The sequence below is a fragment of the Polyodon spathula genome, chromosome 4 (assembly GCF_017654505.1).
Source record: "Polyodon spathula isolate WHYD16114869_AA chromosome 4, ASM1765450v1, whole genome shotgun sequence".
NCBI lineage: Eukaryota > Metazoa > Chordata > Actinopteri > Acipenseriformes > Polyodontidae > Polyodon > Polyodon spathula.
In genome coordinates, this window is record NC_054537.1 from 17,005,246 (window position 1) to 17,276,382 (window position 271,137).

Sequence of the window (271,137 nt, forward strand, 5' to 3'; positions counted from 1 at the left end):
AATAAAGAGGTACAGCTCATACCTTCTAAAAGTATTTATAAAATATTTTGTTAGTGCTATAACTTAGAATGCTTTATATTAAATTAAACACACACACACACCCACAAACATACTGAATTATTTTCCCTGAACATATATTCATAGCTATAAAAACATACAGTATTATTATTATTATTATTATTATTATTATTATTATTATTACTACTACTACTACTGATTCTGCTACTGGAATAACAATTATGTTTTCCACCTTCCAGATGCTAATGTTTTTTTTTGTTTTGTTTTTTAAACTGACTATTCCCTACGCTAATATTGTACAGTATGGTGGTACCCTGGCAGACAATATTCTAAATCCTAGACAATAGTTCCCGAGCATATGATGTTTAAAATAGCTTTTGTGCCTCTGTGTGAGTCCTGCAAAAGGACTTTTTGATCATTACATGTAATAAAAGTAAGGCAAAACTCAGTAGTAACATTACAAGGAAATATTTTTTTATGATGTCTTTCTCAATGTTATTTAGGTTATCATACTGATAAAAACGTTTTATCAAACCATTTTATCTAATTGTATTACTAATTGTGTGTGGATTGCCTCGCCACGTGTGATGCGCCTGCCTGCGTTAAATGAGATTGCTTCAGTATATTGACACATTAATTACAATGACCGTGTAATTCCCCTAGACTAGTTTGCTGCATTTAATCCCAACTAATCCCAACCAAATGCACGGCATTGACGCTGGACAGTGTACAGCTACTGTAGCGCTGCTTCTACTTGATAAACGTATGACATGAACAGGGGAGGAGAAGAGTGATATAAAATACTGTAGGGAAAATAAAATGCATATTTCAGGGTAGGTAAACATTTTTCTTTGAAATTCGCGATATTGTGAATTTTCCAGGGCCGTACATACAAGGCTAGTATGATCTGTGCTCAATCTGTATCTAGTTATATTACCTCCTCCTCACACAACCGTAGCAACGTCTGCCTGCTCCGAAATATTCTCTCCCCGACTCATCTTCTCGCTCTCCTGTGCGGCTCTTCTGCTGCTTCTGTGACACCGCCTGGTTTCGATAAGCGGTACTTTTAACACACGCTGAGGCACCTAGTAAAGTTAGCGCCCTTAAGTGACTATGGTTTGCATGTCAAATACCGCCCTCGTGGTATTTTGTGACGTGATTTGCATACATTTCCACACATTAACATCATTCATAACATTTAAATGACTCAAACGCGGTACTTTTTCCCCACGTACTAGCTGTTGCCTGCCACTGTTTCATTAATACAGCTGGTGTACAAAGCAAGCAGTAAAGGGACTGACTTACTGTGTGCAAAACACGTTACGGTTGTTTAGTGAATGAGGCCCGCTCTCAACTAGTAGGGCCATCCTTGCCTGCTCTTGAGAAAAATTATTTGGCTGCAAGGCTATATTTAGTGCAATACTGGACTTTTACAAATGTTAGAATTGTACCCTACCCACATGAAACCATTTGGAAAACAAATAGGACTAGTCACTCCTAACTGTTCCCAAAATGTTTAAGCATTTCAAATGAAAAAACAGCTATTTTACATACCCTAAATGTCTGGTATAATGTTTAAAAATGTTTAGAATTAGACAAGGATTATTTAAAATGGGAGGATACTCCGTTCACAGAATAGAAAAAGCTTGGTATCAACACTGCAGGGCATCTCTCAAAATGACACACTGTCCTTTGACACAGCATGGCCAGTCACAATACAATATAGCAAAGGAACGCTTTCAGTTCTGTCAAATAAGACAAGTCCTCAAAATGACCACAATATAGCCTACACACCAATAGGATACGTCCAATCGAATAAATAGGACTGCTGCATGCTAAGCCGTGAAAAATAAATAAATAAATAAATAAATAGACCATGAAACCGCAGGGGGAAAAAAAAAAAAAAAAATAAAAGCATAAAAAAAACCCCTGACAATATTAGCCTAGCACGTGACCTTTTCACATACAATATAGTATTCCAAAGTTCTTTTACAATAAAAAAAATATATAAAGACCACACACATGTCACAGATCTCAGAAATATGAAACATGCATACAATTAAAAAAAAAAAAAAAGAATGTGATAACATTCTTTTAAAAAACTAAAATGCACTCGACCTTTAAAAAGCAGTTGCCACGTCAATTTCAGTTCTTGATGCCGCTTGTCAGTTTCAGTAGGGTACTGTTTTGCCGGTGAACACACGCAGACGCAGTACAAGGAAAACATCGAGAACATTAAACAATGAAGTACTGGTGAGAAATAAAAACAGGCTACTATTCAAGACAAATAACATTGAAGAGGGAGTATGCAAAATGGCATTTCACCCCCAAATCTAACACTGGTTATATTTTTTTTTTCTGGCATGTGGTCACATTTTTCAAACAATAGTGCAAAACAACTACTTGGCGATACGCTGCAGCTTTGCTGCTCTGACCCCAACGTTTTACATGAACTGAAGATCTTGTTAGCTACGCGGCTTCCGGAAAGTCGCATGACTGAAAACGTGGCCGTGCATAGTGGTCAGTTTTTCAGCTATACAGCAAAGTTTAGTATCAGCAAAAAATACTTAGGGTCAGTGGAAAAAATAAAGTTGGTCGGGTAACCCGAAACACACATTTTTTAAATTTTTATTTCGCCTTAGCTATAGGTTAATATTTCTTTTAGTTTTAAGCTCAACTCAATTCAAGTAGTTCATATGCCTTGATTTGCATTATCACTCACTACTGTAAACTGTAACTAGGGATACAGACTTCTCTCCAAACAGAGTATGTGGGCTGCCCTTAAGCTCTGGACTCATGTCAGTGTCTTACAGCAGCAGGGCTTATCAATTTGCTTGCAAACAGCTCCCTGAAGTATTAACACAGATTAATTATTTGTCAAATATGATTAGGCAGTTGAAATGCAAAAGATTGAAAATGCAGGATGGAATTCTTCACTCCAGCGGTTTGCCGATTGTGGCAGCTGCTGAAGTAGTGGCAGCAATTACCAGCCCATTCCAGATGGCGGATCAGAATTCTGGTTTGGAAGAAGGAGGGAAAAAAAAGCAATAAATAACTAGGGAAGCGGGAATATGAGCTGTGCCAATTGACGTGGGGAAAAATGTCACAGCTGCTGGCGGTGATAAATGAGAACCGGTGGCCCGGCTTCTAATCAATACATGTAAATGCTACTCATTACAGCTTTTAAACACACTTCTCAATTAGCCTTTCCTCCCACTGGTAACAAGGAATGTCATGCTTTCTGGACTGTGAAAGTGCTACAGCCCCCGGTTCACATGCACCGATAGCTCATGCAAAGAGAGGCAGGGGAAAGGTTCTAGATCCTTATGGGGAGAGCAGGTGCTGTGAGAGAATGTATATACTTAATGTATACTTTATACATATTGAAATACATACTTTATTGTTCTTGGTTAACGGTGGAAGCCAGGCATGTTGTATCTATATTTAATAAACCAATACAAAAAAAAAAATAATAATAAATAATAATAAAAATAAAAAAAATAATAATAATCTGCACCAGATACAGTACTTGGTTCACTCAATAAATCAATCTATCTATATACATAAGAATATATGTATATGTACTTATTCAACACAAAAGCTTGAAAAACAGCACAAATCAAACAAAGTCATGAAATAATACACAGACACATGTGTGTATACTACTGAACATGTATAAATATCCATGTCTTAACAACCCACATTGAACAGGACGAGGAATCATACACTAAACTGTGAACGTGGATCCACGACAGGTCAATATATAATTACTGTATGGTTCTTACTGTCATTTACCTGTTTTAAATACATTAATACATTAAATTAGTTATCTTAAATTTGGTGGAGAATCACTTTTATAAACAAAAAATAATAATTTAATCAATTAATCTTGTGACTTCATTTTTGTAAATTTGTTCTGTCGTTGCTACATAATATGACAATAAATTGTGTAACTGGTCAAATACTTCAGTTTAACTAGTTTTAATTTTTGTTGAATTACAGTAGCCTTTCCATGTAACCCCTTCAACAGTGATGCACCTTTTTATTCATGTTTGTCCCCAATGAAAGATCACAGTAAAACAATGTTGTTAATGTTGTTAAAAAGCTGTTAATGAGATGTGTTCAAATGGTAGCTGTCAGGCTGTTGCATTAGGTCAAGACAATCTGTACAATGTAAAAAATTAAAAGCTCCCAGTGGCTATGGATCTTGTTTCAGTCATCAGCTACTAGGAAGTGACAGAGACCATTCAGAAGACCAGACCCCCATGCGGTCAATCTGGCCTATCCTCAGGGGAATTTACCACTAATGCGGTTTCATGCCCCACTTTTTTTATGATGCACTGAAAAAACAGTGAATAGTTTTCTTATAGTTTGTTTTATTATTTCTCCCCGACTCATCTTTGCAGGAAGATTGTTAAACAAAATCAATGGGCATTCTAATATAAAAACTACATTTAAAAAAGTGAATCCTTCTGATGTGAAAACACAAAACAACAACTAAAAAATGTTATCATACAATGAAAGGTATGCATATATAGAGAGAGCCTGTCTTCTTAAAGCATTACCATGAAGCTTTGAACAAATATTTCCATTCCCGGAAAAGAATTAAAGAAACCAATCTTATTTCAGCTTCTGAAATATGAAAGCCATAATAACTTCCTTGGATACTCCACACATTTTCTTTTATTTTTTTATTCATTCAATCTTCAGTTTCAAAAGAAAGTGAATCAGCCAGAAGGACAAAAGGTTATGTATTAGTACTGGTCAGTGCTCAAAGAGTGAGTGTTATAAATAATAAAAGTGAGGAGGATGGAGGGCACTGAAATATACCCCAGGACCACGGCAGAACAATCAAAGAGGAGAATCTAATTTCAACTTAAAAAAAAACACCACTATACTATTGCTATGATTAGCTGGCTGGTTCAAGTTTAATTCAGTGCTTCCTCTGCCAATACTCTACTGGCATACTGAAATGTGTCTTTGGTGAGCATGTTTTCATTGTACTCCTATGACCAATACTGTAACCATGGTACATATTTTCTCCAAAATGGTTTTCAGGGACATTAACAGAAGTGAGTATTGACTTTTCTCCTTTTCTTCAATAATTCCGCTGGATGATTGCACACAATGCTTTCAGGTCGGACAGTATTTCTTTTTGGACTATTTACCACTTCCATTGATTTTGATGTCTGGAATATTTTAAGGAACCCAAACCCAAACCAATAAATGATATTATAATGTCACTGAGGAGTTATTTTAAACCATTTTCTAAACAGTTTTATTATGATAGGATATCAGTAAGATACACAAATAATAACTCGACATAAGGGACCCCAGTGCTATAAAAACATAATGTTTCTGTTGATCTTATTGTTATTGCTATTTGAACAGGTCTTTGGATTCAAAGGGCTAACCAGTGACTGACTTAAAGAGCCAGTATCACGTCTATAAAAGTACTAATAACACCTGTCAATGTTTTTTAACCTTTCCATTGTTTTCCTGCTTCTCATAATAGCGATTTCAGCTGAAGCCGGTGCCGCAGTGTGTGATTGAGGCCTCTGTCCGTTGGTGCATTGCATCAATACCAATATAGCTACTGTGTGGCCCGATCTTTTTCGTCAATGCAAATCTACTGCACCACCTAATGAAAAGAAAACTGACTGTACTATATTTCTATCACAATGAAATACAATGGATTTCAATAAAACTACCAATATGACATTTTGTTGTACATACTATAAAAGTAAATTCTTGTAATTGTTTTCTCTAATTCTAGCACATCATGAGAATATACGTACATTGAAATGGGAACTGTAACTAAACATACAGCATCTCTTTACACTTACACTTACAAACTCATGTCTGCCATTGCACTTGAACTGGGCAACGTTTGAGTTAGGAGACCAAATAAATCCTATTCTGTATTTGTTTCTAGGTTATTTTTGACTAGACCCAGCAGCAATTTTGAAGTCCAACATTTTTTCTAGAGAGCTACTTTGATTTCCAATTCCAGTCTCTTTCCAGGATTTTGATGCAGTTATACAAGGTGATTGCCTAGGTAGGTGCTGAAGGAGGCGGGTCTTTTCAGAGTTTATTGTTCAGGAGCTCTTTAAGGGTTATGGAAATGTATATCATAAGTCTAACAAAGTTACAGTTTTGCAAAATAATTCAACCAAAATAACACTGAATGGTTGTTTGAAATAGACTAAAGATGTCAAATATTCTATGAAAATTCAACATGTCAAAAAGAGTGGTCAGAAGTATCTGAAAATGTGTACATGACACATACAAGTCCATTAGCTGATTATCATTTCCTCAGGAGCCCATGCTGTAGATAGGGCTATGCTCCATAACCCACACATAGCTGAAAACTAAAACCAAGTTCACAGCTTCTCTTGCTTGAGGTCAAACCAAAACACCTACAAATAGCACAATAATGACAAATGGCTTAAACATCATTCTCCGTGTTTGGTCAGGATAATTGAGTTTCTCTCCAGAACACAGATTGCAGGGGATATTTTTAAGCGCATCATTTATTAATGACTTTCAGAAACCATGAATGAGAGCTCCAAAGAAGAGTACTGTCATGGAAAATTGTATGCAATTAATGTTTCATTTTCAACAGTTTACACATTAGTTTTTTTCTCTGCGAGAGACCACCGGCACAAGTTTAGTCCTTAACAGATAACACTTCCACTTCTAATCAACTGTCTACCACAATTGGTGCATGCTTTGTTCTGGCCCTTAAAATCATTATTCAAAAGTAATCCCAACCACAATCTTTACATTGAACAACATTACTTGAACTACATATTAGTTTAGAGTCTCCATAAAACCCAGCACATGTAACCTCTTGGAATGTTGTTTCTAATTATAACTTCATAACTGAATACCACTAATCAGGTCTTGACTAATGTATCTATATAATCAGTAATGACAGGTTTAGATACAACATATACGAAACAAGGTGTATTGGGACTGATCATACCCTCCATGTATTCATTATGATATTATTAAATATTGTTAAACAAACACAATGGCTTCAGATATTCATGTTTTTTTTTTTTTTTTTTTTTAACAGACACTTAAAAATGTAGCTACAGGCGAAATTGCATTATGGAATAAATAACATGTATTCTTTCTAGTGCATTGAGTGTTTTTAGATACAAGTACAAAAAGCAATTCTAATAAGGGGCTGGAGATGCAGGCAAGTGACACTGCAGGCATGTTGTTTTCTGTCTGAACATGCTTCAAGGGTATTCTGCTTTATTATTCACACAAACTTATATTAAATGTCTTATATTTACATTAAATATGTATGGTATTTCACCTTTTTCATCTAAAATCATGTCACAATCTTTTTTTGGGGGGGAACTACAAAGTATTGGAGGAATAAATATCTGATTCTTTAGAAGAAACAGAAACCCAAAGCAGAAATTCATAAATTGAATATTCAACTCCAGACCACAGCAATAAACTTGATCAGCAAATCATAGAAATAAACCACAATTATAGAAAAAAACTAAACACTGAAACGATTCAAACAATTTTAATGTCACACAACATCCTGCACATGAAAAATAAAAACATATTTTTACCTAAAAATAAGCTAAATACTATTAAATAAAGCAGCAAATGGCTCCCAATCAGACAAATCAATGAACGTTTTGGTGACTGCCTGTGACCTCTCTCAAATTATTCTTCCATATTGGCTGAATCAGAATAAATACAGGCTATTCAATGCAGATGCTAAGTGTGTGAAATAAGTGCCCTTGTCATTTCTGCCAGACTCCCCTTGACAGAATGATGATAGAAGCATCACATCCTTGGGAGAGTAAATGCAAACTGACAAGAGATGAGCCTTTGGATGTTGAATATAATACCAAATTGTGCTTGATGTGTCTGATTATCTTGTCTTTTGATGTCTGAAGAGGGGGTTCATTGGGAAGAAAAAGTAGAAACTGTACACATCCGCGCCATCTAAAAAAAACTGTTTGGCCTTTAACAAGTGCTTCTCCAACTAATGTCCATTTTTCCCTGACAATAAATATGACAGGTCGGCAGGAGGTGACGGACAATTTACTTTACATGCCAAGCTTTATGGTTCCTGGTAGCTCAAGTGGAAGATTATTTTAAATACCCCAAAATGACCCTTAAAAAAAAAAAATCATCAAGCTATATAAGATGTTTTTAATGTTGTGTGTGTGTGGTGGTGGTGGGGTCTTATACACAATTACTGTTATTACCTGTTTTTGTTGTCAGATGCCTTACGCCTAAGTACACACAAACACACACAACATGTAAACTTTCTACTTCAATGGAACCTTCTCTGTAAATTGAAGGAGAACAGCTATTGTCTTTGGAACATGAAGGACATCAGTAGCACAGGCATCATTTATCTGACTGAAAAAAAAATGACGCACTCAGCAATCCACAATAGTTAACTACTTGGAGTCCTAATCTTCCGCTTTGAAAAATGAAAGAGTGAAAAGGCAGAGAATGTACATGGCTGGTTCACTGCTGTTTGTTTTAAAAGCACAAATTAATATGAAGCATTAGCTTTGCTAAATGAAGTTGCTGAGCCCAGCAAGAGCTCCATTATAGGGTACATAAGGACCTTTTTATTTCACTGTGTTACATGTTCCCATGTGTTGCTACAACTGCTTACATAAGGTGTGTGCATTATTTTTTAATTTTATCTATTTTTTTACATTTTCACCACTTCTTTAAACTTTTAAATTGCATTCCCTGGCTCAAGATGGCTTCCCATGTACCCGCATGGACCTCTCAGAACTACATTTCCCATCACCCTCCTGCTCACATATGTAATTGAGACGGATTTACCAGAGGCAGGGAATGCAATGTAAAAGTTTTTAAAAAAGTGGTCAAAATGTAAAAAAAATAAATAAACAATACACACACCTTACATAAAGAGTTGTAGCAACACATAGGAACATGTAACACAATAAAATAAAATAGGCCCTTATGTACCCTTTAAACCATTACTAAACTCCTGAATCCTTTTTTTACCACCTCTGCCTTCTTTCTCAGTATCTCTTTTTAAAAGTACACATTAACAAAAAAGTACAGTATTCATGGGGCAGGTATAGTTTACGACACAACTTTTACATTATAAAAAGGGAAACCATCATTATGCAGTCAATTCACAAATCAATATAACAATTCTAAAACAAATGAATAGAAATGTGTGAAAACGGCTTTTCCAAAACATTTTTTATTTAATTATTCTTAAAATTGTTGAAATAAAATTTAAACCCTTCATCGTTAGGGTAGTGCATAAAACACTTGCATCCCCTCACAGCTCATACAGCCTCAAGCTGTAATACTGCCTGCCTGGGGGTTCTTTGCCCCACAGTAATGTAGATTAGGAAAAGCCTCAAGTGTTACTGAAAGTCCTCAACCTGGCTTGTTATTAGCCATTGTCAATAATGGCTAGGTGTATCTTTCCGTTCTGTATAACTATAACGTTAGGTTACTTACTGTAACCCTGGTTCCCTGAAAGAGAAGACAACCACCGACATTGCCCCTCGTCTGACTGAGATCCAAGTGAAACGAGATCTCCCAAGGCTGGCCTTGTATGAGCTGGCATAGGGTCGAGAACTAGATTCTGCTGGACCACCGAGGGGCCACAAGGGAGAACAGTCGCTTTCTCTAACCGGACCTTCTCCAAGAAGGCTGGGAGCAACGGTACTAGCGGAAACGTGTAAACAAGAGTCCTGGGCCACTCGTGGGCTAGGGCATCCACGCCGAGTGGGCCGCCCAAGCAATAGAAGGAATACCACAGAGGCAATGTGTTTTCTCCGACGAGGCGAAGAGATTGACCTTCGCCTTCCCAAACCATTCCCAAAATGCGCTCTACCACCTGGGGGTGGAGTTGCCACTGTGACGGATGCACTCCCTCACTCAACAGGAGGTCTGCTGCCCAGTTTACCACTAATGGGAAGAAAAGTCGCCCGTAGGGACAGCAGGTTCTGTTGCACCTAAATCAGGAGCCAGAAGGCAATGCGATGCAACTACGTGGACCGCAGACCGCCCACGTATGTGTAATAGCCCCAGCTTGATGTCTGATACAGCTGTGGCTATCAGACCCAACAGTTTTTAGAACCTCACTAAGGGGACCTTTGATTCCTGGTGGAACAGGGAGAGGCAACCCTGAATAGCTGCTACTGTGTCATCCGACAGGTATGCGCACATCGTACTGAAGTCCAGACGGAGCCCCAAGTATGTCGTGCACTGCACCTGTATAAGCAGACTCTTTGCATCGTAGATGGTGAGGCCCAGCCTCGCCAGATGCTGCGTCACAATCGCCGTGTGGGCCACTGCTCCCTCTCGCGACTCAGACAGTCGTCGAGATAGTTGAGTCCTCTGATTCCCTGCAATCGCAAAGGGGCCAGGACAGCGTCCACGCACTTTGAAAATGTGGAAATCTTTCAACTGCAATTGAATTTCAACCTGATTTTATTTAAGGGGTGTTTGGATGGAGTGCAGGACCAACTTTGCTCGATTACAGATTTTAGGTCCTGTAGTTTCATTCGAGGGATTCTTCTTCCTTACGTTTATGCTTTTGTGTGTGTGTGTGTGTGTGTGTGTGTGTGTGTGTGTGTGTGTGTGTGATATAACAAAAAAAAAACCAAAAATACAATAGCTTTTACATGGAATTTCTAAGCTGAACACAATGCTTTTGTAACATACATTCTGTTAACAAATCTTATGATTTATGATGAAATAAAGCAACATTGTTTGGGACCATATTGTCTGAGGAAGATTTCATATTAGTCCTCTAGGCCAAAGGACATGTGCCTGCATCCATGTGAAGAGATGCACTTCACATGCTTGTATTTGTCATATTATTTGTCTGTTCCAGGGTCCTACGGAATTATCATTTGATAATCTTGCATGTAAAACTCTGAACTGTTTGTGTTTTTATGACAAAACTCATTAGCTAAATTGGTAATGACATCTAACTATCTACAATAGGATTCATCAAACAATAGCTGTACATATTTTGTATTTCAAATTTTTCATTGGTTTTAAATACAGTATTTAATTAAAGCGGTTTACACTGCATCATAACACTATACATATGGAAAGAATGCCCAAATCAATGTAAGATCCTCAAAAATTAGGACAAGTTTTAGATAAATGTTCAGTAAAATACAATGCCGTTGAGGATTTTAACTTTTTAGTTACTGTTTATATGTTTAAATCTTTTTTACAGCTACTTTAAAAAGTAAAATACATACATACTGTATATTTGATTTTTGCAACAATATTGTAAAATGTTTAGAGATATTTCTAAAACTTTGAATTGATCTACACAGTAGATTTTAATATCACTGACATTTATTTCAAATAATTAAATGTGACCCTTCTAGTGTTTAAATATTTTTACAGTCAGAATTTTACTGAAGAGTAAAATGATTTGTATCAGCCCTGAGGCCTATTTTATGTCTTTAAATACTGGCTGTTTTTAGATATGCGCTGTTTAGATCCTGTTTTTTTAAGACCTTGTTATTTATAAATGTGTGAGTAAATGCTTGTTTACTGTTTAAGCTATAACATACATGTCTAAAAAATTGTATTTTTGTATAGACCGATATTTAAAAGTCAGCATGTGTGCCTGATTTCTGCAATCAAGTTGTTTTAATGCAACCCAAATTTCAATGTGTTCCTGTCATCAAGAAAATATGTGTATTATACATTGCTGCACATCCAAGCATGCACAACAAATTGTCTGCTATTTGTAAAGACTATATTATTATGCAACAAAAATAAATAAATTATATAATTCGCTGTGACCAATGCATTCATTCAAGGCCAGCCCAGTGTCACACCAGTAAAACAATGAGACACCAAGTCTGGTGTCAGCCATTGGGATAGTTCACAGGGTGCCCTTAACTCTCTCTCTGTATACAGCTAATCAATCATTGAATCTGCCAGTGGCTTAAAATAAAAAATAAAATTAAATGTTTATTCCTTTTAATAATATACGCCATCTACCTTATAAAATGTTGATTCTATATATTACAAAAATCATGTTATGTATTAGAGAGAGAAAACATTGTTTCCATACATAGTAGAGGTACTAGTATCAATGTAACTACCTAGCAGACAGCTCGGTAATTATAAAGTTAAAGTGGAGGGTTAGGGTTAGGGTAGCAGGACCCCACTACATACATCACAAAACAATGGATATAAAAATAATGAAATGTAATGCGTTATTTCTTGGTCCAATTAAAAAAAAAAAAAAAAAAAAAAAAGGACGGATTCAAGAACCAAAACAAGATGAGAGTTCTGAAACACGGATGAAAACAGCAGCATTCTTGTACAAACGTTATTCAAAAAATAATCAGAAGGAATATTGTACATCTGAGATACAAAGATAAAAAATAAATAACTATGCTCAATGGTTATTAAAGAAAACTGTTACAATGTTGATATGAAACTGTTACTGTGAGCTTTCTTTAGTGATTCTTTCCTGGGGACGTTCACAAAAATGCATTATCCTGACAGTGGGAAACTTTACACAGATCACTCCCTGACGGAGGCAGTCTCTTCCTCTTTAGTATACAAATCAGGGGGGAAGCATCAAGTGGAGACACAGTCACACTGTAAATCTGTAACAGGGCTTCACCTCTGTGTAGTAAAAATAGGTAAATCTGTTAAATTTGTAACCTAAAAAGGGGTTTACTTGTTCTCTTTTGTTCCCAGCTCGCCTTTGTTAGTCTCATCTATTTTCTCTCTATGTGTGGTTGTCTGATGTATTATTAGTCTCAAAACACAAACCAGCAGGGTTTTTTTTAATCAAAGACGGCTTCAGTTTTTGACAGTTTCAAATTATCTATGTTTACTGGTTGCTGACAGGAAGGTGTCCTTAGACATCATTAATCTATTGGCTAAAGATCCTCAATAGACATCATGTCAGTTAATGAATTATGAAAAAGTTACAGAGATGGCTTCTGCAGGTTCATTGTAATAAAAACACAGGGGTCACTTGCTAAGGGTTTGCAGCTGCACTGTGAGATGCTGAGGTGCATAACCCCCCCAGAAAAAAGTCTCTAGAAAGATGAAAATGAATGTCCACAGTCTGATTTTCACAATTTGTTTCAGAGTAATGGAAAGATGAGCAACCCCCCCACCCCGCTTCACTATTTTAATTAGCAGTACATTCTTTCTGTGTGGCATAAATAATAATCTACAGTACTATTCTATATATATACTATATAAATATAGTCTTATATAGATGTATGCACATAGAAACAAGGGTATGTTTATTAAAGGTGTACTAAGAGTCGTCTCGGCACTATGAATAATAGTACTAGTGTTTGAGTGCTGAATATTACCAATCAAGAGCAACTGGAATACACACTGTACATAGATGCATACATATCATGGCATATATCAATTATCTGCTAGAGATTTACTTTTAATTTAACTTAAGACAACCCTATTTTAAAACTAACTGGGTCAGCTGTTATTGCTAAACTTATCAAGAATATAAAATATGTATTCTTTTTGTGCTGTTTTTACAAATTTAAATAAATAGTAACACAAAACAAACAAAGAAAAACAATCGGAGCTAACCAGTGAGTAGTTTCTCTTACTACTCTTACACAATTACCATCTGCGCAAAACTGTTATTTTACAACCGAATTTGACATCACCGGTCTGCTTTGCTACTGCCCTACCTGACAGTACTCCGCCACCGGCAGCAAGCACTGCACTGCACTGTAGGTACGGGAGTCTGCTCCTCTTAAATTGTGCGCTATTTCTGTGCTCCAACAGAAGAAAACCATGTGTACCCGTTTGTGTGACTGTGTTTAAAACATATTACACATTTTTATATTAGATTTCTGGCAAGGCAGAGAAAAATCTCTTTAATTAAACAAATACAGACTGTAAACCATTTAGCTCATTTACTGATTGAATTGTCTACTATATCTATTTGAATTCTTGTTTTTGTTTTTATCTTTTCATTGTTATTTTTTTTTTTTTTTTTTTGGTCCCTTCCTATCATAAAATAAATGTCAGATTATGAATTTTATTTACAAAAACAACAGAGAAATATAACAAAAAGCACATTTCGCATTTGTCTGCATTTGTGATGCAAGACATGTTTTGTTTTTAAAAGATACGTGTGGACCAGTCTCAATACACACATTATAAGGTATTACATTGTTACATTGTATGTCTCTTTTCAAGCTCTTTCAGTGTTGTTAGGGGTCATGGTTCTTCTCACCTATTACTGTGAGGCTTAAATACATTATAATAATTTAAGCTGCACCACAAGACTAAGAAAAAGTAAAGGCTTTTTTAAATACAAATCTGTCACAATTCACCTTGTTCAGAAATAGCAAAATGTCACAAAATTATCTCTTTAAACAGCCAATAAAAAAGCATGGCTTACTGAAACTATGGTATGCTTGGGCAACCCACTGACGAACAAAGGTACATTCCAAAAAAGTTACAATTTCATTTCATTGTACATATTAAATATTTACTGAAAAAGAATGTACCAGTAATTGTTTTCTGTTTTTGAAGACACAACGTTTCATAGAATTATTCAATTGCATACAACCAATTAAAATTAAAACTAAATCAAACAGCATTTTCTGCTGTCCTGATTACCCATTATATGACAGTTCTTCCTCAATGCTAGTGAATGCATTTCATCATTGTGCTGCAAGCAACCAGTATATATCAATTCAAACAAAACATACTGTTTATTAGTCAAGAAAATGTTCACTGCTTGTATGTAATTTTTTTTTTTTTTTTTAACTATTTTTTTTTCCTAGGGCCTATATTCATCCAAATGCAATAAAATAAGGGCACAGTGTCTTTTTAGTCTTTCACAAAACATTTTGCAAGTGAGCATTTTTGTATTGCGAACACACCAGCATACATGTCATTATTTACTTGCAAGTGCATATGAAAAACCTCCATATAATATATAAACATACTTACTAAAAAGAAAGGGCGAGATGTTCAGAAATGTCATATTCAGTGATGGATGGTTCTGTGTATCCCATGAAACCAACGTGTCCTAGTTTCTACAGCACTCTCTCAGCATGTTTCACAAAGTAACAAAAAATACACATGGCCATCTGGTCTGAAAAAATATAATTCCACTGTTCACCCTATGTTTTTAGATCTGGTTCCTCTCCGTGACAATAAAAGTTCACAATTTGTGTCAACAATCACACAAAGCCTGTGTAAGTAAAATATCAATTTAGTTATTTGAATTTGCCAGGCCTAAATGATTTTTACCAGAAGTTCTGATTAAAAAACAGCGTATACGAACCACTGAAAAACAATTTTACAAAAAAAAAAAAAAAAAAAAATATATAAACACAGACACACAAATACCTTTCTTAGCCACATACGTTAATACAATTTTTCAACAGCCTTCCAGTATTACAGTGAATCAGATTTCTATAGTCTTATTTACAGTACTAGAGAATGTGTGCCTTCAGTCTGAAATAGAGTCTGCTGTTAACTTTCAAATAACTCCCTCCATCGCCACAGATACTTTAACAAGCTAAAGGAACTATAGGTAGATGATGTCCATACTCAGGTTCAAGTGCAAGGCTATAAAATAATTTCTTGTGAATTGAGGCTGTGCCTTTTATTGTAGAGGTGTTACCATCCATCCATGTCTGGTGCTAATAAAAGCCAAATACATTGCAAAGTGTTTTAAACAGCTGCTTCCTTTCTTAAAAGCATGCTCCTTATTCACACAATTAATTTATCTTCTAACTGAGCGATATAAATTAAACTTGCTTGAAAATCTTTGATACCCCCACCCCTCCACACAGACATTTTTACAGTTTGCTATATTTGTTTGTTTGTTTTTTTGCAGACTGGCATAACTTTTCCTTAATCCTAAACTGGTTTCTACAACAACTGCTATCAATCCAGTAAAATATACCTTCAGATTATACATCTTCAGTGACTTACCAAAGAGCTTGCTGGGAGTGTCCTCACTGTCATTTTGTTCTGCGGGCGCAAGCAGAGACTCATTCAGCTCATTGTCTGAAGTGTCCGCTTTGCCCTCACCTCTCAGCTCCGCGTTCATCTCACTCCGGAAAGACAGCAAGGGCTTACTGAGCTGTCCAGTAATCATTGGATCCTAGAATAAGCAAGAGACCGAGGTAAAATGTAGTTAGCTTTGGCGTGTGCTTTCACCCGCTCTCCCTCTCTGTCTCTTTCTCTCTCTCTCTTTCTCTCTCTTCCCCCCTTATCTCAGTTTGAGGCTGCTCCTGCTGTTTTTGCTGGCTGCAGTCAAGTGAAGAGCTATTACTGATCCAATGAGTTTTCCATTACTCTCCACCCTATTAATGCTCCACAATAATCAAAGGATTCTGGCTACATAGAAAAATAGCTCTCTATAAATAAATATATTCAAAATATATGTCCTTTGTTCATGTATTCTAATGCTACCGGATGTCAAATATGCACTTTCTTCATCAGCGACCACAATAGTTTAGTACTCTCTTCTGATATATATGTTAAGGCATATATACAGTACTGCAAATACTACAGCTAAAACACAATTTTGTTCTTATTCTTTAATGTGACTAGTTGTTCACACTAAAAGTACATCAAATAAATATATAATTACCAATTATTACTTTATTATCACAACAAATTAATTGTACATTCACATTTCAAAATATAAGCTCATTAGTTTACAAAATATACATATTCAATTAAATTGTGAAATGTACAGGATTTTAAGGTTAACAGCATACATTCCTAATTATATTAAATTTAGCAAATTTTATGCTAAGGAGATTTTTAAAAAATGCTTACTTGTAAACACAGACAAAACTTAATCCTGGTTATGCATAACAATTAATAATAATAATAATAATAATAATAATAATAATAATAATAATAATAATAATAATAATAAAATGCACTTACTGAATTAATTATTTCACAGTATGGTTCAATTTAAAAGAAACAGAGATTCTCTCATGCACAAAAGGCTGTGATTCCACTTTTAAAAAACAAAGATGACCACACCCTACTGCTACTATTGTTCCCCTCTCTGGCTCGTTCTGCTTAAATTAGTCTCAGGATGTCTTCTTTTTCAGCCACACAGGCCCAGGGGTCAGTAGTTGTCTGTTAGATGATTGTCTGAGGCTTAACTCTTTTTTCAATACTCAAATGTCTACCTTCAGCTAAAGAGAATTCTAATAAACAAATAATAAACTGGAGTGGCAAACTCCCTGAGCTGACTGTCTGCTATTTATTGCAAAGTTTATGCCTAAATGGGTCTGTGCTGAGAACAGGTGACCAGTGTGCGTGGAGGCAGGCTAGTAGGAAGCAAACAGGCTCTTCCAGTGTCCACTCATCACCACATTGGTCGATGGTCGGATGCCTGTGGGGGCTCTCTAATGTATTCATCTCTGGAATCAGAGATTTGATATGACACATAATAATCTATGAAAATGTTAATCAATAAAAATAGTTTAAGCTGTCATCAAACGCACTGCTTTAGTCAATACTCATATTGCTGCAAACAATGTCGCTGTCACCAAGGCTTAATTTGCACAGCACTTAAATATTGGACTCTGTGCACCAATGCATTCCTCTCGGAGATAGGTAAACACATTTTCTCTCTATTTAAGCCTGGTGCACTCTACATGCATTTAGCTGAGCCAAAACCTCCCCTTTGAATATCTTGATAGGTCCACTGGAGGGCAAAATTAATACTTAATTGAATCTCGCAGTCATCAAAATAATCAATACTTTTGTATTATTTATTCTTTACAGTCTGTTGACTGTTTGAAACCTCAGAGGGGTCATGGAAGGGATTCATGGTTTTGAAATACTGTCATTTTCACTGGGGCATCAGAGCTTGTGAAACATATAACAAAACAAAACAAAAAGATGCCGAGTTGAGTAAGAAAAGGGGAATTATTTGTTTTTCCAGCTCACAAAAGGACGAATAAAAAGCAAAGCAGCAGACACATAGTGTGCAATAAAAGTGCTGCTTTCTCCCTCTGTCTTTTTTCCTTTGAAGGTTTTATCATATCAACAGCAGAGCAGTGATTTCGTAATGCTGACATTTCTATTCCAGACAATCTTAAACAAGTGGAAAGGATGAGATCTTTCATCACCCAGATATCATCTTTCATCACCCTCTCAAGCTTAAGAAATGACATGACAGCTTCTTTCTCCTTTACCATGTTAATTACTTAAATAAAATACTAAGCCCTGGGCAACATTAGACAAATGTCAATATATATATATATATATATATATATATATATATATATATATATATATTTTATATTTTTTTTTTCAGCGAGTGTTGGACTCAAGAGAGAGATTACTTTACCTGCCACTACTTTATTTGCAATTGTGCATAAAGTACAATGTAATGCACTCCCTTCATTCAGAAACCATAAACAGGCTAACTCCACTGGAGTGATCAGGTATCAGTGCTAATGGTTTAAGACATATTTACAGAACATTCTGAATTTGTTGCCAGCTAATTTAGTAAAAACCTGCATTTCAGATTATTTTTGGTTTTATTCTTTGGGAACAATACAAGATTTAACAGATTTATAATGTTTGCAGAGATATATTTCTAATAATTAATAACTGTATTTTTAACCCTTGCTGTTTCAAGATTTACAGAACGAGTACTGGTAATTATTTTAATCAATGTGCCCAAAAATAAATAAATAAATAAATAAATAAATAAATAAAATTCTAATCATTCAGATGGCAGTCTTGAACAGGTTAAAAAAAAAAAAAAAAACAAGACACTTCTGCCAAGTCTGGTCAATCCAATGTTCTACTTGGTTTATAGCTTTTGACAAAGGAATATTGTGAGCATTGTTATCTACAACTCAAACTGAAATTGACCACACTCTAATGCACACACTGGGTATCTGTAGCTCCAGTCACTACACCATTGCTTTGTGCTGGATAGATCAGCGACAAAACAAAACAACTGTTCCGGTAGGGTCAGTTCAGGTTAAGAGAGATATTTTTTATTGCAAGTCCTCCAATGAATGTCTTTGCCGGGCCGCTTACAATATGCAGTTGTTTCTCTCTTTAAAAAACACTTTCCTGCATTGCTATATTAGAATGGGCAATCAGTTTGGGGGTGAAAACCTCTCGTCGCGTGAGCAGAGGCTTTCTTTCTGTAATCTCAACTGTGCTTAGATCCTGATAAAAAAAAAAAAAAAAGACTGACATATATCATTTATTATAAGCTTATTATACAGTTTCACAGAAAACCATTTACAGGTTTTAAGACCCATTGAACATAACTTAAGGACTATATAATTTAAATTTTATAATATATATATATATATAATATATATATATATATATATATATATATATATATATATATATATATATATATTATAAAACTACATGTTTACTTAAAAGTATTAAAGCTGCGGTGTCAAACAATTATTTTATTTAATTTTTAGATTTACAAAAAAACACATTATCGGGTGCATGTTTACTATTTTTAATTAGCAGAGCCCCCCCTATATATTATTCAAGCATGTACTAAACTACATGTTTACTTAAAAGTATTAAAGCTGCGGTGTCAAACAATTATTTTATTTAATTTTTAGATTTACAAAAAAACACATTATCGGGTGCATGTTTACTATTTTTAATTAGCAGAGTTTAGCCCATGGTGAATGCTTTTTCAGCAGAAAGTAGACTTTTAGGATTTTTTTTTTTATTTTAGGATAAAGATCCATCAAGTTGATACACCTCATTTGCAGGCAGGGCAAAGCATTGTTCTTAGGAGTGTATAGAGCTCATATCTACTGTGTACAGTATCTGCCTCCAGTACCCCAGTGTTATTTTAGCACACCTCAGTTTCCACGCAGTAGTTTGTCATTCACAGAGGCCTCCCGAGGCTTTCCTCTGTCAAGCAGCGCATAGTCCACAAAGATCATCCGACACATATATGACACACATTAAACCTCAAACGCACCCTGATCACAGCATGCCTGCCATTCACAATACAAACCAATGCCAAAGCATATTCAGCCTGATAGCATGTTTTCCTTTTTATAGTGCGAATAAAGAGGAAAACAGTCATACTTTATAACTCAGTTATTTAAAACAATCTTAAAATTTAATTGGTATGATACAGTACATTCTTCCTTTTTCTGTAATTATTTTTCACAAATTCGTATCAATTAAAACTTGATATATAAAACCTGATGGCAGGTTAATAACTTGAAAAGATTTGAAATGTTATTACATAGTAAGAATTTATATACAATTATGTTTGAGATGAGCAAGGCTGTCTTTGCCCCCCGAACACATTTCAAGCCATGCTTGTTTACATGTTAAAAGATTTGTCCCAGCACTGCATATTTAGCACATAGTGTGTCTGGAAATAGTTTTTAGAATAAAGTACTGTTCTAAAACCCCTTCCATTTCAGCTGGGACAGCAACATCCTCTGCTGTTTCTGTGTCAAACATATTTTAGCTCAAAATGGTCTCAAATGTACTTCAGCTTCTTCTGTGGCTAGATGTCAGTGTTAGATGTCACTAGATGAAAAACCTTACTTTACATGGCATATTTAGGCAACCTGATATTCAACTATATCACTTCACTCAGTCCACCTGCTTTACAATTGCTTTGCAACCTTGCTAAATCCTGACAATTAAAGTTTTGCTGAAATAAAAGAAACATGTCATTTTATTTAAGAAAGAAAGAAAAAAATTATGCTGTTATTGAAACTGCTTTGCGATAATGTATGTCAACATTCAGACCAGTGTTTTTCCTCCCAGTAAAAATAAATGCACAAAGTTCAGATAGATGCTCATTGTCTGGCCTTTTCATAATCAATACTAAACATCTCTTTTGACTCCTTTTCAGCAACACTGTGACTATTCAGAAACACACACACACTACTGTAGCTCTATTTACAGTATCAACAGCATATTGAAAAATGTATCCTACCCTCGGTCTATTAAAGCAGCTGTACAAAAAAAAGGTTCTTTGAAGCTAAGGAAGCCATACAACCCAGCAGGTCCTCTTCAGATAAATAAAAAAAAAAAGCATTGATTCGAGGAAAGTGAGGGTTCATTTTTTGTCCATTGATTCCCCAATTGACCTTCCACAGCATCAAAGCCCAAAGCGCACTAATCTGACCCTGGCATTCGGTGCGTTAGAGAGAGACACAAGCTACTTACAGTGCACGCCATCCCCTCCGTTGAAATATAATAAAGTATTCAAGAACCAACCGCTTCATGCAGTCGGCATTTCCTCTACACTCTCTGCTCTCAATTCTGCCTGTCGATTGGTTACACAGCAGAGTTCAAATGGCAATCTTAAACCCAAGCCAGACCAACTGTTCAGATTTATTTATTTATTTATATATATATATATATATATATATATATATATATATATATATATATATATATATATATATATATATATATCTATAGAATTATGGAAACCATGGTGAACTAGCCAACTACGGTGTCCGATACATAAAATTTATGTTCTGTCGACATATACAAAATATAAATATTGTTGGAAATATCTGGAAACACTTCTGGATTCTACATAATTCAGAAAAATTTTAAAAAAGTATTTCTTAAGGCCCCAGTTGTAGCATTCAAAAGAGAAGCTAATTTAGGTGATATTTTAGGTGACATATCCACTAAATACTAATATCTACTGTAAAAATAGCAATGTTGTTTATGGAATAGCCTGTGAAAAATGTGATGAAATAAAATATGCTGGAGAGACTGGAACAACTTTATATTAAGTAATTCAGAAACATCTTTCATTAATTTGAAAAAAAAAAAAAAAAAAAAAAGAATGAACGAAGTACAGCACTTCACCAGTCAAGGGCATGACATAAATGATATAAAGTTTGTAGTATTAGAACAGCTAAAAATTAGACAATGCGACATATAGAAGAATAAAAAAAAGTTAATGGATAAATAGACTGAACATGATTATGCCAGCGGGACTCAACAGAAAAGAACAAACTAATTATTTCCAATAAATATATAAAAGCTAAAAATAATTAAATAAACCAAATTAATTCAAAAGTTGTGCATGCTGATGTGCTGAGGATGCCAAATCAAGGCTGATCCTCAGAGTCAGCATTGCATGATAATATAAATATAAGTTTATATAAAATTATGTAAATTAGAATTAATATAGATTTAAAGATATAAGTAAAAATGATGTCACAACATATAGAACACTATTGCATCATGTAAGAATAAATCATGGATTTGAATATAAATAATAACAAGCAGTTGTCATGCTGTCAAACACCTATAAATACTCCAATGTTCTGATTCAAACACATGCTCCCTTGAGAAAGATATGTTTTCCAATTATTTCCAATAATTATATATATATATAATTTGACGAAGTTTACTGGTACATACTACAAATTAGATGTACCTCTATACAATGTATAGCTTGAGAACAATTAAGGAATACAATACATTGTATTAAAACTATACAGTATGTTAGCACATGTTTTTATTCCGACTAACATAACTCATTATTATTCACAATAGAAAAATCTATCTATCTATCACTGATGAGCCCCAAACAGGTTGAAACATGTCTGCAGATGATGTGCTCTCAGTTTTAAAAATGCTGTCAATGTAAAAGCCTTTTGGCGACTTTCACACGATTTGATTAGCTCTTGCAATGTTGAAATTTGCATATCCCAATTACCCACTATTCTATAGCTACTACTTTTTCTCACCTTAACTTCAAAGATACTTTTAAATTAACTATCTAATAAATATTGTATCCCCAGAGCCTACACTTGGGGAATAAACACAACTGGAACTTAACACAGACATCTGTTTTATATAAAGTACTGTTCTGAGAACAGAGCACAAGGAATTTTATGTTTGAGTAAAACTAAACATGAATGTGTGGAGCCCGCAGCTTTAAGATATTATTATTTACTTTTTAATTACCACCTGGAGGCTGAATATCGAATTGCTCTGTTTTAAACAGAAGGTATGGCATATCCAGTAAAGGTGTCCAATCAACATGGAGTGCAGGATGCACCCTATAGTCTGGAGATCACAGGTTTATTGCCGACCGTGACCAAGGGTTCCTAGGGGGCAGTGCACAATTGGCCAAGCACCATCCGGGTAGGGAGGGCTTAGTTCGGTAGGGCAGTCTACGGTTCACCACGCAGCAGCGACCCCTGTGGCTAGTAGGGTGTCTGCAGGTCTGCAGTGGAGCCATTCGTGTTGTCCTCTGGTGGCTTTGCTATGGATCAGCAGTGGAAAAAATTATGGATTGGCAGGAACACGTTTCAGCCTCCGTTTCCTGACTGGGTTGAACCGGGATAAAAAATAATAATTGGGAATTCCAAATTGTTAAATATGTTCTGCGCACTGAGCAATCTCAATTTAATTCCACATAATTGCGAACATTGCAGAATCATTAACAAATAAGGTCTACCAAAAAAATCAGAGTGATAACTGTTTGTGGTAGCACGTATGGTTAATAAATTTTATATTTATTATTTATATTAATTATATATTAAATATATATTTAATAATTAATTATTATTTATTATAATTAATAAAGCATTACTAATTAACTTTGTACTGTAAACTTCAGTGTCCTCCAATCATGTTCAATATTATCCTAAACATGGTTATTTAATGTCTGTTTAGTACATTCTCATATAGCCTTCTGTCTCCTCTTTTCATCAGAAGTCAGAACTTGTTTACAATCCAGTTTGATCACCATGCAGTTTTAAAGTTTTAACTGCACGGACAAAAGCTTCATTGCTTCTTCAAACATTGTGTCATTCCAGGAGCTAAACACTTACACATGATTTACAAGCTCAGCCATAACAAACATGTAATGTTTTCTCATGATACTTCTTGCATTAAAAATAAAATATATAATAACACATTGATAATTTATTTTAAAATTTGTAAGCATTCGGTGTGTGGTGTATATTATATATATCTATATATTATATATATATATATATATATATATATATATAATACAAACACACAAACACAATCGGGACTAACTTAACAAGCTAATTTGGCTGGTGGCACTTAAGATAAAAACCAAAAAAATAAAAAATAAATAAATAAAAATAGCCACGGTCCACGAAGTTAAACAGAATATTCATTACTAAATGCAGCAACTGAAATATTAAACAAGTAATCCATACGTTTCTTTATTTTATTTTTGTATTATAAATTACTGTGCTGTCAACTTGCTGAGCACACTAATAGTTTTGTAGGCTACTTATAACAAAACGTGACCCTATTTACAAAGGAACTATATATCAAATCCAAACCCTGTTAATGAATACAATTCTTCTATAAGAATATTAATAAATCTAACATAGTTTTAGAATCAGATTTGACAGCACACAGTCTGAGGATTGTTCAAAACGAGTATCAGCCATCCAGACAATGACAGCTCAGAGCAGATGTCTTTAAAAACTATAGGCTGTTCCTGAAAAGAAGCTTGCAGGGTGCGCTGATTCCTGAAGTAATATAATGTATAAAACTATTTTTACCTCCCTCTAATACAGATCAGGGATGAGCCTACAGGCACTTGTATGCTATCGCCATGGGGTTTCTGGTCAATGTCAACTTGCTCTGCAACCTCCTGGGAGCTGTGCTGTGCACATTCTCGTAAAAGGTGTGAAAATCTGATTTTCTAAAATGGATCAGTAATTCTCTATGAAGGAAAAAGGGGATCAATAAATCTTTGCTAAGTAAATTGTAAGAGGAAAAAAAAAAAAAAAAAACACACAACTATACTTATTCCAGCAAATAGGACTATCCAAACAATCTCAATAAACTAAAGACATATCATCTGCTTAGCATCCACTTTGACTATCCCCACATTACCGTAAAATCATTCTTAACAAATATCATACTGCCTCTTACACTGAGGAATTACTGCTAGCGAGTTGCCAGAATCTATTGAAAAATTAATGCTTTTGGTTGAGAAAGTGGCAATTTGGCAGCCTCTTGTGACCTGTTTAAAATGTACACCATGTCTTAGAAGGTTTTACTGTACACATTTATGATGCAGCGCATAGGGAGAGACTTTTAGACTATGTTGCAGTGTCAGATTCCTATATTTAACATCCTGTCACTAGAGTCTTTACCACTTCATTACCTGGGACCATATAAATACTTACTGTCATTAAGTTAACACAAGATGCAATAACCGTCTGTGAACTTAGTTTATATACCAAATAGTACAGTCATAGACTAAGATATTGTCAGCTGTCTAATTTGGTATCCCTTGTGTTTCTCACTGTAAATACCAATCTTGTGTGTGTGTACCATATATAAAAGAAAAATATAAACAAACATCTGTAAACAATAGCGTTATATGTAATACATTATGCATTTTTAAAATATAATTTACATGACTTGTGTTTATTCCAGACATAACAGCACAAGACACAGAGCAACAACATTTGTGATTTACTTTCAAGTTTTGAAATAAAGAAAAATATATAAAAATAGGCTACTTTGAAATCAGCACAATAGTTTATCATAAAAACATCATGCCATCCTGTCGAAAAAGTTAGTAAATGATTGCAAAAGGCAGCCGACAACTGCTGCACGTGCACATCACTTGTATTTTACCTCAGACACGAGCAAAAGAAAAATCTGACGTGCCTGTGGTACAATCTCATTTTACGCATGCACAATACGCCAGGGGATACAGGTTTCTGAGGGGGTATTGAATTGGTTACAATACAGGCAAACTCACGGTGCAACACAGAAATGACTTCAGATAAAACTTCCACCAACAGGCCATTCGCATAAATTCCGCCTGCCTGAATTAATCAAAATACTTTGAAGCCACTCTAAAATGTACAAAACGGTATCATCACTGCAATTAATTTCTAGCATATATTTCTCGCCAGACTAATTTTTTGTCGTGTAAATCTCTAGCTGGGTCGCTATGTCGGGCCTAGCAGCTTCAGCCATGTGAACAAAATAAAATAAAATAAAAACCACTGTAAAAAAGACGTAATGCTTAATAACGTTATTTAATATGTAACTTTTTACATTCAAAACAGGTAAAACAACAAAAAGAGCCTTTTTAATTTCTACAGATAGTACAAGTCAGCTACCATATTTCAGTTTGAAAATCAAAGCCTCTCATTGGCTGAACAGGTTAACAGGTAACAAAGTGGAACACTGATCTCCCCGATGTGGAAGGGGTGGGAATGGAAGGTATGGCTTACTAATACTGTACTGGTATTACATGTGTAGTGTATGGAAAAGGGCGAGTGATTTATTCGTTTAGTTGATTTTAAAAGAGTCTACCTTTTAATTTTAGTCTCTAAACACGTACTGGTATTTGTAAATGTAAGTTAATGTGAGGGCATTGTCGTTCACAAGTGCTTTTGTGTTTTGATGTTTTTATACTGTTTTAATATGTTTAAAATATACATTTAATTTCTAATACCGAAGGTTCATGGTACACATGCGCGTACCTCAAAGCAGTGCTAAATTCAGCAAGGGGCAAAATTCGGCATGGCAGCCCTCTGTTTGCCCATCATTAACCAATGATACAGTACGTCTTTCTTGTGACTTTAGTGCTGGGAGGTGCACAGTAAAAAGAATGACAACAATAATACATTACGATAATGACTCATTTTCTCGCAGGACAAGATTAGACTGCATTAAATTGAATTGTGACAGAATGGGCCAGCTGACACTGAGCAAGTTTGTGAATGTGTTGCAGAGCAGATGTACTGGCTTAAGCCGGGTTTACACTGCACGATTTTTGCAATCGGGAGATGCAGCGCCACTCACACTTACCGATTGAACTACAATTTCTCACTGTAGATCAGGGATTGCAAGCTACACACACTACGCGAGATATCTTGTCACGGACTGCGCCTATTTCTTTCTCTTCGTCGTTGTTGCTGCTAGCTTGTCCTGTTGGCTGCTGGCAGCATTTGTCAAGAAATCGGCCCATAGCCCCTCACACACTTCATGAATTGCTTTGTCGGGGACTAAAGTTTTCTGACATGTTTGAAATTTGTTGGGATGTCATAAGAGCGTTGGGAGATCGCAGAAGCTATTAACTGGGCATCGTAGACCGTCTCACAGTTATCAACGATTTTGTCCCTGACAACCTCAATTTGTCCCAGATTTTAAGAAATTAGTTGCCGACTCCTCAGCTCGTCAGCGAGCAGCAAAAATCGTGCAGTGTAAGGCCGGTATTACATGTAACTTTTGCCGTAAGTTTTTTTTTTTTTTTAATTTGGCCGTTGGTTATTTTGTGCCCTGCCATAGTTTTCCATGTTTTTACATGCTTTACTTTACTCTCTCAGGGCTTTACAATGCTAACCTACAGTATGCTTTACCACACTTTCACTATGATTTATTACACTTTGCTGTGCTTTTAGTAAGCTTAACTTTTATAAGTGGGGAAGTGTTAATTCAACTTTGTTTCTTAAGAGTGCAATAATTTTGTGTCAACATTTGCCACTTTGTAATGCTGCTGTGGAAACCCAGTCACCAGAGAGCAAATAGAAAGATGCAATCATTGGAGAACATCCTAACTTTCATCAAGATAACCAAAACCCCATATTCTTCAATGCACTGGAAGACATTCTGAAGTCAAATACTGCTTCAAGATTTGTATTAGTTTAAACCCATTATAGGAATTTCACAAAGCAACCAACCTACTGTATATCAAGAAAAACAGTTCGCTATTGGTATTCACCACTGCATCACAACAACTTCCAAACAAGACAAGTGACAAGATGCAGCCATCTTCCAGCTGAAAGCAAACCTCCAGGAGTTTAAAAGAAAATGTTTTCAACACATCAGCATGAAGTATCGACCTGGTATGAATCACCTAGATCTAAAGTAAAGGCTCAGATTATTTTCTCAGCAGGCCTTTCAAGCGGCAAAAGGCTTGCCGGAGAGCTCAAGTTCGGTAGAGTTTTCAACCCCCACCTCGGCTTGCTGTAGCCTGCGACACAATCAATCGAAAGGTTAGGAGGCAGACAAAACCGAAGAAAGATTATGATGACGAGGTGACTGACAGCATTACCTCACTGTATGTGTTCTTGCTCTCACCTTGAATCTCTTTGGGCTCAGACAAAGGCTGAAACCAAAATGGAGGGAAGTAAAAACAAAACAAAACAAAACAAAGCACGGCAAAGCAAAGGGCATCCGAAATGATTGCATTGTGGTTGCAGTGAAACAGTGCCCTTCTGCTGGATGCAGTCAAGTATACTGATGTGTGAAATTCAAATGTACTTCTTTTATTGCTCTGAGCACACTCTTTAATTCAGGGTAGACATTTAAGGAGAATATAGATGTTTTGGACTCCTGTAGTGGATTGTTCGTGCACTGGGCTTGCAAAGTATTCCAGACAACTTTTAATAATCAAGAAAATCACGACTGATTTAATTTGAAGTTTTAACAAATCAGAACAGTAGTAGTGCTCCTTCGTTTATTAAATGCTTAATAATGGATCAAGTGCTTGCAAGCTACTTTGGACCATGCTAATAGGCAATCTTGGCAATTACAGTGCCTTTACAGGTTTAACTGCATTAATACTTCAACACAGTAATACAGGAATGGTTATCACATACCCCGTCCTTAGGCTAGACATGAAAACCACTAAAATGCCCACCGCTAAATCCTAAAACATCCAATATACCACTCTCCAAAGCTATAATATACTTCCTATAACTTACAGCAATGCATCAATATAAATGAGACATAGATACATCATTTATCTTTCACTATATGGATGTGTAGCTGTAGAATACAATGTAAAAACAAGAGCTGTCTTTAAAAGGCAGACTTCTGAATACGAGCAAACAGCTTTTTCGGAGATCCTCTGAGAATGGATCATGTCAGCTTGTAGAACCAAGTGGAGTGACACTTGACTGGGGTTTTACCTTGGCTTGTATAGAGTTTTTTCACCATTAATATGTCAATGACCCAATTAAATCAAAGTATTTGCTCTGTTTTGACAACTATCTTTAAGTGAACAACATATCTAAAAAAAATACTGGTGACTCCCTTTTCAAAATGAATTGAATGTGAGCTCCTGGTTCACTATCTTTCACCCCTGCTTTCCCTAAAAATGAGGTGAACTGGAGTTCAGAGGATGTATGCTACCCAAGTACAATATAGATACACATACACACACACACACACACACACACACACACACACACACACACACACACACACACACACACACACAGTCAAAAGTTTGAGTACACTTGCTGGAAACTAGTTTTTTTCCATAATTGACAATGTTTTACGTCGTATACGTTTCTGTAAATACTTGAAAATGAAAACATGTTACAATATACAAAACAAAACATAAGGCGTATCAAAGCAATGTTCAAGAAAATTGATAATTGTCTCTAAATCTTGGATTCCTCAAAATAGCCACCCTTTGCCTTAATAGGAGCCTCATTCGGTTAACAAGTTTCAGCAGGAAATCACCAGACATGTCTTCCCAGCTCTTCTGCAGCAATTCCCAGAGATGTAGGGCATTTGTGGGTAGCTTTGCTTTGACTCTTCTGTCCAGTTCGTCCCATACAAGTTCTATGGGATTGAGGTCTGGAGACTGGGTAGGCCAGGTCATTAGATTAAGTTGTCCTTCACTTTCCTTCTTCGCCAGATAGTTTTTGCACAACTTTGAGGTGTGTTTCGGGTTATTATATTGCTGAAGAATGAAGGACTGCCCAACTAGCCGTAATCCTGATGGAATGGCATGCCTCTGAAGTATGCTATGATAGCCATGCTGGTTGAGCTTGCCATCAAAAGAGCATCAGTTCTTCTACGTACACTTGCACAAAGTTTTTGAAGGAACTCGGTAGGTAGGTTGGCCCAAACATCTTGGAGAACTAACCACAGTTGTTCTGTGGATTTAGGCAGCCTCAGTTGCTTCTCTCTCTTCATGTAATCCCAGACAGACTCGATGATGTTGAGATCAGGGCTCTGTGGGGGCCATACCATCACTTCCAGGACTCCTTGTTCTTCTTTATGCTGAAGATAGTTCTTAATGTCTTTCGCTGTATGTTTGGGGTCGTTGTCATGCTGCAGAATAAATTTGGGGCCAATCAGAGGCCTCCCTGATGGTATTGAATGATGGATAAGTATCTGCCTGTACTCAGCATTGAGGAGACCATTAATTCTGACCAAATCCCCAACTCCATTTGCAGAAATGCAGACCCAAACTTGCAAAGAACCTCCACCATGGTTCACTATTGCCTGCAGACACTCATTCGTGTACCACTCTCCAGCCCTTCAGTGAACAAACTGCCTTCTGCTACAGCCAAATATTTCAAATTTTGACTCATCAGTCCAGAGCACCTGCTGCCATTTTTCTGCACCCCAGTTCCTGTGTTTTCGTGCACAGTTGAGTCGCTTGGCCTTGTTTCCAAGTCGGAGGTATGGCTTTTTGGCCGTAAGTCCTCCATGAAGGCCACTTCTGACCAGACTTCTCCGGACAGTAGATGGGTGTACCAGGGTCCCACTGTTTTCTGCCAATTCTGAGCTGATGGCATTGCTGGACATCTTCCGATTGCGAAGGGAAGTAAGCATGATGTGTCTTTCATCTGCTGCAGTAAGTTTCCTTGGCTGACCACTGCGTCTACGGTCCTCAACGTTGCCCGTTTCTTTGTGCTTCTTCAAAAGAGCTTGGACAGCACATCTGGAAACCCCTGTCTGCCTTGAAATTTCTGCCTGGGAGAAACCTTGCTGATGCAGTATAACTACCTTGTGTCTTGTTACTGTGCTCAGTTTCGCCATGGTGTATGACTTTTGACAGTAAACTGTCTTCAACAACCCCACCTTGTTAGCTGAGTTTGGCTGTTCCTCACCCAGTTTTATTCCTCCTACACAGCTGTTTCTGTTTCAGTTAATGATTGTGTTTCAACCTACATATTGAATTGATGATCATTAGCACCTGTTTGGTATAATTGTTTAATCATACACCTGACTATATGCCTACAAATCCCTGACTTTGTGCAAGTGTACCTAGAAGAATTGATGCTGTTTTGAAGGCAAAGGGTGGTCACACCAAATATGGATTTGATTTAGATTTTTCTTCTGTTCACTCACTTTGCATTTAGTTAATTGATAAATATAATCTATTAACATGTCTATTTTTGAAAGCATTCTTACTTTACAGCATTTTTTCACACCTGCCTAAAACTTTTGCACAGTACTGTATATATATATATATATATATATATATATATATATATATATATATATATATATATATATATATATAAAACTTTTTACTTATATACTAGATTCAAATATATGTGTTTAGCTTAGAGACTGCTCTCAAATCAAGCTTACTTCATAAAAGATACATGACTGTGAATCCATTAAACTATAGGCTTCTTAATATTGAGAAATATAGCAGCATTATTAACACTCATGTTGTTATTACTTTGTTTATTACACTAAAGCCCCAAACAGGCAAAAACACTTGTTAGTTCAAATACTGTTTCTTATTGATCAAAATACCTTTTAAAACCTCTCTGTTTAGTTGCAATAAAACCAAATAGGTATAATATAGCTTTTTTAGTTTTAAACATTGTTCTGTCTAGAAAGTGTTACTTTTCCTTTTTGTTAATTTGCAATACATAGCCTCTGTGTTTAGTTCCCCTGCCAAGGTTAACACAGGCTTCCACGCGCGACAGTCTTTATTAATTTAAAGATAGTGGAGACCCTATTTTTAAGTCTGACCAGCTTCTAAGAGTGCATGTGCACCCTACTAACAAAGGCATACACATCAGCTTTTTTTTCTAAGATTAAGATTTGTTCAGTTTTCTAAGTTCAAATCCTTGTAACCTGTTCATAATTTGCTGCAATATTATTTATGCTGATTTTATATATTTTTTAAAACACAGTACAAATATTACAATATTCTGACAGTGTCAGTTAGTACTGAACTTCTCTCATTTTTAACTGTAATATGTTCTTTCAACAATATTAACTATTTGTATAACAGTTTAACTTTAAATGACTTTATAACATGTATGTCTAATTCAGATACTTCAGTATAGCAGTCTCTTTTATAAATTGTAATTTTATTTTACTCCATTGATATACACAGAAGGCAAGAGGTACATTTTTAATTAGGCACCTGCTTGGCAGCAAATCAACCCTGAATATTAAAACTTAGGACTGCTATACTTTGATACAGACTAACATCCTCCTGCATTTACTAAAGTTATTATATTACGTTTCTTGTTTTTAAAATCTCAGAGTCTTCTATTTAAATACTTTCATTTTTTTATAATTAAAAAATATGCTTTTGCCTGAATAAGGGAGGTTTAAAACTTTCAGCAGATCGGCCTGACCTTACACATTCACTAATAATAATTTTCTACTGTTATACTAGAATAAACAGGACTATGGAATCCTACAATAGTCTCAGACTAATACAAAGTACATTATAACTTTTTTTTTTTCTGAATAGTGTGTTTTAACAATTTGTTTAATATCTCTGCTGAGTTTATATTCTTTCAAAATACATTACAGTCATTTCAATATTTGTGGCAGTTTCAAAAATGTTCAATTTGTATCCCAAAGATCAGCCTGCTGTGACAGTCTTGGTCAGTTTCTGTTCTCAGTGATTCAGTCAAAGCCACCACAGGTGTGGGTGACAATCTTTAAAAGCCTGATACCCACAAAAAAGTACATCTTGTTAGCTGGGCTCCCATCTCTACATTCTCATTCCCATCATCAGTGGAAAACTTCAAATCAATTAAGTTGTTCCTCCCAAAAAGCCGCCCATCTCTGCTGCACACAGCTTGCACTCAAAAAAGGAGCTTGCACCTTGTACAAGGGAAGACTGGTTTTAGGGTCACTCGTGACATATGGTTGAGATTAGCACACATTTCAAAGGTTGTTATTTATTTTACCTCATAAGGGCAATATTTACATATGTATGGACCACTGGAAAAACAGACAGCAACACTATTACTATATTATACTCTGAATGTGTGTCATTCTGAGTTTTCCAGTGCCTTGTTCATCAAATGAAACTGATCTCCTGTGGAACGAGAGTGGGAACTTATCCTGATTTCTGTATTTTCCACAGGGAGAGTGAATCCCACTCATATATGACACTTCTAACATGAGATAAGTAAGAAATAACTCATGATAGGGTGTGCAGTAAGACAACTCTTACCGCACGCCCTGAGTGTGTTGTGAGGCTCGAGGCCGCCCAGGAAGTGCAGTAAGAATTGTCTTACCTCACACCCTGGAGTGGGTTATTTTGCTTATAAAACGGCTACATTTTTTTTTGGAAAATTACACAAACTAGCTGTAAGGAAAAATTTGAAATGTATTGTGTATCCTTCCACTAAGAAAAAAAAAAAAACAGTCCCTGAATACAAATATTTTGTACTTTATTTGCCATAAACATTACATTGAACATTCCCATTTATAGTAACGTTTGAGAGATAAAATGGCATTTGGGACGTGAAAGCAGACAGATTTCCCACATCTGAAGGAGGATTCACGGAATGGGCAAACACAGTGGCACCTGACATCAAGGGAGGAGCTTTTTTTTGTGTGTGTAGGAAATGATTCTACTCAGGTTTTGTGGTCTTCAAGAGAAGCTGACCAATAATTTCAAAGGCTGTTTTCACACCATTGGCTGGTAAACGGCACAACAGAATTCTATGCTGAACCCGACCTTGTTTAAAAGCCCAACGGTTGTGTCAGAAGACAGCAGGAGAGATTTTAATTTTGTTTTAAATATGTTTCTGAAATCGGAGGGTAGTAGTGAGATATATCTGTTGTGTCTAATTTAAACATTACACACTCACCTGTTGGTTTCATGAGGTGATATTTAGTTTAACTGTATACATTACATGCTGAGGGAAACTTGCGTGGTGATTTCTCGGATGACTTTTGAATAAAGTGTTGCTGCTCCTGTTTACCTCAGTTTTCTATGTTCTGTTCTCTGACTAAATACCACAGTATATTCACCAATTTTTCTGTAATTCTTAGCGACAGAGATGAAAAAAACTGATTTATGGGTGATTTAAATGCTGTTTCAGTTGTCTGTTGACATTTTACCTGCAGAAACACAATTTAGATTATTGTTAATATTAAGGAGTAGTAATATTAATAGATTGGGAAAGTAAGTTGGTATATGATGTCACAGCCACGCAGTAAGGCAATTCTTACTGCATGGTCATGTGATATTGTTAAGCCAATCACAGCACTTAATTTATCCAAGCCATTTTATAATACTATATAAAACGTGGGCAAGTTTTCAGTCTCACAAATAAACAAAAAAGCAGGCTTTAAAAATGGACCCCCAGCAAAACTCTTGTAATATACTGGACAGTGTGTCCTGTATCTTCTCTTTACATACTTGATGACACCAGAGAACAATTACCTACTGTATACAAATATTGTATTTGTTCCTAATTTTAACTTAGAAATGATATGGTGAAAAAAAACAGTTTGACTATGAAATGTTTTTTGTAACAAATAAATACAGCCTGTTTAGTCTCATAGTTTCATTCTCACCCTCTAGCATACAGTACAAGTAGCCGCAAAGTTAATTTAATAACACTAAGATGCAGATCTATTCCAAAAATATAACATTATTTCCCTGTCCAGATTGAATGTTTTTGCTGTGTTTGTTTACAACGAGATGTGTTCTACACTAAATAGGGAAGTTTGACTGAATAGCATCAGATAACCTGGAAGTAACGCAATCACATATCTTTGATTGTTTTTTGATTGAAAAATGATAATTACATTTATTCCTTAAAACTACAGCAGATTAGCCGAAGACACTAGCTGATGCAATGATTAAAAAATTTTTTTTTTTTTTGGTCATTGGAACTAATTAAACTCTACTTGCCTGTATCAATGTCTCTCACATGCTATTTTTACGAGCTGGAGAAGGATTTATGGAAAACAACCACACAAACTAAAAAAAATATATATACATAACCATCCAAACACATTTTTACTCCACCAATAAGCTGACAATAGAAGAAAGTAAAGCAATAAGATACATAGAAATAAAAAAAGATGTAAAAAAAATGGCAGGCCACTGTTTAGCTTGTCTGTCGGTGTTATCAATAATAGAAATCAGTTGCAGGTTGGAAAATAAATGTATTCCTTTATGCTCAAGAGACAGAATTGATCAGCTTGGCAATTTTCACACCCAAGCAGAGGTGTCTAAATACAACTTCACCACCCATGGCTACCTAGTGCAGACTAAAATCACTGGTAATGGTGAAGAAAAAAAAAAGAACTCCACCAGCCACTTCTCCCTTATATAACATATTGATTTATACAGAAGCAGGCCGTAAAATAATAAATTGATCACCACTTACAAAAAAGAACAAAAGACAGGGTGCAGGAGTAGTCGGCTTATTAATTTGTATCATGGTATGCATCGGTGAAATACAAAATTAAAAAGTAAAACAAACGACAATGTTTGCAAAGCAAAACTGCACAACTCTGAAGCATTTTTGACAACATACCCTTACACTCAGTAAATGACAATTGTGCCAAAAATAAGTAAGTAATACAAAAGACACCTACTCTAATTTGTTTCCTGCCGCCATCAGAAAGGTGTAATAAGAAAAAATATGAATTCACAGAAAGGTTACCAATGTTAGCTACGTTAACATACACAAGAGATTTTAAATAGTACACCAAAACCAGTAGAAAGGCTATTGTTTCTTACTACTGATAAGTGTAAATGTTATTTGTATATTTACTGAGCCGTGTCCTGTTTTGGTGTCTGTGTTTTGTTACAACCTTTTTATTTTTTGTTAATTAAACTGAGCATCAGCGCCTTCACCATTTCAAAACCTGCATTCTTTGTTCCTGTTTCTGGTCTGACGTCACATTGAAAATTGAAACAAGAATTTAAAGACTCCTAACAACTCAAACAGAGGACAGACCTCAAACCCCAATGCACTAGAGTGGTCATTTTGAAAAGAGCTTTGAAACAGACTTAAGTGTAAAAAATTTACAGGTACATTATTTAAGCAGTTTTAGCAACATGTGGGGACGTATAATGCTATATTTTTTCTGAAAGCCACTACTTACTCTTTAAACACATCAGCTGGGAGTTAAAGGTTTTTTTTTTTGTTTGTTTTTTTTTTTACTACTGTTTGAATTTTAGACAATACAAATGGATAGAAAAAAAAAATCAAAACAAAGCAAGCAAAATGGTGCTAAAATGAACATAAGGACTGACCAGAAGAAGATGGCAATTATATGAGCTCCATGAATCAAGTCACATTCTCTTCCTGCCTCAGGCTCCATCATTACTTGCTTTGATGGTCACCCATTTTTCTTGACTGTTTTAAGACTACTACATTTTTTTTTTTTAACTTATATTTGCTAATTTGTTAAAGATTCAATGAACCAATAGTTTTGCTGATTGTAAGCACAGTGTATTCAATTACATGTAAAGAAATAGGCTGTGCAGGGGAAAACAAGTCAAAATGTTTACTGTCAAGGAAAAAAATATAGTTGCAAGATCTTTGTGAACAACCTGGAAAGTACAAGAAAATGAACACCTAATAAATATATATATCATTATTCAAGTACATTAAATGCAATGGAAGTAGCCACATGATAACAGCAGTGCTGGTAGAGAGGCATTTCTGCTTATAATAAATTATGACGGTGTACATATAATCAGTGTAACAGTTTTTATGTAGCCGACAGACCTCAATAAAAGTTACACCTCCAAGCCAAAGTGGCTCCCTTGTGTGACTTCTTTTGTGCTTACTTGGGGAGGCTTATTCGCAACACTCATTTCTAATGTGGTCGGCAGAGCCAATGAACATACATATGTACAGCGAGGCTGGGCCCTCAGGCCTCTGGATCAGGGTGGCAGGCTGGTCAATCGGACACAGTCTGCATGATAGGAGGCAGAAATAGGAGGGCTGTAATGTTGACGAACCGGACTGTAAGTCGGGAATGCAGGTTTACAGCATGGCTCTTACTGCTGCCTGCCAATAACAAAGCACTTAGAAAGCAATTACCCATATTACACTAAATGCTGGTATCCTATCACACTACTAATGCTAAACATGGGCTTTCACTGGAAAATGACAAATTAAATAATGCACTATTTCTGCATGGCGTCTTCAGTATTTCACATAATGATGCGCTATACTGCCTAAATATTTAAGTGTTCTTCATATAACATTTATATATTTATGTAGCTCTGAAAAATAAAGTAATACAGCAGTAATGACACAAAAGTATATTAAAATATGCACACAAACACCCCTTCATTAATAATTGCACACACTATATTATTTATTAAAGTGTCATTAAGTACATAACTTGACAGTCCCAAAGGGATATTAGAGGGTCCATAAATCAAGGTTACACTTTTGATATATACTCTATTTTTTTAAAAAGTTCAACTAATATCTGAAATGTTTCAATTGTTTTTATTCCAATTCAAACAAACAGAAAACACTTATTTTACTGTCTGCTCTTTCTTTCACAAATTATACAGTTAACCAATACACAATTCTATGAGAGCACAATAACACTGACATCTTTTCTCAGCTAAAGGTTTTTAATATAAATTGATACACTGCGTGGTCGCTTAACGGTAACCATGAAATGAATGCAAACTGAGAACATTTAGTCCTCGTGTTATGCTAAGCTAGGGCAGGTAATGGGAATATTAATAATCTACTGTCCTACCAATGGAATACATTTACATTAAATTAATCTTTCTGTGTATTCTGTTGGCTGGCTTTGCTAAATTTGTTTCTATTAGCACTACACTATTAATTGTATTACCATATGTAATCTGTACAGTATGGTATATTTTAATGTGTTTGTACATTTATAGACGTTAAAGAAAACACATGGTTATAAGAAACGCTTTGAAAGAGCGAATTATCTGTTTACATTTAGTATTAATTACTTTTCAAAGTCAAACTGTATTGCTTCATATGAAAACACTGAAACCAATTAAAATTAATTAAATGGTGCTGTTATAAGAGTTGTCACAGCAATAGTTCCCAGTTATAATATCACCATACGGTTTCTCGGTGCTTAACACATATGTCTTGTGTCACTAAAAATGGTTTAATCAAAGTCCAATACTACATGTAGTAATTAGAAAGAAAGAATAATGTTACACTGATAAATAAAACTAAAAATATTAACAGACCAGGAAAAAACAACAGGATTATATTATTTTGTATTATAGTAATAACAAAAAACAGGAACATATTTAGTTATAACAATACTAAATCATTGTTTTATCTGCAGTATAACACTGCATAACAGAAACTGGCACATTTTTATTTATTTATTTTTTTATTTACCCTACCCTCAACATATAAAAGTGTCATCATCAACACATTTGGCATAAGCAGAAAAATGTATGAAAAAAAAACTATAACTACTAATAACTTAATATAAATTATAATATGCTGTACATACGTTTTTTTTTGTTTTTTTTTTTAAGGCAATGACAGATTACATTTTCAAATCACTGTAAACAGCTAGTATGATTTCATGTTGAGATCCAGCAGACAGTTAAAACTAAGAGGTTAAGATTACTCTTTGCAGAGTAAAGAGCTAGATTACAGAACCCAGGGGTTTCTACATTAGATCAAATTAAGGCTTTCAACTGAAGCAGGAAGTCCACTATTCAAAACATTTTGCTTAATACATATAAAAATTTTTTTTTAAAAAAAAGCAAGACTCACTGACCCATTGGTATCCAAGCAGACAAAGACAAAACAGGTCTAAAAAACCCAAAAGTGATAGACCTTTGAGAGATATTCCTCTGGTACTGTGTTTACTGCAGCAGCCCCTCTGCCAAGTTCACCTTATGAGAAACAAGAGAAGGGTTTTGGCCGACGCTTGGTGGTGGAACTAAATAGAGCTGTTTATTAAAGCTATTGCTACTGGATTGCATTAAGAAGTGCGGCAGACCACCTGGACCTTTCTGACTGTGGCAGTGTTTCATTTACAGTCTGCCCTTTGCAGCAACGAGGGCCATTACATTCACTGCACTCTGTCACACATCATATAGTAAAGAAAGAAGAACATATGAGACGGACGCTATAATGCCACAAGACTGGGAGGGGGGCAATAAAAAACACTCTGACTCCAGTACTAATCTCCAGCCAGAGAGCTGCATTGATCACATTAATACACACACACACACACACACACACACATTCTGACTATTTCATACCCCTGTGGGTGCACCTGTATAAAACAATATTACTGAGCACAGTATAGAGAGGCTGTGGAAAGACAATGGGGTTTATTCAATTTTAAATGACAGCAGTGCTTGTAATGTTTAGTTTTTTTAATAGAACCCGATATGATATGTCAAAAACAGAAAGATAGAATCATCTTAAAACTAATTGTTGACGTCACTGTATTTATTTAATTTTTTTTACCATGTTAAAAAACAGTACAAATGCCTTATTCAATACCTACATATTGTAGTACAAATGGCTGACTCCGTACCTGACCAATTACAGTGTTCATAATCCCTGTGTCCGGCAGGTCTGGGAGGTCACTATCCTTCTGAGACAGGGAGGCAGGGGGTTTCTTGCATGCATCTGTCAATCAACGCGTGCACACAGAGTCACAACCACATCCAAAAGCAGAAAAAGTCAATCTGCTCTACCAAATAGGATGAAAAAGTCATGTGACCCCCACAATACCAAGGCACACATACATACACACACACACTGTACACAACATGCAACGTATGAGTTTTTCTGCAGATATGAAGTGACATTGACAAATATCCAGTAGCTGGTGTTAGAGAGAGCTAGGCTGTTATTCACTACAGATAAAATACTTCAGTGTGATTTAAAAATCCAGGACATTTAACAGGTTTTCAGTACCCAAGCAGTGCTGGCAATTGCATATCATTATTTTAACAAGAACTTTATTAGGGCAATTCTAGCCTTGTCCCACAAACCATTTTCATTTTTTATATTGGGCAAAATATTAAACTCACCAGCCACAGCACTGTCAATAGTGTAAAGGAGCGTGTGCGTTCACATGAGGCATGCCTGACTATTCCACTGTTTATTACCACCTCTAATTACTGCTGATTGGCCCAGAGTGTCATCACGTTTTAGAGTTTAACTTTTGAAACACCTGTCCCCCCCAGAGTGGCTACTGTCAGCCAGCCCTTTATCAAAGTCTCTCTGATCTGCTGTCTTGCTCATCAAGTGCATTTCTATGTTACAGAATATATTTTGGGAATTACATTTAACTTAATCGTTAGATGGTCATCCCATTTATACAAGCAACATATACCTATCAAACTAAAATTAATTTTTGGTTAAATAAGCTGTTAGTTTCTGGATTTAGCCAAGATGCACTCATTTGTATACCTTACCTTATATTAGATTAACTACAATCTCCTATTAAAGGTGTGCCGACACATTTTGGGAAAAGACCAACCTGGAAAAACAGGACATATTTCCGAAACGTTTTAATTTACTGTTAATGCATAAGCTACCTTTCTCACCAGCTCTACCTTTAGAGTATATACACAAGATCACCATTCTCTTCTCTCTATTCTTCATTCAAAATGAGGAGCTCCACTAATTTCTCCATAATGTTAAGGAATTGGCACTGTATTTGCAGGAAAAACTTAATAGAATGGCATATCCTGCCCAGACTACAGAAGTGAACAGAGACCTTAGTAATAAAAAAAAAAAAAAAAAAAAATATTAATTTTATACTTTAAAAAATATAAGTAGTTGATTGCAAAAGTGCAAAAGTTGTTGATTTTTACCTTTGCACAACACTATTTAAAAAGCATGCTAAAGAGTTGAAATAATTCATATGTTCTATATTAGTTAGTCAGTTAAATAAAACATAGACTGTTTTAAGTGTTACATTTATGGTTTAATGTCATTGAGGCATTTACATTAAACTATAGAGAAACAGTACATTCAACTTTTTTTTTACTCCACCATTAGGGTAAGTGAGTAAGTGATGGCTCATAGGATATTTTCCTTGACAACTATAAGCTGCTTTGCATATCTCTGTTGCAGATATACAGGGCCTCCCATGGGGGCCACATTTGTGGATAGACATGTATTAAAAGGTTATCTGGTGATTTAAAATGCTCACCTACTGAGCTAACTAATATTTTTGTAACGGGAACACTTACCAATGTTATTAACCTGTAACAGTAGAGGGAGAGATACAGTCGACTGCTGCAAATTATTGTTCACGTGCATTGAAGTGGATTAGAGATTTACTGTATTTCTGTCTGTATGGCCAACTAAAATAAATGCGTATTGTTGATTTCTGTTATTCAGATATATACAGCAATAGTACCCATCGATGAAGGCTCTATGGTGTGTTAGTGGATAACAAAATAAACTTAGACCAATTGTGTCTTTGTTTAGTATTTGCTGTCCAATAGATGTGAATTGAGCTTTCATTACGGCAAGTCAAAATGACTGAGCCAGCACTTGTGTCGATTGATTTTAAATTTGATTCTCGGTTGATGCTGTGACACTGCAGCAGGCATCTACCGTCTGACAGAAGCCTGCTAGAGCTAGAAGCTGACTGGCTGATGGGACTGAATCGTTTTGTAATTCAAATCATACTTTAATGTCATTTAATGTAAATTTCAACCTTTTTAATAGCTTGTTAATTGAAGAATGTGTAAGGCAAAACTTCCCAGGAAATAATGCAAGCACCTCGGAGATGTCTACCGAGGCTGTCAGTACTACAGAGAGGAGTACTAACAGACAAACTGAAAAACATACGAACTACGAATGCGACATGGGAGTGTTACCAAACTGCAACCTCATTTCATTGAAATAAAAGGAAAATATCTGAAAAAAAACAAACTGGGCAGTTCGTTGGTTATAGGAAAATCTTAAAATCCAACTAACGAGGGAGAGTGTATGAAAGTCCCTGTGATTCAACCTGCCCCATCAAGTCACTGAAAAGTCTGAAGAATCCACCAACTTTCTATTTTTATCCATGAATCAGACTAAACCAACCAATGACAGCAATCAAGATATCTGATACACCTGCAGGCCATTAGGAAAGCATGTAATCGGTAACATGATGGCAAAAATGTGTATTGCTGTAGGTTTATGCCATCATTACACAACTCATTCAATTAGGCCCACAACAATGGGGCCTGAGACGAAGTCCCTCTGTAATGCCCTCTGTGTCGGGTCTTATTGCTCACATAATGTAATGCACACACCCATTTGAAAGTCCAAAATCTCTGTCTCCCCCTTAACCCACAGTCAGAATGCCCATTACGCAACCTTGTGTAAAGTGAAATATCACACACACCTACTCCTTCATCTTAAATCTAATGTTCAAATTTACAGTATGTAGTTCAGATTTGCAGCTTAAGTTGATGGAGATTTGGAAGGGAAACAATGACATTTATAACAAGAGGCTCCTGTATGTTTGATCATTCCAATAACTCTGGAAAATTTGTGTTCACTGCAGTCTTTTTCACAAACAAATGGTACTTCTCTTTTTACTATAAGGTATTAATCCACTAACCTCCCACTGCACCCTTCTTTGAACAAAGCCAATTATTCAGCAACTTCACATAAGTGTATTTAAAATTGAACTTTAGATTCATGCTTTTAATTTCCAGTTATAAAACAGTGTACGGTAATATAATGCTTCAATTTGCACTTGATCAGGTTTTGGAGAACACACAGTATTTTTTGTCAATTGAATCATACTGGGCAATGGAAAAAGATGCATGGAGGGAGAGTCATCTACAACTTCAGAATATATTAACATATCCAATATGCAGTTTACAATATACTTTACCTATAATTAATGTATATCTTTCTGACATTTTTATTGAAATGTGCACTGATCATTGCTGGAATTTCCAACAGCCCTGGTTGAACCTGTGTGATGGTCCAAGAAATATAACATTTTAAAGTAAACAAACTGTTGCCTACACTGTAATGTATGTAATTGCTGTTATCCTGTTTGGGGGGGATAACCCCAAAACAAAAACAACGACAACAACAACAATAATAACGTATCGGTGTTTTCCAGTGCTAGTTAGTTTTTCAATGTGCTGATTCTAACAAAAAAAACAAAAACAAATAAAACTGGTTCTTCTACATGTAGTTCAGACATTCCATTGTGTGACTTACATTTCTGAAGTTAGGTGATGGCTCTCCACTCTTAAACCAGCTCACCATTTCTGGATTTCTCAACAGGCATATTAAATGTTTTTTTTTATTTATTTTTTTATGTATTCTCTATTTCTTCCAGTTAGTCTTACCAGTTCACAGCTCGGCAGCATACTTTATTAAACTGAAAGTTTCACTTTTTTAATTTACCAATGTTTTACATTATCATGTACCGTGCAAGTACAGCTCATGCAGACATAGTTTCAGCCTACACGAAAAACTTCATTTCCCAGATTGCACAGTTATCTTCTTCCTGTTTTTATCATGTGATGTTCAGCAGCTGCACTATGGCGGAAGTAGAGGAGCAGGTAAGCTATCATTAAAGAATACTATTTAAATAGAACTACGCTTGGAAATAATTAACTTTTTTTAGAAAATCATTCTCTGTGCGTAGATTTTATTTAAAATGCGATTAGTAATAACTGTCTATAAAGGTTACGCAGTATGAATAAATCTTGCAGAGATTATTGTCCTGTCCAATCACAGAGCTTCAGCGTGTTGTGGTACATACAAACATTATTAGTTCATTTGATATCAATAACAAAATCTGTGTTTGTTTTTTTTCTTTCTTTATTATTTTTGGAAAGGTATTAGATTGGCACGTGGATTCTTTGTAGGGTATTGTCGGAAGCTGTGTATCATTCGTGCCTAGGTTTCTAATTCCTACGTTGGTGTCTGTGAGGGTAATTACAGTTCTGTCTTTAGATATTGTTTTTTAAAACAGAACAGCTCAGATATGGTTAACAGCTACTGTAAAATGTGATGTAGTTGTACTAAGCTGGTTTAGCAGTGGCCGCAATTATGGACCCACCCTAGACACTAGATATTATGAAGAACGCCTCTTAAACTTGAGCAGAGATGGAAAAGTGAATCCTCCAAAACCGCTATACCACAGGTTCACAAAACAATTAAAATGAAACAGTAAATAGTATATACATGTCTATTTTTACCATACGTGTTAAATCATAAGTATACTCTTTGAATTCCTAGATAATATTGTACATTACAATACATTATGAAACACGAATGAGGGTCGTATTATATCTGTAGTAATGGGTGTAATATATATGTTGACATTTAATTATATTGCGCTTTTTTTTTTTTTTTTTAGGGACAAAAATCTAGTGAAGAATCCTCAGATGAGTCAGAGGTAAGTTGCACAGTCTTACTGAATTTTAATTGTTAAACATCATGAAATAAAAACAAAAACACGAATTTCCTTTATTTATGTGATGGGCGGATGCGGCGATAACAAACAAGCCTGCTTTGGTGACAAACTTTTCATGACATAAGATAAAAATAACTTGCAGAACTTTACCCACCGGAGAGGTATAATATATAATGATTTCTCATTTCAGCGGTAGGAATTAATGCTGGAAATGTGCTAACAGGTTGTATCTGGGCCAGATTTCTTGCAAGAGGGTCACAACTCTATGGAAATGAGATTATGTAAACTGCATGTGGCAGTAGAAATGTGATTCTTAATCCACCTGCAGTCAAAAAAGCAATGCATTTAATAACCCCCTTACTGTGTTGAAATTATAATTGGTTCACTAAGGATGCTGCCCTGTTGAGCTTCTAAAACATTTTGACTGGGTTTTGTTTTTCTTCATGCATGAAATTATATTTAGTCAAAACCCACTCAACAAGTAATAAAACATCTAATCTTAAATACCGTGGGTTGGTACAAAAAACACAAAGGAACACAATATGGTAATTGCCGCTTATTGTATGGCTCTGGAGGTCTGTTTTGTGTGTTTGGTATATCCATCTGGCAACTACTGCCATCCCATCGTATCAAACTTTGGGGGAGGGAGGGGCTGTAAAAGCGACAACACAATACCTGGAACAATGAACAGCAAACATAAAAAGAGAGTTTTGATTGCCCTGCTCTACCAGAGGAAAAAAAAAAAAAAGTATGATCGCTGTGGGTCCATGACATCCTCAAGAAAAGAAAGTTACGGTGAATATCATCGGCTGATACAGGAGCTCTGGTTTGATGAAAGCAGATTTCAGACCTACTTAATGTTGTATTATACAACTCTGGAAAATCGGAAATTAAAACCACAAACTTTTCTTTCATTTTATTTATTTGTTACGGTGCGGCGCAGCGAAAGTTGAAAATATTTTATATCCTGCGTGCCGCTCCACGGTGCCTCTTCATGTGACCGTCTTCGGCACCGCGTTCGGTGTGAACACCCGTGATGCCCTGACTCCTACCCCAGTGCATGTTACAATATATTCAAACATGTACATGGCAAAAAACTAAACACAGTGGGAAAACAGCTATAAAACAAAAAGTGGCTAAGCTTGGGCTGTGCGTTTCTCCCCTACCAGGAACCTTCTCCTTAACACAAACTTAAATAAATTTTGGTGGGATTAGAATCTCCTAGATTAATCACTACCCCCAAATATATGCAGTTATCCCGGTTACACACGCAGTGATAATCCTTAGCACACCCTGGTTTCATACACAGTCATGAGGGTTCTCCTCCTTTACCTCCAGGCTTGTCGAAGAAACACAAGCCAACAAAGAAGAGCCAAGGGTTTGCTTTCCAGCCCCTTTTTAAAGGCAGGTAACCAAGGTTAATTGATTATCAGTTCTTCATTTGTCACCTGGCCACCTGCTACTCATTCCTTTCAATCAGGCAGTGAGGGATGTTTAACTTCCCAGCCCTGTCATATCCAAAATTAAACATTTGTATGTGCAAATCAAACAAAACCATATTCTTTACAGGGGCAGGCCTCACTCCTGCCACAATAGGTTTGGGTGAAACAATTCTGATAAATTCTAATGTGCTGTAGCTTTAAATTTTTGCATCTTTTTCCTGTAATTTTTAAAAACTTTTGTGGAAGAAAGAAATTGATTTATGTACTGCTTTTACAAATATAAAGGGTCTAAATGTCACTCTGTTCATATCTTAGTATTGCTGCAAGTCTAGACTTGTGCAAGTTTCGCCAGGTTGTCATAGAAACACAGCTAACTGTCATATCAACTCAAGCTGTTGACGGTTATAATCGCGAGTTAGCAGGATTATTAAAATTTAACACAAATTATTGATTTTCTTTTTATGAACGGTTGCTCTGCTTACCCGTGATACTTCCATCTTATGAAAAACGGAAGCGTTCATACCATACAAAAAATGCTCTTGAATCATACATAATCCTAGATGCCAGAGCATTCATTTTCTGAAGCTTCCTTTTAATATGGCTGGGCTCATTTTGGCAGTTAATGTACATTTGAGAGCTAATATTTCACAGTCAGTTGTGCTTTTTGATAGAGGGGCATTCAGTGTTCTTCTTGCTCTTGTAGTTGTATTTGGTTGACAGGTGCTTCTCTATCCAAGATGACCTGATAACCCCATTGGCATGGAGAGGTTTCAGTTTTGTTGTCCAGCCAAGAATGCTTAAAATGAAAGATTAGGTGCCCACAGGTATGCATACGTTATTCTTTTCAAAGTTGTATTGTTGAAAGATGATTTTATTTCAAGGTTCAGTACTGTGTGTAGAGTAATTGGTATTAGGTGTGGGGTACAGGTATTTGAATTACAGTAGCTTTGTGCTATGCAGAATGCAGCTGAATTTATTTTCATCTGGTATTTCTTCCCTTTAAACCATTTCAGCTGTTGTAAGAACACAAACTGATACAACTGTTCACACCAACTTTTTTGTAGTACAATATTTAAAAAGTGTGGTGAGAAGCAGTATGAATATTTTACATACCACTATACTACTGCTACAGCTACTATGGCAACTAGAATACCCGTTCCTTTGTCCTAAATTCTGAGGCATATCTTTAACACCCATTGAGCAGTTGTGTATATATCAGGACAACATGACGCTACTACTACACAATCTCAATATACAGGTGAGTTATAAAGTAATTTGGCCACTTTGCTCTGTTGCGGTAGGAAAACTGTTCACTGCAGAGCATGTGAAGGAACCAAATGAGCAAGATATTTGGACGACCACCATGAGTTGTAGAGGACTCTGTAGATGGCGACTATAAGTGATACTACTTGTACTGCTCAATATGGATAACATACTGTATTAGAGCTTCCATCAGTGACTTTCTAATCGCTCTGTGTAAAAATAAACATTTTAATGAAATCTTATAATTGGACAAGCATTTTAATAAAGTTTGTGTGTCTATATATTCATATAAATAACAGCCATTGAAACATTAAAATGAGAATTGCCCTGTGTGGCTTGACTTATCTAAACACAGAAGTGTACAAGATAAATCGTATACAGATAATAAAGAAAGTTGTGTCAGTTCATGGAAGGTTTGTAACTTATACAGAGAATGAAATGTCTGGGAAATGAAGACGGCCGAATGAGAATAATACAAATCTGTGTGCTTTATAAGTCATATCCCGCCAGGCTTAGTCAGCAAGACATATTTCAAATCAGAAATATATAAACAGTCCAGCCTTCACACATGCCTTCAAAAGCATGCTTATTTGTTTCTCTGGAATGACTACAAGCTCACAGTTTTTTTATTCATCTTTGTCTTCACTGTGATTTCAGTGTTTTCTCACGTTGTTTTGTTCCTATTCTTTGACATTCTAGTGGACTGCGGTGTCCTAGTCCATATCACAAAGTCACTGGCGCCATTGGAGCCAATTACTGTAGTTCCTCATTTAACAGCTTCGTCGTGGAGGGCAGGCGCAGACTTTAAAAGCGAGCGTGTGGCAAGGACTATTAAGACAAACAAAAAAGTAATCTTTTGGTCAGTTATCTTGAGGTTCAATTAAATACTCCTGTTTAATAACAAAGGGCTTCTTGTGATTTTATTGTGTTTTTTGGTAGAAAGGTCTGCCTTTTATGGCACAGCAGACTAACTGTCTTCCTAGGATCTGGGTTTGAATCTGGATCAGGTTGCACAGGAAGAGACTTCGGTGACCTTATCTTAGCCCTAAGTCCACGTCACTACACCCCAACATGATTTGGCTGAATGATGGAATTCATCTTTAAACATGGGTCCGTCAACAATGAAATCATGTACTTCATGGATGGTTTCTGGGTCTTAATAATCCACTTCTTTCACTTCACAATGCAAATTTGAAATTTAAAACTAAAAATACTTTTTTTCTTTAAAAAAAAAAAAAAAAAAAAAAGCTTCATTGCTCCTTTTTCTTATTCACATGATGTATTGTCTAGTGGGTCTGATTTGCAAGGAGATTTGTCCTAAAGGTTCTGTGTTGTGTGTATTGTAAATGTGCTGCAAATCACACATGTTCGTTGCCCATTAAGACAGGACCCAGGACACGGAAATGGAATTTTGTTGTGCTTATCCGCACTTTAATAACACAGAATAAAAAATATAACAAACACAAACAAAAACCAAAACCTAACTCCGTTTTGGAGCCCTGACTATACATTTAACAGGTCCATGACTAACACGCAGGACAGCTAAGCCGTTTACCTGTCACAAAACAAGATAAACCACACAGGTTTAACACAGCACTTACTTTACTTCTGACTGCTCCGAAACAGAGCACACCTGCTTCATACTACTCAGCAGCCCCAGAGTAGACTGGCTGCTGACTATTTATACCCTGCACCTGGCCCTAATTTGCAATAATCCCCAGGTGCGAGTGACAATTTAAACAAAGTAATTAACAAAAATGTGCATTCGCACCTGTTTTTGCCAGGGAAGCTATTAACCCCTTCCCTGCCGCATTACAGTATATAGTGTACAATTTATTTTATTTTTTAGAACCGGAGACATTTTGTATTTTATTTTAGTGATAGGGCCTACTCTATATAAAGGTGTGTTGAGTTGAGTTTGAGGGAGACCCAGTCATCTCTTCTGTTATGCTGCTTTGTGTAAAATTTGTGTACAGTATATAGAGGTCATGGTTCATGCTCCACATATGTATATATTTCTTGGGAGACAGAAATCTTTTTAGGTTGACCTACTGTTAAATATTCGGGAGGTACAAATCGTCTGTTGTCCATAGAAATAGGAAACAGTATCCCTAGTCCCCTGAGCACTACTACCAATATGGTTGCTAAAAAGCAAAACAACACACAAGTGTGGTTTATGAGTGGGAGGAATCAAATATAGTTGTTTAGTGAATCGAAATTATGAAGTGTATTGGCTTTGCCGACTTTGACAAATACTGTACTGACCCTGGAGAAATGTGTGGGATTAATACTGTAGGAAAGCCATGTTTATAGAGGGTGAGGTGGTGTGGAAAAAGTGTATTGGGTTTTCTCTTGTAAAGCTGTGGCACATATCGCTTCCTATGCACAAATTGTATTATGTATATATATATATATATATATATATATATATATATATATATATATATATATATATATAATAATATTTAATTTTTATTATAATAAATTAAATATAATAAATAAGAACACAGCTGTATTAAAAAAAAAAAGACACAGATTTGCATGAATTGAAATCATTTTTTTTTTTTTTGTCAGTTGCAACACCTGAAGTAAACAAGCTGCATCCCTAGCTTTAGACATATTATTTGGTTGCATCCGTCAGCAAAAATCAGCCCAAATGACCTGACCGGAAGCAAAAGGTGTTAAATAATAAACAAAAACCTCTTCTCTTGCATTTCTACAACTTTGTTCTTTACAGCAGGTTCAGTAACAGTACATTGCATTGTCTGTATTTTGCTTTGATATAAAGCTCGAGGTTTAAATGCTTTTTGTAGACATGTTCTGTAGTGAAGGCCTTCCAGGTTAATTCAGTTACTATTTTACCAGGGTGGACCTGCTGTGACAAATACACACACACTAAGCTTTAATTTCCCCCACTCCATGTAAAACAATGAAAATTGCATTATAAATCTATAAGTCATTATTGGTTGACAAAGGTGCCAAGTAGTGACATGGGTTTAACACATTTCCTAATTAAATGTTTTGTCTTAATTGTGTCAAACCTTCACTGAACACAATCTTGTTTTAATTACCACAGGAAGAAGAAAATGAAGAGGAGCCTAAGCTGAAGTATGAGCGCTTGACCAATGGTGTCACTGAGATACTGCAAAAGGATGCAGCCAGTTGCATGACTGTCCATGACAAGGTATCAGATTCGTGTATTATTTATTTTGTTAATGATTTAAATTCGGATTTATTTTCCACCAAGTAACCGTATCGTTCAGTAAGCAATGAATGCATTCTTTATATCATTTCCTGAGCTTGCCACCCAGTGGGAAAATATGAATTTAAACAGGCGAGACCTACACAAGACTTTTGATATGTTAACTACTGTACATTACCATATTTCAAGCTGAGTTTCGGTTTAGAATAAAACCACGCTTTTGAAAGAAATAAGATTCAAATTCAATTATCCCACTAGCCTTAAACCAGGTTTCTTTTTTTTTTTTAAATCCTGAAATATACTCAAAACTTGTATAAACACATGTCTGGCATTGTATTTCTTTCTCATGTCTGGCATTGTATTTCTTTCTCAGACTGCATAGAATAACAACTTTTGAGTTTTGGTTGATCTTTGGCCGATACGGATTATGTGCATGTATTAAAAAAGCCCATATTCAATTTTATCAGTGAGTAAGCTATGGATGGTAGCCATGAAATAAAGCACAGAAATAATTCTTCAAGAGACACACAAAACACAGTGCAGTCATCCAAAAGAAAGAACGTAGAAAAGCTTCATTTGTTTCAGAGTATGTGGCAGTTTCTGTAGGAGGCTAGGAGTGTATGATAAACAGAATACACAGAATAAAGGCAGTTACCAGGCTCACCAGTGTGAAAGCTTTGTATTTAGGGGCCTATAGCCAGCTGCCACAAGATATTTTTTAGCTAAACAAGTTTTAAACAAAATCGTATCTTCAACAGGTATTTACTTTTATTCATGTATTTAGTATGAATTGATCATATTTGATGCAGTGTGCTGTATGCAAACTGTATGTAGATGGATTTGCATTGCGGTATTCCTGGCCCAATTCTAGGCAGTATATGCTGACGTTACAGAAATTAAGAGACCGAATTGTTTGTATCTTGCGGCTATTAGTAGCCTTGAGGACATGCTGTTGCACCTCAGTGGGCCCATCCTGATGCAATACATTTAAAATGTAATAAAGACTTTGGTTTGGAGTGTATTTATTAGTGTTGGGTGCTTTGCAGTCTTTTAGAATGGTGGGTTGAATACATGAACTGAAACTTGACCATAAGAAAAACAAAATAAGACACCTAAATAAATTTCATTGCAGAACTAACATGACTGGCTGCACTTGGCACAGGATTATCATATACATTCTGTAATGTAGTAATAATAATGACTTCCACCTGAGGAAGGAAGTTACAGTATGTAGTCAGCATGTAGTATTTATCCACACATTTTTTACCAAGACATTGAAAAACTGGCCCTTGTAGTTGGAGTCTGCAACAATACGTAAAATAATTAGTAAATGATTAAAATAAATTAAAAAAACACTACAAGATTAAAATTTAGGGCGGTAACATGGACAAAATAATCCTTATTGAAAGTAACTTTCAGGAAAAAGCCATCACAGTTGTGGTCAGTTCCATGTCAGTTAACCATCATGTGACCACCTCTGGTTCATGATTAATAGATCTGCAGTATATACGTTTTGATTCAACTTGAGTAGAATTCCACCGAAACAATGCAGAAACATGAAAATGTTGGTAAATATAATATTTGATGAATATTATTATCAAGTCATTGGTTAATAGAGTCGGTCGTACGTCCCATGTATGACCGACTCTATTCAAGGGAAGTAATGTTAAAACTGTACAGTGCACTAGTAAGACCTCATCTTGAATATTGTGTTCAGTTCTGGTCACCTCGCTATAAAAAAGATATTGCTGCTCTAGAAAGAGTGCAAAGAAGAGCGACCAGAATTATTCCAGGCTTAAAAGGCATGTCATATGCAGACAGGCTAAAAGAACTGAATCTGTTCAGTCTTGAACAAAGAAGACTATGCGTCGACCTAATTCAAGCATTCAAAATTCTAAAAGGTATGGACAATGTCGACCCAAGGGACTTTTTCGACCTGAAAAAAGAAACAAGGACCAGCGGTCACAAATGGAGATTAGACAAAGGGGCATTCAGAACAGAAAATAGGAGGCACTTTTTTACACAGAGAATCATGAGGGTCTGGAATCAACTCCCCAGTAATGTTGTTGAAGCTGACAGATTGGGATCCTTCAAAAAGCTGCTTGATGAGATTCTGGGATCAATAAGCTACTAACAACCAAACGAGCAAGATGGGCCGAATGGCTTCCTCTCGTTTGTAAACTTTCTTATGTTCTTATGTACAACACGCGCCTGTGTAAAGCACATCTCACGTATACTGCCCAATCAAAAACATGACAGTACACTGTGAAAAATGTGACAAAAATGTACTATGCACCTTTATGGTTATTTTGGTAATTTAGACTGATATATTTCTGGAAATAAAATTTTAAAAATCACATTTTGTGCGTATTTACTAAACAGGACTTCAGACGAAAGTTTTGCCTTGGGAACCAATCTCTGCAGCTGATGACTACAATGAAAACAGCATGTTTATATTTTAGACACATTGCAAGTACACTGTCACATATTTTAGATATTTACAAACCAATATTTTTCATTAGCAGTAAATGGTGGATGTTCTACTGCAGTCAAGTAAGCTGCATTAAATTTCATTTTTAATGCCCTACATGTTTCCTCTCGGCAGTTAATTCAGTAGTGCATTACTCTATCAGTGCCAGGGTAGGTGTACACCTCCCTAATTACATTCCCATGTATTTCTATGCTTTCTGCTTTCACTGTTCTTCAGATTAACGGTGTTGACACAACCTAAAAAATCACTCTGCTGTTAACTTGCTGAGCACAGTGCTTTATTTTTGTATGGTACTAAAAAAATAAATAAAAAAATTAAGTACAATAGCAAAATGGGGAAAATACAACAAATTCATGGCTGAAAACTGGGACAATCCAGGGATGCCTGGTAACTCTAAGTTGGCAGCACACAGCAAATCTATATGTGCGCCGTAGAAGAAAATCTCTCGCTGTAATAGTTGCAATTTCTCTTTTCGTTATTTTTTAATTTTTTCAAACTGTTTCATGTCTGAATAGCTGTTATCCCAAAGGTGATTGGCTACTTGTAATTACACTGTGAATACGAAGTCATTACAAGCGACTACGTTAGCATGACCAGGTACTACTGTAAAAATACCTGGACCCCTACATAGGACATACATGTGAAACTGGGGTTACCATATTTCATATTCAGCTGATGTTCATACAACTTCCAGACACTGTATTTGATCGATTGTTACCGTATTTCTCACACTTCAGTTAGAAACATGCGATATGCTGGCTTTTTATTTATTTATTTTTTCAGACTGATGTCATAGCACACTCATAAATATTGATAAATGGAGAAGAAGCATTTGTGGGGTTACAGGCGTCAATGGCTTCTAAACCACAAAAGACAGTTGCCAACAAAATATTTGTGTCGCATTTCTGACCATTTTAGTCACAGTTTAGAGCCCTGCTAAAGTAAAATAACTGTGGAAAACAACATAAATATTACTTGAAATGTAAAAATAAAAGCACTTTAATGTTTTTGAAAATAATAATGTTTACAGTAAAGCACTGCTTTGAGACCATGATTTAAATCTACTTCTTTACAGTCCTGATGTTGTTATTAAAGGCAATGAGAAGTCACTTTCAATATTAAGACCATGCCTGTGTTCAGTATTAGAACATGCATTATACTTTTGAAATTATGGTAATGGATTTTTCAGATTTTTAAAATTATGCATCAGGTTGACAAGATTTGTGATGGTGTAAAATAATTTTTCCTGCCGAATTTATAACGATATTATTATTGCAGATGCAACAGTGGGCTTGATATTAAAAAGGCATTGGAAAAACTGGTCTTAATTATGCCACATGGTTATACATTTCAAAGAGAGCAAACACTCGGCAATACCTGCAAATGTTTTATAACCAATTAAAAATGAATTATACTGATGAAACTCATTATATGCTATTTGAAAGTGGATAATAAAATTCTGCGACTCTTGTTTTGATCTGTCCACAGCAGCTTATAAAGTGAAATATATTTTCCCCCCCATAGACTTTTTTTTTTCATTTTTAAAGCCTCATATTTTCACCAGGGACTGTCTGCACTGGATGACTAATCGCCATGGCATTGGTGCATTCAAGCAGGCCTGTGCGGTGGAATAGTCATACCTAGTTATGTCTGCTCACCTGATGTTTTATTAACCAGTATTGATTTTTTTATTTTTTTTTTACCCAGGGGACTTTTTTTTCTTCCTGAAAAAAGGCAACCTTGCAGGAGTGAAAGACATTGCAGGGCTGAATTTCTAATGCGCCTCTTCTTTCCTCTTTTGTGTGTGTGTGTGTATGTCTCTCTCTGTATCGCTCTGTCTCTTTCTGTGCACCCCATCCTTGCTTAATGCAGCTTCATAATATAAGTGCTTGAATTGGAATTTCATTTAAGCAATTCCATTTTGATAAATCCTTTTAAACCTGATCTTTACTGGAAGGTTATTTTTTTTTTAGATTGTGCAGCTTGGGCTGACATGCTTAGCTGTGCCTGTAAATATAAGCATTTCATTATAGACTGCACTGAAGCATGTTCAGGTGCACTACAGATCCAGGAGGAGGTTTAGGAGCACAGTTTGATTAATGCCAAAAGCCTCACCCTACCGGTTTTTAATTTATATTTGTTACACTCCTGATAGTTTATATTTAAATTCAACTGTTTTATTTATTAGGATGTTTTTTCCTCTGTGGAGCAGTTTACTCAAGGCACAAGCAGCTGCCACTTTGATCACATATGCTCTTATAAATGTACCACTACTATTACCAACTATAGGCATTTTTAAATCATCTTGGGCCTTGTCCTTTTTGCATAAGTTGTTTGCTTGGCTTTTATTTACCTTTCATGCCTTTCTCCATTGGAGGCCTGTGCTTGAAACCACAGCTCAGGTCACAAGTGAAATGAGTTTGGTGGTCTCAACTACAGGCTCTAAGTAGATATTGGGCCATGTCAACTGCCAGTCTGCTTGAGAGCGGCTCAGGACTAACTGGCATGGGGTGTTCAGGTCAGGATGGAGTGTACTCCCAAGGCTTTAAATTCAGAAGTTACAAGCCTTGTGTGCATTTTTAAAACACATGTTATTGTTTCTATTATATTACAGTTTGCGTAAACAAAGATTCCATTTTCTAAGGAATGCCTTCCACCTCTACTCCAACAATAAGATACCAGTGACTTCGGGCATTATAGCCCCCTGTCGGTAACAATAGTCTTCCTTCAGGTCAATGAATTTCCACTATAGCCCTCCTCTCCAGTGTGTGTGTGTAATAGTGTAATATATATATACACACACACACACACACACACACACACACACACACACACACACACACACACACACACACACACACACACACACACACACACACACACACACACACACACACACACACACACACACCACACACACACCACACACACACACACACACACACCCTGGTAATGACACTGGATTTGGTGTGACAGACACAGATTGATTTGACAGTTACCACTCACGCAAGTCAAAAATATCCTGTTTTAAAGACTAAATAGAGGTGGCATTTAGAATAGAGAGGCCCAACACATGCTACTTTCAGTGAAAAACGGTTATCATTATCTGAAATAGCCTTTTAACAGAGCTTGTTCCATTCTGCAGTTTCACTGGCATTCATTATAGATGCATATGGCACCTTTTTCAGCAGGTCAGTCTGTCTAGATGTCTATCTCTATATACAGCATGCCAACTCTGTGTATTCGAAATACATGTACTGTGTATCTTAGATATCTCTACTAAAGAAAGGCTGTTTCCATTTTTTGACACATTGCTTTTTTAAAAAAAATGGGCAGTTTATTTTAAAAACACATTCACAAACACGGGTTCAGCAGGTAGCACCCTACACCTGAAATGATATTGATCAAGCATCAGTCTGTATAAGAAAAATTGCAATTAGAAATTCAGTTTTAAATTGTATTCTTTATTTAAAGAAAAAAAAAGAAAAATGTAAGTAAGTAAATAATCACATCACGCAACTTGGCAAAGTGAAAACTTGTGGGCATGTCTGAATGTGCCAGAAATGCATTTATTATGTTTATGTAGTCTGAATAGTATAAAACACTATTTCACAGTGCTGTGTTTTTAATAAATAGGGTTTCCCCAGCAATTTCACAGTTCTTGCTCCAGAAGCTGTTTTGCTGCTTGCCTCTCAGGCTGCATTTTTAATTCCCTGCCATAGTCCATCAGCCAGTGTGTACAGACTGCAGACACACCATTTGTTGTCAGCATACAAAGACACCTCATACCTCATTCTGACAGCTAACTTCCACTACCACTATAATATAAGTTAAGAACCTTTTTTACTAGAGTTCTGCTAAATGTATCAGTATATATATATATATATATATATATATTATAATATATATTATAATATATATATAGGCACATAAGTACGGTATACCATGTTTCTTCAGGCATCAAACTTGAGCAAGCCTGATCTGAACAGTAATTTGCGCCCGTCTCTGTCACATTTTGTCTTGAAATGTGTATACCTAAGTTGTCCGAGGCACAATGTAATATACAAAAAATACCTGTGATCATGTACAGTAGTACACACTTATTTAAACTTTTTTTTTTTTTTTGCTAAGTGATCATATGGCTGATTTAAATATCCTTCCTGTTAGCCCTGCATTATGACATGCATAACAGCTGTACAACTGACTGCTGGGACTATGTATTTCACAATCTTTGACAGAGGGTTGATAGCAGGCAATTAATATTGATTGTATTGCCAGTGTTGGGGCAGGTTGTCAGAATGTGAGTGGTGTGGGTAATGATCCAATGCCCACAACAACTGGCGTATTTAAAAAAAAGTCTTGGGTTTTTAATTTAAAAAAAAAAAACACTTCCCTCTACCAGCAATGGTGTTGGGGAATTTACAGTGAGCTTGAGGTCCCAAGAACCGTAACAAAATAAATCCAGTTCCAGTGTGCAGTGCCTGTGCTCCATGGTGCTGTAACGGGTTGAGGTGCGGTGGTGGTGCTGTATCGGGTTGAGGTGCGGTGGTGGTGCTGTATCGGGTTGAGGTGCGGTGGTGGTGCAGGTGCTCCGTGGTGCTGTATCGGGTTGAGATATGGTGGTGGTGCTGTATCAGGTTGAGGTGCGGTGGTGGTGCTGTAGTGGGTTGAGGTGCGGTGGTGGTGCAGGTGCTCCGTGGTGCTGTATCGGGTTGAGATACGGTGGTGGTGCTGTATCAGGTTGAGGTGCGGTGGTGGTGCTGTATCGGGTTGAGGTGCGGTGGTGGTGCAGGTGCTCCGTGGTGCTGGTTGAGGTGCGGTGGTGGTGCAGGTGCTCTGTGGTGCTGTATCGGGTTGAGGTACGGTGGTGGTGCTGTATCGGGTTGAGGTGCGGTGGTGGTGCAGGTGCTCCGTGGTGCTGTATCGGGTTGAGGTGCGGTGGTGGTGCAGGTGCTCTGTGGTGCTGTATCTCTGGTGGTGCTGGGGGGACGACAGGGTTGAGGTGCGGTGGTGGTGCAGGTGCTCTGTGGTGCTGTATCGGGTTGAGGTGCGGTGGTGGTGCTGTATCGGGTTGAGGTGCGGTGGTGGTGCAGGTGCTCCGTGGTGCTGTATCGGGTTGAGGTGCGGTGGTGGTGCAGGTGCTCCGTGGTGCTGTAACGGGTTGAGGTGCGGTGGTGGTGCTTTATCGGGTTGAGGTGTGGTGGTGGTGCAGGTGCTCTGTGGTGCTGTATCGGGTTGAGGTGCGGTGGTGGTGCTGTATCGGGTTGAGGTGCGGTGGTGGTGCTGTATCGGGTTGAGGTGCGGTGGTGGTGCTGTATCGGGTTGAGGTGCGGTGGTGGTGCTGTATCGGGTTGAGGTGCGGTGGTGGTGCTGTGGTGCTCGGTGTGGTGCTGTATCGGGTTGAGGTGCGGTGGTGGTGCTGGTGCTCTGAGGTGCGGTGGTGGGTTGAGGTGCGGTGGTGGTGCTGGTGGTGTATCAGGTGCGGTGTGGTGCTGGTGCGGGTTGAGGTGCGGTGGTGGTGCTGTATCGGGTTGAGGTGCGGTGGTGGTGCTGTATCGGGTTGAGGTGCGGTGGTGGTGCTGTATCGGGTTGAGGTGGTGGTGGTGGGTTGAGGTGCGGTGGTGGTGCTGTATCGGGTTGAGGTGCGGTGGTGGTGCTGTATCGGGTTGAGGTGCGGTGGTGGTGCAGGTGCTCCGTGGTGCTGTATCAGGTTGAGGTGCGGTGGTGGTGCAGGTGCTGTGTACGCAAAACACCCCCACGTCCACGAGTGCACCACAGACATAGCCAACTCCACGCCACCACCAGCCGCACTCCAGAGGCCACCACGTCCATAGATCAGTCCAACTCCACGCCACCACCACGTCCACGAAATAGCCCAACTCCACGGTGGTGCCACGTCCACGACCACCACGTGTGACATAGCCAAATATCACGCCACCACCACGACATAGCCCAACTCCACCGCCACCACACGACGGTAGGTGCAACTCAAACGGGTGCCACCACGTCACGGTGGTGGTGCCAAACTCCACGCCACCCACCGACGGTCCACCGCAGGTATCGGGTTCCAGGTGCGGTGATTGGTGCTCTATTCAGGTGAGGTGACCAGAGTGGTGCTGTATCGGGTTGAGGTGCTGTGGTGGTGCAGGTGCTCTGGGTTGAGGTGGTGGTGCTGTATCAGGTTGAGGTGCGGTGGTGGTGCTGTATCGGGTTGAGGTGCGGTGGTGGTGCTGTATCGGGTTGAGGTGCGGTGGTGGTGCTGTATCTGTAGGGTTGAGGTGCGGTGGTGGTGCTGTATCGGGTTGAGGTGCGGTGGTGGTGCTGTATCGGGTTGAGGTGCGGTGGTGGTGCTGTATCGGGTTGAGGTGCGGTGGTGGTGCTGTGTTGGGTTGAGGTGCGGTGGTGGTGCTGTATCGGGTTGAGGTGCGGTGGTGGTGCTGTATCGGGTTGAGGTGCGGTGGTGGTGCTGTATCGGGTTGAGGTGCGGTGGTGGTGCTGTATCGGGTTGAGGTGCGGTGGTGGTGCTGTATCGGGTTGAGGTGCGGTGGTGGTGCAGGTGCTCTATCAGGTTGAGGTGCGGTGGTGGTGCTGTATCGGGTTGAGGTGCGGTGGTGGTGCTGTATCGGGTTGAGGTGCGGTGGTGGTGCTGTATCGGGTTGAGGTGCGGTGGTGGTGCTGGTCGGGTTGAGGTGCGGTGGTGGTGCTGTATCAGGTTGAGGTGCGGTGGTGGTGCAGGGTGCGGTGGTGGTGCTGTATCGGGTTGAGGTGCGGTGGTGAGGTGCGGTGGTGGTGCAGGTGGTGTATCGTATCGGGTTGAGGTGCGGTGGTGGTGCTGGGTATGGTGGTATCGGGTTGAGGTGCGGTGGTGGTGCTGTATCTGGGTTGAGGTGCGGTGGTGGTGCTGGTGCTCTGTGGTGCTGTATCGGGTTGAGGTGCGGTGGTGGTGCTGTATCGGGTTGAGGTGCGGTGGTGGTGCTGTATCGGGTTGAGGTGCGGTGGTGGTGCTGTATCGGGTTGAGGTGCGGTGGTGGTGCTGTATCGGGTTGAGGTGCGGTGGTGGTGCTGTATCGGGTTGAGGTGCGGTGGTGGTGCTGTATCGGGTTGAGGTGCGGTGGTGGTGCTGTATCGGGTTGAGGTGCGGTGGTGGTGCTGTATCGGGTTGAGTGCGGTGGTGGTGCTGTATTGGGTTGAGGTGCGGTGGTGGTGCAGGTGCTCTGTGGTGCTGTATCGGGTTGAGGTGCGGTGGTGGTGCGGTTAGCCACGACATAGCCCATTGGTGAGGTGCACCACGTCAACGGACACGCTCGACGCGGATTGGGTTGGAGGTGCGGTGGTGGTGCGTATCGGGGGACGTGTTATCACGACAGTGCACCCACTCCACGCAGGTGCACCCACGACGGTAGATGTCTGATGGTGCTCCACGCGCCACCACGACCACTGCGGTGGTGGACTGGTGCGGTGGTGTGGTGCTGTATCACGGTTGAGGTGCGGTGGTGTGTGGAGGTGTCACCACCTCGACACAGCCAACACCGGGGCTGTATCGGGTTGAGGTGCGGTGGTGGTGCTGTATCGGGTTGAGGTGCGGTGGTGGTGCTGTATTGGGTTGAGGTGCGGTGGTGGTGCTGTATTGGGTTGAGGTGCGGTGGTGGTGCTGTATCGGGTTGAGGTGCGGTGGTGGTGCTGTATCGGGTTGAGGTGCGGTGGTGGTGCTGTATCGGGTTGAGGTGCGGTGGTGGTGCTGGTGCTCTGGTTGAGGTGCTGTATGCGGGTTGAGGTGCGGTGGTGGTGCTGTATTGGGTTGAGGTGCGGTGGTGGTGCTGTATTGGGTTGAGGTGCGGTGGTGGTGCTGTGTTGGGTTGAGGTGCGGTGGTGGTGCTGTGTTGGGTTGAGGTGCGGTGGTGGTGCAGGTGCTCTGTGGTTGCTGTATCGGGTTGAGGTGCGGTGGTGGTGCTGTATCGGGTTGAGGTGCGGTGGTGGTGCTGTATCGGGTTGAGGTGCGGTGGTGGTGCTGTATCGGGTTGAGGTGCGGTGGTGGTGCTGTATCGGGTTGAGGTGCGGTGGTGGTGCAGGTGCTCTGTGGTGCTGTATCGGGTTGAGGTGCGGTGGTGGTGCTGTATCGGGTTGAGGTGCGGTGGTGGTGCTGTATCGGGTTGAGGTGCGGTGCGGTGGTGGTGCTGTATCGGGTTGAGGTGCGGTGGTGGTGCAGGTGCTCTATCAGGTTGAGGTGCGGTGGTGGTGCAGGTGCGGTGTGGTGCTGTATCGGGTTGAGGTGCGGTGGTGGTGCTGTATCGGGTTGAGGTGCGGTGGTGGTGCTGTATCGGGTTGAGGTGCGGTGGTGGTGCTGTATCGGGTTGAGGTGCGGTGGTGGTGCTGTATCGGGTTGAGGTGCGGTGGTGGTGCTGTATCGGGTTGAGGTGCGGTGGTGGTGCTGTATCGGGTTGAGGTGCGGTGGTGGTGCTGTATCGGGTTGAGGTGCGGTGGTGGTGCTGTATCGGGTTGAGGTGCGGTGGTGGTGCTGTATTGGGTTGAGGTGCGGTGGTGGTGCAGGTGCTCTGTGGTGCTGTATCGGGTTGAGGTGCGGTGGTGGTGCTGTATCGGGTTGAGGTGCGGTGGTGGTGCTGTATCGGGTTGAGGTGCGGTGGTGGTGCTGTATTGGGTTGAGGTGCGGTGGTGGTGCAGGTGCTCTGTGGTGCTGTATCGGGTTGAGGTGCGGTGGTGGTGCTGTATCGGGTTGAGGTGCGGTGGTGGTGCTGTATCGGGTTGAGGTGCGGTGGTGGTGCTGTATCGGGTTGAGGTGTGGTGGTGGTGCTGTATCAGGTTGAGGTGCGGTGGTGGTGCAGGTGCTCTGTGGTGCTGTATCGGGTTGAGGTGCGGTGGTGGTGCTGTATCGGGTTGAGGTGCGGTGGTGGTGCTGTGTAGGTTGAGGTGCGGTGGTGGTGCTGTATTGGGTTGAGGTGCGGTGGTGGTGCAGGTGCTCTGTGGTGCTGTATCGGGTTGAGGTGCGGTGGTGGTGCTGTATCGGGTTGAGGTGCGGTGGTGGTGCTGTATCGGGTTGAGGTGCGGTGGTGGTGCTGTATCGGGTTGAGGTGCGGTGGTGGTGCTGTATCGGGTTGAGGTGCGGTGGTGGTGCAGGTGCTCTGTGGTGCTGTATCGGGTTGAGGTGCGGTGGTGGTGCTGTATCGGGTTGAGGTGCGGTGTGGTGGTGCTGTATCGGGTTGAGGTGCGGTGGTGGTGCTGTATCGGGTTGAGGTGCGGTGGTGGTGCTGTATCGGGTTGAGGTGCGGTGGTGGTGCAGGTTGCTCTGTGGTGCTGTATCGGGTTGAGGTGCGGTGGTGGTGCTGTATCAGGTTGAGGTGCGGTGGTGGTGCAGGTGCTCTGTGGTGCTGTATCGGGTTGAGATGCGGTGGTGGTGCTGTATCGGGTTGAGGTGCGGTGGTGGTGCTGTATCGGGTTGAGGTGCGGTGGTGGTGCAGGTGCTCTGTCAGGTTGAGGTGCGGTGGTGGTGCAGGTGCTCTGTGGTGCTGTATCGGGTTGAGGTGCGGTGGTGGTGCTGTATCGGGTTGAGGTGCGGTGGTGGTGCTGTATCGGGTTGAGGTGCGGTGGTGGTGCTGTGTCTGGGTTGAGGTGCGGTGGTGGTGCAGGTGCTCTGTGGTGCTGTATCGGGTTGAGATACGGTGGTGGTGCTGTATCGGGTTGAGGTGCGGTGGTGGTGCTGTATCGGGTTGAGGTGCGGTGGTGGTGCTGTATCGGGTTGAGGTGCGGTGGTGGTGCAGGTGCTCTGTCAGGTTGAGGTGCGGTGGTGGTGCAGGTGCTCTATCAGGTTGAGGTGCGGTGGTGGTGCAGGTGCTCTGTGGTGCTGTATCGGGTTGAGGTGCGGTGGTGGTGCTGTATCGGGTTGAGGTGCGGTGGTGGTGCTGTATCGGGTTGAGGTGCGGTGGTGGTGCTGTATCGGGTTGAGGTGCGGTGGTGGTGCTGTATCGGGTTGAGGTGCGGTGGTGGTGCTGTATTGGGTTGAGGTGCGGTGGTGGTGCTGTATTGGGTTGAGGTGCGGTGGTGGTGCTGTATCGGGTTGAGGTGCGGTGGTGGTGCTGTATCGGGTTGAGGTGCGGTGGTGGTGCTGGTGCTCTGGGTTGAGGTGCGGTGGTGGTGCAGGTGCTCTGTGGTGCTGTATCGGGTTGAGATACGGTGGTGGTGCTGTATCGGGTTGAGGTGCGGTGGTGGTGCTGTATCGGGTTGAGGTGCGGTGGTGGTGCTGTATCGGGTTGAGGTGCGGTGGTGGTGCAGGTGCTCTGTGGTGCTGTATCGGGTTGAGATACGGTGGTGGTGCTGTATCGGGTTGAGGTGCGGTGGTGGTGCTGTATCGGGTTGAGGTGCGGTGGTGGTGCTGTATCGGGTTGAGGTGCGGTGGTGGTGCAGGTGCTCTGTCAGGTTGAGGTGCGGTGGTGGTGCAGGTGCTCTATCAGGTTGAGGTGCGGTGGTGGTGCAGGTGCTCTGTGGTGCTGTATCGGGTTGAGGCGCAGTAGTGGAGCTGTATCGGGTTGAGGTGCGGTGGTGGTGCTGTATCGGGTTGAGGTGCGGTGGTGGTGCTGTATTGGGTTGAGGTGCGGTGGTGGTGCTGTATCGGGTTGAGGTGCGGTGGTGGTGCTGTATTGGGTTGAGGTGCGGTGGTGGTGCTGTATTGGGTTGAGGTGCGGTGGTGGTGCTGTATCGGGTTGAGGTGCGATGGTGGTGCTCTATCAGGTTGAGGTGCGGTGGTGGTGCTGTATTGGGTTGAGGTGCGGTGGTGGTGCAGGTGCTCTGTGGTGCTCTATCAGTATTCTATTAATGTTGTTTATATGTATTGGTGCACGGGATATAATTGGGTCTGTGTAACACACATGATTTAAAATATATAGTTGTATTTAGGCACAGGCATTGCACAATCACTTCACGTGCAGATAAAATGTGTATTAATATGTGAGCACAGGGATTGCACAAATTAGTTGACGTGATGGGATTCAAGTGAATAATTAATTAGTAATTGAATCCTGGCACAAATGTAAGCAGCAGGGGTTGTGTATTCGGTAAGTGGAGAACAGGTGTAGAGAAGAGAATTAAGAAAATAAATTAAAGAAATATTACAATTGCTATTTTGTGCTAGAAGGACCAGCACGATACTTAGTTAGCGTTAGTCCATTTTTTGTTTGTCTATTTATTTTGGCCTGAAGTGGCATGTGCTGTTTTTGTTTAAATCTTTTATTTATTGCATTCAATAAAACACTGAGCACAACCATTGCATCTCTGTTTCAACTCCAGTACTGCCTGTCTGTGTGTTCCTTCCGGGTCTCTGACATCATCCACCAGCCATCTTGTTACAGGGCTGTACTCACATAGCTGCGTCCCCTTTGTACAGCCAAACTCCCCTGTGATGAGCATGCTGCCACGCTGTATCCAATTGCCGTCAGCAACACAGCTGATCACAGCTGAACAGCTCTGCTACGCCCTTTCACCAAGATAGCCGACGTCCGGTTCCCGCCCTACCATTGAGTCGGTCCATCCATGTGAAGGTGTACCATCAACCTTGTTTAGTGCCCCTTCAGGTTGGGAGGTAGATTTACAGTTCGGATTCATTCTGTCCCAGTCACACAGATGTTTTGCCCAGTCCTTCTAAACTCTTTCTCTACATTACAAAGAGATGCCAGGGAGTTTATTATAATGCTGTGTATTTCATCAAGGCAATCGGATGGAGAAATAAAAGGGTTTTCCACAGAGAATGCTTTTGTTTTTTATACACAAAAAACACCCATTTTCATTTTTTTTTTCTAGTGTTGCTAGGCATTGTATATGCCATACTAATAATTGAAGGTCCAGTATATACTATATATAATTTACAGACTTTAGAAAAGTATTTGTTTGTGATGGGAGCAACACTTTTGTATCCAGAATGAATTAATGACTTATAGTTCAACATCATAAGCTGACATAAGTTATTTTTCAAAATAAAACCTCCGGATTAATTTATGTACTGTCTGTTTAAAATCTAGACAAGTCAACTGAAGTTGGGTTTCATTGGTGGAAACAAAAATGCATATTCTTCCATATATCTGTCCCCTTAGTTAAACAGGAAGAATGTTTCAGAAGGCTTTGTTGAGCCATGACAACATTGACCATTACTACGATGGGAGCCTAAGGGAGACATCTAGTACTGAAAATGCCATCTTAGTGTCTCAAAAGGCAGTTTAATTATGGCACTGTTATCCAGTTACAGTTAGTGTCTTTTAAAAAGTAACAAAAACCGTGATAACTGGTACAAGATATTTGATTGTTTACATTTTGTTAAAATCTAATTGGTTTATGTGCTTCATTCAAAACGATCCATAGACAGAGCGAATGGAAGAGCATGGTATGATGTATAGAATTGCCTGCAGTGCAACAAGTAGTTAATGCATGAATGTTGTAATGTAAAATTTTATTTTAAATCTCTTATTTCTTTGTTTCAGTTTTTGGCTCTGGGCACACATTTTGGCAAGGTGTTTCTGTTGGACATACAGGGGAATGTAACCCAGAAGTTTGACATTGTAAGTATTCTTTACTGAGCTGTGAAGTCAGTGTGTCTGGTGAGTGAATGAGAAAAGCACCTTTTTAAGAGAAACTTCACAGTAACAACTGTTTAATGAGAAACCTTGCATAGATTGCCTCTTAGCGTGTGTACTACTTGGACCACTGTAAAAAGATGCACAGTAATCCTAATGACCAGGTGAGAGTACTGTGATATACAGTTTTAAAAAATAACATTGATTTTAAATAACTATTTAGTGAAACTACCAAAAATGACTATGCTATGTGTTCACAAAGAAAACAGTGCATTTGATAGCATTTGTTGATTGGCATCCACACATAACTACAAACATTCAAACATAAGGTAAGCTACAGTTAAAATAAATAAAAAAAAACAGGCTTAAATACATTGACGCTATGTAATTACTTGGTTACTGGAAGCTGTATAGGTTCCTAAACGATGGCATAAACAAATATATAACTTCAAAAAGAATCTTATTGTATCCTTACAGATCCTTCCATTCTTCCAAGTTACTCATTTGTGACTGTTTACTACTGACGTAGTTTTATCATTTTACTTCATACTTCAGCGGGTGGTTTCACAGTCCAAGATTGGTGCTATTAGGACTACTAAATGTTACTTTAGATAAGGTAGTTCAAGGTTAGTGCTCATCGAGGTCTGTAAAACCAGACACAAGTACTGGTAACATGTTGCATGTAACACCTGTGAACCCGACTTATCAAAAACAAATATATAAGAACCTCTTCTTTAGGACATTTCAGTGGGAAGAAAACAATTAAAACATCACAGAAACCATCCGGTACAAGAAATATACACTGCAGTGGGGCTGGCTCGTTGCACACAGGTTGCATCCTTGATTTTTATTTCCAATCAATATACATGCAAGCAGGTTAGCAACCCAGTTCTGTTAATTAAATGCGTCCTTATAACAGTGTTGGAATAATGTTGACTGAATAACGGATGGAGCCAAAATACTACAGTGACATTTTTAATTGAGCGATGGCCAACTTGTTTTTACTTTCAAACTTTCCATTCTTGCATAAGAAAACTAAGTTATATACTACATGGTAATCGATATTAATAGAATACGGAATCACAATACATGTAATTGTGTATTAAATATAGATTGTTTGATTGCATAATATCAAAGTACTGGATCAAGGATCTGTTTACCTCCCCATATTCCTTGTAGTTCATCATAAGGCCTGAGGCATTATAATTAGGTCAATTAATTGCATATCTTCAAGCACCCAGAGCTAACAAAGTAATCCAAGTAAATCTTGTCCAGTATGTATTGCCGTCACTTCACAGAACTCACATTTTCCTATGTGCACAAACTATGTTAGACGTGTATTTGGTTTTTAATGTTGTTGTTGTTGTCCCCCCCAAAGCATTTGCAAGCAAAAGAAAAATCGTTTGCACTCTTCCATGTTGCACTTCCCTATGAAGGAATGCAGCTGACACACGGAATTTGCTACTGGGAATTTGATTTCTTGTAGGAAAAACAATTTTGATGTTTGTTTTATTTTAATTTTTTAATTTATAATAAGAGCATGTGAAAGAACTGTGAACCGATTAATCATAATGTAATCTAATATAATCTTATAAATTCAATTTAATATAGAATTATCAGTCTATCCTGAAACATTCAGTAAAGCAAAAAAAACAGCTTTGCATTAAAATGAAGTCCCAGTAACATCTTGATGCTGTGAGTGTTTATAATCATTCTATAATATCTGAAACTCTTCAGTTTGACGCATTTCTTCAAAGAATCAAGCCTTTTCATTCTTTGAATGGCTGTGCAGTTCGGTATTCTTCAGAGTAATAGCATATGACATATCTGTAATAGCTCAGACTTATAATGTAGAGAAACAAAGCACTGATTGAAATTGCGGTTTGGCAGATATTTGAACTAAAGTGACCTCAAACGACCTTGGGGACAGAGTCAGCTTTTGACGCTTTTAGTGCTGGGCGGCCTGCTCACACTCTGGCTGCAGCAGAGTTTTAAAAGGTTTTGTACCGGTTATTAAAAGACTCTCACCTTTCACTGTTTCAGATGCTGTGTCCTCCCTGTGATGGTGTAAGGCTTCATTTCCAAAGGGAGGCAGCATTTCATAAAAAATAAATAATCAATTATCCATTTGTTAGGTGGAGTAGCTTTACCAATGATACATTAGCTGATTGATTTATTTTTCCTTTTAGAGGACTGTGAGTAAAAGGTATCTCGACAATAGGTGTCTGGGGAGACAACTTTGCCACAATTAATGGGAACTTCCCATATAGGCTGGATTTTTTTTCCCCTAATTTGAAGGGCTGACATGATCCATACTAAGTGTTTTGGTTTTTCTTCCATTGTGAGATTAAAATGATTAGAAATGGAACCAGCATAAAATATTTTTGAGCTAGTTTTTCATTTAAATCTGTATTTCAAATAGGTTTATTTGTAGCTTTTATTGTTGTAGACTGTTTGGCTGTCACTGTAGTTGCTGTTCTGTCTCGATGGCAGCGCGCTGTGTTTATTCATTTTCAAAAAGGGAAACTTGGGAAAGAACAGAAATGTAGCACTCTGACTGAAACACTTTACAGCATGTTGATGCAGCGTCGTTATCGGCATGAGATGAGATGAGATGTCGGTGTGGTTAGTTGTGGGTACCATGTGAAAGATTTCTGGGAACACGCCTAGATAAAAGCATACTTTTTTTTTTTTTTTTTTTTTTTAACTGGCGAGCGACCGTGTGTCGGGCATTGCAAAATAATTTGGCAGGGGCGATGCCATGATGCGCTATAAACAGGTATGCTATGGTCTAACTGGCGCTAAACTGTAAGATTGCACTGTGTCTATGAATTCGGAACAAATGCTGTCCCGGAGGCGTTAAGCCCGGGACCGGAACTTGATCTTTACATTTCGGGACTTTCCCGCCCATTTATAGACGGGTGGTCACCCTACAGTGGCTGCCGCCACAAGGGCACCCGTGGAAGCGAGATGATGCGTCTCAGTAGGTTTTTTTCCTGGTTAAACATTTCATTCATTCATTCTTTCATCCATTTTCTCACTTGACACCTAATCTGGAATTTACTTGCTACATTTGGTCAGTACTGTACTGCTTGACTTTTGAGTAAAGGCCTACCATCGACTGAAAAAAGTCAGTACATATATTTTTTTTTTACCACTAAATTAATGTTTTTTTTCTGGTTACACAGTTTGATAAATTATAGTTGACAGTAACATGTTTGAAAGAAAGAAAGAAAGAAAGAAAGAAAGAAAGAAAGAAAGAAAGAAAGAAATGTAAATGTTTCGACTGCTCATTACAGCCTTCTGTTCACCAGCATTTGCTGAACTAGAGATTGACCAATAACTTTAATGTTTCCACCACAATGTCACAATATTTAATGAAAATCAATATTTATTACATGGTACACAGGAAAATATATTGAAACAAATAGGGGGTGCCACTGTAAAAGACTATGAGTGGTTTATGTTCTGTAACACCTGAAAACTGCCCGATAGGGATTTCTCAATATTACCAAAAGTTACACTCCAAATGAATTGCCACAGTGCTTCATCACACATAGTACAAGGGCTAAGGAGGAGCCAGGCCTCATTTCACATATGAACTTATGCGACTGTCAATTTTTTTTTTTTTTTCTGTTTTTAGTTTGGGGGTAGGTTGGTAAAAACCCAGACCCCACAGATGAAAGGACAGTTTGTCAAAGCAGATTGTGTGTGCGTGTCTTCTCCCCACCCCTCCGTGCCTTCAGACACTAAATGGATTATTAAACACAGCTTTTGTCTCAATCTTACGTGTCACATTTTTCAATCCTGATTAGTTTATGTTTTGCCTTTCCAGAGCCCAGTAAAAATAAATCAGATCAGCTTGGATGATAGCGGAGAGCATGTGGGAATTTGCTCAGAAGATGGCAAGGTAAATTGTTTCTTTATAATACACTATTTTTCAACACATTAAGAAGATTACCATTTACTTTTGAACAGCAATGTTTTAACAGCACAAGACATTTTACTTCCCTCAACCCAGATAGAAGTTGTGTGTACTATCTGGTTCTTACTGCTGCAGATAGCTCTTTGATGTCCCCCAGTGGTTGAATAAAATATAACATTTTTATTTCAACATTTGATCTAGTACAGTAGTTCCTTCAAATTGTTGGTCCACTACTGTATTGTAAGTAAGCATTCTCTGAAAAATAAACTGAGCATTACATTTGGGTGTTTTATTAGATATTACATTTTAGAATGTACCTTTCATGTGGTATCTATTTGTGTTAAGTACTATATCTGACAGCAGCCTGTCAACAGTATAATTACAGCTCATCAGGAAACATGATGGTTCTTAGTAACACAAAAATAAACAACAAAGCTCCAAGGTGGTTATCTCTTGAAAATGAATACAGATTTATTGAATACTGAGGCTTTTTACTCAACGGTTGCTTTGAAGATACTATCTGTTACCTTTAATTTATGACTCATTTCTCTTCTAGAGAGCTGGCCAGTGATTTAAGGAAAATGCTTTTTCTTTGCCACATCCACACACACAGGGTGAATAACTAACATTTTAAGATGAAAATTTGTCTTTTACATAACTCCTTTTGCCTTATAAAATTTCCAGGAGAGTGTGGAAGAAAACCCAGACTGAAATGAACTATGACAAAGATCTGTATGTGTCTTCTTTAGAAGACGGTGTTTGTCAGTAAGGATTTGGTTACTTTGGTCTTCCATTGTAACTCTTATTGATTCACACCTAAATGTTGTCTAATGTCTGGGTGTTACAGCTGATACTTCGGGATGGTGCACACAAACATGCTTTTGCCTGTAAAGGTTGTGAAAGTATGTAATGACAGCTCCTAATTGTCTTATTTTATTTAAAACCAAGACTATACCATTCTTGTTGTGGCAAAATCTGGGGTCCTTTGAGACCCAACTTGACAAATTTTGAGCCAGCAGTGGAATTCTGAGCTTGTGTGTGTGTGTGTGTTATTAATAAACTAAAGAGATTCATCAGATAAATGTAGATGTATAGATTAGTTATTTGCAGAATCTGAATTTAACAGTTAATATTGTTACCGTATATAAAAATATGTATTGTGTTATTATTGAGGTCTTGTATACTTTGGCATTGTTAGCAATCATGCATCCTTGAGCTAACCCTGACGATTGAAATGTAAAAGTCATTAATTCCCCATCCTGATAAACAGATTCCAGCCTCTGCAGCTGAGCCCTGTTAGATCAAGAAGAATAATAGATACACATGTTAAAATAAATAGAGAGATAGACATATTGAATGTTCAACATCTTGGTATGCTACTCATTGACTGAAACTGAACTTTGAACTCTTTCAATTTCAGATTTACTCTAAGCACCATGAGCAGGAAATGCATTTTCCACAGCATGTGTGTAGGATTCTGTATTTAAAAGGCAGTTATTCCTGTTTTTGAATTATTCTGTTCTTTTTTGGGGGGGTTGTGCTTCATTTGAAGTGTGAAGCCTTTATACCCCAGAAGAGAAAGCAAACATTACCACAGATTTCAAGATGTCTGTTACGATGTCAGCCGTGGGGGAGTGATGTACAGTACCGGTCATAAATCTGAGCCCACTACCAGACAACTGCCTTGATTGTGAAGAAATGCAAATGTTTTTGATTTTAAAACACAGTCTCTTTAAAACACCTCTTCACAAAGAACAGTTCACAAAAACTCTTTCTAGGTGTGCTTTGTGATAGACATTGGGGGAACATAAAAGTATAGACCCTCTTGCAAGGTTAAGTCACCTAAGATTGTATCAAAAGGTCTCCTGGGAAAAATGTCACAGGTCCATGAGTAGCAGGGTGTTTCAGTCAGTGTTAGGATCGTTCCAGGTAGGTTGCTGCCAAAAAACTACTATTACCCCTACAAATCTAAAAAAGAGGCTGGATTTTATAATGGAACACAAGACTGGCTAGACATCTTCAGCACGTCTGGGGCCTGTGCATTCATTTGTTTCAGTAGACCTTTTGAAGAGATTGTAAGTGCTGAGGTGAACATGGTGTTTTCCTGTGCTTCGGTCCGTTCAAAATTCAGAGAAGCAGTGCAATATTCGTTAATTTCCAAAACCTAATCAGAGTCATTATATACAAGTAAAAGAAAATATCCTTGAACTGAAAATAGGTAGTGATGTCTTATCTACAAAGAAAAGCATGAAATGCAGTAATTATGAGTTTAACATTTTTTTTTGGTGTGTGTATTTCAGGTAAAAACATATATACTGTAGACATATGCTATTTGTAAAACCCTGCTGTGGCTGTTTCTTTTTAATAAACAAAGTGACAAATTACACATTTTCATAAAGCAATAACATTACTGAGATACACTTGTAGCCAACAAGCAAGGGAAAACCTTCAAATTTAACACTTCAAATAAAATAACTGTGGAAAAGGGGTTGTTGTACAATAAAAAATCGGGATCTTGTTTATTACATCCCACCTATAGAATAACAACATAACAGAAAACCAAACCGTTGATCACTAGCATTTGCAATATTAAAAAACGTTTGTGTTGAAATAGGTGAGAAATGCATTAAAAGTGTCCATCAGTGTTGTCTTCACATTTGTGATCAGTTTTGCAGACTGTCTCTGAATATGTTAAGGTCTTTATGCCTCAATGCAAGTTGCTCCATTTATTACAGTTACAACTGTTAAATTAGGAACAACTTAATCCCCCCTAATGTCAATGTCAGAATCCCGCTAATTTCAATGTCAGAGTTCTTTTTAGTTTGGTTTGGTAACTTTATAGGGAATTTTTTTCTAAATCTGTACTCTAAATACAGTAAATATATTTACATTGTTATTTATTATTATTTTGTATTGTTTAAATTCCTGTGTTATTAGATAGGGTTTTACTTAAGCGATAGAGCCAGTCAATGTGGGCTCTATCGTGTGGTGGATGACCCCGACTGGAGTTATGCGTCAACCGAGATGTAGGCGAGGGCGCTAACCAAAGTCAAGATTATCTACCACATGGTAGAGCCTGCATCAAGAGGGCACTATTACTATTAGAAAACAGTTTATTTCTTTATTTTCTCTTTAAAAAAAACTTTTAAACCTATCCGCTGAGGAAAATAGTCCCTAACATAATTAGAATATAAAAACGAAATACACGTGGAGTATCCAGCTAATGACATAATTGTGGACCAATCGTGTCTTTTCTGTTGATTTGCTGTCCAGTAGCTGTGAATTGAGCCTTCATTATGGTGTCCTGTCACAGACATGATTCGCTTGTCTCTAGACCAGCGTCAGAAAGCATGTTTAAGTAGCTTTTTATGTTAACAGATTAGTTGTGGATTAAAATGTTAAGGGAAAAAGCTGGTATTCATGGGCAGATTGATTTCAAATTGAATTGAGTTAAACACTTCAACATTTCAGCTGGCATCTATACAAAGCAGATTGGAAGCTGATTGGCTGTTCGCACTCAATAGTTTTCTAATGCTAAATATTCAGTAGCACTTGTCTGGTATTTCAGATTACATATATTATATTACTGATAATAGCTAAATGCATAAACACTATACACTGTGTTCAGTGGATTCAGTAAGTGTCTGTAGAGTACTTGCCTAGTTTGATATTTAGAAAATGCAGTTGTGCCGAACCCTTTGTGAAACAGAAGAGCACTCCTTTTGCTTAATGTGATTGATCTGGTGCTAGATAACGTACAAATGCTAAGTGTGGGGTCTGCTAATTAAGTGGTAGAATGTAGAATGTGAATACATGTGTTCTGAGGTGCTCTGGTTCAAGCTGTTTTATTAGTGCAATGTGAATGCATGTGTTCTGAGGTGCTCTGGTTCAAGCTGTTTTAATAGTGCAATGTGAATGCATGTGTTCTGAGGTGCTTTGGTTCAAGCTGTTTTAGTAGTGCAATGTGAATGCTTGTGTTCTCATGTTCTCTCTCTCTCTCTCTCTCTCTCTCTCTCTCTCTCTTCTTCCTTTGACAGGTTCAGGTATTTGGGTTGTACACCAGAGAAGGCTTTCATGAAAATTTTGACTGCCCCATTAAAGTAAGTAGACACCGTCTCTTCTTGTTTTGGCAGTCCTTCCAGCTTTGAGGCCCATTGAGAGAAGCTCTCATTTCTGCACCTCATCTACTTTATGATAAACTGAGCCCTTCGGTCTCCCGGCCCGCCAATCTCTTACCTTTCATGAGCTCTTAATCACAACAGAAAAAAAAGGTAATAAAAGGAAAGGCAACCAATAGCCTTTTTAATCCATGGCACGCATGACAAAACATGCTAAATAGATACAGTAAATCAGCTTCCCTTTGATAAGACTGATGTGTGGCTGGAACTTCAACCGTCCTTATAAAAGGATGGAAGAGGGTAATATGGCCAGGAAGGGTGCGTTTTAAAGGGTGGCTTTTGCAGGGAAATTAAAATAAGTTGTAGTGCGAGGGGGCTGGGGACGACAAACATTATTACAGATGAGAGTTATAATTAGGGAGGTGAAATGAAAGTAATCAGCCCTGAAAAGTTTGAATGAGTTCAGAGACAAAAATACTCGAGAGGGAAGGGTAATAAAATAAAGTCAAATCTGGTTAAAACATAAAAATAGAATCCTAGTTTTTTCTGCTGCTTGTCCACCATGCTGACGCAGCACACAAACTGCATTCGGCCTCAGGCTTTTTGTTCCAGGATTATTCAGTTAAAACCCACTAAAGTCCCATCTGTTAACATTATCGATCGGATTAAGTGCAGATTCGCAAAACTTCTCTCTCATTCCTTTACAGTGTCTCCCCAACCAGCCACCACACACACACACACACACACACACACACACACACACATGTATTTTGACTTAATTGGCAACTCACCTAACCTCTTGGCTGAAAGAGAATAGTTTTCACAAAAGGTTGCTTGATAAATTAGCCAAAAAAAAAAAAAAGCAATTGTAAATGAATTTGTATGCCAGTTCAGATTTGATTGCATTTCTATTATGAAAAACAAGCTGGTCACAAAAGAGTGTGTTCAGCATTTATTTAATTTTTTTTCATTTATTGATGCAGAAAAATAACGTTGAAGTCAAATCCACGTTTATAATTAAGCATGACCTCGGGATACCTAGGAAGTGATGATATTTCTTAATATAAAAGTGATTTTGATAACTTCTTTTAAAAAATGTGCCTATTATCATAATTGCTTACATATTGGGTTAAGCATCGAACAGACTTTTACAATGCCTTTATTTAAATGCTGTTGTTTTTTAATTACCTTTGCAGATAGTTGCAGTCCACCCGCAGTTTGGAAGATCAAGCAGCAAGCAGTTTGTCACAGGAGGCAGTAAGGTGAATATCCCATAGAGGGCAAGGAAAATTGAACAGTTTGTTTCGCTTGTTGTCTTTATTAAGATTATAATTTGATGCCAGAATATGTTTTAGTGCTTTTAAAAATTAGTACTGGATTGGATTGTCATGGTCAAGTGTATTACAATGCAGGGGAACGGTCTAGTTGCCCTACCAAAGCACCTTGACTCTCGCTGATTGTACTGTGTTAAACTAACCTTCTTTAATCTGGGTAGTGGACAGATCAGCCCGTTTTGGTTAGCACATATAGGTTACTGCCAGTATATTAGGTACTATCGTTCAATTCTGATACAACCATTTCACAGATGGTTTAAAAATGTCCAGTAGGTGGCATTAGGGTACATACTTATTAGTGTCCAAGAAAGTACATTGTAATGTGGGAAGTAATATAGTAGATATCAAAATCAGTTAGTATTGCTCAGTGTAAAATGTTGTTGCTGACTTACAAATGTAGAACACTACCAAGCTCCAATGGCTTGTTTTAGTAATTGAGCTGCATTTGCAGAATTGTTGCCATTGGGATTCAACTTCAAATTTATTATTGTGAGATTACTGTCCCAAAGCAATAGCAGAGATCTCTTCCTAGAGACTTGTTTAAGCTTACTCTTTCTTTTAATACACATTTGATCCTTATTAAAGGATAACAATAAACATTATTTCACTCAATTATAACTGATTTGTTTTCCTCCCTCTGCCTTTTATATTTAATAATATCCCAGAAAGCAAAAGGAGTAGACTTATAAAAATCAATAAACTTCAAAGGGAGGTATATCTTGTTAGTTCAATATTATTTCCACAATGCTTTGTGGCCTGGTCTCACACATAGAGATGCAGAGTAATAACAAGCTTTCTATAACATCCATTCATCTTTAAAGACAGTTTTGAAAATAATTACAAGAGTAATAATGTAAATGGTGTCATCTACCAATGAGTAAAGTTAATATTCATTTACACTAGGATTTACAGATGTCTGTGCTGAAAATATATTGGAAAGAATAATACAGTTGCATTGTTCCAGAGTTCTGTTATAACCAGGTCTCTAAATATTGAATTGATCTTCAGCAGGGATCAAAGTCCTGCAATGAAATAGAATGGACTGATAGAGTCAGGGTAGCCTACTGCTGGCCAAAGAGATTGCAAGTTGAATTCCTTCCTGTGTTCTTACTCCTTATACAGAAATGTAGTTAATGTCCATATGGGTTGTGTTCTTAGCATCTGCAGTTTCTAAAGAAGATATGAACTTTGCAAAAATCAACCCAGGAATACGGTCCAAATTGTAATTGTTAAATATTACAATATGTGTTTCAGTATAGTTGTAATAACTTTGAATTTTACATCTCAAAGATTGCTCCAAACTGTTCTCTTTCTAAGATGTCGCTTGCCTCCAGTTGAACATGTGATGTACTTGTAAACATTTTGTATTGAGATCTTCCTGTAGAGATTTTGAGAGTAGGTCTTCATTATACTGTATTATCAACACTTTTTTGCTAATCCCTTCTTGTTCTCTAGTCTAATCTTGAAAAAGAACACATGGCATGAATGTTGCCACTCAGGAGCTATCAAAGATACTGATTTTTGGTATAGTAATTTACAAAAATACTAACATACCCCAAGTTATTCTCCATTTGTCAGTTTTATCAATGCTGTGGATTCTGAGAAAATGTTGGAAATATCTCCAGTTAATGTTAAAATGTTGGCTTTCCTCCAGATTTTTTAATTTTTTTTTTTATCACCAACAACCTGGTGTCCTCTCTTTTCTATCTGAAATGGGAAGTCATCAAGGATGCCTGCAATGGCCTCTGCATATTGGCAACACTATTGCTTGCATATTTGATCTCACAATGACATCTAAGGAATTGCTGTGAAAGAGGCAGGCGCCAAATCCCAACAAAATGCTTACTGATAGTATCCTTTAGCATTGCCTGTTACATTTACAAAGAAACAATACATGTTTCCAGGAAATACATGTTACTATTTTCAAGCTAAAAAATAATTTGGTAAGTACATTGTCTGGTTTTATGTAGGGAAGTTAGTACATACAGTATGTATGTGACACATACGTTACATACAGTAGAGAGTGAGAACTGCTTACCTAACTGGGATGAATCTTCTAAGGACATTTTTAGAAAGTATTTGAGGGTTTTGTAATCCTAGTGCAATTACAGTACTGTTTGTCTGTCTGTATGAATGTGTGTCTGTACATATCTGCATACTGTATGTATGTCACTCTTACTGTGATTGTAGGTCATGGGGAACATGATGCTGACAGCAGTATAGCTGCTCTGCCTGGGCCGTTTCTAACGAGTTTCTGTAACTGCTGATAATCAATAGTCACAGCACTAACTGCTTTTAGTGACAACTGTTGACTTAACTTTACTGTTGGCATTGATAGGGAATTGAGTAAGTGTATCTCCCCCAAAATCAGTAGGTGTCAAGAGCACCGAATCTTGTGTAGAAATACAAATGCACATTACAGTGCATCAGCTTCTTCAGGATTTGGTGTGTGCCAAAATAAAGCATTGCTTAAGAAAGAGAAGGCTGACAAAATCACAAAACATGACAATAGTAATAATTGGATTTAACATGGCATACAGAAATATATCATCAAAAAGTGGATTTACATGCAGGCTAACATCCTATTGTTATTCAGAATACTTAATAGTTGGAATAAGTGCACAGAACATTCAGAATAAGAGTAAGAATAAGAAGAGTATTCAGGTTAAGATGTGTTAGATACAGAATTAGTAAACTATTGTAGTCATAAGAACATAAGAAAGTATACATACGAGAGGAGGCCATTCGGCCCATCTTGCTCGTTTGGTTGTTAGTAGCTTATTGATCCCAGAATCTCATCAAGCAGCTTCTTGAAGGATCCCAGGGTGTCAGCTTCAACAACATTACTGGGGAGTTGATTCCAGACCCTCATGATTCTCTGTGTAAAAAAGTGCCTCCTATTTTCTGTTCTGAATGCCTCTTTGTCTAATCTCCATTTGTGACCACTGGTCCTTGTTTCTTTTTTCAGGTCGAAAAAGTCCCTTTGGTCGACATTGTCAGTACCTTTTAGAATTTTGAATGCTTGAATTAGGTTGCCACGTAGTCTTCTTTGTTCAAGACTGAATAGATTCAATTCTTTTAGCCTGTCTGCATATGACATGCCTTTTAAACCTGGAATAATTCTGGTCGCTCTTGTTTGCACTCTTTCTAGAGCAGCAATATCCTTTTTGTAGCAAGGTGACCAGAACTGAACACAATATTCAAGATGAGGTCTTACTAATGCATTGTACAGTTTTAACATTACTTCCGTTGATTTAAATTCAACACTTTTCACAGTGTATCTGAGCATCTTTTTGGCCTTTTTTATAGCTTGCCCACATTGTCTAGATGAAGACATTTGAGTCAACCAAAACTCCTAGGTCTTTGTCATAGATTCCTTCTCCAGTTTCAGTATCTCCCATATGATATTTATAATGCACATTTTTATTTCCTGCGTGCAGTACCTTACACTTTTCTCTATTAAATGTCATTTGCCATGTGTCTGCCCAATACTGAATCTTGTCTAGAACATTTTGAATGACCTTTGCTGCTGCAACAGTGTTTGCCACTCCTCCTATTTTTATGTCATCTGCGAATTTAACAAGTTTGCTTACTATACCAGAATCTAAATCATTAATGTAGATTAGGAATAGCAAAGGACCTAATACTGATCCCTGTGGTACTCCACTGGTTAACACACTCCATTCTGAGGTTTCTCCCCTAATCAGTACTTTCTGTTTTCTACATGTTAACCACTCCCTAATCCATGTACATGTGTTTCCTTGAATCCCTACTGCGTTCAGTTTGAGAATTAATCTTTTATGCGGGTCTTTGTCAAAAGCTTTCTGGAAATCTAAATAAATCATGTCATATGCTTTGCAATTATCCGTTATCGATGTTGCATCCTCAAAAAAATCAAGCAGGTTAGTTAGACACGATCTCCCTTTCCTAAAACCATGTTGACTGTCTCCCAGGATACTGTTACCATATAGGTAATTTTCCATTTTGGATCTTATTATAGTTTCCATAAGTTTGCATATAATAGAAGTCAGGCTTACTGGTCTGTAGTTACCTGGTTCAGTTTTGTTCCCCTTTTTGTGGATTGGTATTACGTTTGCAATTTTCCAGTCTGTCGGTACAACCCCTGTGTCAAGAGACTGTTGCATGTTCTTGGTTAGCGGTTTGTAAATAACTTCTTTCATTTCTTTGAGTACTATTGGGAGGATCTCATCTGGCCCAGGGGATTTGTTTATTTTAAGAGCTCCTAGTCCCTTTAACACTTCTGACTCGGTTATGCTAAAGTTATTTAAAACTGGATAGGAACTGAATGACGTGGGGCATGTTGTCTGTATCCTCCTTTGTAAAAACTTCTGAAAAGTAATCATTTAATATATTTGCTATTTTTTTTTCTTCATCTATAATTTTGCCGTTTGTATCTTAGACATTTAACCTCCTCTTTGAATGTTCGCTTGCTGTTATAATATTGGAAAAGCATTTTGGAATTGGTTTTAGCCCCTTTAGCAATGTTCATTTCTATTTCTCTCTTGGCCTTTCTAACTTCCTTTTTGACTTGCGTTTGCAGTTTCATGTACTCTTTCTGTGTACTTTGTTTTTGGACCCTTTTTTAACGCTCTGTAAAGTGCCTTTTTTCGCTGAATATTTTTTTTTTAATTGATCTATTAAACCATTTTGGCAATTTAGTTTTGTATTTAGATTTGTCTACTTTAGGGATGTAGTCAAGGATTAGAAAACCTGTGTTAGCCTCTGTTAGGCAAATAATAGCACTTCTGGGGGTGCATTTTTGTGTCCCTGCAAAAAAATGTATAATGCAGATTTTAATTTAAAAGCAGCCTGCAGTTTTAAGGAAATGCTTATGCTGCGTTTTTTAATTACAAATAAACAGCCTGTGTTGCCCGCAGCTGACAGCCTGATGTTGCAATACTAAACAGAAATGCAGTGCATTTACATAGATTACTGGATAACCTTTTTAAATTCCCTTCTAACTGCTATATTGAGAGAGCTGGATTGAAGCCCTGTACCTCAGATACTGTTCAGCAGTAGGCTGTGTGTGTACTTGTTATAATTAATACATTAAGGTGACAACATCAAATTACTCCTGTTAAACTAGGCTTGCTTTGTGAACACTCTTGTAATTCTGTCATTGCACATGCCCAAGGTCTATGGTAATTTGGATATTTCTGTCTGCATGTAAACATGGAATAGCGGTGGGAAACGCATTGAAAAGAATACTTATTTTGAATACTCATTTTCAGAGTACTGAATTACACAGATTATTAAACTGACTGTCAAGCATATAAAAAATATGTATAATTAATATTATTACTATTATTCAAAATAATAACACACAGGTGATAGGATCATATCTAATTTAATATTCATATTCTGAAGTTTTATTTACAATTTATGTGTCAGTATTAAGAATAGCAAAGAAGGAATTATTCGTTACAAATGGGTTTGGTCTGCTTGTTCGAAGCTCAACGGGTAAAGCTAGTGTGGCAGGTTGTAACATATGATTGACATCACACAGCGAGGCAGAGATTAGGCACTATAGCAACAGTTTGACAAAAGACAGCCCTTTATGTTTTTACACAATTGAACCTGTAATATAAAAACCCATAGATTTTGAATAAATATTGGAGCCACAGAAACATATATGCTGTAGGTGTCTCCTCTCAGAACCAGCCTGCCTAAAGGACAATTTAGGCTCTCCTGTGGTTTATTTAGATATATAGTACATTCTTTCCAGTGAATATAAAATGTTTAGATTTTGCGATCAATATACTTTTGTTTAGTTTAATGTATACTTTAGACAAAAGTTTGAAAGTCTGCAGCTGATTTAACAATGACAGAGAGCCTTCTATGTCAGTAGCATATACTTGTGCTGCTGCTGTGGAGGCTTAATGTATCGATCCCAGCATGTGGCAGATGGTTGAGACCCAGGGGAGAAAAAAGACAGAAAAACAGATGGCAAATCTCCAAGGATACGGGCCAATCTCAATGAGATGAGAAGAGTCGGCTAGTGTTTTCAGTGGACAGACTCAGGGGGGCTGACCACACGCTTGGTAAACAATAAACTGCCAGAAATAAATTAGCTGCAATAATAGGCCTCAGATTCAGGCAAAAGGGTAGTCAACTAAATAAAAATAAATTAGTTCTGGAATTAATGAAATAAATATTGCGCTAGATAAAGTCATTAGATATCAAAGTATTCATCACTACTTAAATATGTAAATAAATCTACCTGTATGTAGCAATATTTACAATGGTTTTATTATCTCAGAAAAATATTACAGTTGAAATGTACTGTATATGCGCCCCTTTGTATCTGGAAACAACACAGTTATAAATTGTATCCAGATGCCCTCTTGTGGTGAAACAAGAAACTGCAGATAAGTTATAGTTCGCTGTATTTGGTGAAAGGTACTCTAAAACTGAGTAGTCCCAAAATGCTGCTCATTGGGTTAATACAATTCCAATGTATTCTTCTCATTTCAAGAGTGTCCCAGGATATTAAATACAAAGTAAACTGCCTTATTCACGATTTACAAATCTATTATAATAATATGCATACATGAAGCACAACATAGCAAGCAAGGATAGGAAGAAATACATTTGTGTGTTTTATGGAGTGTGTGACAGTACCCCCAGAAAGCATGCTACTGGCTGTCATAGGAAGGAGCATTTATGTTTTAGTTTTTTTTTTTTTTTTTTTTTTTACAGTATCTGCCAGGTTAGGATCAAAGCTTTGCTAGGTTTAGCAAGATCCTCCAAGGGTTTTTAGACATGTACTGTAGGCCCCTCTTATATTTTATTTGATTTGATTTCATTTCAATAGGTGTAGAAGTTATTGTAGGTTTTAATGGAACATTAGATCGTATTACCACTGGGCTGTAATGATAAATAAGGCTTGACATTTAATTTGTTAAAAAAAAAAAAAAAAAGTTGTTGTAGCCACTCTTGCTGTAATTACACCTGTTTCAACTCTCCTTTTACAATTTAATTACATTTATTTTCATACTGCATGTCCCTTAATGTGGGATATTTAACTTAAATGGAGGAGTATTTTCTACATAACTTAATATAATAAGGGGACGTTGGAAATACAGGCCATCGATTGCCCCTGATATTGTATATATAGGAGATGTACGAAGGTTGCCTTTTAATAAAACTTCTCAGACTATTTTGATAAGTGCATGATACAAAATATATCAAAATATATCTCTTTGTTTTATTAGTAAATCAAATGAACCTGTATTTCAAATCTTATCAGCTTCAACTGTATGAAAGAAACTGGCTGAACAGATGGAAGACCCTCACTCTGCACGAAGGAGAAGGGACTATCACTAACATCAAGTGGAGGGCCAACCTGATTGCATGGGCAAACAGCGTGGTAAGTTTGTCTTTAACCTCCTTATGAATAACTTATATAGACACAGCTCGGTATAAGAACAAACAAAATGCGGTAAAGAAAAGAAAACCTGCTTCTTGTACTTGCTCTGAAAGTCGTATAATAACCCCACATTTCTGAATGCCTGTTAACATCTACTAAATGACACCCTGCTTTATCAGAAAGCGGAGCTTCTTTTGTTTGCATTCCTCAACAGTAGTGTCAGCTGCTTGCCAGTGAATTCTTCTGCTACTTGTAGCTTCAGGAGGACACACAGGCACAATAAAACAGACAAATGTTTATATCAGTTCATCTGTGTGACCATTTATTTTTGATAAGTCCATTAATCTGTCGATTTTTAGAGCATTGAAAATTGGTCCTAAATATTAAACAGTTTTTTTTTTTTTTTTTTTTTGCAGGGTGTGAAGATTTATGACATCAGCACAAGACAACGAATAAGCAATGTGTTACGGGACAATGCCAGCCTTCGCCCCGATATGTACCCATGCAGCCTTTGCTGGAAGGATAACACCACCCTTGTTATTGGCTGGGGAACCTCTATTAAGGTACCCCTGAACAAAGTGAAATTAAGCATCTCATTTGATGCTTATGTTTTAGTAAGTCCATTGTTTCTGCATCTATAGATGGATGCTGTTCTCTCATTTTGAGGAGTTTGAATAGCTAATATGGCTGCCACTTACTAGTAATGTGACTTTTTGGTTTTGTGATGATGGGTATTGGCTTCAACTTAGTACATAGCTGTATTTTATGATTCTATCATAAAATAAGTTAGTTTTGTTTTTCATCCAGAGGGGTCTTTCATTGATTGTTTCATTGAAATTTATTAGCGCACAAGTTAGGGGAATAACAGAACGGTAAAAGACAAACACTTTTTTCAGGGAACACAAAAAAGATGCAATGTCAGGAAAATACGTATCTGAAAGGACTGTGTTTTAAAATAAGTAGACTTCTAAGTAGTTGGTTTTGTTGGTACAGTACTATATTTTTAACAGAAGTAGTATTTTAATTCAGAACAGTATGATTCTGAAAATGTCACTTGCCAAATTAGACTACACATGGACTGTAATACGGTACACACTTTTAAATTCAGTATGTATTGTACTGGCATTATGTAAAATTGCCCATTAACGACCCAACAGCAAAATTAAATCTAAATGTTATCCATGCACAGAACTGTGTAAAACGTAAAAGTCAATGCAATTTAGCAAAAGATAAAAAAAAAAAAAAAAAACACACCAGTTTCCAGAATTAAAACAGCATCCAAAGACAGTATTCAAAATTCATAAGATATGAGCTCGATAAGACTCTAATGTAACAGTTCACTTGCAAATGAAAATGCACAAAAGCAACTTATTCTTAATACAAGGGCGGTAAAACGCGACTGACTTGTGTCTGGTTAACTGGCATCTGAGTGCTGACTGTACCATTTTTTTGTACACAGCTGTATTCTATGATTTTCTCAGTAAAGTTCCATTACCAATTTTGTCCAGTACAAATGTACCTTTTCACTGACACGCTTTGCCCTTGTCACTGATTTAGATAACACCTTTTTTATATTATGTTTACAAACCTTTCTATCAGCGATTCTTTAAAAAAAAAAATCGTCTTTGTTTTATTATATTGAATATTGTTTTTTTTCAGCACTACTAAAATTACTAATAAATATTTTCTGTTCACAACTTTTTATCTTGGCATATTTAAGGGAATCTAATAATAATAATAATAATAATAATAATAATAATAATAATAAAAAGAGCTGTAGGGCATCAAGTTTTACAGAATTGATTTTCTAATTTAGCAATTACATTAGGCCTGATCCTGTGGCAAAGGAACACTGGTTTGTTATCGCTGCAGGGCAGTTTCATAACAACAAAATACATACATTTGACCTCTCAATCGTTAATGTTGCATAAAAAAGAGGTACAACTTGTTTTAGCATTCAGTCTGCTTAGGTCAGAAGCAAAATTATCTAAGGCAAATGGCATTCACTGTTAGAGGCTGCAGTTTAGAAGTGTAGGGCTCTGTAGTCTATTATTCACTTGGATTCAATTCCACATAGATGCTGTATCATTTTGCTCCTGCTCAACTGAAGCAGATTGTTAGACCAGCAAAATAATGACGCAGAGTAGTCTCTACTGTGCTATCAATAGTATATATGGTATTCAGGTGTGGGGGATTGGTAATGGGACACCAGAACTCCATTTTTCTTTTATTTATGTGCTTATACAGTAGCTAACAACATAATTCCTTAAATCTAACATTAATTAAGCAGTCGTTTAGCAGACACTTTTATCCATAGCAACTTAGAGACAAGGGGGTGAATTATGCATCACAACTGCTGCTGTAGAGTCACTTAAAATAGGACCTTGGTTTTACATCTCATCCGAAGGATACAGGTCTCACTTAAGCAGTTTTGAAAGAAACACACATTTAAAAAATGATATCTGGTGCTGTACATTAGGTTAAAGAAAACACTTGGTTTGCTTGGATTATTTTCAAGTGCTCGCTGTGTTTCACTTTCGAGGTCAATGTACCTTTTGGTAAGCTGCTGGCTGATTAATAACAGGAAAAGGGACCTTGAAGGGGTGGGAATAATTCAAGGTGAAATGACCATGAATGTGCAAGTCTGCCTGAAAGCAAGGCATACAGATGTCTTTAACCTAGAACTTGTGCTATAAGATGTGTTTCCTTCAAAACTGCACATTTGAAATATACTTACCAGGTAAAAGTGCATGGCAGATAAGGTGTTATTTTAATAATAATAATAATAATAATAATAATAAATAATAATAATAATAATAATAATAATAAAAAGATGTAGCATAAACCATTGGCAGTCCCTTGCATTTACTGGATTTTGTAATAGTGTACATTTTCCCTAACATGTACAGCATTATGTAAAATATAAAGGCTGCATGTTCCTGTTACAGTATGTTAAGAAAATCTGACTTTAGCAGTAAAGTAGGGCAGGTTTATGGTTGGCAGTTCTGCACACTTTACAGATGATTCTCAAGAAAACAGACTTTTAGTGAGAAATTAATGAGCCATTCCTGCACTAATTTCTATGAAGGAATAATAGGCAGCAATTGAGCAATGGAGCATGTCACTGAATATGTTTTACAAAAATGTCAATTTTATTGTACTAATCAATCATACCAAATCCTGACTGAATCGTGAGGATAAGAGAGAAAAAAAAAAAGACCTTTCTTTTCCACCAGATTTGTGCAGTGAAAGAACGGGACCCAACAGAAGTGAGAGATTTGCCCAGTCGCTACGTGGAAATCGGTACTGTAATTGTTTTTTTTTTTTTTTTTTTTTTAATGTCAATAAACACTCTGCTGGTTCAGCTATGAAGTACAGCCTGACGTGCTGAAGCTGACAGTGTGACCTTCCCTGTTTGTTTATCCTGCCAAAGTGGAAGAGAGGGTTGTAGGTTCAGCAGAAAAGTGTGCTGCAGGCATTGTATTTTCTTCTTCTGTTTACTGTCTGCTTGCTGTAGTGTATGCTGACGTTCTGTTGCACCACATTAGCTTCCATGCCAGGCAAAAAAAAAAAAAAAGAACCGAACAGAAAAACCAGCTCTTAGCAAGAATGCTTCGGACATGTGTGCATTTAATTGTAAATTTAATTTGGGTTAAATATAGGTGGTGTCATGCATTAACAATTTTCAGTTGTCAGTCTGCTGTAGTTCATAATTGCAGATACTAATTAAACAGACAATTCAACCTTCAGTTACTGATTCACGCAAACAAAGAATTAATTAGTGTTAAGACAAGAAAAACAGACAAGATATTTGGTTTCGTTTATAAAAGACCATAATTGACATCTATCTATCTATCTATCTATCTATCTATCTATCTATCTATCTATCTATCTATCTATCTATCTATCTAAAAACTACAGTAAATACATAATCACATTCAAAAGTAAAACTCTTGAGTATTGCTGTAAACTAGTTCAAAGGTATTTCCACATAAAAGTATGCTATGTTTTCACAGCATGAGTAGATAAATTACCTGTCTAGTACTTTGAATATCACACCTGTCAACATATTTTAATTCTTCATATGTATTTTTCTCTTACACAAAAACTACTGTAAAGAAAATGCTTTATTAAAAAAATAGAGCTTTAGGCAGCTCACATAATGAATTGAGGTGAAAATTACAGTAAACTGTTACCACATGTAAAGCCAACAAATCAAAGGGAAAGGCTTGAAAAGTAGAAATCTAGGAAGAAAAAGAACTCTGCCATTGCACCCACTACATGATTTTGCCTGACTGCTTGTGAATGATGTGTAATGGGCATGAATATGTTGAACCTTAACTACCAGGAGAAATAAATAATTGAGGCTTGGTGGCACACTGCATTCATTCATTAGCCTGTCAACTCTATTGAGGTCCAGTTTTGACAGCGGCTTAGGTTGGAAGGGAAAGAAACAGTCACAATTTAGTCAACTGGAACCAACAGCCTACATTACAAATCCAAGATAGTTTGAGTCAGGACTGCATGTACAGGGCTTACAAGCAAAGGAGAGAAATCCTCTTCCCCTCAATAGTGTTCTTTGTTATTTTTTTCTTTACGCCAGTTTTATCTCTCATATCTGACACATTCTGGTATACGAATGTGTATAAATTCCATGTTATACTTCTGGCTTACAGAACATGATACATTCTGCCTCTGAATTTATTTGTAATGCTTTTTTTTTTTGTCCAGCATCCCTGCATGTAAATAAACCCAACCTCACATTTCCTTCCTGACTTTTCATAAGGGCTGCATGGTAGTAGGAGTTGGTGCTTTTCCACATTTCAAGAGATGGGTTTCGACACATACATTCCCAGCTGTTTTTATACACTACCACATGTAAATCACTGTGTGGACTGCTACAATATTAAATGGTACACATTCCTGAGAACTGCAGGCTCTGGAAATCTTAATTTCTCTTTTCCAGTGTCTGCATTTGATACCGAGTTCTACATCAGTGGACTGGGACCCCTCGGAGATCAGCTGGTGGTCCTGTATTACGTGAAGGAGATTTCTGATGAGATGGTAACAGCAGCTCTCACTTACACACATCTCCATTCACGAAACAGCCCAGTGTTAGACAAATGAAGCGTTTCTGTGTGTTTATACGCTACACTGTTTAAAAATATGTAAGAAAAGTACATGTTTAAGAAAAGCAATCTTATCTTTGAGCTGTAACAATATGGGTTTGCTTCAACAGTAGTGGTAGTGGAGGCTGGGGTATTTGACCTTGGCTTTTCTGTTCCACTGCAAGACTTTTTCTACCTAGCATTATATGATTACCTAAACTGGTTTTGTTCATGTTTATCAGAACTGAACAGCACTTTATGCAGTAAAAACACAGCAGTAGCAAACATAAATGATGGGTAATCACTGTATTAAGGAGGCATTGTTGTCCAGTGGTTAAAGTGCAGGGCTTGTAACCAGGTCACCGGTTCAAATCCCACCTCTGCCACTGACTGACTCACTGTGTAACCCTGAGCAAGTCACTTAACCTCCTTGTGCTTCATCCTGCGGATGAGATGTTAAATCAATGTCCTATTGTAAGTGACTGCATATATTATTATTATTATTATTATTATTATTATTATTATTATTATTAACAGACATACACAAAATTGCATTTACAGAGATGTCCCTAGATGGCAGCAGCTGCAGCATACCATCTTCATGTTCAGAGCTGAATCACAGCTCACAAGTGGGAAGCAATACCGGGTAATCAGCAACCCCATTAAACTTCTACATACTGTTTCATCACCTGCTAATCTTTCATTCTGTTGCAGCAGGACAAGAAGTTCCGTGCCAGGCCACGACTGGACATCATTCAGCCTCTTCCTGAGGCCTGTGAGGAGATCTCCTCTGATGCCCTGACTGTGAGGCACTTCCAGGAAAACGAATGCCGGGACTATGGACTAGGTAAAATGCCAGCCTCTTTACGTGGGTTTGTGGAATTCAGTTCCAACCATATCTTTAAGACACATCCATATTTTAAAATGGAGCACATTTAGCTTTGATCAGAAAAGAACAGAAAAGTCTACATTAATATTAGAAAAGGTGCTGTTACAAGGGTAGTGGGTCTGCACCCAGTCCTGATTTCCAGAACTTCCCTAAATTAAGTACATTATTTAAAGAGCAGGAGCCAGGAGTTTGACCAATTAGACCCCAGTTAAATACGTTATTCCTTCCCTATAGCTGCATGAACAATTCCTAATAGTTACCCTATGAACTCAGATGACACTTATTCAAGCTTTGAGAAGCCCAATCAGTTCTTGGTATTAACAATGTCGACCCAGGGCCTTTTTCAACCTGAAAAAGAAACAAGGACCAGGGGTCACAAATGGAGATCAGATAAAGGGGCTTTCAGAACAGAAAATAGGAGGCACTTTTTTACACAGAGAATTGTGAGGGTCTGGATCCAACTCCCCAGTAATGTTGTTGAAGCCAGCACCCTGGGATCCTTCAAGAAGCTGCTTGATGAGATTCTGGGCTCAATATGCTACTAACAACCAAATGATCAAGATGAGCCGAATGTCCACCTCGTATTTGTAAACATTCTTATGTTCAGAACAGATTTAGTACCTGCTCACCTTAATACCTAAGTAAGGGTGGTTCTGAAACCCATTGGGTGGAGGACTATTGCGAGATTCTAGCCATGCATTATACTCAGAGTTCTTCCATCGAGGACCATAGTGGCAAGGCAAATTGTTCTCTTCATACTGAGTTTGCACTGAGACACAATTTTTTTCACAGAGCATTCAGAAGGGGAATCCCTGTTCTACATCATCAGTCCTAAAGATATTGTTGTTGCCAAGGAACGGGACCAAGATGATCATATCGACTGGCTGCTTGACAAAAAGAAATATGAAGTAAGTCTACTCTCTTTTGGGTATAGGCCTTTTCACATCTTACAGTGTGCACCAGTATAAAGGCTGAATGGTTAGAGCTAATTAGTTTAGCCATTCAGGTATAAAATATAGTTCACATTTTCATTTCATCTATTACAACTTTTTCTGGTTATACACTTGGAGTGAGTTTGTATTTTCTTTTGCAAAATAATACATTGAAAACGACAAATGTTTTGCAGGGGGTTGCAATTTGTCAATATCAATGAAGTAAGATATGCTATAGAAAAAAAAAAAGCTTTTACTTCTAGGTAACTGAGATACAGTTGTGTTTTTTGGGGTCAAGTCCTATGGTTTGTTTGAATAATGACACAATTTTTTGAACAAATTATACTCTCTGTCCCACAGGAAGCTTTGATGGCAGCTGAGATAAGCTTCAAAAATATAAAACGCCATGAAGTGCAGGTATGTTGGTCGTTATTGGTGTGCACAGCTAATATAGGAATCTGGCTTTGTGACATCAGAACAATTAGACTTTTTGTTGTTTTTAGTTTCTTATTTTGTATATATGAAGAGCTTTGAGGTGCCTTGCGATGAATTGCACTGTATGAATTGAAATGATAATGATGACATGTACACGTCTAGAAGTCTGTCCCAGTTTACATTCAGTTATACTTACTGAAATCACGCTCTGAAAAGTGTTTTTCTTTTTTGAACAGAAAATTGGCATTGCCTACATCAATCATTTAGTTGAGAAAGGAGAGTACGATGTAGCAGCAAGGTAAAGAGATATTTTATTGTTTCAAGTTTGCAGGTTTGTTTGAGGTTTACAATACAGTGTGTGAAAAGACATGCTTGTATCCCTCTCTGTAGAAAATGTCAAAAGGTGCTTGGCAAAAACATGGAACTCTGGGAAAATGAAGTGTACAGATTCAAGACAATAGGGCAGCTTAAAGTAAGTAATAATAATGATGTGTGATATGATTTAACAAGCCTGTACATTAACATTAGGATTGTCAATTCATCACAGTTAACTTCTGCGATTAATGCATACATTTTTGAGGAGCTATACGTTTTTTTAACGCATGTTAATCACACTCCTGTTTTGTCCCTGTTAACATACCGTAATTCATTACCTACAGCACCATTTTAGTGCATGCCAGGATTGAATGAGTGTAGTCCTCGTAAAAAAAAATTATATAAAATTAGTCACTGGGCAGCATTATGTAGCAAAGCACTCAAACTGACTTATTAATGGGACATTTCTTTTTTCTTTTTTTTAAACTTTCCAATGGTTCATTGGACTGAAAGAGGGTTACTTGCATCTACTGTCAAAGTGAGATCACAGAAGTGTATCTAGTCTGCTGTACCACCTGCGTGCTAAACATGCTTTCATTTCTCAAAATACACTCTAGTAGTAGTTTTTCTATTACAGACAACACCACAACAACAAATGAAACCTGTCAGTTTCAATAGAGTACTCTTTTAGAAATTCAGGATCGCTGCAAACCTATGAATCAAGCTCAGTACGATACTGTAGCCAGTGCTGCTGGCTAGCTACCAACTCCAGTGAACATTGCAGCTTTGCTTTATTTCAATAACCACATTTATTTTTAAACAATATTATTTACAGTTATGGAGAATATACCTGTTAATCAGTGAATGTTTTGTTTTATTTAGGCAATTTCAAGTTATAAATAAAATATAATTTCAAATTATTATTATTATTATTTTATTATTATTATTATTATTATTATTATTATTATTTATTTAAAGGGCATCATAGGTCATACATCAACTATGCAATACATTTCTCAAGAGTCCAAATCCCCCTCCTACAACAATGCTGGTTTTCTGTTTCCACATTACTCCACTCATTTCAATCAGAGCATGAGCATTGCTGCAGATAGATCATGAACTAGATACACTGCGATGTTTAGAAGGAAAAAATCAGTTTATCCTGGCAAAAGCTCCAAGCAAATGTTTGCTGCAATATGGACAACACAGGATACCATAAATGTACCGTAAAGTGTTTCTTGTAAACACTGCAGGGGGTTCTGTAAAGGCCGTTTACACACCATCACTGGACTGTCGCTCGACTGAAAACCCAGTGACAGCTGGCTGCCGTCCGATTATTGCCCACATGCATATACCTAACTACAAACAAGTAAAAAAAAAAAAAAAAGAACACAACCTATTATTTACTTTCTTCTAAATAATGATTTGAACTCTCAGCGACGCTACTAGCGACTGTCGTTTTCAGGCAGTCGCTAGTAAACTGCTCAGCAACATGACAGCTATGATGCTGGTAGCCTTATTTTTAATGACGGTCAAGCGATGAAGTGTAAACCGGCCTTAACACTTTAACAGTGTATTTATTATGAAAAATAGATCATGTACTGTTCATTGTTTATCATCGATGAACCTTGAGTTTTAAAGTTGATCTGTATTGATAGGCGATTAGCCAGTATTTGCCCAGAGGAGATCTACGACTGAGGCCTGCCATCTATGAAATGATCCTCCACGAGTTTTTGAAAAGTGATTTTGAGGTACCTGGTTATTTTTACATATATATTATAATATAGCCAGGGGATAATACCCCTGCTCTTCTTTGAAAGATATCCGAGATATTTAATTTCCACCGATATCGTGATGTCTCATCCACATATCAACCCCTAACACTTAAACTCGGTCTATGTCACTGGCTGTCATATATGTTCACTCTACTCTAATCAAAGCATGTTCATCCACCAGGGGTTTGCTACACTGATACGGGAATGGCCTGGCGATCTGTACAACAATATGACGGTTGTACAGGCTGTAAGAGACCACCTGAAAAAAGATCCAAACAATGGGACATTGCTAACAACCTTAGCAGAACTGTAAGTATGTTTAAACAATGATTTCATCCCATTTCATCCAGATTTTCAAAGCTAGCCCTTATCACAGGTTCTGATACCTGTATATTGGTGTCAATTTGTAAAAAAAAAAAAAAAATGCTGTGACAAATTCCTCAGCTTGCCATAGGAGGTTACACTACATCATGCTAGAAGGAACTGATTTACAAGTAGCCTTTAGCTCCTTGTCTCTATATTTTCCAGCTATACGTATGACCAGCGTTATGACAAGGCTCTTGAGATCTACCTGCAGCTGAGGCACAAAGACGTCTACCAGCTGATACATAAACACAATCTTTTCTCCTCCATCGAAGACAAAATGGTTTTGCTGATGGACTTTGATAAAGAGGTAGGAACGTGAATTCAAAAGTGCTTCTGGAATAGTTATTAATTCATTATAGTAAAAAGTACAGTAAAACATATATTGTGTAATATTTAATATTAACACATGGAAACACATTTTATTTTTGTTTTTATTAATTGAATTATAAGACCACTTCAGTGTAGTTGTAGTCACCTTATAGGGCTGACCTACCCTCTTTCAGACTAAAGGATCCAGTAAGTTTGAAGCTGAATACCACATGGGTAATATCACATTATATAGCCCTGTGTTTAAAAGAGAAGATGACGTAAAATCATAAATTAAGTCTTTTTTACAAAAATAGTGTTCTAGGATGTGCCGAATGTTTCTGCAGGATACTCTGTTCATAAGAACAAAACTAACATGTCTGCTGAGAGTCATCCTCCAAACCATCTTGATTAACTTCATCAAACCAAACACATATTGTGTGAGACACAGCAGCTGCAGTATAAGGAATGGCTGTTTAATGTATTTAAGTTCAGAGATTGCGTCTTGCAAAAAAAGAAATAGTAAGACACACTCTTTCAAGGTGGAAGTGTTTCTGTTTTCAGAAAGCCGTCGATATGCTGCTGGACAATGAAGATAAAATCTCAGTGAGTACCACCTGTTTACTTTTGGCTTTTCAAATGCATTACTGAGTGGCAATTTGAAATAAGTGTTCTCCTGGAAACATATGTTTTGTGACGTCTATTGCTGTACTTTTGTATTTTTTAGATTGACAGAGTTGTGGAGGAACTGAAAGATCGTCCTGAATTGCTGCATGTGGTAAAGTACTAGAATATTTTCATGGATGCAAAGAAATGTAAAAAAAAAAAAAAAGAATCTTTTAATATTATTCTTTGCATTATTAAGAACCTCAGAACCACAGTTCTATGTCAGGGTACTTTGTCCAAAATGACTGGGTTTGAAATCTGGTATACAATAAACAGATTTAGATTAAGTTTTTAAAGTTTAGGAGCTATTGCCCTCTGCTGGTCATTTATGTATTTTATGTTTGAACCAATTCAGACAGATTAATATCATAAAAATGACTGCAAGGGAGATTGGTTAAGAACTGTAAATAATATTTACTAAAATGTTTGACTGATGTTTTGTAATTTAACTAAATTATTTTTTAATGTTGTGTACATTTCTGTATAAAGTAATATATCAAACAAATTCAAAGTTTTATAGAACATTATTAGGACCTGTACACAGTGGCAAGTTATGCCAGTGATTCTCAACCTTTATGCCCCTGTGACCCATTTTATTCCGTGTCCAATTTCTGTGACCCCTCCCCCCCCACTACACCTCTGTCTCCAAGAATAGGTGTACAAATATGAAAACAAGGAACCAGATTACCACTTAGTGAATACAAGTTAGTCATTCAAATGTGCAGTCTATCAGTGGGAAAGTGCTTCGATGCTTTGTTTTCGTCATCAGCAGACTTGAGAATCCAGTCTCTCACATATTAGAAGCTGTGAACGGCAACAAAAAACTCTTTCTGAAAGAATCGGGTACTCATCCAAGCACTTGATCCAAAGCTGATTTAGGGGCATTGATGAAAATGGAGCATTAGCTGTGCCACTGTTGAGGAGTTCTGGCACAGTGGTCGAGTTCATTATCTACAAATTATTCTAAATTAATTACAAATATAAAACAGAAAATAATTGATTGCATAAGAATTCACCTCCTTTGCTGTGACACACCTAAATAAGCTCTGGTGCAACCAATTGTCTTTAGAAGTCACATAATTAGTTGAATGGAGTCCACCTTTGTTCAATTAAGGTGTTTCACATGATTTCAGGTTAAATACACCTGTCTCTGGGAAGTCCCACAGTTAGTTAGTACATTTCCCAACAAAAACTTCATTATGAAGACAAAGGAACATTCAAAGCAAATCCGGAATAGGGTTCTTCAAAAGCACCAATCGGGTAGGAGAACAGTAAAGTCCGTTATTAAGAAATGGAGAGAATATGGGACAACTGTGAATCTGCCTAGAACAGGCCGTCCTCAAAAACTGAGTATCCGGGCAAGAAGAGCACTAGTCAGGGAGGCCACCAAGAGGCCTATGGCAACTCTTAAGGAGTTACAGTCTTCCACGGCTGAGCTGGGAGACACTGTGCATACGGCAGCAATAGCCCGGGTGCTTCACAAAACTGGCCTTATGTGAGAGTGGCAAAAAGAAAGCCATTGTTGAAAAAAACTCACATCAGATCTTGGGTAGAGTTTGCCAGAAGGCATGTGGGAGACTCTGAGACCAAGTGGAAGACGATTCTATGGTCTGATGAGACCAAAATAGATATTTTTGGCCTCAACGCTAAGCGTTATGTTTGGCGCAAGCCTAACACCGCACATCATCCTGAGAACATCATCCCTACTCTGAAGCATGGTGGTGGCAGCATCATGCTATGTGGATGCTTCAGGGCCTGGAAAGCTTGTGAAGATGGAGGGCAAAATGGATGTACACAGAAATCCTGGAGGAAAACCTGCTGAAGTCTGCAAGAGACCTTCCAGCAGGACAATGACCCCAAACATACAGCCAAAGCCACACTGGAGTGGCTTAAAAACAAAAAGGTCAATGTCCTGGAGTCGCCCAGTTAAAGCCCGGACCTCAATCCAATTGAAAATATGTGGAAAGAGTTGAAAATTGCTGTTCATCAAAGGTCCCCATCCAACTTGACGGAGCTTGAGCAATTTTACAAAGAAGAATGAGCAAAAATTGCAGTGTCCAGATGTGTAAATCTGGTAGAGACTTATCCAAATAGACTCATGGCTGTAATTGCTGCCAAAGGCGCCTCTACCAAATATTGACTCAAGGGGGCTGAATACTTATGCAATCAATTATTTTCTGTTTTGTATTTGTAATTAATTTAGAACGATTTGTAGATTTTATTTTTCACTTTGACATTATGGACTTTTTTTTGATCAGTGACAAAAACTCTGAATTAAATCCATTTTGATTCCATGTTGTAACACAGTAAAATGTGGAAAAGTCCAAGGGGGGTGAATACTTTTGAGAGCCACTGTATATCTGGAATGTTCACTCTATGTTTTGAGTCAAAGTGCATTATGGGGGAGCCACGACTTTACCGTGTTATAACTAATTCCCCACTATAACAGGGTAGCATTATACTTAATAAAAAAAAAAAAAAAAAAAAAGTCAATTTTAAAATGTGACTGTGATGGAAAACCATGTATTTTTACTATTGTTGTAATTATTGTTATTAAAAAATGTACGTTTGTATAAAATATACAATATTACATAGGTAGAGTGTTTTTATATAAACAGAGTAAAATGTTACAGGTAAACTAGTGTATTAGTGGGTGGAGTTGTACCACATATATAATCACAGTGGCTTAGTGGGGGAGAAAGAGAAGGGTGCTCAGTTTGTCTTCTCATCAGCAGCAGTGACTTATGCAGTTCAAACATCCTAACCAGTAGGATCATTTGCAGGCTTTTCCACTGCTTCTCAGTGACATTTCAAAATCTAACATGAAATACTCTGCTACTATTATGGCTTCCGGCAAACTTTTGAGATATAATTGTGCAGTTTCTTTGATTACATGATGTTAAATAAAAGATCAAAATTATGTTGACATAAGTTTTACAATGCATTTTATACCTGAACCATTTTTTAAAAGGCTCTTTGTATTTCCTTTGCTAGTACCTGCATAAGCTGTTCAAGCGAGACCACCACAAAGGACAGAAGTACCATGAAAAACAAATCAGCCTGTATGCTGAGTATGATCGACCAAACCTGCTGCCGTTCCTGAGAGACAGTACCCACTGTCCTTTAGAAAAGGTAGGGCCAGCATCAGCTAGCCAGATTGATGCCTTCACTTCCAGTGTTGTATCTGTCAGAACCAAACTCAGTTCTGTAAAGTTTATTTTCATGACATGTAGCAGGGTAGGATGTTATAAAATCAGATATGAGGTAAGTGCACTTCTAATTCATTGTAATGGTTTTTTACATTGCATTTTTGTTTTCATATTTTTCAGTAAAATGAGTTTAATAATTTTGTGCCAATACTGTGAGTTTTCTTTTAGGCCAGAGACAGGTAAACTAGGAATTTACTGAAGAGTTAAAAATGTAGCAGACTATGGACTCCCACTGTATAAGACTGATGCCTAGAATCAGAGGAAAGATTGATTACCAGTATAGTATAATGTTACAAAAATTGATTGACTATTCAAGTGATGGTCCAACATTTTCACTATATAATATATTTTTAGATAGCTGTCAGTTTGACCAATTATAATACTCTTACCTCTTACTGATCACAAAGAATCAACTGTCTCTGTGCAGGAAATTATCACTCAGACCGCTCATTGAAATACCGGTGCCAAATAGACTTCAATCATTGAGTTGCTGCATACAAGAGATCATGTAACCTCATTCAACAGATAATCCTCAGATCCCTCAAGTGGAATATTATTTTCTCCTGCAGATGGCGATCTTTTCTAATTGATAGGTTGTATATTGCTGAGGAACACATAGGGAATACAGTTGGTACTGTAGTATGCCTGTTCAAAATTACATAGCAAATTTCTTTTTTTTTGTCGTCTCCTTCAGGCCCTTGAGATTTGCCAGCAGAGGAACTTTGTGGAGGAGACAGTGTTTTTGCTAAGTATGTTCTCCAGATATGATTGGCTGGTGGCTATCCACAGTGTCCTGGTGCCAAGTATAATATAATGGGCAAAGAATTGCATTTTCCTTGAAACAGCCTTGAAAGAAATGGGCTTTGTGTACAGAAGGTGCTCTGGGAACTGTTCCCATATATTTTGACATTGCAGGAAAGAAGAGCACACAAATCATAGCAAAGGGAGGAAGCCACACACTGCATTTTATGGCATGTCCAAACAATTCTTGCTGCTGGGATCTACTGTCTGGACATTTAGAATTGCTGTGGAATTGCAGTCAGTGCAAGTGGCACTCATTTTAAACATTGCATTAAAGAAAACATACAGATAGTTATTGAAGGGAATGTATTTAGCAAGTAATGTAGTGGACTCAACAGAGGTTGAAAGATAACATTTTTTTTTTCTGTTGTAAAACACCAGGGAGGGTACGTGGCATCTTTGTCAGACATTAAATGAAAATATATAGGTATTGTAGCCGGGAGGTGGTGTCTGAAATGGAGTGGCTCTCTTCACAGGCAGGATGGGTAACAGCCGAAGGGCCTTGCAGATGATAATGGAAGAGCTGCATGACGTGGACAAGGCGATCGAGTTTGCAAAAGAACAGGATGATGCTGAGCTTTGGGAAGACCTGATCTCCTATTCCATCGACAAGCCTCGTAAGTCGTGTGTTTCAAAGTGTGCACAGCTGTCAGTGAATTCAGTACCTGTAGTAGGAGTGTGCTGAATATTTTTGGATGAGCCGACCGAGATTCTTCATGAAAATATTACCAACATTTTAATTTAGCGCTTGGTTGCCATAACGTGATTAATTGTTCATCTACTCGAAATAGGAACTGGATAATTTTGTCTTAAGATTTACTGATTATTTTTTTATTTTTTTTAAATAATACGTGTTTCAATAAAATGTATCATTTCCCCAGTACTCCTAGGCCAAACCAAAGTATGGTCATAAGTAAACTGTGCCCAGGCAAATACACACTTTCTAATTACAATTGCATGTGCAAGGTGATCTGTTTTCACTTGCTTGGAGTTTTTTCACACCCGGGCATGCAGATATTTCCAGAATCCACCAGCTAACACAATTGCAAAGCCATAAGGTTTGGCATTCCGTATGTGTTTATGATACATTATATGATCATTTCTTTATTGAGATTCAGTAAGATACAGTATGTTGGTTTATAATATCAAAATGCATCGTAATTTACACTACTGATTATAGAGTGAGCAAAATAAATTACATTTTATCAAAAAAAGTAATTGTTAAGAAGCTTTCAGCATATTTTGGTAGATTGAATTAAAATTCAATTTCCAAACATAAATTAAGTAAATGCATTTAGTCTTTTTTTTTCTACTTCCATTTAATGGTGTGTTATTTTCCTTCTTTAGCATTTATCACAGGCCTGCTAAACAACATTGGGACGCACGTTGATCCAATCCTCCTTATCCACCGCATCAAAGAAGACATGGAGATCCCCAGCCTGAGGGATTCGCTGGTGAAGATTCTACAGGACTACAACCTACAGGTGGGATGAACACACTATTGTTAAAGGCGTGATTTATTAAACAAAGACGCAACTTGATCACACTTGCTGTTTCAGAGTATTTCAGAATATGTGTGTGATTTATTAGTATGCACGTTATGTGTGGATGTATTTAAATAGAAACGTGTGTTTTATGCACGGTGAAAGCGGTATTATGGTAGATCTGCTGTAAATAAAGCTACTAAACTATAGTGGGCTGTTATTACACTGCAATAAAACCAATCAAATTATACATAGCTTGCAGAGTAGCTAACCAGTACTGTTGCATAATCACCTGATATTTCCACAATGACTTTCCCTTAAAAAAAAAAAAAAAAGTGGTACTATAAAATCAACAAAACATTCCCCTGTTTTAAAACGCACATTTTGGATGATCTGTCAATTAAAATAGTAACATGGCAGGGGAAACAACGTTCAAGGCTCTGCTTCCATATTTGCATTCGTACCACACGTTTGGAAGATCAATCGATAAATCCGTGGTCTTGGAACACTGCAGGTCTAATTTACTCATGAGAGCTGCTGCCTCAGCTTTAATACAGAATATGTCACTTAGCCAAAAATAGATAACTGCCAGCTTGGCAGATCTGGGAAGACCACTTAATCCTCAGAACTGCATTGTCAGTCTGCATGTAGTCTACTTTTTAAAATAGTCGAAATGTTTTGATAGCATAACATTTGGGGTGTTGTAACATGGCAGCATGAGAGGGGAATACCAGGACATGCCACCAGTGGGTATTGAAGGAGCAACTGATGCATCACATGACCTTTACAGGCAAGATGTCACCCGACAGGAGCTAAGGTAGAGTCCTGCGCAGGTCAGATTTTTACTACCCGCTTCCAACCCGGACCCACTACTACAGGACCCGACCCGAATCCGCAACCCGCTGCTACGTACCAGCGACCCAACCCAAACCCGCAAGTGTTTGTCCTTTACCTACTGCCTGCGTCAGCTGACTCTCTCACACTCTCACATTCACACACAGATATCTCTACCATTCTCCACAGATTGAGTTTGCACAGTAGGCTGTACAGCCTGATAGCTTTCTCTAGTGGTCTGGATGTATTTTAACATTGTAACATATTAGCTATCTCTACTTACTTTACTATAAAATACCTGTCTATTCCTTTCGTGCCACCAGTTGAAAGGGAGCTACACCTGTGCTCTCGCAGAGATGATGTACCAGTTTTGTGGCTGTCGTTCACAAAAACATAATGACAGGTTTTACAAGCAACAGATCCAGTCACATGTTCATTATTTTCGTTCACTTTGAATCCAAAATAATTTCACACTTCTCATTTACCTCTCGAACTACATGGTATAAACCCTGCACTATCTTTTGTTTCACTTCGTTCAGAAATACATTTAATATCCTCTAGCAGATGTGATAAAAAGATCTTGCGAAGTATCAAACAAGCGAGAACAACACTGCTCAGTCAGCTGACTCCTCTCTAATCGCCTCCTGCTTCAGTGCAGGAAATACCTGTACATTTACCTTCTAATACGGTATTTGAGAAAGGGTTACAGACGAGTACGCTGAAAGGACAGAAAACATTTTTGATGATTCCAATTCAGACCCTAATTTAAAAAAAATTTGTTTTGACTCGCACCAAACCACAAACCGCGAAAAAGTTCACATTATGACCCGAAACTGATCCGCTTTTGCGGGTCACCAGCGGGTATCCGACCTGATGCAGGACTCCAAGCTAAGATGCATTGATGGTGCCCACTGTACCCATTTCTGATAACTCTTGACATATGATTTCCATGGTGCCCTGATGAAACATACCAGATTTCACCTTGCTGCCATGGACAACAAAATAAAATACATAATACCACAAACTTCAAAGACAGCTCAGATAAGTAAAAGGACAACATGAGTGTGCGTGCCCTGTTACAAAGTCAAGTTAATGGTGCTCTTAATGTACCATACTGCCCTCTTGTAGATTCTGCTGCGAGAGGGCTGTAAGAAAATCCTGGTGGCAGACTCCTTGTCCTTGCTAAAGAAGATGCAGAGAACGCAGATGAGAGGGGTTCGAGTAGATGGTGGGTACTTCACGCTTCAGCACACCTGTATGGGGAAGTATTAAAAAAAAAAAAACAAAGAAAAAAAATTTCACCTATTAATATCAACTCTTTGTTTGTTTTCATATAGAAGAGAATATTTGTGAGGCATGCCATGCTCCGATACTACCAACAGGTAGGTCTTCAAGCTTGTGTGTTTCAGAAATAGGAATTGCATTCTAAGCTATGTAAGAAAAGTCAGCAAGGGCGTTTTAATGTGGGACTGTGGGGTGCAACTGTTGTATTTGTAAATAAATGGAAATTCATGCCTCTCCAAACATGTTCATTGCTGGAGGGTGAAATTTGTAGTGTAAAAGCTGAGAAATGCAAGAGAAGAATATCAGGGCATGCCACTCGTGGCCATTAGGGGCCAAAACTGCTCATCATGGCATTTCACTTGTCTGAATAACATTTGTATTACTATTTATTACTTTAAAATTTAAACCAGAAAAAAAAAGGTCATTGAGAAGATCCATCTTGTTTCTAAGAGCACCCTGAATAGATCACAAGAACAGGGCAGCAAATAATTCATGCATTTCAAAAATACAAAAACTTACATACAGGCATCAGATGAAGCAACAGATAATTTTCCAAACCATTGAGCCTAGGTGCCTCCCACCTGGGATTTGGCAAAGTGTACATTGTGTTACTAGAGGCACCATTTACTACAGTGGTGTGTTAATATGTTGAAACTTATATCTGCATAAGCCAAAGCTTAGAAAATGCTTGTCACAGCCTAACATTTATAAAAAATGATGGATTAAAATGTAATATTTACAACAGAAAATATGTATCCTTGCCTCTCTTTGTCTTTTTTCACCCTCACAGATACTTCCAAGGTCTTCAATGTTGTGGTATTCCACTGTAGACACATGTTTCACAAAGACTGCCTGCCTTCCCCCAGCACTGTAAGCATGGTGGTTCTGATTTCATTACATAATAACACTGGAGTATTTCTAGCTGCTAAATGAAGTGCTTTCATAATCGGGAGAGTAAGAAGCAATTCATTGTGAAAGTAAAGGCCACCACACACCGGACACAACGCATTCAGCTAATCTGTGCAGTGATGCAACAAAATGAATAGTAATTATACTTTTGTGAATGTTGCTTAAGTTTTCACTGCACTGACACATTAACTGACACAAATTCGGAAACGTTATTAACCAAGATAGCCTTTATAGCACAGCTATGGCTTTTCAGTTTTTGTCAAGCATAGGCATTTGTAAATCATGGTATTTCATCACACTGCCACCTGCCATGTGTTTTGGATATCCATGGGGGATTATGTGTATGTTACTGACAATATGCCACTGAAACTGTCTGGGAATTTAAACTCCTATGTGGTGAGTGTAGTTTATATCCAGTCCCCATGTGTCACCCATGTCCAGATACTTTTCACTTCTACAGTACTGAGCTTTAGATGCTCATGCACATCATAGAGCTCCATAGCACAGATATTTAGTTGCAACAACGTTCATTCGTGCAGTTAAAACCAATGTTCACAACTAACCACTATAAATCGAGTAAAGGCAAAGAAAATATTATATAGTTTTAATACCTTTAGACTTTCTCAACACCTCAATCTCAGATGTGCACAGTATTACTGAAAATATGTGAAAGATGAGGCATTGCATTAAATATTTTGATGATCCATTTTTTGTGTGGTGTTTTATAACTTGATTATTTTTGCTTTTCAGATTCCTGCTGTTCAGTTCTGTAACATCTGCAGTGCAAAACGCAGAGGGCCTGGCAGTGCGATCATGGAGATTTGAAAAATAAAACCCATACAGCCTTCTTTAAATGTAGCTTAGTTTTACATCCTTACTGTTATTACTGCTGGAATGGAAACAAAGATATGGCTCATGCACTCATTATGTAATGTTATTGGCTCTATTTCTTGTTTAAGATACAAATAAAACTAAATTAATCTGTAATAATCTTTATCTTGCAATAGAAAATCTGATTTAATGATTAAACAGTTGTAAATGAATAGCAAAATCTGAAAGAAGTCAGAGCTGCTGCTGTCTTTTATTTGTGTGTGTGTGTGTGTAATGATCTACTGTATCCAGTTTGTTTTAAAAACTGGTTGGTCAGTAAACATAAGCAGCACTACATGTTGTCATGCCTTAAAACCTAACTATGCACCTGAGACACACAGCTTATTGAACTAATCTATTTCAGCTGCTCAATCTTGCACATTCTACCCACTGGCCTCCTCCTGCAGAATTGGATGTTATGGTTATACAGATTTAAAGGTGTATTAACCTAGTATCTAAATAAAATAACACTTTCTTGCTTCTTGTTATCCCCATTTTCACAAATGGCATGTTGAATATTGTCAGTTGAATTGATTCAAAAGAGTGAGTGATTACTGATGTATAATCTTACAAACAAAGATATACTGGATGCACCTGTCGTATGTTTGTGTGTCTGTATGTACATCACACTTAAATTTGTAAAAGAACATAAAATTCTTCAATTGTTGTTCATAGCACGTAGCGTGGGACATCTTCACACAAGTCATACACAACTGTACAAACACCCTTACAAAATGCCTCACAAAACAAAAGTTTTCTGCATAAGGACTGTGTGCGCTACCCTCCTAGAGAGGAGTCCCGTCTCTGGACAACTACTCAAGCATATACATATGTTAGGCTTGACAACCCTATCTATTTTTACTTACACAATACAGAATGAGATTCATGCTGCTCAACTACTACAAGCTTACTCAATCTCCCTTCCCTGCGCTGGCCAGTCATAGTATTGAATGCACTTGCTTTGTCTTCCATACAGGTGGGTGGTTCGGTTCCTAAAGGGCTTACACATCCTGACACAAAATCCTTAGTATTTTTAGCTTAGTTTTTTTTTTTTTTTTTTTTACAGCTCGGAAGTTTCCAAACCACTGAACTCAGGAGCTTAGCAGTGAGTTTTTCCTTCACAGGTGCCTGTTTATTCACAAATGCAGAATTCTATTTAGCATTCTGTTATGGCTGCCAGGCTGCGTGCACAAGCTACGTGTGAGAATTTAACAACTCCCATTCTTTGCATTCTCACTTTGTTTTTTCCACCTTGGCTCAGCCAGAAAGTGGTCTCAGCTGACTACACCTACAGGAGAAGAAAGTTGAAGTTTTAGTCTGCAGGAGGGAAAATGGCATCAAAGTGAAGTGAGTTTGGGGAATAAAAAATAAAAAATCAACCACAAAACAAAAGAATTAAAACCTTGGTTATTACACCAAGTTACACCTGAGTATACAGAGTTGCATAAAGACGTAAAGTCTGAACTTGAGCCTACAATCTTCAGCTTCGCAGCCCACTGGTTATCACTGATACTGTATAAAATGTCATTTCAAAACTATTCTGTTTTTAAATAATTTTATTGCAAATGGTATTGTACATACTGTTCCAGGTAGTGATTTGTAATTTCCTGGCGTCTAATGATCTCTAGCCCTGAGAGGTTTATGAGAAGGATTAAGATATAGACTATGGTAGAGCATTTCATACTGCAAACAAACACAGTGATTCCTCAAATAACCATGTTACTTATTGGCTGTAAATGTGAATTAACAATTCAGCACGGAGAATCTGCATAAATGAACGGCAGTGAATGAATGATGATGATAGCGATTGCAATTGCAGATGATTAATGACTGTGAAGGGCGCTCAGGGCCCGAGTGAAATATATATTTGGCCAGAGGCCTTGTCAGTGGGTGCCTGATGGCTATCTGTGTGAGGCCAGCTGGAAATACATTTACAGATACATGCATCCCAGTGCTGTAGATAAGAAGTGGCTGTAGCCACCTCTCCCCGAAATGACGAGGCCGCCAAACCATGAATGAATAATGAAAAATATTTAACGCGCTCCACAGTGGCACTCTGCCACCTAACCCCCAAATATTGAATGAATGAAAATCAGCAGCTTTGACACAGCCCGTCCCCCAGAGCATAACTGCACCAAGGGAGAGAGCCCAGCCTCTCCAACCCAACCACGCACCCTGTAGAACTACTAAATACGGGAAACCTCAAGGAATCCATGGCTGAGGGCAGCCCTTCCACCAGGCTCTAAGCGGTCAACTCCCATTTCGGCCTCCCAGTGCTTGACTGAGCAGCCGAAACAAAAAGAAGCGACAAGAATGAATAGTACACAGAGCTTTTATGCGCTTGCTTATCATGTATTGCTTACGGGCAGACTCTCCTTCCAGAAAAGCAACCAAGTTTACAATGCATAATGCCTATTGTGTCCTTGAGTCATGAACAACTTCCACTACATCAAAAAGGAGCTCCAGTATACTGTTATGTACTGTATATGGTATTTACATTTATACCCGAACCAGGCAAGATTTCATTTGAAATATAAATCTTTATGGTGATAGATGACTGCGAATTCAGTTTGTTTTCATGACAGACAAATAGCTGTGTCTTTCTATCTAAGAGATGAAGTAAGTTTGAGAGGCAAATTTGATATTAAAGAGTAATATAATGTTATTTACTTTTAACTTTACTCTTTGTCATATTTACAACAACCAGCAGTGACTTAATTTAGCCCAATTTACTGTTTTGATATAGACCATTTCTTGTGAGATTTTACTGGGCATTTTCTCTTCAACTAAATCAAAGTATATGGTGGCAGCATAGCTACAGTATACTTCATTCTGATTTAATTGAGGCCCAGGTCTGCTTCAGTCAGTAAATCAAACGCTATGAATTTCAGATATATCTAAATCGTTCATTCGTTTTTAAGGTTTATTATTATTATTATTATTATTATTATTATTATTATTATTATCCATCTTAATCCTTTTACAGGGTTGCGGTGAGCCAGAGCCTAACCTGGCATACACAGGGCGCAAGACAGGACAACACCCTGGATGGGATGCCAGTCCATTGCAGGGCACCACACACACACACTCCCACAGAGGGCAATTTAGAGTGACCAATCAACCTGACCAGCATGTCTTTGGACTCTGGGAGGAAACTGGAGTACCTGGAGAAAACTCATGCGAACACGGGGAAAACATGTAAACTCCACACAGACAGACCCCCTAGGCCAGATTCAGACCCAGGAGCCTGGTGCTGTGATGATGATGATGATGATGATTATTATTATTATTATATATTATTATTATTATATTATTATTATTATTATTATTATTGTAACTTGTATGAAAGTAATATTTTACACTTTGACAGTCACAAAGTTATAATTAATTTAGAGTTTTGTATCAGTGCTGTCTACTTGTCTACTCCTTAAATAGTCACTGTTAAATTCTCCACAACTTCAATTATATGTATTAAAGAGTTGAAAATACTGTAGAAGCTTTGGCAATGATAATAAACTCATTTAAACCTACCCTTTAAGTGTGATTGTCAATACAAGCTGATATTTCTGTTTCTTTTTTTATTGCAGTGTAATCTGGTAGATAGAATGAAAGGAATATGAGCCAGGAGGTCCCAGTAGTCCTGCTGACTCACTGCTGTGACCTTGTTAAAGTCACTCCTCCTTCCTATACCACCTCCACTGTAAAACAAGGTCAATATTGGAAATGAGATAAAGGGTCAATCATTTTGACTGTATATTTACACTTCAACTTGGACTGTGCAGATATTTCAAAAACGATGTCATAGCAGTACAATTGTGTCACGAAGAAACCAGCTGCTTCCTGGTATTAAATCATGTCCAGTGCTGTGGCTCAGTTTCTTTTCAATCACCTTGTGGCGTCAAAACCATGTGATCTACTGCATAAGAAGTGGGTTGATACCAGGAAAAGACAGAAACTTTTTTTTTTGCTGTGCATAATTTTACTCAAAAGTTCCATATAATAAATTACAATACCATATATGAAACCAGCAAAAATAAAAATAAATAAATAAAAAACATCAAGAAGGGGACAATTATATTGTTGTTAATGTTTACAGAAAATATTTTTTCTATTTATTGAGGGGTTCGTCTTTCTCACTTTAGGGTACATTCATCGGTTGCTTGTAATTATTTTATGTGGAGACAGTTTGCAGTAGATATTGTCGCAGTGCTGGAGAAAAGATATCAAACCTGCATAACAAACGGTCGCTCTTATTTGTGTGCTTTGGGTACTTTGATAATTTGTCCCAGGGTTTAACACTTGGTTAAACTGTAAAATGTAATTACCTGTTTTTTTTTTTTTTAACTAACAATCACATGATAAACAGTAGTTTATTACATATTATAATTTATTGAAAAAGCGGCATTCACTTTTTCAACAATCACGGGCTATGTGTGGTTCAGAGCTTGTAACTAGAATGCCACCGGCTCTAATCCCTCTTCTGCCACTGACGAACCACCGGCTCAAATCCCACCTCTAACACTGACTCACATGTGTGACCCTGAGCAAGTCACTTAACCTCCTCGTGCTCCATCCTGCCGATGAGATGTTTAATCAATGTCCTATTGCGCAATTCACAGCCTACCTCTGTAAATTGTGATGGTGGTCCACTGTGAAAGGTGATATATAAATATATTATTATTATTATAATAAAGCAAAACTAATTTAACAAACAGCACGTTTCTCATTTACTTTCCGTACATAATACAAGCGTGTTATTATTAAGAACGTAAAAAGTCAACAGACGTTTTTACTGCAAATGTAGTGAAAATGAGTTATTTAATAAGAAATACTATGCATTTCAATTGGAATCCTGCATATAGATTGTTCTCGACATTTCAGAATTCCAATTTATTTGCTGGTTGGAAACTTCATATTGGGAATCCATAATTAGGGTTCTTTAGAATTGCATCGGTTTTTATTTTGTACTTGTATTTTCATATATATATATATATATATATATATATATATATATATATATATATATATATATATATATATATATATATATATATATAAAAAAAAAAAAACAAGCAACAAAAAAAAAAACTTGCCTTTTTGACTCTGGTGTTTTCAGAGAGAAAGTGGTGGGAACCACCTAAAGCTCACATTTCTTTCACGGAATGATATTTCTATCCAACATAAAAGTAGTTAACTTACAGTTGATATTAATAAAGCATAACTGTAGCCATACTTAAAAAAATAAATAAATGAATAATTAAAAAAAAAAAAAAAAAAAAATTGGCGATACAGACAATACGGTATGGCTAATGCTCGACACGTCATATGATCAATGTGGTTTTGACAACTTCTCAAATATGTTACATTTTAAAAGAAACAAATTACAAACTCAGCAGCGACACATGCACGACACAATGTTGCAATTTCCAAACGGGCTCATTCTCTCTTTCTGGAATTATTTACATTAGTTACATACTGTAAAGTACTGTTCCAAATTCTTTAAGAGAACCCCACCCCCCACAACCCCCCCCCCCCCCCCCCCCCCTCTTTCCGTTTGCTTTGTCCATCACAGTTTCTCCGGGTACTCGAGCTCTGCTCAGTTCACTTCAGCACCAGCAGACATGGCCGAGATCAAAACGGGCGTCTTCGCAAAAAATGTCCAGAAAAGGATCAGCAGAGCGCAGGAAAAGGTACGCGGGCACTTACATATGGATTTATTTTTAAATTCCGGGATAACACGGCACAAATGATAGGATGCTCCGGATATCAGGAGCAGGTGTAACTGACAGCGACAGGGTAATAGTAATACATAACAATGCACAATATTAATTGTACATACATGCATGTAATTAATGACATTGTTCTACATAGTTACATATTTATTTTAGCATTTTGTTTATTCCCTTGGTTAATGAATGAATTTGCTGCAGCAGCAAATTGCAGTGTGATCCAATGACAGAGTGTAATGTTATCTAGTGCTGCCATGCTGAAAAGATGCACTATTCAGTAAACTTGCAGTACCCGTTGATAAATATGAATATTTTTGTTCAGATCGTAAAAATTACACCCTAAAGCAGTGTCACATCAAAAAAGGTTTAAAATATTTCTTGCTTTTTTAAAAAAAAACAAACAAAAACACAAAAAAACAAAAATTAATCCGCAACAATGTAAAGATGGCCCTGTTTTGTGCGTCCTTGTTTTCTAGCAAGGTCAACGTAAGGGGGGGGGGGGGGGGGGGGGGGGGGGGGGGCAAAAATGTTTGATCCCACGCACCATAAAGCCCGTAGGAATGGATGGCCTTTTTCAGCAATACATTTAACAGTTGAGTTGTGTAGTATGTGAATACCGGAGAATCTATATGGACTTTGAAGTGATCTACCTTGGGCAGAGCGAGGGACTGATTAAAGTAATTTCCAGGTTAAATGTTGTCCCATTTCAGATACTTTCAAATACGCCGTTAGAGCGACACCTTTACCCGTGTTAAAAGGACATATATTTGTTGACTATACCAGTATTTATTTATTTATTCATTTATATATGAAGTGTATTGTTTAAACGTGAAAAATTTGCAAATATACCATAACTACCCTAAATAAAATACTATGCACTATGCTTTTCTGTCAGATATAAGCATCAACGTTGCAGCGCATATGGGAAATGCAGAATTGTATCATTTCAATGGTTTGTTCTATTCTTAAAATATAATTTGACCATTTTTTTCTTTCTTTTTGTATCCATGGAGTAATATTTGCTCTAGCGTTTTCAAGCCTGCTTCCTTCATCCCCGCCTCCACACCACACACACACACACACACACACACACACACACACACACACACACACACACACACACACACACACACACAAACTGTTGTAAGAGGATTTCATTTCTTTAAATATCCACCGTCCCATTTATCTGGCATAATGGTGTTTCTGAGAGCGAATAGCACACTTGATTTGAATGGAACATAAGCTCTATACACAAAATCAACTGCAAGATTCATGATATGCACAGATATGCAATTAACTGTAATATCAGTTTTGTAGAGGGTGGTTTCATTGGAAATCAATTTAACCAGGTATTTTGCAATTATTATGCATGTAATTAAGTGCAGTTCAGAAGACACTGAAGATCTGTATATCCTAGTATAGTAAAATGCGTAGTGTAGAAAATGTGGATGGGGCTCAATAAACCTTTTAAAAAGTAGGCGATTCATTTTTTGATTACAACAGGTTTATTAATATATATATATATCTCATAAGCCAAAAACAAAACATCAAACTGTAAGTAACTTTTTTGTGAAGAGCTGCAGCCGTGTAAATTATATTATGTATTGGCTTAGAGAATTAAGGATACAATGACAGGAGGGCTGGCTGTGGTAGGGTTATGTCTCTCACAGTACGTCATTTTCTGACGTCATCCCTGTACCGGTGCCAAAGAGCACTCAGCGGGCTGGCACAATACCTTTGTTCCGTTCTATAACCTGGAGCGGCCATGCGCACTGCACAACAATAACCTGGCTGTGCGTTTAATCCTGACTCGTGTTCTTGCGTTTAGTCCTCCGTACCAACGAACGATTTGTTTTATTATGCTGCTACTTTGTATCCATGCGTCAAGGTGCTAATGCTCTTTTTACGGTACAAAACTGCAAAATCTGTTGAGTTTGAACAATGACAGTTAAGTTGGTTGGTTAGTTAGGGTATACTGCCAATATTTAATAGATTTGGAAAAATAATGACTCTAAGTTCCTTCTGTGACTGCATCACCGAGCAAATCAGCGCATCATGAATACAATAGATTTGCAGGTTAGGGTTAGTGGATTGCACGAACCAAATTCCGTTTCTCTTAAAGTCAATATGAACAGCATACATTGTGACTGAGAAATAACGAATTACTGTCTGCAGCAAACAGATGAACACGGCTATCAAAGCAAATGGGCACATGCTTATGTAAACCAATATGAAGTCGATCATATATTTATATCTATATTTTCTTTTTTGATAATACAAACAAGCGAGGGGTTCGCTTTTTTTTTTTTTTTTTTTTTTTAATCAGGCCTGCAAACAAAATTTCACAGTACTTTCGTTTTGAACCTCACGTGTACATTGCTACTGCAGCGTTGTTCTTACATTAAGAAGTTGCTGAAAATTTGGACAGCAGCAAAATATCCAATAATTGAGACCGAGCGACCTGAAGAACCCATTCCTTCAGCAAGGGTTATATCTCTAGAGTAGTCTTATTTTTCTTAAATGATTAGTTTAGAGAGTATGCTGTCTCCAATTCTCTTAATTTCTTCACTAAGCAAGTATGAGATTGAGTTACATGCCATGTAGGTTTTTATTTATTTATTTGTTTGTTTTTGGAGTACAAATACACATTTAAAAAGGTGAGGCAGTACGAATTTAATAGGATTAAATTCTATTAAAATGATAGGTGATTTACCAGGGTAAGAATGCAGTATACTGAAGTTGACTATGTGATGAGTAGCACAGCAGAAGATGCTAAAAGATGCTTGCCCCTGCCAAAACGGTATCTTTTAGGGTAATCAGAGCCCCATGGTACACAGTCCTGCTTTTCTTGTAAGACTTTTATAAAATGCACAGTTTTAAAGTTCATTCCTCAGACATTTTCCTCCAATAGGTAAGGAACAGTTAACATTGCTTCCTTGTCATCAAATTAAAAACAGTTTGCTATCCACAGTGCATCATACTCTTAATGGAAACGGTTAGTGGTACTGAAACAAGTTTCGGTATACCGTTGAAAGGTAATGGCTGCCCAGATAGCTAGCACCAACTATGGATTATGAACAGCTGAAAGTTGGTAGGAAAGACAGTATATGTGAATATATTAGTGACAATATCAGGTCAGTATGCCTAATGGTGGAATGACAGCACTGAACAGGATGGGACCCATTGTAGTCACGGTTTAAAAAAATAAAATAAAATTGGGAGCGCAGCTACAGTGCCAGAATAGCAGCTGAGGACTGTTTCAGGACAATAAATAATATGATGTGTTTAGAGATCAGGCACCACCCCTCCCTCATGCTGCACTAGGCAATAAACATAAAAAAACATAGCCTGCTGTTCCAGGGTTTACAGTATTTATTCAGGGAGGTTTGCGGATTGACTACCGTATATGATTACAGCATTCATTCATTTTTAAGGTAAGCCGTTTTTTTTTTCTTTATATCAGTATCTTTCTTATGCAACTCAAGGCTTTACAGGGCTGTCTTAAGAGACCTTCAACAGTAGTATGAGTGTGAATGTGACTAAATATACACGTCAGCTTGCATCTCTGACTGAGAGCTGCTTTTAGATTTATAGTACTAACATGTTTTAATGTAAAACGCTGATCATTTGTGTTGTTATAATGTACAGGATTTCAGAGGCAGTCATGTTTGACAGTGGCTGGAATTGAAACATGCTTGTTGTGTGATGCTCACTCATTCTGGTCACATGTTCTGAAACTCCAGTCTCTATTCACAAACCTTTAACTCATAAGTTTTGCAATCCTTAAAATACAATTTTAAATTGAAAACTGTTCAAAAGAGCTGTTGGCTTTTTAAACATCAGTTTAGACAGTTATTATCAAACACTGTTTCCCTTATAAAAGTGTACCATAGTAAAACCATAGCAAAATGTAATTATGCAGTGAGTAAAACAGAGGGGGCTGGTATCTGCTTAGAAAGATGAGAGACTGTCACAAAGACGGCTTTAGTGGGAGACGTCAGACCAGAAACCAGCAACCAGGAAATAAACAACAGAGAGGTGGAGTTTTGGGGAAGCTGAGCGCTTACTTGCGCTCAGCATTTAATGAATGAACAGAACAGTAAATAAAAAGGTTGTAACAAACAAAAACGCAGGACACAGCACTTTCGCCAAATTAAAGAGACAAACAAAATGGACTACACAGACAAACACGGTGAGCTGATATTTTAACTATTATTGTTATTATTATTATTATTATAACCTCTGTCTCCAATCCCGTTCTCCACTCATCGAACACACAACCCCGAGTGAGTTAAAACATGCTGCTTTTATGCAGCTGTACAGAGACTCGATTGCTAATCAATCATTCAATTGGAGTCTCGGTACTGCAACTGCACATGAATTAATAAAGTGAAATTCCCTGTGCTCGCATATTATTATATTTTACCTGCACATGAAGAGCTGTGCAATCCTTGTTCCTAAATACAAATATATATTTTAAACAACTCGTGTTCCACAGACCCATTTATATCACGTGTACCAATGACTATACACCGACAGTAACACACAATACGTAACATACAACACAAAATACACACAGGGGCGGGCAACATTGCCACATGGACACACTGGCATCCAACATTTATTTACAGTTATTTACACAATTGCAGTTTCATTGCAGTGTAGTGTGGCCACCACCAGGGTATGAGAAATGGCAACCGGCAAACAAAAAACACTTTTATAAAACAAAACTAAGAAAATGATGTTTGTTGAAAATATAGGCTGAGCGCTGTTCACTAGAAAAGGGGGTCCCATCCCAGTAACAGTCTCCCTGACACATCCTCTCTAAACTGTTGAGGGATAGGAAACAAAATCCCTTTTTCCTCAATATTAAATACTCAATAGAATGGATCCAGGTGTACACATGGTGACCCTCAGTGGTTGGTTTCTTTGCTTCCACACAGCCATGTAGTGCCTACAGCCAGTTCATCTTGCCCAGATCATTTGTATCCCTGCCTGTAAAACAAAGGAACTGGCATTCCAGCTCCTTTAATAGCACATGGCCAGGGCTAATTGTTAATAAATAAATCAATTAGCTCTTGGCCAAGTTCTGCACATTTTTAGCAGGGAAAGGATTCTTACCCCAGCCTTGCCATATCTAACAAAATCAAAATAAAAAACGCATGTTTTCCATTCACAGGACCTCAGCCCTGCCACACAGATATCATTTAATGAACTCATAAGTTAACCCTTCATGGAAAGGTCTTACAGTGAGAATGGTCACTTTGTGATGCCCCGTTTCTTGGACACGTTGCTGTCTGTGTCTTTTTTTATGTTTACAGGGGCAGTGTTCTGTGGGCTACTCAGAAACAGCCATTTTAAACGTTTCATTCTTATTATTGAAGAATAAAAATATACTGTTTCGTGGTAATAAAAACAATTTGTATATGTCCATTTACACCGGCCATGCACAGAGAAATAGGAACACAGTTTATTTGTCTGTTTCGCTATAAGTGTGAAAACCTGCATCTTACAGTATTCTCCAAAAAAAAAAAAAGTTACGTTGGTGTGAAAGGACCTTTAACTAAGTTTTGTACTCTAAAGTAACATTTAAACTTGCAATAGTCTTTCTATTTTTGTTTTGGTGTATTATTTAAAAGCTCTTGTGTATGTTGATGTAGCTAAACCTTCATTATTTGGTAACTTTTCTGTGACATTTTCGTGAATTCTTGTTTTTTTTGTTCTCCGCAACTCACCCGTGAAATGTATTAAAAATCACTGTGCCAAAATCATATCCTTAACAATGAATTTGGGTGAATTTACTATTTACTGTAATCAATTTTATCTTGAACTGACTTGTTTAAAGCTTGAAAAAACATAGCAAGTTAATGCTTAGCAGATCCTCAGTCAGAATATAGGGTTGATGAACAGAAGGGGCTAAATCTAGGAAGTACGTATAGGAATGACAAACAAGCAAGAGTATTTATGCACTACACTGCTGAGGTAGAAAGAAGACAGCAGCAAGAGAAAATAAAAGGTGCAAACATCCTGTCAGTGATGTCGGATGGTTCAACCGATAGCACTATCATAGAAGATGAGCTAGTATATGTATGATTCCGCCAGAAAGGGCTGGTGACTGAGCAGTTTGTGTGCATGCAGTCTGTGGAGAAGACAGATGCCCAACACATCTCAGAAGCTATAGCTTCACTCATGAGGCAGATTGTTTCAGACCCTGTTGAGACTGCTCATAAATGTTGCTTGTTTTTGCATTTTCTTCTGTCATCGTCACCCCCCGGAACAATGTTGGCTGGTAAAATGTCTGTGTGCCGGTGGATTTTTCCATCCACTAGCCATGGTGGCTAGTTCATGGAAAAATTATTTCAAGCCCTTCCTTCCTGGCCTGGAAGCTCGCAGTCATGTGCTGTCAATCACCTGGGTTAAAAAAAGGGAATTGGCTTGGTGGTGACCTTGAGTTTTCCTGAGCTGTGGGGAGTTGCTGAGTTGGGAGAACATCATTGAACATTCTAAAATAAACAGAATGTGCAAAACCAAGAGGCCTAACTTTGTGTGCCACCTGGCCAGGTCTTGGAATTCAGCCTTTGCTTTTCTTGTGCCTTCCTCCGTACAACTGCTGTAGAAGTCATGGAAGGTGAGGCCTACTGTTGCCTGCTGATGAGTGACTGAATAGGATTTAAATTAGCCTTTAACCTTACCCAGTTACCATCTGTCAAGGTTTTTTTTTTTTTTTTTTACACAATCTAAATGTGGCAACACTTGTTATCTCCCTGTAAATAAACCTATACAAGAGACATGCAAATTAAAAATCAAAGATACTGTGTAAAGAAGGGATTTAAAATATTTATCACAGCAGGGGCCATATGCCATACTGTGCCAACTCTTCAAGACGGTGTCAAAGGTTTCTATCTGTTTGGTGTCAAAGGTTTCTATCCTTTCTTCCTCTTTTAGGAACTCTTTCTGTTATATTAAAGTGTTAGAATGTGCAGGAAATGAGTGAAAAAGAATGACTTGGAACGAATTAGAATATCATTATCATAAAAACAATCTATAGTTGTTTCAATATATTTTTCGTTATGTCATTCTGTTTTCATGATAGCATACTTTGGTAACACATTGCATGGTACCATATTACTATTATTGTTAATACAATATTTGCTCCAAATTTGTGCTGTGGTCTGCAAATGGTACTGCTAAGCATTATATCGATATACCTGTGGTATTTTCTGTAATTTTTCTGTATACTACTAGAGCAAAGACATAAGCTTGATGAGCATGAGCACTGATGATACATGAGCAGTGATGTAAACCTTGGCCATATCAACTATTTTTGATTTGTTCTGTACTGTTGAACAAAATGGGTCTCCTGTTTTTTATTTTGCTGCCGTGTTTTGTTTAGCTGCTCTGCATAGTACTTTTAAAATGATAGTCAACTGACAAGCCAGGAAAACGATGTCCTCCTGAGCAGAATTTGCTGATTATAATTAATATTGGTGTATTAATATACAAGATGTATCTTATACAAGTAGTTCAGTAGTTTTTACATAGCGAGGGAGGGGGTTTACGACAGTTCATAATTTTAAAACATACATTTTTGAGTTATTTAATTTTACATTTCAAATTTAAAAGTAAAAACAAAAATACATTTGAAAATTGAAATTTAGAGAAAATGTGATGTGACACATTTGTTGAGACTATGCTGGTGATATAATGATACATGCTCACATTAACAAGTAGCTGTTTTATTTATGAATAAGATGTAATCAGACAACTATGAAAACACCAAAATGCATCATTTAAAAAAAAAAAAAGAAATTAGAACATATTTAGATGGGCTGAACATAAGGATTTCTTTCATTTGCAAAAGTCAGGGCCAGGGTTCAGTGCAGGAAGCAAAGGCTTAGCAATAGGAAGCACTCAGATGTCACTTAGGGCAGCCTTTGAGAGAGGGAAGCCAGTTACAAGGAGGCCAAACAAAGAGAGAATTTTTAGCCTGGGAAATTATGCCTTTTCAATTAGTCGACAAGGAAGCATTCAGACAACTTATTGCTAAACTAAACCCCAAATATGAGATGCCAAAAAGAGGACATTTTTAATCTAAAGAGATCCCAAAGATGTATAATAAAAATAAAGAAGAAATTGAAGTCCTTATGGCTGAGGCACAGTGGGTTGCAGCAGTAACAAATTTGTGGACAAGCCACGGTGGCTCTGGAGAGCCTTATATCTCAGTGTGAGGCGAGAGTGTATTAAATGGAATGTCCAGACAGTAATTTATGTGTACAGAAATAAAATAATTTATTTTTTTATTCTCTATACACAACAAAAGGATTAAATAACAAATGAAAACAAAATGGTGTGAGGGAAGGAGTGCAGGGGTGAGATCCAAAACAAACTGTGATGACTCGTCTTTAATTTGTCTTCGTGGCGACCCATACATAAACAAAAAAAGACAAAAGAAATGTTAGTGTTTTAAAAATCCCGCTGCACAAAACCAGTCTCTCCCTCCACCCGTTACTCCTCCTATTTTACTTTCGGACCAACCCCGAACACAGTAGTACGTTCCCTTTAGTATGTAATGTCCCGCCTCTGTAGTCAGTGGAACACCAATCCCCAACCGACACGTGTCCTTATCCTTCACTTGACTCCAGTGGCTGGAATTTACATACTCGTACTTCCGCCCCTCACCAAGGTGCCGCCCCTCAAAAGATGACTTTTGCCATGGTCACGAGATCTTGGTAAGGGAAGTCCCGAGTTGGTTTGATGCCATCTACTGTCGGGAGGCTGAATCACAGACCGAAAACCCTTTGACTCATCACACTCAGTAACTGCCCATTACATATCAAATGATTGGAAGTTGCATGTTCATTGTCTGGAGACATTGTTCTTGCCAGAGGACCACACTGCAGAAAACATTGTGGAAGCTTTCAATTACATACTGGAAAAGTGGGGGCTGGATGCAAAAAAATGTGGCAGCTGTAACAACAGACAATGGCTCAAACGTAAAGAAGCCCTTTAATGACCTCATGGCTGTGCCATGGCTAAGCTGCTTTGGCCATAATCTCAATCCAGCTATCAGTAAAGCCCTGAAATTGACCCAAGTTGAAACAGTTTTGAGGTCCTGCAGGAGTCTTGTTAAAGGGTTCAATTGCAGCTAGAAAAAAAAGAGAGAGTTGACTAAAAATCAAGTTGAACTAGATGTTCCTCAGCACTCACTGCTCCTTGACATAGTCATAAGATGGGGTCAACATACTTGATGGTTTCCAGGTTCATTGAGCAACAACAAGCAGTTTGTGCAGTACTTGCTTCTGACCGCAGTTCATGGCATTTAATACCAACAGATAGTAACACCCAGGTTCTTGAAAATGTGTGTCATGTCCTGAGCCCATTGCACATATTTACAGATGCAAAAAGTAATGAAACCACTCTACTAAAGGAATCCCAAAGTACTACTGACATTCCTGGACCTTCCTCAGCTACAGCGCTTCCAAATCCACTGGTGAAAGAAAGACCTCAGCAGGTTTCCGGTCTAGTTGGTATCTTAAAACGGATTACTTGAGTGCTTGATTTGAAGGCACAGTTAGAAAAAGAAAACACCAACTACCTTGCCATGCCATTAGCTGTAATGGAAACTGATCCTCTGTCTTGGTGGAAGGACCATGCCAATGCTCTGCCTCTGCTCCCCAGCTTAGTGAAAAAGTTGTTTTGCATCCCAGCAACTAGGGTGCCATGAGAGCATAGTGGAAATAGTGTAACACCCTTTCAATCATGTCTTTCACCAGAACGTATAAACATGTTAGTGTTTTTACACAAAAACCTGAAATGAGTGCCATTTAAGTTTGTTCACCTCATGCCAATGAAAATGCAGTTGCAGTTTTGACTATAAAATCCTTGTGCTTCGTAGTATGACATTACTTTTTCATCCTGAAAATTATAATGTGTGTGGACATGAAAAATGCTTGAAAGTCCATGATTTTACTTGTAAAACAGCGTATGAAACCAGTGGAAATGACTAGAAGAGAGCTGGAAGTATTGTACACTGATTCTCTTTCACTTAACACTTTCTGATGGTCCAGTAAAAACTGTAATGAATGTATATGAACTAAACCATAACTATATCCTCCCAGTCACACTGACTGCTAGGGGAATGCCTAAATGTGTGCTCTCTCTGTTTTATGCAATGGGATTAAAACTATGCATTGTGGATGTTTTCTCAAATCCAACAAAATGTGCATGGAATTCAAATGCATGCAAAATGGCATGTTAGCAGTAGTTCACATCTGTATGTTTTTTGTCCCCCAGAGCCCTTTGTAATTCATGTTTTTATATGCCTCAAACATGTAGAATGCTCTGCTAAGATCTGTTCTAGAATCATTACATTATGGTGTTTAAGTCTAGACTCAAATTCGTGTCTATTTCCTTCAAAATTGTATCACGTTATTTTGGACAAGGACTCTTCACACCGAAAGCTGGTTGTTCAGTCAAAGGATCTTGGCTTCTGAAGATTTCCAAATCAATTGACATGCAGAAACCATATCAGTTCCCATTGATCTTACTCTACTCATTAAAAGAAAAAAAAAACCCTGCAATATTGCAATTAAAAATGTCATACAGCAGAAATGACCAGGATAAAATAAATAAAAAATACCATGAGCTTTGCAGTACGGCTAGTGACTGGCAAAGGAAGCTTATACAGTACATATATACAGTACATATATGCAGCTGCTGTACTCTGACTTTTAAAATGCTGTGAATGTAGAAGCCTTTTGGTAATTTGTACATGATTTGATTGGCTCTTGTAATGCTGAAATTTACATATCCTGATCAACCATATATATATATATATATATATATATATATATATATACACACACACACACACACACACACACACACACACACACACACACACACACACACACACACAGTGCTCCCTTGCTATAAGGCTGTCAATTATAATGTGCCTCAGATATAACGCTCCTACAGCAAGTCCTCCAATTCCCTATACTGGTGATTCATGCAATATTTCTACAGTAAGTATAATACTATTGTTCACCCTGTAAACAACTTCTCAGTCTAACTTCCGTTTTTTTTCTCTCTCTTTTGATACAGTATCTGAACTGAAGAAAAGCTGCGCCTGCACTTTATAACACAGACATCTTATTCAGCATTCGTTTTATAGCTAAATAAATGTTAGGCCTATTACGTGGTTATATTTCCTAATGTATTACATTTTTTGCTGCTAGAGGAGCTACGGCTTTCCCAGGGAGATAAGACACTTATCCCCGCTCCGGCTTCCGAACCTAGGGCGAGCCCATTCCCTCTTCCCCTTTCCGAACCCTCTCTCCTTCTCACGCTTGGTTTGCTTGTCTGTCGATTTGAACTGAACTCCCGACCGTTGTTTGTACTACATGCTGCTTATAGATTATGGGGTCTATTCATAAAGGGTTAATGTCTGTCGAAATGAGAAACAGGAGTACATGACTGGATTTCGTCCATAGCCGCCTATTTAACGTTACTTGCTATTCATGAAAGATATTCCGATGCGTGATTAAGCCCCAACGATTTTCATCTATGAAGGCATGTTTTTAACGAATTGAGAGAAAGGTTAATGAATACCTTATTATCATAAAGTTTTCATCGATCCTGTGCATCAAATTGCTATTCATAAGAGTGAACGACAGCAAAATGCCGTCAATAACTAGGAGTTCACAGGGTGGAACAAGGCCACCTGGTGTGATGTTTTAAGACATAAAGCTAGTAACGTATAACATATAAAGAGAGACTCCGTCCTTCAAAGGCCCTACGCATATAAGAGGGGATCTGTCATTCAGGAGACCCGACTGACAGGAGGGGGCTCACCATCTCTGACATGACCCGACAAACGAAGAGGCTTGCGAACCAGAAAGAAAAACATTGATTGATAATATTAACACATAAAAGAGGTTCCGACTTATCAATGTTCCAACATGTGCAGTAGTGGGTTTCCGTCACTGAGGATACCTGACATACAGGAGAGGGGCCACTATCTTTGAGGTGACCTGACATATGAAGAGGCTTGTGAAATGTAAAGAAAACAAAGTTAAGCCGGGCTTACACTGCACGATTTTTGCAATCGGGAGACTCAGCGCCACTCACACTTATCGATTGAGCTACGATTTCTCACTGTAGATCGGGGATTGCAAGCTACACACACTACACGAGATATCTTGTCATCGACTGCGCCTATTTTAATTGCAGAATCGTAGACATCATTCAGGAGAACTGTGGACTCAAGCGAGGAGGAGATCGCTTTTGTCTGTGCATTGTTTTGCACAGAAAAAAAGATGAAAATGCGGAGAAGAACCTTTTTAATAGACGTGGCCAGTATGGACTGGTGATGCAACTTGAGTCGAGGAGCATCCAAAATAATAAAATCTAATCTGTTCAAAAAGTGCAACACTCGCTCATAGTACAAAATATTTATTAGATTAAAATATTGGCGTGGGAAATTGGCCGTCAAGAGAGCTTCATCAGAATACCAAATTCTAATGAATAATTTGAAGACTTTTAAACTAATCTATATTTTGTACCACGAGCAAGCATTGCGCTTTTGAACAGACTAGAATGCAACTTTAATAGTAGGCTACTACAAGTTTGTTACAGGTTGAAATATGCAACAATGTAATTTACATTCCCTCTATTTCTCACACACACAGACGTGCACCCCTCCTCCTCGTATTTTGAATAAATTAGTAATACAAGCATACAGTAGGGGTTTGAAAGGGATATCGAATACGAGTGACTGTAGAAATTGATTGCAATGAAAGCACACACTACAACATACAGTATATGCTTCGGCTTTAACAAGTTATAACAATTATTTGCTTACCAGGTACCTTCAATGAGCGATCATGATAGGAAATGTCACTTATGTCAACGAAGGGCACAACCTTTCTCTTTGTCGCTATTGTTGCTATTTCTATTGTTGCTTGTCCTATTGCCTGCTGGCAGCATTTGTCAAGATATCGGCCCGTAGCCCCTCACCCACTTCACGAATTGCTTTATCGGGGACTAAAGTTTTCTGACATATTAGAAATTTGTCAGAACGTCGGGAGATCGCAGAAGCTGTTAACGGGGCATAGTAGACCCTCTCACACTTATCAACGATTTTGTCCCTGGCAACCTCATTTTGTCCCAGATTTTAAGAAATTAGTCGCCGACTCCTCAGCTTGTCGCGATCAGCAAAAATCTTGCAGTGTAAGCTCTGCATTAGTAGATGATAGAGCATACACAGCAGGGTGTTCTGCCTCTTGAAAAGCCCAACATAATAAGGGGAGACCCGATAAACAGGAGAGGGGTCGTCGTCTTTGAGGAGTCCTGACATAGAAGAGGGGTTCCATTGCTTTGGGCCTTCACATAAATAGAGGCATCAGAACCTAAAGAGAAGAAGATGAGGTATCATGCATGCTAAAGGACAGGGGTCCCTTCTGACTCTTAGAGAACCCTCCTCCATGAGGTAAATGAAGCAACGCTTAACAAAAGGTAGGAGAAAGTGGAATCACTAACCCCCAAAGAATGGACCCCTGGCTCCCCGTGAAGACGTTTAAGGGAATAAAAAAGAGCACTGCCAATGTATATAGAAAAGAAGAAAAAGAGAAAAAACATTTAACATAAAAGAAAAAAAAAACGCTTAACGTGACGCGGGGGTTAGTAACTGAACCCTACTGACTATGTGAAGACCCTCTGCATAGTGGGTCCTCCAGAATCCTGTGGATGAACTATAAAAGCAGTAGGATTGATCCTGTTTTGAGAGCAAAAGGTTATATAACAAGCCCAACCTGTAGAGTAAGATGATCTGGTAGAAGGAGCAAGTGCTGAAGTCATGTAATCGTGAGCTGAATTAAGTAGCTTATTGATGGTTGGATTCAGTTGAAAATGAGCTGGTTGAACTGAGGAGTTGATGCTGGGGATGACAGAGCTATAGGAATCAATCTGTGAAATTTGGATATCTGTAAATGAGAGGGGGGGGCGGGGTTGCGAGCAGTGAGCCGAGGATACAGATAATAATTGGGCACATTAAATTGGGGAGAAAACCAGGGTAAAAAAATTGGAGACGACTAAATTAAAAAAAACAAACAAAAAAAAAATAACATGAATAAGCCGTTCTGAATGAGTGCTAAATAAGAGCAGACCACATTTTAATATCTTTCCTAGCTTCTGATGAAATATTAATGTAGGAATCCAAGTTTTTTGCTGTTGATGCAAGAGCAAGTAGACAAGATATAAATGTCCTCCTTTGGGGAATTATGCGAATTGCAAAGTTGAAGTGACCCATCAATGAAAGCAGTGCATGTTTTCTAATTGTTCTACTAGTAATTCAACTAATCTGAAAGTTCTGAATAAGAAGTCGAATGTGATTGAGTTTGGACTTTGAAGTTTGATTCCAAGATATTCCAGAGAACGAAGCGGGCCGATTATTTTTTCCGCTGAGAGCGGGACACCAACTTCTGAAAACAAACTTTTGAGATTAGTAATTGCTTCTGCTGGTGGATCTGATGGAGGGGAGATCAATAAAAAGTCATTAAGCAGGTGAAGCAGAAATGGAACATGATCGGCATTGAGCAGAATCCAGCATAATGCTTCTGACAGAGTGTCAAATATCTCCAGGCTGCTGCGGCAGCCGAAAGTTCATTGAGTGGCAAAGTAAAACTTTCCTTCTCAGCATATACCAAACAGGTGGCGAAGATAAGGATGGATTGGCATTACTTTAAATGGATCTGATATATTTGCTTTTGCAAGCCAGGAACCACGACCTGCTAATTTAACTGAATGAATTGCATCTGAAATAGTCATGTAATGAAGAGAAAATTGATCTTGGGGAATAAGCGAGTTGATGCGGGGCTGATATATCAATGATAAGATGCTTTTTGCCTGACATTTTCCAACGTACTATGCCAATAGGATTAATTCTATAGACTGGAGAAGGAGGAGCTAAAAATGGGCCGACTATAAATCCTTTTTTTAAATTTCTTTTTCGATGAGAAATTGAACTGACTCTGGATCTTGATTAGCAGAATGAAGATTTTTTGAAATCTTTGAAATGAGGAAGAAGGAATTTGAGTGAGACTGGTTGAAAACCTGTTTTTAATCCGTCAATTAAATAGTTGGTGAAATTGATATCAGGATGATTTTTTAATTTATTATATGAAGCCAGAATGTTAATGGGAGTGGAGACTATGAGCATCAGAGAAAGTCACTTGGGATTTAAAGGACAGACTGAGTTGTCGTGAGCATCTCCACAATTGCTGCACATATGAATGAAATTGCATTGCCTGTTTGAACAGAAACTGGTGTTGAAGTTGTTACAAATTTGTATTCCTCCTGCGAATCTAATTCTGAGCTTGTATTTGTCTTGTCTTCTGGATTGATCGGGTAGAGCTGAGGAATGTATTGGATTGGGAAAGGAGGATCTGTTTGAATAATTAGTGGTGGTAACAGATGCTGCTTTAGAAGTAGCTGCTATAGCAGCCTTAGGACAGAGGGATGTTGAATGCCCTGTGGAAGCGTAGACCCCACATGCGTTAACTCTGAGACCGGGCGTTGGGATCAGGTTTTGCAAACTGCCTGTGACTGGCAGTTGCAGACTCGGTAGCACGGTTGTACTCCATTTTTCTTTTTGCAACAGCTGCCAACACCACCCAAGCAACCTTAATAATGCTGATGATGTCATCAAAGAGAGGCAGATTTTCATTCTTGAATGACTGTATACGCATTCATAAAGTGCTTTGCCCCAGTCACCCGTATTCTCAGATAATTTTATGAATAGCAATATGGACGACTTTCGTTACTTTTAAACTAAATGTGTTTTTATCACAGCAAATACTTTTATGAATAGTGACCACTGTGTCCAAAGCTTGTGAAGCTGTGTTTTCTCAATGCTGATATGTGAAGAAGCAGGTATGAAGATACCACTTCTGTTTGAAACTAAATTAAAATCTTCACACATATGACTCTAGGTGCAAACAACATGATATCTAAGTGGGCAGGGGCTTAGGTTGCAAAATAAAGTGGTTCTATACAACTAGGTCATGCCTTTGTGTTTATAAAGCATGACCCAGAGATTACACAGTTTTCCTCCAAACAGCAAAATTACTGACCCCCTCTATTTGCAACAGATTCTTTAAACAACACTACAACTATAAGATTTCACAGAAGAAGCGCGAGTTTAAGGAAGTTTGTTTTGTAACAGTTATGGAGAATGCAAATCATTGTTTTGCACCTCTCTGAGGAACAGTGTGGTATGTTGTATTTTAGGGGTGCTTAAGCAATATGGGATATTACATTGTATGTGACTCTCTTTTATTCCAGTTAAACAGACAGGATCTCATGGAAGAGTCATCTACTGCAGTTGGTGGGATTCAGAGCTCATGGTCACCATTTGAGGGCTGTGAAACAAACACCCCCAGTGATGAATGGGGGTCTTCTTAACAACACAGCTGGCACTATGGTGAATCAAATTAGATTTCACCTATATAATTAGACATTGCAGTGTAAAATGAACTCCTTTTTGTTTGTTCCATAAACGATCCTCAGATAAAACTTCATTAGGAATTCAGTGTAGGTTTGCCTTAACACTTTCTTGTTGATTACTGGGATATGATTTATTGTTGTTTTTTTATGAAAATGATTTGATTTGATAGATTCCAATTGAAATTTGCATTCAAGTTTCTAAAACTGACCCTTTCCATTGTTTTTACACCCCTGTTGTTTTTTTTTTTGTTTCCACCAAAAATATATCCCGTTTAATTATGTGAAACCTGAAACCACAAATCAGTCTTCACACTCAGTGTGGGTGCTCATATATGCAGTGCTGCTGTAGCCTCGTGATCTGCCAGAAACAGGGATGGCTGCAGCAGCTGCGAGACTGAATTGAATTAGGTAGCACAAAGTCTGCCTTTTATGCAGGCAGGAATTATGTTTTTATTAAGGAGAGGGCAGCCTATAATTCTGCTTTAGCAAGGGTTTACTTTTTAAAGATATTTTTAACTGCAGCTCCAAGAATGCAGCATAAGTATACAACACTATGGGCGCAGCAGTCTTTTTATAGATACAATACCTTGGCTTTAATAGTGAGACAAATCTTCCAGCTCATTCCCAAAAGCAACGCAGCACATGGACTTGTTTTTGTTGCATTTCAGCACCTATACTAACAGCAGATGTTACTGTTTCACAGACAAATTCCCACTTCAACCACGTTTTGGAAGGTGTTTTTTTTTCTCCCCCCAAAATGAGACAAGGCTAGAATCCTTCATTGCTGGGTTGGTTTTAACTGTATTCATTTTATTTCCATCACTTATGGTCCTAAAAACAATGTGTTGATTTAGATTTCAGTCACAACTCTCTCCTGTTCTGTGCTGAGAGAAGCAGGGGGGTGATAGAAAGAGCTTACAAAGATTGGGTTATCTGAGCCAACTGAGAGAATATAAGATTGGAGCAGCATGTGTGCTTCAAAGCTGATCTCTCTCATATGTAACCCAATACCAGCAAAACTCCTATTTAGGTCGTTATAATTATATTATTTACAATAAATGCAAATTGTCTGACTAACTGCAGCTGCTATAACAGGCTTATGGCGCATCCTGAACTCCACGTATAGACCCCTTTACTGGATGTGTCACGGGAGCCTCCTTAATCTTACAATATGAGAGTACCTTTGTAATTTGCTCTCACCCTCACCTGCCACTTTTCTTGTCATGGTTCCTGTCAGCTATAAAACATGGATTTTATATGCATATTTTCCTACAGTTTTGGATGGAAGTCTCCTGAAGTAGGTGCTTAAAAAGAGGCACCTGTGTCAACTGTAGTGTAGCGCTTTGGTTCGATAGTGCTAAGTAGATGATCTCAGTAAATTAAAGAGAGAAATCTTGGCCAAACCAGTGATTTTTCTCTTCTTGGCAGTGGCATTTGCTTTGACTGGTAGTAGCTATTGTTGTTTAAATGAGTTCAATTATTTTTTTATATTACCAGGATGGTAATATTAATAATAACCCATTGAAGATTATTCTTAAGGCGGTTGAAGTAGAGAAGCAAGATTGGTCTGTGAATACTTCAAACAGTTTTGAATGTCTGGTTTGGTAACAATATTAGGGGATTTTTTCCTTCTTGAAAAAAATTATTTCGAAAAGGTGGTGTAATTAACTTTTTTTTTTTTTTTACAAGTTTGCTGTTAGTCTTTTAGTTTTTCATTGTTAACCAGGTAAAGACCTGACCAATATAAATCATAAAACTGATGTGGTCCTATTACGAGTAACACAGGAAGTAAATTAAAAAGGAAAAATTGGCAGAATATGAGTCAAAGTAAAATTCTGGTAAATAATAAGATCAATTGAAAAATGGTCTTGTGTGAATGTTGGTTATTATTGCATCTTTAAAATGTCTGTCTGTTTGTACTGCAGTTATATGCGGTTGTATAGGAAATTATATTGATTGATAGCTATGATCTGTTCCATCAGAGCACAATGTTTACTTCTGGAATCCACAATCATTACAGACTGAGTTTTTCTCAACTCATTCTGCAAGTCAATATTTCAATCAAGGAAACTAAGAATGAACCAATATACTAGACTTAAAAAAGGATACTATTGGGAACTATTGTTCAAATAGCTGGCAGCTCTTTCTACAACCTGGGGGAGGGGTATATTTTAATGTACCACTTGAAAGGGACTTTACGTAACAGTACGGCATGAAATTTGATGAAGTAAAGTCTACTAGACAACTGGCTGAATGACTATACTGACTGAGAGCTTTTCCTGATCTAATTCAATCCAGTCTGAGCCAGTGACTCCCCTATGCATCCCCTAATAAAAAGAATCAGTCAGAATAGTGCCACCCAGTTCCTAAAATAGGGATAATGTCCCAAGCAAAAAGTTTGAGTTTTTGTCTTGTAATAGACACCCATTTTAAAAGAAAGTAAAATATATGCTGTAAAATATTCAGGTATGCATATCTAGCAGACTTTGGGAGAGGGGCTGTATGGGTAAGTGCCTGTACTGTATATCTCAACAATGCCTTTGTCATGCCTCCCTCGTTTTTAATGAAGTACCTTCTGTATCGCTATGACCCATTCCATTGTGTATATTTATTAGTGTCTGCATAGGAAATATCTACACCAGTGTGCAAATGTGTTAGAACACCTCAAGACTTGTCATGTATATCCTTTATATACCTACATGCATGTAAACCTCTGGGTGTGAGAATTTCAATTTTTAGTCAATAATCAGTGAAAATGTTAGACCATTTTTTGCTTTAATTAGGCATCTTAAACAACTTTTTACTGTTTGTGGCTACTGTTACTATTTTACATGTGCATGCAAGGCTTATAAAAGTTATCAATTACGTTTCAATCACTAATTTGCCTCTTATTTACATGACTTTTAGTTAGCGTTGTTTGATTTCACATTTACAACAAATCAAATCAAATCAACAGAAGCAATGGGTTATTCTCGTACAGTTGTACACTACTGTATTTTTACAATAGATTCCTATATTGATTGTTTCATAAAATGTGAAATACAAAAAAATATTTATTGTTTTCTTCAAGCAAACAAATAATCTGATAACATATTTGGATGAAATCCTTTGGTCAGTTACAGTAAATAATAATAAAAACCCCTGCTAAATTCAACATTGGGTAAAACAGAGGGGAATGCCTCCTTGACAAGAAAAGCCCTCCATTGGTTATCTTATAGTTGCTAATAAAATTCAATATCAATGTCGATAACGCTACAGGTACTGGTGCACCAGCGAGACTTAATTTAATGTAATAAACCAAGCTTCTTCTTCTTCTTCTTCTTCTTCTTCTTCTTCTTCTTCTTCTTCTTCTTCTTCTTCTTCTTCATAATTAATAAAATAAGCATCACATGGCCTTACTAGTAAAACAATATTAAAAATAACCTGCCACAAAACATTCTTGAAGTTACGCCCTGAAAAAGTACATTATTAACCGTCATGCAAAGCAGATATGAACAGATGAATGTGTGTGCATCCAGTTTAAGTAAATTTAAGCGAGTGCGCAGTTACATTTACAAATGTTGTTCTGTATATGAAATGAACTGCTTATGAAAATGGACATGAATAAAGACACAATAAGAATACGATAAGAAGGTGGATAGCTCATTTCACACAAAAAATAAAGCTGTAATACCTACAGCCCTGGGAATGTAAAAAAAAAAAAAAAAAAAACAGAATGCCAAACATGGCCTGTTTTCCACTGTATATGAGAGGACACTAGGAAAGCATGGAGTCAACTCAGTCACCCATACATTAGATTGTAGTACCGTATTGAACATGATAGAGGGACTCTGCAGCTTTTCAAATGTTGTCCAGTAACTGTCTCATGCACCTTTAATCATACATGGCTATTGAGCATATCAGTGATATATTTTCATGAAGAACTGAAAAATAGGTCACATAACCTAACAGATGTGGGGGAAGAAAATCCTTTTTTGGAGGTAGAGTTTGGTGATTTATGTTATCCCTAATTTTCTCCCAATTTGGAATGCCCAATTATTCAACCTGACTCACTGCTGCAACCCCCACAGTAACTCTGGGTGGATGAAGACAAGAACTCACGTCCTCTGAAACGTGTACCATCAGCCATCCAGCCTGCCATGAAGCCATTACAGAACTACAGCATCAGAGGACCATATAGTTCTGAATTGACACAGACAGGCCTGCAGGTGCCCAGCCAGCCACACCGGTTGCTGGTGCGTGGTAGGCCAAGGATTCCACAGCCGACCTGAACCCTCCCTGTCCAGGCAGCGGTTGGCTAATTGCGTGCTGCCCCCTGGGAATTCCCGGCCATGGTCGGCAGTGGCATAGCCTGGAATTGAACTAGCAATCTCCAAGCAATAGGGCGCATCCTGCACTCCAGGCGGAATGCCTTTACTAGATGCGCCACTCTGGAGTATAACTTACTTACAGCATACCCTGGGTAATTGCCTGAGAATGTTCTTTTGACAGTCGCAGGGATGCACTGATAGTAGTGCTGTGTAGGACTTTCCCTGGTTTATATATATTTTTTTTATATACCTTGTGTCATGCCCTTGCATTATTTTTTATTTTCTTTGCTGTTGTGTGCTCTTCACACACGATTTGAAACATGATTATAGAAGATCATGTAGTTTATTTCTGTCTCATAAAAATAATGATCAGTTTGTCCCTGATCTTGACTCTCCAACACGTTGATATTAGCAGTATATAGTACTCCATATCATGGTACAGTATGTTGCCACTTCTACACTGGGGATACATTATATAAAACCTTTTGTGTTGGGTTGTGATGACTGTTAATGTAGTAAAGATTGCTTTCAAAATCCCTGAATATAAAAGTTTAGTACTGATCTGTTTTCTCTTTGTGAATGCAGTGCTTCTGACACTAGTAGATTGCAGCTCAGTATTGTGCTAATGACTCATGAAAACCAGCACTCTGTATGTTATTAAGAGTTTCAGTGGTTCCAATATATGGAACAGACAAGAGACATGTTCGCTCCTCACATTCATGATGCCCTTTCTTTCTTACTTGTAGGTGCTTCAGAAGTTGGGGAAAGCCGATGAAACAAAAGATGAGCAGTTTGAGCAGTTTATCCAGAACTTCAAGAAACAGGAGGTAGGGGTTGTACTCATTGCATTGTGCCAACAATGTATTTATATAAAATGGAATGTCTTGATTTGAGTTTTCTGTCCAAAGCTGATTCCAGATTTAAATGTATTTTAGTTCAGAAATACAGAAGTAAACGGCCCATGGAAAGCTTTATAAGGTGGCATGGTCATGTCAGCCCTTTGCCCTATATGTAAAACATATATTTATGCTAAAGATCACTCTGTCCCATACAATAAGGGGACATTTTACATGTGTGTTGTTATATTTCCATTTACTTATGTTTTTATTTTGTTTAATAATTCACTGATGGTGAAAATAGAATGTCTTTAAAAGGTGGACATAAAAAAGTGAAATAGTCTATAATTTAATATTTACTGTTTTTCATGTAAGCATTTACACATTTTAGGAACATTTGTTTTATAATAATTCTATCATAAATTATCTCTTTTGAATATGACAGCGCAATTTGTTTTTAGCTTTAATACATACATGTTTAATAGTGAAATATCTTGAAATGTCTATTTTTAGATGGAAATGCCACACAATAAACCATGAATAAAATACAGCCCTCACCACAGGTGTGTCATAAGTGTGATACTATATTTAAATCCATGTCGCAGTCGGGGTGCATTGGATTTTCTGTGTGGGGGAGGGGTTCAGAGCCTTTGAGATTTGAATAACCTCTTTAATTGGTTTTAGCTCTGGGGCCGTGCTCATTTTCATTCACTCTATCGGCAGGTGCATGGGAAGGGGAAACACCATGGGAATTCATAAAAATGCTGATAATGTATTTATCTGATGTGAACAATTAATGTTTCTGCAGCTCACTCGATTCATAATCCAGCACTGACAAATCCCTTATGAGAACAAAATAAACATGACACGGCAGTATATGGTTGAAATAATAAGCCTGTCAATGGTGCTACTGTGGTTTCGTCATTTCTAGAAATCAACGATATTTTAGGGTACCGCTGCAATTGCTCTTAAAATGTTTCTATACAGTAAGTATATTTAATTTATTCACTAAGACTAATATATTTAGGGATAGATATTTGGTCCTCTTTGGTCCAGATTCACAAACCACACATGTTACTAGTTTATGGTTGACCAGATGATCTGTATAATGCATCACAGTAGTGTACTATACAGTATACACTTTAAAAACAGTTGCTCACATGCAGGAGGACAATATTTATGAATACTGTTGCCGTGAAAAAATGCTTGCTGGTAGATAATGTTATTTCTTTTCCTACAACAAAGCATGTCCTTTTTATTGGATCTATGTCATGCTTCGGAGCTGAACCATATGATATGTGATTGGTGTAGGATTAAGAGCAGTCAACTGTTTGTTTGTTGACTGTAAAGCATCAAATATACATAAATATTTAGCAGTTTTTTGACTTCTTAAGTGCTAATCAGAGTGTTGTTTTAAAACCCAACAAAGTAAGTCCCAGAATATTGTGAAAAACTGAACGTTATAGTCGTGAAGTATTACATGTATACCTCTGTGCATTAGTATGAACCTTTATAATACCCTCAACCCAAACCCAGAAAGTTGGTGACTCACTGCTAGAGATGAAAAATAAAACTAAATCAAATGATCATATTTTAAAACCAATCACTAAGAATGGCTAACTAGATAAAAAGCACTTTCGATGGTAAATTAATGGATGAATGTGCAGGTCTCTCATATCAGAGGGTTTCTTTACACCTTCTTTCTTGAATAGTAGGTTGTTCTGTATGAGATGATTTTATTATATTATTAGCTAGAGCAGGGTGCAAAATGAGCACAAAATTATTTTGCAAAAGACTACCGGAAGCCATGTTAGCAGGACAGTATTTCATGTTAGATTTCGAAATGTCCAGTTTTTTTATTTGTCACTTTTTCATTGTGCATGGCAAGCTACAAAGCAGTGTGCAATTCAATGTGTTAACGTAACATTATTCAGCAGGTTTCATATGACTTTATGAATCAAAATTCAATTAATTCAGAATTAATTCTATCGGGTGAAAACTCTTGGCCACAGCTGATGTCATGTAAGAATTTTAGATAAAGTATGTAACACAGTATCCACCATATGAAATATGACATATGATTAGTAGCAACACAAAATAATTTCAAAAGGACAAGCAAATCTGCACTAAATATTAAAATACTAAAATTGTGTAACAATTACCTTCAGAAACAGAATATCAGGGGTGGCCAAAGTTGTCCCTTCGACTCCGGGTCTTTGTTCCAACCCTGTTCTAAATTGTTTAATTGAACCAATTAAATCTCCAGCCAGATCCTGAAGTTGTTCATTATCTTGTGTTACCTGTTAAACCTGGAGTGGAATTATATATACAGTACCTATGCTGAACAAATACTACGGTATTTCTAACATTAACTCTTGCTTATTCAATGACTGAACATTTTGTATCATGCAGATTGTATACAGGTCTGTCTAAATGGGAAGAGGATGATCTTTAAATGACCTTTTAAGTCTTAAAAAGGAGCCTTACTGTTTAAGATCACCAGCTGCAATTTAATCAGTAAATTCCAGAGGGAGCCCTGGCATATAAATCAAAGCTGTTGATAATGATAGACTTGCTACTGTATAAAACTATTTTCACCCCAGGACTAATAAACACCTCATTATGGTGAAATACTGTAGTTTTTGTTGTATTTCATTTCATATGCATCACCCGAAACTCTTTAGATCTACTCATTTATGAATTATCTTCATGCGCATACAGACTACTGCACTTCTCTTTTGACTGCGCTTAAAAAAAAGGCAAAGCTACAGCTTATGCAGAGCCCTGCAGCTTCTGAATTTACATGTAATAAGGGTCTTCAACACAATTGTAAGGGCCCCCTGTTGCTCACAGAACAGTGTATATAATTCTGATATGTTTTTTTTTTTTTTCACATGACGAGCTTATTTGGTTCAGTTGTTTTTTTTTATGGTCTACAGATTCAAATGTATTTTGCACCACTGTGCAGTTTATTGTAACCTCTTGCTATAATACCCCATCAGAGAAGCAATAGAAGTACAGAATACAGGACATTTTGGGAACAATGTGCTGTTATGTGTATCAAGCCCTGTTCCTTACTAGTGCACTGTTAGCTGGATATTTTAGTTTTATAATTATCCCAATGTTTCTGTTTGTGTCTGTTGTTTATTTGTCCTTCCATTGTGGTATTGAATAGCCCCCATGAGGAAGCATATTTGTTCATTATTTGTCCAGCTTATTGTCAGTGTTCTTTCTTACACACTCTGATTCATTTTTAGCAATGTCTTGATGAAAATGGATACTGTACATTCTTCAGGATCTACTTATGAAAAGTTGAGAATCTGAAGTAATTTAAACACATTTAACATTTGTTACAGTAAGTTACTGAAAAAAAGTACATATACAGACAACACTACAGGAGTTGATGGATACTCATTTTCATAACGCAGGTATTAAGATATTTTGTAGTTGATGTTTTTATGTTTCATTATCTTTTAATGAGAGAGTGATATTTTGACAGTAAAGAGACCTTATTTTGTATGAAAGTTTCTACATGGTTGTATTTCATGTAGCAGGTGTTTCTGGGCATGTTGTATCTGACCAGATAAACAGCTACCTGACTTTTGTGCATTTTGTTTTCTACAGGCAGAGGGGACGAGGCTGCAGAGAGAACTGCGGGGATATTTAGCTGCTGTCAAAGGTGAGAAAGCTGAGGAAATGATTCTGTGCTCAGCAATAATTTGAAGGTTGCAAATCCTGGTGCAATCAAGGAATCGGCACACCTCTGCAAAGCCGAGCCAGACTACTTCATAAGAGCTGGTTTTATCCATGCCACCCCCAGAGATCGATATGAAACTAAACCATCTTTAGTGTTTGGCTGAATTAAATGCGCTGAACCTAAAAGCAAGTTGCCTTACAGCAGTGTTTGTCAAGACATTCGAAAAGGAAAAGGAAAAGGCCTCTCAATGTTCACAGTTCCTTACATGCTGATCTATACATTGATTTATTTTTTGTTTCAGTTGTCACCTTTGATGTCCATGTTAAAAATAGCAGCTACACCCAGCCTGAAAACACCTGTCTCTTGCTGCAAGTAGTAGCAGGAGCATGGCTCTTATGCTCAAGTAGTTACATAGTGGCACATGGGTTGAGGGGAGGATTGTGTAATTATAGATAAAACAACTTTAGTGGACTGTGAAACAAGACAATGACTAGGTTTTGTTTTCTGATACATAAGTATGGAAAATAAACATAATTGTTGCCTACTTCAGCTTTAAGGGGGCTTGGTGTTTAATGGATTGTCAATAGGATATCAAGAGCTATATTCTCATTTACTCCAGTCTTTAACTTTTTAAAAGATTAATTTTACAAAACTAAAAACGAACAACAAAGTAAAATAAGTTCTCTTAAACATCCAGGGGCTGTTTCGTATTCTGTGTAACACATGATTTGGAGTTCAAGACTGGAGGAAATGCTTGGTCTTTTTATTTCAGGGCAGTTGTGATTGCATGTTATTTTGATTATGTTGACTGTTGGAGAACTGCATTACATGTATGAGTGTGAAATGGGTTCTGGTGGCCTGAGCCTTTAAGGCTAATTCTTAGTTTGTTGATTTCTAGCGATGCAGGAGGCCTCCATGAAGTTGACAGAGTCTCTACATGAAGTCTATGAACCCGAGTGGTATGGTGTAGATGACATCATGGTCATTGGGAAGGTGAGTTAAGATGACCATGCTGTCATTGAAGTTAATGTTGGCCTAATTAAAATACATATTTTTAATTATACATTCTCAGTAAACTTTTTTTTTTCCAGTTTTGGAGTCATGTAGAAAAAAAAAAAAGAAAAGCATTTTCATCAATCACTTTTGGTCTGATTCTGCTTTGATGTACTTTTTGATATTTTCAATCACACTGTGGACTCTGTTGTTTGTGTTTTGTGATATTTATGAAATGGCTTCATTAGTTTAATCCTTTCAAAGGCAGCAGCTAGCGAGGTGACCTGTGAACAAACAGCAACTTTCCAGTCACAACCAGCAAATACATATTGGGACAGATGCATTAAATGATTATACCCTCCTGCTGAGTGAAACATCTCCCTAATACAACTAGAAGTGCGCACTGTTATTTATGTATTTATTTATTATGAATTTCTCTGCGACACTGACAATAATGTAACTTCTAAAAGCTTGTGACAAAGTAGCTGAACTATTTGAAATAGTTGAATTGCCTTCCAGGTGGATTGTGAGCTTACAAATAGTTTTTCTTAATAAATTATTTATAAATGGTATATTAATAATAATAATAATAATAATAATAATAATAATAATAATAATAATAATAATAATAATAATAATGTAATATTTAGCAGTCAGACAGACCCTTTTGTAATGATTTGTTTCTTTGTGCATTTGTATAACCAAGTGTTACATAATTAAATGTTGTACTGGCATTTTGATCTCTTGATACAGCAGTTTCAGCTAATGCATTGATCACGCTGTTGAGACATGACTGTAAATCGAATTAGTCTAAAATGATCATCCATATTATAGAAGCAATTCTCCATGTCACGCTTTTTGGATATTGTAGCTTGGTATTCAGTTGGTGTCAAGACACTTTCCAGCACCTGATGTGGAGTCTATGCCACATCATATCACAGCTGTGATCAGAGCAAACGGTGGCCCCACCGGGTCAGACAGTATACTTCTCTTTATCTATCTGTCTCTCTTTACTTGTGCATGCACATCCTGCTGTAAGAAGAATATAATCAACAGGAGGAAAAAAACTCTCTCTTTTATTTTCAGATTGTGTTATTGATATACTGATAAGATTCTAAAGGAGATACCTACAGTATTGAGCTGATTTTATCAGAAAGGGCTTATGATATAAAAACCTTCCTACAGCCTTCCTGTCATTAGTTACCTTGATTAAACCTACACCGATAACCTTTGCCTCTGTAAATTGGAATTATTGATAGACTATTACTGGATTTGTTAATATAATAGCAATCATCTATTATTTTAATATGTACCACACTGTAAAGGTTCAGCTGTTATACAGCATAGAGAGAGAGGAGCTTTAATGCAAGATTTTGCATGCACGCCAACACCGCCAATACAACATGGGTGATTTGGATGTGAGGTGACAGACCTTGCCTTCCCTTTGTGTGACTGGCAGCTCTAGAAATGCTTTCTTAGTTGCAGTCACAAGCTTTTTCACACCTCAAAGATGACTTTGAAGCAGCATGCCAGAAAAAGACTTACTCTAAAGTGAAAATTAGACAAAGATATTGAGATCAGATACTGAGGTGTTTTGGGGCAGCTTGGATTAACCAAACCAAACCCAGAGAAATCAAGCACAGAAAAACAAGCTATTCAATATAAACTAAATATAAACTACAGTATAGAAACCTATTTTGAATATGATATATGAAAAAGCCCTCTCTGTATGTATATTTAGAGTTATATACTTACGTGGACTTGTCAAGGACATTCCTAGTACAAGTTACCTGGCATATCTGAGTCTTGGGTTATATAGAAGCATCCTGTCTGTCTGTGTACAGGCATGTGTCACTCTTAGAGTTTTACATTTAATTAGAACGTAAATCCAGCTCAGATAAAACCTGATGAGGGCATTCTTCTTTAGTACATCAACACAACATAAAGGTTTAACAAGATGACCACAAACAGACAGAAGTAATTTCACATGCCTAAAAATAACATCACTCTAAAAGACAATCTCATCATACATTCAATCTGGGATCAGAAACATTTACACTTTGAACGTTCTTGGAACCTACTCATTAAAATAAATGTAATCATAGTCATTATTCTTCATTTAGATGATACATTCGGGGTATTTGTCTGATTCGTATCCTGGGTCTTATTGTCCAGACTATTCCATGCCATAGGGGGTGTTGTAGCTAAATGCTGATCGGCCAACACAGGACCTTCTCCAAGGCACTTGATAAATAAGTGCAAGCCTAGATCACAAACTATACTTGTGTATATTTACCTGTAGCGAACCGAGGTAACCTGGCAACAAACCTATTACAGTTTTACCACAAAAAGTACTCAGTGTAATTGCCTTCTACAATTAAGTGACATCCAATTTAAAGAAGCCAGTAAGTGGCAGTGATGGGTTTGAGGGTGGCACTCAAATAAATAAAACAGAGCTCATTGCCTTAATCATTATGTTGTAACAGTTTGCTTGTTGTAAACAATGGATTAACTGCAGACTGCTGACCATGGTGTGATGATTTTTATATCTTATATAACCAGCACTGCATATGTTTGTAAGAAGATGCCATTCAACATTCTTGTGGTATACTGTATGCAGTGATAGAGCCCTATTGATTTGGAAAGTAAAGTTAGTAAATTCTGGTGATCCATACTAATCTGAAAGTTCTTAATGCTACCAATATGAACAGGCTGGGAACAGCAATTCATTACCAGTCTAGCTACCGTGGTGTTATGAGTCTCACTGATATCTAGATGCTGCTGACCATCAAACACATTGTATTCCAGAAATATCACATCCCAATGCTGAACCTAAATACCTAATATAAAGTGACATTGATGGAAAGTTGAATTTCTTATACACATACCGCGTGATGCTGCATTTTGCAATAACTGCCACTTATTAAATGTTCAAGTAAGTGTGTTAAATTTGGGGTTAGTCTAGCAGGATTTTTTCAGTGATTTTATATTTTGGTTATGCCTGTTTATAAGTTGCGGTGTACTGACCTATCCAGTCTTCATCTAACTCTTCAAATATGGAGTCGGTCACTAATAAGAAGAATTGAATTCTGTTCACTGCGAGTCTCTAAACATTATGCCCCTATAGTTTATGATTTTTTTTTTCAAGGTATGGTTTGACAGAGTAATCCACAATAAATCAGCGTGGCCTTTGTTTTGATTCCGACTCAGATTCATGTTCGATATTGTTGTAATGCCATTAGAAATCCTTTCAGAAATGCATGTTCACAGTGTGAATTCTGATGTTAAGTTTGAACTGAGACAGGCAACTTAATAACATGGTTGGTGATTCTTCTCTCATCTTGGGGGCTTTAGGTAAACCCTGCATCTGTTTCAGTAGCAGTGACTGAACACAACGTGAAAGGCAGAGGAAGACATTGTGTTGTGTTATTTTCCGTTGTGTTGTATTATTTCCCAATGTGTTGTGTTATTTTCCATTGTGTTGTGTTATTTTCCATTGTGTTGTATTATTTTCTGCCCTTGCTAACGTGTGTTTCTTGATTTTGCAGAGCTGTGATGCTCTATGGGAAGACTTTCATCAGAGGCTGGTGGATGGAGCCCTTATAACCTTGGACACTTACCTGGGACAGTTTCCTGATATTAAAGTACAGCATTTTATGTTTTAACACATTTCAATTATATTGGTTTAAAACTCTCCTTAGTTAAAAGTCAATGTGGAAAATTCCAGCAATGACTAACACTGGTGTATGCTGATCAGAGCTGGGGGTTTGATGGTTTTCAACTGTTATTGCTGGTTCAAGAGACTTGGTCCTGGTTTGGAGAGCAGGTTAAAGGTTATTGGTCAATTACAAATCCCTTTTGTGTAAAGTTCTGAAATGAGTTGTCTGCCTACACTCCTAAATTAATCACTTTGCTGTAAACAACGTGCAGGATTGTATATACGTGGTGGCTATGAAGAAAGAGGCCAATAAGTATTTGTTCTGATTCCCAACTCTTAGCTGGTCACCAACTCATTTTATCTAAACACTGCCACCGTTTAATTTTGCTTACTTTTACAAACAAAATACTCTTACAGAGACTAGAGATGATGGATTTCACAAAGTTCTCTTCTTTTAAAAATATAAACCACAATGTTTCGATTTAACAGACTCCACTGTCTTGTTTAATATTTATATTACGTGGTAATCAACCAATTCAATTTTTAGCTAACGTGATGCATTTGTATTAGAGTTTTAGTAAAAATGGGCTGGATTCTCAAAACTATTTACTCCAAATATTGTTCTCAAAGGAAAAAAGTACCAATTACAAATCTAAAATGAATAAGAAACAACCTAAGACTGTTTACAAGCTCCTTAAAACTTGTTGAAACTTGTCCTTAAAAGTTGTTTATTTCTGGTTTGGTACCTTTTTTAGTGCATTTTTCCTTTCTGAAAAAATTGTGCTCATGACAGTTTAGAGTACCGAGTTCTGAGAGTCGAGCCCAATTAGCTGAGGAAGGTAGTGAGATCCACTGTATCTTGTTCATTTCAACTACTGACTCACTGTTTGGGCAACGACAGTCTGTTTAAATGCCCATATGTCTGTTTACTGTATTTTGTCCTATTTTTAAGAAAAGGAAATACAACTGCCAATGTTACAAATCTAATAAGAAACAACACAGACAGTTAACTTAAGGACTACAAGTGGTTTCTCACGGTTAGATAGGAGTGCAAATGAAATACAAAATACTACAGATTGGGTTAAGTGCAGGATTAAATACAGTAAAATAGGGAGCAGATAAATGCAAATTAAAGTGCATTAAAGGCAGAGTGCTATATTGTCCAGAAGGGAAGAGTTGAGTTTTACAGGTGTTGTCTGAAGAGGTGTGTCTTGAGGAGGTGCCAGAAGGTGGTCAGGGACTGGGCAGTCCTGACATCCATAAATTAAAATTAGGTCTTCCAAGATTAGTTCTAATCTGGGTCTGCGAAACCATGCATATTTTAGTGTACATATTTGGTTGTTCTCTGGTTACCTTACAAAGAATACTGTAATTGCATTGCAAATTTTGCCAGCCCAGACTGCAGGCTGATGTTGCTTGTTATCTGTTGGTTGTAATTCTCTTTAACAGACTCGCATTGCAAAGCGTAGCAGAAAGCTGGTGGACTATGATAGCGCCAGGCATCACTTAGAGTCCCTACAGAACTCCAGAAGAAAAGACGATGGCAAGATCACTAAGGTAGGGTTTTTTTTTTTGTTGCCGTTTTCAATATTTGTATTTCTGAATCAATTTAAAAAGCAGTCAAGTGAAGAACCAAATATTCTCTTCACAATAAAAGGAGGGACCATTAATACTTTAAATAAAGTGGAAACACTTTCAAATAATGATGACAAATACCTAATTAATGCTAACTGAACACCACAGTAATAACGCATGACTATCTTATGCACGTCTTCTGAGTTTTGAAGTAATTCATTTTTAATTCAGCTCTGTTAATTCATGCAGATTTAATTACCCAGATTCATTTACTGTTCCTTTGTAACAAATTATTTTGTTTTCGTATGTATAAGGCATGAATTAACATGTCTCACAATCCCCTGGTGAGCGAGTAAGAGGGTATGAATTAGTGAAGAATAAACAGAGAATCAATTAGGAACGGATGGAGGGGAAAGGGGAACCAAAATGTTTTTAAATCATGATGAATTAAGAGGGCTGAATTAAAATGAATTACTTTAGAACTCAGAGGATGTGCACAAGATATTCAGGGGTTATTCCTGTGATATTCACTTGGAATTCATTATGAATTTGCAGCCATTATTTTTATGTGTTACTAATAAAGCTAACACAGTCAGCCATATAATAATCACCAGTGTAAACTGTATGGGAGGCTGCAAATGTGTCTGCCTCTATACAAGGACCCTACAGAACAGTAAGTGAACTATGATAGTGCTTTTGCTCAACAGCCAAGGAGGCTGCACTGTGTTCTGTACACAGTTCTTTAATGGATCTGTCACCCCATATTTGACTTGTAATGTAGAAAGGCACTCTAAATGTTAGGACCTTCTTTTTTATATTGAAAGTCTCATACATGTTTGATATCCGCAGGCAGAAGAAGAATTCAACAAAGCACAGAAAGTATTTGAAGAACTGAATGTAGACTTGCAAGAAGAGCTCCCGTCTTTGTGGGACAGGTGAGCCTGTTCTCTGTTTTCACTGTTCTCCTCCCCTGTGAGTGATACAGCACATATTGTGGGGATGCCTGGCGTCGTGGCTGGCAATAAGTTCTATAAACATTAGTAACTAGGTGGTATATTGGGAACCGCTGATACATACATTTCTAATGAACCTATAAAACGTTATTGTTTATAAGATATTTAAGGTGATATAGTTTTTTCATTGTACATTACTTTTTGTTTAAATTTCCATGGAGCAAGTAAGTTTATTACATATCCATTATCTGTACGGTACCACCACATATAGTTACCAATATATGTTACAATGTTTTTGACATGGTATGTTTCAGGAAGTGCGTGCTACATAACTGCTTTACTTTTCTGTGCTTTAACTTATTGGTGAATTTTTTGATGCACGCTTTAATCTTTTGGTTATTTCACCTTAATATCTTTGATTTCTGTTCAGTATTGTATTCTGAAGTGTTTTCATGAACATTTTTTAATTGAACGACTTTTTTGTTGTCTTCCCTTCCCTGTAAATCAAGATTTGCTATTTGTATATTTTTTGTAAAAATTCTAATAATCTTTATCCACTTACTTTTCATCTGTGCTGTGGGCTGCGTCTCTGTCATGTGGATGCTATCTGTGTTTTAATAGCCTTTGCCCTAAAAAGGATGTGTTGTGTTGTCCTACTAGTAGAAACATGTTATATAGTGTGTAGGCTCCTTTTATCCCATTTACTGGCTTTATTAATGTGTGTCTGTAGAACAGTATAACATGCTGTTCATGGAAGAGTAGTTTGGTTTTGTCTTTGTTGCACAAATGAGCGGGAGACTGACATTTCCCCCATGCATGCTTCAAACAAATATATTTCTAATTTATAATTATGTAATGTGATCGTACTGAATGTACCGGAAATATATATACAGTGCCTTGCAAAAGTATTCAGACCCCTGACCAATTCTCTCATATTACTGAATTACAAATGGTACATTGAAATTTCCTTCTGTTCGATATTTTATTTTAAAACACTTAAACTCAAAATAAATTATTGTAAGGTGACATTTGTTTTATGTTGGGAAATATTTTTAAGAAAAATAAAAAACTGAAATATCTTGCTTGCATAAGTATTCAACCCCTGTGCTATGGAAGCTCCCAGTTTGCACCGATGAAAGAAATTGCCCTAACGAGGACACAATTAACCCCCACACATTAATATTCGGTAGAGCCACCTTTCGCTGCAATAACAGCCTTAAGTCTTTTGTGGTAAGTATGTACCAGCTTTGCACACAGTGGTGGAGTGATTTTGGCCCATTCTTATTGGCACATTTGCTCCAGGTTGTTCAGGTTGGTTGGACAACGCTTGTGGACCGCAATTTTCAAATAGTGCCACAGATTCTCAATGGGATTGAGATCAGGACTTTGACTGGGCCACTGTAGGACATTCACCTTTTTGTTCTTGGACCACTCCAGTGTTGCTTTGGCCTTGTGCTTGGGATCATTGTCCTGCTGAAAGGTGAATTTCCTCCCAAGCTTCAGTTTTTTAGTGGACTGAAGCAGATTCTCTTGAAGTATTTTCCTGTATTTTGCTCTATCCATTATTCCTTCAATTGTAACAAGATGCCCAGTCCCTGCTGATAAGAAGCTTCCCCACAGCATGATGCTGCCACCACCATACTTCACTGTAGGGATGGTGTGTCTTGAGCCATGGGCAGTGTTAGGTTTGCGCCACACATAGAGCTTTGAGTTTTGGCCTAAAAGCTCTATCTTGGTCTCATCTGACCACAAAACTTTTTCCCACATCGCAGCTGGGTCACTCTCATGCTTTCTGGCAAACTCCAGATGTGCTTTCAGGTGGTACTTTTTGAGTAACGGCTTCTTTGTTGCCACCCTCCCATACAGGCCAATGTTATGCAGAGCTCTTGATATGGTTGTCTGGTGCACTCTTACTCCACTCCCAGCCACTGAACTCTGCATCTCCTTCAAAGTGATTGTTGGCCTCTCTGTGGCGTCTCTCACAAGTCTCCTTCTTGTTTGAGCGCTGAGTTTTGAGGGACAGCCTTTTCTTGGCAGTGCCTGGGTGGTGTGATGCAGCTTCCACTTCCTGATTATTGATCCAACTGTGCTCACTGGGATATCCAAACACTTGGATATTATTTTGTACCCTTTCCCTAATCTATGCATTTGTATTACTTTATCTCTAACTTTTGTAGAATGCTCTTTGGTCTTCATTTTCCTTCAGATTCACAGCCTTATCAATGATCCTTCAACAGTGGGGTTTTTATCCAGAAAATGTGACAGCAACTTTAATGGTTCACAAGTGGAGGCCAATGGTAAGGTAATTGTGTCCTCGTTAGGGCAATTTCTTTCATCGGTGCAAACTGGGAGCTTCCACAGCACAGAAAGATATTTCAGTTTTTTATTTTTCTTAAAAATATTTCCCAAAATAAAACCAATGTCACCTTACAAAAATTGATTCTGAGTTTCAGTGTTTAAAAATAAAATATCAAACAGAATGAAATTTCAATGTATCACTTGTAATTCGGTAATAGGAGAGAATTGGTCAGGGGTCTGAATACTTTTGCAAGCCACTGTGTGTGTGTGTGTGTGTGTGTGTGTGTGTGTGTGTGTGTGTGTGTGTGTGTGTGTGTGTGTATATATATATATATATATATATATATATATATATATATATATATATATATATATATATGTGTGTAAAAATGTTAGACAACCAAGTGACTGTCCAAATTATGTACATCTCGGTGAGTGCCATTTATCATGTGTGTATTGGAGTAAAGTGTGTATGTTGAGGAATAAGCATATATATCAATTACAAAAGAGCTTCTGGTTGTTCAAAATGATATGGAATCCAGCCTAGCAGTGTTTAATCTCAGATGGACTTCAGATGATAGAGCCTGGGGCCATCACAGTGTAGCATTAGTGTGCTCAGTGACTGAGTCAGCCTGATTTGAGGGCAATGCGTTTCTCTTTGCGCTGCATTTTCTATAGAGTTCATTGGCTATAAAAATACAGCCGTCTCACCTTCTTATTTCATTTATTACATTTATTGGAGGAATTCTAAGTCTCCTGAAGTGTTACGTTATAAATTTAAAACAAAACTGAACAAGTACTATTCGTTAATTTAATTTGTAACTTGCGCGCTGTGTTGTATATTTGAATGAAACTTTACTATCACAGGCGCCCCCCAGTGACAGGCATATAATGAGATCTTTACATATTTGTAATGAATATCAGACTCTGTGGCTCCATGGAGGAACTTCTCTGTCCATCCCTGTATGGGTAGGTGGATATAGTTGATATATTTTTCAGTGTCCTGAGAGCGCTGATTAATGTATCTGTGGCAAGGGATATATGTTACTATCAAAATGATTCTCTTACTTTTTATATCAAATTGGTACTTTCTTAAAACTGACATACTGTAATGCCTGAAGCAATAACATTTTATTATATGCGAATGTGCTAAAAACAAATTTTGTTTTAATTAAACAGCTACTGATCTCTTGTTTGTTTGTTTGTTTTTTCTTTACTAATTTAGTCGAGTTGGTTTCTACGTGAACACATTCAAGAATGTAACAAACCTGGAGTCAAAGTTTCATAAAGAAATTTCAGTTGTAAGTATGAAAGACAGTTACTGTACATGTTATTTAGAATGTGGTATACACAATACTGTGGTATACATATGTTTTAACCCATTAAGCGCCATTGCCCTCATTTCAGGACAGGCTAATTTTTTTGGAAACTTCTACCAGCTATTTTTATTTTCTCTTTAACTATATTGTATGATAACTTGCTCTAATTTTGTTAACTGCAAAAGTTAAGTCTAAATGTAACTATTGATTCAGCAAATATAGTCATTCAGATGCTTTTATGACATCTCAATATAAAATATGAAGCCAGTGTTTTCCTACCCACAGTGATGATAAAGCTGAATGTTCTATATGTTGAGCTACATAGCCGGTGTGAAATCCCACTGGTCTGATTACCGGCACGTCTAACTTAAAAGTCCTCAAAATAATACGCAACAATTTGTAGCCAAAACAATGCATTTCATTTTTTAAATTTTTTTTTTCTGTGAATAAATATTCATTTAGAATTACACACATACAGCTTGTGTTCAGATTTTTTTCAAAGAAAAATGTATTTCGTTCTACACAGGTTAAAGATTTCTTTAATTAACAAATGTGATGAATGTAAGAAGCTTTGTTGTTAAAAATATATATTTCAGTTGATACATACAATGTTATCAGCCTTTATGAATTACTCGTTTTTGAGTGTTTATAAACAGAGCTGGCAAATCAACCATTGCAGGTAATTCAAGTGTATCTTTGAATTGACACTGTCCTGATAGTTTGCATGCTTCTTTGCTGAGGACACATGCATGCCTTTAGCATAAACTGAAGTGCACTTTGCAGTTTTTAGAGTAGCACAGTGGCAGGTTAATTAGTGCTTGTTAAAATGCCAGTAAAACAGTTCCACATCTCCCTCACATTATTTTGAAATCCATACATTTTTAAATATGTATTAATATATTATAAACATATGTTATGGATATTTGTTAAGAATATGTATATGTAAGTGTCACAAAGACGGCCGGAGTGGGTGACAGGAAAATAAACAAAGAGAGAGGTGGAGTTTGGTGGAGCTGAGCGAATGGTCTCGCTCAGCATTTAATGAATGAACAGACAGACAGAAAATAAACGGTTGTAACAATACAAAACACGGCACATTCGCCAAAATAAATAGACAAGCAAAACGGACTATACAGACAAAAGACGGTGAGCAGATATTTTAACTATTATTCTTACAATTTATCACTATTACCTCCGTCTCCAATCCCGTTCTCCACTCACCAAATACACAACCCCGAGTGGGTGAAAACATGCAGCTTTTATGCAGATGTACCGAGACTCGATTGCTAATCAATCATTCAATTGGAGTCTCGGTACAACTGCACGTAAATATACATTTTAAACACTTGTACATACATGTTACACAGACCCGTTTATATCCTGTGTACCAATGACTATACACCAACATTAACACACAACATACAACACTAAATACACACAAGGGCGGGCACATTGCCACAGTATGTCATAGAATCATCTCATATAAACATACAATTGAATTAGTTTGGCAAGTGCTTGGAGGGATTTTACTTCAACAAGCAGTCAAGCACTTCTCCTCGTCAAGCAATATTTCACAGTGGAAGCAAACGCAGATGCTGCAGGTACACAAGAGGATATGCATTGGATTAAAGTGCTGTTTTCTTTTTCTTTCTTTAGCCAACTGTTTGTTTACTTTAAATAGTAGTCTAGCTCTAAGTACACTGACTTTCTAAAAGACACCTTGCCTAAAGATAACTACAGAAAATAAATATATCCCTTGCTCCCTGAGGCAGGCAGCTTTATATATTATGATAGAGTATGTGTTCCCAACCTTAATTGGGAGACGTTAGGAACCTGGGGGTTTAGGGAACATCTACTCCATCTTGGTAAGGGAGGCTGGAAGAGGCAGCCATCTTGATAATGTTAATGCAATTGGTTTTATTGTTTAATTTAATCGAATGATTTGTTCATTGTTTTGGCAATTGGCATGATAATTGTAGATTAGAGCCACCTGCCAACACTTGTTACGGTGAGGCATCTAAGCCTCACAGTTTAAGTCAGGGCTGCCTTGTTGGGGAAAGCAGAAAGCTGTGTGCTCTGCTTCAAAACAGTCGTGTGAAGTGTTTCTCTGTAACAACTGTGTGTTGTAGTTTCATATCGGTAAGCAGCTTAGCTGCCCGATGGTCAGTCAGGGACTATGCTCTGTTTAGTTAGTACTCATTTGAGAATAATGCATAAATATACAGGCCCTGTCCTGTTTAAATTACATCTGTGGTCCAGTAAATGTTTCTTTTACACACCAAAAGACAGTGAAAAGGTCCCGAATTTTGAAAAGGCACCCCCACTTTGTCATATATATATATATATATATATATATATATATATATATATATATATATATATATATATATATATATATATATATATATATATGTATGTATGTATGTATGTATGTATGTATGAATTTTTATATGAATTTTTCTGGAAATGCAGGCAAACTGTACAAGTTAATGCATGGACTACAATGTTTTAACCCTCCAGCTGTCTTGATTTCCCAGTTGTACAAATTTAACAAAAAGCTAAATAACAAAGCACTCCATTGGAGTAGGCAAATTTAAAAACACAAAATGGAAAGTTATTGGTGAGAGGTTTTATTAATGGTAGACTGACACTGTTTTTTTTTTTTCCCATAGGAAACGGTTCTCTTTGATGTGTCACTTCTCTATTAAGCCTCATCTTCACCTGACTAGGCTCAGGGTGGGATTTTTGTAACGTTGTATATAAAGTGCTAATGAGTTTATCCTCTTAATTTTCCACTAGAATACTGCACATTTATAGTCTTTATGTTTCTTGACACATGGTGAAATATATATTTGTTCCTGATACATGATGTCATTTTGTATGGTTTAGAGATTGGAGGGTTGTGCTTCCTCTACTGTTTCACTATTCGTGGGAGAAATAATAATGTAAAGCTAACAGCTGTCATGTCACTCGTGTATCATTGGGAACTACGATTGTGAAATGTATTTTAATTACTGTACATTTACTATAATGCGAATCACACAATGTCACATTTTTAAAACAACTTCCAAACCAGTTAAATTATTCTTAAATATGGTGAAATAGATTAGTCCCATTTCCCTAACATTATAGTAATTCATACTCCAGTGGATTTTCAAGTCTACTTTATGAAGGTGATATTCTGATATTCTGTCCTTGCTGTTTGGTAGAATATATAAAGCATGAATTAGCAGGCTGTATAGTTATACCACAATGCTTGCATGGTTTTGATTTTAGGTGTCTTTAGAAATCCCCTCAAAAAAACACTTGCCTGTGTCCGTTTAAAGGGAGTTTTTGTGGGAAAAATGTAAATACTGCAGGATACACAAAATACACATGCTAATAATTTATTAAATTGTATAATCTAGTAATATACAGATGCAGATTAAGATACAGATTAGAAGGAGGCTGTATGTAATATACTGGTTACAAATAGTCATGTATTCTATATATATATATATATATATATATATATATATATATATATATATATATATATATATATATATATTACCTTACGTAGTTCAAAAAAAATAAATTTAGTTTATTTATTTAGTAGTAGCGCTAGCATGTTGGCACTTAATACAAAACATTGAGGAATCCCTTTTAAACTATGAAAGAATTAATAGAAATATTTATCAAATAATTCAACATAATCAGACATGACCAGTGGAATGCTCCAGTTACATCTGCTGTAAACCCGGATGGTCACAATTAGGTCAATAAAATTGGAACATATCTGTGAGATCGTTCTAAAATCTCACAAATATGTTATCAACACCCTTTTTAATGCAATGCACATTTAATTATAAATATAAATAATAGCATAGCAATCATAGTGTGCAACCTCTATATTCATTGTAAATGTAGCCATAGATTGCAAACTTTGTGTTCTTTATCTTTGAAAGCTACCATTAAATGCAGTGTTGGAGCTGACAGTGCAGGAATCTCTCTTTTTAATAATTAATAAAGGAAGCCACACAGTGCTCTAACAATGCAAGCAGATGGCTGTTAACCTGTTGCTATGGTGACTGGATGTGTGCTCTTGGCAGGATTGTGTATGCATATCAACAGATCTTATGGTAAAGCAATCTTCAATGGGCAAACACTTAATAGAATATTGACTAAATCATTCTTAAAGTGACTTTGCTTCCAAAGACGGGAGAGTGTGAGGCTGAATACCTGATAAAAGTGAAAAATACCTGATACAGTACACTTTGTGTAGCCCTGTCTTATTAACATATGGTTAACATGGCTGTCTGAAAGCTTGTTCCAGACGGGCAATTCCCTCACTAGGGGCATTGAAGAAAATCACATGTTTCCTAAGGGGCAGACCTTTCAAGAACTACAAGCAGAAAACATCACTGATGATTGAAAGGGAAGATAAGTGTGTGTCTCTCCTGCAGGGACATTGATGCATGATTGGTGCTCACTCACAGGAACATTACAGTTCAGTCTGCATGAGGAAGTAAGCTTTCTCTTACAGGTGGTGCCAGCTGAATAGCCTGAAGATTAGAGAGCTTCTGATGAAATAAACAATCCCTTGTCCCCATCCATGAATCATATCTAGCATTTGTCTTCTTGAGCATTGTATTGGTCCTTCTAAAGATAGACATGTCAGTTTGTTTTCTGCATATCATTAACTGTACGCTTCCTTTTGTGTCTTTGCTTATTTCAGCTGTGTCACAAGCTGTATGAGGTGATGACCAAGCTGGGAGAGCAACATGCTGACAAGGCCTTTACTATCCAAGGAGCACCAAGGTACTACTCTGTGCAAGCCTAAACACACACACGCACATGCACGCACACACAAAAACACACACATGTACCTATTTACTTACTTATATACATACATACTTACAGTGGATGCACACATATTAGGTAAAACTTACACCAAATAAATACACAGATAGACACAGAAAATCTTTTTTTTCTTCATTATTGGGTAATATGTGGGATGTTATTATCACTGAGTAAAATGAATGTTAACTTGTCTAGTCCCCTTAATATTTGCTATCTTTTAAAAGTCATAGCCAGCGTGGCTAAAGTCATCTTCTAGAGAGCTCATATTGTGAGCAACATTTCCTAACATACCGAGTAGTAATATCATGAATATAAATACAAATATATATTACACACTACCTTTCTACTCAGTGTCGCAAAGGCTGACAACTGCTAGTTTGAAAAAAAACCATACATCACACACCTCTTCAACAACTAAGTCAATTTAAAACTGTGACACTAAAATTGGTCACCTACCACATTCACCTGATGAAACTCCTTACTAAACATGAACAAACATCAGTATACAATGTGATGGACTGTAGATTAGCAGTACAGCAGTATATAATAGAGTTATAGGATGAAAGTGCCTGTGTGTGGGTTATATTGACACTAAGAGCACGCACATAGGTCTCCTTCATACACAGAGGCTGGACATCCCATAACCCTCTCATAGAATAGACTAACATATGTTTTGTTTTAGTTCTGTTCAAGTACTAAGATACCTTTATGTTAAACCAAGTTTTATTCAGTTCAAGTGACACAGTTCGTGGTTCAGACTGTGGCTACATTTATTTATTTATTGATTGATTGATTGATTTTTTAATGCAAAGCATCGTGATAGTACCAAAGTGTGTTTTGCTGGTGGTATTGGTGTTAGTAATCTCCCTCCTAAAAGCACTGTACAAACAAAGACATGCCCTGTTGTGCCCCTATAAATTGTATATTACTAGAATACAACTTATTACTTTTACACTTTCCAGTGAACTCGAAATGCCCTAAACTAAACTTTTAACAAATATAAAAATAGCCTAACAAGATGAAATGTTGAAATTGTTTACTCACAATGATTCATGCTGTTTTTCTTGCAATTTTGACAGAAAATCGTGGTAAGGAGATGGATTGGTATTGCAACAGAGCCATGATTTGGGGACAAAACTCTCAATCACGCAATCTGTGTGTTCTACCATAAGCAGAAAACCTATCACCAGTACAAACTAGCCTAATGTGTTGTACAGGGTAGTACTTAGGAAACATGTATGTACACTAGATTAAAGAACTTAAACTCTTGATTGAGTGTAGGGTTGAAGGAAAGTTGATAAGAAAAAAAGAAAATTTACCTATGGGGCTCTATCCACAAAGCTTTAACCCTTTAGTTAGTCATCAATTGGTTTACTTAACCTTTGTATTTGGCAGAGTGAGTCTACCCAGAGGAAAGAGCAATATGAACCCATTGGGCTTACTGGTGAACACAAACTCATACTCACTTTCGATTGTTATACCGTGTTAAATAAACACATAAACTGCTAATTTAAAACAGTATAACAATAGAAAGTGAGTGTGAGTTTGTGTTCATCTTCAGGATACAGTTTGGCATGCTTGGCCAAGCAGCAGGTAAATCCTTCTTGAAATCTTCGGAAAATTGTATCTGGGATGATTGGATCTCAAATCTCTTTACTCAGAAATGCCATTGGCACATTTTTTTTTTTTAGTAAAAATATTGAGGCCATCGGGGGAAAAGAAATCTTTGTCATGTCGAGATCACGAGATTTTATCCCAGAATCTAGAGAAAACGGAAGTCATTACTTCCACTTTCCTGAGATAATTTAATTTATCTCGTGACCACGACAAAACAACTTGTACTGTTGAAATCATGAGAGTAATTATCTCAGGAAAGGGGAAGTAATGACTTCTGTTTTCTTGATCCTGGGATAAATTATCTTGGGATCACAAGGTAACAGCGGATTTTTTTTTTTTATGACCTCAATGAGTTGCAATAAAAACACACCCAAAAAAGTTGCTAAACCAAAAACTAAACCATTTAGAAATATAATGTAGGTGGATTGTGAGTAGTTATTTCTTATTTGTTTTAGAAGTGGAAAGTATATTTTCCTTTAAGACAAAAATTGTGCTAATGGCGACTAGCTTTAAGAGTTTACCACATTGTTTCTAAAGGTTGAATCCATTGGAAACATTAAAAAAAAAGTAAGTCTGGAACAGCTGTATGAATATCTAGCATTATTTAATTATTCCAAACAGTAAACTGAGTGATTATGTGTGAATAGAGCCCCACAGTCAATAAAAACAAGATGTATAATCACATGGTCATCAGGAGTTTATATGGGAACCACACAATTTGTCCCAGTGTTCCAATTCCACATGTGAATGAAATTACTGTGTTTATTTTTTTGGTTGGGATGCTCCTGCTTTCATTAAAGTAACTTTAGCTCACAAAATAATTATATTAATCTTAGCCGTTTTGCACTTCCATTAGCTACATAGGTCTCAATTGTGCAGTTTCAAAAGAAACACGTGTTACGGCACACATGCATTTGAATTTATGATGTCTGGTTCTACTTTAGGTAAAGGAAACTCAGTATCTATGCATTTCTCTTTGGTTATCTGTTTGCACTTGTACTCCCTGGTTCATTTCACCTCCGCAGTGTCTTCTGGGTGAAAGCATATCAGTCAATAAGGAAGCACCCAATTGGTTATTGACGCGAAAGAAGCCGGTGAGGGGGTGGGGGCCATTTCATGCTCTGAAATTACCCAGGAAGTACAAGACTATCAAAAAGCATGGCTTCCAAACATAGATTGCTTTAACTTAGTTAGTTAACTTAGCAGTACCAGATATGTTTTGAAATGAAAATACATTTCTGCTGTAACATGTGTTTCTTTCAAAACTGCACATTTGAGACCTATAATATATGTGTGTGGCGGAGAACTATTTTGTTTGCTGCAATTACTTTAAACTATGATAATCTCCACTCTACCGCAGAGTGATCCATACTAGTTATGCCATTAGTTCAAATACATGTTGTGACTTCTATAGTTGACATTAAACTGATTTCTGTGTGTCAAGTTATTAGACCCGTACAGTGTTTGTTTTATTTTATTTTTTCTTGGTATTAAAAAAAAAGTGACAGCTTCAGTTTATTTTCTCTTATATTACTCTTACCTTTTCAGTTTGAAAAAAAATCCTAGCTGACAAAAAGAAAGAGTTTAAATGTTTAACTCTAGTTGATGTCACTGATTGCAGTCCAGCATACTATTCGAAGACTGTCTTACTCGAAGCACTACTTGGAGTGCAGCTGTGCTTCAGTGTATTTGTCAGCCATGATCTTTGTAAGAACTCTGCCGAGGCACAAAATCCCCAAGTAACATTTTGAGTGGTTTACAGTATATTACTCAAGGTGCAAGATATGGGAAACAAGTGTGACTGTCTGAATATAAAATGGGCACGTGGATTGTAGGACATCTTGTATATCAGGAGAACAGAAGGAAGAAGGGTGTGCAAAAAATAGAATATGATTTCTGAAATAGCACCTCCATAGTGTTTTGGCACTTGATTCTGGTATTTTTACTTTGAGATTAGTCAAATGTTCTGTTAATAATAATAATAATAATAATAATAATAATAATAATAATAATAATAATAATAATAATAATAATAAGGACAGTTTGAATTGTTTACCCCTAAAAGGATACCATCTACATATTCTTAATATTTAATTTATATTTGATTTCCTAGTTTGTGTTTTTCTATATCATTCTTGATTGTTGTTTGCACTAAGATCATTACTGACCTTACTAATGTCAATTTCCATATACAGTAGTAGTTCCTGGGTACACTTTCTTTTTATGTGAGTTTTTTAATCAGTTAATCACGTTGTGTTATGAGAGCTTCACAGTTCTCTCTCACAAAATGCACACAATCTCTTTTACAATGAGAAACACCCTACACACTGAAACTACAGTTGCACACCTCACTTAAGAAGTTCAGCTTCTCTCTGGTTGAAAAGGACCTGGATTTTAATACAATACCATACACTTAATAGTGGTGGTGTAAGAGGTGTGAAAAAACTATTAGCCTGAATGAATGTTTTATTTTTACATTTGTTTTGCAATTAAAATATAGTGTGTAATATAAATAGTATAGGGTCTGATTCAATAATTCACAAAGGCAGTTAATTCACGACTCAACTGTAAATTTCACATGTACTATACTCTTGAAGGGCTCTACTAATTCACTGCCTTCAGTATTAGTATCTGTTAGTCAGACATTGATGGCCACTTTATTCTTCAACCTGTCTTATAGTTGAGTTAGCCTATATTTGGTTTCCTCACTCTTTTTGTTTAATTCAAAATGAATTTGAACAAAAAAGATATCGTGGGGTACAATATGTGCTTTAGCTTCCAAAGGCTGCTCTCACGCTGAAAGAAGTCTGTCCGGTAATAAATGCTGCCCGGAACTACAAGGCTGTTTCAAAAAGGGATGTATAAAAAAACACAGAGAAACCTACTGCTCTCCCTTTTTAAAACAAGGTACTTAGCAGTGGACTATGCTCAAGTTCTTTCTTTTTATCCAGCAGCATTTACATCAAGCAGAAGAATGGGATATGTTGATGGTTCCTGTGAAGCAGCTCATGGTCTGTTTTCGGAAGCAGTAATTCAATTGTAACTGTCATGCTTTTCTCAGTGATAGTGGTCCACTGCGGATTGCCAAGACCCCCTCGCCCCCAGATGAACCTTCACCGCCTGGCAGTCCTGAAGCCAGCCCCAATCACATGCTGGCACCCACCTCACCAGCACCAGCTCGTCCAAAGTCTCCAACGCAGGTAACAGACTTGCCATTGAACCAACAGGATGTTTATTGTACCAGGTTCATATCCTAGCCTTATACTCAGGCTTGGATTTGTGCAAATGGGATATGAGTTTAGAGATCTCCAGGAGACTGTAGTCAAAGGGAGTAAAGATAATACAGAATCTGTTATATTCTATCAAGATTTCTATGATTATCAACTGTTAACAAATGTGTTTTTTGTCATTTGTGTTTGTAATGTACTTCAGGGTTTCTGTCGGGTTCTGTTTTTTTTTTATGCTGGAGGTTACAACGTTTATACAGTTTGTTTGTTTGATGTAAACATGTAAACTGCTCACGTTTGTGTAAGGGAGGTCAACAATGGGACAGTCTTTGAACTTGAACTAAATAGAATAAATAGAAAGGGCTTTCTAACATCTTTCATGCACACCACAGTTAATGTAAAACAGTGAAAATAACATGCCTTTCTGATTAACTGTCCTGTAACATTCCATTCCTGCCAATATTCTCTAATATCACAGGCTATATCACTATTGGTCTACACAGTTTCACAGAACGTTACACTGCACTATAATCAAATTAAAGGAGATACTGTACAGCTATACCAAAAGGTTTTGCATCACCCTATAGAATTAACAAATTTTGCAATATCATTTGGTAGTTTCTTTGATTACATGATGTTAAATATAAGATCTAAATTATGTTTTATAGTTGTTTTTTTTTTATTTTTTATTGTCTCAATACTAAAATTATGGGTGATGCAAAACTTGTGGCCATAGCAGTAGTGCTTGTGGTTATGCCTACCTTGGTGTTTTATTATGATGAAGGGGCTAATATAGTACTGAACAGAAGAGCCAACAATTTCTAAGATCGACTCACCAGTCCAATGCTAGAGTGTCGATGGAGGAGGACACTCATTAGAAAGCGGCTATTCTTTCATCCTTTTATAAGAAATTGACTTTGATTTCCTTTGGTTTGCTTCTGCACTGCCTGTCATTGAGAGAACCAGCTTATATAAAAGCTTAAAGAAATCAAAGGAAGAAACTCAATTACTGGAGGTGTCCTGTTTTAAGTGCAGCAACCTGAAGTGTGATATAATCTGACAGCTAACACAGTATATAGATGAAGCGTGTCAAATTGCCATTGTGTGAGCTGTTTAAGTAGAAATCATCTTTTAAAGTTAGAAAAGAATATAGCTTTCAGCAAAGCTGTATAGTCCATTCTATATTCATAGTGTGTGTTATCTGTTTACAGGACCGTAAGTTTAACATGCCACACTTTTCCTATCCTGTCAGAATAAAATGTTTTCAAACAATTGATACTAAACATATTTTGGTGGGTTGTGTATGAAATCACACAATTCTGTTTCACATGGTTTTTCATCCAAGAAATCTACTTTGGTTTCTCAGTAAACTGGTTTATTCACTGTTATGTAATGTTTTTGTTTTCCAGCTAAGAAAGGGTCCTCCTGTCCCACCCCCTCCAAAACTCACCCCTACGAAAGAACTGCATCAGGAACAAATCCTCAACTTGTTTGAGGACAATTTTGTCCCAGAAATCAATGTCACCACACCCTCACAGGTAAGTTTCTTTATATGTTTTGGAAGAGCTATATCTTGTCATTGTTACACACACGAGGATGTGTTGCTAACACAATAAGAAAGCTTCTGTTTGGACTTTTGGGAAAGTGAGGTTAGTTTGAATTAAAGCAGTTCTGCAATGAGGCACTGAGCTCTTGTATCCAAAAAACAAAAGTTTCAAACTCTGATTAGAGGGAAACCAGAACACGCCTTATCTACCTGGAGCTAAATAATCAAACAGCGTCTCATCACTTAGGCAGAGATAGAACAAGTGCTTGCTGCTTTGTGAATGGTCTTAATCTCATGTTAGTAACTAAAGCAGAGCAGAAGCATTTTACTCAGTTCTGTCATTGAATAGCAAGTGCATGAAGACAGGTGATGCCAAGTAGGAGCAAGCTGACATTGCTAAACAGAGGGTGTTTTAAGATACCATACTTATGTAGAAGAGAAAGGGTACTGACCAGAGTTCTTCAGCAGAATAGAGAGGCTGCAAAAACCAACAATAAATAGAACTGTGCATTCCAGTTTCTGCAGCCATTACCTTATAAGGCAAGTTCATATACCCAACTATGTGTTTGTACAACATGTTATCAAAATCTGAATAAAAATATGCAAAGAGCCATGAGAAATACTCTCTGCACCACACTTGCTTCTGCTCTCATCGCACAGTATCAAATGACAGGCTAGCTGAGAGGTTTGACCTGTACGGGCCCTTCTGCAGGTCAAGGCAGGTCATTCACCAGAGACAATGTGGCATCTGACACTAGGCTACCTTTGACATATTCCTTACAATAATATTTTCTGCTAATGTCTGTGAAGACAGATTGATTGCATAAGCGAAGATTGCTGCATATCCGATATGTGAAAATGAAATCCCCCCAATTTATTTAATGTTTTTGTATGAGAGCCATTATTCAAAGCAGAGTCACATAAAAGCAGTGCCACCACAAGAAGCAGAATTGATGAGAACCACAAAGAAAACATCAGTCAAGTATCATCACAAAGACAGTATCGCTGCTGGAAGTTGTGCATATGCTTACACTTCCTCTCATGCCAGCTGCCTTTCAAAAGCTGTCCTCAAAGTCCTTGATGTCAATGGCACCATCTTGGCTGACACTGAAGTCAGTGACCGCGTTCATAATGACCTGTCTAAAGCATTCAACAAAGAAGTGCTTTATTTAATACGCAGTGTTTCTGTGCAATGATGTTTTTGATAGTGTGCACCAAAGGACAAAGCACAAAAACAATACGTTCTACTGCCAGAGTGGCACATTGCTGTTTTTTAGAAGCTATTTAGGTAGCAATGGGTCTTGTTTTAATTCTAATTGATTTTATTCAGGCCCTAGTGACAGATTAATGAAATATATAAATAAATGTGTTCTCTCATGTACCCACTGCAATAACATCTTGCTTTTAGGCCATCTCTGTAAAAAGACCACTTCACAATAGAGGCCAATTTTTTATAGTTGTAATTGTTCCAATTGACGTCAATCTAACGTCAGCTTATTATTAGGCTGCCTCTGTGTTCAGTAGAAGGGCCACCACCTGCAGTCCAAAACACATCTGCAGCTCTGTCAAATTACCACACTGTTAAGACCAACCTGCTGTAAACTACCAAATGCCTTTTTGCTGCCTGTTTGACAAACCATTCTAAAATCCTGAAAGTTCTAGATCCAAAACTCTTGCATCATTTTATGGTATTCATTTGCTACAACATATGATATGTACTGTAACTTCCGTTAAAGCCACATTGTGTGGGCCTGTGATGTAATAGTGAGGTTTCATTATTTTAAAATAAAATGATTTACCTTTTTATTATTCATTCTATATCTGCATTGGTGTCTGTCACAGCGGTGCACCTCTACATGCATCAATCGTGAACAGTGTTGGGATATCTGGGAGACTGATCCTGGAGGTAGCACTCGGGAATAGAAATACTGGGAATTATATCAAGTAGTGTGTGTGATATAGGCTACATGTTTTGGACTTTACACAATCATGACTAAAATACCTTTGAATAATAACCAATACGTAACCATAGAATAAGTAACTATAGAATAAGTAACTATAGAATACATAACCATAGAATATAAAACCATAGAATACTTAACCATAGAATACTACCCATAGAATAAGTAACCAGTAGTATGATTTGAATGCAGTAAAGAGCCAAAGATACTGTGGAGATGAGCATTAATATATGTATATAAGGGTTTACTCTTTCAAGAGCTAGATAATTTTGCACCAAGACCAGAATGAATACATATTTTAGTAAAAGCATGCGCTAAACCTATGTGGGTGAGCTGTCTTGACCTGTTACATCTCTGAGATGCCTCTCCTATTAGCATTACTACAGTGCCTTCCTCACCAAAGCTTCTTTGTGCTCAGTTGGAAAGTAACTGTTTTAAAACCCCTTTCTAAATGACATTTATATTTAGGTAGAAATGTTTTTAGTTGTTGTTGACTCATTTTTCTAGTTTTACATTATTTACAAGACGGTAAATGTCACCTGCACCATGAAAACAGTCAGTAAAATGAATATGACAGTGTTCTTCAATTGGCCTGTTGGGTGGTTTTTCCAGCCAATTGGGCTATTTTTATTATATTTTGTGGGAGAAAATGATACTATGCGAGAAGTCTATTTTTGGGTGGTTTTAGCAAAAAGCTGCTGTTTTTTTTTTTTTTTTTTTTTTTTTAAACATTAAATATCTGCCATGATTAACATAACACATAGAATCAGAGTAAGATCACACACACACACACACACACACACACACACACACACACACACACACACACACACAATCTCTACCAATAGGATTTTTTTTCTGTGGGAAAATAGACAAAGTTATTTTTGATTTGATGAACAGAAGCCCCTTAGATCCCTCAAAGGAAAGATGTTGAAGTCGTGGGCAAAATACATTATATTAAAAACAGAAATCTTTCCTGGGAACAAGAAGCAGTCTTTAAGGGTGAGAATGTGTCTGTTGTTGGAGCTCGACCACACACATTCATTAGATCTGACAAGAGCAGCTGGCTGTTCATCTGCTACTCTTTATACTGTACTAACACATGCCAGTAGCACTCTGGCTTTAATGTATATCTTCATTACAATGAAAAACTACATTTCAAATGAGATTTGTTTAAACCATATTTAAACTGTTAGTATCAGAAGATACAGCCAGTTGATCATTTTGGCCCGATCGGTAGACACTCAGGTAGGTTTTGCTTTGGCAGTTTCAACGACACTGTTTATATATGTGAGACTGCAGTGTGCACTGCCTATATGTGAGACTGCAGTGTGCACTGTCTATATGTGAGACTGCAGTGTGCACTGCCTATATGTGAGACTGCAGTGTGCACTGTCTATATGTGAGACTGCAGTGTGCACTGTCTATACGTTGAGACTGCAGTGTGCACTGTCCATATGTGAGACTGCAGTGTACACTGCCTATATGTGAGACTGCAGTGTGCACTGTCTATACGTTGAGACTGCAGTGTGCACTGTCCATATGTGAGACTGCAGTGTGCACTGTCTATATGTGAGACTGCAGTGTGCACACTGTCTATATGTGAGACTGCAGTGTGCACTGTCTATATGTTAGACTGCAGTGTGCACTGCCTCTATACGTGAGACTGCAGTGTGCACTGTCTATACGTTGAGACTGCAGTGTGCACTGTCTATACGTTGAGACTGCAGTGTGCACTGTCCATATGTGAGACTGCAGTGTGCACTGTCTATATGTGAGAATGCAGTGTGCACACTGTCTATATGTGAGACTGCAGTGTGCACTGTCTATATGTTAGACTGCAGTGTGCACTGCCTCTATATGTGAGACTGCAGTGTGCACTGTCTATATGTGAGACTGCAGTGTGCACACTGTCTATATGTGAGACTGCAGTGTGCACTGCCTATACGTGAGACTTGCATACGTGAGACTTGCATATATCCTTTGGCCAGATTATCTACATTTTGTACTGACAAATCTAACTAGTAATGTGTTATTTATTACAGTAACATAAAGGCGCCTTTAAACAAAGTTACTTGCGTTTCAATACATGTAGGGAGATATGTGATGATTGCAGATTAAAAGCACTGTGATGTGACATTACTAGCGAGACCACACCGTCATATAAAATGTATATTGTAATAATAACAGTAAAATCACTTTAATTTATGGGGTTTTAATGTAGTGAGGTTTTAAATCATCCAATTTTCTTTATTTTCTCATTAAATGCAGAATGAAGAACGCTAACAACATTTTAATAAGTGACTAATCTGTGTTAATCTTAATACAATTATGAATAATGATTGTAATAAAGTGTGTCTGTTTGAAAGGATAGATTAATTGCTTATTAAAATGTTGCACCCTTGTTGTATGCAGGTTCTTTGTTCTGCATGCATCAAAATACATAGCCTAAATTAAACCAATTTTACTACTCAGTGGCTAGCAGGGAGCAATCGAATTCTTAAAGGGAAAGAAATCGTCGGGGTGAAAAACACAAAAAAGCAGCCGCCCTAAATATAATAATAATAAAGTTATATTAACTAACCCATCCATTATCCTTAACCTTTTAGAAAGTTAAGAAGGTCGTGTTGAGCTGGAGCCTAACCCAGCACACAAAGGGCACAAGGTGGGACTACACCCTAGACAGGATGCCAGTCCATTCTAGAACACCACACACACACACAGAGGACAATTTAGAGTGACCAATCAGCCTATCTTTGGACTGTGGGAGGAAACCAGAATACCTGGAGAAAACAAACACAAACACAGGGAGAACATGAAAACTCCTTACAGAGGAAACCCTAGGCTGGATTTAAACCTAGGACTCTGGCGCTGTGAGGCAGCAGTACTAACCACTACGCCACCATGCCACCCATTAACTAGCATTAACTAGAAATATTGAATATATTAGAAAGTCACTTGTTAACAGTTAAAATAAAGTACCCCTTAAAAGGTAGCCTGATTAAGAGTAATTCCCTTATAAATGGCTTATTTTCAAATAAAAAATACAGAGGTTTTTATTCATTCTGATATTAGCAAAAACAACGAAACATATTAACAATGTTTCTCCACATTCTGCCTTGAATACAATAACAAACTGCTTCCAAGTAGCACCCGTGTTGGAGTTTAACAACAAACACAGAAGGGCAGAATTGAAGCTAGCGTTTCTAGTGGCAGATCACACCGTCATTTCCACTGTGGATTGCTTGTCTGAGGTCGTCAAAGACATTGTATTCACATTCATTCCCATTCGCGTCAGTACACTCCAAAACCAAACAGTGAATAGTTTTTACAGTGTACTGTTATTGTTATTCAACTTCTTCTTCAAATACTTACTTCTCTCCTATAACTTATATCTTTCCTTAAGGTTGCTGTTTAAATGCTTGCTGTTCTCCCTGGTCCACTTCTGACACAGAAAATGATTAAAATGTATTTTATGCATGCTGCACAAAGTGGGGTGTAGCCCCCTCTATGGAATGGCCCTCCAGTGAATGTAATTGAATACCCCTGTAATATGATCCAGCCCCAATATGAAACCGGGGTGCTTGCCAGTTCCACCTGCAGTCTACAAACTACATGTCTGCAAACAGACATTACACAAAATCAAAGATCACCTGCATGTATCATGTATAATAGCTACATTTACATAACAGTGTAATACAAACACAGCATTGAAGTTGAGCATATACACAGTATGTTTCTTCTACCGTCGGAGATTTAAAACCTGCCTCTCAAGTCTTTTGCATTGGGCGCTCATTGGGTAACTTTCTCCATCAGTGCGAGTTGGAGAGATTGAGTTCTGCCAGCCAGCAATCCTAACTGGGGCCCAAATAAAATGGGTTGGATTTCACTCTGAATATAAAACACAATGAGAGGGTGAAGGAGAGGGTGCCAAACTTAAATAAGCCAGATTTAGAAAGTAAAGGCTAAAGAAACAATGTGATTTTATGTAATCAATTTGCTGCAGCTGCAGATCCAGTCAAAAAGGAATGTGAAGGCTACCTGTGAATAAAAAAATGTGAAGACTACCTGTGACTTTAAAAATGTGAAGACTACCTGTGACTTTAAAAATTGTCAAACGGCAAATCTGCATTGCAGATTCCAATAAAAAAATAAATAAAAAAAACTTTCAGATCAGTCTATAGCCCAATTATGCTATTAACTATTGATGCTGTGTAAGCTCTTTCCAACTGTGTGATTCATTTTTTTAAATTTTTATTTTAGGCAGTCTATTTAAAAAAAAAACAAAAAAAAACTGTGATTGTGTTTTTAACCAACTAATTCGAATCTGAAAGATGAGTACTGTACCTCAGTTAATATATTTTTTATTATCTTTCAATAGATGCTAACACTGCTGTCTACTCACTCAAATCAATTGTGAATAGAATAGTGGTGTTCTTTGACATGGTTCAGTGCTTCATTACGTGTGCTGCATTATACTGTGCAGTGGTTCTGAAGGGTCCTGTAATCTTATTCTCAGTAGCACAATAAACTAATTTCCGCAGACAAAAGAAGACACAGAAATTTGCAACAATAACTCAGTTTGTGTACTGATGTGCCAACAGTACCACACACCTACAATTGACCACAATTCCATTAACACTCTTAGAATTGGTTTCATAGACCACATTTCACACAAAGGTTATAATATACACATATGCATTACGTGTGTCTCTATTCTTAAAAAGATTGAAGGCTTCTTACATTAAACTTTTTTTTTCACTCTGGCTAATTTCTTAGTACAATTGAAGCCATCAGTGAAAACCATTTGTTGCCAGAGGTTTTAAACTAGAGACTTTTACACACCTGAAAATGGTGACAGTTTTTCTCGATATTAAGAATAAGGCAAAATGTTCTCTCTGACATAGTCAACAAGCTCTGTTTCCTTATTATTCCCCAAAACTGGACAGATTGTATTGTGCCATTAAAAATAACTCTGCTTGCTGTACACACCAGGCTTAGGATTTAATTATGGCACAACAGATCCCAGATGTGCCTAAAGGCTTGAAGGTTACAAGTTATCATCACTGCAGTGCACTGGAATGCTGTGCTGTTAGAGGTGTCATTACTATTTAAACAGAGGAATCCTCTCCTCCAGGCACTTTAAAAATCCTTCAGCACTTGTCAAACACTTGTTATTCACCCTGGAAAAAAAAAATCACAATACAAATATTACATTTCCCATACCATGCATCAAAAAGAGAAAATCCTTTTTTTTTTTTATTAGGGTGCATTTGCATGCCTCATGCCTGACATACATATTTTTACCCATTTGTTTCTATACATTAAACAAAATGGGTTCATTTGTGGTATCTTGTATACATCATTAGCAGTTTGTTATTCTTTCCAACTGCTGTTCCAGGGCAAAATAATCAGGAACATGGCCCTATTTGAATAAGCAAATAATTTGCTTTTTGAGTTATGAAAACCCTCATGATTTAGCATAAGGACCCTATTTTCTTTTATTTATTTATTTTTTTACAGCTACATCTGACACAAAGCGGCTACAGCTTTGCTTCTGGCTGTTTTCATTATGACAGAACATGGTTTGCCATAATCTACTGAAATTGCATTTGCAGCTTTCTAATAAAGATGGTCTGCTGGTGCGAATAGAGACAGACAAAGATGGAGCTAATTAGTAACAGTGTAAAGTGCTTTCGAGCTGTTTCGGAGCCAGAGGTTATGGACGACCTCCAAAGCTTTACTTGTCTGTTTTTGAAACTAAACTTTCCATACTTACTTAGATTCCTATGTAAGCAATAGAACCCAAAAAGAGGGCTTTACAATCTGGTAAGGCCCACCTCGTGCTGTTGTTCAGAATTCAGTCAATGTTGTGGTAGCCTTCAGGCTTCATTATCTCAACGATGGACGATGTCATGTCATGAGTATTTCCAATAACCTAAATAATAACTCAGTACTAAAAAATAAAATATTCTGCTTACGTGCAGCAGTTCTTCAGTTCAGGTATCTCGTACAGAAAATCAAACATGGTTTATGAACTGTTTATTTTTAGCTACCTCTTAAAAAATGTAAAAGAATAAAAGGTACTGGAAATGTTTTATTTTTTAATTATGATTTGAGTGCACGTTTGTGTACATTTCAGTATTTAAGTTGGAAACATTTGTGAAGGTACAACACCATAGAGATGTCTCTTCTCTTTCCATCACCAAGCCTTGGCCATCGCAAGGAAACAGCTAACTCTGTGTTAATTAGTTTTGGAGACAGTACAGTTAATTGCTCGGACAGCACTGTTTCAGAAGTAACCGAACAGTGCTCTTAAAGACATTAAAACAATGCTCTCTTAAGTATGTTTTTATTTGCTACTAATTTGTCTGGCTTTAAAAATCAATAATTCATTTGTTTAGTATGTAAAACTCATGTCAGAATAATGAAATGCATAAAAGCAAAGAATCAAATAGAGATTCAAACCTAATGAAAATGTTAGGCATTGTACATCATATTACCTGCAGTATTCCTTGTCTTTTTATATGCAAATAAAATATCTTGAACTAATCCAATATTGATTAACAAAGTAATAATACAAGTGGGTTACAAATAAACTAAAAGGGACTGGAAAGGAATTTAAGATAAAGTTGCAGTACTCTTACACAGCACAGAGCCTGACAATAGAAATTAACTTAATGAGGTTGACTAGCACTGATATGTGGAAGTGTATTTTTCACTGATGTGCCACTGAGATTCAGCAGGATATCAGAGCTGCAAGGACATGGATCCTTTGATCAGACGTGAACAGAACATACTGGCTACAGGCTTCTTTTTCATTAAGAATCGTGAATTTTTCTAAGTGCTCAATTGGCTCTGTGCATGCTTGGTCAAAAACAACAATGTATTCCACAGACTCGTCACTGATTATGCCAAGCAAGCTGTTTATTTGCACCTATTAACAGGAGTTTTCTGAAGCATCCCCTCATTGTAAATTCTGTATCCTGCTGTTCTCCTGTCATTGTTAACCCCTTCCCCACCTGGCTAAATATGTTTCATATTTTATTTGAACACCAAAGTAAGATACAGAATTTTATTAACAATAAATGCCTAACAAAATGCTATAGTATGGGGTTAAGCTCCATTTCACGCATTGTCAAATTTTGTTTTGCTTCAACCTTACTCCCCTCATCACCTCACTCCCTTTAGGTGATTGGCTCAATCCGCAACCATCTTAGTATGTGTGCTACTGCTGGGAATGTAGCTCACTTTTCATCATCATTTTGTCATGAAGGTAAACCTTTCACCAGGGCCCCTCTTGTCAAATCTTGTCAAACAATAAATATTTGGCTTGTGATGCCGTGCCCTGGCTCTTGTTAAAATGTCTCCATGTACTGGAAACATTTCTTCACTTTCACTCTGACTTTCGAAGAATTTTTTTTTCAAGTTGTAAAATATAACCTTCTCTGGCTTTTAACATAGTTTTACAGTCGAATGCACTTAAGAGATTCACGTGTGCTGTTTTCAGTAAGCACTGGCTGTGTTTACCAGGCCCACGTTTTCCGTTTTCTTGCAGAATGAAGGACCATGGGCTGTGAAAGAGGAGTCTTTACTGGATCTGGATTTCGACCCCTTCAAACCAGATGCATCAACGTTGATAGGGAAGACTCAGTCCCCCAGTTCTCAGGTTCCCTTTGTACCTCTTTACTAATGAATGTGTAATGTACAGTAATAGTATAGTCTATGTGAATGCATCTCTGGCTACGTCAGAGGTCAAAACAAAGTTGATTTAGGGTGGTGTTTGAACAGTAGAAATAATCAATCAGACTTTACCAGCAAGTAAGAACCACATACAAACATGTCTAGTTACCCCTTTTGGGGTTATTGTGGTATGCACATGCTGTGAAGAAATATAACAATAACAATAAGTATCATAACTACTGTTAGTATACTAGAATATTTCTTTGGAAGCCTGTAATTATTGTGACAACTCTAAAACACTGTTCAGAAATGGCTCAGCTGAGTTGAGGTATATATATACTTTATTTGCTGTAACTAGTGGAGAGATGTATTTTTAAACAACATGCACAGCTACTTCTCTAATAGAAACCTGGTTTCTAAAATGCCTGGTTAAGCAGCATTTATTTACAGATAGTTGGTTTCTTAAATATGAGCGTGGTTTTAGTCAACCTCTGCAATAATAATTGTACATTTTGGTGGAATCGTACAAAGCCTTTTAACTCCATTTTCTTCTGGTTCCTAACCTTGATTTTTTCTTTTCTTGTGGGCATCTCTGCAATCTTTATGCTAAAAGGATAATTCCAAGTATTCTGAATGTGAATTTGAATACTTATCTTAGAAAGAAGATACTGTAGGTGATAATAAATATACATGAGAAATATACTTGATTAATGGGGCCCATTAAAGTGTAGCCAACCGTATACAAACCATTTGTAAAAAAAGAAAAAAAGCACACATTGAATAAATATACACAATAACTGGGAATTTGCTTTTGAGTGACCTTGCTTGCATACTAATGGTAAGAGTAAAATAACCACATGAAGTACAATATTGAGTTTTGCTGTTTTGTTTTGTTTTTTGTATACTGTATAAGTTATGTTTTACTTTTACAGGCATTACCATGGGATTTGTGGACGGTAAGAGTATAACGTTCTCACATTTTATTTTTAAAATGTTGTTTTGAGAGCTACTATTTGAACGTATGACGCATTAACTGGTTTTACAGTGACTCATTTTCCTCTGCAGAAAAGTTATAACATGAGAATAAGTTGCAAAACAATTATGAATACATTTTTCTTCATGTTATCAAATGTTTTCTAGTCATTAAGCTAATCTGTGTTGTGTTTGTGTCTAAACATGTTTGTCTATATTTCCATGATAATGTGCAGTTCTAGCAAATGTAGGTTTAATAGATACTAAGAATTGAACTGGAATACTGTATCACAGACTAAATAGCCTTTTGGTGTATACTATTGAGGTTCATGCTTGATAGAAAATAAATGAAAATGTAATCATCTACTTGTGCAACGGGCACAGTCTTAACTACAGCAAATGGTTCTGCTCAAATAAAGGCTTAACAGGAGATGGATTTAATTTATTTTGCAATAACATAAGAAGTATTTATGAAAATGTGTATATTTATGTTTCTTTTTAGGCAAGCGCAGGGCCAGCACAGCCTGTAAGTAATCAACAGAAAGATTTGCCTGGTTTAGATCAAATAATCGGAATAATACATTTTGGTATTTATTCTGCAAACACTTCAATTTGTAGTCATATTAGCTATGCTTATATTGTTAACAAAAGCTTCCCTAGTCTCGACTGTTATGTAGTCTTGCTGCAGTACGAATCCATACATTTCATTTTCTCTAGTGCTTCTCATTTTAGCTGTAATGTAATCATTTTAGCGCTGTTTTTTTTTCTATTTTATTCTGATTTTGGCTTCTTTCTCATTTAAGTCATTTTTGTTCTTTCTTTACTTATCTGTCTTATCTAAAGCCTGACTCTTCAAAAAGTCTCTCTCTCTGTAACCTCTCCGTGGATAACAGCACTCAAAGTCACAATGCAGAAGACATTACCCGATCATATTCTGACCAGGGTTCAAGTGGTGGCTTAGCAACTAGCTGGGGCTTAGACTTCAGCACCGCTAGTGTCAGAGACTCTGAGCAGCTGTCTTCCGAAGAAGAGCAAGGAGGGACTGTGGATGAAGTTCACCAGTTATGTTCGGACCTTGGGAATCCTGTAAAGGGACAGGAGTGGCCCCCAGCAGACAGCTGGCAGGAAGCACCTCTGGAGGAGCAGGCAGATACTGCAGATGCAGAGGTTAGGACCTGGGAAACTGATCAATGTCAAGAACAGGCCCTCGACAGTGATCCCAATGCTGAGGGCGACGGTTTGGTGGCAGGTGCTTTGAGTATAGAGGATGTTCATCTAGAGGGGGCTTGGGTAGAACGTCTAGGAGAGAAGAGTGATGAATGTTCAGAGAACAGTGAGGCAGGCTGGATAGAAGAAAAAACAATAAGTGAGCTCAAAATGCCAGGGATAGTATTTACTGATGAGTATGGGCAGGAGATACAGGATGAAACCCTGATAGGGCAAGGAGTCGAGAATGAAGGGAGATATGTAATAGATTCTGGGTGGACAGAGGTGGATAATAAAGGGCAGGTTGAGGAGGGGGACCAAATGGATGGCGAGCTTATGGAGGCTCAATGTATAAATACTATAAAAAGTGATGATACTGGCCTTGAAGCATTTACAGAGGGGGTTGACGAGAAGCAAAACACAGAGAACAGCATGTCAGAGGGCCTGAAACAATGGGATAGCATGTGTCAAGTTTTTACTTCCGATAAAGAACCTGAGAACCTGGGAGCAGAAGTAGCAGGTAATGTGGAGTTTGTGTCTGAGTCTACGATGGGAGACTGGAATGTGGAAACAGAAATACATAACTTCAGTGACACTAAGTCTGAGGATGAGCCCAGCGTTTTAGGACAAACAGAACAGAATCAAAGCCTGATCGAATACTTTCAGAAGGAGGTTGCCCTTGAACCCAGTTCAGAGAGTGCACTCCAAATGCAAGACACTAACCACATAGGGGCTGATGTTCAGGCAGAGTGGCCCCCTTGCCCAGAAACCATAGAAGTGACGACAAACAAAGAAGAAAAAGGAGGCGGCTGCAGTTCTGATGCATGGGGAGCAGATAAGAATCAGATCTGGCCAGAAAATTGGGAGCCAATGGTAAGCAATGATGAATGGGGGTTTTCCGCTCCTCCAGAAGGTCAGGCCAATGGATTTGACCAGTGGCCAGCATTTCCTGAGGCACCTGACAATACAGAAGGAAGCAACAGTAACCCCTGGCAGGAGATCAGTGACACCAGTTGGTTTTGGCCCACTGGTGGTGTGGGAGACTTTGGAACTGAATGGGGTGGTACCATTTTAACAGATGGGGACCAGAAAAATAGCTCTTTTACAAGCCAAAATGTGGTTGGGGAAGAAGAAAGTAACAGCCTGGTAGAGACGATCAAAGATCTGGCAAAACCAAAGGGTCACTTTGAAATAGGGAATTCCAGGAAAACTAGCATCGAGAGTTCATCCAATTCTAGAGATAACGAAAACAACAGCTCTGACTTATCAGAAGATGAGATTGCAAACCAGAGATATGGAACGTTATACCAGGAAATAGATGCTGAGAAGGAAGAGGTACTTAACCTTATCCCGGTGTGTAGCATAGAATAGTAGAGAGAAATAGCCCTCTTTCCCAAGATGTAACACAGAACCTAGTGTTTTATGACATCAAGTCCCAATCCCTCTTTCAATACCCAGTCTCCTTTCCGTTTCTCCATTTGTTTTGCTCTTGGTTTATTTATTTATTTTTTCCAAAAAGCTTTTTCATTAAATATCACCATTGTTACACAATTGTGACACATTGGAGCAGCTGTAAATCTGTAGAAGCTTAATATTTTGTTTTTCTCTGATTCAATGTAGGTATCTGACAATGCTTTTAATGGATTCTCTCAGGTAAACAGCCATGCAAAAACCTTATATTTTATGACTAATCTGCACTTTTATGAATATTATTAGGCTGTTAAGCATGAGTTGCTAGGGGACAGAGATGGCAACTCTCTTCACCGATGGTTATTCCAGTCAAGACTGAATATATGTGATCATGAATCTATGAATAAGACTTTGTAGCTCTATTAGGTTCACACACAAAATAGAGAACATGAAACCTAGCCTGGACTAACCATCGAGCACTGGGGTTGCCTTCTGGGGGCCCTTTCTATATGGGAAATGCTAGATGACACCACTGGCCTTCCTTTTAGTACAAACTGATGTCTAATCCACTGGTTCTAATCCAGGCCAGATGTGAATGAGTGAAATTACATTTTGTGGTCCAGTAGGGTTATCTCTCAAGAAAGTACATCGTGACAACCATGGTGGTTCATGGGTCCCCTTGTAAATTTGTGGAAGTTCCTTTGAGAATCTCTTGGAGACCCCATGTTAGGCTTATTGGAATCTTGTGAAAAACTATTGGAAGGGTCTCCTGATATTTTATAATTACTGAACACGATGAGACAAATTTCATAAAACATTGCTCAAATTTCTAATTTTAAGTCAGCAAATGTTGTTGAGGTTGGCAGTTGAGGACTACTAGCATAATACATTCCATATACAAAGCTCTTTATTTCATATTCGCTATACTGGATATTGTTGGCTGTATGGTCTTGTAAGCATACTGTTTATAGAAATAGTGATACTAACCCTTATGTGATCACTTTCTCCTTGCATAGTTGAACTCCATGGGTCTTTACTAACAACACTATTATAAGACCATGTGTACTTAAAACGTAGGCTGGTTAATATTGAGAAAATGTACTGTCCAGCATTAAAAAACTACAGTAGTTGGCAAGAAAAGGTGAACTTGTGTACCTAATGTTACTGAAAGAAACATAAAGGAAAATGTAACTGTAATAACAGTAAAGCATCCATTCCAGAAAGGTTTAGTTAGACAGTGCTACACTGAGTAAAGTACACACATGCTCCATGCTTCCACAGAGAGAAATTGTGTAACAAACTCAATGACTGCTTCTCCTTGTTTTTGTAGATCTTTTAAGTGGATTCCTGCTATATTACCATAACTGTCAAATGTTTGTGAAAGATTCCTCCAAATACTGAAGTGTATTTGGCTTATTTTTGATATTATAAAAGCTAAATATGAACCATTATCCCTTAACAGTCATGATGAAACATATGTGAAACATATGTACAAAAATGACATTTCATGTCACAATTTCTAGTGTACCATACCAATTGCTAATGTACAAATCCTGCATTAAAAAGTCATATTACATTTCAGAGCTGGTGTTGAGTGTTTAGAAAAAAAGGAACAACAATACTAGTCATTTGAGAATATGTATTTCATTTAAAACCAGACTGTTGTTTGATATTCAAACATACTTTTTTCTAGTCATTGTATCAATAAAAGGTTTGTAAACAACACTAAAACTAAAACTTAAAATGCATATTAGAAGTTGGTATTTCAGTAACATAGACAACAGTGGATGCAATGCACTGATCATTTACATATCTTGAGACTTGTTCAGGAAATCACCACAGTTCACAAGCACCTCTGCGTTGTGCTGATATCGTTTTCAACATAAGCTTATTTTGATATGTTTGTAGTCAGCAAGAAAGCCAGCAATTGGTCCCTCTCCAGCAACAACACTGAATGACAATTTCAGCTAAATAAAAACAGCTTCTCTGCTGCTGGAGCGTGCATTGATCTTGCTGCATAAGATACAATGATGGACAGAAGGCAGTTGCTACTTCTCTTGGTGAACACTGCCAAGGATCATTTCTATGTTTGGTTTCAGTCTCCAGCTGATTTATATATATCGAAACAATAAGTGTTTACAGTATGTTGAAAAACGTGTTACATCAATAAGTACAATACAAGATGCATGAAAGGGAAAGCAATGCTTTGTTGTGATCACTACAGGCTATTAAATTAACGTTTATTAAAGTAGTGGTTTCTGTGGCATGTAAAATAATTAAGGCGCAAAAAAATAAAAATAAAAAGATGTCCCCATGAATCTTGAATGAGCCCACAGACACATTTTAATAAGATTAACGAGTCACGAGATATAAAGACTGAGTGTGCATTGCATTTTGACCAAACGGTGTATGCTGATTCTTAGCAGTAGTGGGAATACTGTAGAAGTGCTTGCATTCTATTACAGACATTTGCATACATACAAGCATGGAGTTCATTTTAAAGTTGCTATAGTCAAAATGTAGTTAAATGTTCTTATTGTTTTATTACTGTGTGTTCACGCTTCCTTTCAATTCTCTTTTTCACAACAAAGCTGGATGCGGGCACCTCCGTTTTTGCCTCAGATTCTAACCAGAGTGTGTTCGATACAATGGTGAGTCCTCTGCTTCAATCTGAGCAACCTGCATTTATCTTTCTGGCTGTCCCCTTATCCAGCTGCCTACTGTATAATTTATTAAATGCTCATTGGCTACCTATCACACTGAGAGCAAATTATTGCTGAAGGGTCAAGTGTGTCACCCAAAGACAAGAGAAATCACTCTCAGAATAAGTGGTAGACTCGGATCGCTTTTAAACAAGGTGTTAGGAAGCTGATAAACATTTAACAATTTTATTAGGATTACAAGTCATTAAATGTAAAAGAAACAGACTTCAAAATGCTCATTATAATCTAGATTTTTTTTCATTCCATTTTATAATGTTTGCAGTAATTCTAGCTGCTTCCTGACCTTTCAATTGTAGAGTACAGAAGCAGGTGGAGTTGAAAGCTTACAGTGCCCTATTACTTTTCCGAAATGCAGACACATTAGTTAGAGACAGCTGTATGGTATAGTGTTCCCCCTTTGTAAAACTGAAAAGGAGAGGAGAAGGTGCATTTAGTTTTAATGCCCCCAGATTGTGGAACTCATTGCTCTATTCATTAGAGATGCTGCGTCAGTCAATATTTTTCTTTTATAGTTTAGCCTTTTTAACTTGAGTTATTTGTATCTATTATATGTGCTTATTTCTGTGATTTTTGTGTTTTATCTGTCATTCTGATCCATTTCTTTTCCTTCAATTGTTTTATTTAGTTTTGTGATTATTATTATTATTATTATTATTATTATTATTATTATTATTATTATTATTATTGTTGTTATTATTTTGTAATTTGTACTACATACGTTTTTTTGTTTTAACTAACATGTAATACAATTTGAGATACTGTGGTATGAAATAAAATACATTAAAATTGAAATTGAAATTGAATTATAAGGCTATTCTTTACACTACAGAACCAGTTTTAATCTTATCTAAAACATAGCTGCATATGTTGCATGTGCCCAGTAACCTGTACATTAACAGACTACTTCAGAATCTTTTGCATATCTTGTAGTAACTTCAGGGCAGCAGAGTTTTTAGGTTAGTTCTTCAGCAAATTCTTCAGATCTGCAATGCAAGCTTTGTAGTCTTGTAATTCCTCTGTGCCTGAGCGCTCCAGTACAGTGCCTTGGTATTACAAGGGTCCAGGTTCAGTGCTTCTCTGCTGTCTTTTGCTGCTTCTTGGTACATTTCAATGACAAAGAGCTCTGTTAGTGAGTGGTGCGAACTCTGTAGGGTTTATTTCGATACTTTCAGGGTATTTTTCCATTGCCTTTTATAACTCCACTTTCTTCACAAGTGCATGTCCTTTCTCCTATGGTGCAAAGACACTCTATCAGCCTTTCTTTGGTGCCATTTTGTTGTGCTGTAGGACCAACTAAGACCTTTCCACTGGAACTTTTATTTATGTTATAGGCAAGGGCGCCGGGACTAGGGGTGCTGGGGGTGCAACAGCACCCCCTTGCTTTGCATGGCTTCTATCATATACAGGGGTGTCACAAAGATGGCTGTAGTGGGGGACATCAGACCAGAACCAGGAACCAACACAGAATAAACAGAGAGGTGGAGTTTGGTGAAGCTGAGCGATTGTTTTCACTCAGCATTTAATAAATGAACAAACAGTAAATATAAAGGTTGTAACAAAAACAGCAAACTGCACGTGAGGCCAAAATAAACAGACAAATAAAACGAATTAACACTAAACAAAACAGAAACTACCAAACAGCGGACAAACAGACAAACACGGTGAGTGAAATTATGATTTGCTTTAACTATTATTACTACCTCCGTCTCCAATCCCGTTCTCCACTCACCGAATCCACAACCCCGAGTGAGTGAAAACATGCTGCTTTTTTGCAGCTGTACCGAGACTCGACTGCTAATCAATCATTCATTTGGAGTCGCGGTACAACTGCACGTGAATTAATAAAGTGCAATTCCCCATGCTCACATATTAATACATTTTACCTGCACATGAAGTGCTGTGCAATCCTTGTGCCTAAATACAAATATACATTTTAAACACTTGTGCGCATAACCCATGTTATATTCCGTGTACCAATGACTATACACCAACATTAACACACCACACGCAGCATACAACACAGAAATACACAGGGGCGGGGCAACATTGCCACAAGGGGTTACAGTTTTGTTCAATGGCTTTCAGAACCCCCACTTTAAAAATTGTTCCAGTGCCACTGGTTATAAGGCGGGACACTAATAGTCTTGTAACCATGGCACCCAACTGCAGATTCAAAAAGGTAATATACTTGACAGAGTCTTGAACACTGTTAAAGGGAAAATAAAATAAAATTACCTTCAATACATTGAATGGCTAATGGCATGTGATTTAAATGTAGAAGGCTATTGGTTTTACTGGTGTATTACAGTGTTCATTTACAGCTTTTACTTACATTTTACAGCAGATTTTATTAACCCTAAAGCTAGTACATGTGTAAAGGATAAATAATAATGTGTGACCACCACCCTAAGTATTTATTATTGCCACAGAAACTGCTACACAAATTAGTATGTGTGAACATACAGCTGTTTGGTCAATCAGTGTTCATCCCTTCCTAACCAAGAAGGTCTCATCCAACCCAAACCATGTAAATATGCTCTCATCTATACAGTTGTGCTGCTCAATATGTGATTGTAGCCATGCAGTTATACTACAGCCCCAGATTAAACCTGCATCACAATTGAATTACATGCAGTTTTTGTGCCATGGTTTATTTCAAATAAAGAACATCTCTGTTTCAGTATTATAATTCTATACCTGGCACAGAGCCTCCAGTAACTGTGCCACACCATGAAATAATAGAGCTGCATTGCCTGGTAACCTTGGGAATGATTATTACTATTGCTGGCCACATGTAACCATGCCCTGTCTAACCAGGCACTGCTACTTGGTCATTCCTTATCCATGCACTTTGTTTTTCATTACTATAATTAACAGTAATTAAATTATTGTTACAGTATAGCCAACACATTCAAGCATGCCAGTTACTGTACTAACTACATGCTTGGCATATTGTAGCAGGTAGTTATTTTGGGATGTGTCTGCATTCCCCTATCTTATCATTCAATATACTTGGTGAGAGTGTAGTTAGCTTGCTATTCGATTTGTTGTTTGGGTTGTTATTCACATTTCACATTCCAAGTGCCAACTTCGGATGCGTGAATGTAGCGTGTCCAATAAAATAATTGGATACATTCTAACATTAGGCAACGGTATGTATAAAAGTGGGACGATTAGTTTCACACATTCTTGTATTTGAGATTCTGGGCTAATTTAAAATGGGGCTTGTTTTTTTTTTTTTCATTTCAGGCTAACATAGTATCAAAATATGCTTTGACATTGAAAAATTGATCATGTAGGAAAAAATGCTTAGAAAATATATCCATGGTTACCACAATGTAGTGCTGGCTGCTGATTCAGTGGATCCAGTGGCAGATTGAGGATGAAAGATGATTTGTACTGAGTTACATATGAATTGCTTAATGATATTTTACCTCCCTTGTTTTAATAAAAAGCCTGATGCAGAAGTCCCTCCTGTTGTGGATTCTCAGGCCCCTGAGGCCCCCTCTGAGCCTGCCCAGGAAACTCTGCCAGCTGAGACTCAGCAGGCAACAGAGAAGGCCGTGGTGAGTCAACCAAAACCATCATCGCCCCTCCATCTCATCAGCGTCACCACGGGCCATCCCTCAGCCTCGCCATTTTGTTTTTGAACATTGTTATACATTGCGCTTCCTATTTAGTTTATCCAAGCCTTCTTTGTTTTGAAAAAATCTTCACTTTAGACCTTTGGTGCAACCCCCCCCTGCAGACCACTGTTGTGCCATTCCAGGGTGGGTGCACAGGTAAAGTTGAAGGTAAAGTGTTTCATGGCACTTGGTTTAACCCTTTAATGCCAAACTCATTTCGTATGGAGAAAAGCTGCTAAGTTTATGCAAATATATTTAATTCTGGCTGGTAAACACAATATGCTGCCAGTGTTGGCAGATTATTATATCATGCTTTACAGGGTTAAGATTATTAAATACACAGGCAGCAGCTCACAGACTTGGAAGCTTTCTTTCAAAACACGTTATTGCTGTATTATCTATTCATTTATTTTTTAATTTTGCATAAATCCAGTTAAAGAACTGGCTAAAGGATTATTGAAGAGCTGATATAACATGTCGCCTCCTGTGACATTCTGCTTTCCTGTCTTCCAAAAAGAGCTTTATAGGCTGTCATCTTACGCAGTGCAAGTGGCAAAATAAATCACTCCCTTTGAAATAAAGCCTATTCGCATACTGCTATACCAAATATCACTCACTTGTAGCTGTATTAGATATGCATTACATTTAAACGGCGTATGCTTCAAATGGCAGTATATTTATTTCCTCTGTCATTATGGGTTTGAAATTCAGGAACATATAAGAAGGGTGTAGATAAATTACTGATTAGAAAATAACCTTCCCAGAATAAACCTGACCAGAACCTACAATTCACAGTAACATTAATTGTTCTGTAATCCAGGACCATGCAAAAGCCTGACCTGTCTAAGACAGGTAAAACTAATAATCCTCCCTGAGTTAAATGAAATTACACAATGTAACCGCAAGTCATAGAATATTGACATAGTTTCATACAAGTGTTTGATCAAAGGCGTGCCTTCCATGATTTTAATAAGGATTTGTAGCAATTATCACCAAAGACATGCATAATGAATGTGCCATCCATTTCAGCAGTCTCCATTAATTGAATATGTTCCAGATAGTGATTTCAGGTATTCTGCTTCCGAATTCAGAATACAACATTTATATGTGACTGGAATTGCCATTGAGAATGGATATGGCTAGAAACAAATGAGCAAAACAGTGGCAGAGACACAAGACTAGATGGTATGGAAAGGAAAGGAAATTAATATAGTTAAACATTATTATAAGAATAAATGTCAAACATGTACAAGTCAAATTTGGTTCAAAATAGTTCGAAATAAAGCAAAAAGTAATAAACACGTTTAAAAACAGTACAACTTTGTCAGAATCTATCCAATGCTCAGAAACACTTAATTATTTATCACACATGCTGGAACAGTAATCCCCAAGTGGGCTTTACAAGACAAAACTGAAGTGCTGAAGTTTCCCTCCAGTCTCCTTTTTCATTCTCTAAACCCTTGCCTTAATGCAGGTGCAGTGAAAAAATTACCGCGTTCAAGTGTTTCCATAGCAACAGAACCTGCAGCACTGGGCAGGCCATCTGCTTAGACTCAGGGTTTATGGTAAGATTGCAGGTGTGTCCAGGAGGCTCCAGTCTTTAATTACAGAGAGAAAGATGTTCCTGTGATTTTCATACTTTTGACTTAATCAAATGTGTGACTTAGTCAAACCGTTTCTTCAAAGGAGCAGGAATAATTTCACACATGTTTTGTTTTATGTAATTTATTTATTTTATTAATCTCATGCTAAATGCCCTTTCATGAATGAATGAACAAATACTAGTATACATACATGTGTGCACCACAATAATAATCATGGTTTGATTCTATATTTGTATCATGGACACATTGCTTGCAAGTCACAGAAACATGGTAGTTTCAGTCTTACAACTCATTTCTATATGCAGTGCCTATAGAAAGTCTACACCCCCTTGAACTTTTTTCACATTTTGTTGTGTCAGTGCCTCAGAGTTTCATGCATTTAAATGAGGATTTTTTTTTCCCCACTTATCTACACACCATACTCCACTCTGTTAAGGGGAAAAAAGTTTGTATTGAGAAAAAAATATATATATTAAAAATACAAAACTAAAGATCATAATTGGAAAAGTCTCCACCCCCCTGAGTTAATACTTGGTGGAAGCACCTTTGGCAGCAATTACAGCTGTGAGTCTGCTGGGATAGGTCTCTACCAACTTTACACATCTAGATTTGACAATATTTGACCATTCTTCTTTACAAAACTATTCAAGCTCTGTCAAATTTCTCCGGGAGCATTGATGAACAACAATCTTCAAGTAATGCCACAAATTTTCGATTGGATTTAGGTCGGGGCTCTGACTCGGCCACTCAAGGACATTTACCTTTTTGTTCCTTAGCCCCTCCAGTGAACTTCCATCCCTGTTTCAGCTTTCTTTCAGAGGGCAGCAGGCTTTCCTCAAGGACTTATCTGTACTTTGCTCCATTCATTTCCCTTCTATCCTGACAAGTGCCCCAATCCCTGCCGATGTGAAACATCCACATAACATGATGCTGCCACACCGTGCTTCACAGTAGGGATGGTGCTCTTTGGGTGATACACTGCGTTGGGTTTGCGTCAAACATAATACTTTGCATTTAGGCCAAAAAGTTCCATTTTAGTTTCGTCAGACCACAAAAAAATTTGCCACATGGCTACAGAATCTCCTGAGTGGTTTTTTTTGCATACTTCAAATGGGATTCAAGGTGGGCATTCTTGAGTAATGGCTTCCTTCTTGCCACCCAACCATATAGGCCAGATTTGTGGAGTGCTTGGGATAGTGTTGTCACATGCACACTTTGACCAGTCTTGGCCATAAAAGCCTATAGCTCTTGCAAAGTTTCCATTGGCCTCTCGGTAGCCTCTCTGATCAGTCTCCTTCTTGCTCAGTCATCCAGTATGGAAGGACATGCTGATCTAAGCAGGGTCTTGGTGGTGCCATACACCTTCCACTTCTTAATAATCGTCTTGACAGTGAAAAACAATATTTTAATGCATTTTAATTCCAGGCTATAAGGCAACAAAAGGTGAACATTTTGAAAGGGGATGCAGACTTTCTATAGGCTCTGTATATTGGCTATACATTATAGTTAGTGGACATTCATTGTATGTGGATTTAAGGAAGATGTCTTAATGAATTAAAAGCAGTCAGATTTAAAAAATAACTCTTACAGTGCCCAGATTAACGTGTCACTGCTGTAGATGCCAGTATATTCTTCTTCTTCTTCTTCTTCTTCTTCTTCTTCTTCTTCTTCTTCTTCTTCTTAATAAATAATAAAGTTTAAAGCTTTCATACACAAAGTTGAACATGTCCGTACCTCATCCTGACTGGTGTACATGTACTCAAAATACAAAGGAATTGATCCAAGCAGACCTTTGACAACTAATTAGAGGAAGGATTTAATAAAAAAATTTTGTTGAGTGAAATTATGACCCGTCCTTTCCATAATTATTCTGTTTAGTACATCAACTAATGTTTTAATTGGTAGTTGCAGAGTGTAATGAATGTAGGCGCATCATTCTGAATCCATATCATGCTTCATTTTTTTGTTTGCCTTACATCAATTCTTAAGGTAAAGTGTTGCCTGAATAGGTGATGTATTGAAGGACCAGTACTATTCGATATCAATTTCATCGTCAAACAGTACAAGCATAAATAAAATAAGCTTATTTACAAGATTTAACTATGACAAACTATTTAACAAGCCTTGAAGGCTTTACATAGAAGGTTTTTGTTAACAAGATTTTGGAAACAAAAGAAATGACAACCAATTAAACTGGTAAATCTGTAACTCCCTTAACTGGTTTAATGTAAAGCATTGCATTAAAGCTAGAAGACAACACTTGACCTTTCTGATGATCACTTTGTTTTGGCTTCACAATTGGCAGTGCTGCAGCACATTGCTCATTTAGATTGCAGTCAGCTCTTCTAGACTCTGAAAACAATGTTAACAATATACTGATGTTCCCTCCCTATGAAGGATAATGTTGAGGCGGAAGTGAAAGAGCCTGTAATAAGCACTGAGGCACAGAGCACTGAGGTATGTATCCTCACTCATGGGATTTCATCATAGCCAGGCCTCCATTTGTCCCCACTGCTCAGTTGCATTGCACATGCTGCCACTTTAACATCACAGTGATTTTCAGATGCACAGAAAACACATAACTGCTTTGTCATTGCAATAGTTATTTCTTTGGAAAAAGGCATGCTCCAAATGATGCAACTATATTAAAATGCCAAGAATAACATTCAAGTTGTAGGTGTATTGTTTACCATATAGAAGTTACCATGCTGTTTCATCATTGTGATGATTCATTCATTGGTGTGAGGTTTCTGTTGGTAGAATTTCATCCTTTTGTATTTGTGTGATGTTTTTAAAAGTAATAAGTAAATACTATGTTCACAAGCAGGTGTATTTTTGATTTGAGAGCCATTATGGCACTTGAAATTTGACAATGACTTCTTCAATAATGAATTTGATGACGCATGTCATAGTTTTTCTGTGTTACCTAATAATGGTTCTACAACCCTAAATTACATATAAAGAAGCTGCATCCCCTTTGGGCGGCACCTTGTTTAAAAATTTGGGTGACATTGTGATTTTTTTAATTTAACACCAGCATTTATCCTGCCTTAGCTGTGGCAGCATACATAATTTAGATTTAATCTGACCATGAGTATGAATTGTTCCCTTTTAGAATTTGTAAATGGTTTATATGTGCATTTCCTGTCCCCTTATTAAAATGCAATAAATAATGTTATCTGATGGTTAAATATGTTCTTAAAAGGAGCAGTATACAATGTAATACTGATTGCATGTAGTTTCACAAGGGAAACTTGGTATTTTATTTATTTATTTATTTTTAATTTATGAGGGATATCAGTTTTGGATCAAAAATATCCTTTGCCTTTTATGGTATCGTTTCTGAGTGTTTGTTGAATGGTAGGTTGACAGTTTCTGCAAAACAATTCCAACAAAAAGCACTTTTTTCAATTAAATACAGTTTGTAGAATATTGCATCTTGTTTTTAAAGAAAATGTTTAACACAAAGCGTGTGTTCTTGAGAACAAAATCTGACAGTTCCAAACTGTGTGTTGCAATTTTATAGACCTGATTTCATTTTAATTGATTCAATACAGTAGTGCAGTGATATATTTATAATGGGGTTATGTAGTATTTTGAGGGTGTTCTTGTTTGCATGTGTATTTATTTATGTATTTATTTTTGTATTTATTAGTGGACTTTCTCCTCATGTACTGGTACTAATTACATTATATAAATGTGTAAGGTAATTTACCAGAGAGGATCCTCTTGGTGATTTAGAGGATGGTTTATTCAAATCTGTCATTGTTTAGGTCAATTCAATAGACAAGGGTGTCTTTACTATTGGGGTGCTTGATAGAACACTGCACTTAGAATCAGAGTTTGGAGGGTTATATTAAATTGCCCTGGGGGGTTGATTTTGTTCCACAGGTCTTATGTCTGACACCCCCGATATTTTATGCCAACCTGGTCTATTGTTGTGATGTGTTCAAGAGATTTAATTGATCCTATAGCTAGAGTTTGACAGATCTTATATTGCTTTCATGGCTATGTTTTCCACTCTTTTTAGTAAACCAAATGCGGTGTTCTTATTTATTTATTTATTTGTGGGGATGCTTCGGCAATACTTCCATCATGTACATTTTCGATTTTTTTAAATTTAAAACTAAATTGTATACTATCTGTATTCTGCCAAATGCAGTCCTTCATTTTGAAGTGCAAGATTTGAGGATACAGAAGCTGTAGGGTATAACTGGTACCTGCCGTGCAAGGCTGTCAGCTTGGGTTTCTTCTCCATCCTGATCACAGTGCATCTGGTTAAGCTGCATATTATACTATACAATTAACTGTTTTATCTAAACAACTCTTCAGGTAATATTCACAAGTGGGGAGATATGTTTAACTGCTTTAAAAAAATATAGGAGTTACTGTAATTCATGAGTGGAGTAAGTACTTTGAAAATATGCTTCCTTTTATGGTCTGGCCCAACAGTTTTAAAATTGGAATCTACCGGCCATGCTCGGAAGAAACACTCAAGTGAGCATTACCACTGGAGTGCTGTTTCTGAATATAAGCGCATGCCTTTTATTCTGTCACAATGTTTCTTTTTTCCTCCTCCTCTCTTTCAAAAGGGTTCAGTAGCTCATTACCTTCATAAGGTGGGTGATTCCTTTCAGGCTGAAATGTAAGATCCTGGGCCGCACCTACAGTACCCTATCACTTGTTTTCTAACGCAAGCTTTATTATGCTCCTTCCTCGCATTTCCAATGGTGAACGGGTTATTTTTTAGGATAGTAAATACACCGTTTATTTTCCATTTTCTGAAGGCCTCCAAGTACTAATGTAATTGCTTATCTTTATCAGTTTGATCTGATTATTTGGCACTTACTATCCTGTTTGGATCTTCACTGAAATAACAGCTGTGACCTCTTTTCACACATAGGCTACAACAGTGGATGTGGAAAGTGAATCTCCCCCAGCAAAAGCTCTGGTAATTATGGCCTATGTCTTTTTGGCATAAGTGAGTCTGCACTCATATACTATATACCATAGTATATGTACTGTGCTCTGGCATTAAATATGCTTATATATTAATTATTCATAGATTGTCCACGTTCAATAATAATAATGCAATATTACCAGTATAGATTGATGGGACCAAAACTGCTATTAAGTACAAAAATGGATTTTACAGAGAAATACCCTACAAACAGAAAGTTATGTAACTTTATATTGGATTCCTTTACTGTAGAACTCGAATATCTATATAGTCTGACTCTGATTTAACCAGGGGCACTTGGAATATTCACACAACCTTGATACTTTCTAAAAACAACTTACTAACAATGGTTCTTATACTTTTTTTCTGTTCTAAATGCACCCTTTCCCAATTTAAAACATATCCTGATTGCTGTCGGCCTCTTACTTGTATTACTGGCACACTTAAAGACATTTTTGGTTTGCTTTGCCTGGATAACAGACATAACTTCTTTTCACGTCTAGGCATTGGCAGTGGATGTAGAAAACGAACCCCCCACAACACAGTCTCTGGTAATTATGACAAAGCAGTAGCAGGGAATCAGTGATGGACTAGTGGTTACAGATGAGTGTGGAAACGAGTTTCCAAATGTATCTCTACCCAGCCTAGCTCAGTCTGTTCCTCACATGCCTCGCTTTCCAGTGTTAAGAAACAGCATTGGAAGAGATCTGCAATGGTGGTCTTTTGGAGGCTGATCATGAGATAAACATGGTAAAAGGTTGATTTATTGACATTGCCATGTATAATACATATTATTGGCCTCTGGCTGTGCAGAGGTGCTTTCACTGGGGTGCCTGTTGTTAGGGAAGCCGAATTAACAAGGACTGTTTCTCCTTACTGTGCTGCAGCGTACCTTACTGGCAAAGTGGTTTGTGACCTCAAAGCAGACACCTGAAGGGCTGGCCTATCCATAGACAACTCCAGAAACAGTATAAACTACCTATTGTCTGCAAACTAACTACTTAAAGGTTGATGTCATGCAATGAGCCATTCCTTTTATTGGCGTACTATATCCTCACTGCTATAACAAGTTCTGAGAAATTGCTTCTTGGCATCGTGTTTGCATCTTGAATAACAGGCGTAACCTCTTTTTGCATGTAGGCTTCAGCAGTGGATGTGGAAACTGAGTCCCCAACTGCACAGGCTCTGGTAATTATTACAAACCAAAACATAACATGGCTAGGTTAGCCTGCAGCTACTTAGCTTGTGATCTGGATTTTAGATTATGCCTGACCCTCATTGCTGTAGCAGTGAGAAGATCATTTTAGTGTAATGTTGTATATAAGAGTAGCTGGGTTGATGGTAGCCACAATCATTGAGTGCTTCAGTCAAAACCTGGTATCTTCATATCTAATTTCAAACAGCGTTTCATGATGTTTTAGTTTTATGTTGTCCTATTATTGTAATGCTTCAAAATAATTAATAAATAACTACAATGGAAAGTGGGTATCCCATTGCAGGTAGAACTATATTCCCATCACTTTGTCATTTAATAGGGGGTGTGCAGAAAATGTGGCACATTTTGAATGCAAACATGTCATTAATGACATTGATTTCACCATCTGGTCACTAATTGAAACAGTGCACTAGTTGAACTATCTTTATAAGCTAAGATATAAATAATTTTAAAAAAACCCAACATTTTAAATTTAATTATTTGTCTATAATATTCTATTTTGTACACATCCCTGTAATTTACTTTTCTGAAAGGCTGCCAACCCTTTTAATTTCTGTGAACTGTTTTGCTTGTCATCTAACCTGTCCCTTTTGAGTAGTGTTCCTTTAAAAGCAGCTTTAAAGGGTTTATATCTGTTGAAGTAATCCCATAAATCCTAGCTGGCCTAATGCCTTTCATGAAATAGGTCTCACATGCACTTTAAAACATATCTGGCAACCATTCCAGATTAAAGGAAGCTCTGTTTGTATGCCTCATTTCTAGGAAGCGCTTCATATTGTTGATAGTTTTTCCTGGACAGTGAATTTGCCCTCACCTATTCAGTGCCTTCTTTCCTGGCATTTAGCAACTTGCTGGTTCCTCAACAACCAGTTACATGAGTAGGCTTGAAACTCCTGGGCTTTAATAGCCTTGGAAGTTGACCAATAGCAGACTGTCTGGAGGTAGTAAGGCATACAAACATACAAAGGGCTTTCTTTACCCTAGTACGGTACCAGATCTACACTCGTCAAATATAAATATGTTTGCTAGGACATGTACGTCTTTCAGAACTGCATAGCCAATGGTAGAACACATAAGGTAAGGGGGATAGAATTATTTCATTTGCTATACCACTTTAACTACTAACAACCACTAAACTGCCTTAATTTTTAAAGTGCATGACCTAGTGAACAAACGAACTACCAAAAAGAGGCAAGTGAATATATTTTTTATATTGTGCACATTCATGCAATGTTGCTGTAATAAAGCTTCATTTTTCTAATGAGGATTAATACTTTAGACTTTTTATGAGAAACAATAAAAGTACTGAGGCGCTCTTTATGTCCTCGTGAAGCAGACAGCCAAACACAATTATGTAAATAGGAAAAAAGAAAGCTGGGCAATGGAAATAACAAAGCACTGCCCAGCTAGGTTGTAATCTGTGATTGGAATTTATCGACAGCCATATTCAATCAAGAGTTACTGTGTTCCAAAACCTGAGCGGTCGAAACAATTCATTCTGTGTCAGCTTGCATCATTGGAAAGGGCAGTTCTTTTAGTTCACACTATCGTATCTGTGTCGTTGTCCGTCTGTCCCCCTACCCCAGCCCCCAGCTCCCAGCTCCCAACTCCCAGCTCCCAGCCCCCAGCCCCCAGCCCCCAATACTACAGGCAGTGTGCCACACATGTCTTTAAGGGAGTGGGACTGTTGAGTACTAATACAGTGGTGACTGTGGACATAGAAACCCCTCTAATATCCCCCCTTTCCCTTGCTCCTACCCTGCAAGCACGCCAAATATCTAACGCTCATTCCCGAATGCTAAGACTACTCTCGTTTAGCCATGTCTTTGTTGTTATTTTCTGAAAACAATCTTTTAGAATGTAGAGCCTGAAGATGAAAATAAAGAGGTTACTGAAGACACTGAGAATAAGCAGGTAGATATGTTTAAATTAAATTCCTTGTTGTTTTTTAAATAGCTTGTTCTTTTGATTTTGCCATATGAAAGAATACAATTGTTTCATTATTACAGTGTGCTTGGCTTTTATTTTCCCAATGAGTTTACTCGATGGTATTAAAATGTATGGACCCTGTGACCTCTTGAATATTTTAAATCCACAGTTATTAAGGTAAAGTAAAGTGATTTCTTGTCAAAACTCCTTTCAAAGCTCCTCACCAGTTTGGACAAAACATTAACTCTCATTCTTGTCTTACTGTAGCCTGCTCACAAATTCCACAGACAAGTTAACGGGGCAATGCTGCAGTGAATGAAGGATTCTTCTCAGTATTTTGTATGTTTGTTTTTTTTAATGTGGTACTGGATAGAATTGTAAATGGAGGTTCAGGGATTAAAAGTATAGCAAAAGGAGAATGAATCTCTTAATAGGGGTAGAGGCACACATCTTACAGTCCAATCTATACAAAATGAAGATTAATAAGAAAACAGTGGATTTTTTTTTTATAATGACATAAGGTTTTGATGTGGAGTATGTAACCATAAGCATTTTTAAAAGCTGGATGTATTAAGCTGCTCTTTAACATAATTTTTTATATGTGTAATAATGAAATAATGTGTATTTTAATGAGCCCTATTCACTATATATATATATAGTATATATATATATATATATATATTATATATATATATATATGATATATATACACACACACACACACACACACACACACACACACACACACACACACACACACACACACACATATTATGTTGAACGTTAACATTAACTCAATTAACACTTGAATTAATATGCTTTGAAATTAAATGATTGCATGGTTATTTTATTCAGGGATAACAATCAATGGACTGAGTTGTTATGAAGTCTATCTGAAACAACAAGTGCGTTGTGAACATTCTTTCATGTGGTTTTAGAGCTGAGGAAGGTTGTTGTCGTTGTTGTTGTGTATGTTCTTATCAGTATTTTATTGAACTTGTCAGTCCCAGGAAAAGATTACTATACCATCAGTGGTCATTGAACCAGCATCAAACAGTGAATGGGATGATGAGGAACTACAGGCTGAAGATGTCAGAGAACCAGAGGTACTGCCTGAGCCTGACAGCAAAGTCAGTGACAGCAGGGAAATGCCAGCAGCAATACCAGAGGAGCCAGCAACAGCAGCAGCAGCAGCTCAGGAGAGCCTGCCACTTACAGAACCAGCAGTGGAGACTAAACCTGAAGCTGTTACAACACAAAGCCTGCCTCCTGGGTACCTCTACAAGGTAACTGAATTCATATACAGCACTGTGCTCAGTCATGATTCTGACCTACTGCAGTAAGTAATGCCATGGAGTCAGAAAATGTTTTGTTCTGTAAAATGTAAAAGAATGAAAGTGTGATTTATCCCCTCACTAGGTACAAGTGGATCAGAATCGAATTCTCTCAGCCAAACATTGTTTACACTGACGAACACATTAGTCAAATGTTTGTTGATTTAATTTAGTTTCTTATAGTTTTACCTGAAAACAGTTATTCCCATGCAGGCATACTGTATATCCTGTCATCCATTCAAATCAAGAGGGTTAAGAATAACTTGCTGCCACATTTACTGTATAAGCTTGCAGAGGCACATTGTACATGCCTCCCAGGTGAAATACTCGTAACTGCACAAGAGGATAATTTCACAGCCTTATTGGAAGGTATTTATGAGCTCAATATTAACAATGCCGAGGTTCCACTGCTTTCTCTCTCCATGATTTAGTTAATTGTTGGTATTTTATATTAAACCTATTAATCATCCTTCAATGTGAAAACATGTCACTGACACTGATAAAAGTGACAAATTAGGTGAGGATCCATCACAAGGGGAGTACATTCTGTTTGAATTATTGTTCACGGAAGAGTCGCTCCAGTGCTGTTTTACGTGCTTTATTAATTTACTCTTACCAACAAGCTAGTAAAGTAGTGTGTTAACAATCATTTCTCGTGCAGGCTGAAGCACTACATGATTTTGAAGCTGCAAGTTCAGATGAACTTGATTTGAAGAAAGGCGATCTTGTCTTAGTCATTCCTACTGCACTAGTGGAAGATCAGGTACATATGAGTGTTAGACCTCTTTAATAAATGGCATTGCAGGGCTGTTCATGGAATTTAATGTTAATGTTTTCTGTTTTATTTATTTATGTGGGCCAAATACTGAACCTTGAATTATTCTCTTAAAGAGGAACTATCTTCAAATTACATTTTCTTCAGTGTTTTTTTTCACAAGATGAATTACCTTAGGCTCTCAGGATTTCAAACTGTTATGTTGAGCTCTCGAGATAGATTATCTCAGAATCTCTTTTTATAAACACTTATCTCAAGGTCACAAGATCATTTATCTTGTAATCACGACATACATTTTATTTTTGTTATCCTATGTCCTCAATGAGCCACCATATTTTGTCTAATGTTTGCAGTAGTTCTACAATTACTCAAATGTTGTGTTTTTTATTATTATTATATATGTTGAGTGCTTTGACTAGGAATTCAGGAGCTCTTCAGTAGTTGCCTGCCTCAAACATATGAAATGTTGACTAGGTCAACTAAAAGTGTCTTTAAATTAGTTAGTGCCAGCACCATCTAGTGCACAGCTAGTGTATTGCCAGTAAAAGTAAAGGAAACTTATTTCCAAAGATGGTGATGGTCTTGCTTCTAAAAAGACACCAACCCTGGTCCTGGAGAGCAACTGTGGCTGCTGATTTTCATTTCAACCAATCTCTCAGTTACTTAATTGAACCAATTATTATCTTACTTCGTAAGATTAACAGGTGTTCCAGATCTTTAGCCATTGATGATGTAAAGACATCTATAAAACCTGCTGGATATGGGCTGTCAAGGACCAGGGTTGGAGACCTCTGCTCTATCCTGTGTTACATATGGCATTGCTCCTAAACTCAATTTAATGTATCTTAACACAGATTTTAAAATAGCCAGGGAGGTTGTTTTTAATGTACTATCCAACAAAAGACTTGGTTTGGTTACATATAGCTATCAGAAATGTGTTTTGTTTTTAGGAAGCTGGCTGGCTAACTGGAATTGCTGAAAATGACTGGCTGCAGTACCATGATATCACTCATAAGGGACTGTTTCCAGAAAACTTCACTCAACGCATTGAATAGAGAGCTGAGAAAGCAGACGATTTAACCAGCTGATTGATTTCTGGGCTAAATGCAGAAAAAAAAACATGGTTCTTCATATTCTGGTGATTCCATTAGCAAATGGCTGAAGTGGACATTTTTAAAATGATTTTAACAATGTGAAAATAACTGGAGCATGAAGCAAGAATATGGTCTCCCTTCTTCTGAAACCAATAAATAAAGATGTTCTTGTTTGTTTACCTGTAAGCAGCAACTGATTTATTTGTGCTTTGCTGGGAGCTATGGTGATCCCACATGTAACCCCTTCCTGTGAAAAAAGAAAAAGCTAATTCCTGTTAAGACAATGCCCTTATCTCCTCTGCGCTGTATTGTATGAATGTGTTGCTCTGCAGCAGATTTTTGGTAACCTGTAGTGATATAATAATCTATATAACAGTTAAAAGTGCTACACAATTGCTGAGGATTTTTTTAATGTTTAATTTGTCACAAACGTTACCCTTGCATCATAGGTTTGTTTTCTGTTTTATTGCTGAGTTCGTTGCTATGATGATGTTAGGCATATTGGTGTTCATAAACAAAACTTGCTGCTCCTTTGCCAAAAACAAAACAAAAACAAAAACACAAAAAACACAAAAAGAAAAAAAACAAGAAAACAATATAAGGTGTATTGTGTATTTCCAGTGTTAAATATCAATAATGTTTTACAAGAGACCCTTTAACAAATGAAGAATATATATTGCAGAGTGTTGTTAACACATCCTCCAAATATGTGCTTCATAACGATAAACTCCTATTAATAACTGATAACAGAAGTCATAATTGAACTCCAAAGTAAGAAAATGCTGTAAAAGCATATATAAATTATTTGTGTATAACATTTTATGTTATCATTAACTTATTTTCCATTTTATTTATTTTTAATTAAAAACTAATGGGGGAGGGATGGTCAGAAATGCAATACATGTAACTGTTTATATAGCTCCCATAGTCGTAGCTGTTCAATAATAGCTGAATTAACATTCTAACGTGCTAACCGTCAACCTTCATAGTAGAACCCATTGTGATGTACATGCTTATGTTTCTTAATTTAATGTGAATAAAAAATAGTTCACAAAGATATAACTCACAGTGACCCCGTTTGTTATGCAAATAGCATATCTTGTATTCTGTGTTCTACAAGAGCTGCATCACCTTTGTTGCAAGTTCATTACTGTCGGAACAACAAATCTGACATATAAATACTGATCAGACTGCAAATTACTGACCCGTGTCAAAACTAATAACTATGGAGAAATTCCAACACCAACATGTTTCTAGTTCTGGACCAGCTGTATTTGGTTTTCTTACAAGTTGTAGCAGTGTGCAGCAGTGCCACCTTCTGGTCAGTTATGCGCTTGCTGTTTGGGTACTTGGAATCACAACTTGTAAGTATGAACACATGTGCTGCACTTTGATAAGTAACTCTTTTATCCCTCTTGGCAATATTACAACATTAGAACTAGGATAATGTAATATTACTTTCACAAAAGTGCACCCTGGAGTCAACTGGAATTGTGATTGATAATATATTGCTATTAAGTGCAGTGTGTATGGTGTTGCCATCCACAGTAACGATAGCTGAAACTAATTCGCAAAGAAATAAAGCAAATGTATTTTGTAACTTTTGTAACTCAGACTCTTAATTTAAATAACTATGCATAGTGTATTATTACTGTAATTTTAAAGCAACCATTATGTTAAATGTTACACAGTAAAGTCAGGACATTAAAACATGGCTCTACAGCTTATATTAGCTACCAATTAAACTTACATATATGCATTTTAATAGTTTCAACTAAAACAACCATATTATAATTGATTGTATTTAATTTTTTTCAGATTCACAGCTGGAGAGAAGAGAAGCTGTGACACCCCTTAGTGGGCGTACAATTGTATGAATTCAAACTTTAGACATCTGTGCTTAAAGAGAACGTTTAAATATAGGATCCAAAACAGCTGAGACTTCAGCTATATTCTTTATGTACATTAATATGTTCTGAAAGTCCCTGTTCTTGATGCCATTGCACCCTAATACTACTGCTCAAGAGGAAAAATAAGTTATCATATTTGTAATATATTTGCAGAATCATAATGAGTAGATACAGTACCGTGAAAAGGTATTTGCCCAGTCTGATTTTCTGCATTTTTTTGGCACTGAATGTTATCAGATCTTCAACCAAAATCTAATAATAGATAAAAGGGACCCTGATTGAACAAAGACGACAAAATACATACATTTTGATACTTATTTATTTATTAAAAAAAGTTATGCAACATCCAATGCCCCTGCATGAAAAAGGAATCGCCCCCTTAGACTCAATAACTGGTTACGCCACCGTTAGCAGCAGTAACTGCAACCAGGCACTTCATGTAGTTATTGATCAGCCTCTTACAGTGATGTGGATGAATTTTGGCCCACTCCTTCATGCAGAACTGCTTCAACTCAATGACATTTGTGGGTTTTCGAGCATAAACTGCTTGTTTCAGGTCCTGCCACAACATCTCAATGGGATTTAGGTCTGAACTTTGACTAGACCATTCCAAAACTTTAAATGTCTTGTTCTTCAACCATTCTGATGTAGACTTGCTTGTTTGTTTTGGATCATTGTCTTGCTGCATGACCCAGCTGTGCTTCAGCTTCAGCTCACGGACGTATGGCCTGACATTCTCCTGTAGAATTCTCTGATACAGAGCAGAATTCATGGTTCCTTCAATGATGGCAACCCCAAATAATTGGCTGACCCCAATTATCCCTTTAATTGGGTTGAGTTAACCAGTGGGGCAATAACTCACACCTGAAGATTGCATGTTTGATTACCGTGCACACCAAACAAATGAAAGAAGCATCAAACTTTGGTGTCATTTAATCTCTCAGACTCCCTCTATATTCTACTAAAACCCACAAAAAGATCTGACCAAATTCAATGTGAAAAATGTGCAAAAATGCAGAAAATCAGACCTTCAACCTCAACACATGCTTGAGAGTCAGATAATAGTTTTACTGCAAACCCTCATCAGCTCATGGCTGTAAACAAGGTTAAAATATCACATTTGTTTGAGCAAAAGCAGAATATATGGTAGAGCAAATTTATTAAAAAGGACATTAAATGTTACCTTAAGACTGGAGGCATCATTTTAGCCATCCAATACCCCAGAACTTAGTTTATTCACAGCCTTTGAAGTATCAATAGATGAAATGTGAGCGACACATCCACAAAAAAAAAAGAAAACATCAACCACACACAAGTTCACACATTCAAGTTTTTATTAAATACAAAGCCAACAACTCATAACTGGCAGCAAAAACAGCAAGTAGAAGGACTCCCACTTCAATTGTGCAAGAGCATAGGGGGCCAGATGAGTCTCATCTGAAAGACAAATGCAAGCAGTAGGACCCTTAGGAAGTTACACAATATGTGCACTAGGGAAGAGACGCAAGTGTTGGGTAGAAGAGGCATGGTTTTCAACAGACTGAGTCTGGACATCAATCCTCTTGAGGTGGTGGGGGCTCTTCGTGAAAGCGCTGGCAGTCACTGGGTCTTGTAGGAGTCTCCACTTTCCAGGCAGCTGCAGAAAGGAAGACATTGGAGGCAATGACGCACTGGGTTTCATGGCATGGAGCTTGATGGGTGAAGTACAGGAGGTACTCATTTTTAGGAAATGACTGCATCCTGGCACATTGAAGCCTCCAAAGACTTACACGCAGTTCCCACTAGAGGGAAAACTGCCAAGACAAATAACTCAGCAAAATGAACGCATGCTGCCACATCTAAAACTTCGTAGCTTGCATTTGAATTTAGAAATGGATAACTAGCGGAAACGAAAAACATTAACAAGTAAAAACAACACATTTTTTAAGATACACAAACTTACCCTGAAAGGAGTTTTAAATCCATGATAACCAGCCTTCGTGCCAAAGCCAACAACCAACCTACAAGCTGCGGCTTATGTATTTATAATAAAGAAACCGATATACTCACTTGCTAGAGACGGACTGATTACGGGTATAAAGGATGCCTGAATTAGCTTGCACCCAGCACCTGAGCGTAAAAATCAGTTTATTGTAATGATCTTAATTATTACAAATAGGAGCGTGTTTGTTCATAATTCGCACCCCCAAGGCAAATCTGGGGAGTGTTGGGCAAATCTTCAGAGAGTTTTGATTCCAACAACAGTATTTCATAATATAAAAACACACATATGAGTAAATTACACCCTCACCGCTTCATACTTTAGTGCCATCTAATGGTAGATCTGCACAACCCAATGTCTTTAAAGTTAAGGCATTACCAAATGTCTCCTTGCTAATAAAACAGACTAAACAACATTTATACTCGTCTCTTTAAAAATTGCTCGATCAGGTAACTATATTAACCCTTTCCTTATCTTTCTTCACAACTTCTTTATACGTGGGTTTGACACTGCTTTTTCATTTCTGTATTTAAAATTGTATACACTGTCTCGATTTATTTATTCATTAAAATAATATGAATAATGTCGTCATCTAAGGTCGTACTGGAGGCGATCTAATTAAATCATCACTGATATCACAGAATTTTAAGGGAATATGGAAAGATCAAACATTTTTCTGGTACAGGAAAAACGAAAATAATTTGAATGGCTAGAGTTAGGGTTAGGGTTAAGAAAAATGAAAAAAAAAAAGCTCTCTCATAGTAACGGATATAGAATAATCAGATGCTGGTAACTACTGTGCTTATTGGAAATCTCACGTTGTTTCATTTACAGGAAATCATCAGTCAAAAGCCTTAACAGAACTCACAGCTGTGGTGGGCTGCAGTTGAAATGGATGTTAGATGAATGAAAGAATGGAAAATGTAGACATACATCTGTCTGGGCTCAGTTTTTTTCTTTGGAGCTTGGGGTGCACAATAAATAACTAAACTATTCATTAAATGTCAAGAATCTGAGGCCCCTTTAAACAAACAACAAATATTTTCTAAAAAATGTTCCCTACTTTATAACATTTTTCAGTCTCTTGGCCGTTCAATTTGTTTGCAATGAAATTTCATAACAAAATGCGTCGACGCTAATGTACAATTTAGCTTGATTCAGCAGCCATTGGTACGTGTTTATAAAAAGCTACAGGTGTTATACCAAATAATGTCTTTGGAGGAAAATAGTCTAATTTGTAATCAGTGTGCATGTGAATTGATTTGCACATGCCTAGTTTACGTTTTGTGTCATCTTTGAATCTTGTCTGCTAAAAACTGTCTCATTTCAATGGTTTTGTAATGAAATTTAATGATGGAAAGATCAACACAAGAGCTGGTTTCTCTGGAAGATGTGTGACACTATTCTGCTACAGTAGTAAATGCACTAATTATCAGTACAGTATTCTCCGATCTTACAAAGCAAATAATTTAAAACAAATTACATACCCAATGAATATGGATATACAGTATATTGCACATTATTACTTTATAATTATTAAGCAAATACCCTGTCCTCCTGTATTGATATTGGTTTAATATAAAAATAACGCTGGCAGGGCAAAAGCCCTAAATGTACATTATGTGTTTTGGGAATATAGGGTTAACAGGGAGGGGGTTAAAATCCTCTCTGCTTAAATACTTGTGAGAATGTGGCTGGATCCTCAAGACATGACATTTAAGGTGGAGAAAATCCTTTGTGTGGTGTTGGTGTGTTGTTCTGTGCTTACTCTGTGTATTGGTCAGTGAAGGCCAGTGCCCAGCCTCACATCAGTGTTTGTACAGTAGTGTTTTATTTAAACCTTTTATTTTGGCCACCATGCCTGCTTGTTTGTTCCTGTTTGCGTGTTTTTGTTGACTAAAAATGTGCACCCAGTGCTTAAACTGCAGCTTCCTGCCTCTGAGTCTCATTCCTGACACTATCCTGCTAGAGACCCAGTGCAGGACTACAGTTTAAAAACAAACAAACATTGACCTCAATAAAGACTGGCATGAGGAGAAATTGTGGCGGGAAGCTGAAGGAGCTCCATGGTGTGAAGCCTGCTGCGAGTTTGGGCACCTCAAGGAAGAGTGACCCTACGAAGTCCCCTGCTTCATGGAGACATATCAAAGGGACGAGACTGAGTGACTCATATGTGACTCCGATAAAGGCCCAAGACCAGCTGTCTGCCCAAAAGCCAGAGACGGGCCCCTTTGCCTCCCAAGCCATCTGGGACAATGGTTTGGACACCCTCTTCACAGGCCTGGAGAACCAAGGTTAGTGCCTTGCCTGTCGCTCAAAGAAGGGGATGAGCAGCTGTTTCTGCAGGAAAGGCGCCAGTGCCATCTCCAGTGCCAGAGAGGGGGGTGCTGTTTGCCTGAGTGCCAGAGAGGGTGCTGCCTCCCCGGGTGCCAGAGAGGGAGGTGCTGTCTCCCTGAGTGCCAGTGAGAGTGCTGTCTGCCCAAGTGCCAGAGAGGGAGGTGCTGCCTACCTGAGTGCCAGAGAGGGTGCTGGTCACTGCATCGCCAGGCACAGTCTGTTGCCTGGTCTCCTGCTCTCTCCGGAGCTTACTTCTCTGCCAGCTGCTGCAACCACCCAGTCGCCAACCTGCGCTCCCGATGCCCCATCCACATCGCTTGGGTCCACTGTTGCCAGTTTTCAATCTTCAGGGGGAAGCACCGTTGGGACCATTCCGCCCTCCAACCCACCCACAAGGAACCAGATGGGGAAAAATGGACATTGGGTTAGGGTGTTGATGTTTCAAGGGGGAGGTGGCTGGTTGTGGTTGAATGTCTCACTTCACTCAACATTTTTTTAAATGATTACTAAAATTAGGAATATCTAATGGCTGTGTTATCTGGCCTTTGTTTTAGAAATAATTTTGTGAGTCCCCCCCCCCCCACTCAATGCTTAATCTCATTATTCTGTTGTAATATACTGTGGCATCAAGACATTTTTCACATGGATATACTAATATGGAATGCTGCAGTTATCCACCCAATAAAGATTTCATGAGTGTTTCTCTCTAAAGAAAGTTATACTCCCTGTGGTGTTATGATCCCTAAGAAGATGGGAATTATGAATAATAGAGATTCAGGTTATTAACTGTAATTTGAGAGTTGTTTAATTAAGAGAAATTACATTAGCTGAAACATCGGTCTACTCAATATTAGCTATCCCTCATAATTTTTGCGTTTTTGACAACTTTATTGTCTTAGATATAACTCTGTGTTTATTTTAACATACTGGTATATGCTTTTCTACAGTATAATACACCATTATTACATATTCTGAAAATGTTTGCGTTTACAAGTGCTAAATCAAGATTTAGCGCAAAAAATGGAAAGACACGAATACATGCAGTCTTGTGATACAAATCGTTAAGAAAAACAACACAACTATCTACTATTGTGCATATTGGAGCACCACGCTGCCTTACAACTTGGGGCACTTCATACCAAAAAGCATGTATGCGCTAAAAGCTGTCATTCTGTGATTGTAACCGGGTATACAAGCTCAATAGAAATTGCAATGCCATTCTTAGTTCTTAAGTGATTATAACTAAAAGTGCATGTTGTTTGGTCGCAGTTGATATAATAATTATTGGTCAGAGTTGCATGGATTTTCCTCCCCAGTTATTTCGATGTAGTGTAATATATCTTTATAATAAATAATAATAAATGCCTATATATCTTTATACTAAATACAGTAGGACAACATGATTGTGGTTGAATACTAAAGAGGAGGCACGCAGAATACATTTCAGCTGAAGGATCCATTATAACATAAATACATCTGTTATTAGTTTGAGGATTTGAAACAACAGTCTATTTAAATAACATTTACGGTATTTGGCGCAAAACTTTATTTAACCAAGTCATAAGGGTTCTTATATAAATACCGTATTGTCTTATTGCATAGTATTGAAGACTACAAAAAAAAAAGTATTACACGTTAAAAACAAGGAAGTTTTTAATAATTACATAATATACCAAGACAAGGGGGGTTCCAAAAGTATTTATAATTTACTGTTCCAAAACAAATATATTTGTTACGTCTTAAAGTTATCTTAATAGTTAGTGGCAACAGAAAAAAAAGGTAAAAACAAAACAAGTTTTTTTTTTATATTATATTAAGTTTTGTGTGAAAAAAGAACAGTTACTTTTTTTTTTTTTTTTTTTTTTTGCACTTGACACAATGACTGGGTTGCAGTACACATTCAAAAATCAAGAATCCAAGCAAATGACAACCCACAACAACACATCTCATTCGCTACTGGACAACATGACGAATGCACAGAAATGACATAAACGTACCCACTGAATCTGAAACCGCTAAAAGCATACAGAACAGCTTGTTCAAAATACTATCGCTTGTTATAGCCTTATTGACACTTTTGCTCAGTAAGTTTACTATTATGCTCATTATCATCACATTGTGGATGGGTGGACACATGTAAAATATCAATAATAATGTATTATTTTCCCTTTGTAGCTTATACTGGGGCTGATATTATTCAATCACCTATGTCAATAACGAAAAGTCAAAGGAATTATGCAGTATTTAAATGCGCAGTGGATAGTGTGTCTTCACAAGACACTGCTATACACCGGTATCGACACCACGAAGAGAAAGGACTTGAATGAGTTTCATATTTCAAGTCACCGGACGATCAGAAATCTGCTGCAGGTTTCGAAAACAGGTTTTAGGCTACTAAGGAGAATAGCTCTTGCTTATTCACAATATCTGGTATTAAGGAGGGCGATGCAGCCACCTATTACTGTGCTTATTGGAGTACACAGTGGAACAGCTGCTAGGAAACCTCGTCTAAGAACAATCTTTTGAAAGGACAAGAACACCTGATCATTATAGTAGAAAGGTACAATACTATGATTAGCTAGAAGTGTTTCTCTGGCTACGCTTTAAAATGAGTGTTTGAAATAACATTTCCAACTGAATTAATTTGAAATAAGCGCCTAAGGATACGTTCAATATTTACTCTTACAGTATTGGCGATATTTTAAAAAGTGTACTTATTCAAGAATAATCAATATTAAAGCTGCGGAGTAAGCATATATATATGTAAATATAAACTGCTGTAAAGTAAACACAATTACATTTCTGGTAAAATATGTGCATTCAGACAGCATATGATAAATTTTGCATATCCTCCAATGATACTATTTTTAAGAACAAAACAAACAAACAAAACATATATATGTTTTCAAAGAAATTGCATTGTATGCCTACCGCAGGTTCCTTAATTCTATTATATGGTACGTTACTTATTTTTTATTTTTTTAAATGGTTGAAGGGAATACATTTAGGGAACCCAAAAAAGAGGAAAAAGACTTTGTTTTTCTGTAGTGCAGTATAATTACGTTTTTTGAATGAAAACATATTTGTTGCACTTCACTCTATGGCTGAAGACATATGGCCAACAATAACTACTCGAAATGTTCTAATATTGAAGACAAATTTAAATATATCGACACACACCGTTAATATCGCAGCTAAATATCTGTATATGAAACATTTTTTCATCTAAAGCCTACACACTATATTGACATAATAAAGATTTAATTATGTTCTTTCCTGAGTAAAATATTATTATTATTATTATTATTATTATTATTATTATTATTATTATTATTATTATTGAAATGTCGCTGTATCTAATGTTGGATCAGAATTAGTAACCAGTTATTTATTCGATCTATAAGTCAATCAGACAATCGTATTGAAACTATTTAAACCTATTTAATGAATATTCACTGCCTTTAAAAAAGGACTATAATTGTGAGAAAGTAACATTTAATCAAGAGAAGGCACTGCTGTCTTGACTGGTATTTGGGTGCATAATTTATGATTGCCGTTAGACTGTTGAACCAAGAACCAGCCGCATGCGAGTCACTTCCTCTTTGTCTGTACAATCTAGAGAAACACACCCCATTGGAAAACTACAGACCAGAGAATGTTTGCAGTGTTTTATCTGAACTGGGCTCTGCTGGTACCTGCTAGTTAAACTAAATAAAGTAGTACTCTTCGCTGTGCTGTTGGTGTTGATTTCAAGTTGATTGGATTGAGCTTCTTTATGATTTTCAATACGTTATTTTGTGAGTTTATATAAACTAGCACTTGTAATAAACTACAGATATAGCACGAGACTAAACTAACGACTGGTTTTATTTATTTATTTATTTTATTTTTTAGCTGAGATGTTGGCTCTTATCTTGGAACAACTTCGGCACATATCAAATTAAGCAGTTGGACGAATATTACACTATTCCTCTACAGCTCAGACTATTAAAGATACAGGTTTCACTGAAGAGAAAGGTGTAACTGAATGAGTAGGAGATGTCTTTACCTTGGTTGTGCATGCTATTATTAATAGAGACTGATTCTTCATATTATTATCATGTTATCTGGACAGTCACACTGATACAGAGCTATGGAGCATATTTACAAAAACTTGTTTATTTTGCTTCTGTGTTTTAGATTCACTTTTCTCCAATACGGGACACAAATAGCATGCTTATGAGACTTCATGTCTTTTGAATAAACTGATATAATTGAACAAATCGATCAATCCCAATAAATAAATAAAAACATAAATAAATAAATAAAAAAGTCAACAGCTGGCGTACATTGTACTTTGAAAAAAACATCCCATATCCACTTACCTATTATTCAGGACCACGGACAGCACTCATCTAGCGCGACATCCTTCACAGACTTCAGATACCGGATAAAGGGCCTTTCTGGTGCAGATAAATTAATTCAGCACCTGTTTTCTGAGAAGCTCCGATAACTGTGCAGATTCCAAGTCGCCCCAAAATGTAGGGGACTTAGAGACACGGGTATGTTTTACTTTTTGGAACGAACTGAAGTTGCTAAGGTGCAATGCCTTCGCCTAGTATTGGGTAAAATCACCCGAGCGTCATTTCCTGGAACAGCATATGGATATCTAATTGCTGGTGCACAACAATTTTAGGTTTTCTGTTGCAACCATTGGTTTTGAAATTAAGCCAAAATGATGTTCTGGTGTTCTTTCATTTCTATTGGTTCTCTTATATGTGAGTATTCGGTTATGGGTGTCTGGCGGATGCAGCATTTTATCACGGTGATTCAGATGAATCGCATTGCCACTTCTTCTTTTATTTCAGATGGAGTGTTTTCTGTCTCTTTAGAACAGTCGCAGATATCTGTCACAAGAAAAAAAAAACAATAAAAAGAGCAACTTTCAGTTGTAAAGTCCTCGGGTGCAACATTAATGATGCTTCTATGCATTGGTATAGAAGAGGCCTGGGGAAGGTTTAAAGAGGATATTGTAATACCAGAAGGACGGGAACTATGAACACGACCAAGATTTTAATAACGACCATTTCAAAGCTGAAAAACTAAGCCAGAGGACCATCTGCAAACTCATTACAACTACAGTGGAAGATAACGATGCTGGCAGTTATTATTGTGCTTATTGGGACTCAGCACTGTGACTTCAAAGATAGGATACGCTCTACAGAAACATTTTACATGGTGGCACAGAAACACAAAGGCTGTTACAAGTACCACTGTAATATACATTTTAAAGGTCAATTAAGGTCCTCCTTCAAAAGACGGGATCCCCCAAACTTTTTTTTATTACTTTAGGAAATATAAATACATAATCTGAGATAAAAAGGTTATGCTTATCCATCGTTTAGGAATTTTCAAAGAATCATTATCTAAAATATAAAACCGTAGATTTCTAATTTGACCAATAGTTTATTCATAAAATTCATAAGAAAAATAAAACCGACCCAAAGACGTAAATCAGACCTACTTATTGTAAAACATTAATAACCTTAACGTTACAAACTTCATTGTAAACACAATTAATACCCTCCACATGTATAGAACCAATGACTTTTGAATGAAAAACATATAATTATTATTTTCGCAATATCAGATCCAATTAGTAACATAACTTTAAAAAGGAATATACCTCTATTTCAAATACAATATATTCATAATTAAAAAGAATACTTAAAATTCAGCACCCCAGACAGAGGACCGTGAACAGCGTATCAATCTCTCAACGTCCTTCTCACAACGCAGCAACCAGAAAGTACGCAGACCAGGCAAGAAAAATCCTTTCAACAGTACAGTCACCAGAGGGTTAACATCTCGTCACTTCAATTCCAGGCCTTTCTTCAATTAACCCAATCAAACCCCTGGCTAATGCCTCCAGCATATACTTATTACACCATCAATAGAACAGCCGTCCCTTCTTTAAATAGTAAAAGTTATGTTGCTATATACCAAAGAAAGGTTTATGTAAAGTCTTTTTCTTTTAAATATTGTAGTTGTGTTTACTATTATAAGTAATAGATACAGCTGTGGTTTCTTAGTTTACCATGGTGTCTATATTTATGGAAACAGTTGCAATGTTGCCTGCTATTTAAAAAAACAGCTTTTAAATTGTCATAAGATTGTATGAATATGCCATGAAAATGTTGCTGCTCTAAAGCCTGAAATGAATGCATGCAAAAACAAGGTAAGCTCTGGAACGGATTGGTTACCTGGTCACCGAGTCACTTCCTCTTATTTGCTTTTTTAAAGCAGTTTAGAACAGTATGGGCTCATAAGCATTTCATTTTTGAAAGACCACAAGATGTTTCGGGCAGTATGTGTAATACTGGTTTCACATTTCATCTGTAAGGTTACAGAATTTACACACAGTAATAAACACGACTTTGTATGCTCAAATCTCTCAAGAGTTTTCTTTTAATGTATATTTTTATTTTGTATTACAGATGCAGAATCTGCTGTAACACTGAATCAGCCAAAACAAACCCTCATTACAAGGCCAGGCGATTCTTCCAGAATAGATTGTCAAGTGGAAGGAATTGATTTTGTTAAATTGATAATCCACTGGTACAGACAAAGGGATGGCGAAGATCTGAAGCGCGTTCTTTATTCAACAGCTTCGAAAACTGAATACGATGACCAGAGCACCAGCATCAGAATCGTGTCTGAAAGAAACTCAAAGGACTCTGTGTGTACTCTTGCTGTGTCTAAAACACAAACAAGTGATCAAGCCACATATTACTGTGCTGTTTGGCACCACTGTGATGCAAAGCTACATACAGCCTCTACTAAAAGTAATACAATCTACACTTGTTTAGATTAAAACGACCACAAAAAGTCACCTGTAAAGATACCAGGAAACGCAACATGTCAAAAGAGTTGTTTAAGAGATCAACTATTATAATGATTCATAAAGTCAAACTGTTACATTCTGAAAATATTTTAAACTTTACTTAATCTTTATACGGTTTTCTACAATAGGGTAGGCCTACTACACATTTTGGTTCACTGAAAAAACTGTGTTTTTTTTTTCTTTCTAAAAGACCTGTCTGTTTAACAGGTAACCATGACATGTTACTTAATCCCTTTCCGACATATTCTAAAGAATTCCGCAGTAGGCCTACTGTTTTAAAGAATAGGGTTTTAGACCCGGGCACTGTATTTATTGTTTATGTATACATAAATAAACAAATTAACATTTCATTTGCAGGTCTAATTCAATGACGATTGAATGTATATATATATATATATATATATATATATATATATATATATATATATATATATATATATATATATACACACACACACACAATTGTAACAAGGATAATAAAATATAACAACGTTTTTTTTCTGGTTTGGTAATTTTATTGAGTGCATTTTTATTACATAAAGACATACCCTAAATGATTTGTGATTTTAAGCTATGTAAATAATGAAATGGCAATGTCTTCATTAAGGGGCTGTGTGGCAGAGTGTCCCGCCCCTTTGTGTTTATTAGTGTTTTATGTTGTATGTAGTGTGTTAACGTTCGTGTTTATGTATAAGATTCACAGGATATAAATATGGGTTATGAGCACGAGTGACATAAAGTGTAATTTGTATTTAGACACGAGGATGGCACAACTCAAACCATGTGCATATTTAAGTGGGTATTGATAAGCGAGCACGGGAGTACACAGATTAGTTCACATGCTGGGATTCAAGTGAATAATTAATTGGTAATTGAATCCCAGCACCCAGCACACTTATGTATATATGCACGAAGCACTCACTGGGGGTTGTGTGTTCGTTAGTGGAGAACAGGTGGAGTTAGCAGAAAAATCTAAGTAAGCAATTGCTACAACATTCTGGAAGTGCCATTGCGGTACTTGTTTGCTGGGTTCATCCACGTCTGTTTTGTCTGTCTGTTTGTTTGGCCAACGCGCCCATTATTTTCATCGCTGTGTGTTTTGTTTAAACTCTTTTGCTTGTATTATTATTTAATAAATAAACTGACCGCCACGGCTCAGCTTTCACCCGCCATCAAAAGCGTGTTTTGGTTTCTGTTCCTGGTTCTGACGTCACCCCTGCAAAAGCACCCTTTCACAGGCTGGTATAAACAGTGATCACATTGTTTTAATAGTCATGTATGATGAAATAGTTTAAAGACAGCATAGTTCCCCCAAATCCCTTTTGATTAATGTTATTAATATTCTTTGTATTATGTAGGGGCCTGAATTAAATCAAACGTTGCTGTGTTGTCCAATGCTCTATAACTGTGTCCAGGCCCTGAGAGTATAGTCTGAAATTAAACATATCAGTTATAACACACTTCGTTAGGGTTAACGTGGTTCACCTCGCAAAAAACTGTCGTAACTGAACATCAAGCTTGTTGTGAGCTCAAAGTCATTGTGAAAGTGTTAACTCAGTTAGAGTAGATGCTGATTCTAGTTAATGTGTGATGCAGGGGTAGAGGAAACATCTGTAAAAACTATATTCCGAATTCTTAGTAAAAAAACAAAAACAAAAAACACATAAACAAAAAAAACAAAAAAACTGTTTGCCCTTAAGTAGCAGATAAGAACAACCTATCCTTAATCTACCGTTACAAGGGTTTTTTGTTTAACAAAGGAGGAGGAGTTTGTAAAACCTGTAGTGAAGGCCACGGCCCAGCTGAAATGTAAAGTTTGTGTTTAGCTTAACCCTTTAATTTGGTCTCTGTACTTGTTTATTTTGTTCCCATGTTTTTGCTTCTTTTATGCTAATAAATATGCACAACAGCACATTGAGTTGCAGCCTCTGCCTCTGGGTCTGCTTCATACCCTTCAACAGCCTTGGCTGTGATGCTATTCCGCCACTGACATATCTTCAAATAAACTTCCTTTTAACCCTGTTGAAGTTTTATTTTTATTTTTTTTTCCCCAAAGCTTTTGTTTAAATGAATAATTATAAGCTTAAACCAGCAGTGCTCACCTTCAATCATTTCAGTGAAAAGGGACTTCCTCTTCGGTTCTTTTTGCATACCAGTTTTTTTTTTTTTTGCTTAATTTGAATGTGTAATAAAACAATCGTTGTCATATTGTGTGTGCTGATCTTTGATTGGTTAGATTAATTTCCTGTTGTATCTGAAGATGGTTTGCAAAAGCTTAGTCAGTAAGAGGACCCTCTAAAACCAACAGTATAGTTTTCCATCAGTGAGAAACTATGTCCTGGCCACCATATATCTTAGTTGTTTTATCTTTATCATGTAAGGTTTACATTTTAAAAACGAACTTTTGAAATGACAGCCCATGTGACAGATACATATCACCATGTCATTCTTCATTGCAGGTGGAGTGCTTGCAATTTCTTTGGAACAGTATCAACTCTCCATCACCAGAGAAAGTGGCGGAATTGCAAGAATAAGGTGCAAAGTCTTACCTAAAGGTGCAGCAAATACTCAACTAATCCACTGGTACCAACAAAAAGAGGGTGAAAGTCTGAAGCGGGTTCTTTACAGCATAGGTTCTAGCTCTGAATACGATCAGGAGAGCTATCGAAAAAAATTCTCAGTTGACATCGACAATAAGAAGGACGAGTGTACTCTTTCAGTGCTTAAGCCTGAGAAAAGTGATAACGGCAAATATTACTGTGCCTTTTGGGACTCTCACAGTGACACAGAGGTACAGAAAACATCTGCAAAAACTGTCTTCTTAATTGATATGATCTTGCGTTAGTAAAAAGTTTAAAGAAAGCTTAAAAATCTGGTTCTGCACAACAACAACAACAAAAGGAGCCAATTAATTTCAAATAAAAGATTCGGCAATACTGTTTGCCTGCAATATAATAGTTTAAAGTGGATTCCTGTGTTGTATTGGTCTTTTATTGATGGCAGCATGGATAGAAATAAGTTAATTCTACAAACTTACTTCAGATATTATATAGTTACTACATTTATCAGTTATAAATCAGTAGCCTAACTATCTGTAAAATAACAGGTTTGGTTTCCCATCAATCTTTATAATGTGAACACTGAGAATATAACATATTTCATATTATAAATCTTCTTAATTGCTATGCTATTGCCTTAGTAAAAAGCTAAAAATAAATAAAAAACCTGTTGGTAGATAAGAACAAACTATTTTCAGTCTACCATTACAATAATTTTTGTTAGCAAGCACTTTGATTTAAACTTTTCTTATTCAGATTACTGTGAATACTTACATATTCAAGGCCAGTAAAACCTCTGTGCTCATGGGTGCCTGTACAAGCAACTGGTTCTAACTGTGTTTTTACAGAACTGTCACTGGACTAAGTGCTCTTGTATAAAAACTTATCCCCCCGCATTTGCACATGACAGAAAACAACATATACCTCCACCCAGGTATAAGCCAGGTCCCTATTTACATGATTAAATGGTAATACTTTATAAGGTTTGATATGCCCCGTAAGGGAAAAGGGAGATCTGACAACTTGATACTGAGCTGGTCATTTTAAAACAGCTCTAAGCATCTCACTCAGGCAATACAAAAATATTAATAAAAATCACTACAATACATCTAACTGGATTGCAAATATATCAAACTAGTGCATGAGCACACATACAGTCCTCATAATCACGGTTCTTTATAATATCAAGAGATTATCAGATTATCTAAAGGAAGTTGTATGATAAATGTTTGGTGACGATTAGGCAGAATTGAAGCAGTTATTGTGTTCACTATGCAGTGACACGTTCCACGCAAAAGAGATGCAAAACTTTGTTAAAAACAAACTGATTTTTAAACTAATTCGCAAAGAAATAATGAAAGCAAATAAATGTTGTAACTGTTGTAACTCAGACTCTTAATTTAAATAACTATACATAGTGTATTATTACTGTAATTTTAAAGCAACCATTATGTTAAATGTTATGCAGAAAAGTCAGGATGTTATCACATGGCTCTACAGCTTATATTAGCTAGGAATTAAACTTATATTTATGCATTTTAATAGTTTCAACTAAAACAACCATGTTATAATTGATTGTATTTATTATTTTTTTTCAGATTCACAGCTGCAGAGAAGAGAAGCTGCGACACCCCCTACCGGGCGTACAAGTCTATAAATTAAAACTTTATACATCTGTGCTTGAAGAGAACATTGCACCCTAAATACTACACTACACTACGACTACTGCTCACGGGGACAAGCAAGCTGTCATATGTGAGTTATATCTGCAGAATCAAAATGAGTAGTTTGCATAATTTTCAATATTATAATACAGTGTGATGCATGTAGCAATACAAACGTTTCTAAAGCGATTTACTCCAATTCGTCAATAGCTTTTTTTTTTTTTTTTCAGAAAGTACCAATAAAGTTACGAAACCAGATAAACAATTAAGACACTTAATTAATGTGCTCGAATGAAGTATTACGTTGTTTCTTGTTTGTTTTAGATGTTTAATTGATGTATTTTTCATACAGAAAAAAAAAGATGACGATTTGGAGGAAATATCTGCGAATCTAGTCCGTAGTACAGCTGCTTCAGCTGTAACAATGCGCTCTCAATCCTATACAACAATTAAATATAAATTGCCACGATGGGTTTAAACTTTAAAAATCTGTATTTTATTTTTATAAATTGTGTTCTGTAAATTAATTTAAACCAATCAGAAACTGGAATGAGAGATGCTTCCCAACATGTTGTTAAATGTAGGGGGCAATAAACACGTGCTTCCTTCAGAAGATGACATCATCTGCTATACGCTTTTATAATAGTTGATTCGGAGAGGTCGATTCCAAGCTGGCTAGGGCACAATGCGTACCGCTATTCTTTATTTCAAAGTTATGCTCATTATGTGGTCAAGTAAGTATAGTGTACTGGTAAACTAATAATAATGTTATGAGCAACGTACAATACAGTACATCAACGTTTTACAATGTCAATCCTCTTCACAGGTAACACAGAGTGTAACGGGGACTATGTAACTCAATCTCCCCTTTTAATGACAAGAAAAGCGGCAAGTAAGCAGATTGCGTTGTTCAGATGTACATTTGAGAAAGAGTAATTTTCCAAGGAAGCAATTCACTGGTATCGTCATACTCCAGATGCAAAGAACCTTGAGTGGATCATGTATTATATATCAAAGGATAACGAAGATACCATAAAAAACGACGATATAAAATCAAGATTCTCTGTGAGGAAATACAACGACATAAAGACGTGCAGCCTGACAATAAACAACGTTAAAGACAGTGATGCAGCTACATACTACTGTGCGTATTGGGACACCACACTATGTCACACTGAAGTAAACGCCGCACAAAAACATCAATTGCGGGTGAAATACGTAAAAATATCACAAAACTCCTGTGTTTCAAGTCCCAAAGTTAACAGTAGTTAAAAATCTGTATGCATGTGTGACAAAGTGCCCGCCCCTGTGTAAATTATCTGTTATGTTGCGTGTGGTTTGTTAAATGTTGGTGTATAGTCATTGGTACACGGGATATAAACGGGTCTGTAACACGAGTGTTTAAAATGTATATTTGTATTTAGGCACGGGATTGAACATCACTTCATGTACATTTAAAGTAGTTAAAATGTGAGCACAAGGTTGCACATAATTAATTCACGTGCTGGGATTCAAGTGAATAATTAATTAGTAATTGAATCCCAGCACAATAGTATATATACAGATGCACGTTGTCACATACTCGCGGTTGGGTGTTCCGTGAGTGGAGAACGGGAGAGAGGGAGAGAGGAGAGGGGAGAGGGGGAGGATAAACTATTTACAACAGTTGCTAATGTGTGCTGGTGGGACCAGCACGATACTTGTTTATTTAGAAACTCACCGTGTTTGTCAGTGTGTCTGTCCGTGCACCGTTTTCTTAAGTATAGTCCGTTTTTGTTTGTCTCTTTTATTTTGGCGTAGAGTGCCGTGTCCTGTTTTCTGTTTGTTTAAACCTTTTATTTTGTAATAAACCAGCGCCAGCAGGCGTCTTCCTCGTTTCATTTCATCCTGTCTGTTGTGTATTTCATTCCTTCCTGGTTCTGACGCCGCCCACTTCGGCTGTCTCTGTGACAGCATGTAACAAACTAAACACATTGATTTGGAGGTAGATTCAATTAGAATGATGAGGCCTGGTTTTAATAAAAAAAAAAATATTATGCTTACAAAAAAAAAAAAGACTTTATAGACCCACTGAAGTCTGTAATATAAAAAGCACAGTTTATAACAAATATTTGTTTTCTTATATTACGTTCTGTGCGAAAAAAAAAAAAAAACAACAACACAAACGAATAAGCTTGTTTTGCTGCACTTGACACAATGATTGGGTTGCAGTACACATTCAATGATCAAGAATCCAAGCAAATGACAACAACACATCTCATTTGCTACTGGAAAACATGACGAATGCACAGAAATGACATTATCGTACCCGCTGAATCTGAAACCGCTAAAATCATACAGAACAGCTTGTTCAAAATACCAGCGTTTGTTATATCCTTATTGACAGTTAATTCGTAAATTGTTACTGTTATGATCATTATTATTATTATTATTATCACATTAAGTGGATGGATGGACACATGTAAAATGTCACTAATAATGTATTATTTTACCTTTGTAGCTTATACTGGGGCTGATATTATTCAATCACCTATGCCAATAATGAAAAGTCAAAGGAATTATGCGGTGGTTAAATGCGCAGTGGATGGTGTGTCTTCACAAGACACTGCTATACACCGGTATCGACACCACGAAGAGAAAGGACTTGAATGGGTTTCAGATTTCAAGTCACCGGACGACCAGAAATCTGCTGCAGGTTTCGAAAACAGGTTTTCGGCTACTAAGGAGAATAGCTCTTGCTTATTCACAATATCTGGTATTAAGGAGGGCGATGCAGCCAGCTATTACTGTGCTTATTGGAGTACACAGTGGAACAGCTGCTAGGAAACCTCGTCTAAGAACAATCTTTTGAAAGGACAAGAACACCTGCTCATTATACTAGAAAGGTAGGATTAGTTTGTTAGAAGTGTGTTTCTCTAGCTACGCTTTAAAATGAGTGTCTGCAATAACATTTCCAATTGAATTAATTTAAATTATAGACACCTAAGTATACATGCAATATTTACTCGTACAGTATTGACGATGTTTTAAAAAGTGAATTATCAATATTTATGATGTGTATTAAGCATGATTAATATCATAATATATATATATATTATATATATATAAATATATAATATATATAATATATATATATAATCATATACTATATATATGATGACTTACCAAGACTACTGAACCTTTGGGCCAGTGGCTCTTTACCGCATACCGATTCACTTGCTAATGGTGTTGCATTTCCCTCTGTGTGTGTATGTGTGTGTGTGTGTGTGTGTGTGTGTGTGTGAGACTACATATGTATAGTGAACAAATCTTGTTTTTCTTCATACACGACGACCCAAAGCATATACAGCTAAACCAATTGTAATTATTGAAGAAAAATAAGATACAAGTTCTGAAAGTCCTTTGCAATCACTAGATTTCCATCCAATAGAAATGGCTTGGGCATCTGAATTAAAAGCTGTAGCCAGACATTGTGTATCTAGTCTGTTTGAGTCAAAGGGAATATATAAGACAGAATGGGTCCAGATTTCACCAACAAGATGAAACATACTGGTTAAGAATCACAAACATCTGAAAGCTGTAAGAAAAGCAAAAGGAGGACACACGCAATAAGCACGGGTGCAAAGTTGTTTGTTTGTCATGAACGAATACTTTCAATGAAATCAGTTTTTTTTGTTGTTGCTTTTTTTTTTTAATTAAAAATACTTGTACTTAATCTGTTACCTTGGATTGTGGTATCAGTACAATGTTGAGGTAGCAGATTACCAGTTTGCAAGACCAGACTTGGAAACATCAACATTTTATTTTCACAATTAAATAGTCAATTATAATAAAATGCAAATACCAAAACATCACACACAAAAATAGCTCAAAGTAATTATAATTACAGCAACACAAATAATTCAATTTAACACTAAAAAGAAAGCACAATAAAACATACACAAATCTTTGAGTTGTCTAAGTTTTGTACCGTTACACTGGAATAAATATAGTTGCGTTTGATGCTTTAAAGACCATTTTATATTTTATTGATATGCTTTGCTGTTGTTGAAACAAAAATCTCCAAGCCTGCTGAGAGCAGCTTCGAGGTTGTCTTTAATAAAGGACCTACCGTCCCTAATGATGATCATATAATATTTGAATTAATATGTATTTATACACACCTCTATAATGTTTGATTTATACCAACAAACTGGGCAACATTGTCATTCTGTTCATGAAATACCATATTTAGACGCTTTAAGAAAAGTATATAGATTTTTAGTTTATTAAATAATCTGCTATAAACTAAACCCAATTGAATTGCTGGTAAAATATTTTCGTTCAGACAGCATATGATAATAAACTGTGCCTATCCTCCAATTATGCTATTTTTAAGAACAAAAAAAATGTATACATATATGTACGTTTGCCTTGTATGCCTACTGCAGGTTGTAATTTTTTTCCTTAATTAATTATATTATATAGTACGTTATGTTTTTTTGTTTTTTGTTTTCTTTGTTAGATGGTCGAAGGGAATGCATTTAAAGAAACCAAAAAAGAGCAAATAGACTGTTTTTCTGTAGTACAGTATAACTACGTTTTTCAAATGAAAACATACTTGTTTCACTTCACTCTATGGCTGAAGACAATAGCCAACAATAAATGTTAGAAAATGTTCTAATATTGAAAAAAAAGTCTAAATATATCAATAGACCCTAAACATCAATATCTCAGCCAAATGTGTATAGGAACCATTCTTCATCTAAAGCCAACACGCTGCAACATAGGCCTGTTATTCAACAACGGTGCGTTTCTAAAACGTATCTGACGTTGTTATGGTACAATACAATATATATATATATATATATATATATATATATATATATATATATATATATATATATATATTTATATATATATATATATATATAATATATCTATATATATGTATCAATTACTTACCATAGTTAGATGCATAGAACAATCTACAATGTTTTATGAGTTACATAAAAATAGTAAGCTCTTGTAATGGTTTTTACCATGCGAAACATACGCTCTAAAGATGTAACAGATTATCTCATGGGGTGTAACCGCTTGAATGACACGGACTTTTATTTATTTATTTATTTATTTTATAAACTGTTAACACGTGGACCTGTCTAAAAACGTAACCAGAGTTGAAAAATCCAAGAAAACATACAATTGCATTCAAATAATAAAACGATGTTACTGTTTTTAATTGCACATCTGTAACTGTTAGCCGGGTGTGAGTAATCTTCTATCATATATACTTATTTAATATATAAAAATAATTTACGCGTTTATTTATTTATTTATTTATTATTTATTTATTTATTTATTGTGTTTTCTTTTATGTAGGTCCTACTGACACAGGTGAACAAACGCAGACTCCAGAATTCATACTAGCTCGACCAAATGAAAAAAGTCCTCGGTATTAACATGCATTGGGTGGTAGTTTGTCAGTAGACTTCACGATTATTCATTGGTACCAAGAGGAAAAAGGGAGAGAGTTTTAAACGAATTTTGTATGTCAGCGAGCGATGACAACCACAACGACCAAGGGTTTACGAACAGATTTACTGCTGGAAAATCAAAAAACAAAAAACAATGCGTCCTAACTGTATCCAGCCATAATGTGGATGATTCTGCAACATACTATTGCGCGTATTGGGCTAGCACGGTGTTTCTCTTTCCGGGTAGTGGAGATAAAAACCGTTTAGAATACTGTTTCATATGATAAAGATTTTTCTAGAACAGACTCTTTCCTGAGTAAAATATATGTTATAGGCTTTGAATAACAAATTTCATATTACACATCAGATTCAGTATTTACTGTTTTTATATTGTATTCGCTTCAAATCGAATGTTATGTGTGTGTGTGTGTGTGTGTGTGTGTGTGTGTGTGTGTGTGTATATGTATATATATATATATATATATATATATATATATATATATATATATATATATATATATATATATATATATATATACAGTGGCTTGCGAAAGTATTGACCCCCCTTGGCATTTTTCCTATTTTGTTGCCTTACAACCTGGAATTAAAATTGATTTTTATTTGGATTTCATGTAATGGACATACACAAAATAGTCCAAATTGGTGAAGTGAAATGAAAAAAATAACTTGTTTAAAAAAATTCTAAAAAATAAATAACGGAAAAGTGGTGCGTGCATATGTATTCACCCCCTTTGCTATTAAGCCTCTAAATAAGATCTGGTGCAACCAATTACCTTCAGAAGTCACATAATTAGTTAAATAAAGTCCACCTGTGTGCAATCTAAGTGTCACATGATCTGTCACATGATCTCAGTATATATACACCTGTTCTGAAAGGCCCCAGAGTCTGCAACACCACTAAGCAAGGGGCACCACCAAGCAAGTGGCACCATGAAGACCAAGGAGCTCTCCAAACAGGTCAGGGACAAAGTTGTGGAGAAGTACAGATCAGGGTTGGGTTATAAAAAAATATCCGAAACTTTGAACATCCCACAGAGCACCATTAAAGCCATTATTAAAAAATGGAAAGAATATGGCACCACAACAAACCTGGCAAGAGAGGGCCGCCCACCAAAACTCATGGACCAGGCAAGGAGGGCATTAATCAGAGAGGCAACAAAGAGACCAAAGATAACCCTGAAGGAGCTGCAAAGCTCCACAGCGGAGATTGGAGTATCTGTCCATAGGACCACTTTAAGCTGTACACTCCACAGAGCTGGGCTTTATGGAAGAGTGGCCAGAAAAAAGCCATTGCTTAAAGAAAAAAATAAGCAAACACGTTTGGTGTTCGCCAAAAGGCATGTGGGAGACTCCCCAAACATATGGAAGAAGGTACTCTGGTCAGATAAGACTAAAATTGAGCTTTTTGGCCATCAAGGAAAACACTATGTCTGGCGCAAACCCAACACCTCTCATCACCCCGAGAACACCATCCCCACAGTGAAGCATGGTGGTGGCAGCATCATGCTGTGGGGATATTTTTCATCGGCAGGGACTGGGAAACTGGTCAGAATTGAAGGAATGATGGATGGTGCTAAATACAGGGAAATTCTTGAGGGAAACCTGTTTCAGTCTTCCAGAGATTTGAGACTGGGACGGAGGTTCACCTTCCAGCAGGACAATGACCCTAAGCATACTGCTAAAGCAACACTCGAGTGGTTTAAGGGGAAACATTTAAATGTCTTGGAATGGCCTAGTCAAAGCCCAGACCTCAATCCAATTGAGAATCTGTGGTATGACTTAAAGATTGCTGTACACCAGTGGAACCCACCCAACTTGAAGGAGCTGGAGCAGTTTTGCCTTGAAGAATGGGCAAAAATCCCAGTGGCTAGATGTGCCAAGCTTATAGATACATACCCCAAGAGACTTGCAGCTGTAATTGCTGCAAAAGGTGGCTCTACAAAGTATTGACTTTGGGGGGGTGAATACTTATGCACGCTCAAGTTTTCTGTTTTTTTGTCTTATTTCTTGTTTGTTTCACAATAAAAAATATTTTGCATCTTCAAAGTGGTAGGCATGTTGTGTAAATCAAATGATATAACCCCCCAAAAAATCAATTTTAATTCCAGGTTGTAAGGCAACAAAATAGGAAAAATGCTAAGGGGGGGGGGGGGTCAATACTTTCGCAAGTCACTGTATATATACACATACGAGGTTTCTTATACCTCTTCCTGTTTTAAAAATACAATAAAACTAAAGTGCCTAATGTTTAACATATAGTTAAGATTCTCTATATACAAACAGCCACTCAGATATATATATATATATATATATATATATATATATATATATATATATATATATATATATATATATATATATATATATATATCGCGATACTACTATGACTATGTCAGTTAAGCTAATAATCATAATCATATACTAGAGAGTTATTTTTTTCTTCAACAAAATATAATATTTTACTCAATATTTTAATATTCCTACACTATCCCCTGAGTGAATCGCCTGTGTGTAAAGTGACAAGCTTATTGAACCCACAACCTCTTAGAAAACCGAAAAAAAAGTGTTTTTCATACAAGAATAGCCAGGATATAAGAGCCCTTTCTCTACCAAACTACATGGAAAGTGTTACATATTTTAGTTTGTTCTGGAATTCATGTACTGCCTGACAACTAATTTATTATTATTATTATTATTATTATTATTATTATTATTATTATTATTATTATTATTATTATTATTATTATTATTATTACTGAAATGTCCTAGTATTTTAATGTTAGATCAGAATTAGTAACTAGTTATTCATTCAGTCGATCTATAAGTCAAATCAGGCAATCGTAGTGAAACTGTTTAAACCTATTTAATGAACATTCACTGCCTTTAAAAAAAGGACTATAATTATGAGATGAAAGTAACATTTCATCGAAAGAATGCACTGCTGTCTTGATTAGTGTTTTCGTGCATAAGTTAAGATTGCCGTTAGACTGTTGAACCAAGAACCAGCCGCCTGCGAGTCACTTCCTCTTTGTCTGTACAATCTGGAGAAACAGGCCCCATTGAAAAACTACAGACCAGAGAACGTTTGCAGTGTTCTATTTCAAATGGACTCTGCTGGTACCTGCTAGTTAAACTAAAGAAAGAAGTACCCTTCGCTGTCCTGTTGGTGTAATTTCAAGATGATTGGATTGAGCTTCTTTATGATTTCCATTATTTTTATTTTGTGAGTTTATCTATTTTTTTCATATAAACTAGCACTTGTAATATAACTTCAGATGTGTTACTAAACTAAACTCACGACTGATTTTATTTCTTTTTTAGCTGAGATGTTGGCTGTTATCTTGGAACAACCTCAATCAGTCACCAAATCCAAAGACAAGAACATGGTTCTCGGGCGTAAACTTAGACACTGTTTACATGCACTGGTATCGACACATATCAAACGAAGCACTTGGACGAATATTATACTATTCATATACAACTCAGACTGTTTATGATACAGGTTTCAATGAAGAGAAATGTGTAGATAAACGACTGGGAGATGTCTTTACCATGGTTTTACATGCTATTATTAATAGAGACTGATTCTGCATATTATTACCGTGTTGTCTGGACAGCCACACTGATACAGAGCTATGGCGCGCATTTACAAAAACTTGTTTATTTTGCTGCTTCTGTGTTTAGATTCACTTTTCTCCAATACGGGACACTAAAAGTATGAATATGAGATTTCACGTCTTTTATCTGATATCATTTATCAAATCGATCAATCCCAATAAATTAATAATAAATACATACATAAATAAATAACCAGCTCGTGCACATTGTACATTGAAAAAAAACATCCCATATCCACTTACCTATTATTCAGGACCACGGACAGCACTCATCTAGCGCGACGTCATTCACAGACTGCAGATACCTGATAAAGGGCCTTCCTGGTGCAGATCAATTAATTCAGCACCTGTTTTCTGAGAAGCTCCGATAACTGTGCAGATTTCAAGTTGACGCAAAACTGTAGGGGAGTTAGAGACGCGGGTATGTTTTACTTTTTGGAACGAACTGAAGTTGCTAAGGTGCAATGCCTTCGCCTAGTATTGGGTAAAATCACCCGAGCGTCATTTCCTGGAACAGCATATGGATATCTAATTGCTGGTGCACAACAATTCTGGGTTTTTTGTTGCAACCGTTGATTTTGAAGTTAAGCCAAAATGATGTTCTGGTGTTCTTTCATTTCTATCGGTTCTCTTATATGTGAGTATTCGGTTATGGGTGTCTGGCGGATGCAGCATTTTATCACGGTGATTCGGATGAATCGCATTGTCACTTTTCTTCTTTTATTTCAGATGGAGTCTTTTCTGTCTCCTTAGAACAGTCGCAGATATCTGTCACGAGAAAAACAACAAAAAGAGCAACTTTCAGTTGTAAAGTCCTCGGGCGCAACATTAATGATGCTTATATACATTGGTATAGACAGAGGCCTGGGGAAGGTTTAAAGAAGATATTGTACTACCAGAATGACAGGAACTATGAACACGACCAAGGTTTTAATAAAGATCATTTCAAAGCTGAAAAACTAAGCGAGGGGTCCATCTGCAAACTCATTATAACTACAGTGGAAGATAACGATGCTGGCAGTTATTATTGTGCTTATTGGGACTCAGCACTGTGACTTCAAAGATAGGATACGCTCTACAGAAACATTTTACATGGTGGCACAGAAACACAAAGGCTGTTACAAGTACCACTGTAATATACATTTTAAAGGTAGATTAAGGTCCTCCTTCAAAATACGGGATCCCCAAACTTTTTATTTATTTATTACTTTAGGAAATATAAATACATAATCTGAGATAAAAAGGTTATGATTATTCATCGTTTAGGAATTTTTAAAGAATCATTATCTAAAATATAAAACCGTAGATTTCTAATTTGACCAATAGTTTATTCATCAAAATTCTTAAGAAAAATAAAACCGACCCAAAGACGCAAATCAGACCTACTTATTATAAAACGTCAATAACCTTAACGTTACAAACTTCATTGTAAACACAATTAATACCCTCCACATGTATAGAACCAATGACATTTGAATGAAAAACATTTAATTATTATTTTTGCAATATCAGATCCAATTAGTAACATAACTTTAAAAAGGAATATACCTCTATTTCAAATACAATATATTCATAATTAAAAAGAATACTTAAAATTTAGCACCCCAGACAGAGGACCATGAACAGGTTATCAATCTCTCAACGTCCTTCCCACAACACAGCAACCAGTAGAATATTGGCTGTTTCCCTTAGTGTTTCTAATCCTTTATGCAGAGGTGGCGCCTATAGAAAGTACGCAGACCAGGCAAGAAAAACCCTTTCAACAGTACAGTCACCAGAGGGTTAACATCTCGTCACTTCAATTCCAGGCCTTTCTTCAATTAACCCAATCAAACCCCTGGCTAATGCCTCCAGCATATACTTATTACACCATCAATAGAACAGCCGTCCCTTCTTTAAATAGTAAAAGTTATGTTGCTATATACCAAAGAAAGGTTTATGTAAAGTCTTTTTCTTTTAAATATTGTAGTTGTGTTTACTATTATAAATAATAGATTACAAGTAAGTAATTAGATCTTAGTTTACCATGGTGTCTATATTTATGGAAACAGTTACAATGTTGCCTGCTATTTAAAAAACAGCTTTTAAATTGTCATAAGATTGTATGAATATGCCATGAAAATGTTGTTGCTCTAAAGCCTGAAATGAATGTATGCAAAAACAAGGTAAGCTCTGGAACGGATTGGTTACCTGGTCACCAAGTCACTTCCTCTTATTTGCTTTTTTAAAGCAGTTTAGAACAGTATGGGCTCATAAGCATTTAATTTTTGAAAGACCACAAGATGTTTCGGGCAGTATGTGTAATACTGGTTTCACATTTCATCTGTAAGGTTACAGAATTTACACACAGTAATAAACACGACTTTGTATGCTCAAATCTCTCAAGAGTTTTCTTTTAATGTATATTTTTATTTTGTATTACAGATGCAGAATCTGCTGTAACACTGAATCAGCCAAAACAAACCCTCATTACAAGGCCAGGCGATTCTTCCAGAATAGATTGTCAAGTGGAAGGAATTGATTTTGTTAAATTGATAATCCACTGGTACAGACAAAGGGATGGCGAAGATCTGAAGCGGGTTCTTTATTCAACAGCTTCGAAAACTGAATACGATGACCAGAGCACCAGCATCGGAATCATGTCTGAAAGAAACTCAAAGGACTCTGTGTGTACTCTTGCTGTGTCTAAAACACAATCAAGCGATCAAACCACATATTACTGTGCCGTTTGGCACCACTGTGATGCAAAGCTACATACAGCCTCTACTAAAAGTAATACAATCTACACTTGTGTAGATTAAAATGACCACAAAAGTCACCTGTAAAGATACCAGGAAACACAACATGTCAAAAGAGTTATTTAAGAGATCAACTATTATAATGATTCATAAAGTCAAAGTGTTACATTCTGAAAATATTTTAGAAACTTGTAAAATGAAGATATTTTACTTAATCTTTATATGGTTTTGTACAATAGGGTAGGCCTACTACACATTTTGGTTCACTGAAGAAACAGTGCTTTGTTTTCTAAAAGACCTGTCTGTTTAATAAGTAACCATGACATGTTACTTAATCCCTTGCCGACATATTTTAAAGAATTCCGCAGTAGCCTTACTCTTTAAATAATAGGGTTTTAGACTTGAGCTACTGCATTTATTGTGCATTTTTATTACATAAAGACATACTCTAAATGATTTGTGATTTTAGCCTATGTATGTATTTTTATTTTACATAATTTGATAAAATAAGGAAAATGGCTGGTAGTGTTTTTATTATGGGGCTGCTGTAAACAGTGATCACATTATTTTTATAGTTATGTATGATGAAATAGTTCACAGACAGCAGAGTTCCCCCAAATCCCTTTTGATTCATGTTATTAATATTCTTCTTATTATGTAGGGGCCTGAATTAAATCAAATGTTACTGTGCATCCAAGCTATGCTCTATAATTATATAACTATACTTTGATTTGTGTCCAGGCCCTGAGAGTATAGGCTGAAATCAAACATATCAATTATAACACACTTTGTTAGGGTTATTTTGGTTCGCCTTGCAAAATACTGTCGTAACTCTGAACATCAAGCTTGCTGTGAGCTCATAGTCATTGTGAGAGTGTTGACTCAGTTAGAGTAGATGTTGATTCTAGCTAATTTGCTTAACTGAAACATGGGCAGCAACTCAAGCAAAGTGCCTATACATAACTTCAATCAAGCTTAGCCATTTTTATTTATATTTTAAGTTTTGCTCAATTTGAATGTGCAATAAAATAAACTCCTTGGCATATTGTATGTGTTGATCTATGATTGGTTAGTTTCCCTGGTGACTGGCACTTGTAAGACCGTTTTATGAACACCACTAAGTCATTTAGTAAAAAAAGTCAACCCTACTAAAGGACTTTAAATAAATAGAAAATGATAAAGAGGGAGCCTCCTGTGACTCCAGGTCACCTGACCAAAGCACCAACAAACACAAGTTAGGGTTGCCGACCTCTTCACTTTTTTCTTTCTTTCCTGCTACCTCAGAACAGTATGACAATCTTGTTTATAAGCCCTTAATTAAATACCGATATTTGTTAATGATAAATGGACCAATTATTTACATTACAAGTCACAATGAACAACTACTGGGAATATCACATCTCTAGTAATTTGCCGATTTATACTACAGTATATACAATTGTCCTATAATAATGTAGTAATTACACACCGGCCATGAATTATGTAGATATTAAAGGTTTGCTGATATAAGGGGGTTTAACAGTAGAACACGGGAGAAAATCTGTCCTGGGGGATGTCCAGGAGGTGGGTCCAAAATAAGGACAACTCCCAGTGAATATGGGAGCAGGTCTGCTTTACCTTTTCGATGTGATAAAACATTACAGCAGAATGCACAGTAGATTATTGTACCCTTCCTTGCTTAGTGAGTGCATTATGCATGTAAAATAAGTTCATTATGCATATTTACTTTTGACATTTGGTTAGAAAAGTTAAACCAACACTATCCTTAAAAACACAGTTTTATAAATTAACATATTTGTGCAATTCTCTAACGGGTTGATCAATTCAAATACAGATATGTGATGTTTTTAGAGAAGTATACGTCTTCTAAAACAAATGGAAGCATGAAACCGCGCATATAAACAGGATTTCTGTGGTATGAATGCGTGGAAACCGGAGATTGGTTAATAAACCTGACAGTCATTTCCTCTCAGATCTGGATCAAATGATTCAAGCGCTAAATAGGTATCATGCTTCAAACCCTTCCAATCCAGATGAAATAATGTTGCTTGCATCGTGTATCATATATGCTTCTCTGTTTCTGTGTAAGTTGTAAACATTGGTGATTTATCATCTTCTGTTCATGATAAACATACCTTGTGATTTAAATAACCTTCATTTCTTTTCTCAAATCCAGATGGAGAAGCGGCTGTTACTATGATTCAGGAACTTAGCCTGGCGAAGGGTGCAGGCAAAACTGCCCGAATAAGTTGTGAAGTGAGTGGGGTTGACATGAGCAGTGCATATATCCATTGGTATCGGCAGAAAGAAGGCGAAGCTCTGGAGCGGATTCTTTACAAAGCTGGGAGTAGCACTGCATACGACGACACAACATTGGAAAATAGATTTGAGGTTGATAGAGTAGATACAACAGATACTCTTAGAATAAAAAACACGTTAAATGACGATTCTGCCACATATTATTGTGCCTATTGGGATACTCACAGTGATTCAAAGCCATAGGCAACCTGTACAAAACCCCCTTGCTTATTTTCTACATTGATACTTCTACAGGTGAATAAAACAACCACAGAAGACCTTCATGCAATGATTCCAGGAAATTCATCTGTACAAGATGTTTGTTATTGCACGATACAGAGCAAACTAACCACAACAGTGATGTTTCAATAGTTAACTTAAAACCACAAGAACCTTGATGGAGTGATTCCAGGGAATTCATCTGTTCATGCTATTTGCTAATGCACACTGCAGATAAGGTCAACCACTAACTTCTTTTCTGGTATTATTGTTCATATTTATACAAGCCACATATTACCGTGCCATTTGGCACCACTGCAATGCAAAGCTACATACAGCCAAAAGTAATACAACCTACACTTGTTTAGATTAAAACGACATGTCAAAAGAGTTGTTTAAGAGATCAACTATTATAATGATTCGTAAAGTCAAACTGTTACATTCTGAAAATATTTTAGAAACTTGTAAAATGAAGATATTTTACTTAATCTTTATATGGTTTTGTACAATAGAGTAGGCCTACTACACATTTTGGTTCTCTGAAAAAAACTGTGTTTTGTTTTCTTAAAGACCCGTCTGTTTAACAGGTAACCATGCTATGTTACTTAATCTCTTGCCGACATATTGTATGATGAAATAGTTCAAAGACAGCAGAGTTCCCCCAAATCCCTTTTGATTCATGTTATTAATATTCTTCTTATTATGTAGAGGCATATAATTGTGTCCAGGCCCTGCGAGTATAGGCTGAAATCAAACATATCAATTATAACACACTTTGTTAGGGTTATTTTGGTTCACCTTGCAAAATACTGTCGTAACTCTGAACATCAAGCTTGCTGTGAGCTCAAAGTCATTGTGAGAGTGTTGACTCAGTTAGAGTAGATGTTGATTCTAGCTAATTTGCTTAACTGAAACATGGGCAGCAACTCAAGCAAAGTGCATATACATAACTTCAATCAAGCTTAGCCATTTTTATTTATGTTTTAAGTTTTGCTCAATTTGAATGTGCAATAAAATAAACTCCTTGGCATATTGTATGTGTTGACCTATGATTGGTTATATTCATTTCCTGTTGTGCCTAAATACAACAAAAGCTTAGTTAAAAGGACATTCTAATACCAATACCATAGTTTGACCTCACTGAGAAGCTATGTCCTGGGCACCATATATAATAGTTGTTTTATCTTTATCATGTAAGTTTTACATTTTAAAAACTAACTTTTGAAATGACAGCCTGTGTGAGTTACATAAATTGTGGGAGTCTGGAGCCAACTCCCCAGTAATGTTGTTGAAGCTGACACCCTGGGATCCTTCAAGAATCTGCTTGATGAGATTTTGGGATCAATAAGCTACTAACAACCAAATTAGCAAGATGGGCCAAATGGCCTCCTCTCATTTGTAAACTGTCTTATGTTCTTATATCACCAAGCCATTCTTCATTGCAGGTGGAGTGCTTGCAGTTTCTTTGGAAGAGTATCAACTCTCCATCACTACAGAAACTGACAGAATTGCAAGAATAATTTGCAAAGTCTTACCTAAAGGCACAGTATAGCTTTAACATATGGGCTTCATACCCTTCAACAGCTCTTTAAACTGCAGCCTCTGCCTCTGGGTCTGCTTCATACCCTTCAACAGCTCTTTAAACTGCAGCCTCTGCCTCTGGGTCTGCTTCATACCCTTCAACAGCTCTTTAAACTGCAGCCTCTGCCTCTGGGTCTGCTTCAAACCCTTCAAGAGCTCTTTAAACTGCAGCCTCTGCCTCTGGGTCTGCTTCATACCCTTCAACAGCTCTTTAAACTGCAGCCTCTGCCTCTGGGTCTGCTTCATACCCTTCAACAGCTCTTTAAACTGCAGCCTCTGCCTCTGGGTCTGCTTCATACTCTTCAACAGCTCTTTAAACTGCAGCCTCTGCCTCTGGGTCTGCTTCATACTCTTCAACAGCTCTTTAAATTGCAGCCTCTGCCTCTGGGTCTGCTTCAAACCCTTCAACAGCTCTTTAAACTGCAGCCTCTGCCTCTGGGTCTGCTTCATACCCTTCAACAGCTCTTTAAACTGCAGCCTCTGCCTCTGGGTCTGCTTCCTACTCTTCTACTGACATATCTTCCAATAAACTTCCTGTTGAAGTTTTATTTTTATTTTTTTTCCCCAAAGCTTTTGTTTAAATGAATAATTATAAGCTTAAACCAGCAGTGCTCACCTTCAATCATTTCAGTGAAAAGGAACTTGCTCTTCGGTTCTTTTTGCATACCAGTTTTTTTTGTTTTGTTTTTTGTTTTTTTTGCTTAATTTGAATGTGCAATAAAACAATCGTTGTGTGTGCTGATATATTGTGTGTGCTGATCTTTGATTGGTTAGATTAATTTCCTGTTGTATCTGAAGATGGTTTGCAAAGCTTAGTCAGAAAGAGGACACTCTAAAACCAACAGTATAGTTTTCCATCAGTGAGGCACCATATATCCTAGTTGTTTTATCTTTATCATGTAAGGTTTACATTTTAAAAACGAACTTTTGAAATGACAGTCCATGTGACAGATACATATCACCATGTCATTCTCCATTGCAGGTGGAGTGCTTGCAATTTCTTTGGAACAGTATCAACTCTCCATCACTAAAGAAAGTGGCAGAATTGCAAGAATAAGGTGCAAAGTCTTAACTAAAGGCACAGTAAATACTCAATAAATCCATTGGTACCAACAGCATGGGTTCTAGCTCTGAATACGATCAAGAGAGCTATAAAAAAAAATAAGAAGGACGAATGTACTCTTTCAGTGCTTAAGCCTGAGAAAAGTGATAACGGCAAATATTACTGTGCCTTTTGGGACTCTCACAGTGACACAGAGGTACAGAAAACATCTGCAAAAACTGTCTTCTTAATTGATATGATTTTGTGTTAGTAAAAAAGTTTAAAGAAAGCTTAAAAAACAGTTTCTGCACAACAATAAAAGGAGCTAATTCATTTCAAAGAAAATATTTGCCAATACTATTTGCATGCACTAAAACAGTTCTAAGTGGATTTCTGTGTTGTAAGTGTATTGATGGCAGCATGGATAGAAAATAAGTGAATTCTACACATTTACTTCAGATATTATGCAGTTATTATATTTATCAGTTACTAATCATTAGACCCACTATCTGTGAGATAACATGTTTGGTTTCCCATCAATCCTTATAACATGAACACTGTGAACATAACAAAATTGTAAATCTTCTTAATTGCTGTGCTTAATAGCCTTAGTAAAAAGCTGAAATTTTAAAAAATAAAAACCTGTCAGTAGATAAGAACACACTATTCTTAGTCCACCGTTACAAGGATTTTTGTTTAGCAAATAGCTTGATTTAAACTTTTCTTGTTCATTATCCTGGAATATAGGTAAATGGGCACGCTTTATACACCGAAGATTACAGTAAATATATAGGCAAGAATATAGGATAGGTATTCACTACAGATCTGGTACACAAAACCACGACAGAGCAAAGTCATTTCCCACTAGAGGCATGCTTTAAATGGGGAACCATTTCAATGCAAAACAAAAGCTAAACTAAGACAAGCAATCACAATATCTTAATCTTGACATAACAGTTCTTATGAAATCCCCCCCCTTTCCTTAATGAGCCACTTTTTTCAGCTTGTATTGCAGCTTGAATTTAATTATTTTGGCTTGTTTACCCTTCAGTGCCTGATAAAAGCGATAGCAGCAAATATTACTGTGTCTTTTGAGTCTCACAGTGTTCAAGAGGTAGAGGAAACATCTGCAATTGCTATGCTATTGCCTTACTACAAAAATAAAAGCTAAAAAAAAAATGCTTCTGCACAATAACGACAAAATTACTTTAAAAGTATTGGCAATACTGTTTGCAGGCAATGAAATGATTCAATGCGGATTCATGTGTTGTATTGGTGTTTTATTCATGGCAACCTGGATATAAAATACGCTAGTTCTACACTTTTATTTCAGATATTATGCATTTATTATATCTATCAGTTACTAATCAGTAGCCCCACTATCTGTAAAAAAAAGGGTTGGTTTCCCATCAATCTTTAGAACTTGAACATTTGATGGCTACTTTTTTAGTTAACATTTTTTTTTTTTTGGGGGGGGGGGGGGGCGTTAGGCACAAGCAACACTGTTCTTAAATAAAATGAAAATGAGCCTGTTAAAAAATGCTTTGAAAAGAAAAGCGTGGTAAACTGAGATTGGTTAATAAATCCATAAGTCATTTCCTCTCAAATCGGACTGTAAAAAGAGTGTCATGCTGTACTTACCATCAAACCTTGAAATCCACAAGAAGTCATGTTTCAGGCTTCCTATATCGTATTTGCTTCTTTTTTTCTTTGTAAGTTTTATATATTGATGATTTCTCCTTTTTCTTTTGGTGATAAATATGCGCATCAAGTACACAATAAAAAAAATAATAATTATCATCTTTCTTTTTCAAATGCAGGTGGGGAAGCAGCTCTGACTGTGACACAAAGACAAATGAGTATTACAAAACAGGCGAGTGAGACGAAAACTATCCGGCTGCATTGTGATGTGGAAGGGCTAGCTACTACATATGTCCATTGGTACCAACACAAAGAAGGCTCACCTCTGAAGCGGATTCTTTATAAAACTGATAAATCAAATGACCCTGCATACGATGATAATAGTTTTAAAGCATTCAAGGTTGAAGCAGGCAATAATGACCTTATTAAATACAATATCCTTGGGAGCGATAGTGCAACATATTACTGTGCCGCCTGGGAGAGCCACAGTGATACAAAGCCATAGGCAACCTGTACAAAAACCCCTTGCTTACTTTCTACACAGATGCTTTTATAGAAGATTAAACCACCACACTAAGTCCTGATACAATGATTCCAGGAAATTCATCTCTACAAGATATCTGTTATTGCATTATAGAGATAAGAAGATAAGAAGATAAGAAGAGACCATTAATTTACTAAATAAACAGAAGTAGTGTCTAGTTTCCATCCTTTTCATAAGACATGTAGGCTATTGTGAATGTTGTCTGCTGAACACGAGTCCCTTAGTTTGTTTTAGTAAATTTATCAGTCCCTGACCCTTTTTCAATTGATCTAAATGGCGGCTTTTGAAATTAACGACATCATTATGTAAACCTTCTTTGATTTTGCTGGTGTGAAAGTTGTAATGCCACCCAATGAGGTGCTCATACCATCCACTGGTGTTATTTTTATCACATTGCCATTTGTTGTTTTCAAGTAGTTTACTTTATTCTACCACCATTTTAGTAAAGGAGCCCAATTTGTTTGTTCTTATTCGAGTCAGCGTTACGGCATTATTGATGCACCTGATTTGACTAGAATCAGTTGAATGAGCCAGTAAGTACCTAGTAGCCTCCCAGCAGGTAGAATAGGTCTGGACCAAGCGCTTTAATAGACGTCAGACGTAGTAGCCACTAGAGGGTGCTAAACAAGTGGTGTAGAAAAAATAGTAACACGTATTGGCCAATTCTTATGGGATGATTTTCCTTGATAACCTCCCATTAATCGACTGATTCTAGTCAGATCGGGTGGTTATTAACACTTGGATAACACATCTTTAATGCCACACTCTCTACAACGCATTCCACTGCTTTTAGCGTTCTTCATAACTCTGGTATTAAAGCACACCTTTGCATACTCAATTGTTTTTATTAATGTAAATGAGCGAATTGTCAATTAGTCTGTTTGATGTTTGATTGTTTATTGTCGTCTCAAGTGCTGCGCAAGTTCTTTTAATTTGGAGAGCAACACTTTAAGCCTGTGAACACCCCAGAAAGAATAACAGCCACTCCCTATTAAAATGTGTAAACCAGTTTATTCTTTGGATATTAAATACAATTTCAGTATATCTGGGGCAATGACATTTTCTTCCTGGTCGCCCTTTCTGTCTGGTTTGTTGGAGGTATGACCAACGTCTGTTTATCAAAAATCTAGCTTTCCTTATTTATAATCTCCAATTTTCCTACACCCACTAGACGTCGCCACTGTCCAGATCTTACAACCACTCAGCACTGTAAAGTCCTCTTAACTAAAAGCACCAATTAAACCTATACTTAAGTTTAAACAATTTTATTACAGATCTAATAGTCAGAATGGGAAAATCTATTTTAACAATAATTAATAAATACCAAATCATTGATGATTAACAAGCGCAAATTAAAATTAGATAGAATCAGTACTAGTTAATTAAACATTGACGAATTAATTTAGTCAAAACAACCCTTAATTCACAACCATCCAACTTTCTTTTCTTTTGCACAGTGCTCTTTTAAAAACACAGAAAGAGAGAAAAGCAGAATGACTATTTAGTTATATAGTCTATAGAAAATGACTGAGACGGCTACTTATAATCTGGACCTGCAAACAAATCAAAAATCTAAACTCTACAAGGTGCATAGTACTAGAGACTGAAATACATACTAAAAATGGAATTTAATCGTGACAAACAATCTCTCTCTCTCTCTCTCTCTCTCTCTCTCTCTCTCTCTCTCTCTCTCTCTCTCTCTCTCTCTCTCTCTCGTGGAGGATTGTGGGAAGGGCTTGAAGAGAGGTGGAACGCCGGTGCGGTAGGACTGGGAAATTTAAAACTTTATTTATTTATTTATTTATTTATTTATTTTGCTTTGATAGTTACTTAGTTGTTCTTTTTGGGTGTTTGTTTGTTCATAGGTTAGTGGTGTGTGTGTGTGTTTGTTTGTTTGTTGGGTGGTGGTGTGTGTTTGGAGATCCCGTATTGGGGTCTCATTCAGGAGGGCTGGGGGCTCTCACCCGCCGACACAGGGTCCGTTGCCTGCCTGACCCCGGGGTTTCGGTGGAGGAGTGCCTGTTGGCAGTAGGAGAGGTGGTGGGATTTGAGAATATTATGTCAGCGTCAAGGATGAATAAAGCGCTGGTAATATTTTTAGTGGAGGTGTCTCTGGTAAACAAGCTGGTAGAGGAAGGCTTTACAGTGAAAGGTGAATTTGTTCAGGTTTCCCCTCTAGTAACCCCGGTAACGAAAGTTATTATTTTAAAGTGCCTCCATTTTTAAAAAATGAGCCATTAGAAAAGAATTTAGCTTGTTTTGGTAAACTGGTGTCCCCGATTAAGGGAATCCCGCTGGGGTGCAAAAATAACAGTGTTAGGCACGTCATGTCATGTAGAAGGCAAGCGTTTGTCTTACTAAATGATCCTAATCAAGTCATTAATGTAGCCTGGAATTTTAATGTGGAAGGGACGAATTGTGTGGTGCTTGTCAGTTCGGAGACGATGAGGTGTTTTTACTGTGGAGAACAGGGACACCAGAGGAAAGCCTGCCTGAGAAAGGAGGCTAGAGCAGAAACAGGGCAGGATCAGGGCGATGCTGGCGGGGAGGAAGTCGGGGGTGTTGGGGGTGAACGGGAGGAAGAGTCGGCTCCTGCACCGCAGCCGCAGAGCGAGCCCATGCTGACCAAGGAGGGGGCGATCCAGAAGGAAACCAAAGCAGAACCACCAACACCACGGCCTCGCACAAAAAGACCCAGCCGCAGCCTGTCACTGACGGGTTAGGAGGATAATACCGCTACTACTGAGAATGGTGAAGAACCATTCAAGGTAGTAACTAAAAAGAAATGATTTCAACAGAAGGCTGCAGAGCTGCCGGATGGCAGAGTGCAGCCAGTGCAGTACAGGGAGACTGTGGGCTCCGGACGGGGCGTCGGTCCCTCCCAATCCGGAGGAGGAGAACACAGTGGAGAGTGAGCCGGGCACGGTGCAAGACTCTCCGCTGGCTGAATCTCAGCCGCCTGAAACAGTGACGGCTGTGGCAGAGACCGATGTCGAGGAGTCGGAGGGAGCTGCAGAGGAGTGGATTCTTAGGTGCGAGCGAGAGGACAGCCCGGAAGAGATGGAGGGGGAGCTCTCTGACTCCTCGCTTATCTCAGACATCCCTGATAGCCAACCCTTCAGTAAGAAAAAGTTATACACGCTTGAGCAGGTAAATGATTTTATGACAGAAACAAAAGGGAAAAGGGGAGTACAAATAGAGAGTATTTTCCCTGATTTAAGGTTATTTCTCCACTCCGCTCACGTTATTACAAGGAAAGCCACAATAGAAGAATTTGATCAGCCAAAACGTTATAGATTAAAAAAAATTGTTCAGAAAATTAAAAAGGATCTTAACAGTGGTTCAAAATCTCTTGTTTAAAAATGGCTGTGTTTTATGAAACTTCTTTTATTACTTGTTTCAGTCTGTTAGTTTTTTTAGCTATGATGGAAAGGTGAGTTTTGGTTTCTTTTAATCTAACGGCTGTGGACAGTCTTTTAAGAGGGCGCAGCTAGTCGAGTTTTTAGAGCAGAAGCAGGCGGGGGTGTTTCTGCAGGAAACACACTCTGATCAGGAGAATGAGGAGGCGTGGTGAGCGGAGTGGAAGGGGCTGTGCGTGATGAGTCAAGGCACTAGTACTAGTGCAGGAGTAGCCGTACTTTTTAAACCTAGCCTAGGGGCAGTTTTATTAGATATGGATGAAATCGAGAAAGGGAGGATTTTAAAAGTAAGAGCTAGGCTGGGCAGTTCAGTGCATTTTTTTTATTAATATTTATGCCCCCAATAGAGGGGGGGAATGAATTTTATTTTTTAAAAATTAAAGCAAGCTCTTTTTAATATTAATAATAACGATGTGGTGGTACTAGAATGAGATTTTAATTGTACTGTTAATTTTAATATTGATAGAAATAATGATGAACCACACCCTCAGTCCTCCAGAGAGTTGGCTGCATAGTCCAGTGACCTGGTTGACATATGGAGATGCCTGCACCCCAGTTCAAGACAATACACCTGGTCTCAGTATCACACAGACTGTGTATATAGAGCAAGACTAGACCGGTTTTATGCTTCTAAAAACGATTTAAATAAATTCATCAAAGCAAGAATCATCCCCAGTAGTTTCTCTGACCACCACTGTCTATTAATTACAGTAATAATTCAATCAGAACCCCACAGAACATCTTACTGGCATTTCAATGTAAAATTATTACAAGATGTAAAATTCAAGCAACAATTCAAACTTTTTTGGATAATTTGGAAAAGAGAAAACGCACAGTATAAAAATTTAAGATTTAACATTGGCAAAATACAAATTAAATGTTTTTGTCAACAATATACTATAAATGCAACCAGGTCACTGAACACAGCCGTGAGAGAACTGGAGTCCAAAATCCTCCTCCTAGAGGAAAGTTTAAATTCAGAATTTAAAGAACAGACCCTGGAGAACCTAAAAGAGCAGAAAATCATGCTGGGGAGCTTGCTGAAGGAAAGAGTGAAGGGGGCGATTGTGCGTTCCAGATTCATGGAGTTGAGAGACATGGATGCCCCCACCAGTTTCTTCTTCAACTTGGAAAGGAAGAGAGCAGACAGTAGACAGCTGTGCTGTATCAGGACTCCTGGTGGGAAAGAACTGCACACCCGGGAGGAAATCAGCAGAGAGGGCGTTTTTACAAGGAACTTTATAATAAAGAACTGTGCAACCTAGAGGACACTGAGCGGCTGCTCCAGGGGTTACCCAGCCTCAGTGAGAAGGAGCAGATTCAGCTGGATGCACCGCTGACCCACCAGGAGATGACCGCCGCTGTCAAGCAGCTCTCCAGCAGAAAGGTTCCCGGGATCGATGGACTGCCAGCAGAATTTTATAATATTTTCTGGGATATAATGGGGGAGGATTTGCTCCAGGTTCTGAGAGAGAGCCTCAGCCACAAGGAACTCCCTATTAGCTGCCGTAGGGCAGTGGTTACACTGCTGCCCAAGAAGGGAGACCTTTGCCAGCTTAAGAATTGGAGACCTGTGTCAATTTTATGTTCTGATTTAAAGATTTTATCCAAAACAATCGCTAATAGATTAAAAACAGTTATTGGAACTGTGGTACATATGGATCAAACATATTGTATACCGGGTCGCTCTAATTTTGATAACTTATTTTTTATTAGAGATTTTTTAACTGTAAGTGATATTTGTGATTTTAATGTAGGAATGGTCTCCCTGGATCAAGAGAAGGCTTTCGATAGAGTCGACCACACCTACCTCTTTAAAACACTGGAGGCCTTCGGGTTCGGCCCTGGTTTTATCTCTTATGTTCAGCTTTTATATTCCAACATTTTTAGTATTTTACAGCTCAATAATGGGCTGAGTCAGCCCTTCCCAGTATGTAGGGGTATAAGGCAGGGCTGTGCCCTGTCTGGTATGCTGTATTCACTGGTTATAGAGCCCCTGCTGCACCTGCTGAGGGTCAGGCTAGCTGGATGGACAGTGCCCTCCTCGCCCTCCACACCCTCCTCTGCCACAGTGAAGGTGTCTGCCTATGCAGACGATGTGACTGTGTTTGTGAGTGGGGATGCAGGTCCAAGCACTGCAGCAGACTCTAAATGAGTTCCAGAGAGCATCTTCTGCCAGAGTAAACTGGGCAAAATGTGACACCTTCCTGTCAGGCAGCTGGGATGAGGGCACTCCTCCTGTCCTGCCTGAGGGGCTGGAATGGAACAGAACAGGGATTAAAGTGCTGGGGGTGCACCTCGGAACAGAGAACTACATGAAAAAGAACTGTGAGGATTTGTTGGACAGGGTGAGGGGGCGGCTGCAGAGGTGGAAGGGACTGCTGGCCCAACTGTCCTTCAAGGGCCGGGTGCTTGTTATTAATAATCTGGTGGCCTCTAGCATGTGGCACAAGCTGTTATGCCTGGACCCACCCCAGGGCTTGGTGAAGGAGATCCAGAGAGTGCTGCTGGAGTTCTTTTGGAGCGGGAGACACAGTTTGAGGCCAGCAGTCCTGTACCTCCCTAGTGATGAGGGGGGGCAGGGGCTGGTCAGCTTTTTCAGCAGGGTGGCAGCCTTCAGACTGCAAGCGGTTCAGAGACTCCTGTACACTGAGGAGGAGGCTCATTGGAAGAGGCTGGCCTGTTTCCTTCTCAATAGAGTTGGGGGGCTGGGGTTAGGAAAACACCTGTTTTTAATTGAGAACATCAGTTTTAGTAAAGCAGGACTTCCTCCTTTTTATCAAAGTATTTTAAATGCTTGGCAGCTGGTGAGGGTGGAAAGGGATGTGGAGTCCTTGACAGGGCAGGACCTGTTTGAGGAGCCCCTATTTTTTAATCCACTCTTTCCAGTTAAGTTCCTCCAGTCAATGACACTCTGTGCCAGTTTTTTTAAAAGCAGGTGTAACCAGGATGGTCCACCTGTTAAAACTTGAGCCCTCCTGCTGGCTATCTGCCTCCCAGCTAACTGGCGGCTAAATACACTTTAAGTGTAAGCCCGGGGAGCTTACTATACGCAGCGCGCAGATTTTCCCTTCATCTAATAGTTTCTGTAGAAACTGTAATATCACTGCCATAGGGCAGGATATTGGGTTATGGCCCTCCTCCAGACACCAATCTTGGAACAAATGCCACTTGTACGTGTACTGCGACCTAGTAGAGGGCGCTCTAGCACTCTGAATGGTCGAAATCACCTCCGTTGAGAGCTCTAAGGCTGACATGGGCTCCCTTTCAGGGGCAAAGCCCATAGCTGCATGAGCTTGGGGTTCGGGTGCCAAAGCTGTCCTTGGGCCTGGACAATAGGTCCTCTCGCAGGGGAAGCTCCCCCAGTTGACCATGCAGCAACTGCACCAGGCTCGGAAACCATATCCTCTGAGGCCACCAAGGACAGACCAGGATCACTGTCGCTTGTTCTACCCTGACCTTCTCTAAGAAGGCGGGGAGCATTGGAATCGGTGGAAACGCATATAGGAGCCCTGGCGGCCATTCGTGAGCCAGTGCATCGACTCCTAGGGGGCTGTCGAGGTCCCTCACCGAGAACCATAGGGGACAGTGCGTGCTCTCTCGTGAAGAGAAGCGATCTACTTGCGCTATACCGAACCATTCCTAAATGCGCCCTACCACCTGAGGATGGAGACGCCATTCCCCTGCAAGAGGGCCTCCTCTGGATAGGAGATCCGCTGCATAATTGACTCTGCCCGGTAGGTGAACCGCGCACAGAGAGGTCAAACGCGGCTGTGCCCATAGCAACATCCGTGTTACCATCCGGTGAAGGCGAGGGGACCGTAGGACACCCTGGTGATTGATATACGCCACAACCGTGGTGTTGTCTGACTGAACCAACACGTGCTTGCCTAGAAGCACTGGCAACAATTGTCGAAGGGCAAGGTCTACTGCTCTGAGATCCAGAGAATTGATGTGGGCTGACCTCCAGGGTCCTGACCACACTCCACGGGTCCCTGAGCCATTCCAGACTGCTCCCCAACCTTGGTTGGAAGCGTCGGTCGTGACAACCTCCCTTTGGAAGATGGGACCCAAGTGCATACCCTGGCAGATGTTCGACGGAACTTTCCACCAGCACAGTGCTTCCCAGCAGGTTCGGGATACCGTCAACCTGCGGTGTTTGTCTCTCCGCGGATGCAACACGAAGGCATTGAACCAGGCCTGCAAAGGTCTCTGGTGTAATTAGCCCAAGGGAAGGGCTTGCGAGGTGGCAGCCATCAACCTCAGCATGCGCTGACACAGCTCCATGCTGACTGTTTCTCTCAACCTGAATAGGGAGAGACACCGCTCCAGCGAGGCAACTCTTTGTGTCAACAGGGTCGCCTCCATGGACACTGAGTCCAGATGCAGACCCAAGAATTCGGTCTGTGGCCTTGGCACGAGGCGGCTCTTTTCTGAATTGATCTTCAGACCTAGCCACTGAAGATGGTCTGTAACCATCTGTGGCAGGCTGGCGAGTGAATAGAGGCCCAGAGACAGTCTGCAGTTTCAAAAAAATACAAATTTTATTATAAATAAACAAAAATAAACGTGCACAAGGGCAAAATAACAGATACTCAAACACAAATAAAGCAAAAACAAAACTCACAAAAATAAAGGTTTCCAGGCTGGGCAATGCCTTCACTGGTTTTAGCAAAATTCAAAAAATCACACACAACCACAAACACCAACCTGCTTCCTCGGTTCTCTCCTCCTAAATGAGAAGCAGAGGCCTCCTTTTATGTCAGGTGGCTGGGCGCTGATTGATCGTTAATTAAGTTAATCATTTAATCAACTAATCAACCCCAGCCACCTGAACATAATAAACCCAGGCAGGTAGGGGAAATTAACCCCATCCCTGCCAATTTAAAAAGGGCAGAGCTTTGCTAGGCAACACCATCACTGTGTGCTGTGCCAACTGCTCCTTCGACTACGCGCAGATGAACCAGTCGTCCAGATAGTTCAGCAGTCGGACGTCTTGAGCCTGCAAGGGAGGTAGAATAGCATCCATACATTTCAAAAAGGTTCGAGGAGCTAGTGACAGGCCGAATAGGAGGACACAAAACTCATATACCCTGCTCTGAAATGCGAAACGCAGATACTTCCTGTAACCTGTGCAGATTGGAACGTGAAAGTTCGCATCTGTCAGGTCCACGGTGGTGAACCAGTCGCCGTGTCGGACTGACTGGATGACGTGACTGTGCGTGAGCATCCTGAACGATAACACCCGCAGGTATTTGTTCAGTACTCGCAGGTGTAAAATAGGGCGGAGCCTGCCGTCCTTTTTGGGCACCAGAAGTATTTGGAATAGAAACTCTGGTGGAACAGAGCAGGTTCTACTTGTTGGATGGCACGCTTCCTGAGCAATGCCTGTATTTCCACATTCAGAGCTGAGGACTGAACTGAGTCCTTCACTACAGTTACGACCACTCCCCGGAAGGGGGGAGGCTTTAACCGGAACTGAAGGGTGTACCCGGTGGATATAGTTTTGCCCACCCAGATGTTGCCAGAACTGGAGCTGTGGGACAGTGTAGGGGTGGGCTAACAGCTGCCTGGAGATTTCTAGGCTGTTTCGGCTGCGCTCGTTCGCGAGGGGACTGGCCAGAGCCACAAGGGCATGGCCTGCCACCTCTTCTAGGGTGCCACCCTCTGCACTGCGGTCCTGCAAATGGAGGCTGACCACGCGCTGCTGTAGCTGAAGGAGGTGTCTTAGCACCCCATGACTGCGGCAGGTGCTGCGGTGGTGTTCTACGCCACTGATGCTCCTGTTGGCGCTTAGGATGGAAGGGCTTATGCGGCCACATCTTCACCATCTGCTGAGATGCCTCCCGGGCTTTAGCAGAGCACTGTAGCATCTCCTCCACCACTGGATCAAACGTGTGCCCCGGTGTAATAGGAGCATCTAATAATGGGGCCTTGTCAGGCTCTTGAACTCTCGCCTGCAAGAGCCAGAGCTGCCTTCTGGTGACTACCAGGGATGCAATACTCCTGCCTTGAGCCCGTGCATTTAACTGGGCTATCTTGACTAGGAATTGAGAGACCACCACCAATTCCGTCCTCAGAGACACCGATAGGTGCTCCAGGAGATCTTTCACCAGCGATGCCTGGTAAACTGAAAGGAAGCTGGCCACGTTGGACAACCTAACTGCCTCTGTAGCCGCTGAATAGCCCTTGTTTAAATTAACCTCCCTTGAGATAGCATCTACGTCCCACACCCCTTGGGGTTGTTGGACCACCGGGGCGGCCAGAGGCTGTGGCAGAAACTCCGGCTGATTGGCAGTTGGCCCGACCTGTGCGTCAGTGGCTCGTGGTACCATGTTCGTCAACGACATGAGCAGCGATTGCTGACCCATCATTACATCCATAAACTGGGACATCTTTGACATGAGCTCTTCCAAGCCTGACTTATCCCTATAACGCCTGTCTTGACGAGGGGAACGAGAGCGTCCCCTATGGCGGGGTGACACGGAGTGAGACCGTGACCGGCGAGGGCATTCCCTGCGAGGGAAGCAGCCTCGGGGTCGGATAGACGGGTTGCAGGAGCGTTCCTGAGCACGTCTATGGTCTGGGGATCTCTGACCAGCTGTAAGCTGAGAGGGGCCGCATCTTGACAGGCGGAGTCGCTATAGACGACGGTGGGAATGACCTAGAGGAGGGGGAGTGGCTCAAAACCACTTTCCTCGCCATCTAGCAAAGAGTGCGTGGCTGAAAATTAGCGCACAATGCACAGAACGATCTGTCTGCCAAGGCAGACGCGGCGTGCTCTAGTCCCAGGCACGCCACACAGAAAACATGTGAAAATGCACATTTGGGTGAATGGGCTAATGGTTTTATTGTTTAGTAATCCCCTGCACCTGGTGTTAATTGTAAATTAGAGCCATGTGCAGGGTATTTAAAGAATGCAGCCAGTCAGTTCAGGGCTGAGGGAAGGAACAGAAAGTGTGCTCTGGTTCCAAGCAGTCAGAGTGAGGTACTGTGATAAACTATGTGATTGTGTGGTTTTGGGTTACCGGTAAACAGCTTAGCTGTCCGGGGTGTTAGTAAGAGGAATCCTGACTGTATAGTTAGTGCTCCAAGAAGGAGCTAGGTGTTTGTTTGTTTTGTTTATTTTTCGATTTGAGTTTATTAAAAGTGCACGCAAGCGCTGTTAAAAATCAATTTCTGTTTCCTGGGTCTGATTTTAAAGGGGCAATGAACCGTGAGAGTTGCGAGGATCTTTCACTATATATATATATATATATATATATATATATATATATATATATATATATATATATATATATATAATGCTCAGTAGAGCGAACACTGAAATCAACTCACAGAAGGGGCGGTAGCCAGCTTCTCAAGCTCAAGGCTGACGAGTACAATCAGTGATGTAAATTACCAGCTCAACGTCCTACAAAGGCTAAAGGTAAAAGAGGAAGAGAGTCTCCGCGAACTGCGTATAGTAAGCTCCCAGGGGGGGGCGGGCTTACAAGGCAGCTCGTGCAGAGACCTATCGGCAGCTTTGCTATAAAGCTCAGCCAATCCCTACTGCCTGACTGCAATATCCCATACCTTGATGGTTATTTTTGACTTGAAAGGGAACTATTTTTACAAAAAACACTTCTTCCTGAAAACAGATGGCACATGCATTGTTCTTGCTTTTTTTTTTTATGACGATAACATTGTTTTCCTTAGTGACCATTCTTAAAGCTGACCCCTCCTTCGCCGCATAACCCAATTCCCTCTGCGCCATATGTGACTGACTTTTGCCTGGAATGGCACCAGCGCAGCATGGCCTCATTCCCTCTGCGCAGAAACCTGACCAGTCACTCGCCATATCATGTGACAAACTTTTATCCGATACCTTGCCTTATATGTTCTCGCATCTGCCCTCGTGACTACACTTTCAACTTCCCCTCTGGCTCTTTTTTCTTCGCAGCAACTAGATGGTATTTAAGCTGAAAAGGGTCAAAGTGCCATCCATTCATTGGATGGCACTTTATTTGAAGAATTAGAGTGCGTTGACTGAGATCATTCTGCGCAGATTCTGTGCAGAATCAGACCAATTTAGCTAATGGGTGCGTTCATGGACATCATTCTTAGAAGACCATTGGCTAAATAGGTCAGATTCTGCACATGTTACAAAGGTTATTGAACTTACCTGACTCTAATCAGGAATTAAACAAACACTCATGTTCAACAAAACACACCACCACAAAGCCAAATAATATATTAAACATACAAATAAGCGGTACATTAAAACAAACCAAAATAAAATGCGCAAATAATATAAACAACTTGCCACACAACACAAATAAATTAGTGCACAAAGAATATTTAAAATAAAATAAAAAGTGTACCATTGACAAGTATTTTAGGAAATTATTTGGACATTAAATTAAATAGCAAACACATTACTAGTTTCCCTGGTGACTGGCACTTATAAGATCATTTTGTGAACTCCAAGTCAACCCTACTAAAGGACTTTAAATAAATAGAATATTACACATCAGATACCTCAGAACAGTATGACAATCTTGTTTCTAAGCCCTTAATTAAATACTGATATTTGTTAATGATAAACGGACCAATTATTTACATTACAAGTCACAATGAACAACTACTGAGAATATCACATCTCTAGAAAATTTGCCGATTTATACTAGAGTCAATACAATTGTCCTATAATAATGTAGTAATTACACATCGGCCATGAATTATGTAGATATTAAAGGTTTGCTGATATAAGGGGGTTTAACAGTAGAACACGGGAGAAAATCTGTCCTGGGAGATGTCCAGGAGGTGGGTCCAAAATAAAGACAACTCCCAGTGAATATGGGAGCAGGTCTGCTTTACCTTTTCGATGTGATAAAACATTACAGCAGAATGCACAGTAGATTATTGTACCCTTCCTCGCTTAGTGAGTGCATTATGCATGTAAAATAAATTCATTATGCATATTTACTTTTGACATTTGGTTAGAAAAGTTAAACCAACTGTGGCAGAGCAAAGCTCTGCCCTTTTAAATTGGCAGGGATGGGGTTAACTTCCCCTGCCTGCCTGGGTTTATTATGTTCAGGTGGCTGGGGTTGATTAGTTGATTAGGTTGATTAACGATCAATCAGCGCCCAGCCACCTGATATAAAAGGAGGCCTCTGCTTCTCATTTGGGGAGAGGGAGCTGAGGAAGCAGGTTGGTTTTTTTTTTGGTTGTTTGGAGAGCTTGAATCCAGTGAAGGCATTGCCCAGCCTGGAGATTGTTATTTTTGTAAATTTTGCTTTTTGTCTTTCTTTGTGTCTAAATTGTTTTGTTTTGGCCCTTGTGCCCTTTCATTTTGTGTTTATTTATAATAAAATAGTTATTTTTTTGAACTGCAGTCTGTCTCTGGGCCTCTATCCACTCGCCAGCCTGCCACACCAACACTATCCTTAAAAACACAGTTTTATAAATTAACATATTTGTGCAATTCTCTAACGGGTTGATCAATTCAAATACAGATATGTGATGTTTTTAGAGAAGTATACGTCTTCTAAAACAAATGGAAGCATGAAACCGCGCATATAAACAGGATTTCTGTGGTATGAATGCGTGGAAACCAGAGATTGGTTAATAAACCTGACAGTCATTTCCTCTCAGATCTGGATCAAATGATTCAGGCGCTAAATAGGTATCATGCTTCAAACCCTTCCAATCCAGATGAAATAATGTTGCTTGCATCGTGTATCATATATGCTTCTCTGTTTCTGTGTAAGTTGTAAACATTGATGATTTATCTTCTTCTGTTCATGATAAACATACCTTGTGATTTAAATAACCTTCATTTCTTTTCTCAAATCCAGATGGAGAAGCGGCTGTTACTATGATTCAGGAACTTAGCCTGGCGAAGGGTGCAGGCAAAACTGCCCGAATAAGTTGTGAAGTGAGTGGGGTTGACATGAGCAGTGCATATATCCATTGGTATCGGCAGAAAGAAGGCGAAGCTCTGGAGCGGATTCTTTACAAAGCTGGGAGTAGCACTGCATACGACGACACAACATTGGAAAATAGATTTGAGGTTGATAGAGTAGATACAACAGATACTCTTAGAATAAAAAACACGTTAAATGACGATTCTGCCACATATTATTGTGCCTATTGGGATACTCACAGTGATTCAAAGCCATAGGTAACCTGTACAAAACCCCCTTGCTTATTTTCTACATTGATACTTCTACAGGTGAATAAAACAGCCACAGAAGACCTTCATGCAATGATTCCAGGAAATTCATCTGTACAAGATGTTTGTTATTGCACGATACAGAGCAAACTAACCACAACAGTGATGTTTCAATAGTTAACTTAAAACCACAAGAACCTTGATGGAGTGATTCCAGGGAATTCATCTGTTCATGCTATTTGCTAATGCACACTGCAGATAAGGTCAACCACAGGTCATGACTGACTTATTTTCTGATATTATTGTTCATGTTTATACAGAGCCGAGAAAAAAAAATTGTGAACCCCAATGATAATTATGGAAATTCCATAGTTTTACCATGATAGCCTTCTTGAATCAAAACCAGTCTTTTCTTAAATATCCAATAGGGTTTATATTAACCAATTCCATATCTTTTGAAACAAAGTGTTATATGAATTAGAGAAACAATGAGTAATTAAGATTCAGGGTTTGTGAAAAAGTAAGTGAACCCCTGGTTTTATCAGCTCAATTAAGGGGACAATTTGCATTAGCAATTAGCAGTGTTTAAATAATTAGGTAGGTCTTCAGGGGTGAGTTTGGGAGGCCCCACCCTATATAAAGATCAGAAACTTTGTAAGTTTGGTCTGAAGTTCTGCCCGTCTGAAGTTCGCCAAAGAGCACATATATGATCCAGAAGATTTCTGGAACAATGTTCTCTGGACAGACTAGTCAAAGGTAGAACTTTCTGGCCTCAATGAGAAACGTTATGTTTGGTGAAAACCAAACACTGCGTCCGAACAGAAGAACCTCATCCCAACCGTCAAGCATGGTGGTGAGAGTTTGATGGTTTGGGGCTTTTTTGCTGCCTCAGGGCCTGGATGGCTTGCCATCATTGACACAACCATGAATTCTGCATTGGATCAGAAGTTTCTAGAGAAGAATGTCAGGCCATCCGTCCGTGAGCTGAAGATGAACTGAAAGTGAGTCATGCATCAACACAATGATCCTAAACATACAAGCAGATCTACAAAAGAATGGCTGCAGAAGAAGAAATTCTGCGTTTTAGAATGGCCTAGTCAAAGTCCGGACCTAAACCCACTCTAAATGTTGTGGCAAGACCTGAAGTGAGCTGTCCATGCAAGAAAGCCCTCAAATGTCACAGAGTTGAAGCAGTTCTGTAAGGAGGAATGGGCCAAAATTCCTCAAAACCGATGGAAGAGACTGACCAACAGTTACAGGAAATGCTTAGTTGAAGTCATTGCTGCTCAAGGGGGTGCCACCAGAATCTAAAGGTTCACATACTTTTTCACACATGGATATTGAATGTTGAATCATTTGTGGATAAATAAATGTTGAAAAAGTATCATTTTTTTGTATCATTTGTTTAATCAGGTTTTCCTTATCTATTATTAGGACTTAGATCAAGATCTAATAACATTTTAGGTTTGAAATATGTGAAAATCCTAAGGGGTTCACAAACTCTTTCTTGGCACTGTATATACCCTGTGAAAGAGATGGCTGTAGGGTGACATCAGACCAGAGACAGAAACCAAAACAAACAGGCAATGACGGGCAAAACTGAAACGCACGGCATCCAGCCCTTTTACTGAGTAATAAAAATAAACAGTTGAACAAAACAAACACAGTAAACAAAAGGGCACAAGGGCCAAAGTAAAGCAAACACAAAACTAAAATTATATTCTCTATCAATGAGTACCTCTCACATAGCATTCCTTATTATTCTCCTTCACAACTCTCCTTCATAACTCTCCTTCATTCTTTTACAACTCTCCTTCACTCTCTTCCTCCGAGTGCAGCCAAACTACAGATCTTTTATAATTTGTCACGCAGTTTGACTGACTGGTTTTGAGTGAGGGTGTTGTTTGGATCCAACTGATGACAGAATTGTGGACCAATCATCATTCCTCTTGATTTGCTCTCCAGTAGCTGTGAATTGAGCCTTCCTTACGGTGTCCTGTCACAGACATATATGATTTTGCTTGTCTCAAGACCAGCGTCAGAAAGTATGTTTAAGTATCTTTTTATGTTATCAGGTTAGTTGTAGATTAGAAAGTTAAGGGGAAAAGCCGGTATTTATGCACAGATTAATTTAAAATTTAATTCACAGTTAAGAACTTCAAAATTCCAGCAGGCATTTATGCAAAATAGAAGCCCGCTAATTCTGGAAACTGATTGGCTGTTCACACTCAATCATTTTCTAAGTATATATTTAAGCAATAGAGCCCGTCGATGCGGGCTCTACCGTGTGGTAGATGACTGTGACTGGAGTTATGCGTCCCCAGCCAAAGGCGAGGGCGCTAACGAAAGTCAAGGTCATCTACCACACAGTAGAGCCCGCATCGAGATGGCTCTATCACTATTAAAAAATGATTTTTTTCTTTATTTTTTCTTTTAAAAAAACTTTAAAACCTATATTTACCTTGAACTTCTGATATTTCGCCGGGTAACCTTCGGCTGAGGAAAATAGTCCCAAACATAATTAGAATATAAAAAAGACGTGTCGAGAAAATGTTATTATTAAAATTATTATTATTTGGCTAAAATTTATTTATTTGGGTCTTACTCTTTCTTAGTGTAATTTATCTGGACATCAATTGTTGAATAGTCCCCATAGTATTGAGTCAGACTCAAAACCTGTTGGAGGAGGGGCATCATTCAAGCAAGCAGGGAGTAGATTGACTGGTGAGGAAAGAACTGAAACAGGGTTGGCAGTTTGACTGGCTGATTTTGAGGGAGGGTGTTATTTTGATCCATCTTATGACATAATTGTGGACCAATCATGTCTTTCCTGTTGATTTGCTGTCCAGTAGCTGTGAATTGAGCCTTCATTACAATGTCCTGTAACAGACATGGTTTCTCTTGTCTCTAAATGTGTTTGATACACTAATTGTGAGACTCGGGTATTTGTAGCTGGAGCAGTGCTCCAAGTTGTTATTCCCCAGGGTGAAGTTGTATCTGTTTCCCTGAGATCTGGCTTTCTTTTGGAAGATCATAATTTTGGTCTTTGATGATGTCTGGGCAGCTAACTTTCTTGGACTTGAGTTTGTGAATTTGGGTTACTGCCATGTGATAGGGGCATCTAGTGGGTTTTGATTGTTTTAGATTATTTTTTCCAAATCACTTAATTTTTGGATGATAGTGGTCTGATCAGAATTTAACGTGTCTTCAACTGGTTGGTCAAAGCAATTTTGCCAGATTGTGCCGTTGTGAATTGCCAATTGTTCATTTCTGGGGTTTAGTTCTTTTAGAGTTTTCTGTTCAATAGACTCTTCAATGTCATTTGATATTTGGGATATGTGGTCTTGTTTTTTTCTTTCGGAGAAGGTTCCTTCAGTGCTGTACAGCCTGGCAGTAACTGAGGCGTAGTTTCTGATTGTGGGGCTCACAATGTTTTCTGTTAGATAGCAGTCTGAGATCCCTTCTAGCAGTTGCACATTGGTTATCAAACCAAATTTCATTTTGTTTTGTTTTTTTGTTTGTACATTTTGTATTGAAAGTTTTTATTTTAGATTTTTTTTATTATAACTTCAAATATTTCATTTAGTTTTTTTGATTCCTACATTTAATCAAATTTTATTAGGCTCATATTCTGTAGAGTGAAAATTGTTTAACGTGTTTTCAGTCTCTGGGCTGCTCATATGTTGTTTACATTCCCCTATACAGCTTTCAATCAATTTATAACTGGGTTTGAGTTTAAATAATTTGTTGGGAGATTCTTGTTCTTGGATGCTTTGTGTTGACCTTTTTAGGTATATTATTATTTGATTGTGGCCAGTAAGGGTGTTTGTTGCCTGACTATAAAATAATTTATTAATTCTGTGTCTGTGTCAGTTATGGCATAATCTACCAGACTACTACCTAGAGCCAAGCTGTATGTGAATCTCCCCAGAGATTAACTATGTACAGACCCAGGCTTTTACAGAGCTGCAGAACCTGGTTCCCGTTCTTGTTCACCACACTTTTGTGGCTTTGTCTTTGGTAGGTGACAGGTGTGTGGTATAGAGAGGCTCTCCGCGCTATGTGGGTGTTTCCCTCTGTGCTAATGTAGTTGACCTCTCTGCCAGTCCTGCAATTGAGATTTCCAGCACAGAGCCCAGGGTTTGGAAATGCGGAATTTGGGTTTGAATGTCGTGAAAATAGCCTTCTTTTAATAGGGGCAGTGACCTGAGGGTGGCATGGAAATAGTACATAAGTATGTGGGTATCCACTCTCTTTACTGGGGAGATGTTGTTTTTCAGTTCCTCTTTATACCACACAATGATGTCCGGGTTCCTGCCATGCCTGACCTGCATGTATTTCAAAGAGGGCACTATGAGCTCTCTGTATTCTGAATATTCTGCATGACACCATGTCTCCTGTAGTATCAGCACATCTGTGTCTCTGACATTGTGAAGGAACTCGGGGTCTGCTCTTCAGACAGAACGCTGAAGAGCTCAGACCCTCAATGTTCCACGCACTTATTTTAAGTCATCCAGGTGAACTTTGGGCAACAGTGCACAGCTCCTGGAGAGCTCAGCATTGGTCCTCTGTGACTCTGGTTTTGGTGAATAATAAACTAATTTGGACCAATTGTGTCTTTGTTTAAGATTTACTGTTCAATAGATGTGAACTACGCCTAAAGGATTACACAAAATCAAAAAGAAAGCCAGCATTTTAAATTTCATTCACAGTTAGTACTGAGATGTTCCAGTGGGCATCTACTGTCTATTAGAGCCTGCTAGTGCTGGAAGCTGATTGGCTGACAGTACTGAATTGTTTTTTAATTCTCTGTATATTTTATTGATTTATTTATTTATTTTAATAGCTGTTTTCTCTTGGTTGTCCATGAATTATTTCTTTTCAGTCTTTTCTTTCTTTCTTTCTTTCTTCCCTTTCCTTCCTTTTGTTTTCTTTTCCATTTTAATTCAGCTACTCTTCTTTAATGATTACTTCAGTCTAATATATATATATTTGTAATTATTATTTATTTATTTGAGCTCATCTTCAATTGTTTGATATCAGTTTCCCACAATTTCTTCATCCAAGCTTGCATCTTCCAAGCATCTACAATAATACAGCCATCCCAGCAGTACGTCTGACACTCTGAAGAATCACCAAGAACCCCCCTGCATCTCCTGCCAGACTTCCTATAATTGCTCCAAAAGCATCATTACCAGACACTGGCTTTCTTCCCACCTCTCTGCTCTCATCACCAGAGCAGGTCTTTCTTCCCAATGCCACACCACACACTCCTTCAGGATTGGCCATCACCTGATCAAGACCATGGGGTGTTGGTCCTCTTCAGCAGTCAACTCCTGCATCCAGTCACTGCCATCCAATATCAGTGCAGCTCACCAATCTATAGCTAGCATGCCTGGAGTGGGGGCTCCTTCTTGCCAGGACCACCAAAGGGTTTTTTCTCCTCTCCGCCTAGCGGATGGCCATCACACACCATTTAATTGTTTGCTTATTTTGTTTGTCATTGTTTGTTTCTTCTTGCTTTTACGTTATACATGGGCACAGTCTTTGTTTGTCTTCACAGGTACGGGTTCAGTGGGGAGCCGGTGGTCCATCTTTTGGGGGGATAGTGATTCTCACTTTCCTGACCAAGAGTTCCCATAACTCCACAGATTCTTTGTGCGGTCAGAAGGGACCACCGGCCACATTATTCTTTTACAGCTCATATGCTTTATCTTGCCTCATGAAAGAAGGCTGTTTTACTTCCTCCTTTATCCTCCTGGGATGTAGCTCACATACTCTTAGTGCTCGAGTCCCATAACTCACAATTATTTGTGTTCTTTCAGATTCTATTTTCTTCCTTACATCAAGGTTTCGTATGAACCATTCCGCGAGGCCGATCCTATAACGACTCTCCGAGAAGTCAGAGGCCGATAAGGCCAGACTCGACTCCATAGAGAAGGCTCTCTCAGTTGGAGTCCGGCTCGTCTTTTTCTCTCTCCCCATTCTAAAGGCCGAGCCTCCACTCCCTTCCTCTCGCACCGTGAAATGAAGGCAATATTTTACAGAAGCAATTTTAATTGCAGGTAAGCTGAATCTACCAAAGTGTTTTGCAACTTTACTTTGGCAGATTATACACAATAGACGTAGTGTACATATTTCTGTTTTATGTGGTTATCCTGTTTTTCAGTGTGCTACAGTAGTTTTTGAGTAGTCCTTGAGGTTTTGAAGTCAGTATTCACAGATTGTTTATTGTGTTTGATAGCCTATTTTGGCAGGGAAATGACCAAAAGTGTATTTGTACCATTTAGTTTAGATTAGCTTTGTTAGCTTTATAAGAAAGAAGATGACTAACATAATGCTATGATTTATTTGCATTATAAAAAAAGCAAAAAACACAAAGAAAAGAAAGAAAAGTTATAAAGGGGTATTATATAAGAGAAATACATGTTTGGAATATAATTAAACATGAAGTAGTCCTATAGCAAATTCTATTCAATGGTTTGTGCTTAATGGCAGTTATAAACAGGAATTAACAGTAACCACTTTGGGATAGCAAAGTGATTTAGCTCATTTTCCTGGAAACTCTCTCTAATACTTCTATGAACCATGGTGTGCATTCATATCCAATGGCTGTTGCACACATATCTGATGTAATTTCCTCAACAGTTAAGTTTTTACTAACATGTAATTGCCAGTCTTCCAGACTTATATATTTCTGTATTTGCCATCAATTGTAAAAAGCTGTTTGCAGTTCTTAGGTAATGACATTATTTGCACTTTTACTTGGCTTATAATGGTATACCTTGTACAAATGTGTTAGGAGGTTGAACAAAAGTAAGGAAAAGGGGTTTTTTTTATGCAGAGATGATATGACTTAATAAACCAGCCTAGAGACCTGGCACGTCTGTGGTTATACATGTTGTGAAGGCTCATTATGGTTTGGGGTGCCAAGCAATGGTACTGTTGGATATGATGTAAAAGACTTCTGAAGAGGAACCAAGTAAGTATAAACTATTTAATGGACATTCCTAGGTATTATGAAAGCCATGTTAGACCAATAGTTTCCAAAATTATTATTTTTTTTTCTGATATAGGAATGTACAGCTTATGAAGGAAAACCTTAATAAAATAAAGTTTAATAAAAGTTTCCGCTCTTCATAGCGACAGCTCAGCATTGCATATTTAAAAATGAATATTTAATGAAAACAAAGAATGTCACTACGAAACTCAATGACAAAGTCAGTGTATAATAGCAAACAGATTAAGCTAGACACTGATATTATTAAAAAAAAAAAAAAAAAAACATAACCTATTAGATTTAAAATTGGTGTTTCTCCTGCCAAACCCCCCCCCCCCCCCCCCCCCCCCCCAAAAAAAAAAAAAACAAGCTAACAATTTTGGGTAAAAGCTTTGCGATTATTGCCCATTGTTTTACAAAGAAAATGAAAGCTGTTTGTAATCGAGTGTTCTTTGGAATGATGCTAAAACATATTTTGTGTACTAATAGAGTATGCCTACAGTACATGGTTATTGTAGTGCTTTATATCATTGTGGGAGTTGAAAAGGTATTTGGTGCAGGGACAAAACTTGTTGTTACTGGTAAGTTATATTTAATCTATACATCTTGCTTATCAATAATTTCTTATGTACTTTTTAATTCACTATCATTGTAAACCTTTTTTTAAAGCAACAAATGCATTGTCTGGTTGGTGCTTATTATGTATCTATTTAAGATGACCACATTTTGAAGTTCTTAAACTGGGACAGTATGGAAATATTGTGAACAACATCCAACTACCTAGCTACATGGAAGCGGTAGGGTTGTTATTTTCACTCTGGCAATGTTTGATTTGGTAATATCATAGTGAAAGGGAAATGCAGAGACTTTTTTGTACAAATGCTTTACAGTGTGTTGCAAGGGAAAGTATGGATCTAAGTATGTGGTTCTGGTACAAAGCGTATAACAACAAGTATAAATTTTAGGCACAAATCTGCAGAATCCTAATGAATTTTTATTTTAAAAAAGGTTGTTGGAATGAGGCTCCAGGTGTCACAACTGTCTGTAAAGCCAGAAATCTGGAACTGCCAATTCCCAAAGTTAAGCTGTTATAAAACAAAGTTGTGTTCATCACAATGTATATATATATATATATATATATTCTCTATATATATATATATATATATATATTATATATATATAGTCACACACACCCAAAAGTGTAATGAAATTGGCAGATTGCAGTCATTTTTCAGTTAAAAAAAAGTTTTAACACGAAATTTCTTGCTGTTAACAGAAATCTTTGGCGTTGCCGGTCATGCATACAAAGAAAACTTTTGAAAACACTTTTAAAACAATAAGGTCTACATTATGTAGAAAGATTTAGAAAACCATGTGAAGACTATTTATGAACTTTAAAATATATGTAAATAAACAAAAATGGACTAAGAGGTATTTCTATAAGCATGAGCCTTGTCTACTTTATGTGCCCATCTGCTATAAGTTATAATCCTCTGTTTCTAAGTATTTGTATATTCATGTCACATTTTGGCTGATGGATGGATAAAAGTCTTTGGTACTGGCACAAAACTTGTGATTAGAGGTACACATCTAATTTATTATGACATATCTTCTGTTGGCCAGTTATTTAACTTATAAAATATAATAATTCTCTAGATTTTTGTTTTGCATCTCATTTAATTTCAGTCATATGAAAAGCTTCTCCAAATAGTTTTCACAATACAATTAAAAAAAAAATATATATATATATATATATATATATATATATATATATATATATATATATATATATATTACAAAATACATATTGTTGAAGCTAGTTTAAACTTCTTGTTATAACATTGAACCATTTTACCACCACAGTATAAAGCAGTTAACTGTTTTTGTACATGGCTAAGTCACTGTGAGATAGCAGTTATGATTTTAAGGTATTTGGCTCTGGGACAAAGCTTGTTGTCACAGGTAAGTATTTTCTAATATTTCGTAACATGTTATGTTACATCGCATCTATTATACATTTTAATCTGTAAATGCTAAGAGTTGTAATTGCAATATAAGTAAAATGTATACAAATATTGTATTAGTTACGCTGCTGCATATGTGAGAAAGAAGAGTATCTTAAGAGTTTGAGTTAGGATAATGATCAGGACAAAGATGCATGGTTCTAGCTAATGGTTTGGTTGAGTGAGGGAAATCTTATTAGTTTTACTTCAGATGGTTTTGTTTTTTGTCATTGATCCCATATAGATTTTTTGGTATACCTAGATGAAAAGTTAAATGATTAAAATGGTATAGAAATAAATGTTGTGCAATTAAGTTTATTCTATTTCATTGTGTCACTGTACTCACAGGGGAAATTAATATTGACAAAAGTATTGAGTTTTTTCAATGCCGTAAGTGTTTGCAGTGTGGAAATTTGCGAATTAAAACTGACTGTTATCAATAAGTACATTTTATAGATGTTGCAGAGGTAATAATATTTAACCAAATGGTCGAATATTGAACCAACCAACTTTAAAATATAAATAAAAGTACAGAAATGGACCATAGTGTGTTTGTAGAAAGTATTATCCTCTGTATCTAATTATTTGTATGATGATTTCACATTGTGGAGGACGGATTGGGTAAAAGTCTTTGGTACTGGCACAAAACTTGTGGTTTCAGGTACAAATGTATTTTATTTTCACATTTCTTCTGTTGACTTAAGCTTACTTATTTGATCTTTTCTGAATTAATTCAATTAAAAGTTTCCCCATATAGCCTACTTGGTACATTTCTTCCACAAAAAAAAAAGACATTTAAAAAATGATGCCTGAAATTAGTCTAACCCTGTTATTATTATCCTGAATCATCTTGTCACCTGGCAAAGTAGTCAACCTCTTTTTGTAAAGGACTAAATTACTGTGAGTTACCAGTAGCGGGTGGTACATTAAGGTATTTGGTTCTGGGACAAAACTTGTTGTCACTGGTAAGTATTTTTGTAATACTTTATAATGTGTTACGTTGCAGTGCACATATTACATAGGTGAAGCTGTAACTGTTGAGTTAGAAGCTGTAATTACAAAGTAATTGAGGTAAGTACAATGTATATAAAGATAAGTGAAATGCAGTCAAATTGTTGATGCTGCTCCATTAACTGAAGAAGAGACGTATTTAAGAGTTTGGGTTAGGATCAAGCTTAAGCCAAGTATATGAGGCACATTTCTTATTGGTTTTACTTCAGATATTTATTTTTTTTGTGAATTTAATGAGTGGTTGGTTCTGTTTCGTAACTTGTCTATCATACTGATTTATCTTGTGGTATATTTTCATGAAAAAGTGGATGATTTGAATGGTACTGGAATAAATACTGTACAAATTAGTTTAGTTTAATATATACAGTGGGTTTTACACAAAGGACCTGTTGTGATGGCAAGTGTAGGTACACAGAGGGGAATACTATAAAGATTTTTGGAGGTCAGACAAAACTGATTGTTACCAGTGAGTACATTTTATGTTTGTTGCAGAGGTAATAATATTGAGCCAAACGGGCTGAGGTCTGGACAGTGTGAAAATCAGTTGTTCAAGTCTTTGAAAGACATACCAAACTGGTAGTGACAGCTGTTTTCATGTTTCCTTACACAAAATGTGCTGCAACAGTGTGTGTGTGTGTATATATATATATATATATATATATATATATATATATATATATATATATATATATATATATATATATATATATATATATATATATATATATATAAATCTATATAATATAGAAGTATAAAATAAATATATCATCTGAAGTTACATTTTTGCTCTGGTGGGTACAAAATACCATACTGTGTTTTGTAAAGGGATAAATTACTGTGGATGGACAAAAACATGCTTTTAAGATTTTTGGCTCTGGGACAAAGCTCTTGTTGTCAGTTTTGTAAGGGTGGTCAGTGGTAGTGTTAAGTGTTTTTTTTTTTTTTTTAAACTTGGTACTGTGTAACACCTATCATATAGTGTTAATCTAGTTGAGTGTTGTTTTAGAAGTGTAGTTATAAATCAATATATAGAGGCAAGCACAATCGTTATATATTAATAATATTAATAATATAATATATTATATATAATAAATAATAATAAATATAATATATATATATATATATATATATATATATATATATATATATATATATATATATATAATATATTTGTATTCTCTTATTTGTTTGGAAAACAGTTATAGTTCTAGTTTAAAGTGGATATTTGTAAAACACGATGGAATTGGTTAACACAAACAGAAAAACAGAAAAGCGTAGTTGCATCTTTCAGTGATTCCTCTAGCTAAGTTTTTGTGCAATGTGTTCACACTGTGGTACCAGGGAGCATGGATCAAAGTGTTTAGTTCTGGCACAAAACTTGTAGTGACAGGTAAGAATGTCATTTGTGACTATTTCGTGCAATATTTTCAGAAGCCTAATGAATATTTTGTATATGTATTTCAATATTATAGTACAGTGTTATGTGCATAGTAACTGATTGTTACCAGTAAGTACATTTTATATTTGTTGGAGAGGTAGACAAGTACTATATACTTAATGTAACAAGTCAAAAAAGTACAGGTAAGTAAAAAAAATACAACCTTTTTTTTTTTTTTTTTAATTTTTAATTTTTTCTAATAATATATAAAAAAAAAAATACTGTTTAATTATTATTGCATAATCCGGTTATGGAAATGATGTTAACTGAATAGCAAGGACAGTCCAGTGGGATCAGCTTTGTTTGTTTAATACCTGTTGAATTTCTATTATTAATTTACACAGCCTCGTAGCATAAGCTATGAATGTACTTAAGTTTAAATACAAAACAAATATATCATAAAGCGCAGTATACTGCAGAGTAAAGTATTTTTAGGATTGTTGGAATGTGTTTGCTATGCAAAGACTCATCTTGATCCGCCTATCCCAAATTGTGATATAATCTTATGAAAATCAGGAATCCTAGATTAGTACAAGAATAAATATGATTTAGTTTAGTCTAGCAAGTAGGATCGTTAACTCTAAAGGACATTCTGTGATGGCAGTTTGTGTAAAGGTTCATTGTTAGTCACCATTCAAAGATATATATACGATATAAAGGTTTTTGGAAGTGGAACATAATGAATTGTTACAAGAAAGTTGTTTTCTACTTGTTGCTAATGTGATACTATTCCACCAAACAGTCTAAAGTACTCTAGTAAGAGCACCTACAGTTATTGTAAGGACTCAGATCAATGTAGATGATAGAGCTTATTACGTTAAAATATTTGGAAGAGGTACCAAAATGGTTGTTACAGGTAAGTAAAATAAATACAACTTTTTTTTTTTTAAGTAACTGTTTCTAACAATATAGAAAACATTTATTATTCAATTATTATTGCATAATCTCGTTTGTTTAATACCTGCTGAATTTATATTTTTAATTCACACAGTTTCTTCGCATAAACTAAGAATGTACTTAAGTTTAATACGAACATTTTGGCAAAAAAAACAAAAAACAAAACAAACAAAAAAAAACTTCCTTAAATACAAAACAAATATATCATAAAGCGCAGTATACTGTAAAGAGTAAAGTATGTTATATTCAACTTTGCTCTCAGTAATGTTTTGTCCAGGAGACGCATTATGCTTGTGCATGTTTACTATAAGTTATTGTAGCATTGCATATCACTGTGGGAGACATTAAGGTTTTTGGAACAGGGACCAAACTGATTGTTTCTGGTAAGTAATTAGCTTTAATTATCTCCTGTGAGTTCTGATGCAAGATGTAAATTGACTTATTTTTACATACTTGTGTCTTACATACTTATATTTACTGGCAATGATGACATATGGCTTACTGCAGTAGTAAATGTAATGCGATTGGTATATGTCAGTCATTTGTCAGGTAAAGAAGTGACATGTTATTTAAATTATAAAATGAATCTATTGAAATATTGATTATCACTGGTCTAAATAATACTGACGGTCGCTGGAAACGTTATTTTTAGGAATAGAAATAGAATAGTGTATTAAGTGCTAGCCTGATCTACACTACATGTGCATTTTAAGTAATTGTACAACAAGTTCACACTGTGGAGAACAGTGTGGTGAAAATCTTTGGTGCGGGCACAAAACTTGTGGCTACAGGTATTAATTTGATATAATTTTAAATATTTGCTGTTGATATTTTTGACTTGCAAAATATTCCCTTGCAACCCCAGGCTCCTGTAGGACTCCTTTTTGTACAGTTTACTATATCAGACAGTCACAAGAAGAGTGTAATTACTTGTGTCCCTTTTTGATATTGCAGTTGATAATTAGACTTAAAAAACTGATCTGCTGTTATTTAAATCAATACATTAATACATTGATACAAGATCATAAAGTGGTTTAAAATGGGTTGCGAAGAGAGTGTGCTGGGATAAAAGACACACTCCCCAGCTAATTCTCCAAAGTACGAAGTAGCCTGCCTCTTTTTGTAAAGAGCTGAATTAGTAGCAGGTGGTATATTAAGGTATTTGGTTCTGGGACAAAGCTTGTTGTCACTGGTAAGTAATTTTTTTTTTTGTAATATGTTCTGGTGCAGTGCACATATTACACATGTTAAGCTGTAACTGTTGATTTAGAAGCTGTAATTACATTGTAATTGAGTGCTTATATTAGAATGTTAGGTTCTGGAAGAAAGCTTGTTGTCAACAGTAAGTATTGTTTTATTGAACTGGTACTGCTTATTGTTACAGGGGCGCATATTATTCATGACACATAGTAGGTATAATGTTAAGGACAGTAATAACAATGCTATTACTAAGAAACTAGGTTACTTCATCATAAGTGTAACTATTGTGTGAATATGTAATATAATGACATCCCATTTTCCTTAATATGATATGAGTTTTATGTATACATTTTTGGATAGTTTTGTGTACATTAAGAATTAAAAATCAAGAAATTTGTATTGTGAACATATGTAAACTTAACTCCAGTGCAGACTATATATAGAGCCTTTATATTTGCAATGGGTATAACTTTTTGTATTATGCTATATCACTGTGATTGACACTGGAATAAAACACTTTGGAGGGGGCACCAAACTGATTGTTTCAGGTAAGTGTTATTATAACCCTAATATCACTTCTACACTGGTATTGTACAAGATATAATCATATAATAAATTAAACTGATTGTTTCAGGTAAGTGTTATTGTAAACCTAATATCACTTACGAGTTTATGAATTGTATTTCATTGTGAATATGGTTGGATTGGGTGATAGAAGCTATTTTTTTGTGTGATACTCTATCACTGTGGGATTCATGGGGCAAGACCTTTGGAAGTGGAACATAACTTATTACAAAGCTTGTTGTCACTGGTAAGTATTATTTTTATACATTGTAATAAGTTATGCTGCAGTGAACATATTACATATGTTAAGCTATAACTGTTGAGTTCTGCAATAACTGAAGAAGAGTAGTATTTAAGAGTTTGGGTTAGGATAAAGCTTAAGCCAAGTATATAACAGAGGCACATTTCTTATTGGTTTTACTTCAGATGTTTCTTTTTCAGTGAATTTAATGAGTGACTGGTTCTGTTTTGCAACTTGTCTATCATACTGATTTATCCTGTGGTATATTTTCATGAAAAAGTGGATGATTTAAATGGTACTGGAATAAATACTGTACAAATTAGTTTAGTTTAATATACACAGTGGGTTTTCTACAAAGGACCTGTTGTGATGGCAAGTGTGAGTCTCAGAGGGGAATATTATAAAGGTTTTTGGAAGTCAGACAAAACTGATTGTTACCAGTAAGTACATTTTATATTTGTTGCAGATGTAATAATATTGAGTCAAACAAGTACTATATACTTATTGTTAGGGCTCAGGTCCGTACAGTGTACAATGCTCCACAGCACAGTACAAAGTATCATACCTGTTTTTGTAAAGGGATAAATTACTGTGAGTTGACGGCTATGCTTTTAAGGTATTTGGCTCTGGAACAAAGCTTATTGTCAGTGGTAAGTGTGTGTTTTTTTTTTTTTTAATACTTGATATGTGTTGCACATATCATACAGTGTGTTAATCTAAGAGTTGAAAATGCAATATATAAGTATAGTTATAAATCAATGTATATAGAGGTAAGCACGGTGAAATTATTATTATTATTATTATTATTATTATATTATTATTATTATTATTATTATTATTATTATTTTTTTTTTTTTTTTTAATATATATAATGAAAATTCCTTTCTCTTATGCTATTATACCATGGTCACAAAATATTAAGCATCCTACCTGTTTACTTACTCTTTTACTTACAAAGTAATTTAATTTGCAATGTATTATATTCAACCAATTCTCAAAATACTACTACTATTATATTATTAATAATAATAATAATAATAATTAATAATAATAATAATAATAATAATAATAATAATAATAATAATAATAATTTGCTTACTTTATTGCTTAGATAGAGAATAAGTATGATCTATGTGGTAGAAAGCATGTCTTTCTCTTATTTGTTTAATTTAAGTAAAAAGAATGCCATTTTGCAAACAGTGACTCAGTGAAGGGCCGTTATACAATAAACTGTCAGCGATACAATTTAATATCAACATTGATGAACAGTGAATTAAAATAATTAGTGAATTATCGAATGGTGCAATATTGAGGGAACGCTGCTGCTGCTGTTTTTTGGTTTTATTTTATGTTTTGTTTTTTAAAAAAACACGAATCTAAAAATTTTTTTTGTAAAATTTTTAACAACTATGTGTTATTACAAATAAATATATATATATATATATATATATTATATAAGATATATATCTATATATATATTATAATTATTTTTACACAAACTTCAGATGAAGTTTTGTATTCTACTACACAACTTAAGAATTTGAAAAACAACTGGTTATTATTATTATTATATTATTATTATTATTATTATTATTATTATTATTATTATTATATTATTATTTATTATTATTATTAATAATAATAGTAGTAGTATTTTGAGAATTGGTTGAATATAATACATTGCAAATTAAATTACTTTGTAAGTAAAAGAGTAAGTAAACAGGTAGGATGCTTAATATTTTGTGACCATGGTATAATAGCATAAGAGAAAGGAATTTTCATTATTATAATATTAAAAAAAAAACACTATCCACTGATTCACTTGAGGGGTTATGGGACTGGGTGGGGATCTGTGCAGATGTGTTTGTGCTAAACATTAAGATTTGAATATAGTGTACTTTACAACTTTGAGTGTGTTGCTGGAATAGAGGCAACAAATGTCAATGTTGCAGACACGGTATGCAATAACAACCATTCATTAGCCACAAATGAAGCTTTAGATGTTGAACTGACAAATACTGCAAACACATTCCGTGCTGTCTTTCGTTTAGACTTGTGGCACAGTGGCATCACTAATCATCCTTGTTTTATCTGTAGAGAAACAGGCAAAGGAACCTACAGTGACCGTGTTCCGGCCTTCTTCTAAAAATGGCCAAGTCTTGCTGGCTTGCCTGGCAAAGGATTATTTTCCAGATGTCATCAAATTAAAGTGGAAGAAAGGAGATGCAATAATGCCAGAATGGGTGGAACAGAAAGAGAAGGATAATGCCATCAGTCTGCTCAAGATAACTGATGACGAATACCATGAGGCTACCTATTCCTGTCTAGTGACTCATGAATTAATAAAAGATGGAAAGACATATTCATTACCAAGCAAAACAGGTATTTCACGCGACAACCATTTCATTAATGGTGTATATACAGTATATACATATAATACTGCACAATTTAGTTGTTATCTTTTTTATAATGCATTATATAAAGATATTTTCTTTATATGTTGTCCTTTCTTAAAAGCCCAACACATACACCAAAACATTAGTAGGCAAACTTGACTTTAGTACTGTTATGTTCTTTAATGTTTTGTTTCAGTCACACTGAGCACTAAATAGTGACTTTATCTCTTTATTTTCTATATTAGCTGAATCTGGACCAGTCACTGCACCAACGTGTCCACCACATACTTATGGGGAGAAACAAGGTATTGTTGTTGTTGTTGTTGTTTTTTTTACTGAAGCACAAACTATATCCCCTTCAGACAATTGCTTTTCTCAGCTTATGGAAAAAAATAATGACTGATGCAAAATATACGTTTGTATTTAATATATGTGCTGCCATATTTACAGAGAAGTTACCCTTTGTAGTCATTTTTGGCCAAACCATTAAAGTGTAATATATTACACTGTAAGATAGTGTTTTCTTTTTACATATCTATAGATTATTATTATTATTATTATTATTATTATTATTATTATTATTATTATTATTATTATTATTATTATTATTGTTGTTGTGCCTGTATCCTTACAGCAGCAGCTTCTTCTTCTTCTTCTTCTTCTTCTTCTTCTTCTTCTTCTTCTTCTTCTTCTTCTTCTTCTTCTAGGGTTATGATAATACAATACAATTATATTATGACAATTATAAGGCAACTTAAACAATTGATGCCATTTCTTTTTGGTGTAAACGCATGTATGCAATCATCCAAGCCTGTTGATATAGCCTTGGCTTGAGCTAGCATTCTAGAGCTTTTTCAATGTGTTATTTCAAATAGTGCCCTGATTGTTCATAAAGCTTGGGAATAAAACGATTTTATATAGTATAAGATTACACCAATGTCTCATTTTTTTATAATCGTTTTTCATTTCATGTCCTTTTTTTTTTTTTTAGAAACCATTTCTTTCACTCTTTTTAATGTGGGCACATTTGCTTACACTGTGTTAATCCTGAAGAGTGTTACGTATTGTGGAATCATATCCATTCTAACTTCCAAGATGAAGTCTGCTCAGACACTTGGCGTCAAGAAGAGAGTGCCTTGAAGCACCAACTATGTTTGAATGTGACAGAAATATATAATATCATTGCTTGTAATTTTGTAACAACAGCTTTGCATTACGATAATTGATTGTATTTTAATTATTTTGTTCCGTGTTTTAGCAACGGTTACATATTAAGAAATTTTTTATGTAGTTAGATGCCAAAATATATTTTTAAAAAATTGTAGGTTTGCTAGCTTAGTAGCTTAGTAAGCATGCTTATTAGTATTATAGCAAGGTGGAAAAATAATATATCATTTTATTAAATAAAATAGAATTGTTTAAGGAAATAGTTGACATTTTAACTGTTGCATTTTACAGAAATACAAATAAAATCTTTCAGTTTTAAATGTGAATGTTATTATTGTTATTATTATTATTATTATTATATATTATATTATTATTATTATTATTATTATTATTATTATTTCTTTTTTAAGCATAGCAGTATTGTCAGTATTAAAACTTATAAACTTCAACACTACATGCACTACATCAATAGTCAAATATACCGAGTGGACTGCTCACAGACAATGACAAACTATTGAGATCAAGCTCTTATAAAATGTAGCAAAAAACAAATCGCCCACATTCATAAAATAACCTTGTTCAAATATGCACACTTGTTTCTAATAAAAATAACAATATTTTCTATTTTTAAATCAAAATATGTAATGCATATTGAATGTAACTGAATGAATTAAATTCTAAAGGTTCTATCTCAGGTCTCTTTCTATTGCATTTAAGGATTTAAATAAGATCATGAATCTACCGTGGTGGAAAATATCATTTCATAGAGTCAAAGGGGGCTTGTAACTAAATTGGCTGCTGTTTAGACAATTAAATGGACCCCCATACAGCACCACAGATACCTGGGAATTGAAGGTTAGGTGACTGTATCTGATAATGGATACACTGTCACAATCCCAGGTCACACATTGTAAAATATGTTTAACGCCACACAGAAGAACAGGCATGTGAATTGACTAGTATATATATATATATATATATATATATATATATATATATATATATATATATATATATATATATATATATATGTATGTGTGTGTGTGTGTGTGTGTTATAAGAAAGTACATTTATAGTTACATGTTTCAAATATATACAAAACTATATCAGATCCCTAAACATAACTATATTATAAACATAATCTCCCGTACTTCATTGCCAGTCCATTTTAATTGTTAATGTATGTAGTTTTGAATGTCTGTGTTTTAAAAACTTAATTCTGCCTCTGAATAAAAATACACTAACACCAGCATATAGGAATATTCAAAAGCCTTCAAGTAATTTGAAGAACTGTATTTGGTATAATTAATTGTTATTACACAGTAACTAGCACATGCATCTTATACTTGTAACTACAGTATAACTCAAATCTGTTTACCTTGCAGCACGTTTATCATGTAGTCACTATACTGCATCTTCAGGGGTATTCGATAGACTAATTAGATATCCATGTAACACTGATTACATTTTAAATAAATAATGCTTACTTTTGAATTTAATATCAAGCCAATCAACTGATAAAACTAAAATCCATACAACGTTCGCATTAAATGGTTTTCAACGTGAATCAAATATATAACTACTTAAAATATATAACTACTTATACCAGATCTTCAAAGTGTCACCTGTATTCCAATGCTGATCAGTTTGATTATTGATGATATGTGGTTTTAAAAGCCTGTGTTTTAAATGAAATATTGGTTCAATGCAAGGTAATACAAAATCTTTAAGATTACAAAATCTTCAAGTAAAAAATAAGAAACGTTAGTTTTGCAATTAATTATGCAATTAAATTGTAACTAATGTATTGTAGAAATTGCTTAAATGTGATTAAAAGCTGTTATATTCTCAGGTAATTTACAGTTATAACCATGCTATGAATCCAAACTGCAAAATCACAATGTATCCAATATACTGAATAAATACATTGATTTGATAGAAAGAAAATAATACAACATAACGATGATGCTAATTCATTGAAAGCACACATTAAAAAAAAAAAAAAAAAAAAAAACTTTAAATTCTCAGTGTTCTCAGGTGCTACACGATCTGAACGGCCTATTTAAACAGCCATTACATTTGATGAAATGCAACATAATTTACATTTCTTCTGTCTAACAAACCAAACAATTGACCAAAACTAAACTCCATAACATTTTAGGTTTTTAATGGTATTCAAAGTGTATTACAGATAATATCTGTACACTTTTATAAGAATGTTAAAATTTAAAGTTTAAATAATTAATCAACTTTATTATTTTTAAAATGCTGTAACAAGTAACATTTTACTACTAAATGCTATTTAAGAGAACCAGTATTTTTCAGAAATATAAGCGGGCAATAAAGGATTTTTATTGCGGTGCTGAAGTGCAAAGAGAAAGAATAAAAGCCAAATACATAGCTTTAAAAATATCAGAAAGCTAGAACGCTTTCTAAAATACAACATACTTTAAAAAACACAGGCCAGTGAATGATATTTAACATGGGGAAAAAAATCTCAATGACATAAATATAACTAACACAAAATGATAGTATAAATCACTTTTTATTTATTTATTTATTTATTTATACAGATTACACCGTGTAACAAATTTTTTTTTTTTGGTTCCTGGGTAGTAAGTGTTATTTCCTAATTGCTTATGTCTCAAAAGTATAGAAAATGGCTATTATTCCCCACAAACTTTGTTTTTGTGACCAGGACAGTAATATTTTGAAATTTACCTATTTTCCAGAACATTACAGATAGAGTCAGTGCTGAGTAAACTTGAAGTAACTTCTAGAACTTTCTAGAACTTTCCAGTAATATAAATAGTAGTATAAATACAGGGGCCTTAAGCCCACCAGTTCAGTTTAGTTCCAGCTGCCTAAGTGGATACATATCTGCATTTTTCTGAGATGGCATCAAGAGGCTGCAATGGTGGCATTCCTGATGGGTCTCCAAGGCGGTTTTACCAAGTTTCCCTGTTATCTTTGCCTTTGGGACAGCAGGGACACCAAGGCGCACTACCACAGGCGGGACTGGCCACAGAGGACCAAGTTCTCTGTGGGGATGAACAACGTCAAGTGGGAGCCACTGGTGGACCCCCGGAAGGTGCTGATGCCACCACTGCACATCAAATTGGGCCTTATGAAACAGTTTGTCAGAGCTCTAGATAAGGAGTCGGCAGCCTTCAAGTACCTTCAAGACTTCTTCCCTAAGCTGTCTGAGGCAAAGGTCAAAGCCGGTGTCTTCGTCGGACCACAGATAAAGAAGATCCTGGAGTGCAATGAATTCCCCAAGAAGCTCACTAGTAAGAGGAAAGTGGCTTGGAACAGCTTTGTCGCAGTGGTTCGGGGCTTCCTGGGCAATCACAAGGCCAAAAACTATGTGGAGCTGGTTGAGACTCTGGTGAACAACTACGGCACAATGGGCTGTAGGATGTCCCTCAAAGTCCATATCCTTGATGCTCATCTTGATAAATTCAAGGAGAACATGGGAGCGTACTCGGAGGAGCAAGGCGAGCGCTTCCACCAGGATATACTGGACTTTGAATGCCACTACCAAGGACAGTATAACGAGAACATGATGGGAGACTACATTTGGGGGCTGATTCGTGAAAGTGATTTACAGTATAATCGTAAATCCCGAAAAACTACTCACTTCTAAATCTTTTGTAGTCATTTTTGTATTACTTTAGTATAAATACATGTTAATTTGGATTCATATGTTGTTTTTTTCTGACTTTATGTGAACAAAAAGACCGTTTTCTCATTGGAAATAGGTAAATTTCAAAATATCACTGTCCTGGTCACAAAAGTAAAGTTTGTGGGGAATAATAGCCATTTTCTATACTTTTGAGGCATAAGCAATTAGGAAATAACACTTACTACCCAGCAACAAAAAATTGTGTTACATAGTGTTATTAGCCATAAGATAATAATAATAATAATAATAATAATAATAATAATAATAATAAATAATAATAATAATAATAATAATCTATTCAAAATATTAAAACTGATCGCTACTAATTTAATTCAGTATTTGTTTACCCATTAGTAAAGGCTTTGCTTTACAAAGTAGATTATAATGAAACCATATTTCTTGTTTGTCTTTAAATATTCGTCATTGATTTTTCACCTTGAACAGCAGTCTCACTTGAAGTGCAAAGAGCCTAAAGGCTTGCTGTGAAAGGGTTAACCTCATCTCCTCTGCACTGTAGAAATGATGCATGAGAGACAGGATGGTGGAAAATGTGGTTAATTTCTGTTTACTCAGAATGTCTGCTTGATAACAAGATATCTTTACAGTTTAACCACGCATTGAACTCGGTGGGTTTCAGTTCCTGTTGTTGTACGTCTTGTTTGCATATAAAACTGTTATTTGTGGACAAGTTGTTTATAACAATATGCTAAAAGTTTCCTGATGGTTTCCTGGGCCTTATTGCAATTAAAATTGACACTAATCATGATAATCTTCAAAAGCTTCCTGTATTAACTGTAAATGTGCTAATGGTACTTTTTGTATGCTTCTGTTAAAACACCACTGTGTGTGCGTGCTATATACATGTATACACTGAAGCCTACTGATACATTTCTGTAGATTATAAAGTATAACATTTCAGTATGAAACATTATATGAATAAAGCCTGCTGCCCAGCAACGATACAAGACAAAATTTACCTCACTTACCTCAAGCAACACAAAGTAGGCCTACCTCACAGTTCTTTTTTCTGCCTTTGGTCAATTATGCCATAAAAGAGTGTCACGTTTTATTAATTCCATTATTTCTTACTTTCAACATTACAGAAATGCATAATTTTCTTATGCTTTCTACCACACAACAAAGTGATTAATGAACTACATAGACTCAAACGATTAAAAAGTATAATATTGTAAAAAAAAAAAAAAAAAAAGAAAATTAATTTGAACACTGATGGGATTCATAACAAAACTTGACCCCTTTTGTTTATCAAACAGATGCCGCTGGTTAAATCGCACAGCCTTATAATATTATTCTTTATGTGTTATAAACCAACACATACATACTGAGAACAGAAATAAATTATTTAAGTAAAACTTTGTCGCACGCATGAACTCTGCTTTCCTCCCTAAGGTGATTACAGCTTTTCATTTGAATCATTCAGTTGAACTGGAGGCTTTCCATCCTCCTCCTTTTTGTGGAGGAGACAGATAGGAGATTGAATTCCCTCTGCCCAGTTCAGGCATTGAGATGCTATGTGAATAGAATGAGAGAGCTGTGTCAGTCTGACCAACTCTTCGTTTGCCATGGTGAATGGACACGAGGCCAAGCCCTCTCTAAGCAGTGACTGTCCCATCCCATTGGATTGTGGACACGGTTTCGACTGCATATACCAATGCTGGCCTACCTCTACCTGCTATGTCATGGGCCCTCTTCAGAGGTGTCTCGTTGACTGATATATGAACCAGGCCTAGCTGGACTACTTCGCCTATATTTACCAGGTTCTACTGACTTAATGTCGTAGCTCACTATGCCTTTAATAGGCATTAGGGTCCTTGAGGGTGCATGCTCACACCACCAACACAAGATGGAAATAGCGAGATGTCCCTCCGATGCTGTTCATTCATTCTCCCTCACGACGGCTCTGCTATACTTTCACAAAAGTATCGTTGGTGGTCATTTTCAAATTCAAAGGGAACAAAGGGTTACAAATGTAACCCTGGTTCCCTGAAAAAGAAGATGACTGCCAACCTTATGAGGTCACATCACTCGCATTTGTGGGTTGATCCTTTTTTTTATGTTTTTGTTAATTCCTACTGTCCCACACATCACTTGCCATTTTAGAAAATTTCGCTGAAAGGCAATTTCTAATATTTATCAACTATGTCATTTACGACGAATACCTAATTGTTTCATGGATTGTTGCCTTCAAATTCATGGGCAGCAATGGTCATTTTGAATATTTCAGAGTTTCTCCGCTGCACTAAAGAAAATAATTATTCCTTCATAATAATGATAATTACACCATACCGCTGTTTTCACGTTGTACTGCTAAAGTCTTCTGTCACTGATCAACGAATGAGAACTGACACAAAGCGAAATGGACGGAGATTCGTTGTTAGAAAAGCACACAACAGTATGGGGGTCCTGAATAAAATGGCTTGTATGGAAAACCAGAAAATGTTGTTAAAAAATAAATAAATAAATAAACATTGCAGAAAGAAAATCCAATTACACAGTACAGTAAACAATAAGAATATATAAGACTTTTGTCATGAATAATTCATTCAATGTATACATTTCTTGGCAAGATATGTTTTCCTAAACAGTACAGAATCAGAAGAATTCAAAATGGACAATAGAGGAATTTCTAAATGGACACAAGTTCAAAATGAATTCAAGAGGACCAGCACAGGAATAACAGCGAATGCATTGACATTTCTATGAATTTGCAGCCATTATTTGATCATTTGTAACCATAATGTAACATCCTAGTACTGAAGAATACTAAATTTGTATTATTAATTGAATATTAAGAGAAAAGGTCTTAAAAGAGATATTCGACAAACACATTCTTAGCCACTTAAAAAGGCAAACTTAAAGAAAGTATACGCCCTGTGTGCTTGCCGAACGTTGGTTGTTTTTGACGGACTGCTTTTGGAAAGCTCTTTTGAAGACTTCAAGGAGCTAGCCAATTAAACAAACACTATTTTCAGTTACTGAGTTGCAATAATATACCAAAATGAAATCTGATCAGAATGAAAGCTCGGCCAGTCATCATGCAGTTATTACACTAACTAATACAGTTATGACGTTAATGGTGGCCAATAGCAGCTAACAGAGACAGAATGCAAGCAGCAGGAACTGTGCTAAATGAAAGTGCATTTGAGAAACGTTGCGCTAGTGGACTGTGTGAGTGGATGGAATGCATCTGCATTGGATTAAAAGCAGATTAAATAAGTCCCAATACCCAGCACCAGCATTTAAAAAAGTCCCGGTAGAGTACAGGTGAGCACCGGCAGAATTTCACCCCTGTATCTATCCACCATATCCTCCAAAATCCCTGGATCTAAACTGAATGATTGCATATTTCTCAAGACACCTTCCATCACCTGGTGGAGTCTATGCCATAATGTGCCAAGGCTGTGAGCTTGCAAAACAGTGGCTAAACACAGCATTAGGTGCAGGTCCTAATAAAGTGTATGTATGGACACCTTAGAATGTAAAGCTACATACATTTTTTTAAATGGATTATCACTTAAGTAAGGATATTAGCCAAACAATAATAATAATAATAATAATAATAATAATAATAATAATAATAATAATAATAATAATTTAAAATAGAAACAAGAAAGTGACGTTAGGGGTGCAGATGAAATGCACTGGGAAGAATACATTTAGATAGTATTTTTTCATAAAAGACTCACTCTTAACCACAATATTTTGACAGGAAGATATTTTATTAATTAACATGGGACCACTAGGCTGTGGTTCTGGGACTGGTACAGGGCATACATTCATGTGATAATCAGAGTTCCTTTATTAAGCCTGATGTATATATTTCCATTGCACTTCATATAAAAAAAAATACTGCACTTATATTTACACATGCATACCTTTCATATACATTGTAATACATTACATTATTGTAATTTACATTTATTACAAGATAATATTTCTAACTGATATGTATGACAATTTGAAACTATTAAGTAGAAAGCCATGTGATGTTTTAATCATAGCAGTTCTTTAATAGAGTCCTGGTGAAATGTTGTTTTTGAATCAGTAGAAAAGAGTATCAATTGCACATAAATAGTACTACATAGAAGGCTCAATTTCTAAAAGCAGAGTTTTTGCTGTATTTAAATTAACAGCAAGTTGTGTTATCCAGCTACTCATTTCAATTCAAATTACATATTGGAACTTCAGTGTATGTTACCGTCACTAGCATTAATTAATTAAAGTTAAAATACAAGCCGGAACATGTGTTTGTATAATAGGCATTCAGTTTTGTTGCTGTTCATTAAATCAAATCTTCCCTAAAAGTAAAATATACCCACTTGGATAAAAGAAAAATTCATCACAATGCTCACGACTGTGTTGGAACCTTGATAAAAACGAATTAAGAGGAAACCACTTCTTTATTATAAACTGTACCGAGCACAGCGATTTACTATGAATGGTACAAGATTTCTCAACAAATAACTATTTACAATTAGTGGTTTAAGTTAGCTGTAGATCTGCTGAACATTCAGATCATGATATCTGAACCAACTGATTGCATTGAGAGTTAGTACAGTGAAAATGGACAGGACTAGTAGTGCTGTTAGCAGTTCTAAGGCAAAAGACGGCTCTTGTAGCTTCTGCTCATTGAGTCAACATCCACATCAGTTCCATTTTGTTCAGTAAAGAAAAGTTTCAGTGCGACTGGTGACTGGATCACAGAGCAGATTAAGGTTGTAATGGTCTCTTGAGGCACCACACATTGTTCTTCGAGTTAACACTGTTGAGAATCAAGGAAAGAATTTAGGTTAATGTAAAACAAGAGGAAAATCAGTTACAACTAAATATTTCATATAAACATTTTTGAGTAATCATATAACTGATTACCTAAAGAAGTTAACTACTAAAATTATTCAATTTGTGATATACTGTAGGTCTCATATTTACAGCTTTTAATAAACCTTTATCAGCAAACATGGGTCACGCTACATTTTAAGGGCCGCTTTTGTAGTTTATTAACCAATAAATGTTCATTTTGCGCTAAGGGCTATACATTAAGATCTTTACAAACTAATGGAACGGGCTGTGTTGTGCGGTGCACTGCCGGTATGGATGCTGTTCCCTGTCAGTGAGATGCAGTGAAAAGCTCTATAACCCGAATGCAGATGAGCCAGACTCTTTATAACTTCTGCACTGTAGTTTTTAAGATGCTGGAACCTAAAATGCATTTAGTCTCCACTTAAGTGCATTGGTCCCAGCAACAACAACAAAACAAACAAACAAAAAAAAATACTGTGTACGATTTATAGTAAAAATACCAAAATCCATTTCATTGTCTAAAAGGACTGAGAAAGATGCAGTGAATGGATATGCGCAGCAAGTACACTTTGTTTTCTCCAAGCACTTAATCAATGTCAGATCACACAGGATCCTACCTTCTTATAAAGCAATGCCAGGTTTATATCAAGATCTGAAATGATATATTGTGTGTCTTACCTAAACTCAAAAGTTCTAATTTTATGCTACATACCCGCTAAAGAACCGGCTTCTCGTGATCCTGCTTTTCTTCTGTTTCCTCATCTGAATCTAAAACCAAATAAAACATTATTTTACACTAACTGTCTTAATATTGCCAGTAAAACAAATACAACTGACTGTCGTGTGTCCTTATTTGTACCGTATTTGTGGAAAACAGAAATTAACTAAAATAAATCCTTACAGAGGATTCTAAAACATTGATTACCAGTGGACATGTTGTGTTTTCCAGACTTTTTCTATTTTATCACTGTAAGTCAGATGGAAGTAGGATCCTGTCTATCCCCATACACTCTTCTATGTTCAGAAAATCACACAAGTGTATGGGGGTCCTGAAGCTAGTGTTGCAGCAGAATAGAATGGCTTGTATGAAAAACAAGAAAATGTTGTTAAAAAAATAAATAAATCAACATATTGCAGAAAGAAAATCCAATTACACTATTCAGAACAGTAAACAATAAGAATATATAAGACTTTTGTCATGAATAATTCATTCAGTGTATACATTACTTGCCAAGATATGTTTTCCTAAACAGTGCAGAATAAGAAGAATTCAAAATGGACAATAGTAGAATTTTTAAATGGACACAAATTCAAAATGAATTCAAGTGGACCAGCACAGGAATAACAGCGAATGCATTGACATTTGTATGAATCTGCAGCCATTATTTGATCATCTGTAACCATAATGTTACATCCTAGTACTGAAGAATACTAAATTTGTATTATTAATTTAATATTAACAAAGAGAAAAGGTCTAACAAAAGAGATATTCGACAAACATATTATTAGCCACTTAAAAAGGCAAACTTAAAGAAAGTATACGCCCTGTGTGCTTGCCGAACGTTGGTTGTTTTTGACGGACTGCTTTTGGAAAGCTCTTTTGAAGACTTCAAGGAGCTAGCCAATTAAACAAGCATTATTTTTAGTTACTGAGTTGCATTCCCAAGAAAGTAGCAAACATCTTTCTTTTGTGTAAACTGACACTTCAAGATCACAAACCACAATGCAAACTTGGCTGCAAAGGTATGCAATGGAAAATTCACACATGTGTACCGCAATCCACAGTTAACTGCACAGCATTCTAGGGAACACAACCAATAGATCAGTTCCACAGGGTTTGGCACCTCAAACTGGCTAAAATACAGTAAGCCACAGCTGCTTTAATTTCACCATGTTCCTGATAAGCCTCAGTCTGATTCTGCGGCTTAACAGTTCTAAAATACAGTTAGAGCACTTGGTAAATGTTAATGAAATTACTGAGAAACATAACAGACCACAACTCCATTACCTGCAACATAGACAAAGATTCAGACAAGGGCAGAAGTAATAGCAACATTGTGGTTATGTTGCTGAATTTAAAAAATAGGTCTTTGTTAGAATTGTGTTAGTCCTAGTCTTTGAATAAACATAAATATTATGATTAAACAATGTCCTTGTGCTGATTCATCTAGGTGCTGTGGAACTGCTGAAATTACAAATCAAGTACAGCAGGCTTTTAAGAAACTGCAATTATTATCAGGATTCAGCTGTACATGTCTGTAAGTGTATCCGCCAACATTCAAATAAAATGAACAAAATATTGTGTTCTCGTTTACTGAGAACTTTAGGCAGACGTACTGATGCAGGAGTGCCATGCTGTGGCCAAATAAAAGAACTACACCATTACATACTGCTTATTACCAGTGGCTATGTTTCCATTAAAATGTCAAAGTGAATCAGCAGTTATGTGTATGTAAGAATTTGGCAAAGGTGATACATATAATCAGGAAAAAACTGTTTCCATTAAAATCCATTACTAGAGAAAAAACTGGCCAACATACTGACAACACCCATATGAAAGAGAGCCAGAGGGTGTGGTTGCTATAACTCCGTAAGCATGTATCAAATTTGGTGAGATGTATGCAGACGGACGCTCTAAAATAAAACTGCATTATTACCCCTGTCTCTTTTTGTAAAGCCCATGCAATACATTTGTTTTCAATAATCTGAAGTAAGAGTACTCTAATGTCTGTAGCTGCTACTCAAAGGATTTTTAGAAAATGATGTTGTACCGCTATTTCTTTAATGTAGCAGTAGTTCCAGTGTGTAACTGACACGTTTAGTTGAGTGATATCGTAAGCTGGGAGCACAGCAATTCGGTTAGCATTAAAGCACTTTTAAAACACGAACGTTTCAGTGAAAACACCGACTGTAACGTTCCACGCTACCGTTCCACCCCCCCCCTTAGAATTTTTCTGAAATAACACACCTTGCTGTGACCACTGAATCAATCACACCAACAGAAGGCACTGGATCACCTTTGCTGCACACACAACACCACTTACATATGCAGGGATCATTTGTTACTTTTTTGCCATCGTTATATTTGCACTATATGTTTCTCACACACAGTCTAGTGAGACAGACAACAATGACAGCAGTAAAGTGTGGAACTGCATGTCCTGTCTGCCACAGTCAGAGAGAGGCGTTTATAAATCCAGGACATGCAACAACAGCTTTCATACTAGGTGGAATATTTATGTGATCATTGAGTTCTTCATGAGTTTTTGCCCTTACCTGCTACAGACTCTGGAGGCGAGTAGAACTGTCCATCAGACAGAGGGCCTGGGTGAATGAGCACCGCCCTCTCTGAGGCATCCGGAACCGACAGGAACCCTACAAAACGTGCACCGCAGATGATTAGGATGTATTGGAGGATGCTTTCAACACATCCTTCTGACTCTCTAAGAAGTCATTTTTAAATATCAGATTACTTTGAAAGGACCAAAACAAAATGCATGCTCACTATTTTCATCCTCCATCTCCTGTGGCAATACTTTGAAGTCCAAAAACCAGGTCTCTATCCATGCTAGTACGAAGGACACAATAGGCAGCAGGTAGCCAAAAGCCCCTTGGGTAAGCAGCTGAAAGATACAGTCTCTTAATGCAGAATTGTGCTTTTGTGACTCTTCAGATATTTAGGACATTTTGTAATATGCATACATACCTTTGAGATGATGACTTTAACTATTAAAAAAGCACTGGTAACTGCTGTTGTTATCTGAAATGTAGAAATTAAAACTGATGTATATAAATATAATATATTCATATATATATACGATATATTTATATATTATATTATTTATATCTATATATTGCGAAGAGTTACGATATATAGCAATATCAATCAGCCAAAGGACAACACTGTGTGTGTGTTAACTAGTTATCTCAAAGATCAATTTTTTAGTTTAATTTTTTATCTATATGGTGACCCTAAGGTAACAGATATTTTAATGTTATTCAGTCAATGTTTATAATGCCAAAGTTAAAACTTTATAAATGCAGAGTACATTTTTAAAAAGCATCAAACAAAAGTCGATAATATGAAGATACAGAATGAGACAAACAACTGTGTGCTATATAATATATTGAATAATTTGTTTAAGTTTGCCTAGAAATGATTATAGCTTCTCATGCTAATGTATATAGTTTAGTTAGTCAGGTTTCCTGGATTGCCTTGAACATCTCAGCTCATCTGTTGTCAATGCCCAGTAATCAACTTTGGAAAGTGGTTCTGCAACACAGTCTACAGGTCACCTGACCTAAACTGTGTGTTCTGCATACAAATACTTTCCATGCATTCCATATGATAAAAGGTAAAATGATAAGATCAAAAATCATAAGTGCACCACCTTGAATGCACATACAGTGGACTTCAGTGCCTTGGGTCACAGCTTTTGTTATGATTTCAGCAAAAATGTAAGTGCAGTAGTGACCAATTTAACCACCTGTACTAGCATAACAACCAACAAGGTTAAAAACTTACCGCTATAGCCCACCAATGTCTCAACCTGCACACTGCATAAGCAAGTATCAGTAGAGTAAATCGAAAAACTGCTAGGACCTGCAGTTAAAAACAAACGCTGTACTGTGTAAAAACATCCATATATTTGCACACAAAACCCTCACTGGTAAATACGGAATACTACTGGTATTTTTAAAGTAACTTTTGAAATGTGTTTAAGACTAAACTTATTATTACTATTTTATGTTTACTATGGTCATAATTCTGGTTTAGTTACTTATTTACTATCCTTTACTTTAACTGTTAATCAAATCATCTTAGCAGGAATATATTTTAAATTAAATTGCCAATATAAAATGCTGCCAAATATACAATAATACTAAACAAGGTAATTTGACCTTAGTTTGACAATACAATACATGGAATACATGATCTGTACCATGGTGTGCCATGCAAATCCAACTGATGTTTCTAGAAATATTCACAGCCCTGTTCGACAACCCCCATTTATGATATTAAGCATAAATCATTTACTTACAAATATGTCAAAGAAGGAGGAGTGGTAATCATAATAAAGAACTTCCTTGCTTAACTGTCTTTCAATGCCTCCGTCTACCTAGAATTAAAATAAACAAATAAATAAACAAACACAGCCAGGTGTATAACATGCATTACAAAACACTCAGGGCTCTACTTTGATGTTGCTAATAACAACAACTTCAGAACATTGAAATTCAGACAGGTACCATTTTTTTGGGATAATGGCAAAGACATAACTTACGTTCAGTTCAATGATCCACAGGAAGGTAATGAACAGAAGATCAAAGGTAACAAATAGGCAAAAAGTCCGTCTGACATCAGATATGGATTTCTTTTCCCCGGATTCGTAGGACTCGAGTCTGGCTGCGAGCTGCACTGCGTTAATGGAGCTGACAGTGCGAAGGGAAGCCCTGGAGTCCACACTCCCACTCAGGGCACTCTCCATCTCACCAGCCTACTCGCCGACTAACTGTTCCAGCACAGGAGCTCACCAGCCACATCCCCGGCTCTCATGCATGATGCCTGTGAAACACAATGCTCAGATATGAGAATAAAATCAAGTGTCCTGGTTTCTGTAGCCATTAGAACATTGCACAGACAATCCTAACATCTGCACTGTGCCTAGGGAACGACTGCAGCCCTACTTCTGTTTAACAGATTCCCCTGAAAATGAATAGGAACCAAGTTCATATGTACAGTACCTGAGTATTTGTATAACAGTGCATGCAAATAGGAAATCAAAAACAGCAGAGGGCCTATTTTTATTGTTATGAAGCGGAACAATACTGTAGAGAACTGTACCCCTATCATGCAATTTGTAGTCACTTAGTTTACCTGTGCAACAATAGCCTTCAAGGGGGTGGGGGGGTGGGGGTGGGGGTACATCATTTCAGTTTATTCCACAGAACTTTGCATGTCTAAAGATTCAAAATAAATAAGTAATTTGAACCCCATTAACATTTGTGTCACTTCTAATGTGCCAATGTCAAGAGGCTGTAAGTGGGCAGCCTTTAAAACTGAATGGTCTCTTTAAATCCCCCTGCCCCTATCTGTCTATGTGGGGGTCCCGTTTTGATCTAGCTGAGAGTAAAAGCATAGCAACATGTAATAAAGCATTGTGACATCATGGTAAAGGATAGATAAGCATTGTAAAGAACAGCAGGGTCTGGTGAAGCATATTAAAGAACAAGCCAAGCCCAGGTAAACTAGGATAAATGCTTAGCATGACCATGGGAAAAGCAGGTGAAAACTGCCAAAATTCAGAGCAAAAATACAGTGGTTAACACCGTAAGGATTTATTTCCCTGACCTTGTAGCTCTTTAGCTTGGCATGTGGCCCGAAATACACCCATGTAGGGAGTGACTGGCTTTTTGTAACTCCGAGTGCAGCTATGGCCTCAGGACAGATGATAACACACTTGTTTTCACATAAATTGTTTCTGCTTAATAAGGTGCTTTGATATAAGAGATAACTGAGATCATTGATGGATCACAGTTGATTTGCTTTGTTCTTGCTTGCATTTTGATTCCTGAATAAACTATGTTTGATTAACGTTACCTACAGATTAATTATGTTTATGAAGAAATCAAACCTCTTGACGTACATAAGGGACATAAGGGATTTACAGTAGAAATGAGCTGGGTAACTGCAATGACT

At 37.2% G+C, this 271,137-nt stretch overlaps 4 protein-coding genes and 1 long non-coding RNA gene across 10 annotated transcripts in view; 2 read left to right on the forward strand and 3 right to left on the reverse strand.

Annotated features, from left to right (window-relative positions):
• Positions 1-16,180, reverse strand: part of LOC121313804 (POU domain, class 6, transcription factor 2-like) — a 117,070-nt gene extending 100,890 nt beyond the window's left edge. The window contains exon 1 of the mRNA XM_041246599.1: positions 15,997-16,180. Within this exon, the coding sequence (XP_041102533.1) occupies positions 15,997-16,162 (166 nt within the window). The 5' untranslated portion in view covers positions 16,163-16,180. The remainder of the gene's footprint in view (positions 1-15,996) is intronic.
• Positions 16,181-43,523: 27,343 nt separating this feature from the next.
• Positions 43,524-102,523, forward strand: LOC121314237 (vacuolar protein sorting-associated protein 41 homolog). 2 transcript variants are annotated; one of them, XM_041247272.1, is made up of 29 exons: positions 43,524-43,570; positions 44,374-44,412; positions 50,212-50,319; positions 65,308-65,385; positions 69,236-69,310; positions 73,363-73,425; positions 74,640-74,705; positions 82,048-82,167; positions 82,584-82,730; positions 85,404-85,470; positions 87,134-87,231; positions 87,990-88,122; positions 88,957-89,072; positions 89,457-89,513; positions 89,768-89,829; positions 89,922-90,003; positions 91,505-91,597; positions 91,803-91,930; positions 92,150-92,294; positions 92,858-92,899; positions 93,021-93,071; positions 95,954-96,091; positions 96,863-96,917; positions 97,446-97,586; positions 98,317-98,453; positions 100,416-100,515; positions 100,625-100,669; positions 101,362-101,441; positions 102,231-102,523. In XM_041247272.1, the coding sequence occupies exons 1-29, from the start codon at positions 43,532-43,534 to the stop codon at positions 102,303-102,305; spliced, it is 2,580 nt and encodes an 859-aa protein (XP_041103206.1). In that variant the 5' UTR covers positions 43,524-43,531; the 3' UTR covers positions 102,306-102,523. The 2 variants fall into 2 exon arrangements, with proteins under 2 accessions (XP_041103206.1, XP_041103207.1); XM_041247273.1 differs by having other exon boundaries at positions 87,993-88,122.
• Positions 102,524-107,923: 5,400 nt separating this feature from the next.
• Positions 107,924-188,488, forward strand: LOC121314238 (amphiphysin-like). 3 transcript variants are annotated; one of them, XM_041247274.1, is made up of 25 exons: positions 107,924-108,040; positions 129,639-129,719; positions 133,353-133,407; positions 134,324-134,418; positions 137,967-138,062; positions 139,526-139,633; positions 140,501-140,586; positions 144,128-144,203; positions 148,939-149,021; positions 153,742-153,880; positions 155,317-155,445; positions 164,973-165,083; positions 166,030-166,053; positions 166,572-166,595; positions 168,896-168,928; positions 171,277-171,336; positions 174,864-174,974; positions 179,036-179,095; positions 181,542-181,589; positions 182,102-182,149; positions 182,739-182,786; positions 184,672-184,728; positions 185,748-186,029; positions 186,739-186,840; positions 187,803-188,488. In XM_041247274.1, exons 1-25 carry the CDS (start codon positions 107,972-107,974, stop codon positions 187,905-187,907), a joined length of 2,130 nt encoding a protein of 709 aa, XP_041103208.1. In that variant the 5' UTR covers positions 107,924-107,971; the 3' UTR covers positions 187,908-188,488. The 3 variants fall into 3 exon arrangements, with proteins under 3 accessions (XP_041103208.1, XP_041103209.1, XP_041103210.1); XM_041247275.1 differs by lacking the exon at positions 184,672-184,728; XM_041247276.1 differs by lacking the exon at positions 179,036-179,095.
• Positions 188,489-191,180: 2,692 nt separating this feature from the next.
• On the reverse strand, positions 191,181-221,902 carry LOC121314239. Its single transcript, XR_005950087.1, has 5 exons — positions 221,826-221,902; positions 214,617-215,141; positions 198,539-199,060; positions 194,347-194,552; positions 191,181-191,492 (listed from the first exon to the last, which is right to left on the reverse strand). It is a non-coding gene; the product is annotated as an uncharacterized LOC121314239 (long non-coding RNA).
• Positions 221,903-263,337: 41,435 nt separating this feature from the next.
• Positions 263,338-271,137, reverse strand: part of LOC121314240 (STARD3 N-terminal-like protein) — a 15,543-nt gene continuing 7,743 nt past the window's right edge. For 2 of the 3 annotated variants that reach the window (XM_041247278.1, XM_041247279.1), the window contains exons 3-9: positions 269,723-270,003; positions 269,480-269,557; positions 268,963-269,040; positions 268,144-268,197; positions 267,943-268,060; positions 267,714-267,812; positions 263,338-264,399 (exon numbers count right to left, since the gene is read on the reverse strand). In XM_041247278.1, the coding sequence (XP_041103212.1) occupies positions 264,299-264,399; positions 267,714-267,812; positions 267,943-268,060; positions 268,144-268,197; positions 268,963-269,040; positions 269,480-269,557; positions 269,723-269,926 (732 nt within the window). In that variant the 5' untranslated portion in view covers positions 269,927-270,003 and the 3' untranslated portion in view covers positions 263,338-264,298. Of the gene's footprint in view, positions 264,400-265,149; positions 265,206-267,713; positions 267,813-267,942; positions 268,061-268,143; positions 268,198-268,962; positions 269,041-269,479; positions 269,558-269,722; positions 270,004-271,137 lie in introns of all 3 variants that reach the window. The other variant, XM_041247280.1, reaches the window with a different exon arrangement.

Bases quoted from the DNA above. Each gene is read 5' to 3' on its own strand.
- LOC121314237 (XM_041247272.1), top strand. From the start codon at position 43,532: ATGTTCAGCAGCTGCACTATGGCGGAAGTAGAGGAGCAG. The intron at 88,123-88,956 runs GTAAAATGCCAG...TTTTTTTCACAG, and splicing joins ATGCCGGGACTATGGACTAG to AGCATTCAGAAGGGGAATCC. The intron at 97,587-98,316 runs GTAAGTCGTGTG...TTCCTTCTTTAG, and splicing joins CTATTCCATCGACAAGCCTC to CATTTATCACAGGCCTGCTA.
- LOC121314238 (XM_041247274.1), top strand. From the start codon at position 107,972: ATGGCCGAGATCAAAACGGGCGTCTTCGCAAAAAATGTCCAGAAAAGG. The intron at 174,975-179,035 runs GTGAGTCAACCA...CTCCCTATGAAG, and splicing joins AGGCAACAGAGAAGGCCGTG to GATAATGTTGAGGCGGAAGT. The intron at 186,841-187,802 runs GTACATATGAGT...TTTTGTTTTTAG, and splicing joins CTGCACTAGTGGAAGATCAG to GAAGCTGGCTGGCTAACTGG.